The 237,695-nt window shown below is 44.0% G+C and overlaps 1 protein-coding gene across 1 annotated transcript; it reads left to right on the top strand.

The window, feature by feature from the left end:
- Positions 1-63,280: 63,280 nt before the first annotated feature.
- Positions 63,281-222,514, top strand: LOC138303688 (centrosome-associated protein CEP250-like). The gene is made up of 33 exons (XM_069243015.1): positions 63,281-63,545; positions 80,865-81,004; positions 81,228-81,422; positions 98,992-99,048; positions 101,420-101,514; positions 109,915-110,080; positions 112,050-112,156; positions 115,522-115,761; positions 116,184-116,289; positions 117,794-117,886; positions 118,069-118,209; positions 122,626-122,984; positions 123,896-124,078; positions 128,088-128,232; positions 139,054-139,200; positions 141,953-142,183; positions 142,278-142,471; positions 143,260-143,387; positions 143,556-143,725; positions 148,145-148,324; positions 148,757-148,891; positions 152,872-153,015; positions 153,364-153,593; positions 154,585-154,735; positions 159,891-160,254; positions 168,383-168,522; positions 170,659-170,779; positions 195,158-195,312; positions 195,591-203,255; positions 212,192-212,347; positions 217,990-218,100; positions 221,452-221,505; positions 222,099-222,514. The coding sequence occupies exons 2-33, from the start codon at positions 80,888-80,890 to the stop codon at positions 222,384-222,386; spliced, it is 12,768 nt and encodes a 4,255-aa protein (XP_069099116.1). The 5' UTR covers positions 63,281-63,545; positions 80,865-80,887; the 3' UTR covers positions 222,387-222,514.
- The last annotated feature ends 15,181 nt before the right edge of the window (positions 222,515-237,695 follow it).

Here is a 237,695-nt window from a genome sequence, read left to right on the forward strand (position 1 = left end):
ATGGATTAAAGAACCAGCTATTGATAAGGAAAGTTGGATGTCGGAATGTGAACGAGACACAGTTCGCATGCTGGTTTCAGAATATGTTGTGAGGGGTTGGCCTGATTTATGCAACTGTCCAGATGGTGTTAAAGCATTTTGGAATGTCAAAGATGAATTGAGTATTGTTGGAAATGATCTGTACAGATGTGATAGGTTGGTTTCTCCAGTTGGGTTGTACGAGAGGCTGGTCAATTTAGCTCATGAGGGACATTTAGGCAGGAATTTAACCAAGGCTAGTGTTAGGGAATGCTATTGGTGGCCAGGCCTAGATAGACATATTGAGGCGGTTGTAAAAAATGGTATGTATTGTGCAAGGAGTGATAAATCCAAAAGTGTAAGAACTGCTCCTTTATCTCCGATCCGTGTCCCTGATGAACCATGGTGCAAATTTGGTTTAGATATTGTGGGACCGTTTGAAGCTTTACCTCACAATGAGAGATCTGCAATTGTGTTAGTTGATTATATGTCCAAATGGGTCACTGCAAGTTGTGTGAGTGCCATCACCACTAAAGTTGTTATAGAGTTCCTAACTGATGTTTTTGTATGTGAGGGTATTCCAAAGGTGATAGTCACTGATAATGGTGTACAATTTACTTCACTGGAAATGAAGAATTTTCTCAACAATCTAGCTATCTCTCACTTTCGCACTGCCTTATATTCCCCCCAAGCCAATGGGTTGGTTGAAAAGATGAACCAGTTGGTGGTAGCTAGTGCACAGACTGCCATGGACAAATGTATACCTTTAAAAAATTTCCTCAGGGAGAAATTATGGGCCCACAGAAATGCTCCTAATGCTGTTATGGGTATGTCTCCTTTTAGAATATTGAGAGGTAGAATGGCGGGTTCTAAACTTAATCCCTTGTGGTTGTTGGCTGATAAGGAGATTAGGGATTCACCAGATGGTAATGATGCTATCCGACACAGAGTTATTGCGAATCAAGCAAAATATAAGGAAGCATTTGATGTAAAACATGGTGCTCATCAAAGATGGTGGCATGTAGGTGACATGGTGTATGTTGAGAAACCTTTCTGGTCAAAGAAAGGGGCGTTTAAGTTTATGGGACCGAAGAAAATTGTGCAAGTGAGAAAGAATGTTGTTGTTCTGGAAGGGGGTGATGTGTGGAGCATGTTGCGCTTAGCCGAATGTGTGAATGACAGACCAATGACGGAGGGAAAGTACAGGGAGGAAAATATTGGTAGTTCTGATCCTGGAGAGAAGATTAGAAGGAGTGTAAGGAATAAAATAACTCCCAAATACTTAGAAGATTTTACACATTAAGGAAGCTATGTCAGTAACATTGTGTGGGTAATTGCATATTGTTCATATACTGATCATTTATGGTTATTCCATTCTCATTTTAGTTGCCTTAGCTAAAGTTATGTTTTTCACAATGAGCCTTCATTTTTGTTTTCCCTGTTATGTGTTGCATTGCGTTGATCTTCTTTTATTTCCTTATATCACTGTGTTGTAGTGTGATTTGATATATAGCGAAGTTAAGTTATTTTATGTTTCTATGGGAAGGAGATGTGTTGTGGTCTTGGGAGGTCTCTGACATCATTGATCAATGATGTCAGAGAATAGAATGGAGACGTTCAAGGGATTCTGTGGGAAGACGGTTGGGAGTGAAGGAAGAAGCAAGAAGCAGCAGGCACTGTTGTGGATGCTGTATTAATAAAGACTTACCATACGACTTCTGGATCTTTGGAATTACTTCGTAACACTATGTTTATTATCCTTTTGTTTGAAAGGGTCGGGCCACGGGGGTGGCGTGCCCAGAGGGGGAGTGCAAAGCACTCCCCCTCACTGAGCATGTATGTTTGGCCGGCCCTCTCAGGCCAGCCCAATATACATGCGCAGTAGGCTCTCTCAAGACCGGCTAGACAGTTGCCAGGCTTGAGAGAGCCTGCACAGGCTCCCAATCTGCCTGGAAGCGCCCTGGCTGGGCTCTCCCAGCCAATCCTGATGCCGCTTTGAGCAGCATCAGGATTGGCCGCAGGGCAGGCTGGGAGCCTGTGCTTTCAGCATCCGAACAAAGACGAGGAGAGGAGAGGAGTGGCTCGGCGCTGGAGCAGAGGTACGTTTTTTTTTTTTTTTTTTCTTGTAAATTCCTCCTGTGACCCCCCCCCCCCAACCCGGCACCACCCCGCCCCACCCCCAGGAATACCAGCGAGTCGTGACTGGAACCAACAGTAGTTAAACACAGGCATTCACTCTGCCTTACACCACAGCACCAAAACATTGCCAAATCCAATAGCTCTCATAGGCGAATCCTATTGGCTTTGCCAATGCTCCTTTACATTCAAATCTATAACACTCCCTTCCTGTTTTTGCTATATCCTGCTGGCTCCCCTCTACCCTTTTTCCTTTAACATACCTCCCCATTTTCTCTTTAACATTCTACACAACCAGGGCCCAATCCACAAAGGTAAACATAGACCTTAGATTAGGCTCACTACTTTTCAGCATTAATAAAGGTCAACTTAGACCCAGGGGCGGCACCCCCCAACCTCTCCTCCCCCCAAACCGCCAGCAGCAGGAACTGCAAAACCTTTATAGTACAAACATAATAAACTACGTTTATTATTTTTTTACTATAAAAGTGGACAGGGCCATGGGCATGACGGAGGGGGAGTGCACAGCACTCCCCCTCATTGCACATGGATGTTTGGCCGGCCGTCTCGGGCCAGCAAAACCTACATGCACGGTAGGGTCCCTCCAACCCAGGTTGGAAAGACTGGGGCAGAGGCTCCCAGTCTGCCTGTGAGTGCCCTGGCTGGGCGTTCCCAGCCAATCCTGACGCTGCTTCAAGCTGCATCAGGATTGGCCACAGGGCAGGCTGGGATCCTGTGCCTGCAACGACGGAGGAGAGCAGAGCGGATGGAGTGGCGCGGTGTGGAAAAAAGGTAAGTTTTACTTTTATTTATTTTTTTAAATTTTGTTTGGGTCTCCCCACCCTCACTGCCACGCGCCGCCCCGCCGCTGTTCCCTGCCGCAGCCTTAGATTATCTTTACTACTTTTCAGCATTACCAAAGGTAAATTTAGACCTTATGTTTACTACTTTTAAGAATTAACCAAGGTAAACTGAGACCTTAGATTAAATTTTCTTCTTTTCAGCATTAACAAAGGTAAAGTCACAAGTAGTAGCTTTACGAGGGCAGAGCCTCTGTTGTTGAGTCATGGTCTCCGCACTCAGGGCGGAGCCTTTCCCACCCCTTCACGGGCAGAGCTCACCCCTGAGTGCGGATACCCCACCCCATAAAGTTACTACTCATAAATTTACCTGGGTAAATACCTAAAAGTAGTAAACTTAGGCTAAAGTATACGTTTACCTTTGTGAATTGGGCCCCCAGTTGGTTGCCATGTAAATATTGTCTCTGTTTCCCTCTACCCGTCCCTTCTACCTTCCCTCTAAAGCTCTGAGCCACAGTTTGCCACTCTCTAAATACATCTTGCATATGTTCCTCGGTGGAATTTGAAAAACGCTATATTACTGACTGGAGCAGAGGTGCTATAGGAGCAAAATAAAGGCTATATAGAGTGACGTCTTTTTAATGAAGAGTGAGGTCCCCCTTTGGTGCCTTGCACATTTTTGTGTGGCCATGGGTGGGAGGACTCATGTGTGTACCTCTTTATGGTTGGGGGCTCCCTGACCAGAAGAAAGACTAGACTGGGGGTGTAGATGGCTGAGGGCCCCCCATCTTGACATTCTTATTTTCATTCTTTGCTTTTGCAGTCCCCTGCCTCGCTGATGGTTGGGTGATTTGGGGGGATTTATTGCTCTGAGCTTTAAATGTTCCTATTAAATTGGTTCTGAACCTCTGCATCACCCCTTCCCTGACCTCAGACTGGAGATGTAGGGGCATATTTACAAACCCCTAGCACCACGTGAGCGTCACTTTTTGTGACACTCCGGTGATGCTGTGCACTGCGCCATATTTACATAGTGGCTTAATGCGGCCTTGTAAAAACGGGCCCACCAATGCAGTTTTCTGCGGAGAGGAGCATGCAATGGGTGTTGCTGTGGGCATTCCACCACAACATTCATTGCTTTTGATGCAACACCAGTTTTACAAGAATTCGTAAATCTGTGGCAGCGCCAAAAACTAACGCCAACCCAGGTTTGGTGTTAGCATAACGCAATAAGGAGAAATACTTTTATTTCTCCTCGTTAATGCTTTTCCCATGTGTCCTACATTTTGCAGCACACATAGAAAGAGCAAAACGCCATGGATAATTGTTAATGTGCAGAAAGGTGCACCGTCCTGCACATAAACAATCATTCAATAATGACGATTTGCTACTTCTATATGCTCTGCATTGTTCTATGTGTGCTGCATTCTGCAGCACACATAGAAGTGCCAAATCACCATTGTAGATTGTTTATGTGCTGGAAGGGACACCTTCCTGCACATAAACAATAATTCCCTTCAACGCAGACACCCTTGCACTTTGGTGCAAGGATGCCTGCGTTAGCAGCTAAATTTAGCGCCAGTGCCAGGGGAAACACAAGGGGACACTGTATTTTTGTAAATACAGTGCATCCCTGCATTTCAGAACTGAGCCAGCGCTGCCAATTTTGGCGCATCACTGCGCTGCACCAGTTCCTTGTAAATCTGGTGGATAGTATCTCAGGAGTTCTCTATGTATTAACAGTTACGATTTCACTAACAGTCTATTGTACGACTTCCCTCTTCTTTTAGAGTGCATTTATTGATGTGCGGGCTAACAAATAGAATTAAAAAAAACACAAAGAATAGCGACACCACCAGAAGCAAACGTTTTAGGTGACAGACTCTACAGCCCAGTCAATTACAACAGCCCCCCAGAACCCTTATCCTGCAAAAGTAGTATAGCAATGTAAAAAGCCACGCCATTTATGCAAGTGTCCATCAGCAAAAAAGACTACTGAATGTCAGAAATGGCATTGCCAAGAAAAGGACTACATATCCCAGAACTCCCTGCTCCTGGAAAGATGCAGGAACATATAAGAGTGCTCAATAGCCGTGTGGGATTATCAAGATGTAAGTACTGCTCATTGTGGGAAAAGCTTGGCTCTTCAAAAGAATGGGTCAGTGATCTGAGAACATTAATTTATTGTTGCTTTTGTCCCTGACCAAGCATCCTGATTTTGCCATGACAGTCCTGGGTTTTGTATGTTGGTCCCATCAAGCTGACAAATTTCTGTGAATAAAATACAGTTTGCAGGTACGAGAGGCGGTCAAAAAGCATGTGCACTACAGTTAAACAAGTAGTAAAGCCAATATGTCTGCCTTCTGCTTAGAGTTACACGCCAAACTTATTGGCTTTGCCAATGCTTGTCATCAGCAACCATTCACCAAGAAGAGAAGTTGTTGCTGGGCTTACTGATAGCAATAGTGGCCCAATGGCAGATTCAAAAGGAGCCACCAGAGGCAATGAAAGTGAGCCTCAGCTTTATGGAGGAAAGACAAGGGGGCACAAGGTGCACTGAAAGTTACACAAGTTTAGAACTTGTATGTATATATGTGGTATTTCTATAGCACTAATCTAGCCAAAAGGCAGCAGAGACTTCAGGTGGACGACCCGGCGTATGTCCATCAAAGATTGACCTGCGAATAGGTTGAAAGGAGCACCTTAAAAGTAGCAGTTGTTGAGACGCAGGGCGAAAAAAAGCGTCGATCTGCTGGTATGAAGAGGGATGGAGGCGTTGGATGCACTAAAAGGTAGATGGCTACCCAAAGTCTTGCAAGACTAAGAAGTTAGTGGTAGTGTTAGAATTAGTCCATCCTAATGTGGAAGACAATAGATGGCGTTTTCAGGATCAGGTTCGAACTTGTGAGCTGGCAACAACAACAAACAAGCATTTGCAATGCAATGGGTCTCACGTTTACTCGAGTTAGAGCTGTTAGCGTTGTACATTCCCAACAGGACTTTTCTTGCCACATAAATTGAAAATGGAAAGTAAAATAGTTGACATAAGCAAGCTGATTCAAAGCACCATAGCCACCGGGAGCATGAGCACGAAGGATAGACACAAAAGGAAAAACAAGTTAGCTCGCAGTCAAACGTATCGGCAAACGTGTAATTATCGATGTAACAGGGTCGATGGCCAAGGCGGTAACAAAACTGCCCCAAGGAGAGACAAACAGAAAGTATTTACCAATGATAGCAAAGGATTTTTGGAAGGCAAGCCCGCAAACGAGTGAAAGTGATGGGCGTGAGGGGGGTGTGGTTAAAAGTCCACAGATAGATTACAACAATTCAGAGTGCTTGCGCGCTCGACCTAAAAATGGACACTACAGAAAAAAAATTGAAATGATTTGTGTGTATCATGCACATAAGAATGTCTGAAAGGTTTATTAACCAAAGAAAAAATAATAGTCTGTGAATCAATGAGTCAACTGGCCAGAGTTTCCCTTAGCTCAAGTCAATAGAGCAAGTTCCTCAATTAATGACAAATACACAAAATCATACACAAAATCTTGTAAGTTTCGAATGGGTTATGTCATCATTCATAAAAAAAACAAGCAGTGTCTAGGCTAAGCTCATGAGAACAAAAGGAAGGACCTTAAAATAGTAGCACTGTTATGCAGACATTTCAGCTGAGCAAGCCTTCCTTAGCCTGGTTCCCCCCTTGAGCCAAAAGGTGGGAACAGCTGCTAGTGAGAAACAGGAACTTCCTGTGTGCAACATTAGCATGAGTATCAACAAATCTCTGAAGTGAGTGACAGTTATGTTAATGCGAATTTACAAATTCCCAAACTTTCTACAATATAAAATGGATGGTTGGGTACCCTTAAGATGTAAAATAGTCCTTCGTTCATTGCAATGTAAGGGAGGACAGAGGCAAACAGCCAATGACACGAGAAGATAGAGAATACCATGGGACAAAGCCCCTTCTATTTGTGTGACCATAACAACTGGTTTGGAACCCAGCTGTCTGTAGCTAGATCTACAAAGTCTTTTTAAACCACCATGGCATAGATGCTAGGAATCCTTCAAGAACACAGTGGTTACGCTCCCTCATCCTCATCCAGATGAACCACATACATCAGATCAGGGAAATTAGATTTTCTTTTGTATCCAAGAAGGACTGGCTAGCAGGCCTGATGAACGGGGCATGTAAGTTACTCATATTATACTATGTTTGTAAAATAGATCCTCATTCCTTGACGGTAGTCCATTTCCTACGTTGATGAGTTTTGTCATTAAAATATGTCTATGCCCCATTATTGATGATAACTGTAGTCCTACTTCTGTGCCCATGAGGCTCCCTCCCCTGAAACCCACCGAAAAAAGATAAAATTGCAACTTGTTAGCAAAGAAACAGTTACAACCACATATTGTTGCCACGCCCTACATTTTGATTTTGAACAGAATCTTTACTTGGTAAAGGGGACCAAGTCCAAGAGTCGCGATAGTGTCCGGGGGCAGGAGCCCAGGAAACCCCGGATGAAGGTGCAAGAAGGCTGCCTCCAGATGGAAGAAGCCTATGATTCTGCAACAACAAAGAGAGCTAGGAACTTCTCCTTTGGATAGACGATGTCCCGATGTTTGCACGCAGAAATACCACAAACAAGCCTTGCTAGCTGCAAGGGTTGCAGTACAGGTTTTTGGGTGCTACTGGGGACCAGGAAGGACCAGGATGTTGCCCCTTGGAGGAGGAGACAGAGGGACCGCTCATCAACTCAGAGAGCCCCCACAGAAGCAGGCAGCACCCACAGAAGTACTGGAGCAGGCACTTAGAAGATTTGTGAACTGGAGCTGGCTCAGAGTCACAAAGGAGGGTCCCACAATGTCGGAGTCCAACTCAAGAGGGTTGAGCACTGCCGGACGGATTGCTGGGGACCCAGGCTAGGCTGTGCATAAAGGAATCCTTGGAGAAGAGCACAGAAGCCGGAGCAGCTGCAAATCACGCAGTACACAGGTTTGCAGTCTAGCGTGGGGAGGCAAGGACTTTCCTCCACCAAACTTGGACTGAAGGATCACTGGACTGTGAGGGTCACTTGGATAGAGCTCCTGTGTTCCAGGGACCACGCTCGTCAGGATGAGAGGGGACCCAGAGGACCAGTGATGCAGTCTTTTGGTGCCTGAGTTAGCAGGGGGAAGATTCCATCAACCCACAGGAGATTTCTTCTTGGCTTCCAGTGCAGGGTGAAGGCAGACAGCCCCCAGAGCATGCACCACCAGGAAACAGTTGTGAAAGCCGGCAGGATGAGGCGCTACAATGGTGCTGGTAGTCGTCTTGCTACTTTGTTGCGGTTTTGCAGGCGTCCTGGAGCAGTCAGCGGTCGATCCTTGGCAGAAGTCAAAGAGGGAAGTGCAGAGGAACTCTGGTGAGCTCTTGCATTCGTTATCTGAAGAATACCCAAGAGGAGAGACCCTAAATAGCCAGAAAAGGAGGTTTGGCTACCAAGAAAGGAGGATTGGCTACCAAGAGAGGTATGAGCCTATCAGAGGGGGTCTCTGACGTCACCTGCTGGCACTGGCCACTCAGAGCAGTCCAGTGTGCCCCCAACACCTCTGTTTCCAAGATGGCAGAGGTCTGGGACACACTGGAGGAGCTCTGGGCACCTCCCCTGGGAGGTACTGGTCAGAGGAGTGGTCACTCCCCTTTCCTTTGTCCAGTTTCGCACCAGAACAGGGCTGGGGGATCCCTGAACCTGTGTAGACTGGGTTATGCAGAGGTGGGCACCATCTGTGCCCATCAAAGCATTTCCAGAGGCTGGGGGAGGCTACTCTTCCCCAGCCCTTCACACCTATTTCCAAAGGGAGAGGGTGTAACACCCTCTCTCAGAGGAAATCCTTTGTTCTGCCTTCCTGGGCTGGGGCTGCCCAGACCCCAGGAGGGCAGAATCCTGTCTGAGGGGTTGGCAGCAGCTGCAGTGGAAACCCCGGGAAGGCAGTTTGGCAGTACCCGGGTTCTGTGCTAGAGACCCAGGGGATCAAGGAATTGTCCTCCCAATACCAGATATTGGGGTGACAATTCCATGATCTTATACATGTTACATGGCCATGTTCAGAGTTACCATTGTGACGCTATACATAGGTAGTGACCTATGTATAGTGCACGCGTGTAATGGTGTCCCCGCACTCACAAAGTCTGGGGAATTTGCCCTGAACGATGTGGGGGCACCTTGGCTAGTGCCAGGGTGCCACCACACTAAGTAACTTGGCACTCAACCAAGTGAGGGTTAGACATATAGGTGACTTATAAGTTACTTATGTGCAGTGAAAAATGGCTGTGAAATAACGTGGACGTTATTTCACTGAGGCTGCAGTGGCAGGCCTGTGTAAGAATTGCCTGAGCTCCCTATGGGTGGCAAAAGAAATGCTGCAGCCCATAGGGATCTCCTGGAACCCCAATACCCTGGGTACCTAAGTACCATATACAAGGGAATTATATGGGGGTACCAGTGTGCCAATGAGAATTGATACATTTAGTCACTAGCCTGCCGTGACAATTTTAGAAAGCAGAGAGAGCATACACACTGAGGTTCTGGTTAGCAGAGCCTCAGTGAGACAGTTAGGCACCACACAGGGAACACATACCGGCCACAAACTTATGAGCACTGGGGTCCTGGCTAGCAGGATCCCAGTGACACATATCAAACACACTGACAACATAGGGTTTTCACTATGAGCAATGGGCCCTGGCTAGCAGGATCCCAGTGAGACAGTAAAAACACCCTGACATATACTCACAAACAGGCCAAAAGTGGGGGGTAACAAGGCTAGAAAGAGGCTACCTTCCTATAGGGATACCCAGATGTTCCAAGAGGTACGATGGTACCTTGATGTCCATCCCCAGCTTACATGACAATATTTTGTATTTGAGAGCTTGACAGGCCCACTCTTCCTCATCCCCCTTGTCCTCCCTCATGGGAACACACTTGTTATTATGGTCTGGATGATAGGCCCTTCCAGCTCACCTCGCAGCCAGCCTCACTGCCAACCTTTGCGCCTAGAAGTTTTTGACAGCCCCCGCCAGCACACACTCCTAGCTCACCAACTTCAGAAAGGGTTTAAACATCTGGCCCTTCGAATGAGACCTGCAGCAAAGCACCTGGATACCCTTGTGGGTGATAAGTCGCGCTCTATAAATACAACTTGATTGATTGATTGATAACATGAAAACCTTTTACACTGAGGTCTATCTGTCCTGTTTTGTATGAAGGATGTTAAGAATACTGCTTAAATGGGCCCTAACTCTTTGCCCACCCCAATGCCTATTTAAACTTTACAATACTCCCAGTGTATTTACAAAGTATGTGCCACAAATTGATCTGTGGTTCTTTGCCGCTGACTATGTCCTTTCTCCCATACAACTAACACGCTCCATAATATCCCAAACAAAAAGTCACCCTCCCAAAAAATTTGTCAAATTGGTCCTTCTCAAGACGTATGGTTCATTTAAGTTGTGATAACGAGTAGGCTATGTCATCATGAATCACTGAAACCCCCGCCTGTGACAGAGCTTAACAACTTTGCAATTGTCTATGCTACTTGTCCTGAAAAGTTTGATGGCTTAATTGTTTAGTCAACTGAGATCAGAAATTGATGGCACGCCTAGGACAGGTATGGTTTTGCTTAATAAAGAAATGTTTCCGAAAAGAAAAGGAATGGTGCAATGCGGTGGCATGCCTGTGTCCATGAGCTCTGAGCACATGCTGTGACATGTTGAGCACAGGTGCTGTGAGAATGTGATGATACATAGGGCCAGATTTAAGAAAAGTGGATCTGCACCCAGTGCAGTGCCACTTTTCATGCGCCACTTACCACCCCCCCCAACGCCACCATGTGTGTGTCATATCCAAGATACGGCACACCATGGCACTAGTTAGGGGAACTAGCGTCAACATTTTTTACGCTAGTTCGGAGCTTTGCAGGATTAGCGGCAAAATGTTTACGCTAATCATACAAAGCTCATTGAGGCCCATTGTAAACAATTGTGTGCCTCCTTTTAATGTCTGCTCTGAGCAGGCGTTACAAGTGCTGAAAAAAATTAAGCAGAAAAATCTCTTAGATTTCTTTGCACCATTCCACCCCCCCCCCCCCCCCCCCTTACTCCCATCCACCTGGCAATGCTTCTTTTGCATACATTGTGTCTGGCGCAGGCATAATGTAGCGCAAAGGGTTACAAAGTGGCGCAGCGATTTTTGCCTCATTGGGCCACATTAGCGTAAAAACAATGATGGTAATGTGGCGCAAGGAGGCGATAGTGGCTCTTAAATTTGCCCCAAGGTCTTTTGGGGTCTGCATGCTGCTGCTGACAGCAGCAAGGAGGATAGAGCCCCAATATTAGCTATGAGGCTGTGGCTGTAACTAAAGGCCTGACATGGAATGAGGAACATACTTACTAGTTAAGTGCCTCCAGTCCCATTGACGCGAAGACCCCGCCTAAAACTACAACACAAGCACATGATGGTAGCCACGGAGGCAAGGAAGGAAGCAAATTTGGGAACTAGGGTGAGATGTTCCTGCTAAAATAGCTGTGGTGTAGAATGAGATAATGCACATGCTTGTTGGTCTGAGAAATCATATATTACCTGAGTCATCAGTCAGCACTAGAAAAACATAATCAATGCTGTACCCAACCCCACCTCTGCACAGCTGCTAGCAACTTTTAGAAAGATCTCCCCTAAAATTTGCATGAAAGTTGGTGCTTCTGCAGAAAGAAGATCCTGTAGCAGAGCTATTTTTAGGTTTGGTTTTCTGAGTAAGTCTTTTAGCTTTCATATGAGAAATGCTTTTTGAACTATAATAACTTGCTGTTGAGTTACTAGTTGTAGATTTGGTTAAGGAGATGAGATAGAAAAGAATCCTGCTGAAGGATGCGGATTTTAGCCTCTGCACATCCTAATCTTGCAGACATTCATGTCATTGGTGTAGCAATTGGAGCAAAATCCCAATTGGTTAGAAAGCATTAAAGCGGACAAGGTGTTCAGCACCTGGGCATTTGATATTCAGTGTTAGTGCACTGACAAGCCAAGCTAGCTATGCCTTGTAGTGGTCAGAAGTTCAAAAGGCAGATTGTGATTAGGGCTCCCGGTTTTCTGGTATTTATTTTTTAACATTTCTGCCTGTATTTATCCATATTTATTTTTTGGCCATCTTATTGGTATTTATTCATAATTATTTTGTTTTTTGAGAATAAATGGAGTCGTAAATTATTATATTTCCACCTGTATTTCATTCTTAGATATGCACTCATACGTGGATGCCTATCGCAGGTTGACAAATTAAGCAGCCACATAGAACAAAACACTACATCCACAGATGCATACTAGCATTATACTACTAATGTAGGGTATTTAAAGAATTCTCATCCTGGTTTTTACCTCCCCATGCTGTTTATCTGTATAGCTTTTGCATGGAAGTCATGAAAGCAACATGGGAACAGGGTCAAGACTGATTTGTATATGGCTGGGTCCAAACTGGGGTGACGTGGTGGGCAAAAAAAGGATGGATTAAACCTGGATCTTTGTGACTGGGGGTGAGTGTTTGCATTGTTCAGTATTCTGTCCATCATGTGTTCTTTTTGGAATTCATGAAAGACAGCATGAAGAGTCTCTCACAAGAAGCACAATTTTCAGTATTTTTCCTATTTAAAAACTGATGTAGGCAGGAAAAACATCCTTTTCTGTCTGTATTTTGTCTGTAAAAATCTGTAAAAACTGAAAACTGGGAGCCTTAATAGTGATGAACCCTTCACGTCCACGTTGAAGTGTAAACACAAAGTTCTCAGAGCAGGAACACCAAAGGAAGCAAACATGAGCACAAAGTGTGTCAAACTACAAAATACTAAGTCAATATGAATCTTTATCAAAGAGGAAAACAAAATTTATTTAAACTGGGATTACCAAATGTTTGTCCAGTGTTCATTTGATTCACTGATTTCAGTGCACATTTAATATGCTCGAGCTGTAATGTTCAACTAGGGCTGTCAAAAAACAATCATTGTTGTAAATACTACACTTCTAGTCCTGGGTTTTCATACAACAAATCAGTCAATTTTTAAGTTGTGCTTCTTGTGACCTAGTTGGACGGTCACACTCAACAACAATGATTTGCAACAATGATTTGCAAAAGCAAGGCCCAGGACTATAAACATACTGTACAGTGTTAGATGTAATATTGTGATTGTTGTTCCTAGAGACAGGGAGGCTCTGAGTGTAGGAGGCTGGCCTGGTTTGTAGTGGGTGCCTTGTGTACTTACACCTTATACCAGGTCCAGTTATCCCTTATTAGCGAAGTAGTAGTGTTCTTGCAGCTTAGGCTGATAGAGGTAGCTATAGCAGAGCAGCTTAGGCTGAACTAGGCGACATGCAAAGCTCCTGCAGTACCACTTATAGTTACACAGTACTTATGCACAAGTAAGGACAATACTCAGTGTTACCAAAAATAAAGGTAGTTTATTTGGGTGACACAAGGCCAAAAATATCTTAGAGGCAATACTCCTTCTGGAGGTAAGTATTATATACAACATATACACTAGACACCAAAATGGGGTAAGTAAATAGTCATAAGTGAGTGGAAACAATAGGAAATGCTTTAGAATGCAATGGGAGAAAATAGGTCTAGGGGCAACACAAACCATATACTAAGAAAGTGGAATGCTAATCACAAATTCCCCTCTAGACAAGTGTAGTGTGTGCTGAATCGCTGGGAGAGTAAGAATACATATACAGTAAAGGTAAGTAAATTACCCACCCCAGAGCCCAGAAAAGCAGGAGTAAAGTACTGCAAATTTCCTTAGGACACACTACAAATGGTGGTTAGAGTTATTGTAAGAACCAAACAAGTCTGCAAACAACAACTGCTGGATTCCTGGACCTGAAAACCTGAAAAGGAAGGGGACCAAGTCCAGAAGTCGAAAGAAGTTCCAGGACGGAGCCCCTGCCAACCCAGAAGAGGGTGCAAAAGAAGAGTCACCGGTTGGACGAAACCTGCAGAAATGCACCCAAGAAAGATGTCAGCGGGTTCCTGCATGATGCAATGGATGTCCCACAAAGAGAAGATGGATGCAGACGTGATTTGGTGTTGGAATTCTCCAACAAGCCTTGGTTCTGGCAAATTTGTGTTTTGTGTAAAAATGTCGCTGGCTGGAGCCAGGAGGGACCTGCGGGCCTCAACTTGGTGTGAGGAGGAAGAGGGGGATCTCAGGACTTTAGAGAGCCCTCACAAAACCAGACAGCACCCACAGGATTCCTAGGACATGGGGACAAAGTAGGTACAAAACGCAGTTGGTGCAGCACTACCAAGGAGGGTCCCACGTCGCCGGAGGTGGACTCAGCGAGTTGAGTGTCGCAGGATAGAGTGCTGGGGACCTAGGCCAGGATGTGCACGAAGGAATTTTGCAAACAGTGCACAGAGGCCTCAGGAGGTGAAGAAGATTCGGTGCACAAGGGTACTGTCGCTCTCTGGGAAGGCAAGGTCTTACCTCCTCCAAATTGGGACAGCAGGACCTCAGGACAGTCTGTGTCGATGGGGTCCACCCTCTGTGTTCCAAGAAGCATGCTTGTCGCCAGGAGAGGAGTCCAAGAGAACTGGTCCTTGACTTAGAAGGTGCCTGCGTGAGCAGGGAAGTGACTCTGTCACCCCACAGGAGATTTCTTCGGTCCTTCTGGTGCACGGTGAAGACAGAGAGTCCCCAAAGTTTGCACACTGTGGAAACTGTTGCAGTTGCTGGCAGGAGCGGAAGTTGCAGAAGACAAGTATCCCTTTTGGATACTTTGTTGCTGTTACAGCGGTTCCTGGAGCAGTCTGCGGTTGACCGAGGTCAGAGGTTAAAGTAGTAGTTGCAGAGGATTCCTGCTGGAAATTTGCAAGAAAAATCTGAAGAGAAACCCACAAGAGAGACCCTAAATAGCCCTGAGAGGGGGATTGGTTACCTTATCAGGTATGGTCCTATCAGGAGGGGTCTCTGACGTCACCTGCTGGCTCTGGCCACTCAGAGGCCTTCAGAGGGTCCCCACACCTTGGAAAACAAGATGACTGAAGTCTGGGGCACACTGGAGGAGCTCTGGGCACCACCCCTGTGGTGATGATAGACAGGGGAGTGGTCACTCCCCCTTCCTTTGTCCAGTTTCACGCCAGAGCAGGGACTGGGGGTCCCTGAACCCGTGTAGACTGGTTTATGCAAGAAGGGCACCATCTGTGCCCTTCAAAGCATTCCCAGAGGCTAGGGGAGGCTACCCCTCCCCAGCCTGCTACACTTATCTTCAAAGAGAGGGGGTGTAACGCCATCCTCCCAGAGGAAATGCTTTGTTCTGCCTTCCTGGGACTGAGCTGCTAAGAACCCCTGGAGGGCAGAACCCTGTCTGTGAGGTGGCAGCAGCTGTAGCCGCACTGCAAGCCTCAGAGAGCTGGTTTGGCAGTACTAGGGATCCATGGTGGAGCCCCAGGATGCATGGAATTGGCTCCCCAATACCAGATTTGGAATGGGGGACAATTCCATGATCTTAGACACCTTACATGGCCATATTCGGAGTTACCATTGTGAAGCTACAAATAGATATTAACCTATATGTAGTGCACGCGTGTACTGGAGTCCCCACACTCACAAAGTCCCGGGAATTGGTCCCGAACCATGTGGGGGCACCTTTGCTAGTGAAAGGGTGCCCTCACAGTTAGTAACTTTGCACCTAACCTTCAGTAAATGAAGGTTAGACATATAGGTGACTTATAAGTTACTTAAGTGCAGTGAAAATGGATGCCAAAATAATGTGTGCACTATTTCACGCAGGCTGCAATGGCAGGCATGTGGAAGGGTTTGTCTGAGTTCCTTATGGGTGGCAAAATAAATTCTGTAGGCCATAATGATCTCCTGGAACCCCAATGCCCTTGGTACCTAGGTGCCATATACTAGGGACTTATAAGGGGGGTCCAGTGTGCTAAATTAAATTGGTAAATGAAGTCACTAGCCTATAATGACAACTTTAAAAGCAGAGAGAGTATAAGCAATGAGGTTCTGGTTCGCAGAGCCTCAGTGACACAGTCAAGCACTACTGACAACACACATTAGGCCACAAAGTATGAGCACTGGGGTCCTGACCAGCAGGATCCCAGTGAGACAGGCAAAACATACTGACATACAGGTAAAATTGAGGGTAACATGCCAAGAAAGATGGTACATTCCTACACAACCCCCCACCAAATGATGGACAATAAGGTTAACCTTGCCCAGATGAGTCTTCATTGTCTAAGTGGAAATATCTGGAGAGTCCATCTGCATTGGAGTGGGTAATCCCAGGTCTATGTTCCACTGTAAAGTCCATCCCCTGTAGGGAAATGGACTACCTCAACAATTTAGGGTTTTCACCTTTCATTTGTTTAAACTATAATAGAGATTTGTTGTCTGTTTGAACAATGAAGTGAGTCCCAAACAAGTAGGGTCTCAGCTTCTTGAAGGCACAGACCACAGCAAAGGCCTCCCTCTCTATGGCAGACCAACACTTTTCTCTAGGGGTCAACCTCCTGCTAATGAAAGCAACAGGTTGATCCTGGCCCTCTCGGTTAGGTTGTGCTAGTACAGCCCCAACCACTAATTCAGAAGCATCTGTTTGGACAATGCAATTGTTTGAGTAGTTTGGGCTCTTCAAGACAGGTGCAGAGCACATTGCTTGCTTAAGCTCATCAAAAGCTTTCTGACAGGTAGCTGTCCACAATACCTTTTTAGGCATTTTCTTACTGGTGAGGTCATTAAGAGGGTCTACAATGGAGCCATAGTTCCTATTGAACTGCCTGTAATACCCAGTGAGACCTAAGAAGGATCTGACCTGTTCTGTGTAGTAGTCCATAATGGTCTGAATCTTCCCCTGTAGTGGTTCAATCTGTTCTCCACCTATCAGGTGGCCCAGATAAACCACTTTCCCCTGCCCTATCTGGCACTTTGAAGCCTTGATAGTTAGGCCTGCCTTTTGCAGGGCCTCCAAAACTTTCCAGAGGTGGACCAGATGGTCATCACAGGTGGAGCTAAATACAGCAATATCATCTAAGTATGCTGCACTGAAAGCTTCCAAACCTTGGAGGACTGTATTCACCAGCCTCTGAAAAGTGGCAGGTGCATTTTTCAAACCAAAGGGCATAACGGATAATTGATAATGCCCTCCTATGGTAGAAAATGCAGTTTTTGCTTTAGTATCCTCTGACATTTGATCTGCCAATACCTTGCAGTCAAATCAAAGGTGCTTGAATACTTGGCAGAAGCCAGTGTATCTATTAGACCATCTGCCCTGTGTATAGGGTGAGCATCAGTTTTGGTTACAGTATTAAGACCCCTATAGTCCACACAGAACCGCATTTCTCTCTTTCCTTCTTCGCTATGCGGTTTGGGGACAAGCACCACTGGGCTGGCCCAGGGGCTATCAGAAGCCTCAATAACTCCCAGATCCAACATTTTCGGAACTTCTGCTTTTATGCAATCTCTGACATGGTCAGGTTGCCTGGAAATTTTACTTTTGACAAGTAAACTGTCTCCAGTGTCAATTGTATGTTCACACCAAGTAGTGGTACCAAGTGTGAGTGAGAAGAGTTCAGAAAACTGTCCAAGGAGATTTTTACAGTCTTCCTTCTGCTCAGCAGTAAGGCAGTTTGCAAGAACCACTCCTTCCACTAAGCCATCAGCTTCAGTGTTGGAGAAGAGGTCAGGGACAGGGTCACTGTCTTCCTCCTGCCCCTCATCTGTGGCCATGAGCAGGGTTAAATCAGCCCTGTCATAGTAAGGTTTCTGGCGATTGACATGAAGCACCCTAAGGGGGCTTCTGGCAGTGCCCAGGTCCACCAGGTAGGTGACCTCACCTTTCTTTTCCACAATGAGATGGGGTCCACTCCATTTGTCCTGGAGTGCTCTTGGGGCCTCACTCTCCAATACCCACACCTTCTGTCCTGGGTGGTACTCTGTCAGGACAGCCTTCGGGCCATGCCATTGCTTTTGGAGCTCTTGGCTGCCCTGATGGTTTTTAGTGGCCTTTTTCATGTACTCAGAGATTCTGGATTTTAGGCCAAGTACATAGTACACAATGGCTTGCTTTGGGGGTTTTAAAGGTTGTTCCCAACGCTCCTTAACAACAGCAAGGGGACCTCTAACAGGGTGACCAAATAGGAGCTCAAAGGGGCTGTAGCCCACTCCTTTTTGGGGTATCTCCCTGTAGGCGAAAAGGAGGCCTGGCAAGAGGACAACCCATCTCCTTCTGAGTTTTTCAGAGAGTCCCATGATCATGCCTTTGAGAGTTTTATTAAACCTCTCAACCAATCTATTTGTTTGTGGTTGATAAGAGGTGGTGAACTTGTAGGTAATACCACACTCCCTTCACATTGGCTTGAGGTTTGCAGACATGAAGTTACTACCTCTGTCTGATACAACTTCCTTAGGGAAGCCCACCCTGGAAAAGATTCCCAGGAGGGCTTTTGCCACTGCAGGTGCTGTAGTGGTCCTTAAGGGGATAGCTTCTGGGTACCTTGTGTCATGGTCCACCACCACAAGGATAAATCTATTGCCAGAAGCTGTTGGAGGGTCAAGGGGGGGACAACAATGTCAACCCCTACCCTTTCAAAGGGCACCCCAACCACTGGCAATGAAATTAAGGGGGCATTTTGGGTGCCACCATTCTTGCCACTAGCTTGGCAGGTGACACAGGAGCGACAAAAGTCCTTTGTGTCTTCTGACATATGCGGCCAGTGAAAACCTTCATTTGGCTCTAGGAATCTGCATAAAGTTGTCCCTCCTTACAAGGAAGGTGATGACATCTATAAGTGGTTTGCTGCACTTGAGAGGGGATGTAAAGTTCAAGGGGTCCCTCATGGACAGTGGGCTACTATCCTGTGGCTATCCTTCTCTGGTAAGGGGAGAGACAGACTCCTTATAGTCATAGAGGATGATGCAGATAATTACCAAATTCTTAAAAGTGCACTCTTAGATGGTCTGGACTTAACCACTGAACAATACAGGATTAATTTCAGAGAGACCAGAAAGGAGTCATCACAGGATTGGACAGACTTTGTAGACTGTTCAGTGAAGGCCCTAGAAAGTTGGTTAAATGGCAGTAAGGTGACTGACTATGAAAACCTATATAACTTAATTCTGAGAGAGCATATATTGAATAATTGTGTGTCTGATTTGTTGCATAAGCATCGTGTGGACTCAGATCTGACCTCTCCCCAAGAATTGGGAAAGAAGGCAGACAAATGGGTCAGAACAAGGGTGAACAGAAATGTTCATGCAAGGGGTGACAAAGACAGCAAGAAGAAGGATGATAAGTCTCATGACAAGGGTGGGGACAAAGAGAAAACATCTTCAGAGTCTTCATCAGGTCCACAAAAATCCTCTGGGGGTGGTGGGCACAAATCCTCTTCTCACAATAATAAGAAACCATGGTGTTATCCGTGTAAAGCCAAAGGTCATTGGGCAACTGATCCTCATTGTCCAACAAGAAACACCAAACGTCCCACCACCACAACCCCTACTGCTTCCACTAGTGCCCCCAGTAATAGCAGTGTTGGTGAGAAGAGCACTACTAATAGCCAGTCAAACGGTGTAGCTGGGCTCACCATTGGTAATGTAGTTGGGGTTGATATAGTTAGGGAGACCACTGAGGCTGTTTTAGTCTCTGATGGTGGCATTGACTTTGCCACCTTAGTTGCCTGTCCCTTTAATATGGATAAGTACAAGCAACTACCCCTAATAAATGGTGTTCAGGTTGAGGCCTACATGGACACAGGCGCCAGTGTCACAATGGTGATGGAAAAACTGGTTGCCTCTGAGCAACACCTACTTGGTCATCAGAACCAAGTGATGGACGCCCATAGCAACACTGTTAGCCACCCCATTGCTGTTGTGAATCTCAACTGGGTGGGGGGGTACTAGCCTAAAGAAAGTTGTGGTAGCCACTGATTTACCTTTATAATGTCTACTAGGCAATGATTTGGAGACTTCAGCTTGGGCTGAAGTGGAGTTGGAGGCCCTTGCAGCAATGCTGGGCATTCCTGGGCATGTCTTTGCTCTTACCAGGGCTCAGTCCCAGAAGCAAAGAGGACAGTGAAACTTGGATCCTGGAATAATAGACCAAGGGCCTGATGTACAAAGCGCTTTTCATGGCGCAAACTGTGAAATTTGCAGTTTGCGCCATGCAAAACGCACATCGCGATGCACATTTTAATTTTGCGAGTCAGTACTGACTCGCAAAATGGGAATGCGACTCGCCAATAGGAAGGGGTGTTGCCTTCCTATTTGCGATTCGCCCTCAATGCAGAATTGCTTTGTGACCGCGGACGCGGTCGCAAAGCAATTCGCAGTTAGCACCCATGTCAAATGGGTCCTAACTCATTCGCAAAAGGGAAGGGGTCCACAGGGGACCCCTTCCCCTTTGTGAATGTCGCCATAAATATTTTTTCAGAGCAGGCAGTGGTCCAATGGACCACTGCCTGCTCTGAAAAAACAAAACCAAATGGTTTCATTTTTTCGTTTGTATTGCAATCCGTTTTCCTTTAAGGAAAACGGGCTGCAATACAAAAAAAAAACTGCTTTATTAAAAAAGCAGTCACAGACATGGAGGTCTGCTGTCTCCAGCAGGCCACCATCCCTGTGAGTGCAGGGAATCGCGAGGGGGTCGCAAATTGCGACTCACCTCATTAATATTAATGAGGTGGGTCTTTGCAACCCCCTTCCGATTCGCAGAAGGTGTCTGGGACACCATTCTGCATATGATTTTGCGACTCACAAATTGCAAGTTGCACCGACTCCCAATTTCCGAGTCGCAAAATCATATCTTCCCACATCTGGCCCCAAGTGCCCCCAAAAACTAGGGGTAAAAAGGGCAAACTCTTGTCCACTATCCCTCCCTCTCCAGATGATTCCCCTTTTGAGGAAGAGGAATCCCCTCCCTATTCAGAACCTACACCAGAGGAGCTGAAAGCTGATACAGCTGAGCATTTAGGTGCAGGGGGCCTATCAGGGAAGAGCTGAGTATGGCACAGCAACCCTGTCCCACACTAGAGGGTCTTAGACAGCAAGCTCTCAAAACAGCAGAATGGGGATGTCAATGACAGCCACAGAGTTTATTGGGAGAATAATCTCCTGTATACTGAAGCAAGGGACCCGCAAACCTGGTGCCACCAGGAGACTGGTCATCCCCCTTCAGTACAGGGAATTCCTCCTAACTCTTGCTCATGACATTTCCTTGGCTGGGCATTTAGGCCAGAGTAAAACATGGGACAGACTTGTTTCACATTTTCACTGGCAGCATATGTCAGAAGACACAAAGGAGTTTTGTTGCTCCTGTGTCACCTTCCAAGCCAGTGGCAAGACTGGTGGCACCCCAAAGGCCCCCTTAATTCCCAGGGCCAGTGGTTGGGGTGCCCTTAGAAAGGGTAGGGGTTGACATTGTTGCCCCCCCTTGACCCTCCAACAGCTTCTGGCAATAGATTCATCCAGGAGGGACAGGAGCCCCTGCCAACCCAGAAGAGGGTGCAAAAGAAGAGTCCCCGGGTGGACAAAGTCTGCAGAAATGCACCCAAGGAAGATGTCAGCGGGTTCCTCTATGATGCAATGGATGTCCCTCAATGAGAAGATGGATGCAGACATGATTTGGTGTTGGAATTCTCCAACAAGCTTTGGTTCCGGCAAATTCGCATTTTGTGTAAAAATGGCGCTGGCGGGAGCCAGGAGGGACCTGGGGCCTCAACTTGGTGTGAGGAGGAAGAGGGGGATCTCAGCACTTTAGAGAGCCCTAAGAAGACCAGACAGCACCCACGGGAGTCCCAGGACATGGGGACAAAGGAGGTGCAAAACGCAGTTGGTGCAGCACTACAAAGGAGGGTCCCACGCCGCCGGAGATCAACTCAGCGAGTTGAGCGTCGCAGGATAGAGTGCTGGGGACCTAGGCCAGAATGTGCACGGAGGAATTTTGCAAACAGTGCACAAAGGCCTCAGAAGGTGAAGAAGACGAGGTGCACAAGGGTACTGTTGCTCTTGGGGAAGGCAAGGTCTTACCTCATCCAAATTGAGACAGCAGGACCTCAGGACAGTCTCTGTCGATGGGGTCCACCCTCTGTGTTCCAAGGAGCACGCTCCTCGCCAGGAGAGGAGTCCAAGAGAACGGGTCCCTGACTTAGAAGGTGCCTACGTGAGCAGGGGAGTGACTCTGACACCCCACTGGAGATTTATTCGGTCCTTCTGGTGCAGGGTGAAGACAGGGATTCCCCAGAACATGCACACTGTGGGAACTGTTGCAGTTGCAGGCTGGAGCTGAAGTTGCAGAAGACAAGTATCCCTTTTGAATACTTTGTTGCTGTTACAGCGGTTCCTGGAGCAGCCTGCGGTTGATACGAGGATGAAGTAGTAGTTGCAGAGGATTCCTGCTGGAAACTTGCAAGAAAAATCTGAAGAGAAACCCACAGGAGAGACCATAGATAGTCCTGAGAGGGGGATTGGTTACCTTATCAGGTATGGACCTATCAGGAGGGGTCTCTGACATCACGTGCTGGCACTGGCCACTCAGAGGCCTCCAGAGGGAACCCACACCTTTGAAAACAGGATGGCTGAAGTCTGGGACACACTGGAGGAGCTCTGGGCACCACCCCTGGGGTGGTGATGGACAGGGGAGTAATCACTCCCCTTTCCTTTGTCCAGTTTCGCGCCATAGCAGGGACTGGGGGTCCCTGGACCGGTGTAGACTGGTTTATGCAAGGAGGGCACCATCTGTGCCCTTCAAAGCATTCCCAGAGGCTGGGGGAGGCTACCCCTCCCCAGCCTGTAACACTTATCTACAAAGGGAGAGGGTGTAACACCCTCCTCCCAGAGGAAATGCTTTGCTCTACCTTCCTGGGACTGAGCTGCTCTGACCCCAGGAGGGCAGAACCCTGTCTGTGAGGTGGCAGCAGCTGTAGCTGCATTGCAAGCCTCAGAGAGCTGGTTTGGCAGTACTAGGGGTCCATGGTGAAGCCCCCAGAATGCATGGAATTGGGGAACAATTCCATGATCTTAGACACCTTACATGGCCATATACGGAGTTACCATTGTGAAGCTACATATAGATGTTAACCTATATGTACTGCACGCATGAACTGGCATCCCCACACTCACAAAGTCCCGGGAATTGGCCCTGAACTATGTGGGGTTACATTTGCTAATGCAAGGGTGCCCTCACACTTAGGGGGTCATTCCGACCTTGGCGGGCGGCGGTGCAGCCGCATTCACGCGGCCCCCATTCCGACATTCCCGCCGGCCCAGCGGGAATGAGGCCGCAACACAGGAGCCGGCTCCTAATAGAGCCAGCGGTGTTGCGGCCGTGCGATGGGTGCAGTTGCACCTGTCGCGCTTTTCACTGTCTGCTATGCAGACAGTGAAAAGCTGGCCGGGGCCCTGTTAGGGGGCCCCTGCACTGCCCATGCCAGTGGCATGGGCAGTGCAGGGGCCCCCAGGGGCCCCAGGACACCCCTTACCGCCAGCCTCTTCCTGGCGGTGCAAACCGCCAGAAACAGGATGGCGGTAAGGGGGTCATAATCCCCAGGGCAGCGCTGCTTGCAGCGCTGCCCTGGCGGATTATCACCGCCGGGGCATAAACGGCGGGAAACCGCCGGCCCCGGCGGTGCGACCGCGGTGGTACCGCCGCGGTCAGAATAGGGAATAAAGCACCGCCAGCCTGTTGGCGGTGCTTTAGTCATTTTTGCCATGGCGGTCTCGGACCGCCAGGGTCAGAATGACCCCCTAAGTAACTTTGCACCTAACCTTCAGTAAATGAAGGTTAGACATGTAGGTGACTTATAAGTTACTTAAGTGCAGTGAAAATGGCTGTGAAATAATGTGTGCACTATTTCATGCAGGCTGCAATGGCAGGCCTGTGGACGGGTTTGTCTGAGCTCCTTATTGGTGGCAAAAGAAATGTTGCAGCCCACAAGGATCTCCTGGAACCCCAATGCCCTGGGTACCTAGGTACCATATACTAGGGACTTATAAGGGGGGTCCAGTGTGCCAAATGAAATTGGTAAATAAAGTCACTAGCCTATAGTGTCAGCTTTAAAAGCAGAGAGAGCATAAGCACTGAGGTTCTGGTTAGCAGAGCCTCAGTAACACAGGCAAGCACTACTGACAACACACACATTAGGCCACAAACTATGAGCACTGGGGTCCTGACCAGCAGGATCCCAGTGAGACAGGCAAAACATACTGACATACAGGTAAAATTGAGGGTAACATGCCAAGAAAGATGGTACTTTCCTACACAACCCCCCACCAAAAGAGGGACAATAAGGTTAACCTTGCCCAGATGAGTCTTCATTGTATAAGTGGAAATATCCAGAGTCCATCTGCATTGGAGCGGGTACTCCCAGGTCTATGTTCCACTGTAAAGTCCATCCCCTGTAGGGAAATGGACTACCTCAACAATTCACCAAAAGACCAGGGGTATTGGAACTGACATCACATACATGTCACCTTTACTTTGACTCACACACATATACTCACAAATAAATACACACATTTACACACCCTCTCAAATAAACACACCCACCCACAAGCATGCATATATTATACATTTAAAGCATTTTTAGTTACCTTAGCTGCCAAATAGGGTCATATTTCACCTAATTAAACTCCATTTTTTATTACACTAACAGTGACTAATATTATTCACTATTCGTGCAATAAAAAAATTCACAGAAAGCCATGAACACCAGCTCCTATCCCCCAAAACCCGGCATGTTCCAGGCACTGATTTTGCCACCTCTGAGGCCAAGGGTTGCAAAGGGACTGCCAGGGGTTGCAAGGGGCAGGCCAGGGCGACCCCTAAATGACGTCCATGCCCGCAACCCCACCCATGTCCATGAGATCGTACAAATAGTATTACGCTTATTAGATTGATGCTTCTGTACCTGCTGTTTTGCAGGGGAGGAGCTTCTGGGGGGAGATCATTGGGGTGTTACACCCCCTCAATACATGTATTATTTAATAAATAGTTGAGTTCATGAGCTTTCCGTCGCGTGTTTTAAGGTGTTAGTCAGATTTCACCTGGGCTTTTTAAATACTCACTCAGACAAAGACACACACACATGGACTCTCATCTCTGTTCTGAAGGTATTAAAACACGTTTTTTTCTAAAATGCTGTGTTTTAAGACCCATCACAATCCGCACTTGTTTCCCTTTCCAGTGGCCCTTATGCCCCCCATGCACTGCTTCTCATATAGTGATTAACATGATATGCCAGTGTGATTGTCCAGAAATCTGAAGCTCACACCCCCCCAGTCAAACTGGCCAAGCCACCACCCTGCCAGTTTACTCTGAAACCCCTCCACAAGGTACTCCTATGTTATACCAAGATGTGCAGGACTTCTCGTCTGTGAGAGCCTCAGCCTCTTCTCACTTCAGCAGGTGTGAGCAGGAAAGTTAGAATCCTGTTGGCTGAGCAGGGAGGCTGCTGCAGAGCACGTGCTCTTCAAGGTCTGCACCATCACTTCTCTTGAGGAGGAGGGGCTCCTGCCTTACTTACTGTTATGTGGAATTTCATTCTCCATCAAGTGACTCCTTCTAATGTCTATGTGAAGAAAATGCATACAAGTAATGCAAATACTAGATGTGCTCTCATTGTTAGGTTGCTTGATTTCATGTTTACTCATGGTGATTACTAATGTCTTTGCTTTTTGTTATAAACATGAATAAACATGTTCCAGACTTAACTGAACCCCCATCCCTTCACACCAAACGAGCACTCACTCACTGTTAGATCTGCATACAGGTTGAGCTTTTGCAAAAATGTCAATGCAGCCGGGTTATTTTTCGTTTGCTCCATTCATATTCCATATGCTTCTGGAGCTGTCAAGGTGTAAAGAGGTTTGCAAGTCCAAGAGCTGGAATGGTATGAGGGACAGAGGAATGCAAGAATCATGCACCAGGAAAGGAAGTTTAGCCTCTGAGTATTCAAGTTTTGCATCAGCTTTTTTCATTAATGTCACTGCAAGAAAGAAATCCTTTCTGGTAAGAAAGCATTAAAGCAGGCAAGGAGCAGCATGGGCCATGTTTGTTTAGGTTTTAACATTAGTGCATTCACTCTCTCAAAATCTATTCCTTTGAATACTCACCAGTTCCTTAGGCATACTCATTGCCAGGGACCCTTCAAGTCTCTGCTGAGATGTGAACATAAAGGGCCAGATTTATCATTCTTTGACGCAACGCAATGCAGGAAGACAACTTACCGCGCTGCGTGAAAGGGAGAGAGCAGGAGCGTGCCATATCTTGCTAGATGTGGCACACTCCTGCTCTCTGCCTCCCTGGCACACAGTCTGCTGCCTAGCGCCAGTGCAGGCTTCATTGTACTGTGATGCAAGGGTGTCAGCATACAGCAAGGATTGTTTTGTGCAGAAAGGACCACCTGCTTGCTCAAAATCAATCCTTAAATGTGTTTCCTCTTTCTGTGTGTGGTGCAGAATGCAGTAGACTTAGAAAGAAGAAACAACGAGGAGAAATAAAGATACTTCAATGCAGCAGTTTTAGAAAGGGAAAACAACGAGGAGAAATAAAGATACTTCAATGCAGCAGTTTTAGAAAGGGAAAACATTGAGGAGAAATAAAGATACTTCAATGTAGCAGTTTTACAAAGGGAAAACATTGAGGAGAAATAAAGATACTTCAATGTAGCAGTTTTAGAAAGAGAAAACGTAAAGGAGAACTAAAGATACTTCAATGCAGCACACTTAGAAAGAGGAAGCAAGGAGAAATGAAGATACTTCATTGCAGCAGATTTAGAAAGAGAAAACAGCGAGGAGAAATAAAGATACTTCAATGCATCACACTTAGAAAGAGAAAACAATGAGGAGAAATAAAGATACTTCAATGCAGCAGATTTAGAAAGAGGAAACAACGAGGAGAAACAAAGATACTTCAATGCAGCAGTTTTAGAAAGGGAAAACAACGAGGAGAAATAAAGACACTTCAATGCAGCACACTTAGAAAGAGGAAACAATGAGAAATAAATATACTTCAATGCAGCACACTTAGAAAGAGAAAACAACGAGGAGACATAAAGATACTTCAATGCAGCAGTTTTAGAAAGAGAAAATATTGAGGAGACATTAAGGGGGTTATTCTAACTTTGGAGGAGTGTTAATCCGTCCCAAAAGTGACGGTAAAGTGACGGATATACCACCAGCCGTATTACGAGTTCCATAGGATATAATGGACTCGTAATACGGCTGGTGGTAAATCCGTCACTTTTCCGTCACTTTTGGGACGGATTAACACCTCCTCCACAGTTAGAATAACCCCCTAAGATACTTCAATGCAGCACACTTAGAAAGAGGAAACAAGGAGAAATAAAGATACTTCATTGCAGCAGATTCAGAAAGAGAAACCAACAAAGAGAAATAAAGATGCTTCAATGCAGCAGTTTTAGAAAGGGAAAACATTGAGGAGAAATAAAGATACTTCAATGCAGCACACTTAGAAGGAGGAAGCAAGGAGAAATAAAGATACTTCAATGCAGCACACTTAGAAAGAGGAAACAAGGAGAAATAAAGATACTTCAATGCAGCAGATTTAGAAAGAGAAACCACGGAGAAAACAAGATTCAGAAAGAGGAAACAATGAGAAATAAAGATACTTCAATGCAGCACACTTAGAAAGAGGAAACAAGGAGAAATAAAGATACTTCAATGCAGCAGATTCAGAAAGAGAAAGCAAGGAGAAATAAAGATAATTCAATGCAGCAGTTTTAGAAAGAGAGAACATTGAGGAGAAATAAAGATACTTCAATGCAGCACACTTAGAAAGAGGAAGCAAGAAGAAATAAAGATACTTCGTTGCAGCAGATTTAGACAGAGAAAACAATGAGGAGAAATAAAGATAATTCAATGCAGCAGTTTTAGAAAGGGAAAACATCGAGGAGAAATAAAGATACTTCAATGCAGCAGTATTAGAAAGAGAAAACATTGAGGAGAAATAAAGATACTTCAATGCAGCAGTTTTAGAAAGAGAAAACATTGAGGAGAAATAAAGATACTTCAATGCAGCACACTTAGAAAGAGGAAGCAAGGAGAAATTAAGATACTTCAATGCAGCAGTTTTAGAAAGAGAAAACATAGAGGAGAAATAAAGATACTTCAATGCAGCACACTTAGAAAGAAGAAGCAAGGAGAAATAAAGATACTTCATTGCAGCAGATTTAGAAAGAGAAACCAACGAGGAGAAAAAAAGATGCTTCAATGCAGCAGTTTTAGAAAGAGAAAGCATTGAGGAGAAATAAAGATACTTCAATGAAGTACACTTAGAAAGAGGAAGCAAGGAGAAATAAAGATACTTCAATGCAGCACACTTAGAAAGCGAGACTCTTTTGTGAGGAAACTGAGGAAATTGGTGGCCACCTTTCGGCACGGGACAAGGCCCAGTCACCAATCAAGAAAATATTCTCAAGGAAGGTTTTCACCAGGGCCTGAAGAGGCAGGGGCTGCTCCTCCAGCCCCCCAGATCACCAAGGTTCCTACAGAGGTCAACCCAGAAGGAACAACGGGTAGCATGTTGGTCCTCAAGGTGTCTTCTTCCCCAACTGGGGAGGCGGGGAAGCAGAGCCAGACGTGCAGCAAGAGGAAGATTTAACGGTAAGGTATATCTTTTCTTTCCCTCAAAAACTTGGGGGGCGAGTGAAACAATTTTTTCACAAATAGGCTGAAATTACCTCAGTCCAGTGGGTGTTAGAAACAGTACAAGGATATCACATAGGGTTCTACGGAACTCAAGTACAGGTTGGAAGACCAACTCTGTTCTTTTTCTTGGAGGAAGAGACAAACCTCTTTGATTCAGAGGTCAGGAAACTGCTGCACAAGGCAGCAATATGCAGGTCAGTACTTCACCCTCATGGATTCCTCAGCAATCTATTTGTTATAGAGAAAAAAGATAAGGGTTATCAACCAGTAATAAACCTGAAACAGTTCAACAAGTGGCTGGTTTACCATCACTTCAAAAAGGAGGGGATCCACCTATTGAAGGACCTTCTTTTACAGGACGACTAGATGATCCTCAAGGATGCGTACCTAGCAGTCCCTATTTTCCAACCTCACGATGTTTCCTCCAATTGCATGGAGGAATCGTATATCCAAATTCCGGATGCTACAGTTCGGACTGTCATCAGCACCATGGTGTTTTACCAAACAGGAAGTCCTCAGGACGAAAGGGGTCAGATTGAACATCTACTTGCATGACATCTTCATTATGGATCAGTCCAAGTCACAATTACTCTCACACTTGACCATGACTATTGCACTTCTCCAGAAGTTTGTAATCAATGATCAAAAGTCAGAGTTGACCCACAACACAGAATATGACTTTTCCAGGCTTTCTCTTCATCTCCAGATCAGCAACCCTGAGCTTGCCAGAACAGAAGATACCCAAGATCAAGAAGGAACTGACCAAGGTTCTGATGAGGGACAGGATATCCTACATGAACTGGACAGAATTGTTGGATTATTGTCATCCTCAATACAGGTGATTTTCCCTGATTCCTTGTACTACAGGTCACTACAGTGACTGAATGCAGTCCAATTATGGACGGGCCTTATGAACTCAGAATTGATTCCACTGATGCCAGAAGCCGAGACTGAGCTGCAGTGGTGGATAGATCACATGGAAGCATGGAACAGCAGAGCGATCTTTGGCTCAGCCCCGGACCTGGTCATAAAATTGGATGCCAGGCATCATGGCTACGGGGGCTAGATGTGGAGAGATCTCCATGGGGGGAAAATGGACGGAAGAGGAACTCGATCTACACATCAACTGTCTGGTGCTCTTCTTGGGATCCTTTGCCATTCGCTCCCTTACCCGAGAAAGGGTCTTGTGTTGTATCCTTCACAGGATGGACAACATGTCAGGTGTCCAATACATCAATAGGCTGGAGGGCAAGAGATCAAGAACTCTGGCGTAACTGGCGAAGGGTTTTTGGCATTATTTCCTTCAATGCCAAATGTCAGTGACAAAGGAGTATCTACCTGGGCTACAGAACACAGTTGCAGTCTAGAATTCCCATTACATCAAGGACTCCAGCGAATGGCAGCTACTTTTATGGTAGTCTTGGCTGTGATGGACAGGTGTGTGGCCCATGCAATGTGGATCTATTTGAGTCTAGGCTGAACGTTCAACTTCCACTTTATGTCAGTTAGGGACCGGACCCAGGAGCCATGGGAGTGGATGCGTTCCTCCACGATTGGAGGATGGACACCTTTCCTCCTTTCCTTCTGATTCACAGAGTGGCAGCTCAAGTCCAATGACAAAAGGTATCAATAATTTTGATAACCCCAATAAGGAGATCGCAAGCCTGGTTCCCAGGCTCCTGGAAATGTCCTGGGAAGCCCATGATAAAGCTGCCATCTTGTCCAGAGAGTCTACGAGATCCCCACAGCTTTCAACATCCTCTAGTTCTCCAGGGACATCTCAGGCTCATGGCTTGTAGAATATCAGGTGACCTTGGAAAAGCAGAAATCTTTTGAGCAACGTTAAACACGCCATCCAACATGCCTGGGCTTCCAGTACTACTAAAAGATATTGATTGGATTGGACATGGTGGATGTTTTGGTGTGTGGAGAGGCATCTGGATCCCATGAGGGCAGAGGTTACTTATTTCTTAAATTTCCTGGTGGAGCAGGTGCAGTTAGGCTTAGCCTATTGCACAGTGAATCCACTCAGATCAGTGATCTGAATGGAACATAGTCCCATTGATAATTTCCCAGTGGGTGAACACCCCTGGGTGTGTAAACTCACAAAGGTTCTATCTTAACCTTTTGAACCCAGGTATACTGGCCTATGGAATGTCAATCTAGTTTTGGGGCTTCTTTTGAGCTGGCAGGATAATCAATATCTCACTCGAAAAGAGATTGTGGTGAATCTGGCCATACTCCTCTGTTTGACATCTGGTAAAAGAGTATCCGATGTCAGGGCTTTTGGTATATTGGCAAGAATTTCCACACCAGAGGGAGTAACCTTCATGGTTTCTAGGAAGACCATAACAAATATCAGGTCAGTAACTTACCAGCTTTCTAGGATTCTCCTGAACTATGTGTAGTACGATGCATGCAGACATATGAGGAGATGACGGAGATGACCGCAGATGTCAAACCGCCGGGGGGGAGAAAGTTGCTGATTGCTTTCAAGAAGCATTTAAAGGCAGTTTCCTCCTCTTCCATAGCCAGGTGGGTAAAGTGGATTCTGGCGGAGGCCGGCATTGATGTCCGTCAGTTTGGAGCTCATTTCGCCAGGGGCATGGCCTCCAAAGCCATTCAGGTAGGTGGCAGACTTGACGATATCATGAATGCGGCAGACTGGTCATCTGAGTCCACGTTCAAGAGGTTCTATTTCAAACCTATATATGATGTTGCATCTCTAGTTGTAAGTAAGCTTTGAACTTGCATAATTCTCACCTCCGGTCCTGACGTAGAATGAAACATTTCCTAGCAAACGAGAAGGAACGTTTCAATTCTATTAACGAAAAAGAGACAAGGATTATCCCACCCAAGGTATATCTCAAGATCTATAACTCTGCTCACCAGAGGTTAAGAGTGATAGGTGATATGTCATGTTTGGCATACTTGAAATGGTCTGATATGAATTATTACACTGTATTATTGTAATATTGTAATCAGATTTTGACAAATTGTTTATATATATATATATATATATATATATATATATATATAAAACCTACTATGTAGTTATAGTTAGGGCCTATATATATATATATATATATATATATATATATATATATATATAATGTTGTTTCCCCTTCCTCTTCTTCACTGTAGAAGTTAAGATTCAGTTAGGACCTAGTTACAATATAAAATGTGTATATATATATATATATATATATATATATATATAAATATACACGACTAGGTCCTAACAATAGCTACCTAGTGATGACTGCCACTAGGCAATATATATATATATATAAAACATAGTGGCAGTCGCTTGATGTATCTTCACAAATCTTTCTCAAAAACATTTGCCAGTCCCCCCGCCAGCTTCTGCCTGGAAAGTTTCAGGGTGATCCATCTATGGGCACAGAAAAAAGGGGGGGTCCCAAAACACATTTTCCCCATTCATTTTTCTACAGGGATTTTGAACAGCAGTAGGGCTTTGTTTTGATATGCACTGCTAATTACCACACAAATTATGGCAATCATGACATCTTTGATAACATAATTGATAATTTCAATGTAATATTTGCAGTGCAAAAAAACTGTGCATGGCGGGGGCATGACTTATAGTTACCTAAGGGTACAAGTTATAGTTCCTTGAGGTAACTCTAACTATAACTGGTGGACTTCTATGGTTTTCTACATTTAAAATGTGAACCTAACTATAACATCCCTGTAACCTTTGTTTTTTTCAACTGTGTATATATATATATATATATATATATATATATATCTTGAGAACTGGTGTCCATAGTGTGGTTTCCCCTGTCTTTTTGCCTCAGGTTGCTGTATTTCTTACTGTGTGCTGGACTTAGTTTTTGCTGGTTTTTGTATACTGGGCACTTTGCCACTGTTGTCTAGTGCTAAAGTGCAAGTGCTCTTTGTGTAAATTGTAACTCTAATTGGCTTTTCCATGATTGGCATATTTGATTTACCAGTAACTCCCTAGCAAAGTGCACTAGACGTGCCAAGGGCCTGTAAACAAATGCTACTAGTGGGCCTGGAGCACTGATTGTGCCACCCACAAGAGTAGCCCTATAATCATGTCTCAGACCTGCCACTGCAGTGTCCGTGTGTGCAGTCTTGCCACTGGCTAGTGTACCCTCCTTGCCCGGCCCAAACCTTCTCTTTTGCTACATGTAAATCACCCCTAAATTAGGCAATAGCTAGCCCCATGGGCAGGGTGCAGTGTATTTTAGAGGTAGGGCATGTACTTGTGTGTTTTACATTTCCTGAAATACTGCCAAATTCATTTTTCACTATTGCAGGGCCTATCTCTCCAATAGGTTAACATGGGGACTGTCTTTAAATATCCTTTAAGTGCAACTTCCCATTGGGAGCAGGTAGAGATACAGAGTTTGGGATCACAAACTCACATATTTTGGTAAAGTTGTTTTTTATATTGTCAGTTTGAAAATCCCACCTTTAGAAAGTCATAATTTTCTTACTTAACCATTCTATGCCTCTGCTTGCCTGTGGAATCCATGTCTGGGTCAGACTGACAGTTGGGCTGTTTGTGAAGTCCCTCTAGACAGTGATACAAGGGGAGCTGAGGAGTGTCCTGCATATCCTGATGAGTCTCCTGGGATAGAATTGGGAGGGAGGAGCTGACACCTACACCTGAAAGGGCTGTGCCTGTCCTCACACAATGCAGTCACCAACCCCCTGGTATGAGTTTGGGACCAGGCCTGGCCAAGGCAGGATTTTGTCAACAACAGAGACTTGCCTTTGAAGTGTGCCTAGTTCAAAGGCAGAAATGGGTATAAGTAGTGGACCCAAAACCCGAGACTCTTAAATTAATTCTGGATGAAAAGGAACCTCTGCCAAGGAGAAGAGCTGAAGAGCCGGAGGCAGAGTACTGCCCCTTTGCCTGTGAGTGTGCTTTGCTGGGTTGGCCTGCAGTTGCTGCTTCTACCTCGGAGAGTACATAGACTGGACTTTGCTGTGTTTTCCTGCTTGTGCAGTGACTCCAAGCGCTTGGACTGAGCTTTCCTCCTGTTTTGATGTCTCAGGGCCATCAGATGGTCCCTCTGCCAGCACCTGGACTCTCTTGCTGAGACTCCTACCCTGCCAAGTGGTGCCCTATCAAGTCCCTGGGCCCTCGAGAGGAGAAGATGGTGGAACCAAGGCTGAAATCCCCACACCAGAGGCAAGCAAGAGAAAAATCGATGCAGCACTTGCATCGTGGCTGAAAAATTGACACAACACCAGCTTGCGACTGCTGAAATGGACACAGCACCTGCATCGTGGCTGGAAAAACGATGCAACACCCACTTGTGGCTGCGGAAATCAAAGCACCACCCATGCAGCATAGCTTCTTCATCATTGTGAGTCAAGATTTCGCAAGCATCATCGATGGGCTTCAAAACCACAGTGAACCTGCACGGACCCGAGGCTGTTTGTCCGGAAATCGATGCCTCGCTCTTTTTTTCAGGAGAGAAAAACAACGCATCGCCTATCCGACTGGAGAAGAATCAACGCTTTGCCTCACTTGCAAGTCAGGAATCGACGTATCGCTTACTTTTCCGATGCACACTCGCCCATGCAGCTGTATTTTTGACGCAAACCAGGTACTTTGTGTTAAAACAACGCATCCTTTGATTTCTATGGTTTAAGCATCTTTTTAATTAAAAAATTCATATCTTTGCTTGTGTATGGAACAGAAGCCGACAACATTGATGATGGTTTTGAAGGTATAAGCAAAGAAGTGGAAGACAGTCCCATGAACCGACAGGCTTATGCTGTGCAAATGTACTGTCTTTCCCACATCATGTTTTATGAATTACATCACAGCAAAAAGAAAACTCTGCTACACATGATGACTGCCCACGCAATCTATGACAAGTGCAAAAGTAGAGAGCTAACCACTTCAATGAATAGGATTGGTGTATCAACAATTATAATGACATATTACAGAGCAGCGCACCTCTTCCAAGTCACTTTACCAGGATAGGATTTACAAATGTTGCACTTGATAATTTTAATTTTGAAGACAGCTCTTCTTTGCCTGGAACATCCAGCACACACAATACTGCCATGGTGCTTTTTCAAGATTGTACAAATGAAGTAGCTGCTGGGAAACAAACTATGGCATCTGCAGGCATAAACAAATGAAGCTGCAAACTTATAACCCAACTACCTTGCCAACTAGTGCAAAATTAGTACAAGTCATCAACACATCCCAGTCTACCATAAAGTTTCAAAGTGGCTAAGGACATGGATCTTCTTCCTGATGCTGCAGTCTGCAAAGCTGATTTAACTGAATTTATCATATCACTTATTCGGTGCCGACTGCAGGATGAAGAAAAGCCATTTCCTCCATGGGCTGAAATTTATGCTCTGATCTCCCAGAATACCGTCCCACAGAAGAAGGTTGGGTTTTTACCAGTAATACCATCTCTAGTTACAAACTACGCAACAGTATACACAGCTCTAAATAATTTCCAAAATGAGCATGCTCAGCTTGAAGACCAGCCTATCTCGTAGCTGACTTTTTTATGAGCAATCCAGTAGAATTTGATGATATGGGTCCAAGGATGGGCGTTTTCCAGATGACAAAAGTTATGTTGCGGTGTGCAGGAAGTTATTTCAGTGGATATGGCATAGTCATGCACTCATTGAGGGTGAAATCTTTGGATGCAAAACTGCCCAGTCAGTACTGTGCCAAACTCATTATGTTAATTTGTTACAAGGTATGCTATTCATATCTGAGGCTATAGAAACATTGCGTTGGAATGCTTTCTGGCATATGAATGGCAAATTATGTTTTGCATATCTTATCTCAGAAGTGAACAAGGCACAGAAGTGAACAAAGACATAATGCAAAGCCAGGCAATGTTCAATGCACTCAGTTCAAAATCAGAAAACCTGAAAATCAAGTTCATAAAGTATGTCAAAGAATGTGAAGAAAAATCTGAAAAATCAGGACTTTACAAGTACTGGGAAAATGTTTTTCACGTGATAGCTCTGGTGAAAAACTTGGTATGTGCTGATCAGGACGGTGATTGGGAGCTGCGCGTGAAGACTGTGGGGACACCAATTACTGTCTTTCGTAAATTTTATTACATTAACAACTTGAGGCATGGGTCCTGGTATTTGGAAAGAGTGAAGAAGCTAGAGGTGGAACAATGAAACCGCTACAAAAAATTAATCCAAAGATATTTTGTGGTGAAAGACGGAGAGGGAAGGTTCAATGCTGTGGCTCCAGATATGAAACTGGTACAAACGATCCATAGATCACAGAAAAACTCCAAGGGAATTGTTGGTCAGACACACAAAAGTGAATATGTTGTTCAATGGCAGCTAGTTTACCATGAAATCAGGACCACTGTGAAACTGTTCCTCATCACAAACTTGTAGGAAAAAGAGGGAAACATTTTAATAAACATGTTGACAGCCTTCAAGGAAACAAATGATTGAGCCTGTGCGACTACACAACTTCGTGACCAAATAGTATGTGGATATCAATATAAAGACACATCTACTAGATGTCCTGGAACATGGATCGGAACTATACACAAAACTGAAGCAGGGCAGATTTGTATTGAAAGAGAAAAAGCTGTTGACATAGTCACTGAAGCTAAAGGTCCACAGTTTAATTGCCATAGCAAGAGTTTCGTCCTACCAGCCACTACAAAACTATTTTCGCAAGCACATAGGCCTATATTTATACTTTTTTTGTGCTGCATTTGCATCATTTGTTGATGCACAAGCGGTGCAAATGTAGAAAATACAATTCTATTTTGTAAGTTTATGCCGCTTTTGCATCAAAAAGTGACACAAATGCGGTGCAAAAAAAGTATAAATATGGCCATAGAGAGATTGATATAGCAAAAGAAAGGGGTGAATTTATCAAGGACATTCTGTCACATGATCTTCTTCCAAAAAATGCTTTAATTGATGGAGATGCTGCAACCAAACCAGTGAAGCACAAACTCGTACAAGAGCTCGTAAAAAAACTTTCACCGGAAGAATTTCAATTCGGAAGGTGCCTCATTGAAAACTGCTGTTGTTGTCATGTATCAATTGCAAATGGTCAGGATTTCATCCATGAAGAACTTCAGAGAGGTCATTCAGACTGTCCTACAGACATCAAAGTCAGTGTGCACCGTGCAAGAACTGCACATTATCTTTGACAGTTACATTGAACTATCTGTCAAAACATTTGAGAGTCAGACGAGTATCTACAAATGGAAAATGTACCTTGCCTGCATCAAAAATTCGACAACTATAGATGTGCAAATTAATAAATTCTCGTAATCAACACAGAACAAGATAAACTTTGAGATGTTAATTGGCCGAAACATAGGAGATGCTTCAGTGAACACTGAATGTCCAATTATTATAAGTGGAATGATTGTCAATGAGGACTTGGTGCCTGCAGACATATATTCAAAAGGTAAAAGTGATATTGTTCGAGACCTTCACAACAAATTGGAGGAAGCTGACCTTCATGTTGTGCCACATGTTGAGTGGACTGTTCGAAATGGTTCCAATCGAGTCATTGCACTGTCAAATGACACAGATATTATTAATGTGCTACTTAGATTTGTTGCAATCTTCATAAGTCAAGGATTGTCAGAGTTATGGATATGTTATGGAACAGGTATGAATGCTGTGGCAGTCTGACCACCGCCAAAGCAGTTGTCCTACCACTTTGGCGTCTGTCAGACTGCCACATTATGACTGTGGCGGTTGGGCCACGTTCGGACCACCAGCACCACCAGTTTCCCTCCCCAGTTGGCGGTCCTAATTTGCAAGGGAAGGGCTGCATGAAGTGCCGCACTGGAGATTACGACCCCCCTCTCCGCCAGCTTTCACATGGCGGTTGCACGTCAAGCTGGCAGAGAAGGGGTGCAGTGGGCCTAATGGGGGTCCCTACACTGCTAATGGGGCCTGCAGGAAGGCGGCCGCACTGGCGGCAACCTGACGCCGGGAGTTTGGCGGGCGGTCTTTTCCAACCACCAAACTCTTAATGACCCCCTTAATCTTGCTTCATATTCGGTACAAGAAACTTGACCCAAAGATGCCCAGTGTTCTTATCAATGCACATAATCTTGCTGGTGGTGACACTATGCTAAAAATTGGAACAAACCTTGGAACTTTAACTGCTGAACCTGTGAAGTTTCTAAAAGCATTTGCTGAGACAGAAGAATGAGACGTAGAAAAGTACCCTTTGTCCTTATGTGGGAAACGAGTTCTGACTGTCACACATTTGACGATCTACGGTGCAGTGAGTTCAAGAGATCAGTACCATTAGTTAACCTTCCACAAAGGTCATATTCTGTACCTGGACACATTAAAGTGTGTTCTACTTGATCAGAAGATGTATACATGCTTTGGATCATTCCTATGTGGAGAAAGATCCGTGTGAATTTGGTTGAGAAGATATTGATGGGGTGTTAAAACCTATGAAATTTCTAAAGCCTCTACCCACAGAACTGACACGTACATGTACTTGCAAAACCAGTGCTAGAAAAAGGTGTCACGGTCAATATGCTCTTCTCAAATGTTCAACAACCTACAATTTCTGAAACAAATAAATAAAGTGATATATGGAAATGTATCTCAAACAGGAGTGGTAAACATTATTTTTTCATATTCAGACAATAACCATTGTTTGATGCATGTATAAAAAGATTGAAAACCATTATTATGTTTCATTTCTATATATGTCTCTTCTTCCTCTATTTTAGCCGCCATTTTAGAAAATAGTAGAAGGGCTGCTCTGAGTTTTTTTCTGTCTCTAGAAGACTACGTGACCCCCAAAACATATGTTTAGACGCCAAAATGAAGTATATAGATCTCATTGTTCCTGAAATATTACATCATCGCTGCAACACATCTGCCATTTTTGAAAATGTAATTCACTAAAAATCAGCCCGGATCAGCAAATTTCTACCCAAGCTAAATTACTTCTCTAATGATCCAATAACACAAATAAAAAATGAAAATCTCTGGACAACAATTCTTTTACTGCGGTATATCAGGGGGTCACAATTACTACTTTCACATACAAAATTAAAGTAAGCTACCAGAACTCAGTGCGACTGAATGTTGCTAACAACATGTATCTGGCACTTTTAGTTTTTTGCTTTTATGTTATAGCTTAGCTTTTGTTTGTTGGATAGTGAAGTCAGTCTTGTGACTCTTTATACTCATCTTAACACGTTGACTTATCCACTGTGATCATCATCACTCTTCCCACCATCATGGCTTGGTACCCTACATCATAGGTCCCATAGTTATATTTTCCTCAGAGTCAACCATTTCATCTGAGTTTCCCATAAAAGTAGTTTCACTAGAGCTTGAATTATTGTCTTTATCTATCATGTTTGGGTTGATTTGAGCTTCATCTAAAGCAAACCAATATCCAACAATTTGAGTTACTCATTTATATTAGTATCTCTGTGTGACAAAATGTTCATGGCTTGATCAGGTGTCAACTTCACAAGTGATCTCTTACTCCACCAACCTTTCTCTTTTAATACTACAGAACCTTTAGACACTTTACAAATCTGTACTGGTGAGGAGAAATCTGATTTATTTTCTTACCCTTGTTAGGTTTTTTGACAAGTAGCCAATCTGCTATTTTAAACTCTACATTTTTGACACCATGTGTACTATCATAACGTTCTTTACTATTTGACTGAAGGTTGGTAACTCTTTCTTTAATCACTTTGTTGAGCTTGCAAGGACAAACACTTTTACTGGGCATTACAGTTTTAACCCAATCAGAGCACACTTCGTTTCTAGGTTTTCTTCTCCTTAATAGACAAAAAGGTGAAACAACCGTAGTATTGTTTGGGGTAAGATGGGAAGCCCATAATTTTTTCTTTTAAAAATACATCCACAGGAACTCTATTGGCCAGTGCAAACTGAATCCCTTCCTTGAGGAATTTATTCATCCTTTGTACTAGACCATTAGATGTAGGTAAGTATAGCATCACCCTCAAATGTTCGATTTGCAAGCGCTCAGTAAATTTCTTCATTTGTGTGGAAGTAAAGTGTATCCCATTATCGGTTACTAACTCTCTAGGTGGCCCTTCAATGACAAGAACTTTCTGAAGAAATTTTATAACAGTTGTAGTGTTTGTGATGGGAACAAAATCAAAGTAAACCCACTTTGAAAAATAATCTATGAAGACTGATAAGAACCTTTTTTCTAAGAATAGTAGCTCAAATGGCCCGCAAAGTCCAAAGCCACTTTGGTCCAGACATCATTGGAAAATTGTACAGGACATATGGGTGTTTGATGAGTAAACCAATGTTTATCCGAAAGTAAACATGTACTATATTTAGATGTCCAATCTGTGACTTGTGAGGCCACCAGAATAACTGCTTTAAATTTTACAGGTGGCTCCCATACCTAAATGACCCTTGCATGAAGTTTCAATCAATTTGAGTCTAATTGTGTGCAGAGGAACTACAACACCATTGCTAAACAACAGATTTCCTACAATGGAGAGTTCACTTCCTAATTGAGAAACGGTGTAAGGGTACTAGGTAGCAATCTGTCATTGGGCCATCCTTTTTTGATAAATTACATAACTGCAGATAGTACACTGTCTGTTTTCATGGCAGACATCCACCCTTCTCTAGATACAACATCTGATGAATTTAAAATCTCATCTAATGTTGCCACTACAGATTCTACATCATCAAAATCCTGAGTTTGTTCAATATCTTGTAACGGCATTCTAGAGAGTCAATCAGCTCTCAAATTCTTTCCCCCTGGAATATAATTCATTTTAAAATTATATTCCTGCAACCAAGAGAGAAGTCTGACTAGTCTAGTGAATGCTTTCCCAGTCCCATTACCATTCACCAAATGAATCAGAGGTTTATGGTCTGTGTATAGTTCAAAGTATGTACCCCAAAGGAACGTTTTCATTTTCTCAATTGCCCAGGAACACGCAAGTGCTTCTTTTTCAATAGCACTATAATGAGATTCTGGTAGCTAAAGTGATCGAGAAGCAAAAGCAACCATGTGTTTTTTACCACTGTAAATTTAAGATAAAACACCTCCCAGACCTATCTTGCTTGCATCATCTGTGATAATACATTTGCTACCAGGCTTGAAAGCTGACAAAGTAGGTGCCTGAATGATCAGCTCCTTGATTTGTTTCACAGCTTGATTAGCGTATTCATCCCACACAAATTGTATCCATTCCTGAAGTAGTTTTCAAAGGGATTGAACAACCATGGCATATGCTTGTATAAACCTTGAGTAATATTCACTCATGCTAATAAAAGATCTCAGGGTGTCTTTATCTTTTGGTGGTAGAATATCTTTTGTGGCTGGAACTAAACAAAACTATAGTGTGATGCCCTTGGCTGACATATGATGCCCAAGATAGTCAAGCTCTTGTTTCAAGAAGCAACATTTTTCTGCTATAAGAGTAATACCAATCTCCTTGAATGTTTCTAATACTCTCATGAGAATGACATTATATTCTGTAATGGTACTGGCAAGTGTTAGAACATCATCTTGGTATGCTTGGGTACCTGGTAGGTTGTCCAAAATAGAATCCATTAATTTTGTATTATGCTTGGTGCAGATGCAAGACCAAATGGTAATCTTAGAAATTTGAACGCTCCAAAGGGAGTGATAAAGATAGTCCGGTCTTGTGAATCTTTAGTAAGTGGTATCTGATGATACGCAGAGCAGAAGTCCAACAATGAGAACAATTTTGCACCATTAATATTAGACAATAATTCACCTATCTTCAGTAAAGGATGACAATCTATTGTTATGTTTATATTTAGGGTACGCAAGTCTGTGTAGCCTAATGTCTTTATCTGTCTTGCGAACAACCACAATGGGACTTACCAATTCAGATGAGTCTGTGTGGGTGATAACCTTTCTTTCACGATCTTGTCAAGAGCTGATTTGAGTTCTGAACATATTGATAATGGTACCGGTCCTATTTTGTGAGCTACTGGTATTGCATGTCTTTTCAGTTTTATTTTGTGTTCATATTTCTTTGTGATGCCTATCTTGTTACTAAAAACATCCAGAATTGTTTTTATAATCTCTTCCACCATATTTAAATTTTTGTCAAATAGTGTTGCAATTGAAGTTCATTTACAATAAAAGGATTCTCAGATGCGGGTACTAACATCAAACCTAATTTTGCCATATCTTGCCAGCATTCAATATGCTTGCCCTTTTCAGCTACATACATTTTTGTTATAGCATCTTGACCTAAACATTCTAATTAGTCAACAAAGAATCCAATCATGAGCATATCCTGGTCACCGTATTCTTTTATTGAAATATCTGGAGGACTGAGGGTTTTACTTTTTTCTCAGGTATGATTATAAAGTGTATCTGAAATAATTGGGATTGGCACACTGGAATCTGCCATCATGTTTAATGTGACCTCTCCAATGCGTACATCACACAAAAGTCCTTTCACTGGCTTCAAACTCTTGTCAATTGCATCCATGTTAAGTGCCATTTTGGACAAGTCTTCTGTGGTAGAAACAATTTCTAGATCACTGTTCCTTGTGCTCTTGCAAACTCCTTGAAAATGTCCTAGTTTATGACATTTATTACACCTTTTTCCTACAGCTGGGCAAGAAGTAATGTTACCAAAATGTGCCTTGACCCACATCTATAACAAATTGTTGTGCTTCTTTTCTGTTAAAATCTATTATTTTTCACTCTTGTAGAGAAAACATGAACATAATTTGTATCAAATGTATGTATAGCATTTAAGGTTTGAGAAATAGATTCACCTGTTATAGATTTGATAAATACAAAAGAACATTCTATGGCTTTAACAATATCTAATACATCCTGGAAGGTTGGATCAGTACAACTGGGTAAACGTTCTTGCATTTGAGTTGCAACTATATACAAATTGGTCTCTTATATAAATGTCTGTAGAGGCACCAAAATTGCAGTAAGTGTCTAAGGGCCAGATGTAGCAAAGGTTTTTACCCATTCTGTGTCTATGGGAAAAAGTGTTCGTACATATGGCCATAAATTCCTTAATGCAGAAATATATTCTTCAACAGAATCCTCTTGCATATGTTTTCTCTTCATAAAATTATACAGCTCTAGGAGTACACTTGGTTGTTCTGTGAACTTGTTCTTTGATCTGGTAATTGCTTCGACATACTCATTCCAGCCATCAGCATCTGCTCTTGTAACAGGTAGGGTATCAAAATGTGTTGACCTTCTGTCCTTAAATTGCTCAATAAAATAGCTGTTTTCCTTTTAGGTGAAAACTTCTCTGCATCTATTGCAACTAAATGATTTTCAAAGGATCTGAACTATTTAGTCCAAGAAATTGGTGGTTTTCCCGTTTTTTGAAGGAATGGTTGGAGTTGCACAACTTGTTGCATGCCAGACATAGGAGGTCAGGATGACTGAAGCACCGCCAACAGGCTGGCGGTGCTTCATAGCCCATTCCGACCGCAGCTGTAAAGCCGCGGTCGGAAAACCGGGTCCGGCGGTTTCCCGCCGGATTAGCCCTGGCTGGGCGAATCCTCCATGGCGGCGCTGCTTGCCCTTCCCGCCAGCCTGTTTTTGGCGGTTTTTACCGCCACGAACAGGCTGGCTGGAACGGGCGTCCTGGGGCCCCTGGCATGGGCAGTGCAGGGGCCCCCTAACAGGGCCCCAGACTGCTTTTCACTGTCTGCCTAGCAGACAGTGAAAAGCGCGACGGGTGCAACCGCACCCTTCGCACACCTGCAACACCGCCGGCTCCATTCGGGGCCGGCTTCTGTGTTGCAGGCCCCTTTCCCGCTGGGCCGGCGGGTGCTACCTTAGGTAGCGCCCGCCGGCCCAGCGGGAAAGTCAGAATGGCCCCAGCGGTCTTTTGACCCCGGGGTGACGAAGTGGCGGTTCCCTCCAGGCGGGCGGCGACCGCCGCCCGCCTGGGTTGGAATGACCCCCATAGTCTCTAAATTAGTTCATCATTGAATAGATCACAATTATTAGAAAATGATCCAGTTTGAAATGGCCACTCTATATTTTTGTGCCTTAATTACTGCACGTTTCATGTCAGTATTTCAGTGGTGTTTTGTAAAATGTGCTTTAAATTATAAAAACAGCAATCCAAATTTTAAATTAGCAAGATTCCAAATAATATGTCTATTAAATATCACTGGAACACTTTTTTGATGAGCTTGCTGGTATTTGAATTAACAAGCAGTTAATATATATATAATATGGGAAACTATCCCAATCTAAAATGGCTGCTATATCTTTGCCGCGCATTTAACCTTGTTATGCAATGTCAGAAAACCAGTCTTTATGCACAACATTTCTTAGCAACTTTGGATGCAGTTGCATCACTGTTCGTGTACTGCATCTCTTGTGCACTTCATGCACATGCACATCGCGGGCTCGCAGTGCTTCACGTGCTCTTAATAACTCTCCACAGGTTCCCGTAACACTCCCAAACAAACCAAGTACCTGAAATAGGTTTGCCAGTCTGTATGTAAACTTCAGCACTTATAAATGTGCATTACTTCTTTTGTGGGTTTCCGATTAAGCCGATGTAAAGATTAGAGATGTTCCAGATGGGATCCTGGGGTCCTCCTCGACCATATTATTGCTATGGCACCAAATTTTCTGCTTATAATCACCCTAATAGTTATTCATAGTGGCTCCTCTCTCAGACATGAGAGATGTCCGATGATATTTGGGGAATCATGTCCCAATGCATGTCTATTGGACCCCAACTCATCACTTCTGCGCACACCTTTATTCAACCGTCTCTTGTGGAGGACCACAGACACATGCAGTGTGGTTGGCTATATGGACCAACTTTCTTAGTAAACTTCCTTTAGCAGGGCCCCAATCTTATTACAGATAAATTTTACATAAAGAGCCATCATTGCCATCCTCCTGTGCTAGTTCTGCTCCATTGCAATAGTTGTGTGCGTAACATCCTTTAACATATAAGCATACTCAAACGAGGTGGCTGGTGGACCTTCCGTAGGGGTTCCTGATTGTATGAGCTGAACTTTCCATTTTTTGCCACAGCATTGAGGGGGTCCTTAATGGAGTTACGCAGAGTAGGCGAGGGAAAGCTACCACTGAAGGAAGTTTGTTGGGGGAACATAGGTTAGGTGTGGACCTTCTTGCCTTGGGTCCTTTGGTAAGGAATGACAAATTCTTCTTTGAAACCTTTGAACAAAATTTCCTTGTCCGATGTCTTGTGGTATTTGTTGGGGAGGGCATTGGGCATGTCAGTTGTGATTAGTAAAGGGCCTTTCATTGCAGGTGTTTGACTAATGCTGGGCTGGGAGAGGGGCTGGCAAGCACCACAGATGTTAGAACTATGTTGGAATCTGCATGGACCACCCCAGGTGCAATTATCTGCATTTTATCATTGGCAGAATGTGTCCAGATTTTTTCTGGGAATGATGGACATGGGCCTTTCTATACTCTGGGTGTCAGGGAGTCTAAATGACAGCACAGTGTCCCCTATTATTTAGGAAGAATTCCAGTCCTGTATCAAATGTGGTGACTATGCTTGTTAAAGGTGAGTTGCCTGGGGGCAACTTATGGTCTTTGAGTTTTTGGACATCACTGTCCAGGTTGGCACCAAAAGCCTGGACAGTGAGCATGATCAGTTAGCCTTCAATCATACATATCAACCACCTTCTAGCCTTTCATCAAGCTAAAATAAAAACTGTTCCTCAATTGTTCTCCCGCCTGCTAGGCATCCTAGAGCCCTCTTGGGTTTCCTACAGCGGACACTTAATGAAGCCATCCACAGGGCAAAATAATTGTCTTCTTGCTAGTTAATTGCATATGTAGGATGTGAGATGCCACCAAATCCTCACCTATGTGACAATGGAAAGCATCAGTAATCAAATTCGCTCCCTGCCATCACCAAAGTAGCATTCAGTGGCACTACCAACACCTCAATATGTTAGGAGGACCTTTTGTTACATTGCCCTTTTTCCCGATAAATTACCTGGCTCATAGGTTTTACACTGTTTGCAACAAGTCAAAGTATGCAGTGTCCCCTCCAACTTTTCTAGGAAGAAAATTGCACTGAAGCAGACTCAGACCGTATTAAAATGTGACATGTGCCCTTCTCTTTAGGGTTAGTATCTAAGAGAATAACCACTAGGCCACCACTAACTCATGTGGGATGACAGCAGTTCCAGAGAAACATTGGCAAGTTACTGCATCTTCTTAAATACATGACACCATCATTCTATGGTACCTCAATGCCAGGGAAGGTCAGCAACAATGTAGGTATTGTGCATAAGGAAATCTGTTTTCAAGAAAACATTTAAAACATTGGTATGACTGATATATATGCAGTTCTGGACATCCATAGTAAAGTCACAGCCAAAGAAGGTTGTCAACAAATGCTGATAATGCTATTATTCAAAGTGTAATAAAAGTGTATTTCTTTTATTTCTTTTTTTTTTTTTTAAAGGATTGGTGTGTCACAGTAGGTATTTACTAACGTAATGGTGGATTCCCTAGCAATTGTAAAGCAAAAGAAGACCATCCACAAACATAGAAATCCTACATGAAAAGCTACACATTTTAAGGAGAGCAATGGCCTCTCACTAAGAAGTATGAATACATAATACCACAATTCCATGGTTATCTCAAAGGGTAATGGGATTTGGGAAGAAAGACATGTATCATGCATTCTGAATGTGCTGTTAAAGGGACGCATTTAGAATCACCCATTGATCTCAAATTGTTCATTATTACCCAAAAGAATTGCTGCTGTTACATTAATTTACTATGGTAAACTTGTGCAGATGTATGCAAAATAGTTACATCCTGGCAGAGTGCGTCCAACTTGAACAATATCCTGCTTGTCCATAACTCAGTTTGTTAGAGTAATACAATAATATTGCCTTGTCGTCTCAACTCTTAAATCTTATGAATCACTGTTTAAAAGCTGAATAGGTTGACAAAGAGAATAAACTCACATTAACCAGTTTGTTGTTCATATCTCTTAATTATCTATATATTGCACATTCCCAAACACATGTTGTTCTTTTTAGTGTAGTGTATACTCGAGACCCTAATTGGAGTCTAGTATATTACTACCCAAAAATAAAATATCATGTCACAGTCTACTTAGGTGATCAGAAAGATAGGGTTCTGCATGAATAAGAATTAAGGTACCATTAATATTAATAAGCTAGAAGCTGGGGTGTTCAATATTAAAAGAATGTGGCAAGTGGTTTACCTCTATTAATTATAACATGTTGTCCAACTCAGGAATTTGTACTTAGGAATCAATTATGTGCCTCAAAAAAGCTATCCACCAGTGATAGGTTTATGTGGCATCTTATCAGCTAAGGACATCACTGTCCAGTCTGTGAAGAGAAGGTAATGTATATGTAGACAACCAACCAAACCCGGGTGGACACTTAGGGATATTATAACCTAGTGTCTACAATCTCTACAAACCTAAACAACATCAAGGATATCATATGTCAATTATAATATTTCCATATTTTAAGACTTACTTCTCTGCATAAATATGAGCATTGCGTTTATCAGCTTTCTCTGTCTACCACAAAATATTTAAATATAAAGAGTTAAGAAGTAGACTTTTTGTGAACCTCATCAATCGTAAATCTGTGGACCTAAATGAAAATGTTTAAAAAACTAACTTATCAGGTGCTAATTAGGCTTGAATACCATCCACTTACTTACTAAGTATGTTTTACTACAAAGTTAAAGTGATGGTCAGAGGGGGAGCCTCTACCTCTACAGGCCCCAGAGAAAACTTTCCAGAGAAAAATCTTCCTAATGGATGTTTGAGCCTTGTCCAGAGCGGAGAAGGTTGCACCAAACTTCCCCAGCATCTTGACAAAATGATCTTGGTAATAATTCCTTGGAGTATAGGTCCTGCCTCAGAAGTGACCAGATCACCTGGTTTGGGATCATTTTTGATGAGGAACGATTTGTGCTTTTGAGCCAGCAGTGCATACTGTCTGCTGAGCCTAGGCAGAAACTATGTTTATGGGCACAGAACTGTCTGAAACCTCAGACTCATCAGCTAGCTCTAATATTTTTTTGAGAGGGTCTGCCATATCTAGAAGGTTATCCTGGCAGACACTCCATGAACGATCAATCTCTTTCTTAAGATCATTTATTTATCTATATGGAGAAAAAAGTGCACACCCCAGTATTTATCTCATTCAGGGTCACTTTACCAACCAAGGAGGGTCAAGGGCACTCTACCTTTAACCTTGACCCGATCTCCTTGTCAAGGAGTTCCCTAATCTTCCCAGCCACATAATCCACCTTTGAGGGAATGAGTTCTGCCTTTCAAATTCACCAGACCAGATTTTTTGTTTTTTAATCCCCTCTCTTTTCAGACATTTTTACTGTGGGTGAGCCTCACAACTAATGTCTCACCCTTGGCATACTTACATGTGCACACATGTGAGGGCGGCACGTGGGAGGCTCCTGGTGTGAGCTGCCCAGATAACTGCACACTGGAAGCCTGACACAGAGGGAACTCTGCAGGATTAGATACTGACCTGAGGTAGGCCTCATAATGTTGGGGTACATTAATTGGGAAAGTCAGTGTGATTTACTGCCTTGTCTGCAGTAACCCTGCCTTATACACCTCTGGAGAAGACTTCCTTAGAGTGCAGTTTTGCTTCCCTTTGGCCTACGGAGACTAATGATGTATCGAACTGGGGTGGAATCTGTATGCTAAACCCAAATATGAGAGTTTCAAGAAGATATCTGTACTATTTCTTTGGCTCAGGTCAGGATCACAGCCCACGCATCTCGTCACCCTGCTGTATCAAGTTAATTACATTTCTCTCCACCTGCAGGAACAAAGGCCTCCTCACACAAAGGGAGCACTTAACAATGTTTGACTCAGCTCCTGAGGATGAAAGGGAGGGAATGAGGGATCTGCATCAAGCGACCAGCTGTCAAACTGTACCAGGGATGGGCTAGCCCAAGCCCACTGAGGAGGAAACCCAGACAACTGGAGCCAACTAAGTGCCTTCCCTCTGAAGTCTTAGTGGGAAAGGCCCTGGCAGTGATGACACAGGGGTGAAGAGCTGAGGCCCCTAGGGATGTTGTTACCAGTGACTCCTGGGTGATGCCATTTTGAAATGTAGATGGGGTAGCTTAGAGCTCAATTCTGGGCCCCCATGGCTATAACAATGGGGCCAGGAGTTAGACTCGCGCGAGGAGGGGGATCCCGGGATCTAAACTCCATGCCCCAAGGCAACAAAAAAGAATTATGAGGGAGTGTCCTGCACCCCATGCCTGTGTGTAGGAGGAGAGGCAGGAGTGGGTGGCCACCATTGAATCCAGCGCCCTGCCCACAGGAGCGGGCAAGGAAGAAGAGATTGGCAGCTCCTGGCCGCTCCTGCGACCACACATGGAGGTGCAGACCTCGCAGGGATCTGGTGAGGCAGTCAGGGGTGGGCTCTCTGAGCTACCCCCACAATTAAGAGCATGTAGGGGTGTCCAAGTGGGACCAGGCATTACCAAGATAAAAAAAAACTAAAGGAAAAAAGGCACACCACGCAGAGCATCAAAGGAAGCGGCTGGAGCCACTAATAAGATATGCACGTTCCTGGAGGAACAACCCATAATGCCCTTTGGCTTAAAGCAGACAAGCTCCTTTTCTGTTGTGGTGGCCCTAAGACAGCAGGGCCAAAACCACCCAGTGCCAGAAAGCGCAGGGTAGCTGCAGTGCACTGCAGATCCCGCCAAGAAAACCCCTAAATTCTCTCAAAGGTATAGATCCTAAGTGTGAAATGTCAAGTAAAGAAGTATCAGTCCAGGATATCTTTGGTGTTTCAAACACTCCCCAGCCTTGAGCTTCAGCTCTACAGCTGGGAGTGCTTTGCAGTGTCCTCTAGGGGCTAAATCTATGGTTACATATTTTGTGATCAAAATGTGATGCTTTCTATGGGCTGCTTTTATAAATGCATTTTCATGAACTGAAGGCATATAGAAAGCATACAGACACATCGGATATTTATTTCTAAATGCGTTATTGACATAATAATGCTGATAGTAAATACTGATCAAAGTGCATACAGTTTATTAACATTAATAAGTAGTTTTACATATGTTTATTTATTATTGCATTCACTCCTAAAATGATGATGTTTCTGACATGTGTTTTGTTGATCTTGAACCTCTGACCCTGACAATAGACTTAACTCGAGTGTTTATGCAATGTCATCAAAGCCATTTCCACTAACCTTAAGTACATTTGTAAAGTGCTGCGTAGTATTCAGTAATGTGTGTGTAATAAATATACTTTTACTTTTTCTAAAGAAAAAGCATAGACAGGACAATTATTTATTGAGCATTAATATTGTGTGCCAGCTAATGGTGATTACTAGCCCACATTACAGCTCTTGGACCGCTCTGCTGAGAGAGCCAAGCGCTACAAATGAGTGTTTGGTTCCTAGTGGATGACAAATGTGGACCCATTACTTGTGCAGGCCACACAACTAACAGCCCATTTCTTTACACCTCCTCTTTAGTGGTTGGAATTCATTTGGATGATCCTGAGCATGGTTGGTTCATTATCTTCACCTCCTGTAAGCAGGGTCAGTGACTGCTATCCTCTGGTCCATCGCTGGGTGTGGTCTCATCCTCCTCTGTTACGTCCTTCTCCTTTTATGGGGAGAAGGAAGGAACAGTTGCAATGTCATACTATTGCAGTTTCACCCCATTGTTGCAGCCTCTCAGGTGGAAGTCAGGTGATTCAACGTGCTTGCACTCTAATGGAAGGAGCCCCTTAATCTGCTGAATGCTTCCAGGTACCCCTTTGCACGCTTCTTTGCGGTCTTGGAAAGCCAATGAGTACCACTACATTCTGGTTTGTCGTGAATCTTTCTCTGAAAGATATTTACCTTTATTAAGGGACCTGGATGCTTGCAGCCACCAGGAGGAGCTGATTACTAATATATTTCAGCGCTTCTGAAACTGCTTGGGAAAGTGTTTTTCCCAGGTCGTCAGGGAGCCTCATTCCAAGGGTGCTATTCTGTCTCTTCACCTCTGTTATAGCATACATGCCAACACACCTGGTCCAGGCGGGAGACTACAGATTTCCAAGGTTAATCTCTTGCCTCCTGATTTCTGCAAGCAGAAGCCTGATTCAGAGTTTTATAAAACTGTGAAAAATACAATGCATGCTCTAATCTACCCCTCTAAGAGTTGCCTCTGACATTGTCCTTAATTTTTGGAGCGGGAAATTAGAGCATGTGACAGGCTTCAGCATTGTATTTTTGGCAGTTATACATAGTGCAAACAAAAACAGAGTTTAGATCTTGTTGGAGCATGTGTATCCTTTGCAGGAATCAATGCCCTTCGAGGCTGATGAGTCTTTGGACCCAGTAAGTGGTGTGGTAGAACTAGGCATTGGCGGTGATCTCCACTCTGCTGGCGGAGTCCACAGAGTTGTTGGCACTCCGTGCTCCACTTCGTTCAGTCTGCGCTTGCACTGTGTGGGCCATAACTGGGCTGCAGTGTGCACTCTCGGCCGGCATGGAGCTGCTGCTGGTACCATCTCCGGATCAAGGCCTCCCTCTGCCAGCAGCCCAGGAGCAGGGGGCAGAGGGAGGCAGAGAGCCAGGACGCTGGGAGAGGGGACCCCAGTATGTCCTCCTTTTAAAAAAAAGAATTTGTGCACACTAGTGCACAAGAGGTCTGAATTCAGGCCAGGGCCATTTCAGGCCTTGTGCGTACCGGCCTGCCCAGGCCTCTTGTGCATTGCACACGAGGCAAGCCAGTGCACAAGAGGCCTGAAACGGCATCTTTCACTGTCAAGGGCCCTCTCCTGAATGCGCCCTGTCTCGGAAGTGCTAAGCAGAGTCAAGTCAGCTTAGCCCTTCTGAGATCGGGTGCATTTAGGACAGAATGCCACAAGGGCAGGCAGCAGTGGCACTCCACCACTCACGAAACTCCGCCTTAGCAGAATTCCACTAAGTTGTAAATCAACCCCACAGAATACCACAGAGTGGAACTCCGTGAACTCCACCCAGGCCTAGGTAGAACCTCTAACACAATTTCAATACTAACCCAAATAATTTAAACACCATAACCAATGTGGCCAGAGATGGAAAATTCCAATAGGAAATAAATGTAAAGGATTTGTTACAGACTCATGCTCAAAGTCATGTACACAAAACCCAGTTATAAAGATACATAATCACCAAGGGTTGCCCATTGAAATTAAATAAATTCAGGTGGACTAAGATTAACAAAACTAAGAATTCAAGAAGGACAATACATATCATTAAAAGAAATATCTCTGAAACAGGATTAGCAATCATCATTCAATTTAACTTAGCAGTTTAATCATTTTAGCTAGGCATGGAGAAACCCTACAGCTAACCAAATCAGGGAAATACATGTACGGGGTGGAAAAAGTGGGTAAAAGACATAAAATTCAAAAAGAACAAAAATAATTTGGAAAAAGATAATCTCAGACTGCAAGCTTCTAGCTAGGGTGGGCAAAAGAGAGGTAAAAAGTGAAAGCATCAGCATGTCAGAAGCTCGATCAAGAGTGTTCTGAAAGGGATTGAAAATGGTATCTAAGCTGAAAAGGGCATTGCAAATAGGCAGAGGGGAGGATACCTCTCCAAGGGGCACATCATATGTGGATTCTTCATCTACAGGCATCTGGAGGATCTGGAAAGTACCTGACTCAAGTTCAACTGATCATCGAAATATCAAAGTTCATAAAGCATTCTGATTCACCAAAGGTATCAATCCACGTTACGTTGAAGGGGTATCATCCACTAATAATCGATCGCACGGCTCCAAACTAAAACATCCACATCTTTTCCCAAGTCTTTCATGAGAACATCTTCAATCCGTGTGACTCCACGTAAGTTTGAAACAATTCTATACAATGGCAGCCCATGTTCCACAACGTCCTGGGCTCAAGGACACTATGATACATTCTCTCTATGCCTAAACAATAGGGTCTATTAGTAAAATCAAGTCTTCTCATGAGAAGGAAATCTGAAAGAAAACTCACGTTAAGAAATGATTCAGTCTTTCCTGTACAGTCACGAAGTACAAGCTTTAACAGGCCCCACTTAAGCTATTGCAAGAAAATGACAGCAATACATTCAATTAATATATTTTAATAAAACACATATAACATGCACATTTCTGAATTCAAAATTAATAATAGTTCATTAATATTGATAATATATTTCATTGTAAGTGGGGGGAAACTTTGTTTATGTATTTCATTAGATAAAACAAAGAAGTGCATTTCTCTAATTTTTGCATGCATTTGTATTTCATTAATCATTAGAAATGCAATATTGTTTTAATAAATTCTCTTAGTCTAGAGTCTAAATTACAATATAATATCAGTTTAATCCTTCTAACATGTGATTTAATTCAAATACCACCTATGTAAAAACTCTGCAATGTAAGCAAATGCACAATAAAAGAAATGTGTTAGTGCAATTTCTACGTTCAATAATGGTCTTTGTTGATTCGTTCAAGAAAAGGACTAAACGTTATGGTCAGAGCTGGCGACTTTGGATGTAAGAAACCAGGGTTGAGTCCCGGCGTCAACTCAAGATCCTGTGATTCTGGTCAAATCACCTAATCTCCCCGGAAGAAAAGAAAACAAGCATTTGCAATGCAATGGATCTCGTGTTTGCTCGAGTTAAAACTATTGGTGTTGTAAATTCCTAATTGGACTTTTTTCCTGCCACATAAATTGAAAATGAAAAGTAAAACAGTTGACATAATCGAGCCGATTCAAGGCACCAGGGCCACCATGAGCATGAGCGCGAAGGAGAGACACAAAAGGAAAAAGAAGTTCGCTCAAAATAACAAGTATCGGCAAACATGCAATTATCCATGTAACAGGGTGGGTGGCCAAGGCGATAACAAAACCGTAAGGCATTTACCAATGATAACAAATGATTTTTGAAAGGCAAGCCCAGGAATTAGTGATAGTGATGGGCATGCGGTGGGTGTGGTTAAAAGCTTACAAGACATACAACAGGTCAAAGTGCGTGCGCGCTCGACCTAAAAATGAATCTGCCCTGTGTAAAGTAGCTGGAAATAACCCACAGAGAGAATTTGCATTTAGATAAGCTTCCAAAAGCAGTGTGTGCAGAGTGTGAGCAAATAAACGTGTTTGCATGATCTCAAACACAGAACGTTGTATGGGAATTAGAAAGTATTATAATGTTATGCTTTTTATTAGAACTTAAAAAGTCTGACTAAATGGTGTTGCGTTTCAAGCATTCTGTGCTTTGTGAACCACGAGACGCTCGGGAGCACCACACTTTCACAACCAGTAACTTGCTTTAGAGCAAAATGCACTAATTACTGAGAGCACAATTTGCACTCAATTATAAGTCTGCAGTCAAATTGTGTATTATTCAACCAATTAATAGGTTCTCAAACCGACCTTTTGTTTAGTTTTCTCAGTAATTTGCATTAGGTTTTACCATGTTTGGCACACTGCTTAATTTGCTGCGAGCAAAAGACACGTATGGGAAAGACGGAAGAAGGAAAAACTAACAAGCATTTACAATGCATCGGGTCTCGCGTTTGCTCGTGTTAGAGCCGATCGCGTTGTAAACTCCTAATCCGACTTTTCACCTATCGGGCAAAAGTGCATTTATGCACGTAACCCGAAAAAGTGAAATCAAGTAGGTAAAGCGCTCGACTTCTGCCAAGCGAGATCGGGCTCGTAAATTAGTTTTAAAAAAAGTCCACCAGCCGGATGGAAAACAGCGAGCCTCGCATGTTTTCTGTACTTGGTCGCTGCGCTCGAGGAGGGCTAGCCACCGGAAAAGGCATGACCTATGCGTGCCTTCGACTAATGAAAGCAAGCCGATTTAATTAGGGAAGCCCACGAACCAATAAAAAGCACTGACGTGAAGTTGACAGGGCTCGGAGCCCTTTTCTAAATACTAAAGAGTCTCCCTGCTATACGCATGCGCGAGCGCATGCAAAGCAGGCTCGACCCTAAAAAGCGTCATAAAGGGAGAAAGTCGAAAGTTGCAGGATGAGCTGAAGGGGCAGGGGTGGCCGTAAATGGATTGAAGAGGCCCGAGATGGCTTCAGGATTACGCTGCCTCAGTGTTCAGTGCTGGCAGATTTAACTGCAGCAGCCTCGTGTTTAAGAGAAGGGCTTTGAGCACCGGCACCTCCTAATTTACAAATTAAGCACTGGTTTGGCACAATCTGCACCTGGTTTGTAACGCCGTTTTGAGCACAATGGGAGTTTGTTACCAAAACGGGATTACCAGCCCTGATGTACCCATGCTCTGTTATACTCACAATGGGCATTCCAATGTGCTATTCCATCCCAAGTGAGTGTCCCTACATGGAGCAGCTTACCGGTCTCAGCAGGGAAGGCAAACACTTCTTCGTGGAGGGTGGTGGGAAAGGAAACATCATGATCCGGCGATGGTGGTGATTGTCTGCCAATCACATTCCTTGGGGTGGCTGAGGCCTGCCAGGGCTGCAGACTCAATGCCACAAAGTGAGCATGACCCACTAGCAGGATCCTCAATCATGATGCCAGTCATGTGCTTGGCTGGCCATGGAACTGCAAAGGCCTCACTGTGACTCTGGGGCCGTCCCGGATCCATGTGAGGCACTCTATTGGGTCCAGATTTATGATCATAGACACAGAAACGTGGAGTAAGTTCAGCTCAGTTTCTGGGTGATATCAATCATTCACCGATATGCACAGCGCCAGAGTTCACCTCATCATGTCAATATGATGTAAATGTGTAGAAAGTGTTAAGAATAGTCAAATGCCAGGTGGTATCCTGCTTCAACCACTGTGACCCCTAGTACACCTTCCACAGATCCATGCCTGTTCAATTTGCCACTATTTGTGTTCTGGTCCTTCACAAGAGTGCACACAACAGGGCGCCTGATACCACAAGCCACTTCTGATTAGACAATAAGTAAGCCAGTGTCTCTGGACAGCACACTCACTGTCAGCGCAACTGCTTTTTAATTTCAGCTCTCGCAGAGTGTGCCTCATGGGTAGTTGGGGGCGCTATGATTGTGTGACAAATGCATTTTAATGCAGTGATGCGGACAACAGCACTAAAATGCGCTAGTTTAACCCCTGATGTGTGGTACTTGGCAAGACTGGTAAAATACATTCTCCCACTTATTTTTTTAAGTGCTACCAATGTAGTCTTCTAAAATGTTGGCATGTATGCAAAAATGATTTTGGTTTGGCTGTCTCCTGCCTCAAATGAAAAATTTCCTAGCTAACGAGAAGGAAATTTTCAATTCTATTAAGGGCAAAGAGGCAAGGATTATGCATTTTCAAAGAACCTATGTAAAGAAAAAATATATCAATATCACAACTACATATCCCATGAAACCTTGGAACATAGTGTCCATAGTAACCACAGTTCAATCATAACACAGTCCATTATATAAAGGTGTATGACACCTCTGCGTATTCCTCTTCTTCACTGGAGGAAGTTAACCTTTTGTAATTATTCTATTCAAGCCTTTGATCATTACCTATGCAATGAAAAAATAACGCATGTCACAAACTCATAAAACAAAATTCCAAATATTGTCAAGTCAATTAATCTGTCATATTATTTTCTTGATTCAGTGGAAACATATGTAACAGAATCCATTTTACAAATATACTTTATATATTAATATCAATGAGTGACTTTACTTACTGAGAACAAGGTTACGTAGGGAGGGTCGGGAGATCATGGTTTGATGTTCCTGAGTGGGATAATCCTTGCTTTCTTGTCTTCAATAGAATTGAAAGTTTCCTTCTAGTTAGGAAGGACATTTTTCTTTCGTTGTCAGGACCGGAGGTGAGGATTATACATGTTCAAAGCATACCTACCATCAGAGATGTGGTCTCTGAGATTGGTTTAAAATAGCACTTTTGAAAAATTTTGTCAGATAACCAAACCACTGTGTTCATAATGTCTTCAAGTCTGCCTCCCACTTGGTTTTAGAAGTCATGGCTCCACCTCAGTGAGTGATCACCAAGCTCGCCTATATCCACTCAGAAGATACTGCCTTAAAAGGTTTCTGTATAGCAATGAGAAACTGTCTGTCCCCTGGTCTTCTGACCTCAGCTGTCATGTTCTCATATGCTTTAATGCATCTAACTACACATAATTTAGGTTGCACAGAAAAAGCAGGGTAGGATACTAACCTGTTATTAGACTTGGCTCTCCTGGATATAGTAAATGTGACCACTTCTGGGGTTAAATCTCTGGCTGATTTATACAAAGGTTGGACATCCAAGACTTTTGCATGATATGAGACAGAGTAAGATGGCTATATTGGCTGAAAGCTCCTTCCTAGACAACTATTGATTGTCTTGCAAACCTAACAAGAACCTCAAAACCACATTAATATCCCAGAAACACATATATCTGGGTGGAGGTCTAGAGAGATGAATATCTCTCATCAGTTTGCAACTCCATGGAAGTTCACCAATGGGCTTATTATCAATGGTGTTATGTCCTGAAGATATGGCTGACCTAATTTGTTGATTGTGCAGTACACTAGTCCTGATTAGGCTAGTCCTGCCAAAAGATTTATTATATGAGTAATTTCTGCTCCCAAGGGATCCAGATGTTTCTCCACAAACTAACAATGCCATCATCTCCAAGCCGAGCAATATCCCTTGGTTGTGCCTGAAGCCCATGCTTGTTGGATGAAGTTTGCAGCTTCTGCTGAAAGATGATCATTTCCAATTGGGTCAGAAAATCTTCCATGCCATCAGGGATAGATGACCTTGAAGGACCATCGGATGCAGCAAACCTGATCATTCCATAGGATCAAAAGGAACAAAGGCAGTTCTATCGGGAGATCCTTGGAGAGTTCCATCAGCATCAGGAACCAAGCTTGTGATTCCCAAATTGGTGTTACTAACACCAGCAATTCTTTTTGTCATCTGACCTAAGCCGCCACACTGGGAACCATCAGAAAAGGTGGAAATGCATACAGTTGATCCTTCAACCAGTCCTGCAGGAAATCATCCACCACTACTGCCTATTAATCCAGTCTCCAACTAACATGCGAGTAAATTGATGGTTCAATCGAGAAGTGAAAAGATCCAGTTGCACAGACTCCATCTGACCTTCAGGACTAGAAGACTGCGATCCAATTGCCAATCACTGCTTTCTGTGAATTTCCTGGAGTTCCAGTCTGCCATTGTGTTCTGAATGCCCGGCAGGAATTCTGCTTTCACTGAGATTTGTTTGTGGAGGTAGTAATGGCAGAAATCCTTTGCCCATTCTGATAGCATCCTGGACTGTATTCCTCCTATGAGATTGATATATTGGACTGCTGAGATGTTGTCCATCTGTAGAAGAATACAGCAGGAAACTCTGTCCCTTGTGAGAGATTTTATCATGAAGGATCCAGCCAGAAGTTGAAGGCAATTTATGTGTTGTTGTAATTCCTCCATTTACCATCTGCCCCCGCCATCAATATATTTCTGCATCTGGCTCCCCAATCTAGTCGACTGCCATCTGACTTTGTGATCATATTCTGTGTAGTTCTGAATATCGCCCTTCCGTTCTAGGCTTCCATGTGATCTATCCACCACTGGAGTTCCAGCCTGGCTTTTTGAGACAATTAAATTAGTTCCAAGTATGTTAGTCCCCTTTGAAGGTGAGTAACCTACAGTCTCTGGAGGTCTTGATAATGCAGAGGTCCCTGAAAAATGGCATGGATGATGATAGAAGTCCCACTATTCTGGTGAGTTGGGTAGAGATATTCTGTCACCATTGTAGGACAGTAAGGAGTTCCTCCCGTATTTTCTTGCTCTTCAAAGAGAGAAGAGTTAAAGACGCTGTCACAGAGTTGAAGAGGAATCCCAGGAATGTAATCTGTTGGGTCAGAATCAATTTTGAATTCTGTTTGTTGATTACAAATCCCAGATCTTGGAGGAGAGCAACAGTCATGTTCAGATTGAATCTGAGTTGTGTCTGAGATTGGTCCATCAACAGGATGTCATCCAAATAGATGATCATCCGTATTCCTCTTGTGCCAAAGATCTCCACTATTGGCCGTAGGAGCTTTGTAAAGCACAATGGGGCTGATAATAGACCGAAGGGAAGAGCTTGAAACTCGTGCACTTGTTCCCTCCAAGAAAACTGGAGAAATCTCTGTTGAGGAGGAAAATGGGAATCATGAGGTAGGCATCCTTGAGATCCAGCCTGACCATCCAGTTGTTCGTAAAAAGGGTGTCTCTTAGAAGATAGATACCCTCCATCTTCAAGTGGCGGCAAACCAACTGCTTGTTGAATTCTCTCAGATTTAAAACTGGTCTAAATTCTTTGTCCTTTTTTTGGGCCAAAAATAAGTTGCTTAAGAACCCTTGGAGGTGAAGTACTGACCTGTATATAGCACCTTTTTGAAGCAACTCTGTCAACTCTGAGTCTATGAGAATCATATCCTGATTCGAAAAGACCAGAGGTCTCGGTCGAGTCCTCTGAATTGGGGATCTGAAAAATTTGATGTGAAAACCTCTGACAGTTTGAAGGATCCAAAGGACTGCTGTAGTCTTTCCCCAATTATGAGCATACTTTAGGAGTCTACCCCTAGGTTTGGTGGGGAAGAAAGTATACTGCTTATGGGTGTTACCTCCTAGCACATTCCTCTTCTGCCGGTTCAATGTTTCTTCCTCTGCTTGAACCTCTGTTGGGATAGAAGGTTCCCTGTCTTCCGACATTCCAACCGTTGTTCCTTTTGAGCTGGGATCTATAGGGGCCTTGTTGGAAAGAGCAGCCATAGGAGTATCCCATTCCTTGTCCGGCCCCTGCAAAAATCTTCCCCGAGAAGATCTTTTAATTGAAGATGATGCTTTGTCAAGGGTGGAAAAGGTTGCCACAAATTTTCCTAGCTCCTTAACAAAGGGCTCACCAAAGAGATTACCCTGGGCAATCACCCCTGCCTCAGATGTCGCCAATTCCCAGAGCTTGGGATCGATTTTAATAAGGAGAGCTCTCCTGCGTTCTGCAGCAGGCGCAAAGTTTTAATTTCCCAGTAAACATATAGCTCTTTGCACCCAACCACCTACAATGTTGGTGGACATAGGAACCCCTTATTGCTTTGATTGTTCCGCCAGCTGGATAATCTGGGTAAAAGGACCTACCACATCCAGAAGTTTATCCTGGCTATGCCTCGAGGATCTATCTATGCCCTTTTTAGGGTCCTTCAAATATTTACTGAAGAACGTACATAGTTTTGCATCAATAGCTGGAGTGACCATCACCTTCCCTTGCAAAGAGAGTCTGGGATATTCTGCCCTTAATCTCTCTCTGACCTCCTTTTCTAAAGGCTGGCGAACATTACTAGCCACGCCTGAATTTGGGCGACTGTGTTGCAAATTTCTCAGGCTGATGTACCTCACGGATACTTTTGGCCAATTTATCCACTTGGTGTTGGAAGGGGGCAGGCGCTATAGAAGTAGCTAAAGAAAATGCTTGTTCCTACACCAGCAGGGAACCCCTTGGGATTCCTCCTTCCTCAGCATCTTGGAAGGATGAGTATTCATGATCACTAAAGTGATCCATGAAAATTAAGCCATGGAAATAAAGGTAAATGCACCTAAAAGTTATTCACTTGCCCAAAAACTTACACAGGGCAGCCCCCTCGCTGGTGCTTGCAAACGAGTAAACAGTTAAGAATAAAAAAAAGGGGTCCCTAGGTGGCGATATATGCTTACGGAATTAGAATACTAAGGGTAAAAACACAACAGACGTAACTGTGCCATGCAGGGTTGGCCAGAGATAAAGTGGGAGGATATTCCTCACAGAGAAAAACCCTAACATCCTTGCAAGACTTGTTAGAGTGCTAAACAGAAGCAATTCTACGAGGCTGTGACACACCAGACTTGCCGTTGACGGCGCACCTGAGCGCCTCCTCAGGAACCTCAAGGAAAATGAGGAAAAAGTGCTTAGGCAGAACACCTATCGCATGTGATAAAACAAGGGCGAATACAATAAAAAGTATATAATTCTAACAAGTGCAATAATAATTACTTAACAATGAAGTGAGGAGACGTTAAGAAACGTAATGACAACTGACGAGCAGCGAAGCAAGAGGACAAGGAAGGGACGTCATACCCCTATATACAACAGACTGTGTTATGATTGGACTCTGATTATTATGGGCACTATCTCCCACGGTTTCATGAGATATGTAGTTGTGAAGGTGGTCCTAGAAGGAGAAGGTGACCACAGACATATCCAATCTGCTGGACATGGTGTCTGTTCTGTTGGGGTGCTCTTTAGGTTCAGGCGCCTTCCAAACCAGGCACTGAATGAGTGACAAGCCTGGCACTGAATATACGAATGGTTACTACAATGTGTCTATATTAATTGCACCTTTTTATATTTTCAAGTTGATGGATGTTTACAAACATTTTTTATAATATATTGTTTAGGGGGCACATAATTTGCATGAACTCCAATACTTTATAGTATAGTATTTAATATGGTGTAGAATGTAAATGAAACTCTTTCTTTCAACAGGTTTGCAGCCACATACCGCACGCAAAAATTCTCAACCTGTTATATCACTGAAACTCCTGCATGAAAAACGGACCTTCCAATCAATTATGTTTTTTAAGTCGACCTGTTTCTTTCTACCTTCTGTCTCCCTCGTCCGTGTACAAGTTACGCTAAAAATCTCATAACTATCTGCCTTAGAGCTCTTTTGAAACCAAAGCCATAGCAATATTAATTCCAGCCAGTAATTGTGCCTCATGTAGCCCCTCTAATAATCAGATCAAACTAAACAAACCCTCACACAGCATGCACACTAACTCCAATAACCAATTGACTGACCACTAATTAGGCTCTGAGTAGCGTGCTAATCCCAGCAAAGCAATTTGACGCCTCATCTGGGGTACTAAGCACTATACAAATACTGTATATATATATATATATATATATATATATATATATATATATATATATACCACACAAGAAAAAGACTATAGATGGTACATTCTTCTCCGTCCAAGCAGCCAAACTATGGAATTCCCCCAACTATAAGAGCCAAAGATAACTTTCTTGTCTTCAGAAAACTACTCAAGAGTTGGCTCTTTCCTTCATAACCACCATATTCAAACAACTATGAAATGCATATGCCTATGTTGTTAAATATTTTTTCAGATTATGTGTATATTTCTATTTATTTATAGTTTCTTTAGAAAATATGTATTGCTACTATGTCATAAGAAAATACACACACACTCTTTAAACCTGTTTGACTAAGTATTTTTACCCATGGTTCTAATTATGTATTGTATGTGCATATGTGTGTGTATTCATGTGTGTGTGTGTGTGTGTGTGTATATATATATATATATATATATATATATATATATATATATATATATATATGTATATGTTGTTTCTGTGCTTGGCATGTTTGTGGATCATTGCATGGCTCCTGGGTGGGTTGTTATACTAGATATCTATGAATTCCTGCTCTCATCTTATCACACTTATCTACACATCATCATATGTCATGTCTCTATCAAACTATCCTCCATTCTCACTCTGACTCATCCCAAATCCCTTCTACTACTTTCATCTCCTAAATAACTCTGCCTAAGCTCTTCCCTCCGCTTCCACATCTAACTCACCAAACCTCACTCTACTACTGTGACCTCCCACACAACCCTACTAAATTCTCCCGTGTTTATCTCACCCTGCTACTATGCTCTCCCTAACCCTTCCACATACTCTTCCCTCCTCTGCCCCCCTTTACTCATCCCAAGCCTTTGGGTTGAGTAAATGAAGGATATACTCCCAATTAACACTTCTGGATTTCTTTCCTCCTCCACCCCTCCATTACTCCAGTCAATCTAACTAACAAATTCTCATATCCGCGGCCCAAATTAACTCATAATAATACTAAAACTGTACTCATTATTTCCCGATACTAATCCATCACTAATTCTTGATGAGTTCCAGAGTAGCGTGCTACTCATCGAAAAGCGCTTCAACGCCTCGTCAGGGGTAGTAAGCGCTATATAAATACGATTACAATACAATATATATATATATATTCTTTTCATACGTTCTTTGAAAATGCTGTTTTAATAAAATAAAGAAAGAAATGCATAGTCCTCGCCTCCGGTCCTGACATAGAACAACTATCAATAGAAGTCAATAGGGGAAATACATTCTCTCGATTATTTTTTTTTTATCTCCCACTTTCCTCTTCTTAAATGTTGGCACCCATAGTGAAGTTACTTTGTTGTTATACTTTTCTAAACAGCTACCTGGAAAGAAAGTGAAGAAATATAGGGCCAGATGTAGCAAAGGGTTTTACCCATTCTGTGTCTATGGGAAAATGTGTTCGTACATATGGCCCATAATGCTAAACCCTCGCTTCCAACCGGGAGCATAAAATGCCTTGGGTATTTAGTTCGACTGTCCTCCCAGGGTCTCTGTTTTGAAATGTTGTCAGGCAGGCCCTTTTCTCTGTTGATGGAGCCAGTGGCGACAGTCCCTCTTCTATGTTCGCGGCTCCAGCTCTTGGTAGTTCTTCTGCGTTACCTGCGCGAGCTCTTGGTGGTCCTTCTTCTGTGTTACCAGCGCGAGCTCTTGCTAGTCCTTCTTCAGTGTTAACGGCGCCAGCTGCTGGTTGTCAATGGCGCCAGTTTTTGGGATGACCCAGTGATGGTTTCTTTTGGGGACTCTGCTGGCAGGGATGGAGAGCTCGGGTTCGGGACGGAGTTAGGAAAAAAGAGGAGCCACAGCTGATCATCGCGGCGTTTGCACTCTCCCAGGTGGAAACTTGCCTCCTTCTCCATCCATGAGAGCTGGGGTCCGGTGCCCGTCCTTGAGTAGCCGCCTCCGGAGGTAGAATGAATGGCAGCCTGGGGGTAAGTCCTACCTGCGCTGTGGTCAAGGGGTGCCTGCGAGGGTGGCAGGGCATGTAGAGCTGGTTGAAAGGTACATAGGGCTGGAAAACAGATATGAAGTATTCCATAGATACTCTCAAGAATAAACTGAGGGTACTTCATAAATGTTTGTGTTTGTGTACGGTAGTTTATATTGCCGCATTCACGCCTTATAAAAACAATAGTTTTTTAAAAAGAAATATTTATGAAATCAACACACTCAGCGACCTGGCTACACTGCCATGAGCAAACCAAGAGATTTCAGATTGTTTGGCAAATCCATCATTTTGCGGAAAATGACAACACCACAGAATCGCATACTTAAAGTGGCTGTGATTACACTACCCAAGAGTGAAGTTCTTATACAGTGTGAGACCTAAGCTACTACAAGGTGCTCTTAGATTTGACTCTCAGTCAAAAGGAGGAATAGTCAAGTAAAGTACTTTACGTTTGAGCGCACGATTTTTGTTCAGGTACAAAACACAGGAATCGGAATCCATGTTTCCTGGCCATGCATAGTGCAATTAAGTACATGAATGAATATCTCCTTCTCACTTCCCTTTTCCCCTAAAAGACAATGCTTTGTGATCGGTTATTTGATTACCTAAATTATAACACTGTTCAACAGCTTACAAAAGCTCCTAGTCTTTCAAATGTCGCATGTAAAACTGCTTATTGAAAACCTGTTTTCAGGCCACCATTGTCTATTCTTTTTGACAGCATCCTTGAATACGAAGTTCTATGTATGTTAAATTAGTGGGTTTAACGTAACTGTGAAATATGTGACTTATTGGAAGGGTCAATGACAATTGAAAATGTTGTGGAAGAAAGCACGAGAGATACGCAGAGGTCCACGCCCAAAATCTTGATAAAACCCCCAGCCAGAGACCCGACAGAGACTACCAAGTCCTAAAAGGATGGATACTGTTCTAATTTGAACTCCTACCTCAAAAAAGAGTTGAACTAACAGCCCTTCACCTCGGGGGTTCAAGTGTTTTTCATAAGAAACCCTACTTTTTGACAATGTCTCAGAATCCAGACTCTTGCCCTAGGATCTAAACTTACGCAGGGGTGTGGAATTTAATAAAATATCTACTTCTCCATGGGACAGGCTGCTTCTTAAATCTACTTGTCCTGTAAAAAATATCTACTTGTCCCTTTGGTACCATGTAGTGCAGCGACAAATTATGGCAGCAATCTAATTATGTAAGAGCTCTGATAATAGCCTCTCTGATTATGCCAGGGCTATTAGTATAGTAGGGCTTGCATACTTGCAATTTCAGTCCCTACTTAAGCAATTTCCTTATTTTACCACCTTTCTGCAGATTTACATACTGGGGCTTGAGGGAGTAGTAAGCTTTAGTTCCAGGGCTGGAATGCCTTTGAATCTGCAAACCTACTAACTAGCATGTTTTAAGGTTTTTCACCAGCTCTTCTCTAATCTTTCCCATAATGAGAGAGGTTGGAAATTTAATCCTGACAATGGCAGAAGTAGAATTTCTCCCAGGGTTGGGGAAAAAAGTATTTGGAGGGAAAGTCAACTTGATAGAATTACACATGATCAAATCTACACATGCATATTTGCTTGTGCTAAAATACAGTTCACAAATATTTTCTAGGAGTATGATTTGCGGTTCTACTGCTGTAAGTTCTTGTGAATTCATGAAAACCACTAATTTAAATATATATACCATTGGTGCACTTTTTTTGACTTTCTTTAAGAATCGGGTCCCTAATTAGGTCTGGCATTAACAAAGACTTTTTGTTTTTATTAAACTTCTATTTCTCTATGGGCTGGCTTTACTGTGAGTGATCGCATTCTGCTCTTCCACAAGTACCATATTGGCACACAAAGTAGTTTTGTCCAGTGCCAGGAACTACTGTGGCAATCAGTGGCATAACAAAACTGGAAGGGGATCCCCTGCAAAGAACATGGAGCACCCCCCACCCGCCAGACTCACTCAGTGGAGGTGCTGTGCTGAGGGCCCCCACTGGAGGAGGGCTGGGGGGCTTTGTTAAACCACTGGTGGCAATGTGTGGTTTTTAAGACCAAAATCTTTCTTTTTTTCTTTTTGCCAGTGTTTGTTACAATGGTGAGGGCCTGACAGTTCCCAGAACAATAAAGCGTTATAAAAGCCATGTAAAAACAAGATATGCGTTGACAAAACCAAAAAGACTCGCAAAAAATGTATCGTTTGGCTTTGGCAGTGCTTGTTTATTTTCATGCTCCCATAATCTTGTTGAAAATGGCTATACTGATTTTCCATTAGGAATATTTTTTGGACATACTAGCATGCATCCACACATTTTACTAAATGACGCTTCAGAGAAGTCTCATCTAAAATTTCATAGTAGCGAAACACTTTTTTTCCTACTTGCATTTTTCTCTGAACATTTTATTTTGAAAGCAAAGAATCATTACTCTTGCTTACAAGCTTCTTAAAATATGTGCATTTAATCAGAGAGCATTCTGGGAGCATTATTCTTAGTCTCATGTTGTTCAACTTTTCAAACGTAATTACACTTTTTTTTTTATTTTTATTTTTTACTGGAACCACTGTCCGTAGTGCAGTGTGACCTTAAATAGTTTATTTATAATGCCACCCTAATAATTAAGGCTTTTCATTAATGCACCATAAATATATGTTACAACTACATTAACCTGTAGACACACTTATTACTTCAACTGCAGACACTTCCCTTCTCTGTAAACCTTTGCTGCAGGGGGTTGGGCCTACTTGTCCCTGTGACAAAATAAATATGAAAACTTGTTGCCCTTGACCCCAAACAATATGTCCCGGGCGATGGGAATTCCACATCCCTGTAATGCTGGGCGAAGACAGATCCCTGCAAAGCACACAATTTCCTGTCACAAAAGTTGCTGCTCATCAATGTAGGTCATTGAGCCCCTCAGTGTGGGCAGTACAGAAAGTGTAGTCATTCCTACTGTTAGAGGAAGGACAAATATAGCATCGCCAATGAAGCCATTGTGTCCCACTATTCAACTATTATTAAATAGTGGTACCTGGTATTTAGAATGTTTAGGAAAAAAAACAATGAAGCACTATGTAAAAACTAGTTATTTATTCTAAGAAAACCACAGTCAACTTTATAAAAACTACAGTCCCATCTGCTGAATTTCCAGTTTATCTGAGACCTTGAAGAAGATCACTGTTATCCAATGCCATGGCAAAAGCAGATGAAATAAGACTGTGAAGAAGCAGGCCCAGTTCCAGGATTTTTATCTGGATGGGCCAAGGGTGCGTTCGGGTGAGCCAATGCAGGCCCAAGTTTTGTCAATTCTGTATGTAACGTACAAGCCCTAAATTTACATCTTATCTTTTTCTTAACAGGCATATAGATAATATAGAGTTATTGGAGAGTAAAAGCTGCTGTCTATACTCATCAGTTTCAACAGTTAAAATTTCCAGCAGGCCAGACTTCAACACAAGCACCAGGATACCAAGTAGATTGTAGTAGTAGTGCAAGCTTAAGGAGGCTCCTGTTAATACACCCAAGCCCTGACATCGTCACACTAGGATGATTGGCTATTTATTCCTTGCAATTTTCCCAATATGTATTTCTTTGAGGTTGAGAGTGATTCTGGCCTCCAGGTTCTGGATGTTCTTCAGCCTGCTAACGAGGTGCTTGTGGATCACAGCATTGAGGGTGTTCTTGTAGTGTAGTTGGCTGGTCAAGAGAGTAAGGGTGATGGTTTCGAGGGGATGACTGGAAGCCATTTGAAAAACTTAGCATCTTAAGGGTGTGGAAGCATAAGTCAGTGATGGCATTGACTTGGGCTGCACTTTTAAGTTTGCAGTCAATGGCAATCCCGAGGTTCTTGGTGTGTGTGTGTGGTGGGGGGAGAGTAAGCCCTAGCTCTGTCACCCACCAGGGAGAGTCAAATGGAGAGGAACTTTCCCCAAATATCACGTCTTTAGTCTTGTCGGTGTTCGGTTCCAGACATTTGGATGTCATTCATCTGCCTTTGTGATAGATAGATATTTTCTAGGCAGATTCAGCTAAGAGGTAAGAAGCACTGATAACTTTGTGTGGCTTGCAGTTTGAGATCCTCCTTGTAAATAGTGAACATTTCTGCATGTGTATCTCTTGTATGTGAGATCTACGTATGCACATGGGCAGTTTGATTAACTGTGAGTGATGTGTGTATGGCCTGTGGTGTGTTTGTGTTTGTGACATGGGCATTCCGGTGTGGGTGTTTTTGTGTGCAACGATCGTTTCAGCCTGGTGTGAGGTGCGTGGGCATAAATAAGCTTGGGCATAAACATGGTGTTTATGCATATAGTAGGTGCCTATATATAATGTGGGCTGTGTTCATTGAACACCATATGAGTTTACAATATTATATTGATAAAATAAAACAATAACATATTTGAGACAAGCAAACAGCATGTATTTTCTGAATGTGTATGTGCTGCAGCTTAGTGTCTTGAAGGCTGAGGAAACCACAAACTCTGCAGCTTCCTTGCAAGGATCATCATCTGAGTGACCGCTCACTGTAAGAGAAAGCCTATCAAACCTAGTCCTATGCAGTGTAATGTAAAAAGTAAAAGAAAAGACAAACTGTACAGCATAATATGGCACATTTTGTGATGGTATTCCTTCATTATATTGTCTTTTTTTTTTTTACAGTTGTAAACACTGTCTTGGCATACACTGCACCTCGTTAGTGCAAGTTTAACACCCAGGTATAGCAATAAGCAACAGAAGGCTGACCAGTCAAGCTTTGCGATGGATCTTGAACTGCACTCCAACACATTGCAGCATTTTTAGTTATGTTTGATCCGTTTGAGTTTTAAACATTACAAGTCCATGATATCCTATGGAACTCGTAATACGGCTGGTGGTATATCCGTCACTTTACTGTCACTTTTGGGACGGATTAACACCTCCTCCAAAGTTGTAATAACCCCCTTTGTTTAAATCTGCAGATAATTCTGAATTATATGGCAAATGTGTCAAATCCATAATTATGTGGAAAACATTAATTCCACAAAATTACATAATTTCAGTGGCCTTGACTATTACCTGTCAATGTAGTGGAACAAGATATCAGAGTATGACATGTTCATATTTGTCACCCTGCCCTACTGGTGAGACTAAATTCAGCTCAGCACAATATTATATTTGAGATAACAGTTATTTGCTTTACTAAAGCATCTGGAAGAGAACAGACACACATACTCTAGTAGCCATTGTAACTCCACATTAAGAACCAGATTTAGAGTTCAATGGACCTCTTACTCCTTCACAAATGTGACCTATAGTCCATGTATTATATACAATTGCACTTGTTATACAGCAGGCGGCATATTGTTGTGATGGAGCAACCCATCTACTGAACTCTGAATCAGGCCTTAATTCTTAGATAATGGGCAAACAAATATAATTCCTTTATGGCTGCTCATCCATTGTGGTATGCACTAATGCTATCTGAATCGTTTAATGCATGCACCATTGTACAGTATATTCTTGGGAGCTATGTACACAGGCTAAAATACATAAACACTATCAGAACCCCCACATAACTTTAGTGCAGAAAGCTCCTCACAGCCAGAGGCCCTGGTGCCACTGCACCTGCTGCATCTTTCACAGGTAAACCCACACTTCTCCCAAAAGTTTCCCAACTCATAACACCCATCTACAGGTTGCCTCAGACATGAGATAAGGATGCAACCTGTCCGTTTTTTCTTTTTTTTCTCTTTACTGGTATGATGAGTATTTTAATGTCTGAGCAACAACAACCATAGGGAAAATCACCTAATGTCAGTATTTTTCCCTGTTGTGAGTACATACCTAAAGCAGTAATTTTAAAATTAAATGCACTTTAAATGTGTTCTAGAGGTTCCTTCTTGACAGCTATATGATAATTAAAGTGAAACAACATCATAACCTTCAGCCATCTCGTCATGAAAGAAGCACTTAACAGGTGCATCCTCCATGGCATTTTCTGCCGTGACTGGGAGGGCCAAAGGTCATGCTTGGGTGGGCCTGGCCCACCCGACTCCTCTGCCAGAACTGGGCCTGTGAATAAGCCTTTGATTACGTAGCAGCATACATCCACTCTGTCATTTCTCTGGCAGCAGGAGTTCAGGCTTGTCTGTTCTCTTGTTTTATTTCCTTCCTCTCAGACCTGTCTACATTGTCAATTCCCTACCTGGTCTTGTACATACCACACAAGTTTCCTCCTGTTGTGACTACTTCTTTCTGGCTGCTTTTGTGGCAGTCACTAACATTCCCACTCCCGAGTTCACAACACTGTGCTACTTCCCAGCAAGCAAAATCAGAACAAGCATGTTTCTCTTTAGCATGTTTCTCTTTAGCAGTAGACTGATCAAAGGCATGAGCTTCCTGAAATTTGTAGGTAGCAAAACTGACGTTCTGTTCCAGAGGCACCATACAAACCATGTTCTCTCTTTCCGAGTCAGTCATTGCCTCCAACTCTGCATAAAACGTGATCAGAATTTCATGCTTGATTTAAGGGACTCTCATTACTCGCACTAAGAATTGAGCAAACCACCAGCCTTTCACTGCCTACTCTGGCACATCCTGCCTTTTACCCCCTGCACAACCATCATTGCCCAGCTATGCTAGTCTTACTCAGTTTATCTTGCCATACCAGCATATTAAATCGCCTTCCTCCAGAAAGCTATCTAGAGATCTTCTTAAGAAGGGTGATATTTGTGCCTTCTTGCAAGATGTTGCAGATACAAGTTGGGGGGAATCGGCATCTGGATGAAGGGTCAACATTTGGATTCACATTCTTGATGCCAGTTATGATGAACTCACTGGAAGAGACAATACAGATTATTATACGTTTGAAGAATTAGACGGAGCTCAGGGTTACTGTAAGGAAATGCCTCCTTGGCATGGTTACCCCCTGACTTTTTGCCTTTGCTGATGCTATGTTTTGATTTGAAAGTGTGCTGAGGCCTGCTAACCATGCTCCAGCACCAGTGTTCTTTCCCTAACCTGTACATTTGTTTACACAATTAGCACACCCTGGCATTCAGGTAAGTCCCTTGTAACTGGTACCAAGGGCCCTGATGCCAGGGAAGGTCTCTAAGGGCTGCAGCATATCTTATGCCACCCTGGGGACCCCTCACTCAGCACAGACACACTGCTTGCCAGCTTGTGTGTGCAAGTGAGGACAAAACGAGTAAGTCAACATGGCACTCCCCTCCGGGTGCCATGCCAACCTCACACTGCCTATGCAGTATAGATAAGTCACCCCTCTAGCAGGCCTTACAGCCCTAAAGCAGGGTGCACTATACCATAGGTGAGGGCACCAGTGCATGAGCACTGTGCCCCTACAGTGTCTAAGCCAAACCTTAGACATTGTAAGTGCAGGGTAGCCATAAGAGTATATGGTCTGGGAGTCTGTCATACACGAACTCCACAGCACCATAATGGCTACACTGAGAACTGGGAAGTTTGGTATCAAACTTCTCAGCACAATAAATGCACACTGATGCCAGTGTACCTTTTATTGTAACATACACCCCAGAGGGCACCTTAGAGGTGCCCCCTGAAACCTTGAACAAACTACCCGTGTAGGCTGACTGGTTTTAGCAGCCTGCCACACTCGAGACATGTTGCTGGCCACATGGGGAGAGTGCCTTTGTCACTCTGTGGCTAGTAACAAAGCCTGTACTGGGTGGAGATGCTTATCACCTCCCCCTTGCAGGACTGTAACACCTGGCGGTGAGCCTCAAAGGCTCACCCCCTTTGTTACAGCACCACAGGGCATTCCAGCTAGTGGAGTTGCCCGCCCCCTCCGGCCACGGCCCCACTTTCGGCAGCAAGGCCGGAGGAGATAATGAGAAAAACAAGGAGAAGTCACTGACCAGTCAGGACAGCCCCAATAGGGATAGGAATGTGACCCCCCTCCCCTTGGGAGGAGGCACAAAGGGGGTGTACCCACCCTCAGGGCTAGTAGCCATTGGCTACTGCCCTCCCTGACCGAAACACACCCCTAAATTCTGTATTTAGGGGCTCCCCTGAACCTAGGAACTCAGATTCCTGCAACCTAAGAAGAAGAGGACTGCTGAGCTGAAAAACCCTGCAGAGAAGACGGAGACACCAACTGCTTTGGCCCCAGCTCTACCAGCCTGTCTCCCCCCCCCTTCTGAAGAAACTGCTCCAGCGACGCATTCCCCAGGACCAGCGACCTCTGAATCCTCAGAGGACTTCCCTGCTCTAAAAGGACGAAGAAACTCCTGAGAACAGCGACCCTGTTCACCCAAGACTGCAACTTTGTTTCGAAAGAAGCAACTTAAAGACAACTGCGTTTCCCGCCAGAAGCGTGAGACTTGCAACTCTGCACCCGACGCCCCTGGCTCGACTTGTGGAGAAACAACACTTCAGGGACGACTCCCCGGTGACTACGAGACCGTGAGTAGCCAGAGTTGCCCCCCCTGAGCCCCCACAGCGACGCCTGCAGAGGGAATCCCGAGGCTCCCCCTGACCGCGACTGCCTGACTCCCAGATCCCGACGCCTGGAAAAGACCCTGCACCCGCAGCCCCCAGGACCTGAAAGATCAGAACTCCAGTGCAGGAGTGACCCCCAGGAGGCCATCTCCCTTGCCCAGGTGGTGGCTACCCCGAGGAGCCCCCCCCCCCCCTTGCCTGCCTGCATCGCTGAAGAGACCCCTTGGTCTCCCATTGATTCCAATTGAAAACCCGACGTGTGTTTGCACATTGCACCCGGCTGCCCCCGTGCTGCTGAGGGTGTACTTTCTGTGCTAACTTGTGTCCCCCCTGGTGCCCTACAAAACCCCCCTGGTCTGCCCTCCGAAGACGCGGGTACTTACCTGCTGGCAGACTGGAACCGGGGCACCCCCTTCTCCATTGAAGCCTATGTGTTTTGGGCACCACTTTGAACTCTGCACCTGACCGGCCCTGAGCTGCTTGTGTGGTAACTTTGAGGTTGCTCTGAACCCCCAACGGTGGGCTACCTTGGACCCAAACTTGAACCCCGTAGGTGGTTTACTTACCTGCAAGAACTAACAATTACTTACCTCCCCTAGGAACTGTGAAAATTGCACTGTCTAGTTTTAAAATAGCTATGTGTGTTTTACTTGAAAAGTATATATGCTATTGTGATTATTCAAAGTTCCTAAAGTACTTACCTGCAATACCTTTCATGCAAAGTATTACATGTAGAATTTGAACCTGTGGTTCTTAAAATAAACTAAGAAAATATATTTTTCTATACAAAAACCTATTGGCCTGGAATTGTCTCTGAGTGTGTGTTCCTCATTTATTGCCTGTGTGTATGTACAACAAATGCTTAACACTACTCCTTTGATAAGCCTATTGCTCGACCACACTACCACAAAATAGAGCATTAGTATTATCTCTTTTTGCCACTATCTTACCTCTAAGGGGAACCCTTGGACTCTGTGCATACTATTCCTTACTTTGAAATAGTGCATCCAGAGCCAACTTCCTACAGTTACTCTTTGACAGTTATGAGTCTGCACTTGGATAATTCCGGATAATAAAGGGTTAGGACATGAAGAGCACCTGCTAGTAAATATTTTGGGGGAGATTAAGGTTAGGTACCTGCGCTTTTGTAGGTGTCACAGATGCTGTGTTTTCCTTGATATAGAACTGGATGTGGTTCAGCAGAAGGATTATGGCGTTGGAAGTTTTTTTGATAGCACATGTTTAGAGATGGGCAATCTCTGCTATAGCAGAGCTCAAAAACTCCACTCACATTGGCGAGACTTATTTGATCAGGTCGAGCTATTTTTAATACTTACTCATCCCTTCTGGCAAGTTGACACTAAGCAGGTGTTCTGTTCATTTGAAAAGTGGAGGGGCAATAACAGATGCCTTTAAATCTTGTTCTTATGTTACAGTTTCTCTGTGTTCACAGACAGAGGTCAGAAGTTCGTTTTTCTTATAATTAAGTTTCATTCTGACTGCAGAGTTCCAGGACTTTGTAAGGTGAACTGTGTGACCTGCTGCTTAGAATGTAAAATAAAATGACATAGAGTGCCAGGTTTTTCCTAACATACAACATTTATGTGACTAATTCAACTGTGAAAACATTTTAATAGGATGAAAACAAATCAGAATACTTTATATGTCGATATGCAAGGATATGTGTTCTGAAACCTAATTTTCACAGATTGTTAATACACTTTATAGTTTTATCAGTAAAGCTGCAAGTTAGTGGAGAGGTTTTTGGACATTTCTTGGAAAGTTACTGTGTGTAGATGACAATATGTTGTTACCACATCATGGTTTATTAAAATTGAGCTTTTAAACAAACTGAGAAAGACTTCTGTCCTGATGGCAATGTTGTTAGTGAACTAAAAGAAGTCCTAGGTTATGTGAGCTAGAATCTTGTGATGCTTGCATCAAACTTTAGTCTACTTAATCAAACAAAAGAGGTTTTTTGTACCGCAGAATTGCTGAGCTCATATATTTGAAGGTGCAATCATATGTGAGAATTAAGAAAAAGGCGACTCTGTAAACTATTTGCCTAGGATCACACAATTTGAGACCCGTTTACGGGTCAAGTACATTACAGTTAGGTCGAGTAGATTATTTAAGTTACTCGACCTGCAGGTCGAGTAACACTTAAGATTTTTCGAGCCCTGTATAGACATTTAAGAGAACTCCTAAAGCAGACATGTCGTTTTGGTTGGTGTGAAGGCATAGACCATCATATAAATATTTTGCAACAAATACGCATTTGGGAATTACTTAGTGCTTTATCTGCTGGGTTATACATTTATGTACTGGATCGGAGAAAGCTATCATTGCTGCATGAACCCGTCCTGGTATATGGAAAATACACAGAATGTGTTTTTCAAGGAGGGGTAATGCAAGGTTGTTTTCTGTTTACATTGCATATCTGTATTGTGTTCCCTTTCTAATGAATCTATTTACAGTTTAAGGTAAGTGAGCCGTGAGAATGGTCCACAATAATAAAAATAGCAGCTGGACTTCAACATTTTAAAATAAATGAAATCGCACATTTAGGATGCACCAATAATCTAAGAATTGTTTCACCCACTGCATCTTCAAATACTGCTGTTTATGCACACAAGAATAATAAATTACTCCCCATCCCTTTTACTTCATACTAAAATAATGATGTAAACAGCACAACTACAAATATCAAACTCTTATAGCTGAAAAAAAAATTTATCACGGATATGCTGGAATAAGCACTAAGAAAGCCATTAGGACCTTTTTTTCATATCTGAAAGTAAATCTTCATGTATTGGCAAACTTTTGATTGTTTTGGATGGCCGAGTAGATGAATGCAAGGAAGAGCAAATGAATGTATTATTGGGTGCATGGAGGGATTAGTGGCTGAGTCAGCACACAAATTATTGATTGAACACAAAAAGATGATGGGACAAATGCTTTTCTAAGTCTAACCACTGCCAATCTCTCAGGGTAGCATTCCAACCCATTGTTCTTTTTCCCACCATGCCACCTCAGTTTGGACCAAGCTTTATGGAAATCAGTCTTGACTCTGCTCCAATAAGAACAGTCCAGTCCACACCATGTGCCACTTCCTATGGCTAACCTGATGTGCATTGCCAAGGACAGTAAACTGTGTTAATTTGGTTATGTTGGGATGGTCGCCCAAGAATGGTTGGGGACAATTAGGCCCTTAGCTCGGCCCCTGCTGTGCAGAGCTACAGGGCATATGCAGCTAAGGTTGGTTGCCCACAGACAGCTGGGCCAGGGCCTAGCCATTCCTGGGGCCAATCTGTGATCTGTTTTTCTTTTTCAATGAAAGGTGGGTTTAGTATAATGAAAAACTGTACTGGAAAAAATAACAGAAAGGTATTGTTTCTTCTGTTTATAACACAGCACATATGTCTTAAATATATGCCTGGGAATTCAGAAATGCCTGCAAAAAACATGGTTAAAGTGAAATTATGGTTTTGAAATACAACTAAAAACGCCTCTCCCCCGTTGCGAGGTGGAAATGTTAACATCCCTACCAAATGCACTGCTTATGCTCACAATATCTATAACAATAAATAGCAGAAGTTAATAATCTAACATTAAAAAACAATACGTATCCTAACAAAGGAATTCTACTGTATCCGTTGCAAAGTCTTCCATAATGTCAATGGTCACGAGTGATTTCCTCTTTGTCAGCTGTCATTTTATGTGTCCATGCATTTAATTGGTTAGACAGGGTTTTTATGGCAGGCAGGCCGGCTAGCTATGCTTTGTGTAGTTGAGCATAACTAACTAATTTGAGGAGTTTCCTATCTTAGTTCATAACCGCAAACTTCATTTAATTATGGTTTCAAGGGTATGTGTGTAATTGTACATACGCACACATTTGTACCTTTCTAATTATGGCTGACGCAATACTTAAGAGGAAATGCTTTTTCCGCCACTAACTTTGCTCTTCTTTCCAGTCTGCATCAAGCATTCCTGATAACAAATTTCAATACAATTCAATTTGCCACATCTTTCACATAATTTAGCACTGCTGTTGAAAATCTTAGACTACTTCAATCAGACATCAAGGCGTGCCCAGCTGTTTGTAATCATTATAAAATATTAACCAAAGAGATTTCCATTTTGAATTTTTCTGATGTTCACAATAAGCTTGTGGATGGATGCATGAGATACGCATGCACATTGGAGTGTGACATTTTTGTTAATATCGCTAGTACGTCAGAAACAAATACACAAAACCAACATAAGGCATGAAATGAAACACAGTACTGCACGCCTGCAAAGTCGGATGCACTTTTTAAAAACCTTTTTTCATGGAGAATGTTTACCATTGTAAAACAGTTTGGGATACTCCTAAATCTTCACCTGCCTGACAGTTATGTTCGGAATTGTTGTGAACTGTTGAAAAAGACAGCAAGCTGTGCTGCAACACCCTTATACTCACTCACCTGTTGAGTATAAAGCAGTGTTATCGAGATATTGAAAAAAATGTCTATGATCACAGTTTTGCTTTAGTTTTGTTTGGTTAAAGAATCTTCTCTATCACGTGTTTTGCATCATCTTGAGACATCGATTGTATTCACTTAAGAACCAAAAACAAATTGATTTAATCGCAAAGGCTAAAGAGACCAAAAGAAAAACAATGATTGGCATATCATCGGAATACCTCTTGGAACTGACTGAGAAAAAAGCTAAGCTTCAGTTAAGGAAAGTAGGGTTTTTGAGTGAGTTGTTGGGCAGTGTAATTGCAGTGACACACAGCGTTATTTAGAGTTTGAGTGAGTAGGACATACACCAAAATCTGGTGGGTGTCTCCTTTGCTGTATTTGGAGCAGGCTTCGAAAATTGTAAAAATGTTACCAGGCCTGCAGGTATAGTGTCTTGAATAGACGAATCGACCTAATAATACTGCTCTTAACCCATAAACTGTTCTCAAAAATCGGGATCCTGTGTAAGTATTTTATTTCACTGAGCCGCCTTTTTCTTTATCACATGTAGGAGAAGCTTCAAATATGTGAAATCCCTGTGTCTGCTGTACAAAACTACTTTTAATTTTTTTTTTTTTAGAAGACTAAACGTTTGCTCTGTGCATAATAAGACTCTAGCCTAGGTACAGGGTGCACATTATCCCTGACTTAACTCTGAGTTCACTATCAGCAGTGTCATCAGGTGTGGGTATGAATGTTTCTCAGTTCATGTTTAAAAACTTTCACTTTGAATAAATCTGTCACTAAAGCATGATATGGTAGTGCACTGTCATTTACAGACAGCGCATTTTCCATTGAAGCACCCACAAAATATTCCACTGACATGCTGCTTTACTGATAGTCTTACATAGCTTACAAATGATAATATTTAGAAATTGGGTTTCAGCATGCATTTATCTTTTGCACATCACCAACTAAAGTGTTCTGATTTTGTTTTGACCCTATTAAACGTTTTATCTTCGTCCCACTTATGAAGTACATATATAGTTTGAAATATTTATATTGTTAATTTACAAGCTAAATAAATTGGGTGAGTTAGAAAAACTGACATCCTTTTCTTTTATACTTCCTGTTTCAAAGCACAATTGAAAGACCATTCACTTACAAAACCCTCTAACTTCACAAGTAGGGAAAGAAAAGTAAACACCAAATTCCCGGATATAAGAAGCAGCAATTTGTAAGAAGTCATATACATACATTTGAACCCTGTCAATAAACACACAGCAAACGTGACAAGCTTTAAAGGCATCTTTATTGCTCGATCACTTTCTAAATTAACAGAATACTCTTTGCCAGCTCAAGCACTCGTGCTAGAACGGCGAGTGGACTCTAAAAATAGCTTGCCCTGATAAATCTGGTTCGCCATGACTCGTAGAGTTTTTGTGGCCTGTATATTGCAGTTGATATTTGTGCACTCATACATCTGATGATAAATCTGCCTCTTTTTGTTTATGTGTCCCACATCCACCCAGCTTTAAGTATTCTATATGACCAAGCTCATAAAGAGAATGGAGATTCACAGCTTATGGTGCTAGTGCAACCTTAACCCCCACTCCAGCCATTAACTGTTTATAATCTTGCATCTAATATGCCACATTACATCATCCTCAGTCATCACTCATGGTGTTATCTGACACATCATGTGAGGCAGGCCGCAGTTTATTTGGGGGGTTGGGTGATTATAGGTATGCACTTGTTGACTTTAACTGTTTTTTAGATTACACATTACGCTCCTATAATTTTTTTTTCTTTTTTTTTTTTTAACTGGGATTTGTTGTTTTTCATAACAAACATTTTTCTCAGCATATTTTTACATGCTTTTAAAGATATACTGTGGCTCCTGCTCAAAGCAAAAAATCGCTGTGTAATGCTTGCTGCGTGGAGGGCGTGAGTTCCCCGATGCTCTGCCTCTGGGCATGGGTTGTGATGTTCAGCTTTCCCTCATTTTCTGTGGTCCTTGACCTGTACTCGGCAGCCTCTGTGAAACCTCAGCCCACTGCACCTCTTGATACAGGTTTGCCTTTTCTCTATGTTAGTAGTCTAGTATTCATTGACACATAGAAAATCCCCATGTTTCACAGACATGATGTCATTATTTGTTTAAAGAAAACCCTGGTTTCAAATGTAAAAATCCCCAGCATATGCACTTTTTGCCATGCAATTCCACTATTTGGTGAAATAGCCTTCCAGCAACTACCATGTTAACTAGGAAAATGAAAATATGCCTAGTTGATGCATTTGCATTCTTGCTGTTCTACCCGTACTCTGTCCTGTACATCAAAATACAATACCACAATGCAATATAAACACACTTTTGAGGCACAAAGTGAGACCAGACAATGGAGTATTCTTCATACTCTGGAAGATGAGAAACCATGATCCCCTTTCTTTAGGGCATAAACGCCAAGATGAATAAGCTATGGGGCTGAATTGTAACTTTCTTATGCTAGATAGTTTTGAACTAGGATTTAATAAGAACTGTCAGTATTTTTTAAATCTGTTATTGCAAAGAATATATTTTGAATATGACAAAATCAAAAGCCATCTTTTGTGCTTCGCTGCTGAGACTGTAAAATGAGTTATGTGTAGCCAGAAACAGTATAGATCAGGTTTGTATTTCTGTCTGATTCTAAACAGGGAAATTGCCCAGATAGCTCACTTTTCTAACTGGGTTTGATCTCAGCAGTGTGGATGTCTGGACGGGGCAGTGGACATGGGGTTGTGTGATCAATTTTGAGTTGTCTTTTTGAGATATTTGTGCAATCTGGGCCACAAACAACATGTAAAACTTACTTTGAAGTCCTACAGCTTAGCGGAAGGCCCACCGCAAACAGCAACATTTTAGCAGCTGTTTCGCAAATCTGTATTGTACTCCCTGTATATATACTTAGAATTGTTCCTTAGGCATTAATTTATTTTAAACAAAGGCTGACTAAGGGCCTCATTATGACTTGGGTTGTTGGACCACCCAACTGACCGGTAAAGCCGCGGGGAGGAGTCCATCTTCCAGCCAGCGGCCTCCGGCCCCAGTCGTATTGCGATGTTTCCACCGGGCTGACCGGCAAAAACATCATATTACTACATTTCCGCCAGTCAGCCCTGCAGAAACAGTGCCACGGTACTGGGGTACAATCCGTTGCACAACAGCACCCTCGGAATGCGCACTCGCTGCAACACAGACTGTGCGCATTCCAAAGGTGCAGGCAGGGGGTCCCCTGCACTGGCTTACCTGCAGCCTTTCCATGAAGGTTAAACCTCCATGGAGAGGCTGGCAGAAAGCGGACTCGTGATAAGCATGACGGTGCTTCTATGGGCACCGTTGTGACTTACCACAACTCTAACCTCCGCCACCCCGTTGAGATCCGTGGTCCTGGCGGTGGTGGCAGTCCCATGACAGTCTGACTGCCAGGGTTGTAATCTGGCAATCAGACTGTCAGGAGTGCGGCGGGCCAACCGCCACCACGAATTTGGCGATCACAAGACCATGAAACTCGTAATAAGGTTCTAAGTCACTTGGAAAGGTGCACTAAGATATTTATTAGGTAGAATATATGACTGACTCTGCCCAAGTCCCATTTATAGGCCTGCAAGTCTTTACTTGCATGGAGGTTCAGTTTTAATAAATTAAGTTTCTGACTTCTGTGAGGCCTGGGCATTAGTCACACCACCACATTACGTTACCTTGGATAAATCGCCTTCATGTACTGTGCCACTTTTCTCTTATCTGCCCAGATTAGGAGCACTGGCAATTGGCTAAATGCCAGTCGAGAAAAGTAATAAACGAAAGAAAACATAATAGAATGAGAGCCATGCCTTATAACTTTTGACAAAACCAATCTCAATTAAACATTTGAATGAGAACTACTAATTTTAATGAAATAAACCACCCTGGGCTGAGTAACATTCAGGGGTTTGCTTCTACCTCCTGGAATGTAGCTATCTTTTGAAATGTACTCATTTTGCAGTTTCAGAGAACAGAGTTGTCACTTCCGCAACACATGTGAGACTCTGGTATCGGATAGTACAGTCGACCCATGTGTCAAACCAAAGAAACGTTACGATACTCGAGCCATCCAGTAGAGTTCTTCATGTTGTACGTACTTACACCTCATGCAGTAGAAATGCTTCTCAGTTAACACAGCTGTCGTAGCGACGGTTACTCCACCCTTTGCCTACCTCTTGAGGCTGACATAGGAGTGGAAGCCCTTAGAAAATACAGATTGTACAAATTCAAGTTCAGACACCAGAGCTGTAGAGTTACGTAGCTTTTATAGGGTCATTGTCTGGTAAAGTTACAGGATTATCATGAAGATCCTAACCAATGTATCCTGCTTGTTTCCAGCGGTGTCCTGTCCTCACTTGGAGATGGATCCTGTGCTCACCCTGCAGGAAGAAGCTGTGCTGCTGGAGGAAGTACTGGGGAGCACCAAGGAGCTTCTGGATGATACTTATCCCATCTACCAGGAAATGGACATGATGCAGGTAATCCTGGGTTAGAATATTTTGTTTGCTTCAGTGTCTGACCCTGTCTTGGTGTGTCCTTGTGCTGTCTAACCCTGTCACTCCATGTCAGTGTGGTATCAAGCATGTTACACCATGTGGTAGGGATGCTGGACCCTGCTACGCCAAGTATTGGTGATATATCCAGTTGGCAAACATGGGACATGTACTCTTCGCATTCACCCAGAGTCTGTTTCCTTCACAGCTGGCAGGGGGTGACAATCAAGAAAGGGTACCCCTGCCATCCCAGCAAAGGTCAGGGGTCGAGGCAGAGTGGCATCAGCTGCAGGCCCTGCAGCGTCATTTGGCGGAAACCCAGATCTCGCACTGGAAGCAGCTCCAGAGCTCCCGAGAGGCTCAGCAGCGGCAGGCAGTGTTGGTGGAAAAGCTCCAAGCTAAGGTATGGCGCTGTCAATGCGGAGTCCCTGTGCTCTGGAACTCAGCCATGATCTGCAAAGCGAGAGATGTTGGGCGGTTCGGAGAGTGTCGGTGAAGAACTTGCTCTGAGAGACGTGCTTGATAGAGGGACACATGTGGGGCCACATTTGTAGTTATTCGAAAATGCCATAATCTAAAAAGTGAGGAACGTTTATGAGGAGGAGGTTCTCAGTTCTCTGGGGAATCAACAGTGAATACCAAAATGAAGGGACCTTTTAACGCTATCTTTTATCCTACTTCCAAGCGGAATACCCTGTTTTTCTACAGCCTCACACTAACACTTTTCATGATGGCATGCTTCATCATTGAATCCTCGCCAGGCAAGGTCGACAATAATGGGTGGGCTCAATCTCGCTTTCGGGAGGGGGACATTTTCATGAAGTGGAGGATCACAATATTGGGATCAAAGGAGAAAAAGATTAAAATTTCTTGCAGGATGTCCTTTGATTAAAGACTGGTTGGGACGTGTACACAGTATTAATGGCTTTGTTCGTTCGTCAACATGTTTCAGCTGATTTTGTCTTGGAGTCGTCAAGCTTTTATCAAGCCCTTCCTGGTCCCAATGATATGTGCTTTGTTTCTGAACCAATTTTTTTTAAATATAATTTACATCTGCACTCTTACTGTGCACACAATCCTTCCACGCTAAACAATACCAGATTTTGGTTGCAGGGATCTCACTGGTCTCTCATTTCTGAAAAAACAGGAGATAACCAGGTTGAATGTGATTTATGCCCAACGGTTCTTTAACCACACCTATGTGAAAAATCTTGATTGAAAGCACAGTGTGACATATGCTTATAAAGATTAACATTGTGTTGTGTAAAGTGACTGATTGTATCCATGACAGGCACATCCAGATCCATCATAACGGTGTCCATTTCTCCCAAGAAAAAGAAATAAACGCTGGCAAACCTTTTGATTTACTTAGGATACTTCTGTTTAACCCTGTGAGATGCTGCAGGCGGGCAGACCCTCTCACCAAACTCTGAATAGAAAGAATATTGCCTCCGCTGTTAGGAACAAACCCAGAGATAGAATAACTGATGCACATTTTGAGTGGACAGGTGTCCTACTTACTTCGTCGGCGATCATACCTGGCTTGAGCACCTACTTCTCCCACCTGTCTGCCGAATGTTGTAGTTAGTAAGCAGGATGTCATCTTTATTCTCTGTGGCTACATTGTGTCTGGCATCACCGCACAGTATACCTGATAATGTCTGCTTACCAGGATGCTCGTCTGAAGTGAGTCACAGTATTGCGTAAAGTGTGGAATTAATTACTTTTATAACTGTGCGTCTGTTTCTGTTTCCCAAACTGTGGGTCGGAGTGCATCAATGGTCACGAGCTGCATTTATCTTGTCACATTTGCTGTGCTTCAGAGACAGAGGTCCAATGTCAAGGTATTTGTTGGACCTGGCCCTTTTTACAGGGTCATCCCCAAACTTTTTGCCGCCTTCCTCCTATTTTCTTCTGAGTGACGTTAAGACTCTGGGCACTTTACCATTGCTGAACAGTGCTAAAGTGCATGTGCTCTCCCTTCTAAACTTGGTATGATTGGCTTACACCTGAGTGGCACATTTCATTTACCTGTAAATCCCTTGTACAGTGGTATCCCTATACCCAGGGCCTGTAAATTAAATGCTACTACTGGGCCTGCAGTGCAGCTTGCCCCACCCATAGAAGTAATCTTTAAAACCTGTCTTAGGCCTGCTACAGCTGGGCCTACACACGCAGTGTACTGCCACAGGGACCTGGCATCCAAATTCACTTGCCAGGCCCGGAACTCCCCTTATACTACATATAAGTCACCCCTAAGGTAGGCCCTAGCTATCCTTTTGGGCAGGGTGCTTTGTGTATAAAAGGCAGGACACGTGCCTGGTCGTGTGGCCTGTCTTGGTAGTGACAAACAGCCTATTTGGTTTCTCAGTGCTGTGAGTGCTGCCTTGCTCATAGTATTGCACTGGAAATGCCTTACCTTATGTGTAGGTCTGATCTATGAGGAGTAGTGTAGGGATGTTTGGTATGGTTGTAATGGTAGTGAGATATGCTGCTTACTGGTGTAGGTGGATTTTTTATTACCATTATAGAAATGTCACTTTGGACTGCTGCTGCTGTGCTGACCTGTGACCTGCTGCGTCACTAGGAGGAACTGCCACTGACACCAACCATTTGTGCTGTCCTGTTTGCTTGGGCCCTACCGCACTGTGCCCCCTCTTGCTGTCTCCAGGGGCTGGGTGCTATGTCCCCTGTTCCCCTGCAATCTTATCTCTTAATGCGCTGGAAGAGTGATTTGTGTACCTAAACGCGAGGAGAGAGCCACATTTTATTTGGTACCTCTACTGAGCCTAGCGCAGGAGAAATGCTTTATGGGCAGTGCTGGAAAGCGTGCTCCGGGCCATGGTCACTGATGACAGATGACTGTCCAGGGATGCCAGTAGAGAGAGAGGACCACATTGATAGGGTGTCTCTTACTGGGTCCTGTCCTTGGAGCAGTGTCACCTCCCATTCCGTGCCGCCTGAGGAGCTCAGAGATAGGCGGGAAGAAAGGGACCTGAGGTTGCAGCTAGCATGGCTGGCTGTGGAAGAGATAAGGCCTTAGTCCAGGAGAGGATGGCAGAGGCTGAAAGGGCCTTTGCCAGGGAAAGACTCCCATTCAACACTGAAATTCCCTCATTCTTAGCATATACTATCTTGGGCCTCCTCAACCCCTTAACCTTCCCGCTCAGCTCCCAAAAAGGGAACCAGATGCCTCTCGTCCTTGGCACAGCGCATCAAGCAATGCTATCACCATGGGGCACAGAGAAGACACCAGACTATACTGCCTGGCTCCACAAATTATGGTTTATTTTGGGGATGGAGAAGCTGTCCCTAGCAGCAGGCCAACAGGGCCACAATTACTCTACAACATTGGCACCCCTCATCCAAGTGCTTTCTCGGGAATTCAATGAGCTTCTTTGCTCCACATACCTAAAAGTGCTGCGCCTACTGCCCCACACCCATGTGACTCCCACATAGTGCGACCTTAGCCACAAGTGACCTGTTGCTCTTCAACTAGGCTTATACACCCATAGGATTTATCATAGACCGTCTAGCTGTAATAGTGGAGGGGGAGTAGGGGGACTGAATGGTGGCGCTAAAGTTCTTTGTTTTTCTTTTTCTTCATTATACCTTGCAACACTGCCGGCCTACTGGTTGTGGGCATAAAGCTGTGTTACATATATGCTGTCTTGTATCGGTCGTTGCCGGCCCAATGGGTTGTAAACTACTAGCTGTGTTGCACTAACAAATAAACAGGATTGATCCAGAACACTTTTGTTTGTTCTGAGAGTGCACGCATTTGTCTGTTACAAAAAAAGACAAAAAAAAACTTTTGTTTAATTCAAATGTACAGTTTACTTACAGGTACACAGTACTTCTGTGGAAAGTACTTTTGCTCCCGTGTTGCATGCTTCTATGTCCAGCAATTTGGAAAAAAAATAAACATTGTTATGACTAACACCAATATCTTCAGAACTCGTATTAAACTCTACAAAACATATATTAATGATCTCCTGGAGATCTGGGGTTGCAATTTGTCCTGTGCAGCACAATCCCCAGGTGTGAAATAATACACAAAACAAATTCTCGAAGTTTTTATCTACTCCATTAGTGCAAACAAATTTGACTTACCGTACTTTGATGTAGCAGGTTTTTCCGAAACCTTGTGGACAGAAATTCATCATAAGCCAACTGATAGAAAACGGTCTTATATGATTTAACAGTTTTCACCCATGCTCATTGTGCAAAAAGTTGTTGGTCGGTCAATTTTTAAAACTGCGATGCTGTGAGAGGGCTCGGGAATACCTGGAGGACGGGCTGAGGTGGGAGTCTCCCAGGGGGACTCCCAAGAGCGTAGTAGACGCAGGCATAGAGGAACATTCTGACGCCAAGGAGGATTGCCGGACACAGAAGAAAGCCGGAAGGGGAGAAGAGCGTGTCTAGACGGGAGAGGAGCGAGGAGACCCAGGAGCGTGGACCCGAATCCAAGTTGGAACGTAGGAGGAGAGGCAGCGATGCGAGGAACGCAGAGACCCCAGAGAGCGGACCCCAAACCAAGTCATAATAGAGGAGAAGAGGCAGAGAGCCACAGCGAGAAACTGGGAGAGCGGAGCGACGTGGCGCTCTCAGGTACGTGACTGCTTGCGTGGTCAACTAACAGGGCTGTTGGGAAAGGTAGACGGGGACCGGGTAGGGGACAGGAGCACAGGAAATCACGGGCACTTGAAGGTGAAGAGGGTTACTGCCGCGGGAACCAATCCCTAAAAAGGGAAAGAACTATATTCGCACCATAGTTTGTTTTGTTTTTTCTTGCTATGCTTACTTCCTTTGTTAAACCTGCACTGATTCAAATAACACAAAATAAAGGAGACCCTAAAAAAACCATACTGTGTCCTTGGGCAGCACAACTTAAAAGAACCCCTTATTATATTCACAAAGAGGGTTCCCCTCCCCCTGAGCACCCCAACTTGCATGCACACAAAAAACAATAAAGCAGATACTGAGATGAGAGACCCTTTACCTACAACGGCTTTCCATTTGTTTTCTCCCCTTCTTTCGCTGGCTGTCTGTGAGTGGAAGACATAGGATCCTGAAGTCCTAGGAAGAAACAAAGAAAATGTCAGAGGGGGAAGGAGTCTAGAGACATGATAAAAAATTGCAATGACCCCTAGATAGTCAAAGAAGAATTAGACTTCTGTGTTGGGAGAAAATAAAGTACAACTAGTCAAATCAGACATAGAGACGAGTTCTTTTATAAATTGAATAGAAGCCTAATGTACCTCATTGGATAACGTCTCCTGTTACAGACGCGAAAGTGGTCGAATGGAAGGCTTCAGAAAACATGCAGAGCTACTTATCCGTAGTCTGAAACAACAGAATCATCCTGAAACCACCATTCGAAAATCTCCCAAAAGAGGAAAAAAATAACAACAGAGAAGGGCTCATAGAACATACAAGCTAAGAGGATGAGAACAAACTACTAGCTTTTGCCACTACTTATTTTACAAAGTCTAAGCAAATAAAATAGTCAATAAATAAATACTGGTGGATCTTGAGTACAGGCAACCTATAGTTTGAAATCGCACTGTTTGCTCCCAAACATTCTAGGAACATTAGGGATGGTCTGCTACACATGAGGAACCGTCAACTCGAGTAGGCAATGTGTAAAGCGACTGCACAACACACATGACACAATAAATACACCACAAAGGAAACACTATGCCAAGTTATATAAAAATTAACTGTATTGCATAAAACATCATTAGACCAAACAGAACATGTCAGTAATACCCTGCTACACAAGCAGTTGTCAGAACATTACTCAGTTACTAGTACTCTGCCAGAGGCAGGGGTAGTCACATAAAGCACATAGGTTACCGGTTATCCTGCAACATAACCTGTAGTGAGGTTGTCATTGTTACTAAAATGCACGTCATGATAAAACACATATCACCAAAATGCACATTGTGCACTAAACTCATCATCATAAAAGCCCAACCAACATCATGAAGCCCATAAAGTGAAACATCGCCAATAAGCACATATGAATCCACCCTGCCAAGTAGGTATATTGCAGGCAGACAGTGCTACCATTCATTCATCCATCATATCTCCTGCTCAGGGGTAGTAGCGCCTCAGCGCTTCTTTGATAAAATATACAGTAATTGTGGCACTTCACTCCCCTGGCCAACAAGAAGGAGCTCCTGTCCTCCTCATAGGGGTAATGTGGTAATGGCAGCAGACTGACTGCAGGACCGGGGACCTCAGTCAAAGATCACCACCCCGGCTACATGAGCCTCCAGCAAGAGGAACCCAGGCGAGCAACAGAGGCGTGTCCAGCCTCTCATTGGGGTCAGGGAAGAGTCCTTCCTATCCCTGCCCTTCCTTCTAGATTTCCGCACCCTCCCACCAGGAGTTATACCCCTAGAAGTAAAAACTGGTGACAGCTTTCTCTACCCCCAGTTCAAGGGGGTTTCCCTGGGCCTGGTTCTCCAACCTAGGGTCTGTACCGTTGGTCTGGTCAGGAGTTAGGGGAAGAGTTCTCCCTCTCCCTCAAACCCTTCCCTCCAGAGTTCTGCACCCTCCCATCAGGAGTGGTACCCCAAGAAGACAAAACGTTAGGGACGCTGGTGACAGCTGTCCGTACCCCCAGATCAAGGGGGTTTACCTGGACTGGACCGGGTTCCCCAACCTAGGGTCTGTACCCTTAGGTGGGACTGGAGTTAAAGGAGGGTCCTACCCCTCCCTTAAACCCCTCAATCTGGGCTTCTGCACCCCCCCACCTTTGTGGGGTGGCACTGCTGGATAGCAGAACTGGTTGGATGCTGGTTCCAGTCGCTTACTTCCCCCACCCCCAAGTTCTTCTGACACTAGGGGATCCCCCTCAGTGGTTGGCCTCCCGGTATAGACTAAGTTTCCTCCCTATGGCCACCTTGGGTTACTCTCCAAGGTTTGTGATTGGGCATAGGACAATCTCGACCCCCCCCAACCCCCTATGGGACCTGTCTTGGCTACTCTGACCCCCCCCCCCCCTCGTTTGGGGAAATCGGACCCATTCCCTTTAGGGTCACTTTCTAGTGCCTTACGAGCTCCTCTAGCACTCAGCCAGAGTTCGGCCTCCTTTGCAAGTTCCCTGGGGCCAGAGAACTCAAGTGTAGTCTTCAGGGCTGAAGCCATACCTCTTTATGAGGCGATACTCCTGCCTGTCACTCCCTTCCAGGGCCAGTAGGGCATCCCTCCCCTCCTCAGGAATATAGCTCCCCAGGCCATTTCCCTTAATCCTTCTCAGAGATCCTGCGCACTACCAGAGACTCTTCATATTCCCTCAGCCCATGACATATGTTTTCCCCCTTTCTGAACCCAGGCACCAAGTCTGTGGGCATGTGGGGATTGTTCCTGACACTCTCAAATTTGCTGCCACCACTGGACTCCACCTGCAGTATTGGCGAGTCCATGTTGCCAATATGCGTTCCCTGAACTGTTCTAGTTTTGGGCAGTGTCACATGAGGTGTAGCTTTGTGCCAGTATTCCACCAGCCCCTCCACCACTGTTTGGATCTGTTTGGGTTCCATGATTTAAGCCGTGCAGGAGTAAGATACCAATAGGAAGTTATTTTGTAGGCCATTTTGACTGTAGCTGTATTGTGGGCTGAATTATGTTCTCTATAAAATAGGTATCCCTATTCTTTATCTGTCAGTTCTCTGCCTAATTCCGTCTCCCATCTATATTGGCCTGGTGCCTTAGGCAGCTGAGCCTGTGAGCCCAAGAGGGTGTGTATTTCTGAGACTACGCGTTTACCACCCATTTCTCAAACCCTGTGAGGTCTCTACGCTTGAGCCTGATTGGCTGGTTGCTGCACCCAGCGGTGGAACTGCAGGTATTGTAATCTATCAGCTTCCATTAAGCCATACTCCAGTTTAAGCTGGTCAAACCGTAGAATCTCTTGTGCAATCGGAAAGGCAGCCCACGCTTTTACACCCTCCCTCCTACCAGCAGTGGAATTGATCAGGGTACATTCCTGGAGTGAAATCAGGATTGGTACAGATGGGGGGGGGGGGTCATTGGAAACGGAAAAGAGGTCAGTCCTGCTTTGGACGCCACCTCGTCCCTGAACCAAAACACAGAGTTGGTGACAGGGGAGGTGTAAAATCCCCACGACAGATGCTTGCGGAGGAAGCCAAGGTTCCTTTTAGATGTGGGTCCTAGCACCTGCCTGGTTCGTGAAGCACCAGTGTTTCTCTGAGAGTGGGTGTCTCCACTTCACCAGGAAGCGTAACTGGGCAGCCTGGAAGTAGTGCTACAGACACAGTTCTGCCAGCCCCCTCCTCACAAGTTGGGCGGTATATCAAGTGTTTGGATAAGCAAGGTGGTTTCACATCCCAGATGAATTTCGAGATCAGGTTTTGAAGGGTCTGCAGGTTATTTTTCGGAGGGATTAGGGGGTGGTTCTGAAAGAGGTACAGGATACAGGTAAGTTATTCATTTTCATTGCCATGATCTGGGCCATCCACGTTAAGCCGAGGTGGCGCCATTTATCCAAATCAGCCAGAATAGGAGATGTAAGGGTAGAGTAGTTTAAAGTGAACGTTTGTGGTATAGAGCGGTCCAGACAAATCCCCAGGTACGAAATGTGTTTGGATGCCCACATAAATGGGAATCTTAAGCGGAGGCAGGCTTCGTGAGATGCGTCTCTGAAAGGTTTCAAATTTTTATTTTCACTTTGAGGCCTGATATCAGCCCAAATCCGTGCAGGTCGGTGACTAGGGCTGGGAAAGAGGCCATCAGAGATGGCCAGGATCACATCATCCCCATATAAGCCAATGAGATGGTGATCACTGCCAAACTTTATCCTGGTGATGATAGGATTGGCTTGGATCTTTTGGGCAAGAGGTTCCATATGCATGGTGAAGAGGAGTGGGGACAGGGAGCATCCCTATCTTGACTTGCGCTGTATTGGAAAAGGGCTGCGAAGAACCCAGTTTCACCTGTAATGAAGCCCTAGGCGTGCTGTATGCACTCCTGACCCAACACCTGAATTTATTCCCCGAAGCATAAATGAGAGGGTCGCAAAGAGGTATCCCTTTTTGGCATCATTCGATAGCAGAAGCACCTCTTTCTTGGATCTGTGGATCTTATCCAGTAAGCGCAAAATGTACTTGGTGTTAACTCCACATTGTCAGGTAAGGATGACGCCTTTCTGGTCAGGGCCTACAAAGCCAGGCATAAGGGGGTTGAGGCAATGGGACGGAATGCTGGTGAAAAGTTTGGCATTAATATTAAGTAATTAGATGGACCTATAGGACCCACAGGTAGTGGGATCCTTGCCCTGTTTTGGGATTACGGTAATGATGTTTTCAAACATGGTGTCAGTGAGGGAGCCTGTGTCTGCAAATGAACGGAAGAGTCTCGTAAGGACGGACGCCAGTTTTGGGCAAAAGGCCTTATAGAGGTGTGGAGAAAAGCCATCGGGCATGGAGCTTTTACGGTCTTTCATCAAGCTATGGCTGAGATGACCTTTTCTATGTGGATGGGTTTATCTAATGCCTCCTCTTCAGTGTGTGGCAGGGAGGTGAGGTTGTACTCATTCATTGAGGTAGTTTGTGAAATCTATAGGGTTGTTGTCAGAGGCTGTGTAAAGGGAATGGTAAAATTGTCGAGAGGCAGCCTCAATCTGCGGGTGTGTGGGCTTCTTCAATCGGGGAATAATGGATGACCGAGATGGATGCAGCGTGGGTGCAGGCGAGTAATCTATGTGCCAGCATCCGTCCACAGCGGTTGCTCCCCAGGTAAAACTTATGTTTCAGGCGGACTATAGCGTAATCAGCCTTGTCAAGATCTAATTGTTTGAGTTGTAGGTGCACTCTCTAATTCCCTCCACACTCTGGGATCCCCTGTGCGTTTATGTATTGTTTCCCATTCTAGTATTGTGCGTTCTAGACGTCTCTTTTATTCTGCGGGCCCTATTGTCTGCTGCCAAAATAACAATGCATTCACCCCTTACCACAAGCTTTAGTGCTTCCCAGAGTGAGGAGAGTGGCATTAAGGCATTGTCGTTGATGTTTAGACTAATAACTCGACATTAGTGGGTGAGTGGAACAATGTGTACCTCAGGCTCCAGCGGGAGGTCCTGTATTGAGAAGAGGCAATGTGTCCTGTTAATGTCAAGGGTGCGTGGTCAGATAGTGACCTAGGCTCAATCGAGAATCACATGTTAGTTTAATGAAAGCAGGGGAGGCCAGGAAATAATCTACACATGCGTATGTTTTCCGGAAGGTGGGATAGAAAGTGTAATCTCGTGCATGAGGGTGGGTCACGTGCCTTGCATCAGTCAGACCACAGTCCTTCAGTCACTGTAGACCTGAGTGTGAGAAGGCTCCCATCTGATCTGCTCTTACCTGTGGCCAGATCTGTCAAGATCGTTGTCCGTAACCAAGTTCAAGTCTCCTCCCCACATTCCATTAGAATCGCTGTGTCTGGGGTGCGAAATACTGGGGCTAAGGACTCCATGATGAACTTTTCATGTTGCTCGTTTGGGAGTGTAAATGGATGCTATTGTAAAGTAAAAGTTCCCAAACTGCATTCTAAAGACAAGCAGTTATCTCTTGATTTCTGCTACTTTAGACATTGTTTCCCCCTGGGAGTTCCTAGAGAAGAGTATAACCCCCCTCCTTTGCTGGAGCAGAGGACCAGAGTTGTTGAGGAAACCATTTGGAGTGCATCCGAGAAGTATCTTTAGTAAGTAGTTGAGTCTCTTGTAAGACACAGACATGGCTTCCTGAGAGCTCCAGTAGGGAGTGCACTGCAGCTCGTTTAGTGGGTTACTTTAAGCCTCGCACTTTGAGGCTCAATATTTTGAGCTCCAGATGGGTGGGAGGTGTGATAGCACACAGTGGTGCTTTGGCATATCAACAAAATCTAACATGGAACCAAATAAACCAATAATGAAAAACACAGTCCTGCATCAGGAATAAAGTACTACAGGGGCGTGGACCTGCAACGTTGGGCAGTTCAGTAGGGGAGTATTTCCCAAGGGTTCCCCCACCTCCTCAGGCCCATTTACGTGGGAGCAAAATGGAGCCAGTGGTTTGTTGAAGCATGCCGTTCTGGGAAATTAGACGTCATGGGGCCGGTTTATTTGTGCCAGAGGCCAGTCTGTCCAGGTCAGATTGTCTCTCTTGAGCCTGTTCCTCAGGGCTCAGTCGGTTGTGCTTCCAGTGGTGGTCTGATTTCTGCCATTGTGAAGCCTTTGAAGGAGAACCCCTGGGGGAAGACTGCAAGGCTTGACAAGGTGTGTCGACGGCCATTCCCAGGACCCAACAAGTGTCCTGCAGAGTTTTTAGTTGGTGTAGTTAACCCTCCCAGCGAAATATTAATCGATATTGGCGCCTCCATCCGTAAGACACTTCCTGAGAGTGTAGAAATGTGTGCGATCGGCATGAACTACTTGCACCGTTGTAGAGTGAGAATAGAAATGTCTTGAAATGGACCAAGAGCGTGGTCGTCTGGGAGTGTTATGTGCCCAGTCTTCTGAGAACAAAACATTTTCCATTACCCTCAATGTTTTCTCCTGAAGTAGGCTTTTGAAATCTCAATAAGGCGGTTCACAACTGGGTTATATTGTGTTTTCTTGAGTAGTCTTAAAAGATTTTTGGTATCTCTTGTATATCTAGGGATTTGTTTGCCCACCAGGTTGAGAAAATAACCCCTGATCTGGAATAATGGTTCAAGATTGAGGTGTCCCAGGTACTATTTGTCTTCCTGGTACTGAAGTGCTGTTTTTTTATGGATTTTTGGTAGTGTGTAAAACACTTGTGTAGCCGGATTACCTTCCAAAAATTCAGTCTCTTTCTTATATATCCATATCTTATGAGAACTTCTGTTGGATTTCTGTCCAAGTTCTCGTAGTTTCTTAGATCATTCATTAGGCTGTAAGATACGTCTGTTGTCACCTATGTTTTGTATAACTACAGGTTCGCCGTTGAAAAGCTCAATCCTGGAGCCATTATCCAAGTTCAGCAATTATTTTCTCTGCCCTACGGTAGAACGAATCCATGAAGGAGACAAAGGTCTGTTTTCATTGAAGATGTTACTAATCTCCCCGTGCTCTGTCCCATTAGAGACCAGCCCAGAAAGACGCACTGCAGTTAAAAAAAAAAGCGGGGCATGACTGTGTACTCACAGAATATGTGGGGCTACGGATAATTCTGAGTCTATCAAGAAGCTCATGTTCTCAACACCTGAACCTTCAAAGCAGCCAGGGCAAAGTTGCTAGTTCTTTGGACTAGATGTGGATAGTCCAGTATGTAAAAGGAGCGCCAGCCAACGTTGTCTGTCTTTGCTTCACACCTGTGGCTTGGCTTTGCTAGAGCCAAGGTCATGACCTCGATGTCCAGAACAATGAAAAAGAATGCGAAGACAATTCTCAGCACTTTTTATGGCAAGTTTGAGAAGGGGTACAAGTCTGTGGTCTTTTGAGCATAGCCATAACAGTGTCTATTGCCGTTATGATTAAAGAAATCAGCTCCAATTGAAGATATTAATTGCATCAATGAGATCAAATGTGTTTGTGTTTTTACTGATTCAATCTACTGTTCCGAAATGTCAAAAGCCAACTATTTGTTTATTGTTTTCCATATAAACACAGGTCTTGAAACATCTACTCGCTATGGGGAGTCATATTTTATCAGGTCGAGTTATTTTTAGGACTTACATGCCCATTCTGGTGAGTTGACAAAGAACAGGTGTTCTATTCAGTCAGAAAGTGAAGGATCAAACGCCTTTAACTCTTATTTTTATCTCGACACGTTTGCTCTGAGTTCAGAGACTGAGGTCAAAAGTCTTACAGTCACCTTTCCTTTAACTGCAGAGCTCCAGGATTTTGTGAAGGGAACTGTCTGACTTGCTGTCCAACGAGTGTGCAATAAAAGGCCGTAGGTTGTCAGTTTTTTCTAACACACATTTAAATAGCTAATACGTCAACTGCACAAAACATTTCAAAATATGTCAGTCGTTGGAAAAAGTTTTTTTGGTACTTCTGAGTGATGAAAAAATATTGTAATAGAATGGAAACAAATCAGAACACTTTATTTGGTGATGTGCAAATGATAATCTTGCTTTCTGAAACCCAGTTGCCACAGATTGAACATAAACTGGGAAACTCTCCTGCCCCTGCCCTGATGGCAAGTCTATTGGTAAACTAAGAGGCAAGTCAGGGATTATATGTACCTTATATGTGGGCTAGATTCTCAGGACCTCATTTATGATGAAGTCATGCAGTGCAGCGCAGGAAGTCACCTTGCTGCACTGCCTGACAGGCAAAGTGTAGCAGTGTGCCATATTTAAGGCAATATGGTGCATTCCTGTCCTTTCCTATGCGCTAGTGCACAATGTGCTCTCTACTGCCAAAGTAGACACCTGTGTACCATGGTTCTAGAGTGCCTGCATTGCATGCAGGATTGTTTTTCTGCAGGAAGGGACACTTTCCTGCACAAAAATAATCCTGAGAGTCATATTCCTCTTTCTATGTTTGCTGCAGAATGTGGTTTGCGATTTGTGCTGCATTGTGTTACTCCAGATTTTTGGAGTCACTCAGAACCACGCAAAGTGGCTTTGCCTGGCTTCAAGACAATCTGTCTTAAGGTTTTCGTCACTCTTGCACTATGTTGCGCCTCATAAATAAGCCTGCCTTATACATGGAGCAAGCGTTTAGTCGATTCAATCAAACAAGACTATTTTTTTTTGTACAGCAGAAATGCCGAACTCGCATATTTGAAGGTGCACTCATGTTTGAGAATGAAGAAAAAAGGTCACTCTGTAAAGTAAAATAATTGCCTAGGATCACAGGATTTGAGACCTGTTTATGGGTCAAATACATTAAAGTTAGGTCAAGTAGAATATTCAAGTTACTCGACCTACAAGTCTATTATTATTTTTATGATTTTTCATGGCCTGAAACTTCTTATGTTTCATTATCTAATAATTTGGTGTTACATTAAGGTGCCCTCCTCGTCACAGACTAGAATATTTATGTTTGCAAATAAGTTGCCCTTATTACACAAGACTATCATTATTTCAAAATTAATTCTAAGATACACATTTTCTCAAAGAATTTGCCTATTTAATAAAATTACTGAAATTTAGGAGTCGCCAGCCTTTTCTGTAGTGAAAGCTACTTCTGATCAGTGAAAATCATTGTGAGATACCAAAGGCTCAACAACTTGCTCATTATTACCGGGCACCCACACACCTAGCTTTATTGACTTTAAGCCTAATGTCCATAGAGCAAGATACTGTGGTTTGAACATAATACTTTCACTAGGGACACTATAATAGGGCTGCCGCGTGTGTCAGTGAGAGCATTGTCTTTGAGGCTGTATAAACATGTTTGCATACGAATGGGAAATATATTTATGGGTAACTGAAATCCTGTGTCATATGTACTTGTGGCATAGGACATACCTTTCACCATATGTGGCACAGTTGAATGTATAACACAAACATACACCATTTATTTAATGGGAGTGCAAACATTTTCATAATGTGGAACATTTTTCTGCACCTTTAAATTTCTCACAATTAAAAACATGACTGTATTTTCAGTTACAAATATGGCGCAGTGTTCTACTGGCCACTGGGAGCAAGAGAGGGCCCTGCTGTTTGTAAATGCAACACTGAGAAAATGAAAATGAAAAGTTAACCTAATCATAAGGTAACATTTCATTTTGATTTTCTCTGATTTTAAAAGCATTGAGAAACATCATGTTCTTCTCACCTCCAATACCGAGTTGACAACAACTTTTATTTGTCACTTAAATACCTTAGTGCTTCAATTCCAGCACTGCCCCTTATCTTGCCCTGCTATCTGCAGCCTGGTGATAATAATGTGAAATAAACACAGCCTTCCCTTAACTTTAAAAGGAAAAATGTGACCCTGTGCTTAATTATAGATGAACTTCAGGGTGTGAGCTACTTTGAAAGGGTCTGGGAGCTACTGGTAGCTTGCGATAGATTGATGGGAGACACCTGCTCTAATTAGTGGTGGAAGCTAATAACTAGTGTTTCATGGCTTAAGCATCAGTGTAGCATGCCTGCAATTGTATTATCCTTTTATTTTTTGTTTGTCCATTATATGCTGCCCCAAGGAAGAAGTGGTTGGTACCCCTATGCAAAAGTCTGGGCACACAATCGGCCGAGACTGCTTGTAGGATCCTTAAAACTGATCCTTCACCTACTATAGCAATAGGGGTGGCCAAATTCCTGGGGTGGGCATGGATAATTCGTTTTGAATCACTAAAACAGCTACATGTTTTAGATAAGTAAATTATCCTGAATTTTAGAACTGAGCCTTTTTAAAGTAATGTACTCCTTTTTATTATTATGTTAAAATATTTAACAAATGATGCATTAGATAGATTTAATACGTTCTTAGTAGCTTTTATGAAATATTGTATTTATTGTTATAATCATTAGCACTGACAATTTTATAAGTATTATGACGTGTAGCATGTCTTTTATGATGAAATATCGAATAAAGACTTCTTTGACTTGACTTGATTATCCTTTTATTCTTTGTGAACGTGGGCACTCTTTTCAGTTCTTTAATTCTCTTTGACCAGAGTCAAGGTGATTCATGATTGTTGGGATTTGGTTAGAGAAAGATATGTTTTTTAAAGTGTTGTGCAGTAATGGATAGTGGAGTTGTGACCAGCTCGTAACTGTCAGATTCTGTCAGAATCTTTCTATTGCAGTAGATGCATGAATGCTTGCATGGTGTCCGGTTGTTCATTGCATGGCCAAAGATTATTGTTTTGTTAAGTGGTAGCATTAGTCTGTTGCATGGCATTAATGCAATGTGACACAAGCATTGTTGTGGTATGTTTGAACTACTTTATAAAAGGATGTTCTGATACAAATGTTGATCAGAGCTAATGTGCCGTTCATGTGTCATTGTTTAGCCTACTACTAAGGTTTTGTCCTTTGTGCACGATGGTGCTATGAAGCGTGTTTTATGTATTTTGTTTCTCAGGCTATATTTATACCTGAACCTTCATTTGCTACTGAAGTGGCCTTGCTTAAACAGTTTTATGGCTTTGGTGCAATGCTGGCTGCTGTGGCTTAGCAAGGGTGCCAAGGGCCCCAATACTAGCAAGGAACATTGGACCCTGTCCCCCGCCCTGGGTATTAAGATAGCTGCATTAAGGTTGCAGTGGGCCCCTTGCATCCTTGCACACCAATGCCCACTGCACTTGCTGCTGTTGATAGCTAGGCCCTTAAGTGGGCTCAGGGTAATACCAGTGTGATGAGTCGAATGCATTATGCATGTGCATTAAGACTTAGTGACATGTGGATGCAGATGTGCTGTTAGGATGACAGCTGTAGGGCTTCACTGCCACACAATGTACTGGTTGGGGGTGTGTGTTTTGTGTTGGGATAGAGTGGGGTATACAGACACCTACTGTTGGGGTGGCAGTGCTTAGACAAGTACAAGGGGTTTGGTACCATGATGTGTACAATGCATTGCCGGGCAGCGCGTCTCGTATGTTCTGTAGGTGTGTTGCAAGGGGTAAACCTATCTGGAGATGGGTATGCTGTTGAGGTGATGTCCCATAACAGTTTGATTGACAATGATAGTTGTGTTTGCGATTTATGTGGTTAAACAGTCTTGACAACGTTGCGTACCACACAGACCAGGGCAGCATAGCAGCTTGCTCACACAGATCACTTAAAAAACAGCCAGTAGCAGCTTAAGCTCCCAGCAGATGCACAGAACAGGCACAGCAAGCCAACATCAAGCACAAGTCCTTCACTCCCAAAGGGAAGGCACATCATCATCATTGTATTTAGATAGCAGGCACTCACAAGGGTCTCGCGGCAGTCTCCTAGTACATTTCACAATACCGTATGATTGGCCCTCACAGAGTATGGGTGGCTTTTGCAGAATGGTTACAGTATGAGCAGAAACCATGCAGCACAGAGTCATTGAGTCCTTCTATCTCTCACTTGCTCGCTTTGGCGGTCTGCGGCCCTCAATTCAATCTTAGATAAATCAGGTACTGTCAAGAAAAAGGTGGTGTTTTCAGAGCGGTAATTTTCTTCAAAACAATTGCAGGATTTAGGTAACAGTACGTTCGTCTAGCACCGTTCCATAGCCCGTCCACAGTATTGAGTAATTTTTCAGTTGCCCCCCCCATTTTGAGAGTTCCTGGATAATTAAACAGGGGAAAGCAAGGCAAGGGCGCTTTGATTTTTTTTTTTTTTTCGGTTCCCTGTTTGAAGCATTTGCCCAAACTCACTTTGAGTCGCCCTTCTTCTGATTCACAAGGGTTGACCTGCATGGAAGGTGCCACCTGCTCACCATCAGCCCCGCTACCTGCAGCAGGCACCGTTGTGACCACATGGTCTCCGTTCATAGCATGCCGGTGCATACTTGTTGCATGATGGAGTTCACTACACTATGCTGTGACAGGATTTGTTGCAGAGGTCACTGATGGCCCTTTATGCTCAGGATCTAAAGTGGTGTAACAACATGCGTTGATACAACCATTTTCCTACAGAGGGGCCACTTCTTTAAACACTATTGTATTGCTGTGCCCGCTTGAAGGAAATGGAATGTCCTGTAAATTAAATTAGCTACTGTTCTTTGGATGCAAAGCCTTACATTTACTGGCATCTTCCGGCAATTTATGATAAGCAGAGTTTTTCCATCTTTCAAGGCCATTCGGTCTATTAAAATCGTTAATTGGTTAAATTAAGATTGAGAAGAGCATGTCTGGTCTCATAGGTGCGGCTCTATGTCCTGGAGAGGGCGTCAGGCTGGGTATTTACCACTGTGTGGTTTGTGAGTTCTAGTTATCCCACCAGTGCCTGTTGTACTGTACACGCACGCGCACACGCACGCACACGCGCACACACACGCACGCACACGCACTTCCTCAGGCAACACCCTCTACGAGATTGTGGTTTTCATAGTGGTTTCTTCTGGCTCCCCGCAGGTGCTGCAGTACCGGAGCCGCTGTCGGGACCTGGAGATCCAGCTGCACAGGACCAGGGTGAGCCTGGGATGGGAAATCAAAGTGGGCTTTATACAGGTCGAGTGCGCGCTTTAGTGTTAGTTGCAGTATTTTTAAAAACAAGAAACCTCTCAAGCAGTTGTTTATTCCAAACCTATTAGTGTGGGTGGCAGCATTATCTGCTGGAGGACAGACATCTGGGTATTATTTTATTATTTTTTTCTCCTGTCTTGACAGAGGTGTTGGTTTGATTTCCTTGTCTCCCCATTCGTCCTTTCTTGAATCTACTTGCTGCTTCAGTGCCTTGTTTCATACCCAGTGAATATAATGCACACCCACTTGCTCAAGCGATTGAAGAGAGTTGAGCAGATGATATATCTGATCATGAGTAATTCAGGTAGTCGAGTGTGAGATATGGGTAACGGAAAGAGAGGGGCTCAAAACGTCAAAAGTATTATTGTGTGGTTAGGAACAACCTCCTAACAGAATGTTCGGCGAGTCCCAGCAGCTGTCTTCCAAGTAGTGCAGCTAAATGCACTTTTCCTTGACAAGGTAAGTCTGACCCACATCTACATATTACTGTATTACAGATTATAGGTGCTAGTAATTTCAGGTAGCAAGAACCTACTGTAGTCAAGCAGTGCTTGTGAGCTTAAGTATCCAATAAAGTAATTGACTGATCAAATTAGCTGTAGTCCGGGGAAAGCATTTCCTGCAGGAAACAATGATCAATCGTACAGAGCCTTTTATATATAAAGATAAACTTTGTTTACATAGTTCTTACGTTCTTGTTAAGTTATGTATAGAATGTACAGACCGAATCGGGTGGTCTGTAGGTAGAAATAGGATCACACACTGAAGTCCTGTGCAAGTGTTTCCTTAATTCAGCTTGATGGAAATAATAAATATGGAAAAGGTTTTAGAGCAATCGGTAGAAAGACTAGTGGGCACTCCAAGGTTTCCCAGCTGCTTTACACAATATACTTAGCAATACAATCATACACATGTACTCACCCTGAAAAGAACACGTTACTTCCAAAACCCTTTGTTCCCCATGCAATGGATGGCAAAAACTAATAGCCCCTGTCACACACTGCACGTGTACAACCTGAGGACTTTTCAAAGCACCTTCTGTTGTTCTCTCTTGCTTCTGAGTAGTTCTAAGTTCCCTGGGACTACTCAAGTACTAATTGAAGGAGTAGACAACCAGTGTATGGGGCAGTGCCTGGCAACCTAAATGCTGTGCAGACTATCTACAAAAAATCTATAGCAAACAGATGAGCAAAAAAGGTAATACTATCCAGCTATCTCATCATGTAGTGCACTCCAGATTCAGGAGAGCATGCACTCTTACCATGTGACCCAGTGTAATGTATGTTTTATACCTCTAATTCCATTATGGGCTGATTAAGCCAGAGATTGTGCACCTACGGGAGCACCGCCGCCAGTACATTAACAGGTGACCAGTTCTTGGGAGAGTTTACTAAAGAGTTGAATGTGACCAGGAACGCTGGTAGGCCAGTCAGCCATGCAAGCGAAACTGCACAAGCAGCACACAAGGCCATTGTACCACAAGAAGGTTGTAGTTGGGCCTAGACCAAGTGACAAAGCAAATAACAGCCGCAGCCTCAAAATTACTTTGTGGATGTTCTGTAGGACATACTCCACTATAACTACTACGTTGTACCACAGTAATATATATGCACCCTTGGTACTATGGGACTTTGGTAAGGCGACTTTGATATTACACCTATAGAAGTATACGAAGACAGGTTAACCACTGCCCCTACTGGTTTGCCTTCTTCGGCAGTCTCTTGTTCATTGTTTATGCAGTCCTTTTTCTCCCTCTCCCCCATACCACCTTTTTCAGATGATGAAGGAATGTTTACTTAGTTTTGGACTCCATCAAATGCAGTCTGCCTGTGTTTGTCTACTGTCTTAAATTGTTTGATTAAACAACTGTTAATGAGAAGCTAAGTTCTAAGGTGTTCTGTTATCAAATTGATCCGAAACTGCTGGGCCAAAATGACTCAAGTTCTGGGATTGCACTGAATTTTGATGAGGACTGATAATCCAATGATGCGCATGTAACATAACTGATAGGTTGCCTGCCACAGTGTGTTCATTAACTGGAAACATCTCGTTCAGCTGTTGTTAAGTAGCACAGTAACATGTACTTGTTGATCCGTGTGTTCTCCAAATGAACATGCACTGTCTGATGTTTAATGTTCGCATTTTGAATTTTCTGTTTCTCTATTTACCCTTGTTTTTGCTAGCGGGCAACCATGTTTGTCACCAATGTCCTGGTTTTGGAAATTAGAACATGCAGAAACAGTATACATAAACCCAGAAGAGAGAGAGTATGGCAGGACCTCTGAGAATAACCTTTTAACATAATTTCCTCCATTAGCACTCTAAGGAACGGGGCGTGGACCTACGTAAGGAGGATGACGGGCGGCACAACATGGAGAAGTTGCTCATTCAATTGGAAGAGGAACAACAAAGGTGAGTGTAGGCCCAACCCTTACTGGGAAAGCAAGCAAGTGGGCAGCCGGAAAAGAAATGAGCAAAAACAATTGGTGTGCAGAGTGAAAGTGGCACGTTTTGAGTATGTGGTATTTGGCAGGATGTGGAGGTTATGTATGTGATGCCCTTGGCCACAGAGTGGAGCCTCTCGTGTACCTGCCTTCAGTGATGCCATGAAGGTTTTGTGTGCATTGTGGTTCTGGTGGAGAAGTGCAGTGTAGTTATCCCATAGTGGTTTGCTGGTTGTCATGCAAGGGCTCCCCTGGCTGGGAAGAGCAGCAGTAGAGACTCCAGGGGATTGATCCTGACAGTGTTACTGTAACTACTAACCCCTGCAAGTTTATTGCTGACCGGATTTTGCCAGTGTGCTTCATTCTTGGGAACTACAATAAATGTTACCCTGTAATACCGTCATATTCTTCTTACAGCCCCAAGAGATCCCCAAATTGTGTCCCAAAGCCCCAGTAATAAATGTTATGTCTCCCTTTGCTGGTTGATTACTCTAACAGTGAGCTATTCGCAATTTACATTGTTCCAGTGGAAACAGCATACACTGATTAAAGCACCCCAGATGAGTGGTGTCTGTAAAAGGGTGAATTTAAAAGTGCAGAAATGACTGTTACTTAAATAGGCACATTAAATACAGAAATAAATGTCATTTAAGTAGATGTTTGTTACAGGATGGTGAAATTATAGAACAAAAATCTAAAGCTGCCAGGGAAAGGTCTGAGAGCTTTTTAGTAGAACAAATTAACCAGTCCGTGTTTACTTCTTACCCGTCACAGAGAATTGTTAGCATTTTGTTTGTCAGTGTAATCTAAATTTAATTTCTTTGGCAACCCTGTTCATCTTCCAGAAGTAGGGTGTTCTATAGAACATTACTCTTCCCAACTTCCAGTTTGAACATTTGTAAGTGGATCAGATGTATCAAGATGTGAATAAAAAGCTAATTTCTAACAATTGTTTTACCCAGGTGTTCTGACTCTGAAAATTATGTCTCCCTACTTACCATTTCAATAACAACAATTGGATCAAAGCGGTCCATATTATTAGGGGCAAATTGTCTCTAGGAGAAATATCAAGTTCAGCATCATCCCAGCCAAGGATCACACATTCATTTTCTAAGCACAACTCAAACAAAAGGAACATACTTTAGTTTTTCTTTTGAGAAACCAATACTAGTGACGTTTTCTAGGGATAAAAGCAGTCACATCTCTTTTTGTGGCTATGCTGAGTTACAAAAAGACATATGTGAAGACTCCTATTGTACCCATGTGTGATCAGTAGAGCAACATCTGTTTGTTTGTGAGTGGATGTGAGAAGTCCTTGGGGGCTTCTGGGGTTTTGATGATTGAAAGTGAGCAGAGAAGGTCGGTGCCTAGCGGAAAAGACTTATGTACTAGCTCCTTTTATCAAGAACAAAGAAAAAAGGAAATGGGGAGTGTCCTATCGGAATCTGACAACTAACCTGGGCTCACCATTGAACAAACAGGGTAGTAACATTTATCATTTTAATTTCCCTTTATTTGTGCCGCCAAATGTGGTTAACTCTTCATTGACCTATTGAAGTTGAATGAGCTGCTTTCTACATTTCTCAGTCTTTTGGTCTCTTCAGCCACACTGTTCTATGTCACTCAGTGTTGTATAGCGCTTTGAATCAGATAACTAAAGACGTGTGAATTACCTTCACTTGATTCATGTTTCTGATGATCAATAAATCCCAGCATTTCAATTGTGTAAATGTATTACTATCTGAAGCAGAAAGAAACATTAGCATATCTAAGAAATATTCATTACCTGATGTAAGTCGCGGTCCATCTTCTTTAGATTGTAGATGTTGTGGTTCTGAAGCTAATATTTGGGGCCCTACCTTTGCTTTAAATGTTTCTGGGTGAACCTGCACAAGTGGCAAGTACCTTTCTGTTGCAATATTTGTGGTGATGCAGACATTTTACAGAAATGTGAAGAGACTAGGTGTAAAGGCAAATATCCAGAATCACGTGGCAGCTTGAATCGCATGCCCTTCTGCACTTACCAGCTGATGGTGCATCTGCAAGGACACAATGCAAAGATGTACATTTAGTGGATGTTTCCCACCCTTTATAAGTTCCTGCAGCACACAACGTCTGTTCTTCCTGCAATATCTCAAACAGCTAGTGAGGAATGAATTTTGACACGATTCCAAGAGTGCCCAACCTTAAAAAGAAAAATGCTACACAAGTGAATTTTGTTAGTTATTCATTCATTTCCATAGGCTGAACTCCTAAAACAGCAAGAATACAGCAGCAGATAAAATCAATTACATTATTAGATTTAAAATCATGATTCTAGGTGCATTTAAAGAAATCTAAAGCATTTATATTTATCCTAAGTGATTGTCAAATCAAGATTTGGCAATTCGGTAAGAAAAATAATGGCATGACAACGTCTTACATTGTGTGCTACAAACAGTGGGTGAGGATAACGTCTCACGGTATGCCTATAAATGCAACGTAGCACATATTGTGCCTTCATACACAGCCTCTATATAGGATATTCCTGAATAATTTGAATAATGTTTCCTGCAATAAATACCATGCATTCAATTTATGTTCGCCTGTAAGTACTGACACAGTTTTACCTTTTAATCTTTCTAAGAGAGCATTCCAAGCCAATTGCTTAGTAAATAGCACACTTGGGTGTAAGTACTTATTCACCGCAATCTTCCTTATGCTTAAGTACCATTAAAATGACCATGATTAGTCACCCAGACACCAAGGTCTTGGTTTATCCACATTAATTACTAACTTATTTGAAAGACAATATTTCTGTTCAATTTTGCTCTGCAGCCCTGTGTGTTTTAAGTCCAATAGGACAAAATAAGCATCAAAAAGTGAGCCACTTGCATGTTGTTTGCTCACTTGCGATGAATATGCATTAGCCCTATTGATTGTTACATGGATATCCGTGCTGTACAAGCTGAATAAAATAGGCTCTATTAGCAGCCCGGAGGCATTTCTTTCACTATATGTATATATTTTAATGCATTCGACATAAAAGGTTTTTGACAGCCGACATTTAAAGCTGTTAGTAGACAAGACATAAAAAGAAGTGGCCTTTAACACGTGCAAGTACTGCAGACAGTGGAGAGACTGGCACACGTCCTACCACACCTCTGCAATTCAAACAATAAAAGCTTGTTAACCAACTAAACCAGGTCTTCTCCAAGGAGGTAAGCACAAGTTAGACTGAGTAAAAAGCCCTGCCCTAGGGGCACACAGCCCACCCCATTGGATTTACGTGGAGTGTTATTATGCACAACATTTTCCCCATAAGATTAAATGATCTGTTGAGTAAAACGGTTATAAAGACAAAAAAAACGCTAAACAGTGATTCTGTTTCCCTTATCTGTCTACTGGCAACCTCCAAAAGAGCAAAGTTCTCGTCCATTGGTGAACAGTCCTGTCGGAAACCCACCTGTCCTGTCATACCCAGCACTTGAATCCAGCGAAAATTAACTTTGCAGAGTCACTGTTTAATGTCATATCTATCTGAGAAACAAGCCTATAGTTAGCTGCATCACCTTCTCCCCCCCTTTAATCAGTCATTTCAAGTCAGAGGCATTTTTCCATTTAAAACATGAATTTAGAAAATGGACACAATTGGTCAGTCCACCAAATACTATTTAAACCAAATTTGACCCCAGGCAGATTATCCGGTTGGGCAACTCATGATGGAATAATTATTATTAATGGTCTCCAAAACATCTTTAGGCGTCACATTCACATAGTTCTAATTTTTACAATTGATATACCCTACTACTATGAAAATGACCCATGGCCAGCAAGATTTAGTTTGTGTAAAAACATGTTTTGGTTTGGTTGTTGAATGTATAAATTAGTTGTCAAAATATATTCCAAGTCCACTTATTTTTCAAAAAAGATCAGCAACACAGCTAACCATCCCCCCCCCCCATATACAACTTGTGTCCAAATAAAGAGTTGCGACACAGCTCAGTACGAACAATGGTTAACAGATTTCCTGATGGCGACCTTTTTGTCCCCTTTTGTCTGGCTTATGACTGGAGATTTAGCCCCGTAAATCTAAGAAGCCCATCATCCAAGTCTCTTAGGGCATTGTTAGCAAATTATTAGACACCAATACTAAAGCATTACTAACAAGCTGGAGCAGGCTATGGATATTTTATCTTAAATGTGAAAACAGATTTTTGTTCCAAATGGGAGTCTGTTCCTTATTATTCACATAGTCAAAGCATGATTTACCTACCTGCGGTAGAGATGCCCACCACCTATCTATCAAAGACCAGGTTACTCTTACTTAGAATTAAAGATCCCACCTTAAAGTATACACCATTCTAAGCAGTTCACCAGATGTGTTGAAAAAAAAGGACAGTATTAAAAGCAGCTAGCAGGGCCTCAGCTTTTTGTTTATAATGCTCGAGTCGGGCAGGACACTTTTGTTGGAAACTAGTTTGCTCCTTGCCATGTTTACCGACATCCTTAAGACACACTAACATTTATATAGCCCTGTTTCCTAACCATCAGTGGAATCACCATTGGAAATGTTGTTTATAGTGGCATACAGCCTAATACCTCATAACACTTGGGTTGTCACATTAGAGTACTCTATTCTTCCACAATTTTTGTGGTTAACACAAACACTTGCTAAGTATCTTCTATATTGAATGATCGAATGTTGGTGTCAAAGCTCAACTGCAATAATTAGGAGCATGGAGCTTAGGCCATAAGTTTTAACTATGCAGACTGATATCTTGAATAGTTGAGTATTTTATAGGATATTGTTGAACTAAAGCAAGGAGGAAGAGTTGGATGGGGGTGGGGAGTTCATGAGAATTCTAGATGTCTCTTTCAGCTATGCAGTTTTATACTGCCCAATCAATAAGTGTAATAGTGCAGAGATCAACAGTGCAGAAAGTGAAGAGGATGTGAGAACCCAAAAGGTCAACCACATAATACACTCTGTTACCAGCAATCTGTATTTTGCATTTTCATTGGGTTAAATGTCTATTGAACTGAATTGTTTTCTTCTGTTGCCTGTGAGCAGTGTGTTCAAGTATATGGGTGGGAATATCTATTGTGCTTATCAAAGTTGCAATATATTCAAATCATATTTGAATAGTTCAGCTGTCAGTCAGTCAAGTCTTGTAAAGCGCTGCTTGTCACGAGCTTTGGCCGGGAGGAGATGTTGGTCAAAGAACCAGGTCTTCAGCTGCTTCCTTAACTCATGTTGGGAAGGAGAGGTTTGCAAATGGAGAAGGAGGTTGTTCCAGGCTTTGGCGGTGATGTGAGAGAAGGGGGCCTCCTGAGCAGTCGCATCGGGTGCAGGGGACGTGGGCCTGGGCGAGGGAGGAAGATTGAATTTCTGTTGTTGGTTGGGGGAAGGAGTGGCGGTTGTTGAGTTGGGTGAGGCCTAGTTATGAAGGGCTTTGTATGCGTGGGTCAGGAGCTTGAAGAGGCGTCTTTCCTGGACTGGAAGCCAGTGGAGAGCCCTGAGGTGAGGGGTGATCCTGGTTCTTCTGAGGAGGTTGAGGGTGAGTCTAGCAGCTGCGTTCTGGAGGTGGTTCATGAGTTGTTTCGTGGTTCCAGCGTAGAGTGCCTTGTGGTAGTCAAGTCGGCTGGCGACGATGGCCTGGGTGATGATTTTTCTGGCTGATAGCGGGATCCAGCAGAAGATCTTTCTGAGCATGCGGAGAATGTTGAAGCAAGCGGTGGAGATGGCTTTGATCTGTTGCTTCCTGGTCAGCTGGGTGTCCAGGATGATTCCAAGGTTGCATGTGTGGCTGGTGGGTGGAGGGCCACCACATGTCATCCCAGGAGAAAGGCCTGTTTCCGAAGATGAGGACCTCTGTTTCGTCTGAATTGAGCTTGAGGGAATTGGTCTTCATTCATGTGGCGATGTCGGTCATGGTGTTCTGGAAGTTGGTCCTCGTGGTGACGACGATGTCTGTGAGGGTAGGACTAGCTGGGTGTCATCGGCGTAAGAGATGATGTTGAGTCCGTGGGTGCAGACGATGTCTGCGAGAGGTGTCATGTAGGTATCGAAGAGGGTGGGGCTGAGGGGGGAGCCCTGAGATACGCCACAGATGATGTCTTTGGGTTCTGAGACAAAGGGGGGCTTGTGGATCCACTATGTTCGGCTGGATAGGAAGGAGACTCTCCAGCTAAGCGAGTTGCTTTGACTGCCAATGCGGTGTAGTCTGGCAATGAGGGTGGGGTGGGAGACTGTGTCGAAGGCTGCGGATAGATCAAGAAGGATAAGGGCGGCGGAACCTCCCTGGTCAATTAGGCATCTGATGTCGTCTGTGGCTGCGATAAGGGCGGTGTCTGTGCTGTGGCTGGGTCTGAATCCAGACTGGGATGAGTCTAGAAGGCTGTTACCTTCGAAGTAGTCTGTGAGCTGGCGGTTGATGACTTCTTCCTATACCTTTGCAGGGAAGGGGAGGAGCAGGATGGGGCGGTAGTTTTTGAGTTTGCAGTGGTTGGCTGAAGGTTTTTTTTAGGAGGGCCTTGACCTCTGCGTGTTTCCAGGTGTCAGGGACGGTGGCCGTAGAGATGTAGATGTTGATGATTTCAGTGAGGATGCTTCCAGTGACATCACTTCGAAGGTTGTAGATGTGATATGGACAAGTGTCCGAGGGGAATCCGGAGTGTTTGGAGGTCATGATGGAGATGTTGTCCTCTGTGGAGAATTGTTTCCAGTCTGAGAACAGGTAGCAGAGGGGGGGTGATTTTGGGTATGGAGGTGGTCGAGGATCGTGGGCTGGACGTCGAAGTTGTTTTATATGTCGATGATCTTGTGAAAATGTCCGATAGCTTGCTGCAGAGGGCTTGGGATGGGTGAATCGAATTTTCTGTGGCAGACGGGTGGGAGAACTCTGACAATGTTGAAGAGTTTTTTGGGGTTTTTTTTGGCGTGGTTTGTGCTTGCCTTTATGCTGCTGGTGAGTGCTTCTTTTTTGTTTTTTCTGAGTCTGTGGTGGTATTTTTTTTAGGGCAGATCTGTAGGCGTTGAGGTTGGTGGGGGTTTTATCAGTGCGCCAGTGTCTCAAGTTTCTTGCAGTGCCATTTGAGGGGCAAGAGCTCTGGGGTGAACCAGCTTGCTGTCTTGGTTAGTTTGCTGGTGCTTGAGTTTGTTAGGGGAGCGATGGTGTTGGCAGTTGAGGCGATCCAGTTGGAGAAGTTCTGGACGCAGAGCTCGAGGATGTCTGCGGGGCTAGGGCTGGTTTCTTTGAGGGCGGAGATCCAGGGGGCTGCAGAGATTTTACTCCAGTTGCGATGGTGGAGGTTGGGGGCTGGGGCTTTCCGGGGCTGCTGGTTTCCTGTCAGTGGTGAAGTGGACGATGTGGTGGTCTGTCCAGGTTTCCTCGGTGGTGTGGGAGAAAAAGACTCCACCGGTGGTGGAGATGATGGGGTTCAGAGTGTGTCCTACGTAGTGCATGGGGGGTGGTGCCTAGTTGTGAGAAGACTATGATGCTCATATTTTCTAGGAGTGAGGGGAAGTTGGTGTCATTCAGGTCTTCTGGGTGGAAGTTTAGGTCGCCAAGGAGGATGTAGTGGTTGGAGTCAATAGCCAGGGGCACAATGAGGTCCGGGGTGGCGTTGCAGAATTTGTGGCGGGTGCCTGGGGGTCTGTAGACAAGGAGGGTTCCTATAATGGTGTTTTTGGCATCCAGCTTGATTTGGAAGTTGAGGATTTCCATGATAGGAGTGGTGTCATCGTCTGATGCAGTGCAGTTGAGGGAGTCCTGGTAGATTATGGTGATGGCTCCCCCTTGTCTGTCTAGGCCGTTGCGGTCGATCATCTTGTATCTGGGGGGTGTTGCGGTGGTGATGTCGGGGGCTGATGAAGGGGAGAGTACAGTTTTGGTGATGAACATGATGTCGGGGCGAGGGTGGTTATAGTTTCCCAGATTTCCATGTGTATTGTATGTACTCTGACCATTGAGCTTCCGCAAACAATATAACAGGCAGGGCGCTATGATAAGACTGTGGTTGCAGTGGACTTATTGGGCACATAATTATGGCTCCTCATTCTTATTAAAACACATAACAATTACTGAGTAACCATAATCAAGGCAATATTCAAACTTAATGAGAGTAGTATGTTACTCCAGTGCATTTGAGTATCCTCAGCAACCCCTTTATCAAGGAAAATGCGTTATGATTTTTATATATCAAGCTGAAATAAAACCAAAAATAAATTCACTATCTAACCCAGTGCTTACGTCACTGGCCTTGACTTGATTTAATTTAAAAAAAAAAAAAATCACCAACATCAATTTATTAACCTCTAAGTAATTTCTAATTATAATATAATATCTTTTGCCAACTTATTTTTTTTTTCTGGCTTCCCGCTCAGATGTGAGAACCTTGCAGAGGTGAACACACTCCTCAGAGACCACCTGGACAGAGCCAAGGAGACTAACAACGCCCTGGCAGAGGATATGCACAAGCTGACTGCTGACTGGACTCGAGCGCTAGAGGAACTGAAGAGGAAAGAGAGTGAATGGCAGAAAGAGCGAGTGGTGAGCGCTACAGTGGTTTGAATCTTAGCTCTCATACATGTTTGAATGTGGTCAAATATAGGTAAAACAGTTTCCGAGCCTGACCCAGTAGGTTGCGATGTGCCCCATGGTTCATTATTGGCAACCTTACTGTTTAACATTTACAGTTAACCCCTGGAATCCCCACTAACACATATTAGAACATTGGAATGCTGGGGGCTCCACTGAAAACAATGGAGTGCTGCGGGCTTTTACTGGCCTATAAAAGCCCGTAGCGCCAACATTCCAATGTTCGCTTTGTTCACAGCAGCAGCTGTGAACAAAGCCTCATGAAGCCAGAGGGGATTTTAATCCCCTCGGGCTCTGTGATTTTTTTATTTTTTTTTAATAGAACATTCTGCCCTGAGTGGCAGAATGTTCTAATAGCCTTAGAACCCGCCGTAGCGGGCTCTACCGGCTATTAAAGTCCCTCTCCCTTGTTAAATGCCCTCGCCTTCGGCTCGGGCATTTAACGCGGGGAGCGGGCCTTTAATAGCCGGTAGAGCCCGCTACGGCGGGTTCTAAGGCTAAATGGGAATACTCTATCATCTCTACATGGATGAGTTTCAGTGATACTCCAGTCCTACCTCAAACTTATATACTCCGGGCCTGATTTAGAGTTCAGCGGATGGGGTTACTCCGTTACAAACGTGACGGATATCCCGTCCGCCATCTTACAATGCCATTGCATCCTATGGACATCGTAATACTGCGGATAGGATATCTGTCACAATTGTGACGGAGTAACCTGTCTGCCAAACTCTGAATCGTGCCCTCAGTCTTGTCTCCTTGCCTAACTACAACACAGCCATGTGTCGTCACCGAAAACTTAATGAACTTAAAACTGAATTTGCTTTGGCTTTGTACTACACTAAAAGACATCATTTGGAATAACACATTTATCTGGCATTGGGGTTATTTTTCCATTCGCTTCTTAACTGTAAAAATTCCTTCCTTTAAACTGGGTGCTTAAAAATGTAGTGCATTCGCTTGAACCCAGGTGCTTAGATTAAGGGAATGTACTTCTCACAGGGATGTCTAAAGATCCTGTTGCCATAAAAGCTGCTCTCTGTACTCTAGCACAGGTAGTCTCATCCTACCATGAATGTGACCACTTCATACCTGTACGATCTTCTTTAACATGACTCCTGATTGAGGCAAGATGCATCTTCAAAACAGCATTCCTAACTTACCAGGCACTATACCTAAATAAATAACAACATTTTCAAATAAACTCACCATTTCCAAGAGCTCCCGCTTGGTTAGGAGCAAAGGAAATTATTGACTCCAGTTCTAGCTTCTTAAGAAAAGATCTTGCACTTCTTGGACCTTCACCTATGCTATGAAACATTTTACCTGTATCCTTGAAGCTTACAAACTCCTTTGACTATTTTAGGCTCTCATTGAAATTCTTCCTTCTTGAAAAATACTTTAATCACACATCCAGTGGCTCATACTTTTCCAGTGTTACCTGATTAATTCTGTTTCCCGAATCTCTGTGAAATAATGTTTCATGTTTCTGACAACTGATGTTGAAGGTTGATTCAAGGTGCTTTTTGTGTAAACATTCACACTCTATTAAAGGCCACTAATGAAATTAGAACAAGTTCAATCTCTAGAAAATGTTATTTTTTTAACCTCTGTTTTGAACTATGACTTTTTTTTTAATTCATTCATTTTTTCAAGAAAGCTGTAAGGATTCTCTTTGCTCCCAAATCTTTGATGTTTCTTGTAATAGAAATACCTGTTGGCGCCTGAAGGAGTGCTCTGATAGAAGGAGAGGGGGTTTGAAAGTGAAAGAAGCTTATCATTCACTGGTTGTTATGAGCTCTCAGCAGGTTTTGTGCCCATTGCGTCTACGACTACCCAATTCTACAGTCTGTGTACCTTGTACATGCTTTTAGAAAGTGATTACATATTTCATTTTCTCTGCTTCAATTTTGTGTTCCAGTTCTTCAATGGCTACTTGGGGGGTGAGAGGAACCGTCTTCTTGAACTCTGGAAGCAGGTTGTAACATTCCGCCGTCATTTCCTGGAGGTGAAGTCTGGTACAGAGAGGTGAGTTGGAGGGCCTCTCTGTGTGGCAGGAAAGTCAAAGCCATCTGAAGGTGTGCAGAGGGTCAGAGTGACAAGGAGACACAAACCAAACCGTGGCTATAGTGGGGAAAATGCTTATGACCAAAAATCAAGTTAATCCTTGGCATCAACATTCAAAGTGACTGAAAACTGTGATTGAGCAACAGACATGGCAAATATCTGCTTTTTTGACAGTGGTGTTTAGAACTGAGCTTGTTAGCCGTTGAGGAAAACATGGCTCAGTACATCTGATGTGGTTCCCTTGCTGGTGTGAGGCTGGCTACTGCAAATGGATTTGTTAGCCAAGATGATGTCACTTAATCTGGTTTCCTAACATTGTCCTACAGTGAGGTTGGAAACAGTGGTAACAGTGCAGTGGGATGAAATATGCTTGTTTAAATAATAATTTGGGGAAACATTCTTGCTGCCAAGATGCTTATATTATTTAGTTTTGTGGCGCTTAGAAGAAATCTAGTAGGAAGGGTCTGCTTGTGTCTGGTTTTGAGATTACCAAAAGGCAGAAAGACCTTTCTCAGCTGCAAACCCCTCCTGTGTACATCCCACCCTTCTGAAGAAAAACAAAGTACTGCATGCGACCTGGAGGGATTGATGTGCATCACCACAAAAATCACATATCCGCTGGAGACATTTATGATTTATCTTCCAACGTCATCCAAGGTTGGGGCACATATTGAGATGGTGGGATTAGAAGCTTTCAACGCTTCCTTGTAACATTCTAAGAGGCCTTTGTAGACACAAAGCCCCAATCATTGTGGCTTATTCTGTGCATGATACCTGAAAGTATCGTTTTTTTGTATAGGTTGAGTTCCTTAGTCTCAAAACCTGGTCACAGTGATCTTGCCATGGCATGGGGGGGATTGGGCATAGAAGGTTGTGCCTAGGTTTGGAGCAAGCTTTTAAAGGGAGCCAGTTGTCTGCAGACAGAAGACAACAGTAACTCTGCCACTGGCTCTTCCGGGATCTAGCACATCAGGGTTTTACTCCGAATTGTAGGTCTATCACTTGTAGACCCATGTGGCACATGAGTATTATCTTGACTCCTATCACACCCTGAGTCCTAACAGATTAGATATATAGTGGTGGGATGTGTCCTGTTTAGTGGCAGTATGTTAAGTTTGCCTGTCTTGGTTGGAGCACTTTTGATACTCTTCTTTTAGTGATTGAGTTTCATGAGCGCGAATGACCTCTGGTAGTGGTAATGAGTAGAGCAGCTGTCTCCAACGAGTATCTTGCTTAAATTATTATTTATATATATATATATATATATATATATATATATATATATATATATATATATATATATATATATTTAAAAACATGCATTCAAGGTGTGTATTTTCAGAACTCATATGCTGAGAAATAGGATTAAATATATTTTGAAACTCAATCATATTATTGAGTTGGGGAGGTATATTACTCATATAATTACGTTAGTGCCAGGGGGATTGTAGCTATGGCTTTTATGTGTAACCCATGTACAGTCATTTCAATTTGTGAAAGCATTTTCTTTTATATCAGTGCTGGAAACCATGTGTCATGCACCGATGTGACCTCTGCTGACAGTCTTGGCCAGAGTGGTCACTGTTACATCACTAATATTAGAAGCTTGGGATGATGTTCACTGAACATATGTAGCTCTTATTACAAAAAAAGTTTGACACCCTTGGAGTAGAGCTTGGTTTTGCTAAAAGGGAAGATAACCTTTATCTTAGGGTCAACATGACAGGATTGACTTCTCTTTTTGTTAACCAAGCAATGATTAGCCTGGCAGTCCATTTGGAGGAGACTTTGCTGGGTGGCCGATAGTGGGTTATTATTCTTATTGACAAATGTATTGTCTCTTGAAATGCTTTGGTGGTGCATGCAGCATCCCTGTTCTGACCAGACCCAGTAAGCACGGTTATGTATGAAATCCTGAAATACTGATTGGAAGGTTTGTTTAAAATCACTCGCTTTTTGCGGTTTCTGCACTGGCGCTGAGAGGTAGAAAAGCAACGCTCTCTCTGTATTTCATTTTTTGAGTATGGTCAACTGAGCTTCTTTTGTAGAAGTGTGGTGGGTGAGCATAGTTGGGGGCAGCATGGCGGTATGAGCCTGGAATTGTTTCTGTAGCAGGTTGATCCGTGGTGCGTCATTGAGGGTGTACTGCGTGCTTACTGTGAGAGATATCAGAATAGAGAGCGGCTTAGTATGAGCAAAGATTGATGGCAGCACCTGAGTTCCTTGCAGTGTATACCACTAAGCATGATTTTGTGTTGAAGGTTTGGATAAAGAGCCTTCATGGGGTTGTGTTGGTATATGATTGAGATCTTCACTGAGCACTTTGGGCATAAATACCCTGGAGTGAGATTACTGTAGTTGCTAGGTATTGCTTCCTTATTTAGTATTTTTGGGGGTGCAGGGGAGTGAGGAATAATGTTCAATAAGTTTCCTAAAATGTTTCTGCATTTTCGGCCACATAGTTAGCACCATACTTTTATCAATACTAACATGGTCAATGCCTATCCTGCTAGGATGCAGTTTTACAACATAAAGTAGTAAAATAGAATTACACACAGTGGTTGAACACCATCACCTAAAATGCATGCAAGTGGGAAAATCTGCTGTGCTCTAAAAGCTTCCTTTGGTCCCTTTTATAGTAGTTTTGGTGTGAGACTAGATTGAAAGTTGTGAAATGATGTTCCATTTGCCAAGCTTGACTGAAGCTGGCTTGGTGGATGCAGCAATACGAGCCATACTTGGTGATCACGGTTGTCTGTGCTGTGCTTGATGGACTCCGTGGGAAGAGCCATCCTGGAGAGATACGGGTAGGGCCCATTTTGTTGGACACCGAGACAACCAGTTTTTGGTGGGCACAAAAGGACAAGCAGTGCTAAGTGGATGCAGTTGGATGAGTCCGACTTGATGGGTGCAATGGAACGGTCTGGCTCCGTTGATGCAGTAGAGTCCAGCTTGGTGGAGGCAAAAATCGTGGAAGCATTAGAATGGCTTGATGTAATGATGACTATATTAGCACTACACTGTACACTATAGTTAACTGTCATGGGATGGAAACCTTTAGAGAATGAGCCCATCTTGGTTTGCGCAGTGGGATGAGCTACCTAGGTGGAAGTAGACAGATGAGCTTGGCTTGGTATGGAGAAGTAACGAGATAAGTCCAGCTTGGAAGCCACTGTATGTGTCTGGTTTGGTGGAAACCTTGGTATGAGCCTGCAGTGCTGGCCTTTTGATAGTAACAGGTTAATTCTCCTTGCTTCTAAGGAGGTGAATGCTCTACATGCTGAGTGCTTCTTCCCGTGCACTAATGGTTATTATTAATTTCTTAGGGACCTTTCAGAGGTGAGAGTGAACTTCGCTCGCTTTTCTGGAGTTCTGGTCACCACCTGCTTACGCCTGAATGACAAAAGTCACACAAGTGTACAAGACTCTAGGAGTACCTCCATCTCAAAGAATGAGACGAAGGACAACCAGATCACTGAACTACTGCAAAAGCTGCACAGTAAGACCCAGGAAGCTGAGCAACTACAGCAACAAGGGGAGGCCGACAAGGCAGTGCTTGAAGACCGGTGAGCAATGGAGCCTGTTTGTACAAATATCAGCAAACATAGGCCACCACGTGTACAGAAAGGTGGAGAACTGCAAGATTAGGGTTGAAGGGAGTGTGCTGCTGAAAGGAATAGGGGGAAGATGTGTGTGGTTCCTTTAACAGCCACCTTTAGTTGTCCAGCAATAGACTGCAGCATGGAAAAGATGGAATGGGAAAAAGGGGACTGAATTGCTTTGAACCAAGTTATTGATCCGAAAGACTGCGGTATAGTAAGAGAATGGAGAGAAACCTCCAGTCAGGTTTAATGACAGGCAGGTACCATCCTGGCTTTAGGAGGCAACAGTCCGTTCAAAACCATGAACGAAGACTAACGACTTCCTAAGGCTAGAGTACAACGTATTTGGAAATGCTAAGCATCTAACTTTCAGTCTCCCTTCCAAGGGTTGCACGGCTGTCTGCTTCACTCTCCCAACTACAGAGACAAAATGCAGAGAAGGAGGAGGCAACAAGACTGCTGACAGACACTCTGGACACCCTGGACATGCTGGTGGGTCCCGAAAATTAGGAGCGGAGGGGCATACGTTTCTTTGTGCAGATCATTTATGCCGTGTGCAATACAGATTCATAAATAAGAAATTGTATTATTTTTTTAGGGGTGCGGGGGTCACACATGTAAGTGCAAGTTACGTTTTGTGGCTTAAAATAATATTGCCATATTCCCAATCTGCCTGGGACGAAAGACAGATGAGCCTAGCCCATTCTATCCCACAGCCTCCTTTTTAGATTAACCAGTTTCCTTCATTGGTAAGGTCTCGTAAGATCTATAAAATTCTCCTATGGCTTTCAGTCACTCAGTACTGGTGAAAGGTACACTGGAAAAAGAGGGTGGGGTTTAGTTGTTTTTCTTTGGGTATAGTTCTCTGGGGAAAGGCAAAATGGGAAAATTAGTGTAATGTTTGTTCTATAAGCCTTTAAAGAACCTGAAATAGACCTCTCTTGTCATTCTGCATGATTGGCAGTCTGGCAATATCCTTGTACTGTAATGTCATTTACCACTGGTGTTACAGGGTCTCGTGTACTATATATCTACATATATATAACTATATCCCATTGTATAAACATGTTCCTCTTTTTGTACACTTGACTCTTAAATGAAGGAGAGTCTAAATTCTTATCCCTGCTCCATGATGTGGGATGGTGTGAGTAGCCAGGCATGCAATACACATCAAAGGCTGGGCAGACAAAACACCACTCACAAGCCTCTGCACAGATGTTATACAGATGTTATAGAGGAGAGGTCATTACAGCCTCTCCCCTCCTAAGCTTGGGCTCTAGAATCTAGGATCAGCTGTGACCAACTCTCTTTTGTATTATGTTACAAGAAGTCAGTAGCCACCTAAGTTCTAGCAGGAGGTAAGGTTTGGGCCAGTCCCGAAAGTCCCAGACATTGATCATTTTCAGTAGATTTATAAATTGTTGAGTCTGCAGAGATTAATAAAATATAATTCCCAAATTGTAGGCCTTGTCTTAAGACATTGGACCCCTCTGAGAAGGTCAAGGGAAGCGATTGGCATTTAGATTAAAACACAAAACCTGCAGAACAACTTTTTTTTGTTCAGTTGAGTCATTAAATGATCTCTTGTCTATCAATATTTGCCTGGTAGGCTGCAATATTATTTTCTGTAAATGTTAGGTTGGAGCCTTGTTCTTCTTGCTGCAGTTTTGTTAGCATTTACTTGATATTCAAATTTGTTTCATTTCCTGAGAACCAAGATATACTTTTCATTGTTTTTTTTTCTCAATTTCCGAAAGAATTTCAATTCTCCTCCCACATTTTCTCAATCAGTATGCTGATTTCCCGTCAGATAAAGCCTATTCCTCATTTGGCATTGCTTTCCAAAGTGACCAAAATGAGGTCCTGTGGTTTTGTGCTGTGAGCATGTTTTAGGAGCTTGAAGCCATGCTGTATGATAAGTCTCTGAGGGGGTTGATGGGGCATACAAAAGGGAGACTGTTACATTACTTCATATTTTCTCTTTTGCCCCACCTAGGAGGTAAACCATTTGCAGTCTGAGACATCCCTGTTAGCCAGTGCCAGAGAAGAGGCCTTATCTCTCCAGCAGACAGTGAAGGACATTATCCAGGTACTAAGAGGGAGACTGAGCAACTGTGAGATGAGCACATGATCAATAGGATTGGAACTATGAGTAGTTCAAAGATTTCTTTTCAGGAAAGGGTTGTGCTGGGAAGAGGCTAGGTAGAGATATCTTCACTCCACTTTGCTGAATGGCAACCTGTTTTCCTGCATCTTCTTGTGTCTCTACAGGTGCTAGTGGGTGAGGCAGATAGTGGCCTCGACCTCTCGTGGGCTGAGGGCTCCCAGGAGATGCAGCACCAGCATTGGGGTGAAGATGGGGCCCTGACTTTGGTGAAGTCAGTGCTGGAAAAGCATCAAGCAGAGGAAAAGGTAACCCTCTTTATATATGTATTTCCTCCACAACTCTTTAAATATTCCCCTCCTTTGAATTCTACTGTCCCCCTGCTTTGATTTAATGACAATTATACCTACCTTTATCAGATAGCACAATACTTTAGACAAACCCAAGAGATGTAAAATTAGATACTGACAGTCTCTGCTCACACATTTTGCAAGAAGAACATTGTATGGTAACCTAATGAAGGAAGCATGTTGTAGTCCAGGATAAATTGAGCTGGTACGTGAAGGTTCAACCAGACTTTTAAATCACTTGGTGCTTTAATCTTCAAGTTTAAAATAAACTAAGAGAGCATTTCGAATGTGGTGATGTATTTCTTATGATGCAAGGTTGCTTCCCTTTCTGTTAAAGTAACTCTTAAATATGTGTGTGATAACTTTCCAGAACCGGTTCTGTTCTCTGTTAAAACCTTGTTTACTGAGTGTTGTCACGTAATGTGGAGTACTCCTTCAAAGACTTGACCAAACACTCCTGAAATGATAGCTGCCCCTCATTCACTTCACTACTCATGAGGAGTATTCACAGATGGAAGGTTAGGTAGTAATGGTCCACAAGAATAAAGGGAATGCTGAGTTTGTTTTTGGGGATACCCACAAATAGCTCAAGCATGCAATAAGCCCTACAAATAGCAGGAGGAGTGTTTTTGCAAAGGCAGAGCTATAACTTGCAGAAAAGAGTTGTAACCATTGGCACATAATTGATCAGGCCTCATCTGTAATATTGGACCTTTTTTAAAGAAGTACTTACCTCAAAGGTCTGTGCCCAGCCATAGAGACCTTGTCTGAAGTATTGTGCATAGTTATGCAAGGTTTTGAAGTCAACGTTTGAGTTTTCTCTCCAGTTCTGAAAGTCATGTCTGTCCAGATTGAAGGGCCTTGTTTGAAGCATTTTGTTTTGTTCTGGAAACCACTTCTGGAGTGTTGCATTCAGTTCTAAAGGCCCAATAACGAGTACTTATAGTTAATCAGGCCATATCACGAGAAAGGTAAGTCCGACACAACCCAAAAATACAGCATCAGAATGATGCATAGCTTAAACTAGGTTCCGCTGAGATTAGAATGGATGGGGATGTGACGGAGCAATTCACAATCCTACAGAAAATGCACACAATGTTAGGGGATACTTTTTAAGGTAAAGTAGTACAACTAGAGTCAGTATATTGAGATTGGAAGGGTTCATTTAGGAGTGATGATGAACAGGCGTAAGGTAGTGATTGCATGGGGTATTTTCCACATAAGGGGTGGGAGAGGTGTGTTTTGGAGCAGTGTCTTGGACGGAAATGTGTAGAGGCATTGCTTCCAAGAAAGTATGATTAAAACGTGAGACCAGAGATCTTACGAAAAGTAGGCATTCAACTTTGGCCCGACTGTGTAATCCTGTCTGGTGCTCAAACTAAAATAGGAATATCAGGGATGTGGAATTCCTATTGCCCGACGCCCGGGACATCTTGTTTGGGGTCAAGGGCAACAAGTTTTTATGTTTACTTTGTCCTTGGGACAAGTAGGCCCAACCCTCTACAGCACAAACCCTTTGGCTGCCTGTTTACAGAGAGTGGAACTCTCTGCAGTTGAGGTAATGTTTTTCCAAAAGATAATGCTATTCGAACTTGTATTTATGGTTCATTATTTGAAAGCCTTCATTATTAGGGTGAGTGCTGTAAATAAATGTTTTAAGCTCACACTTCACTACTGACGTTGGTTCCAGTACAAAAAAAAAAGAAGGTGTATACACATGTTTGAAAAGTTTAGGCTATGAGGCTAAGTATAATGCTCCCAGAATGCTCTCTGATTAGATGCAAATGAAGTGTCATTTAGTAAAATGTGTTGATGCATGCTAGTATTTCCCAAAAATGGAAAATCAGTGTAACTATTTTCAACACGAATATGGGAAGCATGAAAATAAACAAACACTGACAAAGCCAACTGGTCTGACATTTCTATAAGTCTTTTAGTTTCATCAATGCGTGTCTTGTTTTGACATGGCTTTTGTAACACTTTATTGTTGTGGGAGCTACCTGACCCTCAACATTGTAACAAACACTGGCAAAAACCCCCCAAAAGGTTTTTGAACTCTAAAAGCACATGTTGCCACCAGTGGCATAACAAAGGCCCCGCAGCCGCCCTCCAGGGGGCCCCTTCAGCACAGCACCTTCCCTGAGTGAGTCTGGAGAGGGGGCTCCTCCATGTTCTTTGCAAAGGAGCACCCTCCAGTTTCTTTACGTCACCGATTGCCACTGCAGTTCCTGACACTGAACAACACTACTTTGTGTGCCAATATGCTCCTTGTGGAAGAGCAGAATGCGATCACTCACAGTAAAGCCAGCCGAAAGAGAGAGAAATAGAACTTTAATAAAAACAAAATGTCTTTGTTAACACCAGACCTAATTCGGGACCAAGACCCACATGTAGGTAGCTTTTTGCATGTCGCAAACAGCGACTTTCGCTGTTTGCGACGTGCAAAAAGCACATTGCGATGCACAAACCCAGTTTTGCGATTCAGTAACCTGGTTACCGAATCGTAAAACGGGTTTGCGACTCGCAATTAGGAAGGGGTGTTCCCTTCTTAATTGCGACTCGCAGTGAAATGTAGGATTGTTTGTGACCGCGGGCGCAAACCAATCTCAGTTTGCACCCATTTCAAATGGGTGCTAACACTTTCGCAAAAGGGAAGGGGTCCCCATGGGACCCCTTTCCCATTGTGAATGTCACTGTAAACATTTTTTCAGAGCAGGCAGTGGTCCTGGGGGCCACTGCCTGCTCTGAAAAAATGAAACAAAAGCGTTTCAATTTTCGTTTTTGTAATGCATCTCTTTTTCCTTTAAGGAAACAGTCACATACATGGTGGCCTGCTGTCTCCAGCAGGCCACCATCCCTGTGAGGGCTGCTATTCGCAAGGGGGTCGCAAATTGCGACCCACCTCATGATTATTCACTAGGTGGGCATTTGCGAAGCCCTTCTGAACCTACCTACTTGTGGCCCAAAATTCTTAAAGAAAGTCACAAAAGTGCACCCATGGTATATGTCGTACCCCTATAAAATATTTGTGAACTGTATTTTAGCATGGGTAAATACGCATGTGTAGATTTGCTCATGTGAAAATCTATTGAGCATTTGCAAGTTCATTTTCCCTCCGGCCACTTTCTTCCCAACCCTGGAAGAAGTTCTAATTCTGCCATTGTCGGGAGTAAATGTCCAACCTTTCTTATTATGGGAAAATATTAGAGAGAAGCTGGTGAAACTCTTTAAAACATGCAGGTTAGTAGGTTTGCAGACTCAAAGGCATTCCAGCCCTGGAACTATTGCGTACTGCTTCCTCCAGCCCCAGTATGCAGATCTGAAGAAAGGTGGCAAAATAAGGAAATTGCTACAGTAGGGATTGAAACTGCAAGTATTCAAGCCCTACTATGGTAGTAGCCCTGGCATAATCAGAGATGCTATTATCAGGGCTCTTACATAATGAGATTGTTGCCATAATTTGTCGCCACACTACATGGCACCAAAGGGACAAGTAGATCTTTTTACAGGACAAGTAGATTTGAGAAGCAACCTGTCCCCTGGACAAGTAGATATTTTAATAAATTCCACACCCCTGGAATATCCTTAAAAGGAGGCTAGTTTCCTTCCTTCGAAACTCTAAGGATAAGGGTGGCTGGTTCAGGTCTCTGCAAGACCCTGTTTTCAATTGCTCTTAGGCTGGTGAAAATCGAAAAATGTTTCCACTCACGCTGCATCTCCCTAAAAAGAATCTTATGCTCACCTTGTCGTATTGCAACCTAATCTCATTGCCTAAGTTCTTCATACACTATTTGGGGTTTGGTTTTGCCTTTAAGAAAACATATATTTGTTCTGGAAATCTACTTGTGTGAGGTAGGTGCTGATAATGCTAAAAGAGGTACCAATAGACCTCGTATTCAAAATTATTTAGTTCCTGCACACTGTGAGGTGCCACAAGGAAACTTAATTTACTGAAACGATCTGTAACAGTCAGGATTCACAGCAGCTAAGGTCTGCTTCTAGAGCCAGAGACTCCTAGGCTGAGATCAGAGCATCGGTCGTAGAGGCAATCACAGCTGAAAGAAATCTGCGTCAAGCCTTTATGAACCATGCACACATTAGACTTTGAAATCCAGAAACAGCCACAAGCTGGATGGCAGACTGACATCGATCAATCATTTCTGCAGGGCTGAAGCCTCCTTAGGCACCCCTTCAAAACGTTTGTAGAGAAAACATACCTTGTAAAGTGCAGCTTTCCACAACCTCTCCTTTTGATGACTTTATGATAGTGCAGTATTTCATATTCTGCTGTAATTATTTTTGTGGTAGCTCTTAAATGCATATGCCCTCAATTTGTATATATTTCGTTTCCTGTTTGATTCCCCTCACGCACAGGAACTGCGGGAACAGGTTGCCTCTCTACAGAGCTCAGTGACATCCCTGCAGGATCGGGTGAGGCAGCAGGAGGAAGAGAGGAAGGCCCTGGAACAGCGGGAGCAGCAGACCCTCCAGGAGCGTGATGCCTGGGAGCAGCAGGCCCTGAAGGGACAGGAGACCATATTGCAGAAGGACCAGCAATCCCAAGTAGAACAGGATGTCTTAATGCAGCGGGAGCAACATGCCCTTCAGAAAGCGGAAGCCTCAGAACATCGGGAGCAAAAGGTACTTGAGGAAAGGAACACTGTAGTCGAGGAAAATGAAAAACTGAAGGAGGAGATCCACCGTTGTAGTTCTCTACTGGAGAATCTGACAAGGTCAGTCCACCACCAGTTCTTTTTTCACTGATGTCTCTTGTGTCTCAGCCTTCCTATGCATGTACCTACCTCATGATTGCTGTGTATTCTGTTGTAAAAACAAACCGATGGAGGAATGGAAAAAACAGGCAGGAAAACCAAGGAGAAGAAAAAAAAAGGCCAGAATTGCCCTTAAGCTGGTAAGGCAGAACAGGTAAAAGGAGATGACAAACAGGCATGATATAAAGAAATAAGAGCAGTATGGTATTAAATAGAAACATTTAACTAGGACAGATGGACCAGACGTAAGCTTCAACAATGATTGTGTGGAGTAAGAAAAGCAACAGCCTAACTGGGCTAATCTTACTGGGAAACTCCACGCCGTATCTCATTATGGCTGCACACACCACAACACTACATCTCGCCCACATACTAATACAGGAATCAATGCACGTAGGAGAGGATGGAGCCTAAAAACAGGCAGGAGAAAAAGGGATATGTGTAATGGAAGGATGCAGCCTTGAAATGTGTGGGGAAACCAGAAGTAAGCTTCCAAGGAAGTAGTAGATCAAGGAAGCAGATGGGAAAATTAGAAGACCGGCCTGGAGAAGATCTAACCAGGAAACAGGAATGAGAACAAGGAATAGGAGTAGTAGAATGGAATAGTCTTGGAAACAGATCAGACAACCAGAAATTTAAAAGTATAGTGAGAAATATGTGAACTAAAAGAAGGAAGATGGAAATAGGGAATTGATTTGAGAACCTAGAATGGGAGCCACAGAGCAAAGAATAGAGGTGCAAAGAAAACACAAAATAAAAGCTCAGATTGAATGGAGAACCAAGGATGGTAGCAGTTGTAGGTACAATAAATGCAGTCAGGATAATCGGGCATATCAGAAACAGGTGGTATATTACTTTTTTTGCTTCTGCAGTGAACATTCGGTCCTAAGCGAGGAGGCAGGGTCACTGCGCCACTGTCTAGCGCTATCCCAGGAAGAGGTGGGGAGGCTGGAACAGGCCTACACAGCACAGCAGCTGCGGGTGGATGCTGCCCAGGAGGAGAAAGAGGAGCAGCAGCGTGAAAACATGAGGTCACGCAGGGATTGTGAAAGGATGTGAGTAATGCCTCATTAACTTATTACCCGAGTTCCCCTCATTATATTATAAATATTGAGTGTGCATGTCTCGTAGCCGTATGAGAAGATATATGCATTTCCTAATTTTTTTATCTATTAAGCTTGTGTAAACACAAAATTGTGTTGTTTTGTCTTGTACTCACTGCACACTCAAACTCCATTTCCTTTAAGTGCCTGCATCCACCCGCCACTTACCTAGGTTTATGCTGATTGGTTTCGGGACAGGAGTTCAGCATTGATGCTCCCTCAATCTTCGCCTCTGCTGATTATGCTGGGATAGAACTATCTCAGACCTGTCCTGCAACATGGATGGATAAGGACAAATATGGAGCTTAAGCTGTGAACCCTATTAAACAAGACTTGATGTGTTCAGGGTCATGACCACCTAAGCAACATCTTATCCAGTACTGACCCGCATGTTTGCTGTTGGAGACTCCAGAGGCAAAAGAGCCAGCTGGCATAATCCTGGCAGACGACCCCAATAAATTGATCTCTCTGTAGCATTGTCGGGGAAGCTGTCAATAAAATCCTGGAAGTCAAGTGAATTTTGGATCCAAATATGGAGTTTATTGGTACCTCACCTGTACTGACCTGTTACAGCGCTTCAGAAACTTGTAGGAAAGTGTTGCACATCATGACCTCTGCCTTGGAAAGCTATCTTCGGACCCAACCTCTGATCGGTAGCACTGCAGTCATGGGCAATGCTACCTCGCTCAACGATGAGTGTGGTAGGAGGGTAATTTTCTGACCAGCGAATGAATGGTGATAGATTCACAGTTTCTATGGTATTCAAGATGTCTCAGTCAGGCATCCTGGTGGGACAAGGATCGGGTGTTTCATACCCTCAGGTTTTCTCTGTCCAGAAAATTCTAAGCATAGAGTGTGCAGGCAGGACTCTCGTAAATCTGGCAACTGTGTTATTTTATTTCAATACCAGGGGTGCTACTCATAATTTTGGGTATGAGTTTGTAGAAGGAATTATTGCTCAAAACAGGCCATCCTAACTTACATGATGTATTGTAATTTAAAAAATGGTTTATGTGCAGTGTGTTCTGAAAGGTACAGCATCGTTGAAGAGTTAGAAATTGATGTAATGTTAGGATATGTACAGTGAAATAAGAAAAAAAAAAATGGTATGAACGTATCCTTCTAACTCCAAACGTAGAGATAAAGAGTAGCCTCAAATGTTAGACTGATTCCATATCTGACAATTGCAACAAACCTTCAACACTATATCTTGGTCTCCTTAGAATTTCTCAGATGGAGACATGATGAGATTTTCCCTTTTCATTGACCTTAGGGGGTGCAAAATGTCAAGACATGGGCTTGTTCCACGTTATGCACATAGGTTTAGTTGTGATCTCTATTACTGCATGTTTAATGGGCTGTTAGATTTAGGGCCTCATTTAGAGATTGGCAGACTGGTTACTCCGTCACAAACGTGACGATATCCCGTCCGTCATATTACGATTCTAATAGAATATAATGGGATTGTAAAATGGTGGACGGGGTATCCATCACGTTTGTGACAGAGTAACCCCATCCGCCAAAGTCTAATCCGGCCCTTAGTGTTGAACGTCCCTGCGTTTATGTCCTCAGTCTTAACTCTTGTTAGTAACCTTTTGCAAGCAGTAGCAACAGCTGTGCCAACTTCCCCTGCCACCCATTGTATGTATTCTTATGTATTGGTATTTCTATAGAACCAGCTCAGCAGAGAGCATGAGGTGAAGCCTGGTATAGGAGTTATGATTATTTACAATGAGATAGATTGTTGATGTGGGTGCTTTTCTCTATTGTTTTTATCGGCATGAGGGTTTGCTTAAGCACTATGGCATTAGTGCCATTGCAAATTGCAAGAGGATCAGAGCACATCTGATGTTGCAACACACCTTGTTCTAGGTTCTGGATTCATCGATTGAGAAGGTCTCCTTTCTGTCTTTTTGCATGTCTTTGTTTCCAGTTTGGTGATGACATTGTGCCTTATGAGATGCTGCCTGCCTGACATGCCATTTCTTGTGTCCTTGTACAGGCTGCAGGTGACCTTTATGATGATGTTTTGATGAGACTTTCTGCAGTGTATGTAGTGTGTGTAGTGCATGGAGCCCAGTGTGGTGTCTGGTATTCCTTTGACTAGCAGTTTGCCTCCATCCAGATAAGGTATGAGAAAGGTTACTGCCTTTTTGTTTCTGTGGAGGAAGGGTTTGCTTTTTACAGGAGAGAGTGTTGATGCAATGCTTCTAGTGTTTCTTAGTGGCATATTCATTCATGCTTAGATGTGCATCAGTGGTGAGACCAGCTGTTTTTTTACGTTGATTTAGAGCCGTGGAATGAAATTGTCGAGGTTCATTTCTGATATCAGGATTCAATTTGTAGTTTTTTAGTCTGGGTGAGTTTACGATGTATGTGTTTAAGGTAGGCTAAATGTACTTCAGTATTGTAGGCACAACATGGGTAACCACACAAACCGTATTGTTCACAACTGACCTCAAGGGCACCCCTGTCGTCCTTAAGGTGCAATTTTTCCCAGGTTCATAATGATACTGGATTGCCGTATTCCTTCACTACCTCGATGAGATTGAGGCACAGTTTGAGATACCTGATGTTGACAGCTGAGATCTATTGGTATAGTTGTGTGTCGTGTGCGTATTGATTGATTGATGATCTTGGTCTGTTGGATTCCATTGTACAGGAAAGAAACATTGAGCTCTCCATTGAGCAGTTTTGACTCAAGGAACCTTATATTTCATCCAGTCCATTACATGGTAGACACCTGGATGCCCAGACCACCCCTTAAACGTTGCAGCTCCCATTCTGCCTCCATTTAGCAGCTCTTACATTTCCCTTGCTGGCCTGACCCATTAATCCTATCCCCACGCCTTTCCGTCCACTATAAATTGTCAACCATGATCCTCTACTCCTCTCGCCTACCTTCCCTCTCCATCTTCTTCCTCACTACACACTGTAAAACCGCCATTGTGTACAGCAATGGCTACTTTGTGGATATATTTTATGCTGTGTAACTAACACTCCTGCAAACAGACATGCAAGTACAGGCATTCAGACATGCTCCCTGAGGCAACACCTACCAACCCTTCCTTTCCCTCTCACTTCTTCTCAGTAGCACAATGTTAAATTATCAGCTTAAGATGAAGAAAGCTGAAAATGGGCACTACTTGAAACTCAGAAGTATCTCACAGGTTGCATATGTTATTAAAGGCAGGAACCAGCATTGGAATTAGAAAAAAGACAGACTACACAGAGAAAGCACACATACCTGGGCGTATTTTCCCATAAGCCAATTAGAGGCACGTAGGAGGGGGCATTCTGTTCTCATTGAAAGCATTTCAGAGGAATTCAAGTATTTCTCTGCCCTTGGGCTCCCCTGATGAGGGCGTGTATTAGATTTGTTTGAAGCCGATTCCAGACTGAGCTCTAAGTTGATCTCAGACCTGGCTTTGGGGACTGTTTTTATCCTGCCTGTCATAGATGCATGAATGTGACCCACATTGTCCTTTTGTTCCCAATTGTCGCTTTCTTTTCCTGTTCCCCATCCACTCTTCTCCTTCTTCTTATGCGCTTTCACCATTTTGCTCGCTGTTTCCCTCTCCCTCTCATTGTGCCATCCATTCATCCTTTGCCCTCCAATGTTTTTTTCCTTTCTTTCACTTTTCCTTTGTTACTTTCACTTTTTCCTTCAATCTTTACCCTTTTGACTTGCTTTTTTTTCTCTGCGTTTTTTTCATTGTCTGTCCCCTCTCAATGTTTCTCCCATTTTGGTTTTCCTCTGCTCTTTTCTTGGTGTTTACTTTAAACATCTTACTGTGTTATGCGCTTTATCTCTTTGTTGTTTCCCTTTCTTTCTCATGGTATTTGTCCTTTTCCCTCCATTGCTACTTTATTTTTTTAACCATTCTTGCTCTCTCTCTCTCCTCTTCTTCCTTTCACTCTTCTTTTCTGTCCTGCTCTCCTAACTATATCCCTGTTATAGTCAGAAATTATTGGATGCTCTCGAGATGAAGAACTCGTCACTGAAAAAGCAGCTGGCATCTGTGAGCGAACTCCTGAAAAAATCCCAGCTTGAGGCGGAGATTGCCAAGCAAGAACAACAGGAGCTGGAATCTGCCCTGCGCAAGGTATCTAGATATTTTTTCTGCCTGATGCCGACATCTTGCTACTTAAAGGTTGACTTCTCAGAGGCATCCAGGAGGGTGGTGGTCTTTCAGAACTCCTCCCCTCTGAAGATGTGTGGTTATTGACGTTTTTGCCCATTCAGATGACTAGCACCAGAGGGTGGGCGTGACCTGCAATGAGTTTGTAAGATTTATGCTGGATTGGGGATTATAGAACAGCATACAGAAAATACCAGGTCTCATCTTGCATAGTGATTGGTCAGCACAGAAATGCAGTAACTCAGCCTTATAGCTGAAACATTATAGAGTACTGTACTGCACTGGGAAACCCGAGGCAGATCTCAGACTGTGACAGTTACAGTTCAGAGAAATAAGAGGTCTCAGAGAACATAGCATCACTGAAAAATTCCCCAGGGTTTACGGTAACACAGAGGTTATACAGACTAGAGAGGCTATGGAGATCTGTGCTAAGTATCAAAAAGCAGTATCTCTGTAAAGGAAAATAATGTCAACTTTAATAAGAATGTAATGATAGAATTAGGGCCTCATTACAATGGCGATCGGACCGCTGCCAAAGCAGTGGTCTGACCGCCATATTATGACCGTGGTGGAGCCACCAGTGGTCTTAATCCGCCTTTCCACCAGCCTTTGCATGGCAGTCGGACTGCCATGCAAAGGCTAGCGGAAACGGGACATAGGGGGCCCCCATGGACAGCCCCGTCGCCTTTTTCACTGCCCAAATTACGGGCAGTGAGAAGCGCGATGGGTGCTGTCACACCCGACAAACAGCAACATTGCCGCCAGCTCGATTAGAAGCCGCTGCCACCTGCCAAAGTCGTAATGAGCCCCTTAGTTCTTTCCATCTCTTGTCTTATCAAATCAAATCACGTTTATTTGCATAGTTAATTAAAACCATTGAATAACAGATTAAAAAAATATATAAAAACATTCTCAGCTAAAATGTCACGTACATTTCTTCTTGAGCGGCAATGTTCTGAATTAATTATTTCCCCTTCACTTCCCAAACTCAGTCCAAGGGTTGAAAGCAAGGACTTTCTATAGACCCTATGGCGTTTTCACCTAACCCTCTTTCCCCTGTAAATGTTTGAACCCTCTTTTGCATGGAGTTCACCCCTACCCTCCATTTCTCAAATGTAAAAGTGCTTGTGCCCTTGGTAAAGTGCATGTGTGTTGTTTGATCAGCTCACCCCCCTAACCTCTATTCCCCAACGGTAAAAAGCTTGTGCCCTTGGTAAAATGCGTGTGTGTTATTTAATCAGCTACCTCTCCAACAGTCCATCAATGCACTATGTGCACCTGTCCCCTGTTTCACACAGAGCATAACCCAGTGCTGAGGGCTGATTGTTAGTATGCGCATGCTACTTTGCTAATTGCTTGATTTGGCTTCACCCAGGTTGCCAATTGACTGTTGGAGCTTGTCCTAACTGCTGGTCTGTTCAGATGATTGGGTGATCTCTGTTTCACTGATAGACGTGGTTTGCAATTGCTTCATGGTAGGCCCTGTCTCTCTTTTTTTCCCTTTCTTTAAAAAGTGGTGTTAAAAATGGCACTCCCTTAAATGCCAGGGGTATATATTTGGCACTTAGCCAGTCTATCACAGCTTGTCTTCAAGAACAGATCTGCATGAGTTTAAAGAATGGTTTCAATAACTGCTTTCCCTTCTGGCCCAAGTGCCGGAGAAGTGCAGAAAATATGGGTTAGTCACTCCTGCTTGTATCTACATAATCTGTACATTTGGTTTGTGTGCTGAATTTTCCAAGCTGAACACAAATCTTTGGTCTCTAGAAATACAAACCGAAATAACCTGAACTGGTGCTTTATGGGCATGGAAAAATGCTCTTCCAAACAATCCTGCTAGCTCAGTCTGGGGAATAAACCTATCTCTGCCCATGCGTGCCTTCTACATGCCAGGGTGTCTTTTGCATGCGAACCAAGACATTTGTTAATTTGTTGAAGGCTTGTTTTCCCATGCTTAACACCCATGCTTCTCTCATGTCTAGCTCCTGAATAACCTGAATTAGATAATTTCCCCATGTACCAGCTGTGTTTTTAATTTGTTGGTCTTCCACTTCCATCTAGCATAGGTTGTTGATGGACCCACTCTCAGCCACCCGAAGCCTCCAGCACAATTTAATAAATGCATACTTGCTCTGGGATGACTGACTTTTTAGACCAAACTCGAGCCGCACCTGGGCCTGGGATGCCCTTTTCCTGATGTGGAAAACTGCTTTATATGTTTTTGTTTGGACTCTTTTTAACGTAACTATTTCCCTTCCTACATGATTTCAGCCCTGTAGGACACTGTGGGCAACATTTGAGCCGACATTACTGTGGGAAGATGTCTCCGTGATGGACAGTTCAGTTTTTTTCTTTAGGCCTATGAAACTAAAGGTTAGCGACTGTGCTTTCACCTTCATAGCTGTTAGCTGATTGTAAGGAAATGCCTCCTTGGCATGGTTACCCCCTAACTTTTTGCCTTTGCTGATGCTAAGTTATGATTTGAAAGTGTGCTGGGACCCTGCTAACCAGGCCCCAGCACCAGTGTTCTTTCCCTAAACTGTACCTTTGTCTCCACAATTGGCACAACCCTGGCACTCTGGTAAGTCCCTTGTAACTGGTACCCCTGGTACCAAGGGCCCTGTAGCAAGGGAAGGTCTCTAAGGGCTGCAGCATGTCTTATGCCACCCTGGGGACCCCTCACTCAGCACATGCACACTGCCTCACAGCTTGTGTGTGCTGGTGGGGAGAAAATGACTAAGTCGACATGGCACTCCCCTCAGCGTGTCTTTCCAAACTTCACACTGCCTGTGGCATAGGTAAGTCACCCCTCTAGCAGGCCTTACAGCCCTAAGGCAGGGTGCACTATACCACAGGTGAGGGCATATGTGCATGAGCACTATGCCCCTACAGTGTCTAAGCAAAACCTTAGACATTGTAAGTGCAGGGTAGCCATAAGAGTATATGGTCTGGGAGTTTGTCAAACACGAACTCCACAGGTCCATAATGGCTACACTGAAAACTGGGAAGTTTGGTATCAAACTTCTCAGCATAATAAATGCACACTGATGCCAGTGTGCCATTTATTGTAACATACACCCAGAGGGCATCTTAGAGATGCCCCCTGAATACCTACCCAACTTCTATTGTAGGCTGACCAGTTTCTACCAGCCTGCCACACACCAGACATGTTGCTGGCCACATGGGGAGAGTGTCTTTGTCACTCTGTGGCCAGGAACAAAGCCTGTACTGGGCGGAGGTGCTTCTCACCTCCCCCTGCAGGAACTGTAACACCTGGCGGTGAGCCTCAAAGGCTCACCCCTTTTGTTACAGCGCCCCAGGTCATCCCAGCTAGTGGAGATGCCCGCCCCTCCGGCCACTGCCCCCACTTTTGGTGGCAAGGCTGGAGGAGATAATGAGAAAAACAAGGAGGAGTTACCCACCAGTCAGGACAGCCCCTAAGGTGTCCTGAGCTGAGGTGACACCTGCCTTGAGAAATCCTCCATCTTGAGTTTGGAGGATTCCCCCAATAGGATTAGGGATGTGCCCCCTCCCCACACGGAGGAGGCACAAGGATGGTGTAGCCACCCTCAAGGACAGTAGCCATTGGCTACTGCCCTCCCAGACCTAAACACACCCCTAAATTCAGTATTTAGGGGCTCCCCAGATCTCAGGAAATCAGATTCCTGCAACCTGAAGAAAGAAGAAGGACTGCTGACCTACAAGCCTGCAGAGAAGGAGGAAGACCACAACTGATTTGGCCCCAGCCCTAACGGCCTGTCTCCAACTTCGAAAACCTGCTCCAGCATTGCATCAGACAGGGACCAGCGACCTCTGAAGCCTAAGAGGACTGCCCTGGACTACAGGACCAAGAAACTCCCATGAACAGCGGCCCTGTTCAAAACCAGCTACTTCTTTGCAACAAAGAAGCAACTTCCAAGGACTTCACGTTTCCCGCCGGAAGCGTGAGACACTACACTCTGCACCCGATGCCACGGCTCGACCTGCAGAAAACCAACACCTCAGGGAGGACTCTCCGGCGACTGCGAGGCCGTGAGTAACCAGAGACGACCCCCCTGATCCCCCACAGCGACGCCTGCAGAGAGAATCCAGAGGCTCCCCCTGACCGCAACTGCCTGTAGCAAGGGACCCGACGCCTGGAACCAACACTGCACCGCAGCCCCCAGGACCTCAAAGAACCAAACTTCGACGCAGGAGTGACCCCCAGGCGACCCTCTGCCTTGCCCAGGTGGTGCCTGTCCCGAGAAGCCCCCCCTGTGCCTGTCTGCACCGCTAGAGTGACCCCCAGGTCCCTCCATTGAAACCTGTACAAAACCCGATGCCTGCTTTGCTCTCTGCACCCGGCCGCCCCTGTGCCGCTGAGGGTGTACTTTGTGTGCCTTCTCATGTTCCCCCCCCCACCCCCAGTGCTCTACAAAACTCCCCTGGTCTGTCCCCCAAGGACGCGGGTACTTACCTGCTGGCAGACTGGAACCGGAGCACTCCTGTTCTCCATAGGCGCCTATGTGTTTTGGGCACCTCTTTGACCTCTGCACCTGACCGGCCCTGAGCTGCTGGTGTGGTAACTTTGGGGTTGCCTTTAACCCCCAACGGTTGGCTGCCTATGCCCCAGAACTGAGACTTGTAAGTGTTTTTACTTACCTCCAAAACTAACCTTTACTTACCTCCCCCAGGAACTGTTGATTTTTGCACTGTGTCCACTTTGAAAGTAGTTTATTGCCATTTTTACAAAGACTGTACATGCTATTGTTTTCATTCAAAGTTCCTAAAGTATCTAAGTGAAGTACCTTACGTTTAAAGTATTAACTGTATATCTTGAACCTGTGGTTCTTAAAATAAACTAAGAAAATATATTTTTCAATATAAAAACCTATTGGCCTGGAATAAGTTTTTGAGTGTGTGTTCCTCATTTATTGCCTGTGTGTGTGTACAACAAATGCTTAACACTACCCTCTGATAAGCCTACTGCTCGACCACACTACCACAAAATAGAGCATTAGAATTATCTACTTTTGCCACTATCTTACCTCTAAGGGGAACCCTTGGACTCTGTGCACACTATTTCTTACTTTGAAATAGTATATACAGAGCCAACTTCCTACACTGATGTTTCTCCATCATTTGATGTTCCAGATGAATTTCCAGATAATTATGTGGTGGCCACTTCCACTTTTTTTTCCTTCTGGGAACCAAGTGAATGACTTTAATTTGAAGTCAACCAACCGCATCACTTTTGTTTTCTTCAGATTTAGTTCAAGCTCTTAATGATCCAAAAACCTTTTTAGGGCATTCATACTGCATTGCAGGAATATTGTAAGAACCCTAGATTTTCTGAGGCTAGTGCTGGTGGATTGGTACAGACTTGTGCGAGAACCCCAATTATATCGGATAGATAGAGATTTAATAGGGGGGGGGGGGGGGGCAAAACCCAGCCCTTCTTTAGACCGATTTTAGTGGGTATCTTGTTCGTTAGTCTGCTGCCATCACCTGTTTTAACTTGAACCCAGGTTTTGGGGTATAGTTCTATAATTGCCCTCGGGAGTGCTCTTGGGATTCTCCTATTGGCCAATTTGGACCAGAAGCAACCTCTGGGAACCCGGTCGATGGCTGACTTGAGTTCAATGAAGCAGGTGAATCTGCGTGATTTTCTAAATGTGGTCTTCTTGACTAAGAGCTGTTACATTTGTAGATGTCCTCGGGCCTGCTCTAAATCCTGTCTGAATTTGTGAGATCAAGTTGTTTTCTTCCACCCACATTTGAAGATGGTGTAGTAGACAAGATGCGTAGAGCTGTGCTTCCATACCAGCCAAAGTGATGAGCCTATAATTGGTTGGTGAAGCTGGGTTTCCATTCTTGTACATTAGTTGCAGGATGCTACCTTTCCATGAGGCCGAAATGTGATTGGAGCAAAGCGAAGAGTTGAAAAACAGTGTGAAGTAATTTGCCCAGTATGATACACCCCCTCTGAAGAGGGCATTTTTTTAGTGTGGGTTCCTGAGGACTGTGGCTGACCCTGTTGAGTCCCTTTGAAATCTTACTCTTATAGTGCTGGTTATGACAGCACAACCAGACCATAGGAAATAAATCAGCCACTTCATTTTGACACTTATAGCTGTTTGGAGATTCTCTTTTTTCCACAACCTGTCAGTTTTACAATATATGTGTGGTAAAGACATTTAAATTGTATACGGTGCCCTCCCGTGGAGGTGGCCATCTTTCGGGTGACATTTAGGTCTCTTTCGACTTGCCATCTTCAAGTTACCCAATATAATTGTCCTGATGTGTTCTCGGTTGTGCATTCACTACACGAAAGCGGTATTTAAGGCAAATACACTGTTTCCCTATCGGTTGTGTGACATCCGCCTTATTGGGGCTAAAATCTCAGAGAGCTACCAGCACTGTGTGATACCAGTGCAGGGCATGTCTCAATGGCAATATCTAAAAACCTGTTTTATTGCAGTTGGAACTTAGTTGTCAATTCAGCAAAGAAGCTTAAAGTATTACCTTTCCAAACATTTGTTAAATTTGATATATAGCAATAAGATTCCAGGTTCTAAACCCTTTGAAGGCAGGCAATTCAGATAGCCAAGAGCCCTGCCAAAGGGTGTGGGGATCATTTTTGTTAGGTTCCCATCCCATTTAATCAAGCATAAAGTGTTGTGCCAGCATTTTAGCAGGGTTCCCATTGCTTGTGGTGAAGTTGGTGGTATTTGAGGGCCATAAACAAAGATGGTTAGGCCTCTGTAGTTCTAATTCTAGTCTATAAGCTGAGCCACCCCCGGAGCCTAATAACGAGCTGCTGACTACTAGAGCCTATACTCCTCCAGAATACACCAACTGAATACATTTGTTCATTGACACTTTGGGTTGCCCACCAGCCCGAGTCAGGTGCCTCGACCAGCCATGCAGTCATAGGTCGAGGAGGTGTACCAGGTTTCTGCTCTAGTGCACTGTAAGCCCTTTCAAGTATAAAACTGAGTCTGAGGTCTTTGACGAGCAGTGAGGACTTGGAACTTGAGCCCTCTGCACCTTCGGGCATGCCTACCAATCTAAGATGTCTTCAATCATGTCTTCAGTCTTTTCTTCACTGTGTGGGGGAGTGTCAAGATCATATTTTGAAGAGTTTGAATTGAGTCTGTAGCATCACATATGCAAACGTCAGCCTCTGTGGCGTGCTCAACAGCATTGTACAGGTCCTGCTTGACTAGTGCCATGTCTAGACAGGCTTCTCTGATTCTAACTCCAATTATGATCTCATGAATCCGAATTTAGAAGGATGACACCTCCCACCAGCTATGTTAGCTCCCATCATGTTGGAGGAGGGCTTCAGTAGTTCAGTCTCTTCATGTTTATAATATATCTGCATCTTGGACCGTTATACTATGACAAGGCCTTTAACTTTGACCATTGTGCTTGGCTGGGCATGTTGTTAGTTATGGGATCTCTGTCAACATGGTAAAGCAGTCACTCAAGGTATTTTAGCCCCTGCCATAATTAGAACTGGGTTCATTAATATCAATAAATGAGACTCTCCCATATTGCAAACGTTATTCTGGGCAACCTGCCCTTGCTGAGGGAACCTCAAGCACACCAGTCTCTGGGGATCACTATAGGAAGGGGGATCAGTAATGGAGAAGCAACTATTGAGCCAACACCTCTCGCGACCTGCATCAATCTCACATAACCCTTTGCACTTGCAGGCTTTCCTTTTGGAGTAGTCCCCCACCCCACCCCCTCCAAATTGAGTTCCTGTAAGCTCTTTGGTATTCTCCCAACCCCACACTGTGTCATCCAATTCCTACATTAAGGCAAGCTCCCACTGCTGTCTGGTATACTACAAACATCCACCAGATGTTATCTACCAGGAGGACCCTCTCTGTCCAGTCTTGTTCACAGCCAGCGTGCGTTCCTCCACGTCTCCTCAGAGAGGGATCCTCACCACTCCTCACACATGCCGGTGTGCATGGCTCCCACCTCTTGCGCAAAAGCAATTGCCTCACTTCACCTCAGCCGTCACTGCTAGCGGGGAAATAGTGGAACCCTACCAGGGTTGTTTCATCACTCCCACTCCTCTACACAGGGGAATCTGCCTCTTCATGTGCCCTATAGTGGAGAACCTCACAAATAGGATTCAATACAGGGCCCTCAATTGGTCCCTGCCAAGTCAGTCCCACTTGCATGTCCCACAGTCACCTGGGAAAGAGGTGTGGCACCCAAGCACCAGTGTCTAGAATGAGGCCTCTCCAGCCAGATCGTGGGCTGTTAGCAGCACTGAGGTGTTTTGCTCCTGTCTTCCACTTGGCCCAGATGCAAGACCTCCTCTGCAGCAAGTCGGCTGGGCTATCCACCTCTCTCAGCTGTCCTAGGACAAACAGTCCTGCTGAAACTCTGTTTTGGTGTCTCAAAGTGCTGCAGCCCACCAAACTAATATGTCCGGGGTCCAACCCTGCACCAGGTCAGACTTGGATTTCAGAGACACCCCTTAGGAACTGTGGGATTCTTCTCAATACTCTGACGTTTCCTCCCATGTTCTTTTCTCCACAGACCGCTACTGGCTTTCTCTTTGTGGTAAGTACCATGCCATATTTGTTGGACATTGGTCTGTGAGCATTTTAGAACATGTTTGATAACCTGGCCATCCAGGCAACACCCCCTTGTAAAAATGTTAAAAATGTCTAGAAAAGGCCCTGAAGCCTTTAATGGAGTTTTGTTCTTTAGTCAGATATGTTTTTTTATACAAGCAGCGGTCAGTAGACTTGCCAAGTTTTTTAGAAACATAGCTTACATCATTTAATGGAAGTTAGAATAACCTTGCGTTACCGAAAAGGGTAGATGAATTTTGAGATACAAACTGAGAAACCAAAATAAAGATTTCTTTTATTAGCAACCTTAGACCTATTTTCCAACCCATTGCTGGAACCAGGATCAACAATAACATTTTAGGAAAAAATTAGGTAATCTTCTAGTCAGTAGGGGATTGGAAGCGGTCAAGACACAACACGCTTTCATTTTTATTATGTCCACTGGGAAGGTTGGCCGCCCCCCTGCAGCACAAACCCTTGGCTGCCAGTTAACGGTAACACTGGATTTATCTGTTCCAGGGGGACCCCGTAGCCCGCCTGGGCCGAATTGTGGATGAAAAATGCCTATATCCTTTGGTTCAGGAGCGTATAGAACCGTTCAAGAACCTTATAACAGGATTGTTATATATTAATTGATTGTTTAGTTCAGTTTGACACTTAAATATTTTATTTGTTTATTTATTTCCTAACCAGCCCACTTAGGCATAATTTTCAGACATATATAAATGGCAATTGAAAGTGAGAACCATGGACTCCGCTCTCACTAGGAGAGGATAAGAATGAACCCACTCATCACAGTCACATACAGATTGTGCTCCAATAGATCAACAATACATTCACCTCCACAAAGGTTTCAGATCATTTTTCGATGTGGAATCGCCAAGTAAACACATTTGCTTTGCCTTCGCCAAGCCCAGGAGTTAAAATCATTTGTCCTTTACAGAAGCGGAGCTTCAGCACAGGCACCTGCTATGTTTATATTTGTGCTTCCTGGTGAGGTTTAATTTCTGTGAAATGAGCATCAGGGCCAGAAGGGCCCCAGAGACCCCACCCCTTGTGGCCTGGCCACAACATAGTGGCCCAGCTCACTGCATTTTCAGTGCTCACCAGAACAATGATGTTTTGTGCACATCAAACCATATATACAAGGCCAAAAGAGCTTATTGATATGGTTACAAAGCTCACCTTAGATAGATAATCCTCTTTCAGAGATACATCCAAAATGTGTTTGATATATGCCAATATATAAAACAACGAATCCAGTAAACCATGTAGATTTACTATGATGTCAAATGAAAGCAAGAAATAACCCCAAACTGTGTTTTCAGTCAAGGTAGATGCAGCACTGTCATGTTATCCATGGTCAGTGAAAGGAAAAATCAGCCAGTGACGTTTTCCATGCTTGTTAGGTGGACCATTTAATTCTCTATTTTCAGTTAAATGCTTCTATTGTGCCGTTTTCAATGAAATGTACTTTGTGTCTGATTTTGTTTAATTGCTGCAATAGAAAAGTGAGTAAATGTTGGTTGGCTTCTCTGGGTATTCCTTCTTTTGTAAATTATTTTCAATCATTGAAAATAGGTGTTCCGGAACAAGTAGGCCATCTATTCTATTATTGATGAATATCAAGGCGAATATAATGATAATCAGTGATTACTCATATTCAACTTTATAAAGACACACATTGAATACCATTAACGCGTAAAACATGGACAACAAGGGATAAAGAAATATTGTGAGGTTTTGTAAAATGAGAAGTATGTTCAGTCTTATGATGTCGAGAAACCATGACATTTCTCTCTCTATTTTTTCAGTTCCATCCCTATGCCACTCACATGCACTTACAACTGGTTTTGTTTAAATAGTTGCATCTAAGAGACTCCTTAAATGTTGTCTCAGGCATGTTTTATGTCTTAAAGTATTTTCAAAATTCAATGTTGTAAACTGTTTCTCAGATCCCGCACATGAACTTAAATATTATAATTACTATAAGCTTGGGGAGAATGTCCATCAATGAGAACTACGATTACAATTATGTTAAATCACCATTTCTGTATTCTCTTTAAATCTACAAATGTATTCTGTGGTGTAAAATGGAGATCTCTATAAAGCTCTAAAATCTCCTTGTCCCAAGCTATTAAATAAAATGGCCAGAAGTTGTATCTTCAGATCTTCTGACTTTCTTCCCTAAATTTGTTGATAGGCTGAGCAGTCGGTTACAGATCTGACAGTGGCCCAGGCACGGATGAGGGCAGAAACTGCTGATTTGCGTGATGCGGCAGAGAAGATGGGAGCAATAAGTGAGGCTCTGGCACAGGATAAAGTGGCTCTGAACCAGCAGCTGATGCAGGTGAACAAGGGCTGAACTTTGGATGAATATCTTTGTGAGGATCCCATGGGAAGAGGAATTTTCAGAGGAGCACAAGCAACATTGCTACAACACTTGCATGCACACACACTCTCTATTGCTCTTGCTCTCTCTGTCTGTGTCCCTTTCTCTCTCGCTATGTGCTGTCGTTTTCTTTTTCTCTGTCTCTTTAGAAATATTTTTTTCTTATTTTCTTCTCTCCTCAGTAAAAGAAAGTAACTATTTTTGTATATCCCCATGGTCTTTCCACTTAACTTCTAAAGTGCAGGAGTCGGCCGCATGCCAACGCCCGCACTACCTCCCTGGTGTGGGCCACGACCTGTGAGCGACACCAGGAAGGGGGTTAAAAAAATCCTCTGATGTGTCTCATCGGAGGATTTTTTTTTTTAAATTAAAAAAAAAAAAAAAAAAACGGGAGACACGGAAGATCATCCGTGTCTCCCCCTCACCTGCCCCTGTGTGACGCCAGCAAGCCGCAAGGTGGGCTGATGTCACTGTTTGTTTTCCCACACCGGAGCAGGAAGTGGCCTTAATGCCGGTGGGGAAAACGGGCCCAAACGGGCCTCCCCGATGTTCGGGAAGGCCTCGTTTTGAAAGGGGAGATTCTCCCTTTTCAAATGCCAGGAAACCCCACCAGACACCAGGGATTTTACTTGGTGGGGGAGGGGATCGCCCCCTTTGGAAAACGTCCCCCCCCCCCCCACTGTGGCCCCCAAGAAACCCATACAGCTATTTAAAAAATATATAGATCTATATATACATATCTATGTAGAAATATATATCTATTTATAGATGTATCTATCTAAATAAGTAAGTCTTGTGATTATGTTTCTGCTACAAAAGGATCTGACTTTTATCTAGTGGCAGTTTTGATGCCATAAAGTAGTGCAGAAGGTTTATATGCCTACTGCAAAGATCAAATCTTTATTTTATGTAAATAGCGGAGTAGATCAGTAAAGCCAGCCATTACCTGCTCCATAATACAAATAAAATGTGTGTGTGATGGGGGCTATGGAGAGATGAAGGGCATTTTTGCTGGGTGGTAGTGAGGGAATCTGAAAACGATTCCTGTCGCGGGCATTAGGCATACCCACGCAAGTGAGATACCATCTTTTTTCTGGAGACTTGGGGGAACACAGAATAGCAGAACAATTGTTATTGCCCCATGTACTTCTCTAAATTTTTTCCTTGCAAATGTAAGACAGTGTGTAAAAAAAAGACATCTATATATGAAATGCCCTGTAATTCACATGCTAGTATGAGCACCCCGCAATTCAGAGATGTGCAAATAACCACTGCTTCTCAACACCTTATCTTGTGCCCATTTTGGAATTACGAAGGATCCTTGATATCTATTTTTCACTCTTTATATTTCACCGAATTAATTGAAAACCCATTGATAGGTGCAGCTCCTTTATTGGCTCTGGGTACCTAGGGTTCTTGAGGAACCTACAAGCCCTAAATATCCCCGCAACCAGAAGAGTCCAGCAGACGTAACGATATATTACTTTTGAAAATTACATAGCAGGAAAAGTTATAGAGTAAAATGTGGAGAAAAATGGCTGTTTTTTATTTACTTCAATTTCAATGTTTTTTTTATTTCAGTTGTTATTTTCTGTAGGAAAACCTTGTAGGATCTACACAAATCACCCTTGCTGTATTCAGAATTTTGTCTACTTTTCAGAAATGTTCGGCTGTCCGTGATTGACATTGGTTTCACACCCATTTCTGTCACTAACTGGAAGAAGGCTAAAAGAACACAAAATAGTAAAAATGGGGTGTATCCAAGTAAAATGCCAAAATTATGTTGAAAAATGTGGTTTTCTGATTCAAGTGTGCCTGTTCCTGAAAGCTGGAAAATATTTGATTTTAGCACCGCAAACCCTTTGTTGATACCATTTTCAGGGGGGAAAAAACACATGCTTTCTTTAGTGGCCGTTTTTTCCCCATATTTCTGAAAAGAACAATTTCAACTGTATTTTGGCTCATTTCTTGGTCTCCTCCAGGGAACCCACAAACTCCGGGTACCTTTAGAATCCCTAGGATGTTGGAAAAAGAGGACGCAAATTTGGTGTGGATAGCGTATGTAGACAAAACGTTAGAAAGGCTTAAGCACGAACTACCTCAAATAGCCAAAAAAAGGGCTCAGCACTGGGTGGGGAAACGGCCCAGCAGCTAAGGGGTTAGTATTATCAGGATGCGTTTACAAATCAACACAATTCAGGTATTTGTTTTTTTTAAGAAGGCACGCAATCACTAGCGAGTACCTGAAGTTGTGAAGTCCTCTTTGAGATAGTAGAAGATCAGCTTTTTTCCCTTTTCTTTACTCTATTTAAACGTTACGCTATTTCGTATCCTGTATCTGTTATGTACGTATACACCAGAAGGGTGATACATTCTATGGGAAAGATAGTAACTTTTTTCTTAAAGTACCAGCAAACAGGCCAAAATGTTATTTACTTACCATATTTTCCTCTCTTCATGACTGGGTAAGTACCAGGAAGGGGGACTTGGCATTCTCTCTAGCAGGACGTAATACTAAGCATTTGACCGTCATCCCATAACGCTTTGAGAAAAACTCTACAGTGCTTTCCCTGCAAGCCATATTTGTTTACCTAAATTAGCTTTTTTGTGTTTTGTTCCATCTATTCCAGTCTTCCCTTTTACTACTTCCATTTAACCTTTGTGAGTTTTGCTCTTGCACTTACTGACATCTGTGTCTATTCACCTTCAGCTGGAGGTTGCACATAAGGCCCTCCTTGTTCAGACACAAGAGTCTGACAGCACACTGGCCTCTCTATGGGAAAATTTAAGCCATTCAGAGAATGAGAAATCTACAATCTCTTCTGAAAAGATGCAACTAGAGCTGTCACTACAACATGCAGACAAGACCAAAGAGGAGTTGGCAGTGGAGCTGAGTAGTCTGCGGGCTGAGTTACAGGAGACTCAGGAAAGACTGAGAAAGGTGATTGGAAAGGGCATCTATTGATGCAATTAACATGGCAACTAAACCTTTGTTCCCTTTTGTTAACTTTTTCTTGCTTGCTGTCTCTATACAGATGTGTCGACAGCGAGATGCTTACAGCCTTGAGCTGGAGGAATCGCGACAGGAGTCATCGTTCCGCCTTGAGACACTCGAAAAGCTGTCGAGGCAGCAAGAAGCAGAGGCCAGGGAGCGAGCTCGGTTGGAAGTGCAACTTGCTTCAGTGGATCGGGAGCGGAAAAGCCTGCAGGAGCAATTTAGCCGTGTCAGGTAGAGCATGCTTACATAGGAAACCTGGATGTAGGAAGCTTATTCTTGTCTATGCTGTCCCTTCTTTCGTCCCAATCCCATTTTCTCCTCCTTTCTTTATCCCCCACCTACGTTTTCCTTCTTTCTACATATTGTTCTCAGATTCTGCATTCTTTATCATCTGCTTGCTGTCTGTTTTCAGTTTTTTCCACCTCTTCCCGTATTACCAAATCTTTGCTACTTTTATAAATTTTTAGTACTTGCCTTATCTCCCGTGTCTACGTTTCCCTTTACTTTTTTCTCTATCTTTTTTTATTTTTGTATTTATTACATCTGTAGTTTATTTCTTGCTCTTGTATGTAGTTTGTCTCCATTCTTGCCTTCTGCCCCCTCTGATTAGTCTTTTCCTTTTCTCACTTGGTTGTTAATTCTCTTTCTTACATCTAATATTTCTTTTTTCTTGGTTCTCTTTTCTAGTGTGTATGCTTTATCTTTATCTTGCTTGCTCTTTACCTTTTTAACTAACACCTTTTCTATTTTTTGCCCCAGTTATTTCTTTGGTTGTTCCTCTAACAAATTTTCCCTGTTGTCCGCTTCTTTTCCTCTCATTCTCACCCTGCTTCTTGCTCCCATTGTCTCCTATGACATAGTGTTCCTTTTGTAATCTTGTGTGTCTTGCATTGTCTCTTTTCTCATTCTTGTTTCTTTCTCCATTTGATTTTCTTCCATCTTTTTTTGTTCGCCCCTTTTCTCTTGTTTGGCTATCTTGGTTACCTTCCCATTGGAAATGCTGTTTCCCTTCCCCTCAGGTTAGCAAAGGAGTCCCTTGAGACCAGTCTTTTCCAGACACAGGAGCAAGTGTCTCTCCTTGAGATTGTCCGCAGTCAGCTAGAAACTACTGTCCAGACCGCCACTCAGACCAAGGAAGTCTTACAAGGTGAGGAAAGTGTGGAGAGCTGCCATCTGGGCATTGTGAAGACGCATCTGCTATTTAGGGTATAAGGGTGCAAAGTGCTGAAGTTAGAGACTCCATTGCTTGTTGGCATGCTCTTCTGATCTGTCTGGATATGATTTTACTTGTGCTTCACATTATCCTTCTGTGCAGGAGAGGTCAGATGCTTGCATATTGAGCTGGAGGCACAGAAACTAAAAGCAGATCAGCAGCGGGCATCGCTAGAGCTGGACCTCTCCCGCCTCCAGCAGCAACACCAAGAAGAATGGATCGAACGCCAAAAAAGCCATGAGGAGGATGTAGAAAGACTGCAGAACGAGAAGGTACAGATGTTGGGGAAGAAGAGACACAAAGGATCATGAGGCTTCTGTCTCTTATATATTATATGAGCAGAGGGGTGCGAGCTGGCGGAGTATGTCCCTCTCCTGTCACTGTTACACACTACAGCACTGACGGTTAATGAACTGCGTGGCATTCCTTTCTTTATTACATAGCACAACATGGACAGAGTCAATAGAGTGTGATCTGTTTTCCTCTGCTTCTCTGTACAGTGGATAACTGTATGTAGGGGTTAGGTCAAAATAAAGATGAAATTGACGGGGAGAGAGAAAGAGAGACTCTTGCCTCTCTCTCCTTTTTTTTTTTTTTTTTTTTTTTTTTTGAGTCAGGCCCCTTTTTCACCCTCCTAACTTATTCATCCTTCACCCTCTGTATTCCTTGCTCCCTCCACTTTAGCACCAAGTCGCACCACCCCATTCTTATTGTCAGCTGAGCGGTTGTGCCTGTTACTTTAGTGCTCTGTGGGGCTCTTGTTTTCTCATCTGTGTTGTTACTACTTATTGGAAACCAGTGAATCACTGTTCTCTTTTGTTTGTAGTAGACAATGAAATGGACAAAGGCAATGACGTGTGGCTCCATTCTATCCCCATTTTGCTGTGCAGAGAAAATACAACTAATGTTGCATGAGCCCCTTCTGTCTGTATTATATCATAAAACAGGGACAGTTTAATGTGGGTCCCTTCTGTCTATTACACTGTTTTGTGGGGAGAGAACCAAATGACCTAAGTCTGTGAGCTCTGAAGTGAGGACAGAGTGAATGGAGTATTGCTCTTTTCTGTCAGTCAAGCGTGCCTCCTCTCTCTTTTTACACAAATGCAGTGGAGACAGAGTCCCAAAGGTCTCCACTACACTGGGCATTATGGGAAGGGCAGTTAAGTTGTTATACTGTTTGTAAAACAAAAAGTGCAGTTGAGTCATCATTGAGGTGTTGGTCTCTATTATGTCTTGCAGTGGAGTTATAATTTAGTTACCTCCTGTCTTTGAAACCATGCGGTCTTCTGTCTCCATTACACTGGGAAGTGGGTAAAGAATCAATCAACTCTGGATTCCTTCTGTCTCCATTACACTATGCTCTGGGGACAGGCCAAATGGAGTGCAACAGGTTCTGTTTCTGTTATGAAATGCAGTGGGGGGGAAGCAAATAAAACTGTTCCTCTGTCACTGTTACATCTTTTAGTGGAGAAAGGCAGCTGAGTTTGGCCACCTCCTGTCTGTTACACCTTGCAGTACACTGTGATATAGGCATAGTCGGAGAAAGCCCTGGCCACTTCAACCTCTCCTATTCCATCTGCTGTGACCATATTTCTTAAATTATGGGTTCTCCTCAATCCTGCTCTTTGTTTTTTAGCTGAAATGCAAAAGATGCACTGGGAGAACTTTGCAAGGGATGCAAAATGCCCTGATGGCAATTCACAAAAAATATAAATCCCTACCCATAAAACTGCTCACATGAGCAAGTGTGGGTTTGCTATCTGCAAACTTTTCCAGGTGCAGGTTTCCTGCCAGCTAATTGAGAATGTCATGCAATATAGTTCCCGGTCTCTCATTTTGCAGTGTGGAATTCTACAAAGTGACAATTTCAGCCCTGGAGAAATGCTGCTGGATATTCAGATCACACTTTTTTCCTCTTTTCTTTCTTTTCTCTCCACAGAGAAAGCATCTTCTTCATAGCATAGGGATACCACTCCTCTTACATTTCCTCCAAGCTTAGAGGTAATCCATTCCTGTGCCAACCTTGGAAGGACAGTCAACCCAGCCTTCCGCTGGAGTAAAATTCTCACCATTACCAGGGTGCGAAAAGGTCAGATTGGCTCTTGTGAATCAGCACAAATATACTAGTTTGTGGGCATTAATAAAATTACAACTGTAACTTGTTCTGACGACTACTCACTCGTTTCGTGGGACTACAGCAAATTTGTTTGCACCTGTGGCAGAGAAACTGCGGTATAAAACTCATTTACGTCTTCCTCAATTCCTTTTAAGAATTCCTTGCAGGTTTAATTGAAGGCATTTTTGTCCCTAAACATATGTTTATGGCAGAAAATGAATTGCGAATTGCCCACACCTTCCATTTAGGTATATTCAGGCCAGAATCAGGGCATAGTAATAATCATAAGAGTGTCCACAAATAGTGTTCCCAGTGCTTGGACAGAGTGATGAGTACTGAGAAATGTTCAACCGCAGAGGAAGATCTAAAATGTAACATCAGTGGCCACATTGATACATAGCCTAGATCTTTTCACCTGTGGTGCTAGAAGATGTTGGGAATCTAACCTTGTTCTAGAGGCCACATGTGTCTTTATTTGCTTGAAGTTGGAAGAGAACTGCAGTAGTCCTTGTGCTGGCTGCAGAATGCTGCGCCACAGGCCTTGCCGGATTGAAACTCTGTTAATTCACTGACCCAGGGAACTGCCTTCTATTATCCTGAACTCTTTAACTTGTATGGGGTCTCACCTCTCTGATGCCCTTTTTTTTCTGTCATAACCTGTATGTTATATATAAAGTGCCCTTCCACTGACAGTCCTGGGTCCATTTAAAGCAGAGAATGGTAAAGTTAAAACATGTTTTTTTTTAACATCTTTCTGAATTTCAAGAGCAGTGGTTCCCCTCTTAGGGAAGTTGGTAGGATATTCCAGAATCCGGGACCATTGAAAAGATGCCGCATTTACTTTGGCTATGTGAGCTGAAGCAGATTGGCAGACGTCTAAGCAGAGTTCTGTTGATGTCATTTGAGTTTAGAGGAAGAAGGAATACATAACCTTGTGAACAGTAACCACAGGTTTACAAATAAATCTCGGTCATAAACAAAACAATATGCAATGTCCATTGCTGGTAATCCATGATCAGATTTTCATGATCCAGTAAGAGGTCTAGTCTAGCCATAAAGACCTCGATAAACTTGAAAGATGTTGAACACTGAAGCGCAAGCTTTTCCCATAATTCAAGGAATGGTAAATTGCATAGAGACAGCATAAGTTAATGCAGACAGCAACTGTCTTTTCTGTAGCAGGGGCCTTGGTGGAATTGCACACTACAGATACCAGAATGAATTTTTCTTTTTATTGTGGTCAACAGGGTACCCATAGGGATTGGTGCGTTGTCTTTGAGCCTGCTGCATCTTCTCTGTTCAGCAATAGGGGTGACTTGTTTCTCGCATTAAAATTTAAGGTCACTTAGTAACCCATGGTTTTTAATGGCCTTTAAAAGTTGTGAGAAATCATTACATTTGGAGTCCTAAAGAGGGTAATCTCCAATGGTCAAGCACGAATCTAATTGGGTTTGAGCTATAGGAAATTCATTGACATCCACCGGCTGACCCTGTAGTGGTGGTCTTTCAAGATGGTACAAGCATTTAGCCCTTGTCCCATTCCCAGTGTATTTAAGACTGATGGCAGCCTGGCTGCCATCCGGATGAGTTGTGCCACTCCTGCCTTTTCCACCTCTTCCCGGAATAAAGGACAGGAAGCAGTGTGCAGGCGATGCGCAAGAATCTTCTGTCTTAAAACAAAGAATCACAGTCACTTTGACATTCACTCATATCTTTCCAAGCCACACTGCACTAGTTATAACAGTTTCCTTTGCAACCGGCAATGTAAATTTAGGATGACTTGCAGTGTTTTTATTTATGTTAGCGTGGACCCCTAAAGTAAATCTACATCCCAGCTGCATGTTGTGGTACAGTTTTAAATCCACTTCATAGTGTGATCATCTGAACCATCCCCAGGGTTAGATTTGCACTTTGCACTTTGTACTCCGAAGGTAGCAAAAATAAATGGATTATCTCCAGAGTTTCAAGAAGGGTGGGGAGAAAATGACAGTTTCATTGGTTTTTGGAAAATGCTTAGTCTTCTTAACAGTAGGCCCGGCCCTGACCTGGGCATGGTCTGTATCTATTAATGTAAAGTATATCAGAACACTCTGCACTTCCTATACTAATCAACGCTTGCTTTCACAAATCTGACTTCTTTCAACTCTCTTGGATGAACCAGATGCTTCCAAGCAGGAGGAATCCTCACAGATGACATGCTGCAAATAATCTCTTGAATCAAATATCTTGAGGCAAGGTGAAGAACCTTTTGTTCTGTGTTTACCCAAAACCGGTTCCAAAAGCACAGGTGTTTGACCCTTCTACCCTGCCTCTGCAACATGAATCATATACACCATGAAGAAGTTAAAATTTACAGGAAGAAGCTGGCTGATGTGTCAGATGCTTTGCGATTGTCTTTCACACAAACCAGGCTTTTCTTCTGTTGTGGTCACATCCCTCCAGTTATGGTGCTGGACCACTTTGTCTGTTTTTAATCTTATGTTATTTGTCTACAGTTATGTTTTTAAATCCCAGGGTTGCAGTTGATTGAGATGGAAGCTCACCTGTATCTCACTTGTTCCAATTCTTCTCACAGGACCTTCTACAGAAACAGTGTGATGCAGAACGAGCAGCTGCCACGGCGCGCTTGGCAGAGCGCGAAAGTGAGCTCTTGAGAGACTTAGAGGCATCTCTAGAAAAGATGAGAGATGCCACCACCGCTCTGCGGAGAGAGAATGAAGCGGATCTCTCCAGAGCAGAGCAAGAGAAGCAGCAGGTACTCTTGCATTGAACCAACAATCCTTCCTGTGAAGCATAATGCCCATGTACCCTATGCCAGCATCCTTACCATTGTGTTAAACCCATCAGGCAGTATAGCACCTGAAGCAGGGAAGTTTGGAATGGGAGTGGGAATGATGGAGGGATAGTGTTTATAAGAAGGGAGGGTGTCAGGAAGCTGGAGCTGGATAGAAAGCTGGGTGACAGCATGAAGGAATGGGAATGCAAACAATTTTTTTTCCTGTGTCAACAGGAAGAATGCCGTGAGTTGTACGAAAGTTTCATAAAGTCCGCTATATACGGAATGTTTAATATGCGGTACTCCTGTGTTTGGGAAGACAATTCTTTGGTTATTAGATTTCTTTTTCTTTTCTGTTTCCCCCTCAATTCTGTGGTATACACTCCTTGTCTCCAACCTTCTCTTGGTCAGGCTCTTCTTGCAAAAGAGGATGAGAAATCATCCATCATGGAGAGACTGCGACAACTTCAGAAGGAACTCAAGGAAGCAAAGGAAGCCTTGGAAATGCTGCAACGGGACAGCCAAAGCCGTCACGAAGAGGATCAGGTATGGTGGGGGTGAGTGGGGGAAGGTGAAGGTGGGTGAGTGGGGGGAAGGTGAAGGTGGGTGAGTGGGGGGAAGGTGAAGGTGGGTGAGTGGGGGGAAGGTGAAGGTGGGTGAGTGGGGGGAAGGTGAAGGTGAAGGTGGGTGAGGTGGGGAAGGTGAAGGTGGGTGAGGTGGTGAAGGTGGGTGAGGTGGGGAAGGTGAAGGTGGGTGAGGTGGGGAAGGTGAAGGTGGGTGAGGTGGGGATGGTGAAGGTGGGTGAGGTGGGGATGGTGAAGGTGGGTGAGTGGGGAGGTGAAGGTGGGGATGGTGAAGGTGGGTGAGTGGGGAGGTGAAGGTGGGGGAAGGTAAAGGTGGGTGAGGTGGGGAAGGTAAAGGTGGGTGAGGTGGGGAAGGTGGGTGAGGTGGGGATGGTGAGGGTGGGTGAGGTGGGGATGGTGAGGGTGGGTGAGGTGGGGATGGTGAGGTTGGGCGAGGTGGGGATGGTGAGGGTGGGCGAGGTGGGGGAAGGTGAAGGTGGGCGAGGTGGGGGAAGGTGAAGGTGGGCGAGGTGGGGGAAGGTGAAGGTGGGCGAGGTGGGGGAAGGTGAAGGTGGGCGAGGTGGGGGAAGGTGAAGGTGGGCGAGGTGGGGGAAGGTGAAGGTGGGTGAGGTGGGGGAAGGTGAAGGTGGGTGAGGTGGGGGAAGGTGAAGGTGGGTGAGGTGGGGGAAGGTGAAGGTGGGTGAGGTGGGGGAAGGTGAAGGTGGGTGAGGTGGGGGAAGGTGAAGGTGGGGGAAGGTGAAGGTGGGGGAAGGTGAAGGTGGGGGAAGGTGAAGGTGGGTGAGGTGGGGGAAGGTGAAGGTGGGTGAGGTGGGGGAAGGTGAAGGTGGGTGAGGTGGGGGAAGGTGAAGGTGGGGGAAGGTGAAGGTGGGGGAAGGTGAAGGTGGGTGAGGTGGGGGAAGGTGAAGGTGGGGGAAGGTGAAGGTGGGGGAAGGTGAAGGTGGGGGAAGGTGAAGGTGGGTGAGGTGGGGGAAGGTGAGTGAGGTGGGGGAAGGTGAAGGTGGGTGAGTGGGGGGAAGGTGAAGGTGGGTGAGTGGGGGGAAGGTGAAGGTGGGTGAGTGGGGGGAAGGTGAAGGTGGGTGAGTGGGGGGAAGGTGAAGGTGGGTGAGGTGGGGAATGTGAAGGTGGGTGAGGTGGGGAATGTGAAGGTGGGTGAGGTGGGGAATGTGAAGGTGGGTGAGTGGGGAATGTGAAGGTGGGTGAGTGGGGAATGTGAAGGTGGGCGAGTGGGGAATGTGATGGTGGGTGGGTGAGTGGGGTGGGTGAGGTGGGGATGGTGAAGGTGGGGGATGGTGAAGGTGGGTGAGGTGGGGGAAGGTGAAGGTGGGTGAGGTGGGGGAAGGTGAAGGTGGGTGAGGTGAGGTGGGGGAAGGTGAAGGTGGGGGTAGGTGGGTGAGGTGGGTGAGGTGGGGGAAGGTGGGTAGGTGGGTGAGTGGGGGAAGGTGAAGGTGGGTAGGTGGGTGAGTGGGGGAAGGTGGGTAGGTGGGTGAGTGGGGGAAGGTGGGTAGGTGGGTGAGTGGGGGAAGGTGAAGGTGGGTGAGTGGGGGAAGGCGATGGAGAGCAGCAGAGCCCACTAAGTGAAACCTGTGAACCAGTGTTGTTGGGCATATGCAAAATTCACAAAATGGGCTTTTGCAAAACTTCAGAAAAAGTTTGTAAAATTATGTGTATGTGTGGGAGATGCACACCCATTATTTAACGCACAACAAACGTCCTTGCTTCATTTTTCTACTCCAGGACGCATTATGATAAAACAAAAAAAAAAACGCAGAAAGCACCAGCCTCCTATGTTCTGGTTGTCTGCGTTGTTCCCACACTATAGTTTTGCCGCGGACTGCGGTGTAATTATACTACGTGACTTGAGTGTTAGAAATTTCACGTAACTAGCGTAAAGCAAAATGTCTTGAATTAAGCCAGTGCAATTTAAATTTTACCCAGGCCTTATTGGTATCTAAAAATTTGTGGTTATTTGTGAAATTGAGAAATAATGCTGGCATAGACAACATTCAGTAGGATAGAGAGGCGAAAACTAACTTAAGTTGCTTGACTCTGTCCTGTCGAATAATCCTGATGTTAAGGGTGGGTCTTGTTCACCAGGGGTGTTGTCATGCTGTGACATCTTTATAGACTCTCCCTTTACCCCATGCATTTCAAGGTACACATGAAACCTCTGCACACTCTTCTGGTAGCAAATAGTAACTTTTCAACTTTTCATACAGATGTGGTTGACACCCAGCTAGCTCTTCCATTTAGCGGGGACTTAATATCAGACTTGTGCTACTTGTTGAATTTCGTGCAGGTGATCATTGAGTGGATACCGGCGGCGTGGATCAAGATGTGCTGTATAACAACAGACTAAAGGAAAGCTATTATTTTTAGTTTTTGAAAGGGAAACCTTGGGATGCAAAACTAAGGTTTAGGAAGCAAATGGCGAAACTGCCTTCTGCTAAAGCTAAAAAAGTGGGCCAGCAAGGATAACTGTAGGAAAGGACTAAAATATATCTTTTCTAATTTTGGGATCATATGTTGCCTGTATTTGCAGCTGACATCTGTATATCCCCAATGTTATGGCAGCAGCTTGATGGTGGGGAATAATTAACAGCAAGTGAGTCTATAAAGGATTTTAGCACTTTCATTTTGCAGCATGAAACTTCTCTGGATTCACATGCTGTGTATTATTCTGCCATCTGGAGGTTTTGTCCTGAGTTTTACACTATTTTGTAGTCCTGATTCTATTTATTTTTTGTTGTCGTGCGTCAACGGCCCCCATTTAGTGTATCCTGTGACATCGTACTTCGTCTTCCGGAAGCTCTCACTTGTGCTCGCCATCTTCAGATTCTTTTTTTTCATGGATGCACGGCTGATGGCTCTCCAACAGAAGGAAGGAAAATTGAGAAAGGTTTGTGTGCAGTTCCCCGTAAAGTTAAGCAAAATTTGGAGAATAACTTTGAATCGAGATATCAGAGGAGAATTCAAGGAGAAGGTAAAGAAATATTGCAACGGTTTTTCTAGAATACCTGCACAGGGGGCCCTGTATGGCCTAATGGAGAAGTCTCTGTTCCAGTTGTGCCCAGATTGTCCCACAAGTTCGCTCAGAAGGACCAACACCCGGTCTACATCCTCTGACTACCAGTAGATCATTGAAGGGACGACTGCAACACCTGCTTTGCGTTCATGTCGAAGACTCTAAGGGTGCGAGAGAGCCAAGCACATAATACCCTGTAGAGAAAGCAGACAACCCCACCCCTAAGAGACCTGGATCGGTTGAGCGTCAAGGAGGATAACGTTGACGGAGTTGCCGAAGGGGAAACAGACATTGAAACGAGAATCGTCAACATCTAAGCCCAGGCAACCATGAAGACCAAGAAGATAAAACATACAGTCTCTTACTTGTGGGTGTAGTTTTCCATCTTGAAGAAATGTATGTATTCGTAAGCGAAGCGACCCATCCACCTCCACCAAGAAGATGTAAGGAGAGAACAAGATACCGGGGGAAAAAAATTATCTGACGATAGTGACCAAAGGTGGGAGCTTCTGGAGAAAGGATAATGGTGTCTTAGGATACACCAAATGGGGGTCCGCCGACGCTACCTACAACAAAAAGCCAAGACCCAACCACTTGATGGCGGAATAATGCGGGGCACGTGAATCCAGATTATTCTTCAAGCTGCAAAACTACACTGATAGGTAAGAAACTATACATTTTCTGGCAAATAACTTTTTTTTTTTTTTCTTTTGACAAAGAATGGGGAGTGGGGATGTGGTGTTGGAGGGTAAGCATGAAGGATTTGAAAGAAAGCTGGCATATAGTGCTCGTAAGACCATGGGAGTGGACAAAATAGGTCTAGCAGGTGAGGGATGAGAAATGAAGTGCTAGCTTGAAGAAAAACAGATGTTTCAGATTGATGCTCCACATAGTCAATTTATTTTAATTTCTCCTTCCAGGCCACCATTGAACAGGTCAGAGCTCAGCTTCACAGTGCTGAGCACAGGAATGAAGAGATGGAGCGGCAGAACGTGGATGAAGTTAAAGCCCTGAAGGAGGAGGTGAACATGCTACTTCAGGAGCGCGACACCCTGCAGGCGGAGGTGAGTGGGTCCAGAAGAGGGGGTGGTTGATTAATATTCCTCCCTCTCCGGGAGAAAATGTGAGAACACTTTGGGGTGCTGACAGTGACTTTCTTACCTGCTTTGATGTGTACACATACATGGCATGCAGCAAACATACATTCTTTAACATTTAAAACATCATATATATTTTACAGATTGCTTGTCAATCTGCTACTTGGTTTATTACAACTTCAAAGTCTTTTGTTTATTTTTCTCTTGATGATAACTTTCCAAATGTCATGGACTACGCATGTAACAGGAGGGTTCATTTAAACATTTATAGACTAATGTCATGGGCACGCTGGTCTCTGTTTTGCCACCGAATAGGTGCTGGATCTGACTCCGCGGCTGATAGCCGCAGAGAATTCCCTGCAGATGATTGTCCAGGAGCTTCAGGATGCTCAGAAGTGCCTTGATGAAGAGCGAGAAGCTGGTGGCCGGAAAGCAGCAGAGGTTGCACATGCCAGGCGGGAGTTGGAAACAGTCAAGGCAGCATGGGAGGAGGCAAAGAGGCGGCTGCAGGCAACGGTTCGAGCCCTGGAGGAGGAGCGGGAGAGGTGGGTGTAGATGAAGGGTCCCTGTGCTTCCTAGAAGATAGGCAACAAGAACAAAAGGACAGATAATGTTATGCTTGTGAAGATAAGGTAGTGAAAGACCGAGGTTGTATGCAATTTATTGGAAAGAAGAGAAAAAATATCCTTTGCTCCTCGGGAAAGAGGGATAATACTGTGCTGTGAGAGAAAGGAGTGGCTGCAGTTAAAGGAAAAAGGGGAGATCTTTTGAACCTTTCCATTCAACCGAACCATTCATTTTCAAAGCGCTCTGTAAGTGTAAAGGGGAATTCATGGAGACAAACGCGCAGATTGTAGTGGAAGATGGGAAAGTGTCGGAAGAAATGGGTTTGAGTTGGAAAATGGAAAAGTGGGGGAGATCAAACAAAGAGGCTTGGCCTGAAAATTGTTCGGACTTATGTTGGTGAGGAAAAAAAATGAAGGCCTTGTGCTAAAGAATGAAAGATGTCAATAAAGGCGAAAGAAGGTTGGGCCTGAGCTGTTATTAAAAGACAAAAGTCCTGTGGTGTTGCTGGGAGAAAAAGGAAGAAGTGGGGAAGAGAGAGGGAGAGCTAAAAAATGTGTTGAAGAATGCATGGTGAGAGGGAGTGACATTTGATACAAAGAAACTGCAAGATACCGAAAGGGGCACCAGTGTTGTTCAAACCTCTGGGTGAATAGCATGAGCCGGATGAGCAATAGAACACTTGTATAACTGTGGGAGATCATAAATAAAAGTTGCACAGCATAAGAGAATAATATGTTTCACACTCTGATCTTTATCCACCCTTCTGCTTTACTTACTCTTCCCCTCCTCTTTTGGTCTCTTTTTATCTGAATCCTCTCTCCTGCTTCACTCCTTCTCCTTTCAACTCTCTCTGCTTTCTTCTCTATTTCCCTGCCGCCCTTTCAGTGTCCCATTTTCAGACTCTGTTAGGGTCACAACTGTTTTTGTTACCAGAGTCAGCTCACTTGCAAATTGTTTCTCTTTGCTAAGCCTACAGCAGGCATTGGCCAAACAGCAGGACGCCATACTCCTATCTGAAGAGTCCAAGGCTGCCCAGCAGCGGGAGCTGATGAAGCTGCAGTCCGAAGCAGAGGAAAGCCATCTGCAGAGGTGCGAGGAGGCGCAACAACTGCATTCTCAGGTGTGTAGCAAGCCAGGTGGGTGACATGTTCCTCGGGGAGTAGACATTTTCACTGTCTTCGGGTCTGCAGCAGCATTACAGGTCAAGACCTCACTTTTGAACCTTTCTTAATTACTTTACTTATTTTATATCAAGGAAATAATTGTCCGCCCCACTTAAGTCACATTAATTACCCTAGCTCTGTTAGGATACGAAATAGCTTCCTTGACATCACAAAATACAATCTATTTCACTGAAAGCCTGATAACTCAAACTTTGAGGTATAGATGAGAAAACTTTGAAAGACATCAACAAGTCATGTCAGTTGTCTGGACTAACCTGCAGTGAGCAAGTTACAGGAAAGATTTCCTGCATTGCGGTACAACATGCCTGCTATATCTTCAGAACTCTCAGTGTTCCAACAATTCTGACTGTCTTTATAGTCCATTTGGTTTGTCTTTAAATTATCCAAACCAGTCTCTGCTCTCGGATAGTTCCTACAATCCCTCTTGCAGTGGTCCGTCATCAGGAGGTATAAGCGTAACATGTTTGTAAGATGAGTTGCCTATCTGCAGTCGCTTTGTAAGGCAGAAGGCAGCCCTCTCTTTTGTATGATTGCATCCAGGTGGATGGAGAGAAAATCTGGATCCTTTAATTATTGACATCTTAACTAAAGTCAAATATTGTATCATGTTTGTCCGTGAATCCTCTCAGATTGGTTGCCATTGTGGCCCCCACGGACTGGGGGTTGTACTAAATTACTTTGTAGTTAACGTCCTTCCTTGAGAGGAAAATAAATGCAGAAAAATCTTTCATCAAAAACAAGAGGGAATTCATCTAAAGGCTGCTTCAGGGAACTTATTACAGAAAGGGAAACAGGCAAATCCTGTATATATAGCTCTTTTTAATTTTTTTTTTAAAGGATTTTTAATGTCCTCAGTTACATTATTATATCTCACCTATCGGACAGAGTAGACTGTCTTGTTCCAAAAATCCTATCGTGAACGTTCAGTGGATTACAACTCACCCATTGCTTACCATTAGTTGGCTTAAAAGTCACTAATTTGCTTACTTCTTATTTGACGACTTGCCTTCCACTTCTGTTTACCCCTCCTCTGGAGCTAAGCATCTTTACAATCCTTTTGATTGGCAGACTTGTATCATTCCACAGCTTACTTTAGGGATTTTTTTTTCTTTTTCATTCAGCCCTCCATGAGAGGGCATGTGTTTTCTAGCTCTCTCCCTTCTGTGAAGTTTCACCCCCCTAACAAGCATGGCTGTAAAAACTCAGCAACAGGGATGTTTTTGTCTGTTTTGGGTTGTTTTTGGTTTATCTCCTGCATTTCAAGTATTGCATGAAAGCACAAGCTTTGACACACAAAGACTTTTGAGGCGCTGGGGGAAGTTCCATCTGCTACTTTCACTCAACTGGCGTCTGAGGCAGAAGATTTATTTAGCATGACACACTTCCTGGGGGGCCATAAATCTGCTCCCTGGGCTACTGCAGAGGACGAAATGGCTGAATCCTGTGAAAAGTAAATTACACCTTAAGTGTTACATTTTACATTCTGATTCTTCTTTATTCTTTTTACATTTTGTTAAGGTTTTTAATAGTAAAAAGCACCTGGAAAAATAAACCATACCTATTATAAAGTTTGAAATCCTTGAATTCAATGTGCAGGCTTGTGATACCATAAGATAATTCTTTGCATTTCCTCCAGTATTTTGAAATGTTTTTCTTCTACGTTTAATAAACAGCGCTTTATAGACAAAAACTGGCAAAACCAACAGCTGTGTGTGGGAAAGGGCTTCTTTTTGACAAGGTCACTCCACGTTTTGCTTTGTAAATGATGGATTTGTGACGGAATGTGCACTGGGTTCCTGCTGAGCAGGGCCCCAGTGCCAGGTCTTTTCCCCTAAAACTGTGCAATTGTTCCCCAGTTGGCAATACCTTTGGCCCACCTGTAAGTGCCTAGTAAATAGTACCTCTTGTCCCAGGACATGGGTACCAAAGAGAGTCCACAAGACTTTCAGCATGTATTTTGCCACACTCAGGGCCCCCTCACCTAGCACACACAGACTGCCATTGCAGGCTACGTGTCTTAGTGCAGCTAAAAGTGAACACACGACATTGCATACAGTTTGTGTGCTATGTCCCCTCACATTGCATGCAATATATGTAAGTCATCCCTACAGCAGGCCTTACAGCCCTAAGGCAGGGTGCATTATATTACATGTGAGGACATCTGCTCCACATGCCCCTGCTATGTCGGAGGCACTCTTGTTCCCGGAAACATTTCAGATCATAGTTGCACAGCTCAGGTAAGTCAAAGAAATCCATTAAAAGGTATAAGATCAAAACATGCCTCTTTGTTATTGCACCACTCGCACCATTTGGAGTCGTGCAACCCCCCCGGTACCTCCATTCGGGACCTCTTTGGCATATTCATCCCCGATTCCAACCGTGCCACTTGGCCTCTGCCCGGGTCGGTCCTTCCTTGAGCCAACACCAGCACCCTGAGGCTTGACACCGATTATGGACCTGATAGTTTTACCAGACTCAGCTCAACCCCTATACACTGGCCCTTGACATTAGGCCCATTCTAACCCTGAAACCTACCACTACTATGATGACAACAATGGCGAATATTGGGGTGATGTTTGTGAGGAAAGTTACCTATTTGAATAAGTTCAGGATGCCAGTTTTCTGGACGTCTCACTAGACAATGGTTTATTCTCCCAAAACCAAGCAATGGTGACTGTAGACTCTACCTGCTTCGCACTGTGATCAGAAGTGGCAGATGTCCTTGACCTTACTGTTCCATGCAAGAAGTAAAAACAAATGTCTTAACCCAGGTTCTCAATCCAGCACAGACCAGCCAAGAAAGCTTTCTGTTTTTTAATAAGGCTTTCTTTGACGTGCTGGCGAGCACTAGGGCAAAACCAGCCTCTTGCCCTCCAGTAAATAGGCTAATGGTGAGATGTTACAGGCCTCACCCTGGAGACCACAACTTTCTGTTCCAGCGACCCACTCTAGAGAGCATCTTCCCAACCGCCTGAACTAGAATTTGTTCCCTACATCCTCATCTGACAGGGAGTCCAAAGTAATGAGCGCATTGCCAAACTAGTGTTCTCCAGAGGCACTCTTCCCCTATGGTCCGCTGCGGGAGAGGATGGCAGGCATCTTGCTGGTTGTCCTTAGTATACAAACTCTGCAGAGGCTATTTTTGGATGGCCAAGGCACAGGGAGGTACACAGTCCGCTCTGGACACAGCCAGCCGTCTAGTAGGGCGGTTGGGACCAGCATGGGGCTTCCGTGCTATGCCGGGGTTCCCTCCACTGGGCTTTCATTGGATGTGCAATACTCCCTCATGAACATGCCCTTTGATGGCTCTTAATATTTTGGAGTGAAGGCTTACTTGGCCCTGGAGAGACTTAAAGAGGGAAAGGCCACCGCAGTGGTGGGTCTGTGAGGGATCTGCGGTTAGATAGTCTGTACCAGAAAAGGTGTTACTGAAGAAAAGTAATTTGTTTTTCTGGCAGATACTCTATTTAACTGCTGATCCCTTATTGCTGTTCCACTTCCTCACTTTGTCGTATGGGCTCCTCCTAACTAAAGAAGGTCCCACTCTTGGAATCTGCACACTGGTTCTCGAAAGAAACCGATATGTGCCTTGGTCGGACTGATGTGATTCCTTTCATCGCTTTCGGAGTGGACGGCTGCATGTGGAGTCGCACGGTGCCACCTACTGGCATGCAAGAGCACTGCTGTTGAATTTTCTGGATCCATTCTGGTGCCTGGGGAAATTCATGTCAGGATTCTGTTTTCAGAGTATCCAGCAGAAAGAGCATTACCGAAGGGAAGTAGCTTGTGTGTTTGTATGGTTAGCTCCTTCCCACTTGTTTTATTGCCCTGGAAAAAGTGAAAGTGATTTAGGATGTTATCAAAATCCTATTAGGGACCTTTTTTGAGTGTGCAGGAATTTGGTGGGGGTAGAGCGAGCCAGCCAGAATGACTGATTATGAAAGGTATCCCCACACCAATTTCTGACATTTAGAAGTTCTGTCCCGAGAATGGTGAATAATTACAAGGACCCTACAATAGTATGTGCTTTTCTGTGTGTTTTCCCTCCATTTTGTGAGACACTGTGACAGGTGGAATGTGGCAGCCTGAAGGCTGGTGTGGTGTCAGATGAGTGGGGTCTCGAGGTGCTTGGCTTTGTGTCTATTGTTGCTTTTGTTGGATCCTTTGGGGATTGGTGACCTATCTCCTAGTGTATTTCTTCTGTGTCTTTTAAAAAACGCTCTGTAAATAAGGCACCTCTATGGTTTGAAGGAATAGGGATTGAATGGATACTGTTCAATGGCCTTTTGTTGAGTGTTTTGTGTCATCAGTCACTTGGAGAGTTAGACAGATTCTTCATCCTCCTTGGGCTGCCACCATGAGCAGATATTGGGTTTCTGTGCGAGGTTCGATCTGTTCCTTTACGAGCGTCATTGTTTCCACCCTGGTCTTGCAATTCTTTCCTGTGTGTCTCCTCAGACCACTCTCCTATGGTTTATTTCTTTGCTATTGATTAATTAAGTGTGGGATCTGTAGGTAGAAATGTATCAAAATAATAATTTACTTGACTTTTGTACATATGTTTCGGTGGATACTATGGTCTACCTGCAGATTCCTCACTGACCCACCTGCCGCCTAGATCTGAAGAGTCATCTGTATTTACTGCATTTGTGTGACCTTCGTCAGTCTCTTCTTTGCCTCTAAGAGTGTAGAAAAAAGGACAGGAACTGATGTCAGGGATCTGGGGTCACGCCACGTGCGGTTCGATGTTTCACCTGGGGAAGTACCAACATTGAGCTAGAGATGTGGTACCACCTGCTGGTACAATAGAGCTACCTCAACTGTTTCTGGGTCCAGTCTAGCACATGGTCAGATTCATCAGGTAAGGAGTAAGCAGGTATACAATATATCTGCACAAGACATTGTTAACAAAGGTACACAACTTCTTTTTCTGAAGATGAGAGAGAATATGTGGCACATTGTGCATATAAGCCCACGTTAATGATTCATCTGTTTATATGGTTTTACTTTCTCATATCAATTGTAATCTCAGTTCCTTGGTTAGTGACCCCTGGACTTGGATTGACCCCACTCTTCCTTTTTTTCTTCCAGGTATCATCCCTGAAAGCTCAGCTGCTGCGCAAGGTAGCCAAGTTTACTGCTCGTGAACGGGAGCTCTCCCATGAGCTAGAGGAGTCCCGTGCCAGAGAGCTCCACTTGCAGGAGGCCCTGCTGCGTGCAGAAGAGGAGCAGGACCGCCTAGGTGCCTCTCTCGGAACAACTGAGGAGCGCTTCGAGGCTCTGGAAGCTGAAAAGGCAAGGGTCTCCATGGAACTTCAGGAGGTGGAAGTGAAGCTGGAGAGGTTCCTCTCTGCTGTGAACAGGGCCATGGATTCTGGCAACTACTCCATGAGTTCCAGTCTGGAGGAGTCTGGGAACGGTACCTTGCTGCCAGCGTCCTCATCACATCCCAGGGGTAAGACGCCTCTTAGACACCTAGATCTCAAATACGAGTGGGCTGGATTCTTGTGCTTGATACAGTGTGGCCTGAATAATGTGACCACTCATTATTAATGGGTCCACATTTGCATGCAGTGTCCCCATTCCAGGGAGAGTTTGGCTTCCCTTAACTCTGAGCTCCTGGGAAATAGGAGGGGAAGCTTTGGGCTGACAGGGATTATTCTTCTGTGCCCCCTTCATACCATGGAATGGGGTCCGGCAGGGGCACAGATCAGCTCCGTTTGCACTCTGAGGTTCATGTGATTTAATCAGGTCAGGTGTTGTGCATCTGGGCTACCTAGGTGCAGTCGCACCAGCCTGATTATAATTTTTCATCCCACCCAGGAATACCTCTCAGCCCAATTTATAATCTGGATCAGTAGAAAATGAAGCCAGGCAAACTGATTAGGTGTGCTCATTTCATGTCGAGCCTATCTAGCATCATTAATCCTTTTTGGTCTCTGCCCTTCCTTTTTAGAATGCTGTCCCTTGGAGTGACTGCCTTTCCCATGAAGCAACATTTTCTGATGCTTCCTCTCACTGTCCCTTGTATCACTTAGCGTTGCATCCCTTTCCTCCAATCTGTATATGTTTAGATCCTTTGTGGATCCTCGTAGGAATGTAGTTTTAACCAGGTGCTGTTGTGGTTGGCAGTGTCTGTTGTCTACATTCTGTCTTACCAAGAGCCCTTCAAACTACACGATACTTTAGATGAGGACGCAGAACTGGGCACAGTACTGCAGAAGAGATGCTTAGGGATGGGCCCAATACTCCAGATATGGGTTCTGAATATGAACACAATACTACATTTGAAACTGCCACACCACCTATTACACAGTGCTCCAAATAAAACATCCATGCTGGCCATAATGCAATGATAAAGGTTCCAGAACTTGACACTTTGTTTGCAATCTCCACCATTAAAACAAGTTTTCCAGATCAGGGGGTTCCATAAAAATAAAAAAAAAGTGCTGAAGCCACTTTTTATTTTAACGCCATACACAACTCTGCCCAGGATCTGGTCAATCCAGCTGGAGCTTCGACTCACAGCAGAATAACACGGGACGGCTGTGCTCCAGTAAAGGGCAACCCAATAACCCCTTGAAAGTGTGGGTCTCAGTATATGCAACTACAGTAATACAACCAGGGAGATCATTCAACAAACATTATTTTCAAAACGGGGTTTTTTAACACAAAAGTAAGCATTCATAACAAAACTCAATCGTGTTTTGTTCTTATCGTGTATTGGACAAATTACATTTAAAAAATATATCCAGAGGCATGCATATGAGATACAGTGGTTTACTTCTTAAAATTACAACAACCATTTATATTGAGTAACCTGTTCATACACAATAGCTGGTGAACTGGTTATGTTTTGCAGCATACAGCACTCAGATGAACCCAAAGAAGTTCTTTAGAAAGAGTTCTCTGACCAAGGGTTAGATGAATGCTGGTCTACTCTTGTAGAACAGAATCCATTGTAGAGCTTATCAGATGTTAAGAAGTGGAAACATATCCACGGTTTGGTCTCACGGTTAATTAATAAGTGAGACCATTCTCAGGACTATGCTAAGATGATAACCCCTTGCAGTCTAGGTAAGAGACTATATAACTTTTTTCATGTACACCTCAAATATGAGAATTAAATGAGTGTGTAGCTGACAGAGCATACGTGAACAAACGTGATAAAAGTCATTCCAAGTGACTTAAGGTGCAGTGAAACCAAAACCGATGTGAGCGCATTCCACAATCTCATTAAAATCACAGCATAGCCATGGTAGCACTGTCCAAATAATTCCAGAGGTGTGGTCAGAGCATAGCCAGACAAATCTATAAATGCAAAGACGGGCCATTCAAAAGGGAAAACGTGTACATGTACAAATAAAGCCATGCTTACATGGTCCAATGATTACTTCAAGCCTGGAGTGGAGAAATCTAAAAGTCCACCTAAAAATATGCCATTGTTTAAATCTATAGCCCAGCAAGGGAAGTTACATAAAAAATACTCACAAGAATCACCCAACTAGAAAACCATCAAAAGACGCCAATCAGTGCTGTAAAAGGACAGCAACATAACCATCAATAATACATTCCAAATAAATATCAAAATTGAGAAGGCAAACAATGGTAAGAATGGGCTTACCTGTATTGTGATGGAAAATGAATAAATACTGGCTATTGCTCTTGGATCAGCGAAGGAGTGAGTGGATCCAAACAAGCAATAAATAAGTAGTGGCGGAGAATTGCATTGTGACCCAATCACAGACGTATACCATCTTTGATTATCTATGCTGTAGGATACTGGACTCCTCTTTGCAGATGTCCCCCCACTTTTTGCCCCATTTGAGCTACTGGATGCTGGTTTTCTCCTCTGACAGTGCTCCGAAGCCTGCTTACCAAGCTCCAGTGCCATTGTTCTTTCCCCTAAAAATAAAATAATCAATTGTAACCTTATTAGCAAGGACTTTAGCACCCCTGTAAGTCCCTGGTAAATGGTACCCCTCATACCTACTGATGGGTACTAAAAAGGGTCCCTATGGACTGCAGCATGTATTATGACACTCTAAGGGACCCACACTGAAACACATGCAGACTGCGTGAAATGGTACACACCACTTTGAAAACATGACATTGCGCACACACCCTTTGTGCAATGCCCAAATACACTGCATCTCTTACATTTGTCACCCCTAAAGCAGGCCTTAAGAGCCCTAAGGCAGAGGGTGCATTATGATATATGTGAGGGCATATTTGCATGAGCAGATATGCCCCTGTGATGTCTAGTTCTATTACTAGATATTGAAGTGAACAGGGAAGCCATCCTGGTCATTACAAGTGTTTGGTATCAAACACCTGATCTTAATAAACCCATATTGATGCCAGTATTGGATTTATTGTGACATGCACCCAGAGGGCACCTCGGTGGTGCCCCCCTGAAAACCTACTAGTCCTCTAGTGTGCTGCCTGACTGGTATCAACCATCCTGTCTCCACAGACAAGTGTCTATCCCCCCTGTACATGAGAGCCACTGCTCTGAGGTCAGGAAACAATGCCTGCTCTGTATGTGTTATCACCTCCTCCAGCAGGATGGCTAGTAAATCTGCATACCAAGGTGAAAGGCTTCAAAGCCTCGCTCGCTTTTGATATGCAATCCTGCCTTCTTCCAGGCCTGGATAATTTCATCCCCCACCCAGAGGCCCATTTGGCACCAGGACAGGCAGGAAATTAGCTATGCCGTAAGTGTCTTGCACCTACAGGCTAGTCACACCCCTAAGGTGGGCTGCCTGATGTGCTCCACGAAATAAGGGTTCCACCATCTTGTTTTTGATGGGATTAGGAACTTTGGGACAGGGTTATGCTCACTCCCCATAGGAAGTGGTCAAATAGGGGTCATATTGACCCATTGGGTACTCCTTTTCACTCCCCTTAACACCCCTAAATTCAGTATTTAGGTGGCTCCCTGACACCAGGAACTCACATTTGCCTGACTACAAGAAGGACAAAGAAGAGCTGAAGAAACAAGAACTGTGGACTAGCTGTGAACTTGGTATCACGCCTTACCTGCCTGCTCCTGTTCCGACAATTGCTGAAACCCGACTAATCCTGCCTAACAGGACTGCCAGCCCTTTGCCAACCAGCCAGCATCTCCCTTGAAATGGAGGAGCCACTTCCCTGTAGGCACTGACTGCAGTCTGGTTCACCAATCTGCTGGCCACCTGGTCCACCGATGCAGCAGCAACCCAAAAGGAGTGTCCAGGAGGTCAGCCCCCATCGATCCATCCAGTTTGTTAGACACGGATACACCCCGGAGGCTCCCCACACCAATACCTAGGGTACAGGAGCCTGTTGCAAGCACTAAGGCTTCTTTGTGTTGAGTACGAACACCATCGCCTCCAAAACTTACCTGCACGTCGAGGACTTCAGGAGAGGCCAGCTCCACACCAGAAGTCGTCTTGCTGTGTTTCTTTCCCCTCTTTTGCAGGTGCACTAAGAACTGGGAGAGCCTCAAACTCGCCGACCTGCTGGACTCCCCAGCCCGAGTCCATTGAAAACGGCAGTGTCTCTGGGAACTTGAGATCCTCAAGAGCCAAGCCCCTCTTTGCATTCTGCTGGACTGGTCTACCCTTTTTCTTACAAGTACTTTTCCCCGTTCACTTCAGCTTATAATGTCCGAAGCTACCACCACTGGAAGCACCTCTGCCCCAACACACCAGGGTAGGGAAACTCGAACTGTTGGTGCATTCTAGGACCTTGGCCATTACTTACCTTAAGTCCAGAAGAACAGTCCTGTAACTTGTTTGCAAGTGACCCTATGCAGCGTATGTTTCCCCCATAAGATAACATAACCATGTTCAAAGCTCATCCCTTAAATCTGACAGCTGAATTGTTTGTATTTTAAAATATCGCTCACTCAAAAAGTACTTATCTGATCCCAAAGATCTTGGTGTCTAATATGAAATCGGAATTGGTGTTGGATTTCCTTATTTGAGTGTGTGTCACTTATTGAATCTGTGTGTGCAACAGATGCCGGACGCTCCCCTTTGATAAGTCAAAGACTGCTCAACCGCACTACCACAAATAGAGCACCTTGGGACAGTTAAAGCACTAATGGGGTTACCTGGACTCTCTGCACAGTGTACCTCATTTTCGTTCACTATATAGAGAGCCAGCTTCCTACACACAAAGAAGCCACGTGTGGCCACCATATTTGGCCATTGAATCATCCCTATAAGAAGTGTTGGAATGAACCAACAATAAAAAAGAAACTAGTCATGGGTGTACTGAAACAGACATTATCAGAAACAGAAATTTCCATTTTGAAACTGGTGAAGGCATGCACAGTCAGAATATAAATTTATGAAGTTGGTGAGGCATCCTGAAGTGTGGTGTTTAGAACAGAACTTGAAAAGAAAAATTAACCAATAAATGCAAACATATGAAAATTACGTGCTGTGCACCTGCAGCATGGCCTGATCACAAAGTTAGTCATCATGGGTAATCGTAACATGTGCAGCAACCATTTTGGAACAGGTGAATGATCATATATTGTGCAGTGTTTGGTGCCTGTAATTGAGCAACAGATCTGGCAAAAGGCCAAATTGCTCCTGAGGAAAGATACAGTACATCAGTCGCAGCACATATTGCCTTAGCCTAGGACCCCATTGAATTACAATGGATGTCCAAAATTCATTGCATGTACAATTAACATGTATTAGATAAAAGTAACTAATGTGAGCAATAAAAGTTAACAAACAAGTTAGCAGAAGAGACTAGTGTGGGCAACAAAGGTCCACAGACAGGTTAGATGGTGAGCATGCATAAGAAATTAAAACATCTCACAAAATATCTTTGCAGCAACGTTTTCAAACCATTTGCACAGTTATTAAATGTTTCCAGGCATATTCCCACAAACCAATTGGAGGTTTAGTATGCAAGAAAAGGTCTATTAGACACAATCAAATAGAATTTTGCTTTCTGGTATACCCAAAGGAGAAAGGATGTCGATGGTGCGACTACTATATAGTAGGCCATTCGTAAGACCTGTATACAAGGGAATAACGAACAGGAATGTGATAATTATCTAATGAGCGCTAATACTAACCAGTCGACAGATACATTTAGGCCCTTAGAAACCATGTGTCAGATTTCCATATCCGCTGCTTCAGTGAGCTGCTGGTCTACACTGTTGTGACTAACTGATCCCTGGATGATTTGTACAACCAACTATTCCATATTTCCGGGATCATGTTTATGCTGAATGTAGTGGTCTTTTAGTGGGGCATGCAGCACTTGCCATCACATTTTGAGACTGACTCTGTACGACACGGAATTCTGCAACATCAGTCTCGAATTCCGCCTCCTCTGTCCCAGCCCCTTCCAGGAAACAGTTCTACTACCAACTTGTTGATCCACTGGGCTTCGGTGAAAGTTGTACATCCTCCCTTCCAAAGTCCTACTATGTCTTTTCTTCAGGGGGTTATTCATATTGTGAAAAGGGGGTGTGCCCTACGCATCCAGTGTACCACACCCATATAACCTCCTTCTTTCATTCAGACAGAGGAAATTGATTTTTTTTAAAGCAGCCCAGGTTCTTCAAAGAAAACTTGGCTTCTTTTTTTGAAAAATAAATTTCTCAATTTTTTACAACTTTGCCTGCTGTCCACGAAGTTGTCACTCTGATTCTCAAAGGGGAGGAGTCCAAAGGGGAAGCCCTTCCGCTTTGCGAAGCAGTTACCACCCCAACTTCGAGGTCGGGAGCTGATCAATGGTTTCAGACCGAAACTGTGGTCACAGACCATTGATACATACCTTACTGACTTGCAGTTTGGAAAGAACTTTAAACACGTCAGTTCTAATTGCAATTTGGGAAAAACTTTTCCAAATTGCAAAATGGGTCTATTACCTATAAAAATGTTTTTTTGCAATCCTAAACCATAGTTTTCCACTGAAAAAACCCATAGTACATCCCCCCTTAGTGTATTACATTACTTCAAGCCCAGGGAAGCTTGCTGGTGTATAGTTACTTCTTCCATAGCTTCACACTAGTCATTAAAAATCCTTCTTAACAAGGATTCCCCAGATGATGCCACATGTTACTTGCCAAGACTACTCTTCAGATCGTGATTTTATCGAAATATATTAGGCACACTTACCTTAGTTCCTGCCATAGATTTATTCTACATGTGACGCTGGAACAGATATGTGCGTTATTGTAATCTGAGGACATAGATCCTTTTAAACCGTGCCCGTATGACGTCTTCAGGTTTGTGCAAACTGTGGTGGCTATAGTTAAAGGCTACCTTCTGGCTCTTGCCTTTTAAATGCCTTCCTGACCCACTTTCCATGTTTTATATTGCCTCTAGTGGTGCATTTTCTTAAAGGTTTGCTTTTTCATGTTCCCTTCCACTCTGTCTTCATGGTATCTCCCTTGTAGCTGGCGTTTAATCTATATGTGAGATTTTTTCTACCAGCTCTCTTAGTAGCACTTGCTTCTGTCCACCAAGTCTGAGAATGTCGGGGCCTTTAATTTGTTCCCCCCTTCATAATTTTCTACATGAAAAAGTTGGTTCTTTGCACCCACCCATCCTTCTTACCCAGGGAGTCTTTGGACCATTCTGTCTCTTCTGACTTCCTTCCCTCTCCCATACCCAACCAAGGAGGAAGAGCTGCATAACCCAGAACCCAGGTGAGCAAAGTCCTACTACATTGACCACACTCAAAAGGACAGAGTGGGCGATCAGCTCTTTGTGGGCTCTGATGGAACAAAAAAGGGCGGCACCGCGAACAAATGCACCATTTCCAATCGGGTTATCCTCTTTTTAAACAATTTGCTATGCCCTGGCTGAGAGAGACCCACCAGAGCAATGGCTACTTCCACAGCTCATTCCAGAGGCCTCCCGGTGCCAATATCTGCCGGACAGCTGTTTGCTCATCCTGGCAGACTTTAGGCAAGCCCTGTTGCTTCACAGCTCAGGAACCATGTGATTGCTACTTTGCCCGAACTTTGTTGCATGAGGTTCTAGATTTATCAGCACTACTTTGAGACACATTGAAGAAAAAATTGCTTACTTTCCATAATTATATTCCTGGTGGATTCATAATAATCCTGCTGATTGCTCACTGCCCACTCTCCTCCTTGATGAGATAGTGCTGTGACTAATAAGATCTAGCTATGCAGATGCATTATGTGCTGTACTGTACCTATCTGGGCTCTCATGGATTCTCTCTGCACCACTAGTTAAGGAGCAGAAAAAAATATTCTGTAGTTGACTGCACACCAGTTGGCACCTAATATACTCTGGTGATACAATTTCTGGAAACACAGTAATTCGAGGAGTCACATCACGCCACCTGACATCCCTGGAGAATCATTACTGGGAAAACAGTTTCCCAGACCACTCTTAAGCTTCAAAGAAGTATTCATAAGGTAAAGAGTCAGTGAGAAAATCATGTGTCCACCTGAAATATAGTTACTGAAGATACGTTTTACTTCTTCGTTGGTGTGGGGGACCATCGTTGTCACTTGTGGCAGATGTGTATAATTTGCTGCTGTAAATTGTCAAGTACCAGACAAAGTCAAATAGACTATTTTTACTTTACAGAAGTGGAAAGCAGCTGGACCTCTGCTGGTGCTGCTGTTATGTCCCCTGCTGGTGGAGCACTAGAGGGCATGAGTCCTGAAAGATTGGTGTTTGCCATTAGGCACATTCAGAAAGACCTCTCCCAAACTCACAGAGACAAAGTAAGTATAAAGTTCTGTCTCAAATCTGATGAATACATCTTCCACAAATTGCTTACCTTCTTGGCTTCAGACCGGTCCAGAAAAGTTTTTGCCCATCAATAACTCTCCATCGCAGCCTAGTGGTCCCTTGCAGTCTCAACTGCGACTTCAGTATAACACCACCATCTCCTGCCTTTGGACTAAGCAACACATAATAGAGTTCAGTAGTTGTGCTGGCATCAGTTTCTTTCTTTTATGCTCCTTCGATGCAGATTCTGAGCACTCTTTTATAGTCTCAATGGCAAACGTTCTCATCATGTTGACTACAACTAGGTCACTTTACTCCTCAAAGAGTCAGGGTCCAAACCCCTCAAAGACACTGCAAGAAAATGTCTCTTTTAGACCAACATCATAGCTGCATGTAGTTCCTGGACACAAAGCATGACTGCTGCCTTTAATTTGTGTGCCTTGAAGGCCATCAGGGAGTGGGAGGCCAAATTGCTTTTAGATCAGGGCTATTGGGAAACACCTCCTTCACCCATAGATAAATCACTTTTCAAGAACTTTTTCTCCTATTAGATTATCTCATAAACACCAAAAGTGCAGGAAAGTTCCTGCTGTTGGGTCTGTTTAGAGTCTTAACACCATTCTCTGAGCCTAGACCCTATCTGTCCTGGACGAAATTTAAATATATCCCCGAAGATTCTGAGTCCATTGGTCAACCATGCGCGGATTGCTACCTCTAGCTCTCTGTAGTGGAACTGTTCAGGATAGCTTATGTACCTTTTGGGCCCTTGTGCAGGCTTGGTGATTCCATCAGCTGTGACACTATACCTGCATAGGCTCTCACCTTGGTGCCTAAGACGTCATCAGAGCCTGTCAAGATGCTGTCACTATCTGGTTGAAGGTTCGTTCCTTCTGCATCACACAGACATCAATCATGGAGCTTACTACAATGCAGTTCTCAAACGAGAAAAAGAGAGAATATTAAGGTGACTTAATAATGTTCCCCTGATAAAGCACCTGCCTTGTGCTAAGAGATTCACCCAGATGGACGAGTTGTTCTCACTCGGACTCCAGTGCCCTCACAATATCTGATGAGGACTAGGACTGCGCAGAGGATGATGATGATGTGGAGAATAATAACCTTCTTTTCCCTATGTTGCTGATGCTAGCTTATAGCAAGAAAAGCAACTAAAGTCTAGGGGCTGACATTGCCTTCTGTGGAAGTGTTGGTGTGTGTGCTGGTGGGGTTGAGAGAGCTGAGGTTGGAGATTGTGGGTTGGGGTTTGTAGTTGTAGATGATGGCGATCTTGCTGTGGAAGTAGTCTCAGAGGGTGGGGCAAAGTTCCTGGGAAGGGTGGATGGTGTTCTCTTTGTCTGCTGTTTTCTGTGGCTACTGGGTTGGAGTATTCTTTGACTATTCTGAATAGTTCTTTGGTGCGGTTGGCTGCTGTTTAAATGCAGGCATCGATGGCCGCTCTCTTGGCTTCCTTAATTTTCCGATGGTATCAGCAATTGTTCACTCTCCACGTCTAAGTGCAAAGAAATGGGAAAAGATAAGAAACTGACGTCTGCACCCAGGGATGGTGGCTCTGTCACAGGGCGGTATGGAATCGGCGTAGAACGGCACTGCACCACCTGGTAGCCCGTGAGAGTACTGCTGTAAAAACATTTGTCATGTTCTTAGGCGGTATTGTGGCTGAAACTTCATAGAGCCATGTGGCGTTTTGGAGGGACTTTGCTGGTTAAAACCTTGTCTAGACCAGTCTGAAGCGTGAAATGATAACTCTTGAGTTAGGAATGTGCATAAAAGTTTGTATTCACCAGCAATATTGTTCCCAAAAGTAAGTAACTTTTTCTTTTATACTTAGGGTGTAGTTCTGAGCCATGTAGTGCAGCACTTTGGGTGACCCTTCCACTCCTATAGTGACATGGGGATTTTATTTCTGTTCAATCAGTTTCTCCACTCTTACTTCACTCCTCCCAGAACACAGACATATAAATGAAAAAGTGCCACACTAGTACCCTCCTTAAGAGAGAGCTTAGCTTTGTGCTCCCTTTCCCAGTCTGTCAACACCAGGGTGTCCCAGCCCTGAAGAAACATCATCTGCCTGGGATAAGAAGATTGTTTTTTCTTGTATCTCCTTTCTTCAGGACTATCTCCGGAATGAAGTGCAGAAGATCCATCAGCAGATGAATGAGACAGAGGGTGAGCGTGACAGGCTGACTACAAGAGTACAGGAGCTGCAGCGATGTCTCGACCAGGGCCAGGAAGGTAAGGTTGAGAAGTAAATATAATGACAGAGGGTGGTAGCTAAATGATGGGGGGTGACATTTTGTTTGCATTTTGTCAGTACTACTGTTTTTTTTATATTTTCGTCAGCCTACACGATATTTTCCAGAAGTTCCTCTACATCCCTACTCAACTCTTACTTCTCACACTCTCTCTCCATAAAGCTTTCTTATCAATCTCCTTTCTCATAAACCCAGAGAAACCCTGCACCCTGTTTTCTCTTAAATGCCTGGATTTCAAGTACCTCTTCGTGTTATGAGACCGCACACAAAAAACAGCCTGAAAAAGTACAAGTCTCTCTTCCCCTCTGCTAACTCCTGTTATAGCAGCTAACCAAGGCCTTCATATTTCAGTGCGGACAGACAATCATTATCACAGTAAAAAGGTTTCTAAAATCCTCATTGCTCCTTGATGGGACAGTGGGTGCTGCCCATGGGAAATACGTGTTGAAATTATTATATAATACGGTTGTATACCGTGTTGCTATGACCTAGGATTTAGCCAACCACTGCTTTATGTAAAACAGTGGTGCATACAAAACTGACTGTTTGAAAATCTTGTTTGCGGGAACTGGCAATGGCTTTCTGAGTGTCTTGCTTTGTTAGACCTACCTCATTGTTGCAAATGTGAGCTGTGCAGTTGGTTTGCGCAGCGGGCAGGGAGGTGTTGGATCCTCATGAGTGCTTCAGTTTGTGTTGCGTCTGGTGGTGCGACACATTACAGGTGCAGAGTACAGCTGTCTAAGAGTTTTGTTGACCTTGATGACCTGCAGGGAAGGCAGCGTGTTCTGTGTGCTTCTCGCCGTCATGTTAAGGAGGCTGTTTCTCTGATACAGCTCATATCAGGCCACAGAGCTTCACATTGGTGAACGGACACCACACCAGGTGCCACTGACAGGGTGAGATACCAGCCTTAGTCTGTGGACTCACAATGGTGGCGTCCCACACCATGAATGACCTTTCTTGGGGTCACGTGCTCCTGCATTCCTGCGATGTGTAGGGTCTCATAGCCTTGACAGGTCATCTCGCAGGTTGCCCCTCTCCAAATAACCTCATGCCTGCAGTACTTTGTTGAGGGGACTGCTCGGATTTTCAGCTTCTTGTCAGGCTCGAACCTACAGTATTTTCTCCTTTCAAGGACTGACTTTGTAGTACTAAATTCCTCTTTGCAGTTAGTGCACTCAGGATTTCAAGTTCTAGCGGTGAAAAACAGGTTTTCTGCACGAAAGGGAGTCTGTGCTCGGGGGCGTGTCCAAGATGGCGACCGTGTCGGACGTATAAACCGCAGCTCCGACCCAGCCTATAATTAGGATCCTGTAAAAAGATATCCTGATCCGCTACGGGGGTGAAAACCATCCCCCCCCAGTTGCGGAACCAGCGCAGCGGAGGCGGTGATGCGCACAGACCCGAGGGAGCTGCCCAAGACGCTTAACTCGCGCCGGGTCCGAAAGACGCTCGCGGCACCCTCCTCCGTCGCGTGATCGCGATGTGAAGCACCCGAGCACTGCTGATCTGAAAAATTGAGGCGGCCGGAGCCGCGCTAGCTATGGATTGCGGAGCTCCCAAGAAGCAGTAAGCGCGGGATTCTGTAAAAAGACGTCCTGATCCGCTACGGGGGTGAAAACCATCCCCCCCAGTTGCGGAACCAGCAGAGCGGAGGCGGCAACGCGCACAGACCCGAGGTAGCTGCCCAGGATGCCAAACTCGCGTCAGGCCCGTGGGGCGTTCGCGGCGCCCTCCTCTGTCACGTGATCGCGCTGTGAAGCACCCGAGCGCTTCTGATCTGAAAAATTGAGGCGGCCGGAGCCGCGCTAGCTTTGGATTGTGGAGCTCCCAAGAGGCGGTAAGTGTGAGCCTCGGGGACTCCTGCCCCGGCATACGCCCGATCGGAGGATATTGGGTGGGCTGAACAGCACGCTCCGAAGGCCTCCTGTATCCCTCTAGAGGACAGGTAGGCCCCTGGCTGGCAGAATTAATGGCTGGAAAACCGTCGGATACCCAGTAGGCAGATTGACGAAGAGCCGATGCCACAACAACGCAGAAATAAACTGCAGCAGGAACAGTCCTTGGTAGCGCCGGCCGGCGAGTGCGTAGTGTAGGGAAAAAGGGAGGCCGCCTGGCGTCCACAGACAATGTGGCGTAGTTTAACTCCTATACATCGCAAGAGACACGCCACCGACGCCGCAGCACTTAGCCTCTGAGACAAAATGAAACAACACAACGCTGAATTTAGAGTTCAGCAATAACTTTAAACGTGAGCCATCTGGTGGGAAAACCAAAGACCCCGCGTGTGCCCCCTGAAACCATGGACCCAACCAAACCGCCTCTATCATCCGGGGCCACAGACACATACCAAACCCTTCAGAAAATGGAAGAGACATTGCAAACGCACTCAACACAATTTGAAAAAGTGCTGCAAGCCATACTGGATACTAAAACAACTCTGGAAGCGAAGATTGGCTCAATTACAGAAGATGTTAACCTGCTTCGTGCAGACCAGCAGGTGCTGGCAGAAAAGGTCGCTGAGCTTGAAAAAGACACGTCACACCTTACACCATCTATGTTAGAAGTTAAATCCCAATTAAGCGCCATAACAGCAGAAGTTGAGACACTTAAACGAAGAGCCGAAGAAGCCGAAGGCAGATCGCGCCGAAATAACATCCGGTTCGTGGGATTTCCGGAGCGCACCGAGGGCCCAAATACAGAACTCTTTATCGAAAAATGGCTGACTGAAACGGTGTTGAAAAATAACGTTCCAAAGTTCTTTTCAATAGAACGCGCCCACAGGATACCGGGCAGACCCCCACCACCGGGTGCCTATCCACGTCCCCTCATAGCAAAATTACTGAACTACCGTGACAGAGACCTTATACTACAACTATTCCGAAAATTTAACCCAATACACTTTGAGAACACGCAAATAACCGCCTGTCCGGACTTCACAGGGGAGGTACAAAAAAAACGAAACTCATTCTACCGGATCAAAGAGCGTCTCAGAGAGCACAATATTAAGTACTCCTTGCTGTTCCCCGCTAAACTCCGAATACAAGACAACACTCGTACTCTATTTTTCACTACTCCTGAAGACGCATGGACATGGCTTCATGCAAAAGGACTAGCTGACCCACCACCCCCTAATGACAAAAGCCTACCCCCGAGAAATAAACGTAAACCTCGCAGTAAACAAGGCAATAAACCTTCCCCTGAACAATCACAAGTTGAAAGATCGCTACTGCTACAGTCTGCGCAGCGTTTTGCCAATGTATCACCGACATCTTTCTCTGAGCAATCAGAAGCAGAACCTGAACTAGAGTTAAACTCCGACTCAACGGAAACTGACCGGGGCCCACACCTCACTCCACGAACAGCAGATGACATTTGTTAAATACTTGTTCCCATATATAGGATGCCATTCCATCTGCTGTTCCTAATTAGACACTGTCGTCGTTTGTAATTGCATAAACACTTTCCTTGTCTCGTGTGCCCGGCCCACCACCGCTCAGTCCTGGCAATGACACCAATATACGCAAAATAGGCCGGATCTAAATCACTCAACCACCCGTAGCCATGGAACACCCTCCGCACCATATGGACTGTTACCCCAAGATGACAAGTTTTATTACCCCCTTGTTTTTATCACATCTGCTACTGTCGTTAGGTATAGTGGATCTTGTAGCTGTAGTTGAATGGAAAGTTTTATTGTTATGTGTATTGACATGTACTAATTATAGAGCGTCACACCACAATGTAAACCTTAAAAGTAGGTCACACATTTCAATAGCTAAGAGGCTAGTTGATGGGTATAGATATCAAATAACAAAGAAAATTGGGCTTGAACAACCTCGAGTGGTATCCCCTCAGAATATCTTACTCAAATCCCATGGCATCTCAAAATAAGCACTATGCTACACAATACAAAACCTTAACATAGAATGTAAAGGGCATGGCTTCCGCAAGTAAAAGACAACCGATTTATACATATCTTAGGAGGCACCAGATACACATAGCCATGTTGCAAGAGACCCACTTAGATAAATCCTCGTTGGCATCAACTAAAACAAAGTGGAAAGGACAATTATATGGGACCACCTTTTCGTCATATGCCAGAGGAACTGGAATCTGGATAGCCCCCGGGGTCCCATATACTGTGTCCCGCAAACAGTGCGACCCAAACGGGCGGTACGTAGTTCTAGAAGGCACTTTAGACGGCATCCCACTAGCCCTGATAACTTTATACACTCCTAATACTAATCAACGTGACTTTTTAGGGACACTAGGCAGTAGCATGCTCAGTGACCCCGCAATAGATGCCATATGGGGCGGAGACTTCAACTGTGTTCTGGATATCCTGAAAGACCGCTCTATCCCCCCACTGGAAAGCGCCACGGCAAAACGAGCATCGCTTGATCTGATAGAATGGGCTGCTAACAACAGGCTAACTGAAATATGGAGAACTTCCCATCCCACATCACGCGAGTACTCGTTCTATTCACCAGTACACAAACTCTACACTAGGCTAGATATGTTCTTCGCTACGTCTAACATAATCCCAAAGGTAACTACATCTGGCTACCTAGCCCGCACTATATCAGACCATAATCCACACTACTCCATGTTGCTATGGGGCTATATTCATGCCCGCATTCCAACGTGGCGTCTACAGCCAGACGCCTTGACTGACCTCCCCTTTAACACAGAATTGGCCACATGCCTGTCGACCTATTTCTCTCTAGATAAAAATACAACATCAACCCGAGCTACTGAATGGGATGCCCATAAAGTAGTAGTTAGAGGGCATTGCCTGGCAGCATCCGTGGGCATTAAGAAAATGCTGTCCTCAGAATTATTAAAATTGGAAGCCAAAATACATAGGGCGGAGATTGAAGTCTCAACAAATAATACACCGCCAGAAACACTTATATCACTGAAAGCAAAATACAGAGAAACGGACAATAGTCTTGGTAGACATGACTATAGACATTTTAAAACGAGACAACATGCTGAGGGGGACAGATCGGGCAAACTACTGGCGTGGTTGGTGCGTCAATCACCGCAATCGTCGCCGATAGGAGCTATCAAACTACAAACAGGAATAGAGGTCAACACTCAAGCTGACATCAACAAGGCCTTCTATACGTATTATCACACGTTTTACCAATCTTCTATCCCTCCCACAGAACAGCAACTAGCCGAATTCCTAACTCAGATTCCCCAAAACTCGAGCATCGTCAACAACGCTGATATCCTAGACGGCCCCATCACTATTGAAGAGCTTCGCTTGGCCCTCTCTCAGATGGCACGAGGCAAGACCCCTGGCACAGATGGTTTACCACCAGAATATTATAACTCGCAAAGCACTCACCTGTTACAACCCCTGTTAGAGGTGTTTAATGAAGCGCGTAATAGAAAACAATTGCCAGACTCCATGAGGGAAGCATTAATAGTGGTTCTACCAAAACCGGGGCGGGATCCTTTGGACGTTAGATCATATAGACCACTCTCTTTTTTGAACACTGATTGCAAACTTCTGGGAAAAATCCTAGCAAATAGATTGCTCCCCCATCTACCAAGCTTGATACACCCCGACCAGTCTGGATTTATCCCGGGAAGAAACACTTTTATTAATATAAGGCGCCTAATTCGTATCATGCACAACACCACTGACCCAGAGAGTGTGACTGTGTCACTAGATATCGAGAAGGCGTTTGACACGCTGGGCTGGGAATATCTATTTAGCACCCTCAAGACGTTTGGATTCCGGAGTGGCTTCATCAATTGGATTACCACACTATACTCGAAACCAACAGCCCGAGTTAAAACCGGCCAGGTAGTGTCGGAAGCCTTTCCTGTGAACAGAGGAACCAGACAAGGCTGCCCGCTTTCACCATTGCTATTCGCAATAGCTATGGAACCACTTGCAATTAAGTTCAGGAGATACACGCATAAATGGGGCATAAGGGAGTTCGATACATATCATATCATTTCCCTGTATGCAGATGACGCCCTGGTATATTTACGCAACCACTCTGACTCCCTGCCCAAGATAATGCATATACTAGATAGGTTCGCTCTTGTATCTGGCTTACGGGTGAACTGGTCTAAATCCTGTATCTTTCCCCTCACTTGTTTGCCCCCCGAACAACAAGCACCTCCCCCCATGCACCAATTACCATGGTCGTACTAAACCTTCAAGTATTTGGGTGTCCAAGTGTATCATTCTATGGCAGACCTAAGAGAAGGTAACCTAGATAGGCTGCTTCGCTCCACCCGAGGCTCCTTGGCATTTTGGAGTTCCTTGCCCCTATCGCCCATGGGCCGGATAGCAATAGTCAAGATGCTAATATTACCGAGATTCTTATATTATTTCTCAGCACTCCCGTTGGCCTTACCACGCTCGTTTTTCCACAAAGTACATTCCCTACTAACTGACTTACTCTGGGGCAGAGACAGACGCAGAGTAGCCCTAAACACCAAGCAATACCCACAAGAGGAAGGTGGCTTGGGTATGCCGAACCTTGAGCTATATTATGCAGCAGCCCAACTTCAATGGGTCACTAAATGGCTCAACGAGCCGTCCAATACAGAGGTTACAGCAATAATGGATTACATAACCCCTACACAGATATTGACATGGTTATTAACAGGTCTCCCACACCTACGACACAATACTCCCCTGCTTAGCTCGGCCAGACATTGCTGGAAGAGATATGTACAAGGCAAAATGCTACCCCTCCCCTATTCACCCTTAATCCCGGTACCACAGCTACCGGGCTTCCATGCCTTATCCTCTCATCATGACGTACGAATGGTTAATACCCTGAACACAGGAGACCTATATAATGAATCCAGAGCAATCAAGTTTGCAGATCTGACGGCTGCGGGGATAATGCAGCCGCGAGCCTTTCTGACATTCAATGCCATCAATAATCTCCTACGCAACATATGGGGCTGCGGTCAAAATGAACCAAACTAAACCCTTCTACTTTCTGCAATACTTTCTATGGGAGAGGCAAAACACACTGTTACTAAATTATACAAAATCCTCCTATCAAGAAGCTGTAAAGCTCTAACCCAGGTCAAAATTCGTTGGGATTCCGCTCTTCCTACACCAATAGCACAAAAATCCTGGGACACAGCACTCACTTCGATCAAGTCCGTATCTCGCAACTTTAGACTAAGATACACGCAATTTAATTATGTGCATCAGGCTTATCTCGCCCCAGCTCATATTCATAAAATATACCCAGGAGCTAACTCCATATGTCCAAGATGCGCTGCCCCCGCAGCAACCTTCTACCATATGGTCTGGGAATGCCACACGATCAACACTGGCTGGAACCAAATCGTCACTACAACTATAGACCTATCAGGCCAACCGCTTAACCAGACTCCAGAATCCTGTCTACTTAATATACGATACCGCACAAAAAAAGATAAACATGTCCACAAGTTTGTAGATTTAGCATTCGTGACATACAAACGCCTGATAGCTACACATTGGAAGGCCCCAAATGCTCCTCCCCATTCCCTCTGGCTACGAGACCTGCATGATTACACATTGGCGGAATCTCAAACTCTGAGGCATAAAGGTCAGACACGAGGTGGGGTTGAAAATTGGGATCTCTTTGTAGTTAGAATTGAATCTAGGGATGACAAATATCCACCATGAGTTATACCCTTCAATAATCTTAACATACGCTATCCCTAAATCTATACACATTAACTGAATCTGCCAAGAATAGATCCAAACTATTGCATCACTAGGCCTAGCCCACACCACATTTACCCATCGACCGCCCCATGACACAGCTATCCCCCTATACCAAAGAGCACACACAGAAATGTAGCCCTCGGAGCCTGTACAGCTACACGCTCCCACTATCATAATGGACGCCAAAGTATATACCTAAGAATATTAATCATCATGTCACATGTTACTAGTTATAGAATGTTTATGGAAAGCCAGTACACTGAAATAGAACTATGCTGTGCAATGTAAGGTACAAACATTAGAAGTTAGGTGACTTTTCACCAAAATGTATGTAGTGTACTGATATTTCCAGACCTTGTTTTATATTAAGTTTAATAAACAGATTTTTTTTAAAAAGGGAGTCTGTGCTCAGCAGCAGAGACATTCCCCATTATCTTAGCGATTTAGTCCTCGGCTCTTAAATGAAGAAAGGAATAAAAGCTGTCTCTCCTTCAAGCCTTTCTATATATGGGTGTACTGACTTCTTCATGTCAAAAGGGGAATGATTAATATATGGGAGAGGCTTGTTTATATCCAGTTCTGGGAACAGTTGGCATTTCAGTGGTCTAATCAAATTAAAGTTCACCCCAAATGTATTTTGGGAGACTAGTCTTTGGAAAGTGCTTTTCTCCCTTAGGTTGTTACACCTCCATGACAACTAATTGAGGATGAACTTGTCACTCTGATTCTTACGTATTACATAAACATAGTTCCTACATCCAGCACAAACCCCAGGATTTAGTGGTACTACATCCGCCCATTTTGTGTCATGTGTTTCATTTAGCCAAGCTTCCATGCTAGCCCCTTTGTCCGTGTGTTGCTCTCTCTCAGATCACACATTGACTCCCAGGAACTGGCTCATTGTTTCAGCCTGAGCATAAATGGTCCTTCTGAGAATGAGTGCAGGAAGCTGGCAGTGCACTTGGTTTCCAAATGAACTCCAGAGGAACAAAGGAATCTAATGGAGCAGTCCTGCAGGCATGCAGGAAAGGAGAAATGGCAATCACACAATGAGGGTTCTAATTATAACCATCTTCACCAATTTACTAGGGAGAGCCAATCAGTCACATACCTAGTGTGGCTGAGGTGAAAGGCATTCACCCCACTGCTCGATTCAGCTGCCACCCACTGTTTGCAATGCTATTGCCTGGGCATCAGAACGAAAAGTCATCCACGGTAAAATGGAGTTCCACTTCTAGTTCACCCCAAAACCCTAGCATATCCTTGCACCATGCTGGTGAGCAAATACCAACATCATGTACAGCACTGGTCAGGGAACTGTAATACAGGTCTTATTCAACAGAAGCATATGAGGTCTCACAGAACATTGAAATAAGGAGCTGATTGTCACGCGCACACTACGCCTTAGACGTTCAACCCTGAAACCCTAATAATGGTTCTGAGATTTTCTTGTAAGTAATAATATGGCATAAAGACCAATTTATCATTATGGTCCTTTTTTCTCACGGACTCGCTACTCTGCTTGGTGGTTGATGACAGGTGTCTGTCCATGAAGACCTTAAAGGCCTGTTGAGCCTTTCTCCCATGTTTGTTATGAGGTACCAAAAGATTGTTATTACACTGGAGCCAGCTTCAACCTACCACCGTCGCAATTGATATCATGGGTACCCTCTCTAAAAGAGTTACAAAGTGGTTGGTCCATCATACTATTAGGCTTCCAATAGAAATCTTCCTTATTCCAACTCGAGCACCAGATGTTTGGCTGATAACATCACAAACTGAAGGTCCTATGCCCCAGGAAGAACAACCCCCCAAAAGGAGTCTTCCCCCAATTGCTTTGGGTGGGGGGAATGTTTACTCTGTAGTGTACCAACTAGATGACCCAGAGCCCTAGAAAGCCACATCCTCTACGCTTCTTAAATCCCTTCATTGCAAGAACACTCAGATGGTCTTCAAGAAACTGCATCCTCAGTAGCTCCTTTGGTTGACCATTGTTAAGATTCACCATACTCAACTTTGAAGGTCATACCCTAGAGGCCAATAAGGCCAGACATGCTGCAAGCCATATGTCAGGTGGATCAGCGAGAGCTGTATTCCTACTCCTCACTGAAGGCTCCTGTGATGAATTCTCTTTCCTGCCATTAGGTAAACCCTACCTGAGGGAAATCACAGATAACCCAGCCTAGTCAGGTCTTCTCTGGCTTTGTTCTCTCCTTGATGCATGGCTGCATTATCTCTCTAAGTTTCAGTTTAGCTGAACAACCCACCTAATGGATTAGATTTGGGCTCCGGTGTTACTTCACAGATGCTCCTAACAACCCCATTCCGTTACAGTAGGACATGATTAAGGTCCCCCGGGCAAGAGCCACACCACTCCAATGGAAGAAAGCTCATGGAAAGCACCAGACTCCAGTTCCTGACACCCTCAGCAGTTGATTGTGCACTTATCTCCGCCCCTTCCCTTTTCTGTTTGGGGATGGCGTCTGTGAATGGGGACAGCTGCCCAGTGTTTGCTGTTCTACAGTGGTGGAAAGGAGTTACATTCATATACTTATTTTGCATGAAAATAGATCAAAAGACCTTCATCCACCCAGGACGGAAAAAGGGCAGATAACTGCAATGTGTGGGTGGAGATGGTAAAATTCAATGATCCATCATCTTCTTACCTCGTTTCCGAAGGATTAAAAGGGCGCCCTGGATGCCGCAGTGCGTACAGTCTCTCCATGCGGAGACATTACAGGGATGGCATTCGATCCTTCTGTATTTTTGCAGACGTAATTGCACTCCATCTTCCTCTTACCGACAACTCAGAACAAAGCATTTTTTTTTTTTTAAGGTAAAACAGGTCATTTTCCACTGAGAGTGTAAAGTGGAGTTATGTCATTTAAGACTTTGCAGCAGGCCACCAGCAGCAGATGCTGCTAGATAAATTGGAAATTTAAAAGACTCTTTCAGTTATTCCCTCTGAGGACGGAACAGAGGACAGCTGCTCATTCTTTACTCTATAATTGCTCCCGGTGCCTAGGTCATGCCTCTTACAACACGTAAGGCCAGGATGGTGAACAGATTTATGGAATCCTATTTGATATGGAAAGGAGTGACCTCAGACTGATGCATCCTGCTGATAGTAAGAAAAGGGTGCAGTCTTCCATTCAATGGTTTTATTTGTGTTGTACACCACCAACGGAAGGACAGATGCTGAAAGAGAACGGTTTGTATAGGAGGACCTACAAGGAAAACCTAGGTAGTTTTACTCTTAATAATTTCTGATTTAAAAAATTGCGACAGGTCATCTTATGCAGTGTTTTTGTAAATAGATGCCTCATGATCCGATGATTTAGGGTACCAGTTGTAGATTATTGGATTTTTTTTTTATATATTCACCTGATTGAATCGTTTCTGTTTGTCGGGCTTGGCCTCCCCAAAAATGTTAATATAGCAGTAAACCATGTTCTAATATCTGTAGCAATAGAATTACATCCACCTCATTTAAAATGATGGGTCAAACTTCAGTCATTAAAGGTGGAAGTGCTGAACTATACTAGTCCCTCTCAAGGCCACCAGAGCTCAGATTTCTGCTGCATGTCATGTGTAAGGGAGTGCATGAGACAAGCTCTGCTCTAACCTGTGTTTGACCTTATCCTGTAAGTTTTCTTGTCTTCCCTTAAATCAGCAAACATTAACATCAGCTTTCAGAGTACTGGGAGTTGTTTTTTTTCTTTTCTTTTCTTTTTTTTTTTTTCTGAAAGGAACTCTCAGCTTTCTGGACCAGTAGGACCCTTTCCTGTCCCCACCACCCATCATGATAGACAGGGGAAAAGAGATCTCTATTTAAATATTGCTCTGACTGTGTGTAGAAGACTATCTACAGTGATGACCCTCATAATCAGAGTATTTATTGCTTGTATCCAGTGCACAAGGCATCTTGCTGCAATATTTGTAAAACGTGTCCTTCCAAAACTCTGAAGGATAGAGAAAGGAAATTGACATTTTTCCTGCTGGAGAAAATGGGAATTCCCCCTTTCAAGAAGGATGCTCACTCTTTTTGGATGATTTAGTGAGAAGTGCTTCCGCGAAGGCAACTCAAAAAGGAAACATGACGTTTCCAATGATGAACTTTTCACCTCGAGCACCTGCAGCCAACTCCTCAGTAGAAAATACTAGTTCCCTCACACTCAACGAAGAGGAAAAATCAACCACTTGAAAAAAATCACTAAAATCCTCTCAAGCTCTTTCAGGCCTTCTATCCTGATGGTCTACAACAAAAACTCCACTCATCAAAAAAGATTTCAGCATTGTTGCCAAGAGGACTCGGGTCAGACTCTGAGAAGAAGCTCCACATCTGTATTCTGGAGATAATGCCCATAAGGCTAGGCCTGCAGTTGTTCTTCCAGAAACTAGCTGGTCGAGCAGTGCTAAACAGTACTGACAAAATGACCTTGAAGTATTACATCACAAAACAAGGAGAAATTAGGTTGCTTGCATCGTCAGAAGAAGTATAAGTGTGGGATTGGGTGATCTCCAACAAGGTGGACATAACAGTGGAACATCAGAATGCTAGAATGACCAGACAGATGTGCTCAGATGTGACCACACCAGTACTGGTATTGCGACTGTTTGAGGCTGTCTGAACATCCTGCAGTACTGCTGCAAACACATCTTAGGCTTCTTCAAATCACTAAGCATTACAGCCTGGTACCTGTCTACCTAGAGTTTGTCCATTTGTACATTACACGAGAATATAGGAACAGTTTGGTGCTGATGGCCCCCTGACAACTACAAAGACTTATTACGCCTCATGGTGTAACGATAGTGGATTTAACCCAATGCCCATGCAGTCCCATCAATTGCTTCCATACTTGCTTGATGTGGCCAATTGCTGTCTAAAATATTGTTCTGTGAGATTCCTTCTCACACTAATTTCAACATTCAGAAGAACAGAGGAAACTCTATCATCTCAGTTTTCATAAACAATCATAAAGCAATTCATGAAAGGGCTTTTAAGAGCCTTCCCACTATGGAATGCCCTCCAGTGCCATGGGAAATTAAGAATGTTCTCAGTCAGCTCATATAGCTTCCTTTCAAACCAATTCCTATGGTTCACCTAAAATTACTCTTGTGTAAAAAAGCAGTATTAGTTGCCTTGCGTCAGCAAGAAGAGTTAGAGGTATTAACCATAAGGGCCTTTTCTTCAATTTACCAGAGAGTCATCCTTCATATGAACTTGGAGTTTATGCGTCCAGTCCAATCCTGTCGCCCGGGACATCTTGTTTGGGGTCAAGGGCAACAGGTTTTTATGTTTACTTTGACCTTGGGACAAGTAGGCCCAACCCTATGCAGCACAAACCCTTTGGCTGCCTGTTTACAGAGAGTGGAACTCTCTGCAGTTGAGGTAACGTGTTTCCAAAAGATAATGCTGTTGTAACTTGTATTTATGGTTCATCATTTGAAAGCCTTCATTATTAGGGTGAATGCTGTAAATAAATGTTTTAAGGTCACACTTCACTACTGACGTTGGTTCCAGTACAAAAAAAAAAACGTGTATTCACATGTTTGAAAAGCTTAGGCTATGAGGCTAAGTATAATGCTCCCAGAATGCTCTCTGATTAGATGCAAATGAAGTGTCATTTAGTAAAATGTGTTGATGCATGCTAGTATTTCCCAAAAATATTTCTAATGGAAAATCAGTGTAACCATTTTCAACACGAATACGGGAAGCATGAAAATAAACAAACACTGACAAAGCCAACTGGTCTGATATATTTTTATAAGTCTTTTAGTTTCATCAATGTGTGTCTTGTTTTGACATGGCTTTTGTAACACATTATTGTTGTGGGAGCTACCAGGCCCTCAACATTGTAACAAACACTGGCAAAAACTCCCCAAAAAGCTTTTGAACTCTAAAAGCACACGTTGCCACCAGTGGCATAACAAAGGCCCCGCAGCCGCCCTCCAGGGGGCCCCTTCAGCACAGCACCTGCCCTGAGTGAGTCTGGAGAGGGGGCTCCTCCATGTTCTTTGCAAAGGGGCACCCTCCAGTTTCCTTACGTCACTGATTGCCACTGTAGATCCTGACACTGAACAAAACTACTTTGTGTGCCAATATGCTCCTTGTGGAAGAGCAGAATGCGATCACTCACAGTAAAGCTAGCCGAAAGAGAGAGAAATAGAAGTTTAATAAAAACAAAATGTCTTTGTTAACACCAGACCTAATTAGGGACCAAGACCCACATGTATGTAGCTTTTTGCATGTCGCAAACAGCGACTTTCGCTGTTTGCGACGTGCAAAAAGCACATTGCGATGCACAAACCCAGTTTTGCGATTCACTAACCTGGTTACCGAATCGCAAAACGGGTTTGCGACTCGCAATTAGGAAGGGGTGTTCCCTTCTTAATTGCGACTCGCAGTGCAATGTAGGATTGTTTTGTGACCGCGGGCGCAAACCAATCGCAGTTTGCACCCATTTCAAATGGGTGCTAACACTTTCGCAAAAGGGAAGGGGGTCCCCATGGGACCCCTTCCCCATTGTGAATGTCACTGTAAACATTTTTTCAGAGCACTGCCTGCTCTGAAAAAATGAAACCAAAACGTTTTATTTTTTGTTTTTGTAATGCATCTCGTTTTCCTTTAAGGAAGCAGTCACAGACATGGTGGTCTTTGTTTCCAGCAGGCCACCATCCCTGTGAGGGCCGCTATTCGCAAGGGGGTCGCAAATTGCGACCCACCTCATGATTATTCACTAGGTGGGCATTTGCGAAGCCCTTGCGAATCACAGATGGTGTAAGGGACACCATCCTACATTCGGATTTGCGACTCGCAAATTGCGAGTCGCTCTGACTCGCAATTTGCGGGTCTCAAATCTGAACCTACCTACATGTGGCCCCAAATTCTTAAAGAAAGTCACAAAAGTGCACCCATGGTATATGTCGTACCCCTATAAAATATTTGTGAACTGTATTTTAGCATGGGTAAATATGCATGTGTAGATTTGCTCATGTGAAAATCTATTGAGCATTTGCAAGTTAATTTTCTCTCCGGCCACTTTCTTCCCAACCCTGGAAGAAGTTCCAATTCTGCCATTGTCTGGAGTAAATGTCCAACCTTTCTTATTATGGGAAAATATTAGAGAGAAGCTGGTGAAAATATTTAAAACATGCAGGTTAGTAGGTTTGCGGCTCAAAGGAATTCCTGCCCTGGAACTATTGCTTACTGCTTCCTCCAGCCCCAGTATCCAGATCTGAAGAAAGGTGGCAAAATAAGGAAATTGCTACAGTAGGGATTGAAACTGCAAGTATTCAAGCCCTACTATGGTAGCAGCCCTGGTATAATCAGAGAGGCTATTATCAGAGCTCTTACATAATGAGATTGCTGCCATAATTTGTCGCGACACTACATGCCACCAAAGGGACAAGTAGATCTTTTTACAGGACAAGTAGATTTGAGAAGCAACCTGTCCCCTGGACAAGTAGTTATTTTAATAAATTCCACACCCCTGTCTGCGCAGGCATTAGGTTTTGCATGAGCAAGAATAGACTTAAATATATCCTAACAGGTGGTTTTGTATTTCACCCACTCAGGAGGAAGCAACCAGTGTCCAAAAAAAGGCATAACACATTTGCTTTCAGCCTACATACCTTCAGCTACAACAAGATGACGTGCCCTTTCCAGGGTAGAGTGAAGGGTGGATTCCACCTGAAACATCGTGACAGCTGTTCTACTTTATACTGGAGTGCTTCTGCAAGATATCTGCTGGACTGCCGCCTGGTAAAGTAGGCACACATGCATGAAGTACTACTCCCTGGCTGTCAGTGCAGCACCCACTTCCACAGCGGGGTCGGTGGTTCCCCAGACTTGTTTCCTAAAAGGGAAACCTAATTCCTGCTTGTTCAGTTATTATGTACTGCTTGCTATTTTGATTCCGTCCTGTTGCTTTTATGAGAGATCCAATTCTGGAGAAGAAATGAGTTACATACCTGTAACTCCAGTTTTCAGCCTTGGCATCTTCATATGGTCACATGCAACCAACCCTTCCTCCTCCCCTCGCATTCTAAGCTATGGTGGCTTGTGGGGTGTAGGAGAGCTCAGCACTTCTTCCACCTCACTGACTGAAGTTTATGGTGTTTTAAATGAGGTGGATATCCCATTACATATCCATAAACCAAGTAAGGGGAGTGAAGAGGTGCTCTAGAGCATGGGCTAACCCTTCTCTGACACAGAGCGTTACACAAACTAATCTAATAACCCTCCCATCGTCCTAAAGAAAAGGATCCTTTTGATTTAAAGGATTTTCTCCCATCAGGGGTACCCCTTGGTGGCATGCTTCATCATAGACTGCTTTCCCATTCGATCTCTGAATGGAGCGTGGTATAAACTGTGAGATGCAAGGGAGCACTTTCTTGGAAAAGGAATAGGGTAATGAGTGGGGGATATGGTTACTGTTTAAAAATACCTCCCTGGTAGACCTAACGTTTTAATCTGGGCGCCAGTGGGTGTGATTTAAAATGGGAATTTAATGGGGCTTCCCCTGCCGAAATGGTTGCACCTTTTCTGAGGGGCGTATCAGCCATTTCTGCCTTTTTCTCAGAGGGGTACCTCTTCCTTAGAATGGTGACTTTACCAGAGATCTGCAAGACAACCACTTGGGTATCTCACCATACTTTTGCAAAACATTATCACTGTGATTTAGAAGCTAAGTTTGAAATCTTGTTCTTAAGATCCGTAATGAATCTAATCTTAAGGCAACCTAACTTCTTTTGCTTTTTTGAGCCTCTTCTCTCCAAACTTGGAAAGTATTTCTGGAAAGTCGTTCTTTCTGACATAAAGAATCTCTGAATATAATCCATTAGATGATAGTGTTGTATGCCCTGAATAACATAATTATAATGGATACAATGTATCTACTGTAGGTTATTTATAATCTTCCTGCCTCCCCTTTGATGACTCAGATCGTCAGACATCACCTGCAATGGAAAATTCTGTTAACTAAATGTGGTCCGGCGGACAGCACAATGTATGTGCTGGGTGTCTTCTCTGCAGTCTGATGTCATGCAGTGCCATTTCACATTGCCAGATTAGTAGGTGTCACCCAACCCAATGATAGAGAATAAAAGGTTCAAGTTAATCTACAGTGACTACTATATGCTTAGGAGCTTGCGTACTCTTGGTACATTAACTTTGATGCTATCCCTGTTCTGCTGAAGTGTTGTGTATGGGTGGAATATCTCTAATCTGTACTGTGAAAGAACTTTTTTCGAAAAGTGGAAGAGAGAGAGAGAAAAATCTGTTTTCAAGACATGCCTTTAGAAAAGATCACATGAAGACAGGACAACGATAATTTTGCATGTGAAATTTGTCACCTATTTTCACACAGGACAAGAAAATAGTGCACTAAAAATGGTGTGTCACTCGATAGATTTTTCAGATATACCAAGGAGGTAGTCCAAAGCTACAGAAATCATATCCTAGGAGGTACAACATGCTGCCTTTTGCCATTGTAGCTAGATCTCCAGATCTCAAGTACTGATCCTCTAGGCTGAAAGATATTACCTGAAAGAGTGCTCAAAACAGCTTGGAGCAGTATTTCATACTGTATTCTGCATGCGGATATATATTTGCAGACTGATATTGATAATTCACTGTTCTGCTCATCAGGCTAAGACCAGACAGTGTGTCTCTAGAATGTGCCACTGGTTGGGGAGGGAGAAGTGTTATTCAAGTCTCCTCCTCCTTCCCCCGGGGTGCCAGTGGAGGCAGCTGAAGGAAAGTAAGAACAAAAATCTGTCAAATGTGTGGGAGTGTATGCAGGAGTGAAAATGAGCAAAACAGAACTTGAGCAATAAGTGACAGCGAGTGTAACTGAATGAGAAGGAGAGATTGTGAGAGTGAATGAGAGAAAAAGTGAGTCTGAGCGACCGTGTGAATGAATACGTGGGAGATTGAGGGAGTGAAAATGTGTGAGTGAGTGAGTGTGTGTGTGTGTGTGTAGGTATGTGTCTTACCCTTACCAAGCTGGCATGCTGGAGATAATTCTTGGCAGATGGGATACCTGTGACAAAATGCTGGCACGGGCATTCTGATTCTGGAAGTACATTTTTGCATGAGACATTCACAGCAGCATGCTGGCACTGGCATACTGTAGGTAGGTCTTTGCATCAGGGAGTACAGAAATGGCATATGAGGTTGGGTAACCATAACAAAATGCTGACCCTGACATACTAAAGGTAATTTTTCACATAGCGGTCACACCTATTTCTTGACATCTGGCGGTACCCAATGAAAAAATGCTGGCCCTTACTCAGTAGAGGTAAAATTGGCATAGGGGGAAACTCACTACACATTTGAAAACATGGGATGAACTCCAGGGGAGCATCAAACTACATTGGCTTGGCACCCCAGTGTCTGTTGATCATTTGTGAAAATGAAGCTTTAAAATGCACTCATTCAGCATTTCCTCAGGGAAGGGAGAACGCCCAGCCCTCCAACCCACCTAAGGAAGGTTCTTCGTTGCTCTGCTGGAATTTGGGGAAATTGTTACGCCCCCCTCTTTCAAAGATCACCAGTCACCATTGAAGAGTAGACTTGACCCATTGACCCTTGTATGCTGTGGTGAATGTGAATGATTCTTGAACTAACCAATGGATAAAGGAAAGCCACCATGGATGAATATATTGTGGTATTTTTATTATGCATTTTTTTAAAGCACAAGGCTGGCAAGACAGCAACAGCTAAACAATCACAGTTCGTTTTTGGTTTGCACAATGCACTGACTTCACGGTTTTGAGAATTTTCAGAAGTCTCATAATGTGCGTCTTAATCAACCTGCAGCATGCCCGGATATCGCAGAATTGGGATGTAAAAAGGTCACAAATGCCTTTTGTATTGACCTGGGCCCTACACTGATATCCCAGTACTTGTGCATTATCAAGATTTCACCATGTACCTAATGATGATCTACACCATGCACTGATGTCAGTGCATCCAGATAGTCCTAGTGCTACCACGATGCACCTCTCCACTGACATGCACACTCCACTGATCTCCCTTGCCTGGAAGATGCATACGGCTCTGGTATATTTAGACGCAGGGGCACTTCTTCCACTTTTCAGAATTTTACACAGCTTGCACAAGCCCCTTGTATTTGAACCATTTATATAAACCACTGCACGTAATGGCATTATATGAAAAACTTCAAACCTGTCCAAGCTTGCAGATTGCTTTGTCTTGTAGAAGAATATCTTCTGTTAAGCTGCTTATAGATCTTTTAGTTGAGAACTTTTCACAGAAAACTGTAAACTTTAGATTTCATGTTCCACCTTAAATAATATAGCTCATAGGGATGAGCATCTGCATGATCGAACAGTCACAGGTCACAATATCAGTATGATAATTTATTTTGCTAATGCGCATGCTGTGGAGATGTCTGTATTAGACAAAGGTTATAAGTTCCAAACCAAACAAGCCCATTCTATCAACTACTTCACTCATTTGACCTTAAAAGAACTGACGCACAGGTGGAGGAAGGAAAAATAAACCTACCTGCAGTTGTGAAATCAAAACCCTCTCATTTGGAGGAAGCTGATTGACTGGGACTGTCCATCCTCCCAGTCTCCCAAGTGAGAGGGCTCCAGGTTTCTTGCTTGCATTCGGGCCTGCAGTAATTTTGCTATACTGCTTTAAAAAAAAAAAAAACAGTTTTAACAAAGTTGTTGCCATGTTTCATTATTGTGATTACATAAAAACATTTCCTGAATAAAACCTTCACCTCTGCGCTTCACACCAGTGGTTGTGATTTATAAATTAATATAAACAAAAATGTATTAACAATATGGAACAATTTAAGCCAACAGCATAGTTCATATTCAGTACATTAGGGCTGATTCACAAAAAAGCTGTAATACTCCACTTAGATTTTTAAATGAGCGCCTGAGTGCATCTTTGCTACTTTTTTAAATTTCTCAAATTCCTATTCAGGTTTCTATGCAGATTCCTTGGGAAACCAGATGGTTACAAGTTTTTAACTCGTTCCTACTGAATAGGTTATCTGTGGTGGGGAACTCTGCACCCGGGGGAATTGATTACCCTGTGCAAATTAACACATTTTTTTTTTCTGCAGAGGAAATATTTTTCCCTCGCAGAAACTACTTCCGTGGCCCATCCAAATATGAGGGTGATCTACTCCCTTTCCCACTGTGGAAGGGGACTTAAACCAGTACTTGGCTGGAGTGAAAAATATGACTAGGCTCTAGGGGGAATGATGGGAGTTTGTGAATGCCCACAAAACCAATTCCAAGCGACACCATGGCTGTGAACTCTCACGAACAACCCCAGTCCAACCCCTTAAGTGGCATTTACGCATACAGAGAACTTTACACTTATGGATAAGTTCTTTGCACCCATAAAAGAGCTTATGTGTGCCAGGACACCCCCCCTGCAAATTCGTGGCAGATGAAAGGGGGCGAAATTAGATCATAGTTAACAACCAAATCCAACTTTGTGAACAGGCTCTGGGGTTCATTACAATTAATACTGGTGAACAAAACTAGTTTTGGCCTTTTACATTTGTTTTTATACCTCTCTTTGATTTAGCAATTGATTACACATTGAGGTATTAACAGTGGAAACAAATCGGTTATGGTATAAATATTTAGGCATTGTACGGTGTTTTGTGGCACTGTATCCTTCTCTTCAGACAAATACATAATTTTTCATGTGAGACAGATACATGAATAATGCTCCTCTCACATTTCATGTCAGCACCGTAATTAAAATAAAGGTGGTAAGCAAAATTGACATTTATCTCTTATGTTAATCATGCACTCACTATGGAACTTCAGCACTGTTAATTATTGTGATGCCATCAGGAATTAAGTCACGTGACCTCTCATCCTGGTATCCCTTCCTGTGATATAAAGGTCAAAGGTTGTGATGTCACCTGCGCTACCCATCACATTTTGGTGAGTCAACATCCATGAAGTGGCGATATCAGACCATCCAGAAACTCACAACCGGTGTAGCACTCAATATTCTTGGATGGAAGCAAACTAGTTCACATGTATCTTTATTCGGTTACAGTTTGGTTACATTTTATCCACGTTACTCGCTGTGTGAGTTCATGTTCTTGGAAGGTATTCTAGAATACTATGTCGGAGTGTATTACTGTCAGACGTTTATCCAGTCAGAAACAATTATTGTGCTTCAGCTCTCCATGTCAGTTTACCACAAGACCCACGAGAGGGCGAAGAATGGCAAACAGGGCAGTGCCATGGCCTTGGCCAGTCTTTCACAAGGTTTTGATTGTTAATAGACAATGGATTGATCTGTTCAATCCTTTATTGCTGGAGACAAAGGTCATTCGAGGCCTCAAAGATGTGGATTTAATCCATCAGTTTTTTGTAGGCTGGACTGTTCCCATGGGGGGGGCTGGGTCAAGGCTGATTTGCATAACGCTGGGTCCAAACCGGGGTGGCGTGGTGGGCAAAAAAACAATGGATTAAACTCAGATCTTTGTGACTGAGGGTGAATGTCTGCATTGTTCAGCATTCTGTTCATCATCTTTTCTTTTTGCTTTTGTCATTCTTAAGTGGGAAGGGTACGCCCAGACATGGGTCCCGTGCTCACTGCACCACTGGATTCAAGCTAACTTGGCTGATGAGGGGTGATACCCCAAAACCAGTCCCAGGATGCTTGTTTCTGGTCCAGGGAAGGCCTGACTTGGCAGTTTGGGCTGGACTGTTTCCATGGGGCAGAGTCAAGACTGGTTTGTATATGGCAGAGTCCAAACTGGTGTGGGGGTGAGGTGGGCAAAAAAACGATGGCTTAAACCCAGATGTTTGTGACTGGGGGTGAATGTTTGCATTGTTCAGCATTCCGTCCATCATCTGTTCTTTTTGTTTCTGTTTATGGGGACATCAGTCACCCAAGTTAAAAGATAGTTCCCTTAGCTGACCCCCAATTTCAAAGTATCTGAATAGTCTGTTTTGGAGCAGTGCACACACAAATCACGAAGAGCACTTGCCATGGACCTTGTAGTTCAAGTCTCCTGTGCACAAATACATACCAGCTCAGTTACTAATGGTGAAATAAGCAGGAGCATAGCCCAGGGTTGGTGCATTAGGGATTTTCATACCTACAGTCCGTCTGCGATCATGTTGTATAGAAATTCACTAGCCTCGTGTCTCTATTCCTATCAGTCACCCTTATTTGAAAGCTCTGAGAACACATTTTCTGCTGCTGTGGTGACCGGATCTAGCTCTAGACATAATTTTGCATTTGCCAAGAAAATTGATGTACTTTTTGAGCTTACATTCAAATTCGGCATAAAGACCATATTTTGAAAGGGGTCTATCAGGCATCACAGCTTTCTGTTTTGCTAAATACATCTTTAGAATATTCAAAAAGCTCTCCTGGCAATGCATTCCGCCCATTGCTTATCCCTAGCTTTGTGGTTTGTAAGTCACATTTTCTGGCTTTCAATCTGCTGGCTTTGTTTTTAGGCTGTCACAAGACACCACCTCCTCCACCCCCCTCAAGCTTGTAAATCGTGTTCTTCTTAGTGAGAGGATTTATAACAATCTTGCTGGATACTGGGTGTAGGAAAAACTTTCTTTTCTAGCACACAACAACATTTAAATTAACTGTGCAAGAATGTCAGACTATATCAGAATTAGGAAAGCAAATATGAAGCATATTTTGTTAATTCTGAAGTGGGTTGGAAACAAATACTTGAATATGACCAAAACAAATCAGTACACTAGACTATGCCAATTCCCACATTATCGTTTGTGAGCTGTATAGTTTTATTAGTAAAACTTTGTCTGTGAAAATGTAATGGTAATTTCAACTGAAAATGCGTTGTCTGTAATAGCAGTGTGCTACCACACCATACATACTCCTCTCTACGCCACTCCACTTTACTCTGCACCATTACACGCCGGTGCACTCTACTTAGCACCACTCCACTTTACACCACTTCATGCCACTGCTCCCTACTTCACTCTGCACCACACCACTCTATGCCACTTCACGCTTCGCCTGTCTACTGTGCACCACTCTTCTCTACTCCACTGTACTCTTTGCCACTCCATTCTAGGCCACCCCACTCTGCTCTGCACCACTGCACACAACTCTGCACCACTCCATTCTATGCCACTGCACTCTACACCACTCGGGTCTATGCCATTACACTCTATGCCACGTCACTCTACTCTGCACCACTCCACTTCTCTCTACGCCACTTCACTCAACTCTGAAACAATCTACTTTAGGCCACTCCACTCTATTCCACTGCATTCTGCGCCAGTGCAGTCTATGCCAATGCACTCTACATCAGTATACTCTACTCTGCACCCTGTCACCGAACCCCACTCTGCACCACTGCGCTCTACGCTAGTGTACTCTGCTATGCAACGCACTAATCTGCACCACTTCATTCTATAATGCAAAATTCTATGCATCTGCACCACTATACTCTGCAACACTCTATGCAAATGCACTCTACACCAGTCCACTCCACTCTGCCACACTCTGTCACCCCAATAGATGACTCTTTGCTACTCCATGACACTATTCCACTCTTCACCATTCCATTCTACTGTACTCTACACCACGCTCTTCTAACCTTGAACCATACTGAACAGCAGTCACGCTAGTGTACAAAAAAGGCTAAAACACACTGGAAAAGCCAATAGATCTTGCATTGACCAGACCTATTTGCTTTGTTGTCATTGTATTTTTTAGTGTCTGTAACCTTTCTTTGAGGAGTTGGCCACATTCAAGAATGGGGTTGATGAAACAATTCAGTTTTTCATTAAGACAAGGTAGTACTTAACAATTCCATCTGTCCTATCATCTCTAAAGAAGTTTCAGAATTTTATCTAAATCAAAAATACCATTGTCCTTTCAAATCCATCTCAGTCGGTAAAACATCACTGTCTATGCTTGATGTCCGAAATTAAAACAGTACAAAATATCTTGAAGTGTTGAAACAACTGTGTGCCCTATGGTGGGGTCAGTTTCTGGGTGGTTCGTTTTGTGGTGATGGTTCCCTTTCAGGGCATCCAGAGGCACTCTTTGTTTGCGGGAAATTCCAAAAGCATCAAATAAATAAAAAAAAATAGCTATAGTTTTTCAATGCTGTTTCTTTGATTTTAGTACTGAAGCTTACTCTCACATGAGACCTATATCTTTAAGTTCATCTCTTCATATAGTTCTCTTGCCATCTCTAAATATGCTACCTCCTCATTTGTATGCTAATACTTGGCAGTGCACGCCAAGTCTGAGTTCTTGGAGAATCCCGTGCTTTAGAGGTAAGAATGAATTGCTTGTTAAAGTATTTGTTCTTCACTGAGTAGGTCCCTCTCGGAGTGTTTAGGAACTACCCCATTTGCCTATTGTCTAGAGGTTTGCATTGCACATCCTTGGATTGGATTGAATTGGATTGGATTGGATTGGATTGGATTGGATTGGATTGAAGCATTCTGGGAGGCGGTGACGCAACATTGTTCAGGGTATATGTCAGACATTAGTTTTGTATTGTGTAAAATGAGGTAGAGGGTAAAGACAATCCAGTTTGTTCTCGGTACTGTATACACCACTAATGTTAATGCGTCTAACATATTCAACCTAATGATGAATGACTTTCTCTGCCTCAGAGGTGCGCCAGTTGGAGGAGGAGCAAGAAGAGTTGAAGGCCACCCTGGAGCAGAAGATCACTGGTATGAAGGAGGAAGTAATCTGCCTGCAGGAAGAAGTGGCCACTCTTCAGAAAGGCATGGATAATGCAGAGAAGCGTAGGAGGAGTATCCTGGTGAGATGCCAGATATTGTTATGAAAGAGGGGGGGGGGATTGGACAGATGCAAAAGGAACTAGATTGTGTAAATAGACGTTGTTATGGAACTTTAGAGGCAGGGGTCATGATCTAAGTGACATGGAAACTGAAACTCCACTTAGAGAGCACATTTTTAAGGGGCCATAATAAATTTTCCTGGCACCATAGGTGTGATATTCCATCATTCACTCTTCCACCCTCAGAGATTCAGGATTAAAAAGTGCTTCCATGTAACAGACTTTCCATTTCTTTGCAGCAAGAGCTGGATCAGCAGAGAGAAACAAACGATAATCTCTCCCAGGAAAACCGCAGGCTCCAGGAATCACTCGAAGCCTGTGAAGATCGGGTTGCGAGCATGGAAGAGGCCTTTCATGCGAAGGAGGAAGGACTTCAAACTGCGCTTTCATCCCTAGAGCTCCAGGAACAAGAGCTTGCAATGTTAAAGGACCAAAGAGAGGAGGTGGAAGCAGAGAATGCTGCTATGAAGGAGGAGCTAGCACTGCTGAAGAGTGCATTTGTGGAACTGGAAAAGGAGAAGGCCTCACTACAGCAACACCAACTGGAGGCTCAAGAGCTTGTGAATTGTCTCCGCCACAGTGTTGAAGAAAGGGACAGACAGGTGGGAGCAATGCAGCAGCAGATAAAAGAGAATGAAAGAGATAAAGAGGGGCTGATGAGGAATCTTGAATATCTGAGCCAACAGGTAATGGAGAGAGATGGTGAGATTGAATCCCTCAAACAACAGATTAAAGTCTATGATGAGGAGGGTGTGAGCCTAAAAGAGACAATGAACCATTTAAGTCTACAAGTTAACGAAAGAAATGAGAGAATTAGTGCCCTAACGGAGATGGTTTGTGAGTCTGAGAAAGGTACAGTGGCATTCAAGAATGATTTGGAGACCCTGTATCTGAAAGTGGCTGAGAAAGAGTCACAGATCTCTGCTTTACAGGGTCACGTCAACGATCGGCAGCAAGAGATACAAAAAAATGAAAAGCTTTTAAAGGCTATGGCTCAGCAAATTACTGATAGAGATAGTGAGATTGAAAGTCTGAAAAAACACAGAGTGGATGGAGAGGAAGAGAGAAAGAAACTGACAAGGGCTCTTGAAAACCTGGGTCTACAAGAAACTGAGAGAGCTGAGACAATTATAACCCTGAAAAAGATCATCAGTGAGTGGGAGGTAGAGACTGACAAATGCAAGCATGCTTTGGAGAACATGTCTCAGGACGTTTCTGCCAAAAATCAGGCGATCTCTGCTCTAAATGTGCAGATCAAGGAGCAGGAGTGTAAGGCAAAAGAAAATCAGGAACTAATGGAGAATCTTGAACAGAAAGTGGCTGAAAAAAAACTGGAAATCGAAGCTGTGAGGGGGCATGTTAGAGAGTGTGAAGAGGAGAGAGAGAGACTCAAGGAGTCTTTAGAAAATTCAAGTCTCTTAGTAACTGAAAAAGACTTGCAAATTGCTGCTTTGCAGCAGCAGGCCCAACAGTGGGAGCTAGAGCTGGGAGAACATAAGACCCTTCTAAATAATCAATCTCTGGATGCAGTTGAGAAAGACAGTCAGATCGCCTACCTCCACAAACAGGTGCAGGACCAAGAACAGATAGCTGCAGAAAGCAAGAACATACTCCAAACCGTGACCCTAAAAAATTCAGAGTGTGAAGCAGAGATCTCTATTCTGCAAGGGCAAATTCAGGATCTTCAGGAAGAGGTGCAGGAAAGCCAGGACCTTATGAACAGTCAAACTAAGAAAATGGATCAGAAAGAGGTTGAAATCTCCGATCTAAGAAGACAGGTCCTGGAGCGTGATGAATGTTTGGAAGAGCACAAGACCCGTCAGAGGGGGCTGATTCAGAAAGTGACAGAGAGAGAGGAAGAGATATGTGCTTTACAAGGGCAGGTCCGGAATCTTAAGGAAGAGGCAGATAAATGTAAGAGCCTGCTGGAGGACTTGGCTGAGAAAGTGACTGATAGAGAATTGGTGATCGAAACTCTAAGAGGGAACATAGAAGAGTGCACGGAGGAGAGAGGGAGGCTGGAGGGGACCCTGGAGCACTTCTCTCTGGAAGTAGAAAAAAGAGAGGATAGAATTGCTGCCCTACAGGCAGAAATCCAAGACAAAAAAGAGGCGATAGAGGAACAAAATATTCTTTATAAGAATCTGAATCAGAAAGTAAGTAAGAGAGACATGGAAGTTGAAACTTTGAGAGCGCTCCTGCAAAAAGGCGAGGAAGAAATAGAGATGGTTACTAGGACTGTGGAGAACTTGAGTCTACAAGTAACGAAAAGAGACCAGAGAATTGTTGACCTTAAAGAGCATGTCCAGGAGCAGGAAGCAGAAGTGGAGGGATATAAGAACAGCCTTATGGATCAGACTAAGAAAGTGAGTGAGCGAGAAATGGAAATCGCCACTCTGCAGGGTCAGATCTTACATCACGAGGGAGAGATACAAGAGAAAAATAACATTTTTAAAACCCTCTCTCAGAAACTGAATGAGAGAGAGCTGGAGATTTCTAGTGTTCAAGGTCTAGCAGAGGAGCGTGAGAGAGAAAACAAGAACCTTTTGAAGATTGTGACTCAGAAATTGGCTGAACGAGATCAGGAAATCTCAGTGTTACAACAGAAGGTTCAAGAATGTGAGGGAAAGATAGATGACTATGCCGATCGCATGAAGCACCTGACTCGGAGAGTGACTGAGAAAGAGATGGTGGTTGAAGTCCTGAGAGGGCACATTCAAGAGTCCAAGGAGGAGAAAGGACATTTGAATGTGACTCTGGAACATCTGACTCAAGAAATAACTAAACGGGATGAGAGAATTAGTGCCCTAAAGGAGGAGATCCAAGAACAAGATGGAGAGATGAGGGAACATACAATTCTTGTAAGGAACCTGACTCAGAAAGCATCTGAAAGAGAACTAGAGTTTGAAACTCTGAGACGACTCATACAAGAGGGCATTGAGGAAAAAGAAAGACTGACTAGTACACTGGCACAGTTGAGTCAACAAATGACCGAGAGAGATGTAAGAATCACTTCCCTTCAGAAGCAGCTCCAGGATCAAGAAACAGAGGGGTTGGAAGACAGGAGACTTGTGAATAACCTAACTCAGGAAGTGAAGGAGAGAGAGATGGAAACCGCAACAGTAAAAGGACTGGTTGTGGAGCATGAAAGGGAAATGGAAGACAGTCAGAATCAACTTGAGAGCGCTAGACAGAAACTGGCCAAGAGAGAGGTGGAGTTTTCTTCTTTACTTGAGAAGGTACAAGATCAGGAGAGAAAATTGGAGAAAGATGACAACCTTCTGAAGAACCTAAGTCAGAAAGTGACCGACAAAGAACTGGACATTCAAACTTTGAGGGAGCACGTATACAAGTCTGAGGAGGAGAGAGAGAGGCTGAAGGGCACCATGGAGCATTTGTGCCAACAAATAGCTGAAAGAAATGAGACTATTGCTGCCCTACAGGAGCAGATCTTGAAACAGGAGATTAAGATGGAGGAACACATGAATCTTCTAACCACTAAATCTAAAGATGTGATTGAGAAGCAGAATGAGATTGACTTCCTTCAAGAGCATGTCCAGGATCAGGAACAATCTGCTATGGAAAACAAGAATTCTCTAGATAACCTGACTCTAAAGTTTATCGAAAGTGAGGTTAAGATCTCTGCTCTACAAGAGCAGATCAAGGATCTTGGGGAAGAGTTGGAAGAGAGCAAGCATCGACTCATTAAACAAACTAACATAGTGACAAAGAGAGAGGTGGAGATCACTAGTCTTCAAGGACAGGTAAAAGACCTAACTCATAAAGTAACTGAGAAAGAGGTAGAGGCCGCTGCTGTGATAGGACAAGTCAAGGACTGTGACAAAGAGCTGGGAGAACACAAGATCCATTTGAAGGACCTGACTCAGAAAATGATTGAGAAAGAAAAGGAGATGTCTGCTCAACAAGTGCAGATCTTGGAGTGGAAGAGAGAGATTGAGAAGCACAGGAACACTGAGAAAGCCTTGATCCAAAAAGTGACGGAGAGAGAGGTAGAGCTCTCCACTTTGCAAGAGCAGGCCCAGGTACATAAAAAAGAAGGAGAGACACTCCATCATATTTTGGTGTGCCTTGGCATTAACATCCCAAATAGAAATCACAACCATATGCCTTTAAGGGAACCCCAAGCAGAGGAACAAATGTTCAGAAGTTCCCTGGAGTGCCTGCAACTGTATGTGGCAGAGCGAGAGAGTGAGACCACAAAGCTGCAGATGGTTGAGCAAGACAAGCAGGATCTGGAAGCTGCATTACATTGTCAAATTCAAGCAGTAAAGGAGAAAGAGCTAGAAGTTATCACCATGCAAGAGCGTTTGCAAGAACAGAGCATGGAAAGAACAACACTGGAGCAGAAATTAGAAAATCAGTCTCAAACTTTGACAGTCAGAGAAACAGAGATTTCTGCCCTCCGAGAACTCCTTCGTGAGAAAGAAGAAGAGAGGCACATTTTAACATCTGCACTTGAGCATCAAACTCTGTCTGCCAAAGAAGAAGGCAGTGAGAGTGCTACCTTGCGAGAGCAGCTATGGCAGCAAGAGAGGGAGGGGGACAGTCTGAAAATATTAGTGGCTCGGCAAAATATTACTGCCAAGGAGAAAGAATGCCAACTCTTAGCCTTGCAACACCATCTTGATGAGGAAGAAAGTAAAAGACAGGTACTACAGTCCTCTTTGGAACGTGAGACTGCCAAGAGCTTAGAACAAAGCAATAAACTCTTGACCCTGCAAGAGAGTCTGAATGATGAGGAAAGAGAGAGTCAACTGCTGCACTCTTCCTTGGCTCATGAAAGGGCCAGAGTTAAAGAACTGAGTGATAACATTGCAACTCTTGAAGAGCGCACTACTGAGTATGAGAAGCAGAGCCAAGCTTTACAGATAGCATTAGAGCAACAGACCCTGAAAGTGGTGGAGAAGGACAAAGAACTCTTGAGCCTGCAAGCGTGTCACAGTGCAGGTGAAAAGGAGAGAAAGGCGCTAAAGGCAGCATTGGACAATCTTGCCATGAAAGTTGCAGATCGGGATGCAGAACTCATGACTTTGCGTGATCTCCTCTTTGTTGAAGAAGGTGCAAGAAAAGCACTCCAGGAAAAAATGGATGGTCAATCACTAAAGCATCAAGAACTGGACCTTGAACATGCTACATTGTGCCACCGAAGTGTTGCAAAGGAGGTCCCAGTAGATTTGGATGATCGTTCTCAGGGTGTCGAAGAACGAGACCTTCACATTTTTAATCTGCATGAGCGTCTCCAGGAGCAGGAGGTGGAGAGGAGGAAGCTGCAGGCTACCGTGGATCATAGCACTTTTCAAATGAAAAAGCAAGAAGCTGAGATTTGTGACCTGCAAGAGCGCCTCCTGGCCTCTGAAGCGCAGGCAACCAGAGGCACCCAGCAGGTTGAAGTATTGAACCAGAATCTAGCGCAGGTAGGTCTCTTGACCAAGGTGGCTGAAGATGAGACATTAATGGAACAGATCAGGACACAAGTCAAAACTATAGAGCACTTGAAAGACATGCTCAGGAAGAAGGATCAGGCGACTGAGTCCGAGCGGGAGCAGATGCAGGTGTTGCAGGAATATGAAAAGCAGCTGGATGGGCAGATCACTGTTCTGAGGGAGACAGTGGCCAACCTGACTCAGACACTGATTGAACGGGACCGTGAGCTAGAAACCCAGCAGCAGTGGATACACGAGAGGGAGGAAGAGGAGGAGAGGGTGGGACAGAAGCAAACACATCAGCTGAAGACCCTCAAAGAGAAAGTTGAGCAATTGACTGCTTCCCTGGGGCAGAGGGAGCGAGAGTTTGAGTTGCAGCAAGGTTGTATACACAGACAGAAGGAGCAGGAAAAAACACGGACAGAACGTCTGCTAGAAGAGCTTGCCCAGGCAAGGGCAGCAATCTGGGAAAAAGAGAAGTCAATAGAGTCCCAGCAGAAGAAACTGATGGAGCACGAGGAGAGGGAGAAGGCACAAACAGATTCTCTGTATTCGTCCCTTGTTCAGGCCCAGACAGCCCTCAGAGAACGCGTTAAGGAGCAGGAGGCACAACGGGAGGAGATGAGTGAGCTTGCGGTGCACAGGGCAGAAGCAGAGAAAAAGGTACTGGCTCTTCAGGAAAACCTGGAACATCTGAAGGCATCTCTACGAGTACGACAGCAAGACCTAGAGTCCCTGCGGCAGCAGGTTGAGGAGCAGGAGGAAGTAGAGGAAGCACAAACGAAGGCCCTGAAGGAGAACTTAGAACACATGAAGGCATCCTTGAGAGAAAAGGACAAAGAAGTTGAGGAATTGAAAAGTGCATTACATGACTTTGAGCAGGAGGTGATCAGGCAAGAGGAGGCATTAAAACACTCCGAGTCTGTTATACTAGAAAAAACACAGGTGATTGAATTTCTACAAGTGCACAACCAAGATCTAGAGAGACAGGCTAAGACATTGCAGCAGAACTCTGAGAGGCTGCAGGAGTTGGCGAAGGAAAGGACACATGAACTCCTTGCCCAGGAGGAGCAGCTCAGGATATCTGAGCAAAAGGAGGAGGAAGCTCGAGGAGAGCTGAACTTGTGGCATGTCCGGACTGATGAGCTGGAGGAGGCAGCTAGACAGGCTGAAAATGGCAAAGCTTCCCTAAAGTTGGAGCTTACTCGTCTCCAGAGCACAGTACAGGAATACGAGTTAAAGGCAACAATGTTTCAGGAGAATTTGATCCATCTACAACAAACTTTGTCTGAAAAGGAGAAAGAGGAGGCCGTTCAGAGAGATAAAGTTTGGCACCTGGAAGGAGACCTGAGGGGGAAACAGCAGGAGCTGGAGGCCTTGCATGAGAAAATAACAAGGATGCAACAAGAAAAAAAGGAGATGTTGGGACTTCAGGTAGATGTTATCCAGCTAAAAGAGATCTTAGCTAAAAAGGACCAGGAACTGATACTTCAGTGGCAAAAGGTCCAGCAGCTGCAGGAGGCTCTAGGTGCAAAAGAGCAAAGAATCGCGACATTAACTGCAACAATTTCGGCTTTGAATGAGGACAAGGAAGAGAAATTGACATTGTGTAAGAATCTGAGTTTTCTACAGGAAACATTAACTGAAAAGGAACAAGACCTTCATGTTCAAAAGATTAAAGTCGATCAGCTGGAGGTCACCTTACAAGAAAAAGAGCGGAGAGTGGAGGAATTGAACCAGAGCATCCTGAAGTTTAAAGTCGAGGAACTAGAGAATTTGGGTCTGAAGGGAAAAGTGGGTCATCTCCGAGAGTCTTTGAATGTTAAGGAGCATGAGCTCAGAGTTGAAAGAGACAGGATCCACTGGCTAGAGAACTCCCTTAAGGAAAAAGGACAGATAATTGAATCACTCAACAAGAGTACTGCATTGTTAAAACAGGGGGAACTGGAGTGGTTGAGTGAGCAGGGCCGCTTAGGCCAGATACAGGGCAGACTGATGGAGAAAGATCAAGAAGTGAAGTCTCTCAGAGAGAGAATCAGGAATCAGGAGAATGCCCAGCAAGAGGAGCTGCTGCTTGCTGAAGTCTTAACAGAGCGTGTCAAAGTTCTTGAGAGACAGAAGGACAGTGAGAAAACTCAGAGGAAGTTTGCTGATGGGTCACTGGAGCAAGCACGCTGGGAACTGCTGGAAAAAGAGCAGCAGCTTGCCATCTGGTCAGAAAGGGTAAATCAGCTAGAGGAGGAGACTCAATCCAAGGTGAACATCCTCCAAGGGGACGTGGGGCAGGTTGCTGTTGCCTTGAAACACGCAGAGCACGAGGTGGTGAAATGGAAGCAGAGAGCAGAGGAGTTGACCATGTCACTTTCCCAGAGCCAGGAAAAGGTCTTGTCCCTGACCAAGGACATGGCCAAATTGCAGAGGTTGGCGCCAGAGCAAGATCATGATCATCAACTCCTGCAGGTAAGACATATTCTTTTTCCCTAACAATTTCTGTCACCTGATTCACCTCTCTAGTTTTGGGGAAACCTAGCATAGAAGATGGATACTGAATATATAATTTGTTATAGTACAAAGTAGGTCTGCATGTTTACCTATCAAGTCTCAACATTACTGTTTACAGAAAAATAAGATGTAATTTTATCAATGTGTGAGAGTTTTTGAGGAATTGTTAACTTTTTGACATTTTGGATATTGTGTCTGTTGGGAGTATTTGGGAATTCTCAAGCGGATTTTAGTATATGGTGCTTCTGTCTATACTCTGTCTATATTTTTCTTGGAGAATAATAGCTCATGCTGTCAGTTTCTAAGCTCACTTCAAATCATGTGCTTCTTTCATGGCAACTACTTGGTTACTGGGGACTTTAGAAAAGGGATTGTGTTCCCGGCTGATAGCTCTCAGTGCATCTGCCCCGTGACCTGCCGAGCATTGCAGTTTGCTTATAGTTTTCCACATCTTTCATTGTGAAGGATTTATATATAGAAAAGCTTGACCCATCGACACGTGTAAAAGAGCAATCGTTTGCAGCTTGAGTGATGTCAATGTGATATATGAATTTATCATTGGTATAATTTTCAGTGTCATTTGTATAATCTTGTGAAGCCATGAGCAATGGATGACAGGGTTACAGTTACATGGCTGCCTATAACTTGTGTGGCCTTTGCCTGTGTACTCCTCACTCTGGTTGTCCTTGTCCCCAAAGCCTTCAGTAAAGCAGGCTCTGTATACTGCACACAGTTCTGCAGAACCTTCAGGACATGGCCTTCAAGCATGCCCAGCAGGATTTGGTCGCCACTTACAGCCTTCAGCAATGCCATGCACTCCATCTGACACTTCCTGAGGTAAAAGGGCAAGGATCAACCGTGCCTCATGGGATCATGGTGCAGTGTACAAGGAGTGACTTTTGGCCTTTCTCTATATCATGTTCCCCCACTCTCTTCAAGACTTGGGCTTCAATCATTCCTGTAAAATCTCCAGGTACATGGCATTCTCCCAATCCAGTAGTTCCAGTAATCTGGTCTTCAGTAGACATGCCCAGTAGCAATGGGTGCAGGGATGGCTTCAGCCACTCCATGAATCTTCTCCTCCTTTGGTCATAGTCTTTGGCTGGCCCAACCGAGCTAGGGGTACAGTGTGGCTTTTGACCACAACCTTCAACCAGACCACTCCTTCGGACTCCCAAAGCATATAGAAAATGATGATGGTACTTTACCTACTAACTCTGGGCACACAGTACACTCATCGAGCAGTGCACACCTGCTCCCGACCGTGCATATGGCATAGCTCAACAGATAGTGCTTGCAGGATGTGAACATGTCATGCACCCACTCACCTGGCCTCCAGAGCCCACTGTGCATAGGCTTCATCTGTGTCCATCAAGTTTGGATTTCAAGCTTTAACTTTTGGTAGTGATTTGTACCCAATCCACCTCTTCCAAAACCCACATACCTGTGGCCATTCTCAGTGCACTGTGGGCTCAAGATCTGACCTTGACCCTGCCTTTTTCCTTTCCTGCTCCTCAACTTGGGCTTTACCTATACAGAGCATGATCAGACCTCAGAATGTGTCAGTATGACTAACCTTGTACCCTAATTCTATGCTACCATCTCAAAAAGCCCACCTGTAATAACATTTGGAAGCCAAGCCCCATTCCCAGCGCCACGTGGAAACAGCCAACCACTCCCTGCGCCTAGTGTTCACGCCCAGTGTTCACGCCCAGTGTTGGATTCAGGACGAGACTTGTACTTGTCTTGCTTAAATCGTCGCACTCCCATGTGACTGCTCAACACTGCAGTTCAGCCATGCCTATTGGTATTGGGCATGTGTTTCCGCTCTGATTTACTTACTGAGCTCTGAATGCAGCCTTTAGGTACACCCTGTGCCCAGATCCCTTGGCAGAGCATAATGAGTGCTTACTACACATCACTTTGTGGAGAAGTGTGGCTCAATGGTTAGAGCGGCAGACCCTGATGCAGAGATCTGGCCCGGGACCAGGGTTCAATTCCCGCCTCAGCGGGTCTTGGGCTCAATTTCCTCAGACCTGATAATTCTTGCATCGGTGCCTAATCTAATTCATGGGTCCCACTCTGTAACTCTGGGCAATAGCTTGCTTAATCTCCACAACGGCCCCAACAGCGCTGGGATGCCTGGCTTCACCTTGGAGGTTGCCTAGGAGTGGGCACCTCACAGGGAAAAGCCAGGAGGGGTTCCACAGCGGTATGAGTACAGCGCCTTGAGACCCTAACGGGTGAGTAGTGCGCTATACAAGTACGAAATTTACATTTACATTTACTTTCAATCATGTACTGCAGCCATTCCGTGCCACCCCTGAATTCTCTTTGAACACAGCCTTTTACGTTTCTCAGCAAGTACTAGCCACATGGCCTGGTGTTCGACTAAACCCTATCATCATTCCATCCGGCCATGTTTGGTGGGCCATAGGGCAATGACGACGGCTGGGCTTCAACCGTTTGCCCCTGATGTTCCAGAAACCATGCCACTACGGCTTGCAAACTGGCAGAATACAACCTCTTTTGCACTTGATTCTCAGCAGCAGCCATGGCAAGCAGTCATAGGCTTCTCAGGTCGGCAAAGATTCAATAAAGGAATGTCCAACCCAGTGCTTATCTTCAAAAGAAATAAAAGTACTTTATTGCACACTGAATGCACTACTACACACTACTGTCTTAGTGTCTCTGGGTGCTGTTCAGCTTGGTGCTGCGTCTCCACCCAAATCCCCCGGTTCTCTCCTTTGTTAGGCCCTCTCCTGGTTCTGGGTGGTCCCTACTATTATGGGAAATGGACTAGTAGTGTAAATATAACTCGTATGCCAATTACTCACCCCCAAATTTGTTTGCACACAGTCTCTGTTCAAGTTCTTACCACAGTGACATAGAATCAGTCCACAAAGGTCATCCTTGCCACCAGGCCTTCAAGCACGCCTGAGCGCTATGCTGGAGTGAGAGCACCCCGGCCGGCAGCTCTTCTTACCCACTGTGCACTCTGGGGTCGCATCTAGCGGTGCACCGCACCTTGTTATGGTCAGTAGGTTTGGGGACAGCAGACCTGGCACAGAACTGTTCAGAACAGTCTGATGGTGAGTGGCTATAGCTTTGGGTTCTTTATGCTGGGCCCATGCAGGAGATGGTAGATGCTCACTGGGGCTCCGATTGGGCCAGGCAACACTTACACAGTCGCTGCCTGCTAAAGCTAGTAGACTTAAGTTGCTGCAGCCCTACACAGGCTAGCTGAAACGGGCATTTGTGGCCATCCCGCATGATGGTCACTGCGCAGACACAGTCTTGCACAGGCCAGTCTATAGGGAGTTGCAGCCACTTCTAAGCTGATCTTCAGCTGGCAGCTGCAGCCTTGCATAGACTGATCCAAACACAGCCCTGACCAGCCCTCAGCCATTGTGGTTGCGGTTCCCACCAAGAACCTGCGTAGAGAGACTTTAGGCCCCCAGATGTTCGCCCCACATACATTAGGGATGTGCTGAGACTAGCTCCTCTTTGGAAAGACACTCCTCCTACAGGGCTGGTAGGCTCCTTCCCTCTCTAAGCAGGTAGGCAGGCAGGCTTGTAGGTTCCTCAGGACAAGTATTCAGCTGTTCCAGCAAAAGATCCAGAATTCAAGTGATATCCCCTCACTTCTGATAGAGAGGCCGTTGGGCTTTGTCTCAGTATTCTGCAGAGCATTCCCTTACTTTTACAGAGCTGGCAGAGAGGAGATGTGGATCGACTGTCTGAAACTGAAGAACCAGTTTCGGGTGAATCTCCTTTCAGGACAAATCCTTTCCAGGATGTTCACCAGTCACAGTCTTCTTGTACAGTGATGCTTCTCACTGCAGTGAAGCCTCCAACCTGGAGGTGCCACCTCTTTAGGTATGAGGTTGCTGCACCTGGCTCTCATTGGCCCAGCTGAAGAAGAGGGACAAAAGGCCAGGCCTCACCTAACACTCTCCTCACTTTGCACAACAGAGTCTGCAATCCCAGCCTTCGTCTCCACCATCCACCAAGTGGCAGTGTTCAGAAAAACTGATCAGCAGCTCCTACTAAGCAAACCCCACCAGCTCCAAGGTGAGTGCTACATTTTCATTGTCTGGGAACACAACCTCCTCTCCATCATAGGCAAATCCAGGACTGACATTATTCTGATTTATTCAGTCACAAAACGCATGTGCCACGGCCGCTACGCACATCAACACATATAACGCACACAAGGAACTAGGTAAGCACAGAGAAGCAAAACTGTACATGAGTGGGCTGTAGGCCTCCATTTTAATAACTCGTATAAAAAGATCTGGTCAAACTATAGATTCTCAAACAAGAGTGCACTGCCACTACCACTACATGTGTACATGTGCAGGGATTTTAGTCTGCTGTCAGCAAGTGAGAGTACATTTAGTGTGGGGTAGAGCAGGGGTCTCAGGAAAAGTGCAGGGCCTCCTTATGTCAAGAGTAGGCCTAGGGCTTTGCATAAACTCTATATTGGAGTGAGGCCAAGGCAAGACATCAAACGTCATTCAAAATGAAAGGATACACGCAATCAGGCACTGTGGGCAGGGAAACATGCTTCTACACTGTGTAGAAGACATTCCCTTGACCCTGACATGGACTGGGCATTGTTCTTTGGCAGCCATTTTTGTGCTGTTCTACATCAATAATTGCCTAGGAGAATTTTGAAAAAAAGATGATTTCATGACTCCCGAGAACGTCCTCTCCTTTTAGTCAATCTGCTTGCAGCTGGCCAAGAAAAACTAGATTATGTTTATAAGCCGTCAAGAGAATGCTTCTAGGGCTGTGCATAGTAATAGTATCTACCAGAATTAATATTACTATTGAAATGGAGCATAACCCTGTTTGAAGTACACACTGGTGAGATTGCAAAGTTCGGCTTAGGTTTATAAGATATAAGCTACATTAATGCTATCACACTCAAAGGTTGCGTTAGCAGGAAACAAGTACACTGTATGGGCAGAGTTTATCAACTCTTCAACTAACTACAGATATGTTTCTGGAGTAAATGAGTATTTTCCAGCCCCCTCAGCACTGACCCCTGCCTCCTGTGGGCATGAAAGCACCCACCATGAGATCCCGTTCTAAACTCTCATGCCTCAGGAACACATTTCCCTACTGCCTAGCCCTGCACAGACATCATGTAACCCAACAATGTGGCATACAGAATCAAATGTTCAGTTAGAAGATGTAGGTGAGTAGCAAATTGTTACTTGTGCTTTCTTGAGCTTGTGAATGGTTTGCAAACCCGATTGTAAATTAAATAAGCCAGTGGAGTGCCATAGCTTTCCTTTTTACCATGTGGTTATCCTAAAACCTACTGAAAGTGTTTTGAACAAGCCAGACTCTACCCTTATTAAAGCCCCGTCATCATTCCAAGTTCAGTGTTACAGAAAGTAAAAATGCTTATGTGGCTTAAAATGGGAAATGCTACATTTAGATTGACTCTCTCCATCCTTGTCTCCCATTTGTAAAGCCCACATGAAAATTGAAACAAAGAACCTGACTTAGATAGTCATAGGAAAGCTATGTTTTTTCCCAGAGAAGAAGTTGTTTGTTATAGGAACACTAGAGAGTTCTCTAGAGTCACATGGTGTGCATCATCTCACCATCACGTGGTTGGGTGTAGAAATCTCATACTGTAAAACTTTTTCTACCTTTTGGTGGGTGGAGACATAGGCTGAGCAAAAGTATGGTGTTGACTGAAGGCCCACAGTACCCGACTACATGACCGCCATTTCAAATTCTTTTTTTTCCTACCTTTGAGTTCAGAGGTCAGCTGAGGGAGTTCCCGAAGAAAAAACAGAGACCATCAACAGATATGGGAACCTGCCAAAAAATTCAGATATTCACTGGATTTCGATGTTAGATTGAGTTTTTTTCCTGCGCTATTCAGAGGTGTCTCAAAGCAGTCAGAGAATTTTATGGCTTTTATGTCGGCCCCTGAGTTTTCTCATCATACTTTTAGAGTATGAGTACAATCTTCAAATGTTGACCAATCTGTCACAGCTTGCAGTGCCAGCTACACTGGTTCCCTTTTCAAACTTGACTCATGCGTGTCGGCATGGTACCGATTGCCCATTGGATAACGGCAGACGAGGCAGAGTTATAAGCAGTAAAGAAACACAGAAAAAAAAAAATTGTTGATAGAGGAGATGTGCCTCTCCAAAAATGGCAGCATTGAGACTGAAGAAGCTCTGAGTGAATACAAGGAGGACATAGGTTACTGGTGCTGTTGAAAGACGAGGCATCCAATTTACATGTGAAACTGCTGAAGCAAACTTCTTCGAGTGAGAAAACACAGTTGCTTAAGTACCAGCCCACATCACAGAAAAAGCTTGCAGTTGAAGGAGTTCAGGACTCTTCGCATCATGCTGGGTCAAAAGAAAAGGCCAATGCTAGACATTGGCTCCACTTCTGAGGATGATTGAATGCTGAATGGAAAGGAGTGGAAGGCACCCTTAAAGGAGACGTTCTAGAGGGCTAAGAAAACCTCTGACATCCCCGCCATCAAAGGAAGAAAAAACATATGCAGCACACGTCTTTTCTCGTTTCAGACGTGTGCATTATTCGATCAGTTAGTAGTTGGATCTAGAGAAGTTTCTCTTACTCCCTTCTTTCTCCCTTTTTTTTTTTTTGTTTTTTTTTTAGTTGTGGGAGTAGACCATTTGGTGCCCTGTCCTTTCTTAAGTAATGTCAGACTTATGCCCACAAGCCCCTGTCATTGTTGCCATTTTTAGATTATTTTTTCTGCCTTTGGCTATGGAAGCTCAGCGAAGAGCTCTGTGGAGAAGAAAGGAGAAAATGAAGTGGTCACTGAAAGAGCTAAGGAGTCCCAAGACATTGGAGGATTCATCTGAACTACTGACGGGTGTCACGGAAGATCAGTAATACACAGAAGAAACCTGAAATTCTTCTAAGAGTTTCCAAAGGTAGCGCCTCGACCACATGGGCTGGTGAATGAGAAAGTGGTAGCGAGCCAACCCCGTACCACTACAGCCACCACAAGTTTATGTAGCAAAACAGCCCAAACATTTGCAGTCTCTCTCTCCAGTTACCAGTAGGGCATGCGATACGTATGCCATATTCCAGCCTAAGACCTGGAATACAAGAGAAAACAAAGGTGAATGCATAATGTAATGGTGCAATCCCAGCACAAACAGGAATAGCCAAAAGACCTGGACTTGGCAGCAAAGAGAACCCTGAAGAAACTGAATTGGCACAATTCACTGAAGAATTTGTCGAGGTCAAGCAAGAAAAGATCCCCATCAGAATGTCAAGAGAGAGATGTTATGCGGTTCCCACTCTGATACTGGGACTGCGTGTTTTGGATGGCAGAAGTGTGGGAGACTGAGACTGTCCACACCATGAGTGACTACCGGCTTAACTCCTGGCTGGCTCAAACATCTAAACCCACCCACTGGGGTAAAAGGTGATTATAGCATCCTGAACATGACCCTCTGACTGACTCCCCAGGGATGGGGATTGCGTGTTGTTACTCATGCATGCCAAGGCGAGCCACAAAAGATGCGAGATAAGTTTTCAATATATTTATTGAAAATTTCAAATATCACCCGAGCAACCAAAGCAAAATATTCAACACTAAATCGTCTGTATATTCCAAAGTGATCTTTAATTTGGAGTATTCATATTCTTGAATGTATCAGTGTAGCCATCAGTCCGATTACAACAGGTGTTGTCACCATATGTTTCATTACTTTGGTACAATGACCTACCACTTCATCAGGGCTACAAAAACAAATTAAAGGCAGCCTAAGGCAAGGTGCTACAAATTGCATCATTGAATCCGTCACCAAAGTTCTCCATGTGGTGCAGGTGAGACCTATTTACAATATGATTAAATACCGGTTCTCCATGCATCTATCAAGGTCAAAAGCTAACAGAGTAGCCCAATCAAAAATACTTAACAAACAGTACAAATCAGTAAGATGTATCAAATTAAGAAAGGGATCGGAAGAAAGAAGTGAGAAGAAGTGATGGTAACTTTCACCAAATCACAGCTTACTGCAGTACAAGTAAAGAAAGTGATCCAAAGCCTCTGCATTATAAGCTCCTTTTCACACCCTGGTACTGATGTCAGGAGACCAAAGATACATTTCTTAGCAATAATAATCTTTCTCCTCGAAACATTGTTAAAGGTGAATGTTCTTTCTATATTTTATAGTATCCGGTTTTGTGGCTTATTTCTGTTTATTTTTCTACTTAGAAATTGTTATTTTTATTAACATTAACCATAAAATGGTAAGAACTTTACAACTGTACGTAAGTGATATTTTATACTTCTGCATGTATGGGAAGAGCGCTGTCGGCAAACATGCACAACCATGAGATGACGTGGCAGCACGGCGGGGTGGCAGTACCTTTTTTCAGTTTTCAAAGAAATACGCTGAAAGCAGAGGTTTTTCGTTTCACAAAATGAAAAATGGATGCTCCTTATACACTAGGGAGTTTCTCCCAGTATGTCAGGGGCATGTTTTTTCCCTTCTTGGGGTTGCAATGCCTTACATAATGGGTCGGATACTGAAAAAACAGTGCCTGAAAAACAGTGCAGGTCTGCCTGTGCCGCAAAGATTGCAGTCCTGCAGCAGTTGGCCCTCCACTAATGTATTCCCTGGCTTTATTTAAAGATGCTGGTACGAAGCAGAGCTTCGAACTCCAAATACGGCTGGAAAAACAAGCTGCAAAGAGTGTGGGGGGGCATTCATCACCCAGAACCCCACCTCTACAAATGAAGTCTTATGTCTGTTTTTTCCAAAACAATTTCTCAGCATTATTTGTATATGTAACCACTCAACTGTTAATTTTCTAGTTTATGCAAAGAAAGAGTAATTTAAACCTGCTTGGGTTTTCCACCTCCTCAGGACAAGGAGGAGGACCTGGCGAAACCACTGCATGCTGAGAAGCAGGAGATCCTGTACGGACGCTTGGAGCTCCTTCAGCGAGCTGTGGCCAGCTTGGAACATGAGAAGCGTGACTTGGAGATGGTGAATGCACAACTGAAGGAGACGCTGCAGCGGGTAAGACTCTGGGACAAATGATACATTAACAAGCGTGAGAATGAAGCTGAGTGGCTTGATGGAGAGGTGGGACTAGTAAGGTGGGTCACATGGGAGAGTGGGCTATGTTAGAGAAGTGTTGCAGGGCAAGGGAAGGAAGAACATATGTCTCTATTAAGGTTTACAAATGATGAAGCAAATTTATCCCTAACAGACCCCGTCTATTGCGGTCTATAGAGATGTGACTTGACCTTTCTGTCTCACTATTGTCTACAAAAAGACCCAGACACACTCTGGTTGCCAATAGAAAAAACACAAGAGTGCCTTAGACATCAGCCCTGCTACTGCAGAAAAACAGTGTGTACAAGCCAACTTCCCATAGCCTGTAAATTTTGGGTGCCCTTTGGCAGTAAAACATAATTGTTGGCGCAGTTGGGAGCTGCCATTGACTAATGTCTTCAGGAAGTGAAAGAGTCTTTACAAAGGAAATTAAGTGTTCCTCGCCAGACACCAGCAATGGGTGTAGATTCAGAATGCGATAGAATATTAGGGGATTGGGGAAGAATATATCAGCCAGCCTGCAAGGCAAAGTGGGTAGGAGCAGAGTTACATAGAAAAAAAGTGGTGGATGGAATGCTTGAATTAATCTCGGCCACTGGTAATTAATCTGAGCAGCATTCCAGTCGGTCATTTTGTTTGCTCAGTGGGCCACTACAGGCAGGTACTAGCTTTATGCAAATCAGCCTTGGTTGATGCACCTGTAGGAACAGTTAAGCCTGAACATGCCTTGCATAGTCCACTCAGAAGGGGGTCAAAAGCAACCTCAGAACAGTTTTCGCCTTGTAGACATCACTTGTGATGTGCAGCTTGAGCCCTGTGGCACAACAAGCACAGAACTCAAGTATGGGTATTCTAATCGCAATAGGGGGATCTCTCTGAGAAAAAAAAAGAAAATGCTTTTGCTCACTGTGTCCCTTCAAATGGGGATCAACCTTATCCATATCAGCCCTGGTCCTTTGTTATTACAAGTGGTTCAGTCCTAACTGCCAGGTTACATTCTCTGTTAATTGGCATTTAGAGCTGGACTGTTCCAGCTGGAGCAGGGCCAGTGCTGATGTGCATATTGTTGCTCCATGTCTGAAGTGGCACAGTGGTCAAAGTACAATAGACCCGGAATGCAACCAGACTCTTGAGGTCCTTGGGCATGTGAGGACACCGTCAGTCCCCTCCTCCTCAGGATGTAGGGCACGGGTGCAGGGGTGTTTTCTGTTGACAGCCCAGCACTGGAGTTCCTCTTGGTTGTACAGGGGGAGGGGGGGGGGGGATAGACCAGCAGAAACACTCTGCAGGCATGGACTGGGGGTCCAGGCAACCAAGCCAACAAGTGGGCTCAGGTCTCACAAGGCAGGGAGACGTGGGGACATCCTTGGCTCTCTTCTCCATGGTCCATGGCGGACTGGTGCAGAGGTGTCCTAGAGTGTCGGGTCTTTGCTTCTGCAGACCTCCCTGCAACCGCAAGTGACCAGGAGACAGTCTGCAGGCACTGTCGTGAAGTCCACAGTGGGCGAGCACAGGGGTGGGCTCGTCTTCTGGAGGGCCTGGGGACCACATTGGCATCATTGGCCCACTTCAACACGGGCTGGGTGGCTTGGGTGCAGTGGTGATGTCCGGAGTCGGGTTTCTGGTGGCCTGGCCCTCTCAGGTCTTTCTTGGGCACCTGCAATTGCAGGGGAGCAGCTCCTTTACTCCTAAGTAGTTCCACCTGGCGATTGGTGAAGCACTGGAAACTCTTCCAGTTTCTTCGAGGCTGCAGCTGCAGGACAGGTCAGTTGTTCCTCGAGGGTTGGGTGCAGCAGGCAGGCCGGCAGGGTTGGCGCCAAGTCAGTTGTGCTCCTCCGTTATTGGGTTCACCAGGCTTATTGTCCACTATTTCTTTGGTGTCCAGTGAAGATCTGAGGATCCGTCTGGTATCAGGGGGTCCAAAAATACTCAATTTAGGGAGCATTAAGGGGAGTGAAGAGTAGTAGCCAGTGGGCTGGTTACTCTTGAGGGGGGTGGGAGGGGGGGGTCACTACACCCCCTAGATGATCACTTCTGTGGGGAGTGGGCATCACGATGTCCAGAGTTCCTAAATTTCACACCAAACCCTATGGGTGTTCCCAGCCTGGAAAAGGTGGGTGGCTTCTTTGAAGCTCCTGCCTTGGAATGCAGGTCATCCTGTGGGCAGGGGTGGCTATCACCCCAGCCCTAGGCAGGTTTTTGTTTCTGACCTCTCGAGAGCGGAGGTGCTCACCCTCAGAGGTTAGATTCTTGTCTGTTGGTGGCAGGCTGGCAGCTCACCAGCAGTTGGTGGGTTTTTCAGGGGACCCTCTGGGTGCAAGTATTAATAAATCCACCACTGGAATCAGTGAGGGTTTATTAATGCAAGATGTTTGATACCAAACATCTATAGGTTCAGAGAAACCATTATGTAGATGAGGAACTTGTATTGACCAGTGTCAGGCACATGTATTTAAAATTGCTTCCCTGCACACTTACTATGTCTACGAATCGACAAACACATAGAGGTATATTTGCTCATGCATATATGCCCTCACTTGTAATATAATGCACCCTGCCTTGGGGCTGAAGGCATGCTGTAGGGGTGACTTACAGATATTACAAGCAGTGTGTGTAGATGTAATGGAACATGGAATGACATGATGGAAGAGTAAGCCCAAGAAGATTCCAAATGAATCCGGGTCTGGAGAAGCTGTGCCGGAGTTTTACCACTGAATATAGTTGACCCAAATAAATGAACTCTGTTTCAGCAAGAAGCCATACACGAGTTACTACACAGTGTTTTAGGGGTCATGTGTTTTCAATTTTGGTAGCACCTTGTCACAGCCTGCAATGGCAGTCTGCATAAGGTTGGTGCTGAGTCCCTCAGAGTGACACAAGTGTGCTGTGGCTCTGAGTGGACTTCTTCAGTACCCGTACCCTAGGTACCAAGGGTATCATTTACTAAGGACTTATAGATGGGCTGAAAGGCCTGTCCACTTGGGGATCAAGTGACCAGTTGTCTTGTTTTAGGGAAGGAATACTGGCACTGGGGACATGATTAGCAGGAGCTCGGTGCACTTCAGTCAAAGTTGCATCTAAAAAAACAGGCAAAAAGTAGGGGCTACTGCAACCAAAACCCAGGTCCCTACAAGAAGAGTTTGTAAATGTCAATATAATCCAAGTGTTGGTTCAATACGTAGAGGTTGATTGGCTTTTTCCGCTACTAAGCCTATTAGGTGAATGAAAAGACTTGACAGCTTTGTCGTTTAATTGAGGTGAAACAGGGAAACAATTTTTGTGGAGGAGCTTCGGATTTGTTCGGAGGATGGCGTTGTCCTTGTAGACTTAAATGAAAGTTCTTGGATTGAGAGAGCCTGGAGCTCACTGAGGCGCCTGAGAGATGTTAATGGGTATAAGTAAAGCTACGTTTTAGGAGAGGAACTAGATTGAGCTATCTGGGTATCTCATTTGACCTGAGTTGCAGTGAGAAGGTCCAGCAGTTAGGGAGCTACTTGTGGGGGCTAATGGATATCAATAAGTGTCAATTACCAGGGCTGTCTGTCCTATGTGGCAGCAACCAGGAAAGGTGTTAGAAATCTGGAATTGTTGATGGGTCCCAGAAGTTACTCGGCCAGAAGATGTATGTGGTGGCGGAAAGCCCAGTGCCAGGTCTCCTGCACTAATGATGAGTTGGTGCCGTCCTGCTTCTGAAGGTAGTACATGGCAATCATGTTATCTGTTTTGATCAGGACTGCTGTGCCCAAATGGCCTGAAGGAAGGCCCTGCGAGTGAGGCATATTTGTATGTTCCGTTCCTAGTGATAGAAGCCCAGATGCACTACATTGTCATATGGTTAATGTGTGTCCCCCAGCTGACGAGAGTTGCGTTTGTGCTAGCAGAACTGGGTGGGATGGGATGGGGGAGGGGGAAAAAGTCTTCCCTGGAACATGTTGTTGCTGTTCCACCACTGCAGCGAGCAATAGGACTTGGCCTTTACAAACACTAGATCTTCTCAGTAGTCCTCTGCTTCTGAGCATTGGCCCGAGAGGCATTCCTGCAAAAGGCACTTGTGGAGCCAGGTATGAGGTACGGTGGCGATGCAGGAGGTCATCATCCCTGGAAGACTCATCAAAGTTCTTACTGTGAGTTGACAACTGAGTAAAGGTAATAGCTGCTGGAATGCCATCACCTCCTGCCGGCTGGGGACTTTGGCTGTCACCGGATCGATTAGAGACACAGGAAGGGTTGAATCTGGAGAGTGTGTAAGAGAGACTTGGTGGAATTTAAGGTGAATCCTGCACCATGAAATAGGGATCTCACAGCTTGGGTGTGAGTTATGCATTGTTGCTTGCCTTCGCTCTTGATCAGGCAATCAATTGAAGTAGGGGAAACATGGATGCTGCCCACCTTAGATGAGTGGCTACCACTTCTAGGTACTTTGTGAATACATGTGGAGCAGTGGTTACCCAAAAGGAAAACACTGAGTTGTTCAAAGAAGACTTACCACCTATGGGCAGAATGGATATGGACATGAAAGTAGGCACTCTTTGGGTCTAGCACAGTCATGTAGTTTCATTTTCGGAGAAGAGGAATCCGACTTTTTAAAGCATGAAGAAAGTGGGCAATTGCCCAGGGCTCCGCTTCCAAGGGACCCCATTTGGATAAAAGTATTTCTCTCTTCTGTCAATTCTATTTCTCTATCGAAATCTCTCTTCCTACCTCTACCTCCGTCTCTGACAGTAAACCCGTTGTCATTTTGTGAATTTTTGGGGTACCAGACAAGAAATATATAAACTGTGCCTGCTTGCTGGTGGAAAAAGCTACTGCTGCCTCTGGTGAAATGGGTGGGATCGGGGAGGTGTCCATAGTGCCTCCTGGAGGCTGCTGCTTCTTAAAGGAGACTAGGGGCTCCTGGGTTTGAAGGGCACTCGTCGATTTGGCGTCATCAGCGTCCTCCTTTATCTTCTCCAGCATCTCATGGACGCGACGCCCAAATAGAGGTCCCCATCAAATAGCAGAATGTGGAGATGCTGTTGGATTTCTGTCTTAAACCCCTGAGATGCAGAGCCAGGCATGGCATCTATTACAGATGCTGGTGTTAACCCCCCCTGGAAGCTGCGTCCGTGGCATCGGGGGCACAACGGATTGTGGCGTTGGAGATAGTTTGTCTTTGGACACTATTTCCTCCCACTTCTTTCTGAAATCTTGCGAGAGATGCTTGACCAAATCCTACATTTCTTTAGCCTAGGCCCTATCTTGGCAGGAGAGAAGTGCAGTGGGGCTGGCTATGCACCGAAGGGCACCCGTAGGTACGGCAAGTCTCTTAACTTCTGTATCCAGTTTTTTGATCTTCTTACAAGGTGGCTGGGCTTCACCTGTGGCTTGAGCAGAAGGCCACCAGCAGGCACTGTAAACAACTTGTGCGGGACATGGCAATACCTCCATTTGTCCCTTAGATTTAAAGTGCACCATACCTTTCTCAGGCACATTCTTGTTCATATAGCTGCCTGGTATCAGTATGACATCAGACTACAAAGAGATAGAACTGTTTTTGGTAGATGCCTGTAGAGAGACAGCACATCGATCCCATCATGTGACTCGTGGTGTATTCTGCCTTGCAGGTGGAGCTGGAGAGACGTAAACTGAAGAAGGCTGTCCGACACCAGTCCCTCAGCACCTCACTGATCTCAGACTCCCCTCCAGGGAAACCCAAAGCTGCAACAGCCAAGAAGGTATGTGATCTCCCACACTTTGATAATATAAGATTTTCAATTCATGCAGACGGGTAAGTTGAAATGTACTGTGACATATGCACGATCGAGGAATCGTACAAAGTGACCGTGAGCGTGGGTAGTTTTGGAATCATCAGCCATGTTCAACATCATCTGTGATATCCCGTCAGCCCAGGTACCACGTCTTATAAGTTTGATTCTCATTGCAGAATACTTGCGTGTATGGAAGATTAAATTATTGCATGAGGAGACTCACTTTCCCTATAGTCCAGTCATTTTTTTCGCTCTCCTTTCTGACATCTATCCCCAATTTCTGCTGTCTTTTGGTAGTACAGGTCTGTCAGTGAAATCCTCCCAAATTCTCTATAACCATAACAGCCCTCAGATAATTGGTATTTTGCAGAGATCTGTAATCTTCAGCTCTGCATATATTTACCATCTACCAGTTCCTTATCAAGGCAGACTAGGCTGCAATGCTGGGGTCACATATTTATGCCAATAGGCCTCATCGTGGCTGAGCCATGATTTTTAAAGAGAGATATATTGAGATATGAGAGGTATGTCAAAACATGTATTCTCTTGGCAGCCTCTAACCCTGAACTAATCTGGCGTTTTTGTACTGATATTTTAACAGGTCTGTTAGTTTTATTTTCTCCCAAACAGTGATTCTCGTTCGTAAGTCCTGTTTTATTTATTAACTAAATATAAACTGGCCTGTTTTAGTTGTTTTTCATTTTTTTTTCTTCAACTTAGCACAGACACAGCTATACACAAATACCTTCAAGCTAACGAGATAAAAATTAAACCAGTTAAACATTATTCAAGGAAATACTCCACATTAGCCTGAGATTGTGAACATATCATATGTAAACAAATATTGAAGTGCAGACTCTAACCCTCTACCTTCTGATCGCCATTAGTCTTATATAGTCTTTTCAGTAAAAAAGGAAAGTGTATACCCCCCTGAGCCCTTGGCCCGCCTATCATGGTATCTAGAGTCTGGCTGCCTTTCCTCAACAGAGCTGCGATAAGATGTCAACTAAGCTGTGGCTTTCCGAGTTCTGATCAACACCCAAAACTTCTTGCCAGCGATGGACACTTGGTCATTTTTAAATAAAAAGGCTGTGTTAGAGTGGGGGAATTATATATTGAGGAGGACATATGGACCCATCAAGGGGTTGAAACTAATCTGAATTTCGGAAACTGAGGGGTTCACTTATTGACAGATATGGCGCCGGGTGCCACGACCCCTTGTGAAGTCTTTCATTTCTCAATGTCTTATTAAATCAGAGAAATTGCTGTGACCAGAAATGGTGATAAGCATCTTATTAATACTTTATCAGCTGCTGGTGACCTCACCTAAACTATTGTCTCTCCTAGTCAGAAAAAATAGGAGGTTGAATTTGGTAAATCTATTTCTGAGGAGGAATGGGTGGGCATGCACTCTGACAAGGTCATGTGACATGGGTATTACAGGCGATCTAAGCTTCATAGGTGGGGTGCACTGAAGTCAGAAAGTGCTGGGATGGGTGCGGGGAAGAGGACCCTCTGGTCCAGATTTTATCGGATTTCCCCAAAGCTCGCTGCCTCTTGGACTGTGGCTTTCGGTGCCTTTGACTCAATGTTCGACGCAGAAATACCCAGTGTTCCTTATTTATACCTCGTTGGTTCTCCCCAATGAGCAGATGCTCCTTCTACACTTCTTCAGGGGGAAAGTGGAATTTGCTGGTGCTGTGTGTGGCACAACAAACCATCACAACACTGTTCGGTAAACCTGTGCTCCCAGAGGTGGGGTACTGGATGTGCAAGAAGTTGAAAAAGTCACTGTGTCCCAAGTGCGTAAAGCTGAGACCTTGGAGACGGACTGGACTCCCTTTCCAAAGTTCTTCTCAGAATCTAGGGAACCTACATGTCCTATGTACCTAAATGTAATCGAAACTATCCCAGCCCATATATCATAATTGCTAAGTGTTAGTGTGGCCATAGCTGACGGTTAGCAGACCTCAGTGTTATTCTGTAAGGGACCAAACATGCGCCTCTCGGGAGAATGGAATAGGGTTGTGGAGTTGCAGATAAGTTTATATGTGTTATAAAGCATTCCTCTGCCAACCACTTGCACCACAGTTGATTAGTTTTTTTAAATAATGCTATGGTGCTTACGGTCATATTGATGGCAAAACCCCAATAAAAATATTTATTTTCCAAAAAAACTGCCCTTTTGGGGGCTGCTGTTAGCATGAAGTCTTCTTGTTATGACCCTGTTCTGCACTCTGACAATCTTAAATGGCGCTGATTCGCAGAGGCCTGGAAGAGTGAAGTAGAAAGGAAGCTGATGGATCCTTCATACATGTTGGACTTGGAATGCCATTTCATGGCTTTTAAAAAGAAATTCACTGACTATTAGCTTTGGTCAGATGGTGTTAAATCAAGCTGGGCTATTTCCCACAAAGGCCTTTCCTTTAATTGTGGCTCAGTGTAATTTTGAGGAACAGTTGGTTGATCTCTGCTGGAGGAACATAGGAGGCGTGACGGGTTATGAGGTGCAACATCATGTTTAAGTATTTTGTTCCTTTTCCTTTAACCATGTTCTTATTCTTTACCAGCAAGTGGTGTATCCCTTCGAGAGTTGGTTTACTCTGGTTGTTCCAGGAGGGACCAAGAAATGGGCATCGTAACATTACCTGTATGCCTTTAGTTGCCGCCTCCTCATGCTCTTTCGAAGGGCATCAGGTTTATAGTGATTAGGATTGGAGAGCTTGCACGGCACTACCGGAAGTATTGAAGGTCCCAAAGTCTGTGGAAAAACAGAAAGGCCTTCTCTTTCTATGTGGCCAACCACTGAAACAACTCCGCCCCTTCAGCTGAGCCCGCTCCTTACTTCTTACCTTCATAAAATAACTTAAATCCCGCCTTTTGTCTCGCTCACCCCCCCGCCGTATACACGTCTCCCCATAATCACTTGCGCTGTTGTGGAACTGCTTGTGTTTCTCTGATTTACACTTCTGTAAACACCCCACTGGTCTGCATGTGTTTGAAATTATTTTGTACTCTGTAATATGTTCCACTCTGCGTCAGTGATTTTAATTGCCCTAAATTTTAAAGGGGTGGGCAGCCATTTTGTTATTGAATATGTTCTTTGGGTCATAGCTTTTTTCCTTTATATTGGCACATTTTTCTGTGTACTTGGAAACAACCCTCGCAATACACGTTCCCTGCCTTTGGTTGTTTCCTTTCATTTACTCCTTTTTTTGTATTCTGTTTGCGTAGGACTGTGTGTGGAGAGCCAGCAATGACCTACGTTTATCAGTACCCAAATTGTTTAATGTTTAACTTGTTTTTGTTTTTTACTAGGTTGTAAAACATCAACAGGGGGATGACCGGTCAGAGTTAGAATTGGCGAAACAGGTAAGATGTAAAGGGAGGTGGTATTGCAAGGGTGTACCAAACACGGCTTGATGAGCTTGCGCTGCATGGGTCATTTACGTCTGACTGCGCTACTGCACGGACGCTCACCTGCTGGCTGGAAGCTTACACTGCTGTGATTCTGCTCTTTGGGCTATGCTGACGTAGGGACCACATTTGCTTTGCTCTTACTGCGCCATCAGGGAACTGTATTGGGGAACATCACAGTGCTGCAGTCTGTAGACTTGACTGTGCACAGGGCGAGGACTTCGAAGCACTCTGAGTTGTAAGCAGGTAGTGCACAGCTTGGTGGAAGCAGACACTGTCAGAATCCTCCACTACTGACCATGCAGGGATGGTGTAATCACACACTGCTGGATCATTGGTGTGCTCCTTGTAGTCTGTAGCACTAATAGTGCGGTGTTATCTGAAGCTTACATTTCACCCGCAGAATAATTTTCCCAGAAAATGACCAGTAGGAGAAACTAGCATATTAAGTGATGATATGACTCCTGTTGTTCTTTTAAATTGCAGATTTCCTCTGAGGGTGTCCATCTTGGTCAGACCCTTTACCTTTTTCAGTTTTGTCCCCTTAGGTGGCCCGGTTGAAAGCACAGCTTGCCCAGGAGAGACAGCAAAAGCAGGACTATGTGGACCGCTGTATGAAGACCAGCGATGAGTTCCTCGACTTGCACCGCGATCTCTCACAGTCATTAGCTTGTGTGACCCAAGACCCTGGCCCCGAGACCTTGGAAGTGGAGACAAGGCGACTGGATGAAACAATGAACCGCAGCCTAGCAGTGCCCCATGGACCAAGCAGCATACTCCTCTCCCCGTCGCGGCCCCTACTCAGCTCCACACCCATTAGGATGCCGCCAAGGTAGCAGGACGATGGATCTTCAAACTGAAACCCAAGCCCTGTTCATGGGGTTTGGTGCAAGGGCATTCCTGAACCGAGGCAGACATGAATGGATTTCTAGTCGACTGTGAATCATTCAAGGTTATGTTTGTCTGAATGGAATGTTTGCTAGCTTAGTGTAGCTGTACAAAGCCAGCATTGTGCCTTAGCACCAGCTGCTGACTTCCTTCGCTAGTCAGGCAAGATGCTTTGTGGAAAGCTGCCATTCAGAAGAAACCAGCAATGTTAATTTTCAGCCAAGGAGAACCTCCCCTAGCTGAGATCCACTGGCTAACCTAGCCTTTGCTCTTACTTCTTGGAGCCAGTATTTTGCATAAGTGAGTGTTCTGCCCATTTAAACAAAATGTTGATTGGCGAGGAGGCATAGCTGGATTTTTGTGAAGATGGATCTGCGATATGATGAAAGGGAGCTGTGACGGGAGATGGGACTCCCTCAAAATCTCTCATCCTTTAAAGGCTTCTCACAGTAAGCAAAGAGCTGTGATGATTGATAAGAGCAGAAATACTTTACCAGTTCTTCTGCCTCCAAGTAAGCAAACCTGTGGTTGGTGTAGGTCTGCAGCTGATATTCTAGTAGAAGCCAACTTAATGAGTTACAGTGTTCCTGACATAATTCCATATACTGTACCTCTTCCTCGCTACATCATTCCTTTGCCGTATGTGCAAGGCAATCAGTACTGACAGTTAAAAACTTTCTGGTTGGCAGTGTTTCTGACCTGACAGTTGCTTTGCATTGATAGGTCTGACAGATGCCCTCTTACAACCCCTGGCTTGGGCTCAAATACTCCAGGTACAGAAAGCAACATGCACTCCGGATGTCTCTGAACAAGTGGAGAGTCAGTCAAATTTGTTTACACAATGCCTGCCATTAAATCTGGAGCTCTCTGAGAGATGACCTCCAAATGTCTTGGCTGTGCTCTAAATGGCAGATAGTTGAAAATGGAGATCATGTCATGCCCTCTGAAGCAGGTCACCTGATGTTAGTGCTGAGGTGTTGGTAGCAGACCGGACTTGAAAGAAAACTTGTGTTGTTGTTATCTTAAAAGTTTTAATATTTATTTTTCTAACAAGACTAACATTCCAGAGTGCCATTTCTTGTAGCTCTCGAAAGACTGAATTACTGTAATACTTTGTCCCAGACTCACTGCTGCCTTCCTTGTGTGTTCTCTTCAGATGACTGGATTTGACTGGATTGTGATCCTCTATCTCAGGTTGTGGAGCAGGAATCACTCTCATGTCTCCCACTTCATTCCCTGCAGATGGTTTTGCCTTTAGCTCCTCCATTTCAAGAAAATTGTTATATTGCTGCACCATCCCCTTGTTTTTTTCCTGCACTGCCCTCTTGATCATATACATTCCTTCCAGATTCCTGCATACGTCTTGCAGCTATGCCACTTAGATTTGTTTATATTCCCTGAAATGGGGTGATGTGGTGGTATACCACACCACCCCCTTTATTAGAAATATAGGTATCTAATAACAGAAAAGAGGTATTTCATTCTGAAACTCTTGCGTTAACCTAAATAGAGAGGTCTGTAGTAATGTGCGATTTAAACCAGAAATTTCTATAAAATAAATTGGTAGCTAGGCAATCTACAACATATGTTCATGTGTGTAAGGAAAACAGCAAGATGTTAATTAGTGCAAGAATACTTAAAGGCAGGGTGAATTTTAAAGAATACAGAATATATACAGTCAGTTTCGTTCAGCAGAGTGCATCAAGGGAATTATTTTATTATTAAGGGGAACATAGAGTATTATGTCCTTTCATATCAGAGTTGTCCGAGTATAGGATCCGTCAGTTACCATTAGTGATAAAATCAGGAAAGTGAACAAGTAGGGCACAGCACCCGTCTCAAGAAGCTTGTGCATTCGACTTAGTAATAAGATGCTTCTCTGTCTGGTCTTGGACTGAGGGCCTGATTTATGAAACGTTAGCACCGCTTTTCCGTAAAAAGATGACGCAAAGGCGGTGCTAACTTTTCATAAATAGGGCCACAAGTGTCTATACCACTGTTAAAGGATTGTCTGTGACCTTTGGCCTGAAGAAGACCCCAACACCTCCAAATAAATGTAAAGGGATCGAAACATTGATAGTTCTATCCTAATGGCTATTCTCTTCTTTTTCTGACAAGCAGCTGGATTAAATCCTAGTTCCATCAATGTGGTAAACAATATGGCTTAAACTCTGTTCACCCTTGTTTTTATGTGTAACACTTGAAATTATTACCTTCTCACATATGATTCACTTGAGCACTGCTAGGTCTCCACAGTGAGTTCTCTATACCCCTGTTAAACTAAATTATGTATTGTTTTGTTTTTATTAAAAACACTTCTGTGTAGTTATTTGGGCAGTTTTTCCTCTGACCTACTGGCTCTCTGTAAGAATTGCACTGGCCTGTGCCCCTATTTGTAGAGGAACACCTTCCTCTGCCCCTTGTTTGTATTCTCTCCATATGTCCATCTTTGTTGCTCACTCTCTATGGATATTCTACTCGCGCCTCACCCTGTATCGCCTACCCTCTAATCTCTGTATATTTGCCAATTTTTAATGCATGTGTATTCCCTTGGATAACTTCTTTTACGAGTGGAAAAGAGGTTTTGCAGTACCATACCCAACCATTTACTGTGAAGTGCCAGCCATGGAGTCACAATATCAATACTATATAAACCCACCACCCATACCAATATCTTTAATTTGCATGCCACATAATGTCCATGTCACCTCTGATAAAGGGTAAAGGTCTAGTGCAACCTGTACTAGGCCCTTACCTGTGAGATACCCACTAGCATTGTGTATAGTCAGGGCTGGGAGTACAATGCAAAGTTTTGCGAACGCTGCCATAAGGCATCCAAAAATCCACTGGTCAATTTTTTTCATGGTCCAAATCACCCTGCCCCTTTGCGGCGGCGTCTTACTTCATCCCAGAGCCTGTTGCCTCTTTGATAGAACTTGTGCAAGAAATAACGGCACTGTTTGTTTGCATCCGAGTTTTGGTTCTGGCTAAATAAGAGGTGGACGCCTGTTTGAGACTTTGATGGAAGTATCTGACGCCTTATCTGAATGTGAGCTTTCGTCTTCCACTTCTAGCTCGGTGAAGGTGTTTGCAAAGCTATGCTCGTCGAATTTTCCGACTTTACCTGTCCTCTGGAATGGCATACTTGCTACTCTTCTACCACCACACAATTTAGGAAATTTCCGGTTTCAATACCAACAATTAATATAATGAGGTAGTCACTAAAAATTGCATTAGATCTTTGGCCAAATTATATCACAGGAAATCACATAATATGACACGAGCCCCAGTCTGAAGCCTTGACCATTTAACTTTAAGTTCTGACCCACTCAATATTTGTGGACCTTAATATTACTAATACTAATTGCCAACAGGAACCATGCTTTCGTATGCAGTGTTGGTAGGAGATGATGCCAGCAGCAGTCGTGAGGCCTTCATTTTAAAGTAGAGGATAACTTGTTGTTAGTAATTCACTTAGTGCTCATGAAGTGGATTGTCCTTCTAACAAGTTCAATCTTTCGCTTACCGAAAGGTAGTAGAATGACTTGAATGTTGCTGCAGTGTCCTTAAAGGCAATATTCTCCCTCCTAAATCAATGAGATGCCTGAGAGATGTATCTATCAGTTCAGGTTAGGTTGAGATGTTCAATTATATCTGTTTTAAAAATGTCTTTGAAGGCGTGAGCTCTGCCATTGCTCTGTGGGTGCAAGGAACTGTTTCTAAGGGTACATGGCCCGGTAGCAAACTTTATTGTTTGTTTGGAATAAATGTTAGGGGCATGTGTGCAACCTTGCAAGTTGGCACCCCTCAGTATGTCTACTGGTTCATGATTGCTCTGGCAATTCATAGGCACCTGAATAAATTGAAGGTGTACATGACCTGATTTGTTCTTGTGCACGTTTTGCAGATGGTCCCCCACTCTGATCTTTCAAAATGTGCCTTCTGTCTTTGGCTGTATTGGAGCGTAAATGGTGGTTATCCCTTAGTTAGTGTTTGCGAAGCCATGCCTTATCATGGTGTGGGCTCCGAAGTAAAGGAAACTGTGTACAATTTGAACATATGTATGCTATTGCAACTTAAAATTAGTTGGGGTGCTTTCCACATATAAACACGGAGAAAGAGCTGTCATGGGCTTTACTCAAACACTCTTATGAATCTTAGCTAAGCACTTTCTACTAGATGTGAGTATGGGAGAAGCTCTCCCTCCCATCCCCCTGGCCCTGTTTGGGTCTCATTGTGAGTGAAAGTAATGAAGGAGGTTACATCTGACAGTTGTGACTGACTCCTTGCAGGAAGGGGCTGCTCACCTGAAGGACTTTTATGTGGGTGGGTTACACAATGTACAGGAACAGACACTTAAATAATGCTTTTGGAATTGCATGTTTTCAGGTGTGCATTTCGTATTTTCCTTTCCCCTTTGTCCAGTTGTCACATGTAGAAATGAAAATATGGCAGCAATACGGTGTGTGAACAATAGCCGAGGTGTTGCTTGAAGACTCCTAACACTCTTGCAGTAATACAGAACTATGGTTCCATCCTTTGGAAATGTTCGTACTCTGGTGTTCGGTTGGCAGACATGCAGAGCAGCACTGCAGATACACCGGCTAGGTTAGCATCAGCTAACTATGAGTGGGAGTTTGAACCCACAAGCATTGGCTATGTTTTAGGATTTGCAGGGGATGTGTGGAGCCCTGGCATAGGATTGCAGTCTACGTTTTGCATTCCTTCTTGTTCATATATCCCATAGTGGTTCTAAAAACGGAAGACACGATGTAGAAATTGTCAATCTTCTAGGATTGGTGCAACCCTACGTTGTTCTAGGTCCTCCTGCATCTAAGTTTTTATCCACTAGTGAGTCATGCAGAGATGGAAGTCCTGAACAGGAGCACCACACAGTGCTACATTGAAACCTGCAGATTCGGTGCCTAAAAGCAAGTGGGAGAGACGGTCATCCATTATTCTTATCCAAACATGGCGGTGACCATTGGATTGCCAACTAGCACCCTTCACTATAGAGTGGACGATCAAACCTCCTGTTTGAAGTGTTGTGTACAGGAAGATAAAGACCTATTTTTTTGGTGGACACAATAAATACTTCCTTAACCTATCACAAGTAATGTAATACAAGGCAGTCACATTTGCCATTGTAAAAGTGTTGCTTGTCATTTGCCAATCTACGATCTGGTTGTCAGTTTATATTTTCACAAACCGTTATCTGGAATCTGATGCAAGGACCAAGCCATAGTTTAGATGTGCTAGTCCTCATCATTACCCCCACATAATGTTTAGTGTACATCCGAGCTCTAACCCTACTGATACACAGATACCTCTTTGGTATCTTTCCGACACGAGGATTGTGCAAAAGGCTTCTCCAATAAAATAATTTAATTGCTTTGAGTAACACATCTTGTGAAGTTGTGAAGGATATTTGATCTTTCTGAAGGTTCTTCATCTCCCTTCGCGACTGCCCTCTTCTCTCAGTTGTTGTACTCTTTGTGGCTTTTCATTCTTTCTGTGTTGGGAGCCCTATATTTTGGTGTGGCCTTCATGACCCATCAAAATTAAGTGCATAGTGGTATGGTCAAGGTTTTTGAGTTCTCAACTCCAGGTGGTAACGTTGCTGACTTCACGGCTCTGGTCTGCCTTAGTAACATTGTGCAGATTCAGTGTACTGCTGAAAAATGTGCCGCTTAGACTACTTCTAAGAGGAGTTATCTGTGGGAAGGTCAGGTATCCATCAGAAAAAGCAAATGTAAGTAACTTTTCTCATTCCCCCATAAGGGTCCTACCATGAACCTGCCATGTTGTGTCTCTTTGTATCCATGTTTTGCATATATCCCCCTTTCTCCATGAAAATCTCCAGAAGGATGTTACAAGAGTCCCCCTCTTCCGCACTGCCTTGCTTTGTGTTTAGTCTGTGCAGATTTCAATGTCTCGCAGCCATAGTCTCATAAAGAATGTTATCAGGATGCACTCTCAACCTTGTGTATGTTGTTATTTAAATATAAAAATGTTTTATTTATTTTTATAACCATTTTATTCTTTATTATAATAATATATATTTTAATAAACTTGTTTATCGTTCGGTTTGTCTTTGATCAATTTCTTCACATTGCCTCTGGCTGAGCAACAGCTACTTTACTCACATGCTCCTGGCTTTGTGCTGTACTCAAGGTTTCATTAAAGGTTTTTAGAATTTTAACAAGATAAAAATAGTTTTTCATTCTTTGCAGGTGCCACGTTTTTGATCACATTGAAAGATGTAATTATATTTATTTTGAAATTGCCATAAATACTTATTCGAAATTGCTTGCAAAGTAAGAGAATGTCTAATAGAGACTTCTAGCTGCAGATTCCTTCCCTTTGAATTTTTCCCAGGCATCAGACTGGATCTGGAATATTTTTGTGAGCAGTATCCTTGCATGCCAGTAGCTGGCATTAATCGGGTCCGTCGTCCACGCCGGAAATTACATTGCAGGTCCAATATAGACTCCACACAGGCGTGCTACGGTCAGTTCTTTTCTTTCCACACCATCTAAGTGCTGATCTGAAGAGAGCTACCCCTCAATTTTTGACTGGCCTTTTTAGACTTTGTGAGCCTTTTTAGAATTGAACTCCTGGTGTGTCAAGCATGTCATCTAGGAAGACAGGATTCAAGCCCTGGGGATCCTGTCATCGTGACGGATCCGCACCTCATGTGTCTTTGGTTTATGGAATGCGACAATGACTCAGTCATGCTCTGAGAGCCGGGCCGTGCATCCGAAGACTTTAGGGAGCAGTCCCAAAAGCTGATAGCCACCTGGTCCTTGACCCTGCACTAGTCGAGGACCTGGTCGAGAGGAAGGTCCAAGGACTGATTGCGAAATCTGAATTTGTCGTTATCATCCTACTCTAAGTCCTTAGGGCGATCGGTTAAGTCGAGGCATACGAAAAAGTCCAAGCGCTCTTCGACTTCTCCTAGTCTGCCATCTGACAAGACAAGGGAGCGTCAACGCTCTAGGCCTCATTCTGCAGAACCGGTGTCTGGGCTGACTCCGCGCCTCCCCAGGTTTCCTGGAGCAACCCCTGCCCAACTCTGAGAGTTTTACGAGGCCCTGCACCTCATTTTTAGGCAGACTGACCCTGCAGGAGCGCCATCTTGTCTGCTGGGTTGGATGGGGCCCTTTGGGTTCTGCGCAGCGGCTCTGGTGCCAAGAGGCTCCCAGGGATCCAATCCTGGATATGAACCGGCACCATTGTGCCATCTCAACCTTCCCGACATTGATACTCCCGGTGTCGTACGTGCCCACAGGTGGTGCCATCTCCATTGTAATTCCTGACTGCAACACGGAGCCGGATAGGCATCATACAACTCAGACGCCGGCAGAAGCCTTGCTTCCTTGTTCGGATCGTGAGCCCTATTCCTATTAGCCAGGCTTTCTGGATGAATAGGAGGGGTCACTGGACCCTTTAGAATATGAGCCACCTGAAGAAATGGACTGGTGTGAAGACTTGGGTGAGGCCAGCAGACTGGACATGAATCCAGATATTGGCATGCTTTCTCCCCCTACCATGCCTACAGAGGAGGGAGCTTCTTATGCTATGGTGGTGAGGGGGCAGCTGAGGTCCTGGACCATTCAACTGCCCTCAGTGGCCATCAAGACTAATTTCTTAACAGAGGTTCTGCAACCTGGAGCTTCCACGTCAGAACCCCTGTTCCCGTTCAATGATGCCCTCACTGACGTCCTACTGGGTTTCTTGCCCAAACCCAGCACTGCAGCTCCTGTGAACAAGATGATTGCCCGCCACATTCTCCCCACCCCTGACAGTTTGGTGGTCCAAGCCCTTACCTCCCATGGTGCATTCCCTTTGGCTCACCCGAATAGGGAATCCAAAAGGTTGGACTCACTTGGGAAAAATAAGTTTTATCCCGCCAGCCTTGCATTGCAGTCCATAAACACCTCATGCCTTTTGGGCCATTATTCCCACATGCTGTGGGATATGGTTGCGCAAGTGCTGCCCCAGGTCCCAGAGGAGGCTGTTGCCGATTGGAGAGATGCAGCAAAGTTCATAATTTTTTTGCAGACTTAACATGACAGGCTCTCTAGGTAGAGCAGTTTCTTCGGCAGAGGCCCTGAGGCACTACATCTGGCTGAGGATGTCTGGCTTTTCAGGGGATGTTCAGGCTTCTTTGATGGACATGCCCTTTGGTGGCTCCTGCCTCTTCAGAAGCAAGGCAAACCTGGGACCCACAAACCTTGTAGGTCAGGTGACCAGCAGTCTGGTTAGTCTGCTGCTCCACCCCTCCAACCCGAGCAGCTGCCTCTAGACCCTCCTAGTCTTGCCTCTCCCCAACAAGGACCAGTTGGCTGCAGGATTCACCATCATCTGCCCCACTGACAATCCATCACTTCAGATAGGTGGGTTTTGCAGATAGTCTCGGGAGGCTACTCCCCCTCCAGACTACCCTTCCATCTATGCCATCATCCTACGATAAGATGACAGAGGATCCTTAGTCCCTTCTCCACAAGGAAGTTACGTCTCTCTTGGCCAAGGGAGGCATAGAGAGGGTTACGGTGCCAGAAACAGGCTGTGGTTGCTGTTCCGGCTACTATCTGGTCCCCAACAAGGACAAAGATCTTCCACCTATCCTCTACCTTCGATCACTCAATCTCTTCCTCAAGAAGGAGAAGTTCACATTGCTCACGTTGGCTTAGGTCTTGTCTGCCTTGGAGCTAGGAGACATTGGACTTGCAGGACGCTTGTCTTCATATCCCCATCCTGCCTGCTCACAGGCATTTTTTGCAGTTCACTGTGCTCTTTTTTGGACTTACCAGAGGCCCTTGGTGTTCACCAAGGTGATGGCGGTGATTGCAGCTCGTCTGTCGAGATCAGGGGTTTCAGTCATCCATTCTCGACTACCTGCTGTTGAAGGCGAGTTCGTCCCCAGCTGTCGTCTCCCACCTCCCGACTATGATGGACCTCCTGCATTTGCTTGGGTACACTAGAAATGTGCGGAAGTCACACCTAACTCCCTCTGACGCCCTTTTTCATCAGAGCTGTTGTGTACATAGTACTGTTTTGTGGTTACCCTCCAGAGTGGCGAGTCCAGGATATTGAAGCTATTCTAATGATGTTTCAGCCCCTATCCTGGATTTCGTTGAGAATGACTCAGAGGCTGCTGGGCCTCATGCCACCTGCATCCTGCTGGTGACACATGCCAAATGGCATACTCTGGCTCTGCAGTGGGACCTGAAGTTCCAGTAGTTGCAGCATCATTGTCCAGATCTTGGAGGGAACTGTGAAAGATCTGCAATGGTGGTTTAAGAGCCTCGATTGGGTCAGAGGCAGATCCTCTCCCTCCCCTAACCAGATCTGACAGTAGTGACAGATGTGTCACTCCTAGGATGGGTGGCCAGCTAGGAGAGGTGGAGATCAGAGGCATCTGGTCTGCAACGGAATCAGGACTCCACATCAACATGTTGGAGCTCCAGCCGACCCGGCTGGCATTGGAAGCCTTTCTTCCCTCTATCAAGGGAAAGATGGTACAGGTGTTCAAAGATACTACTGCCATATGGTACTTCAACAAGCAAGGTGGGTTGGAATTGTGGACCCTTTGTCAAGAGACTCTGTGTCTCTGGACATGGCTGGAACATCAGGGCATATCCCTGGAAGTTCAACATCTGGTGGGCTCTCTGAACACCAGAGTGGACGAACTTGGTCAACAATGCCTAGTAGATCACAAATGGCATCTCCATCTGAAGGTGGCACTAGGTCTTTTTCAGCAGTGATGAGAGCCTTGGTAAGATCTGTTCACCTCTGCAGAGAATGCACAATGTCAGTAGTTTTGTGTGTTGGAGCTTCCAAGACGGCAATCACTTGAAATTCAGGCCTCCTGTATGCCCGTACAACCATTCCACTCCTACCCAGAGTTCTCAATAAGATCAAGAACAACCAAGCCCAAGTAATCCTGGTGGCTCCGGACTGGACACTGAGAGTCTGGTATCCCAAGTTGCTGAGCATGTCCATGGATCCTCCGAAAAAGCTACCCCTTCGGAAGGGTCTTCGGTTGCAGCAGCAGGGGAGGGTTCTGCACCTGACCCTGTCCACTCTCAACCTTCTTGCATGATCTTGAGTAGCAGCAGTGGACAGCCTTTGACCTCCTTCCCAAAGTTTGTAATGTAATGTTAGCAGCCAGGCGTCCCTCTACCAACGTATATGACTGTTGTTGGAAGAAATTAGTGGCATTGCGCACAGACAAGTCTTTTGATTCCCTTTCTGCCCCTCTCTCTGAGGTCCTGTTGTTCATTCTGGCCCATGCCCAGCAGGGCTCTGTTCTGGGCACTCTTAAGGGAAATATCTGCTACTGCTGCCTGATCAACCTTCTTTGTTTAAGTCTCCTATTGTACATAGGTTCCTCAAAGGTATTACACCTCTTTTCCCTCAATCCCCATTTATTCCCTAATGGGACCTGAATTTAGTACAGACTTTTTTGATGTGTGCTCCTTTCGAGCCCCTCCACAATCGTCCTCTCAGGCATCTCACGTTGAAAATGGCCTTCTTTGTGGCCATTACATCTGCCCGCAGAGTGAGTGAGCTCGCAGGCATTGTCATCCAAGCCATCCTGCCTTTCTCTCTACCCTGACAAAGTGGTGCTTTGCACTAGGGCCTCTTCTGTCAAAGGTGGTCACGCCCTTTCATGTAGGCCAATCAGTCACCTTGCCTGCTTTTTACGCACCCCCACGTTATTCTAAGGAAGAGGAGAGTCTCCACTGCCTGTTTACTCTTCTTTCTTGGACTGAAATGTTAAGAGGATTTAGTAATGTGTAGCAAGCGACAATCTTGCTGGGGTACAGGAGGTGTGAAAGGAAAATCTGCAATTTTTTTTCATGATTTCTAATGCGCAACGAAATATAAACATTTGTAAACGAACAATACAAATATCAGCAGTTGGGAAAGCACAAATAAGGCACTATTTTTGTAATTCTGAAGCGTGAAAGAAAAATTTTAATTGGATCAAAACAAAAAACACTTTGAATGATGCATAAATGTTAGTTGAAATTCTATTTCCACAAACAGTTTGTGAACCATGCATGTTTACCAGTAAACTACATCGCTCATGTAAATTTGCAGGTCATTTCAATGGAAAAAGGGTCTCTATGACTAAAACGTGTTGTGCTGTCAGTTACAATGTATAAGGGGACGCACACTAAATGCATGCCACTTTCCTGCTGAATGGGTGTGGCTGATTTGTACCATTTTTTTATTTTTGTTTTACAATTTGATACAGTCTAAACCTGACCCAAAGTTATTGGAGCGCTTTACATGAGCGCCAGTTACATTACACAAATCCATATTAATTGTTTAGGCACATGAGATTAAGCGATTTGCCTGGAATCCCAGAATGTTGTGCCAATGCCAACACTCTAACCTGATTGCCCAGCTGTCTTTGACCCACATACTGCTCAAGTTTTTCCCCAATCCCTACGACTTGGGTGACATGACATTGATTGTAGCCCTCTTGTTTGCACGCTGACCATTGTTCAAGCCCCACCGGGCTAACAAGCATTGGCAAAACCAAAAGGTTTCACCTGTACGTAACCTATTGAAATGAATTGAAAATGAAATGAAAATAAAACGTATAAAGCGCACCTTTATGCCCGGGGGTGTCTAGGGGCTAAATCTCAAAAAGAGGTAGTCTGCTGAACAAAGAAAAGATGCTGGATAAAATGTTTTCAGGGAAAAGCCAGGTTTTCAAGGCTTTTCTGAAGGCAAATATATCAGATTTATTTTTCAATTCGAGGGGGAAAGAATTTCAGTCTAAATGGACTAAGGACAACATTTCTTCTGCCTCAAGAGAATGTTTTAAATTTAGGCAATATGAGATTATAGGCCATGGAAGTGGTCGAGATGGAAAAGCTTGATTGAAAGCTTTGCCTGAGATATTCGGGGCCAATGCTGTGGAGTGCCCTAAAGGCAATGCACAAAGCTTTAAGATCAAGCGCTTCGTGATAGGAAGCCACTGAAGAATATTAAGTGCAGGGGAAACGTATTCATATTTGGAAATGCCTAAGAGTACACGCGCAGCAGCATTCTGTAAGATCTGAATTTTATTGAGGCATTTGTTTCGAATGTTAAAAAATAGGGCATTGCTGTAGTCCATTTTAGATAGAACCAAAGCTTAAATCACGTTTTTTTTTTTCTTTCAAGTTGGACTGTTTGAAAGGGAAGATTTTCCTAAGGAGCCTTACAATTTAAACAGTAGCGGAGGTAATAGTGTTAACATGTCTCTAGAAAGAAAGCTTGCAATAGAAACTACCAATAAGTTTTTAACATTCTTGACAGGGGTCAGGAGAGAACCTGGGGTCAGATGTACTAAAAGGCAATTTTACATTTCCTAAACTGCGACTTCATGGAAATCGCTATTTACGAAATGCAAAATGCTATGTACAGAGATACCGATTTCCTAATAGCGATTCCTGCAAATATTAGGAAATCACAAATAAGGAGTCCCATTGCATTTGTGTCAATGGTCCGGTTTCGCATGTCCAAAATAGCGATTTCCTTTTAGGAAATCACTATTTGGGAAATGCAAAACCAAGTATGGCAATGGCCAAAGGCCCCCCTTGGTGCACCCCAAAAATAGTGGTGCACATGTAGAGCACACATATGCCCAAGGGCATGTGTGTGCTCTATTGTAAATTTAAAAAAGCAATTTGGAGTGCTTTTTTTTTTTTTTTGTTAAATTGCACCTGGGTACCATTGACTTCAAGTTGATGGTAATTACATTTCCTAAATACCCAAATTGCATTAACGAAATGCTTTGTACATCAGAGTAGGACTCGCCAATAAGTAATGCCTAATTACGATTTCCTATCCTAGGGATTGCAAATTGCGATTTCTACAGGGTAGAAATCACAATTTACGATTCCCTAAAGGCCTTTGTACATCAGAAAAGGCAGTTTTGCATTTCTTAACAGCCCGAAATACCAATTCAGACCGTTAACCGCAAAAGGGCTTTGTACATCTGGCCCCAAGTTCTTGTGGCCACCAAAAGGAATTATTATTGCCAAAAAGTTAAACTTCCATTTCACTAGAGTTGAGTTTTAGGCAATTAAGGGACATCCATTTGCTAACCTGGAGCAGACAATCAAGAAAGCGAGTGGCTTTGTATGTTGGTTCGCTGGCCCAGGATATCACAATTTGGATGTTGTCAGCATGAGAAACTACAGAGAACTCAAATTACCTAATCAGTTTGGCTAAAGGGGAAACATAGATATTAAAGAGGGTAGGGCTCAATGACAAGCCCTAGGGAATGCCGCAAGGTAATGTGAATGCAGGTGAATTAAACCCTTCAAGTGCAACAAACTGTTCGCGATTGGTAAGAAAGGACTTATGAAGAGTATGTGATTGGCCCTTGATCCCGGTGGAGGCAAGACAATCCAAAATAATGTTGTGATTCACAGTATTGAATGCTGCTGAAAGGTCCAATAGTACCAAGACGGCACGTTCAGTCTGTCTTATTTGCTCAGATGCTGTAATAAGGGTAAGTTCCGTACTATGATGACTTCTCAAGCCGAACTGGGTAGGGTCAAGTTCAAGTTGTCCATGGTTCTCAATAAATGAAGTCAATTCAGCATTCATGGCCTTTTCCACAATTTTTGCAGGAAACGGAAGGTGTGAGATAGAATGATAATAGTTGGGGTCCGCGGTATCAAGATTGGCTTTATCAGTTGCACAGTACAAAAAAAAAAACTCTGACATGCCAGCATTAACCGCATCAGGGCTTTTTCCCCCCCCTGTCTTTAAGCCATATTGCAGCACCTGCAGCTTTGTAACATGTTTAAAGCAGTGCTTCAAATGGAAAAATAGAAGTGCAGAGTACCTGCTTCTTTCTGAGAAGTACCAGTACTCTCCAATTAAATATAAGGTAGCGCACAAGGTTAATGTGCCTGCTGCAAACAACATGTACTAGGCAAATTACAAAGTGCATATAATGTTAAAATGTCAAAATAACTATCAATTGATGATCTTTTTGGAGAGAGAACATTATTTTGTTTAGTGCAATCTTGGAGTCATTTTAAGGGAGCGCAGAGGGTTAATGTTCTTTCTGGAGAGAGAACATACTTTTGTCTTGTGGAAGCTTGGGTTCATTGGAAGGTAGCGCATAGGGTTAATGCGCCTGCTGCAAAGAACATGTATTAGGCACATCACAAAGGACATGTAATGTCAAAATAACTCTGGTGATTTATGTTCTTTCTGGAGAGAGAACGTTCTTTTGTTTAGTGGAAGCTTGGACTCATGATAATGTAGCGCACAGGGTTAATGTCACAGTGCTCTTTCCTTGGGATCTGCACGCCGTAGAACAAATGGCCCACCTCCCGGCGTCACCAACTCAGAAAATTATTATAACACTGAGTATTGATGAAGCCAAGCGGGGGGAAGGGAAATTAGAATAGGGAACTGCAGGGAGAGAGATCTGAAAAGGAAAATGACTAAGCATGTATGTATATACTTGTTCACAACAACATCAACATGCAGTTATACACAGAATAAGGCGTCTCCATGGATGAAAGTGTTGAGACCCTTATGGAATAGACAAAGGCGTCTCCAGGAATACAAATGTTGAGACCCTTATGAAATAGGGCGTGGCCCTTCTGTAAATCATGAAACAAGAACAATTAGTAAAATCATGATACTTCAGGATGTCGTGAGCATTAAACAAAACTGGGCATGGCCCTTCTGTGAATCATGGAACAAGAATGAACTGAGACCTCTGAACCTTGAGAAGGCAAGAGCCTTGGATCATTAACATACTCTGAACATCAATCATGCAACTACTATGCATTCATAAACATAAAACGTTTGGTCTCAGCCTAGAAATTTGCAAAGACTTAAACATGTATCTCACATATCATCAAAGGCTTAAATGTAACTCACATATCATCAAAGACTTAAATATATATCTCCCATATTATGCTTCCAAAAACAATTAAACTATTATTTGCTTATCTTGGAATCGTTTTCACATTTGCCACCTAGGCCTGAAAGTTTTACTCATGTAAACTGAAGCGCCTTGATTACTGTGCCAAGTGTGCTTTACTCCTGTGAACTGAAGCTCTTTAAAGGTCGTGTCAAGAGCGCTTTACTCCTGTGAACTGAAGGGCTTTGTATATTGTGCCAAGGGTGCTTTAATTCCTGTGAATTGAAGCGCTTTAAACGTCGTGTCAAGTGCACTTTACTCCTGTGAACTGAAGAGCTGGGCAAATGCGCTTTAT

Source organism: Pleurodeles waltl, chromosome 7, assembly GCF_031143425.1.
Source record: "Pleurodeles waltl isolate 20211129_DDA chromosome 7, aPleWal1.hap1.20221129, whole genome shotgun sequence".
NCBI classification, from domain to species: domain Eukaryota; kingdom Metazoa; phylum Chordata; class Amphibia; order Caudata; family Salamandridae; genus Pleurodeles; species Pleurodeles waltl.

What these genes read in the sequence shown, in the direction of transcription:
- LOC138303688 (XM_069243015.1), top strand. Translation starts at nt 80,888, where the DNA reads ATGGATCCTGTGCTCACCCTGCAGGAAGAAGCTGTGCTGCTGGAGGAA. An exon ending in TGAACCAGCAGCTGATGCAG is followed by an intron (nt 139,201 to 141,952) that starts GTGAACAAGGGC and finishes ATTCACCTTCAG; the next exon opens with CTGGAGGTTGCACATAAGGC. An exon ending in AAAGACTGCAGAACGAGAAG is followed by an intron (nt 143,726 to 148,144) that starts GTACAGATGTTG and finishes TTCTTCTCACAG; the next exon opens with GACCTTCTACAGAAACAGTG.